Here is a 271,275-nt window from a genome sequence, read left to right as displayed (position 1 = left end):
TAATTAATAGACTTATTGTTAACTTTCAGTCCTAAAAATGAAAAGCTTCAGTTGGGAGTAGAAAATATACTATGCTGGTATATAGAGCAACAAATACCCTGATGAGATAAAATGAAGTAGAAACTTACTTACCATTTGACATTATTTGACTTTCGTACATGCTACTGAAAAGTCTAGGTTTAGCTAAGAAGCATAAATAATGGCAATACTTGTAGAGGAAAGAACATACCAGCTAAAACAAGAACTGTAATGAATATAATGGAAAGTGTTTGGAGCTTGAATACTTGGCTTCAAAAATCTGGCTTTGCCATTTACTGTGACCTTGGTTAAAAAAAATCTGAGAATTTATCTCGGGCTGTAAAATAGAGAAGTCATACCAATTTCAAGGATAAAATATGATACAAAGAATTGTTGAAGCCAAAATATCCAGAAATAAACAGAATGGAAGGTATCATTGCTATAATTATCTTTTCAGAATAGAAAATAGAGTATTCTTTATCCTTTCTGTTGTCTCACATGACAAGCATGGGATGGTGAGGAAATGGCATATTGCCTATGTTCGCCGCCCCACCCCCCCTTAGCTCCACCACCCCTTCACCGTCACCCCCAGTTCGCTAGTGTATCAGAATGCATCTTCAGAATTACACACTGAAGATACAAAAGGTCCAGTTGGTAAGCTCATCAGTAAATAACGAGGCTTTGAAATCTGACAAATTAGCTATTTTTGTAGGAAGAAAATAGAACAGCAAGATGGAAGACAAGTGATGAGTATCATCTGTTTTGAGGTTGACAGAGTGTGACGTAACCCCATTAATAGACACAAGTAAAAGAAAATCATACTAGGATTGGGTATTAGTGAGCGAGCATCAACCAGTAGAAACAACAACAGCATAAATCTATTATTTATAAAGTATCCCAATAATGAGGTTAAAAAAAAAAAACGGAACAAAGCATGAAAAGACCACAATTAGTGCTGGTTATGCTTAGAGAGGAGCAGTCTCTTGGTAAACTCAGGCAGTGATGATGAACAGAAAATGGCCGACTGATACTGTAATAGAGGCATAGAACTAAGGACACTCCATGAGCTGGCATAAATACAGGAGAGTCTTTAAGACTGAAAAAAGTTCATGGGTATGACACTTAATATTATTGACTCAACTTTACTGCAGAATTTTAAAGCAAACATGAAAGCTTGAGAAGAAACACTAGTCCCTCTTCTTCAAGAAAAAGCAGAACCTGTACTAGAACATGAAGAACTTAGAGATCAAAAGACAGCCAGAACTATGAAGAAATATTTTGAAAGCAGTGGGCACATTTTTAAAGATTTTTTTTGGAGAACTTTATGAGGCTATATGTATAATTCCTATATGTAATTTTATAGGAATTCTTAACTGAAAATAGTTATCAACTGCTAGTTATCAGGAGCAGTGTTATTAGGGATTTTAAGTTAGGCATGTAGAAAACTTTCTGACAAAAGGGCTATTGAACTCAAGTCAGTTCCCAGTGAATCCCCAGGAGGCACCTTATAAGTCTTTACAAGCTGAATACCATGTCTTTAGGGTGTCCAAATGCTTCTGTCTTGGGGGAGAAATGAGAGATGACTGGATGCCTTTCCACTCAGAACACAGTAGACCACTCACTATTTATGACCAACCCTCACTTCTTTTCTATTACAGCTACAGATTCTTTTTTAGTCTGGAAGTTAGGGTAAATAAAATTCATATGTTTGATTTTTCTCTTAGGAATGTTTTCTCATCTTAACTCTTATGTTATCTTTATGGCCAACAAATTTGCTCAGAATGTATCATCAAAATATAGGTATTGTATTTTGTAGAGGTGAAAGGATCGAAATACCACTTTGACAATTATAAACCAGAGTAGATTTGAGAACTGATTGCTCACATCACACTTAGGAATAGTCTCAGAAGCCTTTAAGAGAAACTTACTTCTCAATGGACACTTAGAAGAATTTGATGATCTTACTGTCATAAAATCAATAATGAAATTCTCAGCAAAACTATTTGGTAAACATTGCACCCTATATTTTTACCCAACATTTTGTTATGAAAATTATCAAATACATTAAAAAGTTAAAATAATTTTATAGTGTACTCACTACCTAGATGCTAATTAGCATTACCTATGCTTGCTTTGTCACATATCCATTCGTCATTTCATATTATTATTTGATGCATTTTAAATTGCATATCATTAACTAGAGTTCATTGTTGGCTTTTTTACATAAAATTAGCAAACAATAAAGTACATAGAACATATGTGTTCACTGAGGTTTGGCAAATGCATATAGTGCTATGGAAATAGGAAACTTTATCACCACCCTAGAAAGTTTCCACACTGCCCTTTCCAGTCAATTCCTGTCCCTACTTGACCCTTAAAGGCAACCACTGTTCCTTCTTCTACCATAAGATTTTTCTGTTCTAAAACTTTATATAAATAGAGTCACACAATATGTATGCTTTTCTACAAGGCTTCATTTTTTTATTGCTGTTTTTTATTGCTGAGTAGTATTCCACTGTATGACAATATTACAGTTTGCTTATTTAATTTCCTATTACTGATAGATACCTGGGCTGTTTCCAGGATTGGCCATTATAAATAAAGCTGCTATGACCATTCTTATGTAAGTCTTTGTGAACATAGGTTTTTATTTCTTTGCAGTAAATTCCTTGGATTAGAATTGCTGGGTCACAGGGTAGTTTTAAAAGAAACTGCCATACCTTTTTCCAGTTCAGTTTTATTGTGCCCTGTATTTTGTATTTTGATGTGCATAAAGGTGTAAACTATTTTTATGATCCATATTGAAATATTAGAATAAGTGAGTTTGGAATAACAATGGCATTGTTCATGGTCGAGGATGACAATTGGAACTATTTGAGGAAAGCAAAGGCCTGTCTGCCCCAAACAGCTCCTCAAGGGGTTCCTATGCCTGAAACTTTAGCAATATTTCACTCCTTGAAAGGTTAAAGTCCAACCATGGTGATATGTTAGCTAGAAGAAACAGCACTGGTTTGTTTATGTTACTAACTTTCACCACCCGTTTTCAGTAGGTAAAGTAAGACTGATCATTGAACAGAAAAGGTTATTTCTGTGATGAGGTTGAGGGGGTAGTGGAAAGCATGTATTGCTAGTTAAGCCCCAGGTACAGCAATGTGAGAGTCACCTGGGCAGGGAAGTCCCCCAAATGGTGGTCAGAAAAGCAGAAAACGGGGTGGGAAAAATTCTACCTCACAGTTTTGCATAGGGGATAGCTATGCTTTTACGGGACATTTTAGCCTTTAAAAATATTTTCAATATTGTCTCTTTATTCAATACCACCCAGCTGTAGTTTTTTCACACTCTGATGACTCTCTTATCCATTCTGTTTTACCTCTCCCAGCTGTTCTACTACATACAGCATTCACCTGTATTAGTCTATAGAATTATAATCATCTGTGTGTTTCTAATGCTCATTTTCAAAAATATGTATGGTTTATTCGATTTTTCCTATTAAAATTTTAAGGGCTGGGAAATTTGGCTTCTACTGTAAATCCTTATAATGTTCCACACATTGTAAATATGCAATAAAAATGTTAAAAGCTATAATGGTAGCAGGTTTTGGTGTGTATTTCTTTGATATATTGTCACTTTGGACAATAAGTTTGATTTCTATTAATAAAAGTTGTTCATAAAATCTAGGGAGAATTAAGTCACACTGGTCTCTATAAAATAATCTGATGAATTCTGCATCTTTGAATCAATTTGAATTATTTTTTGTAAAGGTTTAAATTGTTTCTAACAGTGTTACCTAAAACCTTTGATTAAATCAAAAATGTAACTTGTATATTCTGAAATAACCTGGAGTCTTAGAAGACAGAGGCTTCTGCTGCTTTCTCCTCTGACCCCAACAACCCCTTCCCACAGGCTTGGCACAGAAGTTCAGTGCTTTTTCTAGGTCTTGTGTTGTTGTCAGAAATAGGTTCTCACCATAATAGACAGTAGTTAAATTTCCTTTGTTCCTACTGAGAAGCCCATTTTTAAGGCATAAAAGGTGAATGTGTATTTGGGGATGGAGGAGGCATATTACAACAAAGCTGTATCACAATCATATTATGCTATAAACAATACCAGTTCCAGAATGGCTACTAAGGATTTTGGATTGCCAGACTTCGGAAATTGGCGAGCCTTATACCTTGTCCAATGAAGTTAAGTACATTTGAGTGACAGTTCAACATATAAGCAAAAAAATATAGAAGACAATGTACATTTGTTATTAATGGACATGTTTACTTTACACGTTAGAGTATCCATCCATCTCTAGATTTTCCATTAGATGCTTCGTTGTATCCACAAACCTGTTTCAAACCATGGAAGTGATCTTACCATTGTGTTTGTTCAAAATAAAATTGGGAGAAAATGTGAAAGAGTCAATAGCAACACTTGACATTCCTGTCTTTTTAATACATTTTATTCTTTTGTTTAGAACATTTTCAGAATCGGAAAATCAGCTCCACTAATTGTCTATATCTACACAAATACTAATAGTTGCATCCATCTGGGAGTCCTGTATTAATGGCAGTATCAGGCTTTCCTAGAATCTTCTGTTAGAACTGGGAACATATTTTCCCATAAAAAAATGATTAAAATGCAAATAGTCCTCTTCTTCAACTATATTTTGGGTTATGCAAGCTACTGTAAGATGACCTAGAAATCTAGCATTAATAATATTACTGTATAAGTTAACAACTGACCTACCAATATATTTTTAGGATATATCCCATTCATTAGTTGGAAGCCGCTCTTGTTCTAAGAAAATGTTTAGAGCTCATAGACCATAAATATAGTACTGGTACTTAGGACATAAACATAGATTAAGTTTTAAAGGACTATAGTTGCATTGTAGACATGTAGTTAGAACTAGAATATGTGTTCTAGACCAGTGGTTATCAAATATGAATGTACCTACAAATCAACTGGAAATGTTATTAAGATGCAGATTCTGATTCAGTAAATCTGGGGTAGGACCCAAAGTTTTGCATTTTCAACAAGTTTCTAGCTGCTGCTGCTGCTGCCAGTCTGCAGACCACACTTCTGACTGCAAGATTCTAGAATACCTTTTATAAAAACTTCAATATATAAACTTTTCAGAGACAATGTCTGATCATCCTGCATATTACCTAATTTCTCTAATTTGAATAGAAGAATACAGAGATGGCATTTTGGGAATTATATACTTATAGGGGCTAGAGAAACCAAACATATTTATGAAATTAACACGTTCTGAAAGATTAGCACATCCAATCTATGGTAAATTTTAGCAAATTCAAAACAGAGTGAAGCCTGAACTGTCATTTTCCAGTATCTCATCACTGAGGGAAGGTTGTTTTCAACTGGAAATAACTAATTCCTTTATGCTTTATTCCTTAAAATTCTGTTTAAGAATAATGTGTAGTTATTATTTTTAAAGTACTCTAGTAAATAGAGAAAAATATAAAAAGTAAAAACTGCCCATTTATCAATGCTGAGAACATAGTTAATATTTGATACATTTCCTTTGTATTTAACCTAACGAGTATGCTAGCATTCAACTTTATTTCCTGCTTTTTACAGCCATTATATCATAAAAAAATTATTAAACTTTTTTCCAGTTTAATAGCTGTGTAATAATAATATGTAAATACCATGATTTAACTATTAAACTATTCAGTGAAACATTTAGTTTCTTTCTCTTTCTTTCTTAATGGTACTATAAGTAATGCTGCAATGAACATCCTTGCTCTTAACTTTTTGACAGCATCTCTCCTTGGGATTGATTCCTGAAAGTAGAAATATTGGATGGGAATGTATTCATATTTTGAGGCTTTTAATAGATATGGCCAAATTGCTTTCCAGAAGGTTAGGTAGATGTATGTGTCTGTTAATTAGGGTACCTGTCTCGTGGCACTATTTCCAGCATGAAGTGGTGTTCTTTTTAAAGTCTTTACAAATCTTTGAGAAAACCAGTTCACTGTACATTTCTTTAACCACCAGTGAGGCTGAAACAAATTTAGTGATTTTTTATTATCCATTGTGTTTCCCTTCTGGTGACTTGTCTGTTACTATTTTTGCATACTTTTCCTTTGGAGTTAGCATTTTTTCTTATTTGTTTGAAGAGTTTTATTATTATTATTATTATTATACTTTAAGTTTTAGGGTACATGTGCACAATGTGCAGGTTAGTTACATACGTATACATGTGCCATGCTGGTGTGCTGCACCCATTAACTCGCCATTTAGCATTAGCTATATCTCCTAATGCTATCCCTCCCCCCTCCCCCCCACCCCACAACAGTCCCCGAAGTGTGATGTTCCCCTTCCTGTGTCCATGTGTTCTCATTGTTCAATTCCCATCTATGAGTGAGAACATGGGATGTTTGGTTTTTTGTCCTTGCGATAGTTTACTAAGAATGATGATTTCCAATTTCATCCATGTCCCTACAAAGGACATGAACTCATCATTTTTTATGGCTGCATAGTATTCCATGGTGTTTATGTGCCACATTTTCTTAATCCAGTCTATCATTGTTGGACATTTGGGTTGGTTCCAAGTCTTTGCTATTGTGAATAGTGCCGCAATAAACATACGTGTGCATGTGTCTTTATAGCAGCATGATTTATGAGTTTTTTTTTAATAAGGCTAGTAATCCATCATATTTGAACAAGTATTTTTCCTAGTTTGTTATTTATTCTGTCTTTACGAAGTTTGGTGATGTTATGCTCATATTTATAGTGAAATTTATTAACAGACCTTGATATTTTTATATTGCCTTATGACTAGAAAATCTTTCCTCAGCTTAAATTTTGTTTCTCCTGTGCAGTTTTTTTAATCTTAAACTCCTACATTCAGAAAAAATTTTGCTGCCTTGTGTGAGGTGGTGATATAATATGATACATTTTTCCACATATCAAATGTTCTCAACATAACTTATTGGATAATCTATCCCTCCCATTGATTTCTGAAACTCCTTTGAAAATATATAGAGTTGAGTTCTTAAGTTTTCTGGGGCTACTTCTAGGCTAGCTATTCTGTCCTGTTGATCAGTTTGTTTATAATTTTGCCTATACCACACTACTTTTAGCATTGCTTTAAAACTAAGACAAACAAAAAATAAAAAGTTATTTTTTGTAGCATTGCAGAGAAACAGCTTTTCCTAGTGAATTTTTTTGGTGGCATGGTGAGTATAGATGCCAGAGAATTTATGTGGGTAAAGAAAAAGGTTATAGGCTTAGCGGTATTTTAGTCAAAACAAGAAGGGAAGTGAAGAAGTAGTAGCTGTATAGCAGAGGGAGAGAACCTGTGCAGAATGCAGAGAGGAAAAAGTACAACAGAAAAGATCAAACAGCAAGAGAATAGCACAAAATGGAAGGGAAGGAAAAAAAAATGAAGAAACAACTGAAGATTTGTGAAAAGAATGGAATAGTAATGATTACAGTATTTCATTTACTGAGTATATTTACAAACATATAAAGTATATTTACAGTAGTATATTTGAATATAACATGCAAAACACACATACAATAAGGCCTAACCCATGAGATCAACAAAGACATACAAAACCAGAATGATGTATCAACACTAATAACAGAAGAAATAGACTGAGACAGAAACCCAGGTGCTCACACTAACAAAGTGCAACAGATTCCGTTGTAGTTGGATTGATGGTCGAAAGAATTCACAAGTACAAGGCTCACCTGACCTATCCTGAAATTAGTAATACACGTTTAATTTTTCAGTTTGGTAAAATCATTTATCATTGTTCCAATAGTTACTCAAAATCAGATTTACTTTAGACAGTGTGACACAGAAAACAGAACACTGGCTTTGGGGTTTCATGATTTAGAGCCAGTGGTTCAGAATTCTATTTTTGGTGTTAAGTTGGCATGAGTTAAGCCATATTAACCTAGTGATTTTGGATAAGTTATTTAATGTTTCTAGGTCAATGTCCTCAATAAAATGGCATTAATATAGAAAATACTTCAGTATTTCTCTAGTAATTATGTGACATTATGTAAAATAAATCTTCAGCAGGGTAGCTGGCACACAATCGGTGCCCTATATTGATATTATTTTCTCTGAGCTTCCTAGACAGCAAGCTCCTGAAGGCAGGGATCCCATTTGTCTTCTTCCCTGATGTTTTCCTGGTGCTTAAGTCAATGTCTGGTACATCAAAAGTGCTCAGTAAGTATTTGTTGAAAAAGAAAATGATAATTTGCATGGCATTTAAAACGTGAGGCAGGTGGAGTGGGTAAAGCAAGACGGTGGAATAGAAGTCTTCACCAATTGTTCCCCCTCAAGCCCCCTGCAAGGACATCAGTTTAAAAAATATCTACACACACAAAAAAAGCACCTTCATAAGAACAAAAAATCAGGTGAGCACTCACAGTAAGTACCTGGTTTTAACTTCATATCGCTAAAAGAGGCAATGAAGAGGTAGAATGAAGTCTTGGATTACTGACACCACCTCCTCCTCCATCCCCTGAAAGTGGCAACAAGATGAAGAGAACCTTGTGCCTTCTGTGCCCTGGGGAGAGGGAAAGCACAGCAATTGTGAGGTATTGAACTCAGTGCTGCTGTTATAGCAGAAAGCAAAACCAGACCCAACTCAGCTGATGCCCACCCTGCAGGGTGCATTTAAACCAGTTCTAGCCAGAGGGGAATCGCAGATCCCAGAGGTTGGAACTGGAGTTCCTGCAAACCTCATCGTTGTAGGCTAAAGGGCTTTGGGGTCCCAAATAAACTTGAAAGGCTGTCTAGGCCACAAGGACTGCAACACATAAATGAGTCCTAGGTCTGAACTGGGCCCAGAGCCTGTGGCCTGGGGGGACATGGGACATACTGAGACACCAGCTGGGGTGACTAAGGGAGTGCTAGCATCACCCCTCCCCTAAACCCAGGCAACTGCAAAAGAGAACCCTTTCTTGCACTTGAAGAGAGAAGACGGAAGAGTGGGGCAGGCTTTGTATTGCATCTTAAATACCAGCTCAGCCACAGCAGGATAGGGCACCAGTCCAAGTTGTAAGAACCCTATTCCAGGCCCTACCTCCTGGACATTTCTAGACACAACCCTAGGCCAGAAGGGAAACACTGCCTTGAAGGGAAGGACCCAGTACTGGCAGGGCTTATTACCTGGTAACTGAATAGCCCTTGAGTCCTGAATAACCAGCAGCAATACCCAGGTTCTATGTCAAGGGCCTTGGGTGAGACAGAGACTTACTAGCCACAAATGAGTCTCAGCATATTCCCAGGTGTGGTGTCTAAAGGGTGAGACTTCTGATTGAGAAAAGCAGAGGGAAAAGTAAAGGGGACTTTGTCTTGCACCTTAGATACCAGCTCAGTCACAGCAGGCTAGAGCACCAAACAGGCTCTTGGGGCCCCCAATTCTAGTACTTAGGTCTTGGATAGCACTTCTGGACCTGCCCTGGGCCAGAGGAGAGCCCATTGCTCTAAACGATGAGTCCCAGGCCAGGCAGCACTCACTACAAGCTGACTGAAGAGCGCTTGGGCCTTAAGAGAACATCAGTGGTAGTCTGGCAGTACTCCCCATGGGCCTTTTCCTCAACACACAGATCATTTTCAATGATAGGCCATATGTTAGGTCACATAACAAGCCTGAAAATATCCCCCTAAAATTAAAATAATATCAAGCACCTTCTCTGACCACAATGGAATAGGAGGCAATGACCACCGGGTGAGGTTCCTCTGCCTTCGGAAAGGGGAGGGAAAGATGAGAAGGACAGCCTCTTGTGGTTTGAGTGTCGGCTCAGCTGTAGTACAATAAAATACCAGGTGCACTTCTAAGGCTTTTGACTCTAGACCTTGGCTCCTGGATGGCATCTCTGGATCCACCCGGGAGCCTGGGGGAACTCACTACCCTAAATGAAAGAACAACATAGGTGTGACTGGCGTTGGCATCTGCTGATTATAGAGCCCCAGGGCTTTGAGCGAACATAGTTGTTAGCCAGGAAGTGGTAACAGCAGACTTTGCATAATGCCCAGTGTTGTGCTGGCTTCAGGTCTGAACTAGCAGAATCCTAGGGATGGTGGCCACCAGGGGGCTTGTGTCACTCCACCCCCAGCTTCAGGTGGCTCAGGGTAGAAAGAGACTATTTGTTTGGGAGAAAGTAAGGGAAGAGAACAAGAGTCTCTGCCTGGTAATCCAGAGAATTCTTTATCTTGGCCAAGACCATGAAGGTGGTACTTCTATGAGTCTGCAAGAACCACAGCACTACTGGGTTTGGGGTCTGCCCTAAAGCAGATACAGCTTAGATCAGAACACCCAGGCCTTTTAAAATATCTGGAAAGCCTTCCCAAAAACTACAGGTGCAAACAAGCCCAGACTGAGAAGACTACAAAATAAAATAAAATAAAAATAAAAATAAAAACTAACTTTTCAATGCCCAGACACAGATGTACATCTACAAGTATCAAGATGACCCAGGAAAACATGACCTCACTAAATAAACTAAATAATGCACCAGGGGCCAATCCTGGAGAGACAGAGATATGTGACCTTTTAGATATTGAAGTCAAAATAGCTGTTTTGAGGAAACTCACATAAATTAAAGACAACACAGAGAATTCAGAATTCCATCACATAAATGAACAAAGAGATGGAAATAATTAAAAAGAATCAAGGAGAAATTCTGGAGCTGGCAAATGCATTTGGCATAGTGAAGAATGCATCATAGTCTTTTAACAGCAGAAGTGATCAAGCAGAAGAAAGAATGAGTGAGCTTGAACACAGACAATTTGAAAATACACAGTCGGAGGAGACAAAAAATAATAGAAACCAACGAAACACACTACGGATTTTAGAAAATAGCTTCAAAAGGGGAAATCTAAGAGTTATTGGCCTTAAAGAAGAGGTAGAATGTTTATTCAATGGGATAACTACAGAGAACTTCACAAACCTAGAGAAAAACGTCAATATCCAAGTACAAGAAGGTTATAGAATGCTAAACAGATTTAACCCAAATCGCTCCAATACATCTGGCAGCAGACTTTTCAGTAGAAGGCTTACAAGCCAGGAGAGAGTGGCATGACATATATAAAGTGCTGAAGGAAAATGTTTTTTAACCTAGAATAGTATATCAGGTGAAATTATCTTTCAAACATGAAGGAGAAATAAAGACTTGCCCAGACAAAAAAAAAAAAAAAGAAAAGGAGAGAGATTTTTATCAACACTAGAGCTGTCCCACAAGAAATGCTAAAGGGAGTTTTATAGTCAGAAAGAAAAGGACAATAAGCAGCAAGAAGATATAATCTGAAGGTACAAAACTCAGTGGTAATAGGAAGTACAAAGAAAAGCAAAGAATATTATAACATGGTAACTGTGGTGTGTAAACTGTTATTAAGTAAAAAGACTAAACAATGAACCAATGAAAAATAGTAACAACAACAAATTTTTATGATGTAGACAGTACAGCAAGATATAAAGAGTAACAACAAAAAATTAAAAAGCAAGGGGATTATTAAAGTATACAATATTCGTTTTCTTTTTGATTGCTTGCATGTTTGTTTGTTTATGCAAACAGTGTTGTTATCAGCTAATCTCAAACCAAAAATCATACAACGTATACAGAAAAAATAAGAAGAAACTAAATCATATGACCAGAGAAAATTACCTTCACTAAAAGGAAGACAGGAAGGAAAGAAGGAAGACAAGACCACAAAGCAAACAGAAAACAAACAAAATAGTAGAATTACATCGTTATTTATCAACAATAACATTGAATGTAAATGTACTAAACTCTCCAATAAAAAGACAGAGTTTTGGATACAAAAAAACACAAAACATGACCTATTGATCTGTTTTCTACAATAAACATATTTCAACTATAAAGACACACATAAACTGAAGATAAAGGGATAGAAAAAGATATTCCATGCCAATGGAAACCAAAAAAGAACAGGAGTAGCTATCATTATATCAGACAAAATAGATTTCAAAACAAAAACTATAAGAAAAGACAAGGTCACTATATAAAGATAAAGGGGTCAGTTCAGCAAGAGGATATAACAATTTAAAATATACATGGACCCAACCCTGGAACACTCAGATATGTAATGCAAATATTGTTAGAGCTAAAGAGAGAGACTCCAATACAATAATAGCTGGAGACTTCAACACCCCAATTGCAGCATTGAACAGATATTCCAAATAGAACATCAACAAAAAAACATCAGACTTAAAATGCACTACAGACCAAATGGATCTAATAGATATTAATAGAACATTTCATCTAATGACTATAGAGTACATATCCTTTTCCTCAGCACATGGATCATTCTCAAAGATAGACCATATATTAGGTCACTTAACAAGCCTTAAAATATTCCCTCAAAATTAAAATAATATCAAGCATCTTCTCTGACCACAATGGAATAAAACTATAAATCAATCACAAGAGGGATTTTGGAAACTATAAAAATACATGGAAATTAAACAATATGCTCCTGAATGACCAATGGGTCAAAGAAGAAATTAAGAAAGAAATTGAAAAATTTTTTGAAACAAACAATAATGAAACACAATATGCCAAAACTTATGGGATACAGCGAAAGCACTTCTAAGAGGGAAGTTTATAGTTATAAGTGCCTACATCAAAAAAATAAGAAAAAGTTAAAATAAAAAACCTAACAATGGATTTTAAAGAATTAGAAAAGCAAGAGCAAACCAAACCCAAAATTAGTAGAAGTAAACAATAATAAAGGTCAGAGCAGGAATAAATGAATTTGAAATTAAGAAAATAACAAAAGATGAATGAAACATAAAGATGATTTTTTGAAAAGTTAAGCAAAATTGACAAACCTCTAGCCAGACTAAAAAAAAAAAAAAAAAAAGAGAGAGAAGATCCAAATAAAATCAGAGATGAAAAAGGAGATATTACAACTGATACTGCAGAAATTCAAAGGGTCATTAGTGGCTACTAGGAACAACTATATGCCAATAAATGGGAAAATCTATGAGAAATGGACAAATTCCTAGACACATACAAACTACCAAGGTTGAACCATAAGGAAATTCAAAACCTAAACAGACCTCTGACGAGTAATGAGATTGAAGCCGTAATAAAAATTCTCCCAGTAAAGAAAACCCTGGTCCTGATGACTTCACTACTGAATTTTACCAAATATTTAAAGAATAGCTAATATCAATTATACTCAAACTTTTCTGAAAAACAGAGTAGGAGGGAATACTTTGAAACTCATTCTACAAGGCCAGTATTACACTGACACCAAAGGCAGACAAAGACACATCAAAAAGGAGAAAACTACAGGCCAATATCTCTAATGAATATTGATACAAAAACTTCAACAAGATACTAACAAACCAAATTCAACAGTACATTTAAAAGTTTATTCATTGGCCGGGCACGGTGGCTCATGCTTGTAATCCCAGCACTTTGGGAGGCCGAGGTGGGCGGATCACGAGGTCAGGAGATCGAGACCATCCTGGCTAATACGGTGAAACCCCGTCTCTACTAAAAATACAAAAAATTAGCCGGGTGTGGTGGCGGGTGCCTGTAGTCCCAGCTACTGGGGAAGTTGAGGCAGGAGAATGGTGTGAACCCAGAAGGCAGAACTTGCCATGAGCTGAGATTGTGCCACTGCACTCCAGTCTGGGTGACAGAGTGAGACTCCATCTCAAAAAAAAAAAAGACCAAGACCAAGTGGTATTTATTCCTACTTTGCAAGAATGGTTCAACATATGCAGATCAACCAATGTGATACATTATATCAACAGAATGAAGGACTATAACCATATGATCATTTCAATTGATGTTGAAAAAGCATGTGATAAAATGTAGCATCATTTCATGACAAAAACTGCCAGAAAACGGGACATAGAAGGAACATACCTCAACATAATAAAAGCCATATATGGCAGACCCACAGATAGTATCATATTGAAGGGGAAAAAATTTGAAAGCCTTTCCTCTATTATCTGAAACATGACAAGGATGCCTTTTACCGCTGTTATTCAACACAGTACTGAAAGTCCTAGCTGGAGCTATCAGATAAGAGAAAGATATAAAGGCCATCCAAATTAGAAACAAAGAAGTCAAATTTGCAAATGATATATTTAGAAAAACCTAAAGAAGCCACAAAAAATCTATTAAAACTGATTTAAAAAATTTAGCAAAGTTACAGGATACAAAATCAACATACACAGAATTTCTGTATGTTAACAGAAACTGAAACTGAAGAAACTGAAAAAGAAAAAGTAGTCCCATTTACAATAACCACAGATAAAATTAAATATGTAGGAATTAACTAAAGAAGTTAAAGATCTCTATAATGAAACCTACAAAACACTGATTAAAGAAATTCAGGCAGGGACACCATAAAATACAAAGATATTCTATGTTCATGAATTGGAAGAATAAATATTTTTAAAATGTCCATACTACCCAGAGCAATCTACAGATTCAATGAAATGCCTATCAAAATACCAATGATATTCTTAACAGAAATAGAAAAAAAAACTATGCTAAAATGTATATGGAACCACAAAAGACCCAGAATAACCAAAGTTATCCTAAGCAAAAAGGACAAAACTGGAGGAATCACATTACCTGACTTCAAATTATACTACAGAGCTATTGTAACCAAAAACCAAAACAGCATAGTAATGGCATGAAAACAGGCACATAGACCAATGAAACAGAATAGAGAACCCAGAAATAAATCCACACACCTACAGTGAACTCATTTTTGACAAAGGTGCCAAGAACATACATTGGTGAAAAGATTCTTCAATAAATAGTGCTGGGAAAACTGGATTTCCATATGCAGAAGAAGGAAACTAGTCCCCTATCTCTTGTCATACACAAAAATCAAATCAAAGTGGATTAAAGACTTAAACCTAAGACCTCAAATTATGAAACTAACACAAGAAAACATTGGGGAAACTCTCCAGGCCATCAGTCTGGGCAAAGATTTTTTGAGTAATATCCAACAAACATAGGCAACCAAAGCAAAAATGGACAAATGGAATTGCATCAAGTCAGAAGCTTCTGCACAGCAAAAGAAACAATCAACGAAGTAAAGATACAACCCACAGAACGAGAGAAAATATTAGCAAACTACTCATCTGACAAGGGATTAATAACTAGAATATATAAGAAACTCAACTCTACAGGAAAAAATCTAAAAATCTGATTAAAAACGGAGAAAAGACTTGAATAGACATTTCTCAAAAGAAGACTTACAAATGGCAAACAGGCATATGAAAATGTGTTCATCATTGATCACCAGAGAAATGCAAATCAAAATTACAATGAGATATCATCTCATCTGAGATAAAATGGCTTATATCCAAAAAAAAAAAGGTAGTAACAAATGCTGGCAAAGATGTGGAGAAAAGGGAATCCTCATACACTGTTGGTGGGAATGTAAATTAGTACAACCACTATGGAAAACAGCTTGGAGGCTCCTCCAAAAAGTAAAAGTAGAGCTACTATGTGATTCAGCAATCATACTGTTAGTTACATACCCATAAGAAAGGAAATCAGTATATGAAAAAGATATATGTACTCATGTTTGTTGCAGCTTTTGTCACAATAGCCAAGATTTGGAAGCAACACAAGTGTCCATCAACAGATGAATGGATAAGAAAAATGTGGTACTTATACATAATGGAGTACTATTCAGCCATAAAAAGGAATGAGATTCAGTCATTTGCAACAACGTAGAACTGGAGGTCACTAAGTTAAGTGAAATAAGCAAGGCACAGACAGACAAACATTGCATGTTGTCACTTATTTGTGGGGTCTAAAAATCAAAACAATTGAAATCATGGAGATAGAGAGTAGAAGGATAGTGATATGGTTTGGCTGTGTCCCCATCCAAACTTCATTTTGAATTGTAGTTCCCATAATCTCCAAGTGTCATGGAAGAGATCTAGTGGGAGGGAGTTGAATCATGGGGGCAGTTATCCTCAGGCTGTTCTCATAATAGTGAGTGAGTTCTCATGAGATCTGATGGTTTTATAAGGGGCTATGCCCCCTTTTGCTCAGAATTTCTCCTTGCTGCCGCCATGTGAAGAGGGATGTTTGCTTCCCTTTCCACCACCATTGTGAGTTTCCTGAGGCCTCCCCAGCCATGCTGAACTATGAGTCAATTAAACGTCTTTCCTTTATACATTACCCAGTCTCAGGTATGTCTTTATTAGCAGCATGAGAAAGGACTAATACAGTAAATTGTTACCTGGCAGTGGGGTGCTGCTGTAAAGATATCTGAAAATGTGGAAGCAACTTTGAAACTGGGTAATAGGCAGAGGTTGGAAAGTTTGGAGGGCCTAGAAGAAGATAGGAAAATGTGGGAAGGTTTGGAATTTCCTAGAGACTTGTTGAATGGCTTTGACCAAAATGCTGATAGTGATATGAACAATAAAGTCCAGGCTGAGGTGGTCACAGATGGAGATTAGGAACCTGTTGGGAACTGGAGCAAAGGTCACTCTTGCTATGCAAAGAGACTGGTGGCATTTTGCCCCTGCCCTAGAGATCTGTGGAACTTTAAACTTGAGAGAGATGATTTAGGGTATTTAGTGGAATAAATTTCTAAGCAGCAAAGCATTCAATAGGTGACAGAGCATAAAGTTAGGAAAATTTGCAGCCTGACAATGCAGTAGAAAAGAAAAATCCATGTTCTGGGGAGAAATTCAAGCCTGCTGCAGATATTTACATATGTAACCAGGAGCCAAATGCTAATCACCAAGGCATGGGGAAAATGTTTCCAGGTCATGTCAGAGACCTTCTCAGCAGCCCCTCCCATCACAAGCCTGAAGGCTTAGGAGGGAAAAATGGTTTTGTGGGCAGGGCCCAGGGTCCCCCTACTGTGTCCAGCCTCAGGAAATGATGTTCTGTGTCCCAGCTGCTTCAGCTCCAGCCATGGCTAAAGGGGCCAAGGTACAGCTTGGGCCATGGCTTCAGAGGCTGCAAGCCCCAAGCCTTGGCAGCTTTCACATGATATTGGTCCTGCAGGTACACAGAAGACAAGAATTAAGGTTTGAGAACTTCCACGTAGATTTCAGAGAATGTATAGAAATGCCTGGATGTCCAGGCAAAGGGGTACTGCAGTGGCAGTGTCCTCATGGAGAACCTCTGCTAGTGCAGTGCCAAAGGGAAATGTGGGATTGGAGCCTCCACACAGAGTCCTCATTGGTGCACTGCCTAGTGGAGCTGTGAGAAGAGGGCGAGGGCCATCATCCTCCAGATCCCAGAATAGAAGATCCAACCACAGCTTGCACAGTGCACATGGAAAAGCTGCAGACACTCAATCCCAGCCATGAAAGCAGCTGGGAGGGAAGCTGTACCCTGACAAGCTGCAAGGGTGGTGCTGCCCAAGACCATGGGAACCCACCTCTTGCATCAGCATGACATGGATGTGAGACATGAAGTCAAAGAAAATCATTTTGGAGCTTTAAGATTTGACTGCCCTGCTGGATTTTGGACTTGCATGGGGCCTATAGCCCATTGGTTTTGGCCAATTTCTCCCATTTGGAATGGCTGTATTTACCAAATGCCTGTACCCCCATTGTAGCTAGGAAGTAACTAACTTGCTTTTGATTTTACAGGCTCATAGGTGGAACAGACTTGCCTTGTTTCAGATGAGACTTTGGACTTGAACTTTTAGGTTAATGCTGGATGAGTTAACACTTTGGAGAACTGTTGGGAAGGCATGATTGTGTTTTGAAATGTGAGGACATGAGATTTGGGAGGGGCCAGGGGCTGAATGGTATGGTTTGGCTGTGTCCCCACCCAAATCTTATCTTGAATTGTAGTTCCCATAGTCCCCACATGTCATGGGAGGGACACAGTGGGAGGTAATTGAATCATGGGGTTGGTTACCTCCATGCTGCTGTTCTTGTGATAGTGAGTGAGTTCCCACAAGATTTGTTGGTTTTAGAAGGGCCTTTTCCCCCTTTTGCTCAGCACTTCTCCTTGCTGCTGCCACGTGAAGAAGGATGTGTTTCCTTCCCCTTCCACCATGATTGTAAGTTTTCTGAGGCTTCCCCAGCCATGCTGAATTGTGAGTCAATTAAACCTCTTTCCTTTATACATTACCCAGTTTTGGGTATGTCCTTATTAGCATTGTGAGAACAGACTAATACAGATGGTTACCAGAGGCTAGGAATGGTAGTGGGGGGTGGGGGTTTAAGAGATGAGGATGCTTAATCATACAAAAAAATAGAGTAAATGAATAAGGCCTAGTATTTGATAGCACAATAGGGTAACTATAGTCGATAATAATTTAGTTTTACATGTAAAAATAACTAAAAGAATATAATTAATTTTTTATTATACTTTAAGTTCTGGGGTACATGCGCAGAATGTGCAGGTTTGTTACATAGGTATACACATGCCATGGTGAATTGCTGCACCCATCAACCCATCATCTACATTAGATATTTTTCCTAATGCTGTCCCTCTCCTAGCCCCCCACCCCCCGACAGGCCCCAGTGTGTGATGTTCCCCTCCCTGTGTCCATGTGTTCTCATTGTTCAACTCCCACTTATGAGTGAGAACATGTGGCGTTTGGTTTTCTGTTCCTGTGTTAATTTGCTGAGAATGATGGTTTCCATATTCATCCATGTCCGTGCAAAGGACATGAACTCATCCTTTTTTATGGCTGCATAGTATTCCATGGTGTATATGTGCCACATTTTCTTTATCCAGTCTATTATTGATGGACATTTGGGTTGGTTCCAAGTCTTTGCTATTGTGAACAGTGCTGCAATAAACATACGTGTGCATGTGTCTTTATAGTAGAATAATTTATAATCCTTTGGGTATATACCCAGTAATGGGATTGCTGGGTCAAATGGTATTTCTCATTCTAGATCCTTGAGGAATTGCCACACTGTCTTCCACAATAGTTGAACTAATTTACACTCCCACCAACAGACCAAAATTGTTCCTATTTCCCCACATCCTCTCCAGCATCTGTTGTTTCCTGGCTTTTTAATGATCATCATTCTAACTGGCATGAGATGGTATCTCATTGTGGTTTTGAATTGAATTTCTCTAATGACCAGTGATGATGAGTTTTTTTTTTATATGTTTGTTGGCCGCATAAGTGTCTTCTTTTGAGAAGTGCCTGTTGATATCCTTTGCCCAAAAAGGATATGGGGTTGATGGGGTTGTTTGTATTTTTCTTGTAAATTTGTTGAAGTTTCTTGTAGATTCTGGATATCAGTCCTTTGTCTGATGGATAGACTGCAAAATTTTTTCCCATTCTGTATGTTGCCTGTTCACTCTGATTATAGTTTCTTTTGCTGTGCAGAAGCTCTTTAGTTTAATTAGATCCCATTTCTCAATTTTGGCTTTTGTTGCCATTGCTTTTGTTTTAGTGATCAAGTCTTTGCCCATGCCTATGTCCTGAATGGTATTGCCTAGGTTTTCTTCTAGGGTTTTTATGGTTTTAGGTCTTCTGTTTAAGTCTTTACTCCACCTTGAGTATGTTGAACCACCTTGCATCCCAGGGGTGAAGCTGACTTGATCATGGTGGATAAGCTTTTGGAGGTGCTGCTGGATTTGGTTTGCCAGTATTTTACTGAGGACTTTTTCATCAATGTTCATTAGGGATATTGGCCTGAAATTTTCTTTTTCTGTCATGTCTCTGCCAGGTTTTGGTATCAGGGTGATGCTGGCCTCACAAAATGAGTTAGGGAGGAGTCCCTCTTTTTCTATTGTTTGGAATAGTTTCAGAAGGAATGGTACCAGCTCCTCTTTGTACCTGTGGTAGAATTTGGCTGTGAATCCATCTGGTCCTGGGCATTTTTTGGTTAGTAGGCTAGTAATGACTGCCTCAATTCCAGAACTTGTTATTGGTCTATTCAGGAATTCGACTTCTTCCTGGTTTAGTCTTGGGAGGTTGTATATGTCCAGGAATTTATCCATTTCTTCTAGATTTTTCTAGTTTATTTGCATAGAGGTGTTTATAGTATTCGCTGATGGTAGTTTGTGTTTCTGTAGGCTCAGTGGTGGTATCCCCTTTATCATTTTTTATTGTGTCTGTTTGATTCTTCTCTCTTTCCTTCTTAATTAATCTGGTTAGCAGTCTATCCATTTTGTTAATCTTTTCAAACAACCAGCTCCTGGATTTATTGATTTTTTGAAGGGCTTTTTGTGTCTCTATCTCCTTTAATTCATCTCTGATCTTAGTTATTTCTTGTCTTCTGCTAGATTTTGAATTTGTTTGCTCTTGCTTCTCTAGTTCTTTTTTTTTTTTTTTTTTTAAGACAGTCTCGCATTGTCGCCCAGGCTGGAGTACAGTGGCACAATCATGGCTCACTGCAAGTTCTGCCTCCCAGGTTCATGCCATTCTCCTGCCTCAGCCTCCTGAGTAGCTGGGACTACAGGTGCCCACCACTGCACTGGGCTAACTTTTTATATTTTTAGTAGAGATGCAGTTTCACCATGTTAGCCAGGATGGTCTCGATCTCTTGACCTAGTGATCCACCTGCCTTGGCCTCCCGAAGTGTTGGGATTACAGGCGTGAGCCACCACGCCCACCTCTAGTTCTTTTAATTGTGATGTTAGGGTATCAATTTTAGATCTTTCCCACTTTCTCCTGTGGGCATTTAGTGCTATAAATTTCCCTCTAAACACTGCTTCAGCTGTGTCCCAGACATTCTGGTATGTTGTGTCTTTGGTCTCATTGATTTCAAAGAACTTATTTATTTTTGCCTTAATGTTGTTATTTACCCAGTAGTCATTCAGGAGCAGGTTGTTGACTTTCCATGTAGTTGTGTGGTTTTGAGGGAATTTCTTAATCCTGAATTCTAATTTGATTGCCCTGTGGTCTGAGAGGCTGTTTGTTATGATTTCCATTCTTTTGCATTTGCTGAGGAATGTTTTACTTCCAATTATGTGGTCAATCTTAGAATAAGTGTGATGTGGTGCTGAGAAGAATGTATATTCTGTTGAATTGGGGTAGAGATTTCTGTAGATGTCTATTAGGCATGCTTGGTCCAGAGCTGAGTTGAAGTCCTGAATATCCTTGTTAATTTTCTGTCTCGTTGATCAGGCTAATATTGACAGTGGGGTGTTAAAGTGTCCCACTGTTATTGTGTGGGATTCTAAGTCTCTTTGTAGGTCTCTAAGGACTTGATTTATGAATCTGGCTGCTCCTGTTTTGGATGCATATATATTTAGGATAGTTAGCTCTTCTTGTTGCATCGACCCCTTTACCATTATGTAATGCCCTTCTTTGTCTCTTTTTATCTTTGTTGGTTTAAAGGTTGTTTTGTCAGAGACTAGAATTGCAATCCCTGCTTTTTTTTTGTTTTTCCTTTTGAGAAGGAGTCTTGCTCTGTTGCCCAGGCTGGAGTGCAGTGGCACAATCTTGGCTCACTGCAAGCTCTGCCTCCCAGGTTCATGCCATTCTCCTGCCTCAGCCTCCTGAGTAGCTGGGACTACAGGCGCCCAGCACCATGCCCGGCTAATTTTTTTGTATTTTTAGTGGAGACAGAGTTTCACTGTGTTAGCCAGGATGGTCTTGATCTCCTAACCTCATCATCTGCCCACCTCAGCCTCCAAAAGTGCTGGGATTACAGGTGTGAACCACAGTGCCTGGCCTAATCCCTGCTTTTTTGCTTTCCATTTGCTTGGTAAATGTTCCTCCATCCGTCTATTTTGAGCCTATTTGTATTTTTGCACATCAGATGGGTCTCCTGAATACAGGACTCTAATGGGTCTTGACTCTGTATCCAACTTGCCAGTCTGTGTCTTTTAATTGGGGCATTTAGCCCATTTACATTTAAGGTTAATATTGTTATGTGTGAATTTGATCCTGTCATTATGACGCTAGCTGGTTGTTTTGCCTGTTAGTTGATGCAGTTTCTTCACAGTGTCGGCGTTCTTTACAATTTGCAGTGGCTGGTTCCAGTTGTTCCTTTCCATGTTTAGTGCTTCCTTCAGGAGCTTTTGTAAGAGAGGCCTGGTGTTGACAAAATCTCTCAGCATTTGCTTGTCTGTAAAGGATTTTATTTCTCCTTCACTTATGAAGCTTAGTTTGGCTGGATATAAAATTCTGGATTGAAAAAATTCTTTTCTTTAAGAATGTTGAATATTGGCCACCACTCTCTTCTGCCTTGTAGAGTTTCTGCAGAGAGACCTGCTGTTGGTCTGATGGGCTTCTGTTTGTTGGTTACCTGACCTTTCTCTCTGGCTGCCCTTAACATTTTTTCCTTCATTTCAACCTTGGTGGATCTGATGATATGTGTCTTGGGATTGCTCTTCTCAAGGAGTACCTTTGTGCTGTTCTTTGAATTTCCTGAATTTGAATGATTGGTCTGTCTTGCTAGGTTGGGGAAGTTCTCCTGGATTATATCCTGAAGAGTGTTTTCCAACTTCGTTCCATTCTCCCTGTCACTTTCAGGTACACCAATCAAAGGTAGGTTTGGTCTTTTCACATAGTCTCATATTTCTGGGAGGCTTTGTTGAGTCCTTTTTCTCTAATCCTGTCTTCATGCTTTATTTCATTAAGTTGGTCTTCAATCTCTGATATATTTCCTTCCACTTGATCAATTTGGCTATTGATACCTGTGTATGCTTCATGAAGTTCTCATGCTGTGTTTTTGATCTCCATCAGGTCATTTATGTTCTTCTCTAAACTGGTTATTCCAGTTTGCAATTCGTCTAACCTTTTTTCAAGGTTCTTAGCTTCCTTGCATTGGGTTAGAACATGCCCCTTTAGCTCAGAGGAGTTTGTTATTACCCATCTTCTGAAGCCTACTTCTGTCAATTCATCAAACTCATTCTGTGTCCAGTTTTGTTCCATTGCTGGTGAGGAGTTGTGATCCTTTGGAGGAGAAGAGGAATTCTGGATTTTGGAATTTTCAGCCTTTTTGCACTGTTTTTTCCTCATCTTCATGGATTTATCTACCTTTGGTCTTTCATGTTGGTAACCTTCAGATGGGGTTTTTGTGTGGACGTCCTTTTTGTTGATGTTGATGCTATTCCTTTCTGTTTGTTAATTTTACTTGTAACAGTCAGGCCTCTCTGCTGCAGATCTGCTGGATTTGCTAGACATCCACTCCAGACCCTATTTGCCTGGGTATCACTAGCGGAGGCTGCAAAACAGCAAAGATTGCTGCCTCCTCCTTCCTCTGGAAGCTTCTTCCCAGAGGTGCATCCATCAGATGCCAGCCAGAGCTCTCCTGTATGAAATGTCTGTTGGCCCCTGCTGAGAGGTGTGTCCCAGTCAGGAGGCACGGGGGTCAGGGACCCACTTGAGGAGGCAGTCTGTTCCTTAGCAGAGCTTGAACACTGTGCTGGGAGATCTGCTGCTGTCTTCAGAGCCGGCAGGCAGGAACTTTTAAGTTTGCAGAAGCTGCACCCACAGCCATCCTTTCCCCCAGGTGCTCTGTCCCAGTGAGATGAGAGTTTTATCTATAAGCCCGTGACCAGGGCTGCTGCCTTTCTGTCAGAGACCCCCTGCCCAGAGAGGAGGAATCTAGAGAGGCAGTCTGGCTACAGCAGTTTTGCCAAGCTGTGGTGGGCTCCGCCCAGTTCAAACTTCCCAGTGGGTTTGTTTACACTGTAAGGGAAAAACTGCCTACTCAAACCTCAGTAATGTATGAGGCCTTTCCCCCCACCAAGCTCGAGCATCCTAGGTCAACTTCAGACTGCTGTGCTAGTAGTGAGAATTTCAAGCCAGTAGATCTTATCTTGCTGGGCTCCATGGGCATGGGGTCTGCTGAGCTATGCCACCTGGCTCCCTGGCTTCAGCCCCCTTTCCAGGGGAATGAACAGTTCTGTCTTGCTGGCATTCCAGGCACCACTGGGGTATAAAGAAAAAAAACTCCTGCAGCTAGCTCGGTGTCTACCCAAATGGCTGCCCAGTTTTGTGCTTGAAACCCAAGGCCCTGGTGGTGTAGGCACCTGAGGGAATCTCCTGGTCTGTGGGTTGCAAAGACCATGGGTAAAGCATAGTATCTGGGCTGAATGCACCATCCCACATGGCACAGTCCCTCACGGCTTCCCTTAGCTAGAGGATGGAGTTTCTGGACCCCTTGTGCTTCTTGGGTGAGATGATGCCCCACACTGCTTTGGCTCACCCTCTGTGGGCTGCACCCGCTGTCTAACCAGTCCCAGTGAGATGAGCTGGGTACCTCAGTTGGAAATGCAGAAATCACCCATATTCTGCATTGATCTTGCTGGGAGCTGCAGACCGGAGCTGCAGACCAGAACTGTTTCTATTCCACCATCTTGCCCACCACTCAATGTGATTGTTTATAACACAAAAGATAAATGCTTAAAAGGGTGGATACCCCATCTTCCATTATGTGATTGTTAGGCATTGCATGCCTGTATCAAAACATGTACCTTGCAAATAAATGTGCCTACTATGTACCCACAAAAATTTAAAATTAAAATAAACTCACATATCCCATAAATATATATACCTTCTATGTACCCATAAGTAAAAAATGAAACATGAATAAAATAAATGAATAAAATAATATGCCATGCAAATTTTTGCTGTTTTTTGTTTTTAGCCAGTTTGATCCCTTTAGGGGGCTTTTTAAAAAGAGATATAAGTATGATGATAGGAGAGGAGAGAGTGGACCAGGCTTACAAGTTTGCTTATTGAGGGTCTACTCTCCCCTTGTAAAAACTCTCTTTCTTCTTGCGACTAATCCCCTTTAAATGCAACATCATGTAGAAGAGGCCAGACTTTAAATCAGCATTAATTAACACATTAGGCCATGTGCCAGCACCTGAAGTGAGGTCTGGCCCATGACCAGGTAAGGGCAGGAGTGATGGGACAGAGGGCAGAGGCCATGGCAGGTGGTGAGTGCCCTGGAAGAGGAGACCAGGAGGGCACAAGAATTCACCTCCTCTACCGTGAAATTCTCCTTGAACTGCTTTTTTTTCTATTTATTTTATTCTGTAAAATTTGTACATCCAAAGGTAGTCATGAGATGGAATTCTGTGGAGAAGTTTATAAAATACAGATTATTCATTATCCTGGAGGGTACATTCTGAACTAAAGAGCTTTCTTTCAGTCCTGTGATCTCAAGGTTTTGCTTTTAAAGAATTGAGTTTGAATTCCTTATTGAGTTTGACTGAAATGTGCCTTGGTCTCAGCCATTGCACCTCCCCAGCCCTCTTAACAACCATGAAGGAAAAAATGTAGAAAACTGTATAAATAGTGCTATACCCCAGATGTCCTTAAGCCTAGCCAGTCTATGGATGCCAGTGGGGAGAGGGGTCCCCCGTTACAGCAATAACTCAAATTTCCTGTTTAGCTGTATTATTTTTTCACATGTTCCACCACCTGTTTCACCTGGCATGTTTGGTCTGCTCAGCCAAATCCACCTGTGACTTTTGAAGGACTGAGAACAGCCAAATCACCCACTACTGGTACCAAAATCTGTATTAGTCAGAGTTCTCCAGAGGGACAGAACTATAATAGGATATATGTATGTATATGAGAGGGAGTTTATTAAGGAGAACTGACACTCACAATCTCAAGATAGTCCCATGATAGGCTGTCTGTAAGCTGAGGAGCAAAGAAGCCAGCAGTGGTTCAGTATGAGTCTTAAAGCCTCAAAAGTAAGGATACTGACAGTGCAGACTTCAGTCTGTGGCTGAAGGCCCAAAAGCCCCTGGCAAATCATTGGCATAAGTCAAAGAGCCCAAAGGCCCAAGAACTTGGAGTCCAGTGATCAAGGACAGGAAGTATCTAGCACAACAGAAAGATAGAAGACTCAGCAAGCCCACTTTATCAATGTTCTCCCACACATCCAAGTTGCAGGGTTCCATTCTTTTCCAATCAATGCCCTCACTTTAACAGCAGACACTTAGCGAGTCTGTGTGTGCACCTTCCATTGCAGGTCCCAGCCATTCACATCATAAGAGCTTATGTTTGATTTTCTGCAATTTTAGCCCTTTGTCTACAGGGGGTAAGACTCTCACTCAGGGCAATCTTAGGAGATTTGAGCCTAAATATGTGCTTCTGGAAGCAGGAGTTGGAATCCCTGAGCTTATCCTTTTCTTTCATCACTTTGTTATGCAAGCTCAGGAGCAACCAACCAACTTCATTACATTCCTTATTTCTCCACATACAGTCAAAGGAATTATGTATAGGGTCACTGAACTCCTTTGCTTCTCAAGAGTGAATCAGTAGTATCAAATGCATTTATTTTGCATAACTGTTCACAGCAAGGATTATCAGTGTTCTCCATACTATTAGAAGTACAGTCCTTAGCACTCTTGTCTCTAATCAGATTAAGCAGGCAACTCCAGAAACCCCAAAACCAACTAAAGAGATCCATCCTTAAAATTCTGTTCCTCCAGTACCACTCCTGGTACCAATTTTCTGTATTAGTCTGTTTTCACACTGCTATAAAGAACTGCCTGAGACTGGGTAATTTATAAAGGAAAGAGGCTTAATTGACTCACAGTTCTGCATGGCTTGGTGGTCCACAGGAAACTTGCAATCATAGTGGAAGGGGAAGCAGTCACCTTCTTCACAAGGCTCACTCACTCACTATCATGAGAACAGCATGGGGGAAACCGCCCCCATAATCTAGTCACCTCCCACCAGGTCCCTCCCTCCACACATGGAGATTACAATTCAAGATGAGATTTGGGTAGGGACACAGAACCAAACCATATTGCCCTCACATCTTGTCCATGTCCTTATCAAGCCAGGTAGCAAAAGTGATTTTAAAGGTAAAAAGAAGAACTATGACACAAACCCAGAAAGTTTTTATGATAATGATTGATGTACATCCATGTATAAAACTTGTTCTTGTATTAACATTGCTCACATTGATTTGGGGAATTATTTAAGAGGCTTCTTCTCATTTCCAAGGCATTTGAGTTTGGTATATTTCCTAGATGTTGTAATCACATCTTCCTTTCAAAGTGCTTCATGTGTGTATTTTGTCTTCCCCATTGTGGGGGTAGGGTACAGGGGTCGCTGAAAACAGAGACAGTTTTGTACTTCTTTTGTTATCTTTTAAGGGATCTTGGTGCAGTGCTCTGAGTCAAATGACTCTGTTGCAGGTGTTCAACTGTGTAGATTAGCTGAATGATGAGTATGTGTGGACATCTGTGCAAATTTGGATATAGCATTAGGATGGTAGAACTTACTCCCTGTGAGACTGGAGCAAGAAACTAAGAGGGGAGTGGCTGGGGTCTCAACTTACTGGCTTCATGAACTTGGATAAGTCACTTTACTTCTCTTGCCTCAGCTTTTCAACACATATGGCAGAGCTAATAGTCTGGAATACAAGCCCAGAGTACAGCATTGTTGAGAGGCTCAACTAGATTAAATGGCTACATGTTTTACAAACCTAAAATGACTGGATGAACCTGGGCCTTGTATACAGTGGGTGCTCAGCAAACATTGGTAGCAAGGCCATTGGCTTTCCCTGCTAGCAGGAGCTCAAAGCAGGGATGTGCCAGAAGCAGAATCCAAACTTTCCATAATGCAGGCTGACTTTGCTTTTGAAGACCTTCCTCTGAGGGTGGAATTTGTGATAGGAAACCGGTTTGCTTGGAGTGGCGAGGGTTGTGTGGGGTGGGGTGCAGATGATCTGCTACTTTTGTTTCCATTTTGGATTTCCAGGTTTCTGTGAGTTTCTCTCATCTTGTTTCCTGTTTTTCCTAAAAGCCTGAGTATATAAATATCTTTTTTCCTGCAGGTGTTTCTAACTTCTTTTTCCTTCCGGACAGTCTCAGTAATTATTGCCTTTCATGTGGGTTCTATGACTGATGTGAGTGATGTAATAACAGAAAAGAAGATTCCCATAGCAAGGGATAGCTATGTGAATGCTGATGTGAGGTGTTTTTGCTTGGAATGAAGATGCAGATCTGAAAAACTATATAATACAAGTATATATGTTTTTGAGACAGAGTCTCATCCTGTTGCCCAGGTTGGAGTGCAGTGGCAAGATCTCGGCTCACTGAAGTCTCCAACTCCTAGATTCAAGTGATTTTTGTGCCTCAGCCTCCTGAGTAGCTGGGACTACAGGCACGTGCCACCATGCCTGACTAATTTTTGTACTTTTAGTAGAGACAAGGTTTCACCATGTTGGCCAGGCTGGTCTCGAATTCCTGACTTCAAGTGATCTACCTGCCACGGCCTTCCAAGGTGCTGGGATTATAGGCATGAGACTGCACTCAGCCAGATTTTTTAAAACTCAGTTAAATTGTATAAAAATGATTTACTAAAGCATATTAAAATGTGTTTTTCACTAAACTGATGCCAATAAACTATAAGTGACTCATCAAATATCACCACTGTACAATGGAGACAGCCCATTATAACATTACTTAAAACAGTCTCTATATAACTTATATATCTATACACACATATATACATTAATTTCTTCAAACAAGTTTTAGTGTTTCTTAATAAAATCTTATATTTTAAAAGCTTTCTCTTTTTAACTTTTTACATACTTCCTGCTTCGAATCCGTCCATGGATGATAACCATGCCATTTAGGCTATCTTATTTTGATGTCCATGGGTTTCATATTAGATCATTATTTCTTCCTTAGCAAGAATTATTGCTGCTTGAGGAAGTGGTGGCTTAGCCTCAGTGTCACTGCTATCTTCCCAAGCCACTGGAATGACTGCTGCTGTCTAGGTCTCCCTGGGGACTACTCTGAGATGGAAAATTCTCAGCCCCAACTGGAATTTGGCCACAGAAAGGAAAAACAAAAGAAATGCAGTTTTCCAAAATCAAGTTGACTAAGACTCCTTCTGTCATTACATATAATCTCCCTGCCTCCCGAAGACTAACTCTTGGGACACTTCTTTGTGTAAAGAGGAATTATAACAGAGACCCCTGCTATGTTGGAGCTTAAGTACACAGCTCAACACAAGTAGGAAGGCAGGTGACTTGAACTTTAAAAAAAATAAATTTTGCACATGAAAGCTTTTCAGCAATTAAAAAAAAATGTTTTCTGGCTTATTGTATACATGTTTTCCATTTAGAATGGAGTTTGCCCAAATCAATAATAGCCATATGTTTACCATTTATTTTAACTTTAGTCTACACATATATTTGACAGTTTTCTAGATCATGCATAACTCTTAACTACAGACTATTCAAGAAAAATGTCCATAGTAATTTAACAAGTATTGATATTATCTAGCATATCATTTTTGGCAAACCATTGGTTAAAACTAGAGTAAATACAGCCATCTTGGTCTTTTGACCAAGTTAAGTATTCTTTAAATTTGCCCAAGTTTTGTTTTGTTTTCTTTACCACTTATAGAAGGGAAACTTGCTAGATATAAAAGTTGCTTGTTTATAATTATTCTACCAGATCTTATAGAGAAGCTAAGGATTCATATGTCATTAAACATGTTCAATTATAAGGAAATCTATGAAAGTCAATACATAGAATACAACTGCCAATAGGAGTCATGATATTTTGGACATGTCATTCTTAAGGAAAACCTAAATGTCCATAAAGAAACATCCCAAAGTAGCACTGTGTTGGCATTTGTGGATTAGGTGCTATGGAATTCATCCTACTTCCTGCTCCAGTCTCTTCTTCACAAATAGTTTTTAACAATGTTTAGTCAAATGATGTCATTTCTTGGATGTAAAGCCTGCAGTAATTTTCTATCTCAGAATTAAATCCAAAGTCCTTACCTAGGCTTAACAGTAAGATTATCACATAATTCATCATACAAATGGGATTCCTCTGAAAATGAAAAGAGCCTTAGGAGCAATCACTCCAGGGAAACAGGTGTAAACCAGAGTTGTTCCCAAGCAAACCAGGACCTAGAAGTACCTACCTAGATGGCCCCAGATGAACTACTCATCCCTCCCTCTCATATCTCATGTTCTATCACTGTCTCCTTCTCTCTGTCCTCAATTAGCTCCAGCCACAACAACCTACTGAATGCTTTTCAAATATAACAAGCATGACTCAGTTGCCTGGAATGTTCTTCCCCAAGATACCTGTGCAGGTCTTGCTGTTTTCATTTAATCCAGGGTTTCTACTCAAATCTCATTGGTTAAAGAGACTTTTTCTGACGCCCTTCTAAAATAGCATCCCTCTTCCTCTGTTCACCCTCTCCACCTTACTTTGCCTGATTTTTCTTCATAATACTTATTACATCCTGACATAAAATATATGTACATTTTTATTGTTTATATTCTTCCTTTTTTTTTCTTTGTGAGACAAGGCTCATTCTGTCACCCAGACTACAGTGCAGTGCCATGATCCTGACTCACCACAGCCTTGACCTTCCGGACTCAAGCAATCCTCCTCCGCCAGACTATGGAGTAGCTGGGACTACAGGCATGCACCACCACGCTCCACTAATTTTTAATTTTTTTTTTTTTTGGTAGAAATGGGGATCTCATTATGTAGCCCAGGCTGGTCTGAAACTCCTGGCCTCAAGCATCTGTCCCGCCTTGGCCTCCCAAGGTGTTGTGATTACAGGTGTGAGCCACTGTACCTGGTCTTTCTTTTCTAACTGGGTATGTCTCCCTCACAGAAGGCAAGCTCCATCTGTGGAGGAACTTTGTTTTGTTTATTACTGTGTGCCTGGCATCTAGAATAGTGCCTGGCACTGAGTATTTATTTAATCATACTTGATAAGTGAGCAAATAATTACATGCATGAAAGAATAAGTTGCTGTTTAAAATTGGAAGCATCTTTAAAGGGAAAGAGCAACTTCCATTTACTTTTGGATGGCAGTTAAGTGAGAATGCTTGTATTCTAAGAAGTAAGTGAGAAGTACCAGGAGGAGCATTACATGATATAAAGAATGAGTTGGGGAAAATTCTGGCTAATGTGAATGATGAAGGTATTCTAGAAATGATGACTCACTGAAATGTTTTTACATCTGATTGCCGTGAAATAACTTACTCCCTGGTAATGCATATTTTATGTCTTTATAACATGTTGAATCCATTCAGATTGCCTACCTTGTGTTTTAATTCAACTTAATTTTAAAACCTCATTGCATATTTTGTGGCAGCCACTAGATTTAGGAAATCCCTTAACAGATGATGTTGTCATCTTTTGAATAATAATATATACCTATCAGACCATCACCTATGTGCCAGGCATTATCTTTAGTGTTTTTAAGTATTATTTCATTTAATCTTCCCAACATATTATATGGTGTAGGCATTCCCATTATCCCCAGTTTACAAGGAAATTGAAACATGGAGAGATTGAGGCAGTCTGATTTCAGAGTCCATCAACTTTGTCATATTGTGCAATTTGTTTGTTTTTTATTGTTGTTGCAATCACTATTCATTTATTATTCCCATTAATTTCTGTATTCCAATAGAAATATTTTAATATAATTCCTTGATTTCCCTGGCAAATTCTAAATGTAACCTTTTGTGATTCAGTCTACTTAAACCACTACCAGTTGTTTTTCTCTTAACTTTTATGACAGCGTGTTTTTATTTTGGTTATTTATTTCACTGTTTATGGTCTATCTTTTCTTACTGAAATGTCAGCTTCTTGAGGATAGGAATTTCTTTGTTTTGCTCACGGCTATATTACCAATGCAAAAATGCCTGGTATGTAGCAAATGCTCAGTAACTGTTGGCTGCATGAATGAATGAGTTATATTAATTAGTTGTATCCTTTTTCTATATGACTCATGTGATTCAGTCGACCAATGTTTATAAGCACCAATTCCATGCCTAGCACCATGTTCCATATATGGACTTAACAAATGCGAAGTCTTCTTCCAAGCACTTTATGTAAAGCAACTCTTAATCCCTACAGTAACTCTATGAGGTGATCTGCAAAGGTCCAAAAAATGTTAGGACATGGCTCCTTTCAAGAAGGAGCTTCAAATAGAGTTGAGAAATAATAATAATGAAATTAAAATAATTAGAAAATGATATAAGCTTATAATACAAGTGTATTAGGCCATTCTCACATTGCTATAAAGAAATACCTAAGACTGAGTAATTCATGAGAAAAGAGATTTAATTCACTCATGGTTCTGAAGGCTGTACAGGAAGCATAGCAGCATCTGCTTCCGGGAGGCCTCAGGAAGCTTCCAATCATGGCAGAAGGCAGGGGGTGCAGGCAGGTCACATGTGAAAAGCAGGAGGAGGAGAGCAAGGGAGGAGGGGCCACACACTTTTAAATGAGCAGATCTTATGAGAACTCACTATCATGAGGACCGTACCAAGATGGATGATGCTAAACCATTCATAAGAAAGCCACCCCTATGATCCAATCACCTCCCACAAGGTCCCACTTCCAACATTGGGCATTACCTTTCAGTATGAGATTTGGATGAGGACAAACATCCAAACTATATCAACAAGCATTTAATTATTAAATTTTGAGTTACAATTATGCTTTAAAGAAAGAAGTGTCAGGCCTCTGAGCCCAAGCTAAGCCATCATACCCCTGTGACCTGCAGGTATATATCCAGATGGCCTGAGCCAACTGAAGATCCACAAAAGAAGTGAAAATAGCCAGTTCCTGCCTTAACTGATGACATTCCACCATTGTGATTTGTTCCTGCCCCATCCTAACTGATCAATTGACTTTGTGACAATACACCCTCCCCACCCTTGGGATAATGTACTTTGTGATATTCCCCTGATCTCCTGTGAATGTACTTGGTATGGTACACCCTCCTCATCCTTGAGAAGGTACTTTGTAACATTCACCTCACCCTTGAGAATGTACTTTGTAAGATCCACCGCCTCCCTGCAAAAAATTGCTCCTAACTCCACTGCCTATCCCAAACCTATGAGAACTAATGATAATCCCACTCTCTGCTGACTCTCTTTTCAGACTCAGTCCACCTGCACCTAGGTGATTAAAAAGCTTTATTGCTCACACAAAGCCTGTTTGGTGGCCTCTTCACACGGATGTGCTTGACAGGAAGAATATAGGTAGATATTTCAAATTTTAAAAAAAGTTGATACTTCATCTTGGCCTCAAAAGATGGGAGGAATTTGGATACATGAAGAGAAGAGGGGAATGATATTCCTGGATAGAACAACTGAATTATGGTGGAGAACAAGAATGACCTTTGGGGTCTGGGAACAATGGTATACATGACTGGGCAGATAGGGAGAGGCCAGCCATAGATAGGTTTGAAACACAGACAGAAAAAGTTGAACCAGAGGTGACTGGAATTAGTGAATTGCTGTGTGTGAATATGTGTGTGCATGTATGTGTGTATCATTTATAAAATTAAAGAAATATTTTTTCCAGCCTTATTATGTAGATTAAATGGGATAAAGAGTGTAAAGCCAGGATGGAGCCAAGATGGCCGAATAGGAACAGCTCTGGTCTACAGCTCCCAGCGTGAGCGACACAGAAGATGGGTGATTTCTGCATTTCCATCTGAGGTACCGGGTTCATCTCACTAGGGAGTGACAGACAGTGGGTGCAGGACAGTGGGTATAGCGCATCACACATGAGCTGAAGCAGGGTGAGGCATTGCCTCACTCAGAAGTGCAAGGGGTCAGGGAGTTCCCTTTCCTAGTCAAAGAAAGGGGTGACAGGCAGCACCTGGAAAATTGGGTCACTCCCTCCCTAACACTGCGCTTTTCCAACGGGCTTAAAAAACGGCACACCAGGAGATTTTATCTCGCACCTGGCTTGGAGGGTCCTACACCCACGGAGTCTTGCTGATACTAGCACAGAAGTCTGAGATCAAACTGCAAGGTGGCAGCCAGGCTGGGGGAGGGGCGCCTGCCATTGCCCAGGCTTGCTTAGGTAAGCAAAGCAGCTGCGAACCTAAAACTGGGTGGAGCCCACCACAGCTCAAGGAGGCCTGCCTGCCTCTGTAGGCTCCACCTCTGGGGGCAGGGCACAGACAAACAAAAAGACAGCAGTAACCTCTGCAGACTTGAATGTCCCTGTCTGACAGCTTTGAAGAGAGCAGTGGTTCTCCCAGCACGCAGCTGGAGATCTGAGAACGGGCAGACTGCCTCCTCAAGTGGGTCCCTGACCTCTGACCCCTGAACAGCCTAACTGGGAGGCACCCCCAAGTAGGGGCAGACTGACACCTCACACGGCCAGGTATTCCTCTGAGACAAAACTTCCAGAGGAACGATCAGACAGCAGCATTCGCGGTTCACAAAAATCTGCTGTTCTGCAGTTACAGCTGCTGGTACACAGAAAAACAGGGTCTGGAGTGGACCTCTAGCAAACTCCAACAGACCTGCACCTGAGGGTCTTGTCTGTTAGAAGGAAAACTAACAAACAGAAAGGACATCCACACCAAAAACCCATCTGTACATCACCATCATCAAAGACAAAAAGTAGATAAAACCACAAAGATTGGGCAAAAACAGAGCAGAAAAACTGGAAACTAAGAAGCAGAGTGCCTATCCTCCTCCAAAGGAACGCAGCTCCTCACCAGCAATGGAACAAAGCTGGACAGAGAATGACTTTGACGAGTTGAGAGAAGAAGGCTTCAGACAATCAAACTACTCTGAGTTACAGGAGGAAATTCAAACCAAAGGCAAAAAAGTTAAAAACTTTGAAAAAAATTTAGACGAATGTATAACTAGAATAACCAATACAGAGAACTGCTTAAAGGAGCTGATGGAGCTGAAAACCAAGGCTCGAGAACTACATGAAGAATGCAGAAGCCTCAGGAGCTGATGCGATCAAATGGAAGAAAGGGTATCAGTGATGGAAGATGAAATGAATGAAATAAAGTGAGAAGGGAAGTTTAGAGAAAAAAGAAAAAAAGGAAATAAGCAAAGCCTCCAAGAAATATGGGACTATGTGAAAAGACCAAATCTATGTCTGCTTGGTGTACCTGAAAGTGACAGGGAGAATGGAACCAAGTTGGAAAACACTCTGCAGGATATTATCCAGGAGAACTTCCCCAATCTAGCAAGGCAGGCCAACGTTCAGATTCAGGAAATACAGAGAATGCCACAAACATACTCCTCGAGAAGAGCAACTCCAAGACACATAATTGTCAGATTCACCAAAGTTGAAATGAAGGAAAAAATGTTAAGGGCAGCCAGAGAGAAAGGTTGGGTTACCCACAAAGGGAAGGCATTCAGACTAACAGCGGATCTCTCGGCAGAAACTCTACAAGCCAGAAGAGAGTGGGGGCCAATATTCAACATCCTTAAAGAAAAGAATTTTCAACCCAGAATTTCATATCCAGCTAAACTAAGCTTCATAAGTGAAGGAGAAATAAAATACTTTACAAACAAGCAAATGCTGAGAGATTTTGTCACCACCAGGCCTGCCCTAAAAGAGCTCCTGAAGGAAGCACTAAACATGGAAAGGAACGACTCGTACCAGCCACTGCAAAATCATGCCAAATTGTAAAGACCATTGAGGCTAGGAAGAAACTGTATCAACTAACGAGCAAAATAACCAGCTAACATCATAATGACAGGATCAAATTCACACATAACAATATTAACTTTAAATGTAAATGGACTAAATGCTCCAATTAAAAGACACAGACTGGCAAATTGGATAAAGAGTCAAGACCCATCAGTGCACTGTATTCAGGAAACCCATCTCACGTGCAGAGACACACATAGGCTCAAAATAAAAGGGTGCAGGAAGATCTACCAAGCAAATGGAAAACAAAAAAGGCAGCGGTTGCAATCCTAGTCTCTGATAAAACAGACTTTAAACCAACAAAAATCAAAAGAGACAAAGAAGGCCATTACATAATGGTAAAGGGATCAATTCAACAAGAAGAGCTAACTATCCTAAATATATATGCACCCAACACAGGAGCACCCAGATTCATAAAGCAAGTCCTGAGTGACCCACAAAGAGACTTAGACTCCCACACATTAATAATGGGAGACTTTAACACCCCACTGTCAACGGTAGACAGGTCAACAAGACAGAAAGTTAACAATGACACCCAGGAATTGAAATCAGCTCTGCACCAAGTGGACCTAATAGACATCTACAGAACTCTCCACCCCAAATCAACAGAATATACATTTTTTTCAGCACCACACCACACCTATTCCAAAATTGACCACACAGTTGGAAGTAAAGCTCTCCTCAGTAAATGTAAAAGAACAGAAATTATAACAAACTGTCTCTCAGACCACAGTGCAATCAAACTAGAATTCAGGATTAAGAATCTCACTCAAAACCGCTCAACTACATGGAAACTGAACAACCTGCTCCTGAATGACTACTGGGTACATAACGAAATGAAGGCAGAAATAAAGATGTTCTTTGAAACCAATGAAAACAAAGACACAACATACCAGAATCTCTGGGATGCATTCAAAGCAGTGTGTAGAGGGAAATTTATAGCACTAAATGCCCACAAGAGAAAGCAGGAAAGATCCAAAATTGACACCCTAACATCACAATTAAAAGAACTAGAAAAGCAAGAGCAAACACATTCAAAAGCTAGCAGAAGGTAAGAAATAACTAAAATAAGAGCAGAACTGAAGGAAATAGAGACACAAAAAACCTTTCAAAAAATTAATGAATCCAGGAGCTGATTTTTTGAAAGGATTAACAAAATTGATAGACCGCTAGCAAGACTAATAAAGAAGAGAGAAGAATCAAACAGATGCAATAAAAAATGATAAAGGGGATATCACCACTGATCCTACAGAAATACAAACTACCATCAGAGAATACTACAAACACCCCTACGCAAATAAACTACAACATCTAGAAGAAATGGATAAATTCCTTGACACATACACCCTCCCAAGACTAAACCAGGAAGAAGCTGAATCTCTGAATAGAACAATAACAGGCTCTGAAATTGTGGCAATAATCAATAGCTTACCAACCAAAAAGAGTCCAGGACCAGATGGATTCACAGCCAAATTCCACCAGAGGTACAAGGAGGAACTGATACCATTCCTTCTGAAACTATTCCAATCAATAGAAAAAGAGGGAATCCTCCCTAACTCATTTTATGAGGCCAGCATCATCCTGATACCAAAGCCGGGCAGAGATACAACCAAAAAAGAGAATTTTAGACCAATATCCTTGATGAACATTGATGCAAAAATCCTCAATAAAATACTGGCAAACTGCATCCAGCAGCACATCAAAAAGCTTATCCACCATGATCAAGTGGGCTTCATCCCGGGGATGCAAGTCTGGTTCAATATATACACAAATCAATAAATGTAATCCAGCATATAAACAGAACCAAAGACAAAAACCACATGATTATCTCAATAGATGCAGAAAAGGCCCTTGACAAAATTCAACAACCTTCATGCTAAAAACTCTCAATAAATTAGGTATTGATGGGATGTATCTCAAAATAATAAGAGCTATCTATGACAAACCCACAGCCAATATCATACTGAATGGGCAAAAACTGGAAGCATTCCCTTTGAAAACTGGCACAAGACAGGGATGCCCTCTCTCACCACTCCTATTCAACATAGTGTTGGAAGTTCTGGCCAGGGCAATTAGTCAGAAGGAAATAAAGGGTATTCAGTTAGGAAAAGAGGAAATCAAATTGTCCCTGTTTGCAAATGACATGATTGTATATCTAGAAAACCCCATTGTCTCAGCCCAAAATCCCCTTAAGCTGATAAGCAATTTCAGCAAAGTCTCAGGATACAAAATCAATGTGCAAAAATCACAAGCATTCTTATACACCAACAACAGGCAAACAGACAGCCAAATCATGAGTGAACTCTCATTCACAATTGTTTCAAAGAGAATAAAATACCTAGGAATTCAACTTACAAGGGACGTGAAGGACCTCTTCAAGGAGAACTACAAACCACTGCTCAAGGAAATAAAAGAGGATACAAACAAATGGAAGAACGTTCCATGCTCATGGGTAGGAAGAATCAATATCGTGAAAATGGCCATACTGCCCAAGGTAATTTACAGATTCAATGCCATCCCCATCAAGCTACCAATGACTTTCCTCACAGAATTGGAAAAAACTACTTTAAAGTTCATATGGAACCAAAAAAGAGCCCACATCACTAAGTCAATCCTAAGCCAAAAGAACAAAGCTGGAGGCATCACACTACCTGACTTCAAACTATACTACAAGGCTACAGTAACCAAAACAGCATGGTACTGGTACCAAAACAGAGATATAGATCAATGGAACAGAACAGAGCCCTCAGAAATAATGCTGCATATCTACAACTATCTGATGTTTGACAAACCTGAGAAAAACAAGCAATAGGGAAAAGATTCCCTACTTAATAGATGGTGCTGAAAACTGGCTAGCCATATGTAGAAAGCTGAAACTGGATCCCTTCCTTACACCTTATACAAAAATTAATTCAAGATTGATTAAAGACTTACATGTTAGGCCTAAAACCATAAAAAAACTAGAAGAAAACCTAGGCATTACCATTCAGGACATAGGCATGGGCAAGGACTTCATGTCTAAAACACCAAAAGCAATGGCAACAAAAGCCAAAATTGACAAATGGGATCTCATTAAACTAAAGAGCTTCTGCACAGCAAAAGAAACTACCATCAGAGTGAACAGGTAACCTACAGAATGGGAGAAAATTTTTGCAACCCACTCATCTGACAAAGGGCTAATATCCAGAATCTACAATGAACTCAAATTTACAAGAAAAAAACAACCCCATCAAAAAGTGGGCAAAGGACATGAACAGACACTTCTCAAAAGAAGACATTTATGCAGCCAAAAAGCACATGAAAAAATGCTCACCATCACTGGCCATCAGAGAAATGCAAATCAAAACCACAATGAGTTACCATCTCACACCAGTTAGAATGGCAACCATTAAAAAGTCAGGAAACAACAGGTGCTGGAGAGGATGTGGAGAAATAGGAACACTTTTACACTGTTGGTGGGACTGTAAACTAGTTCCACCATTGTGGAAGTCAGTGTGGCGATTCCTCAGGGATCTAGAACTAGAAATACCATTTGACCCAGCCATCCCATTACTGGGTATATACCCAAAGGACTATAAATCATGCTGTTATAAAGACACATGCACACGTATGTTTATTGCGGCACTATTTACAATAGCAAAGACTTGGAACCAACCGAAATGTCCAACAACAATAGACTGGATTAAGAAAATGTGGCACATATACACCATGGAATACTATGCAGCCATAAAAAATGATGAGTTCATGTCCTTTGTAGGGACATGGATGAAATTGGAAAGCATCATTCTCAGAGTAAACTATTACAAGAACAAAAAACCAAACACCACATATTCTCACTCATGGGTGGGAATTGAACAATGAGAACACATGGACACAGGAAGGGGAATATCACACTCTGGGGACTGTTGTGGGGTGGGGGGAAGGGGGAGGGATAGCTTTAGGAGATATACCTAATGCTAAATGGCGAGTTAATGGGTGCAGCACACCAGCATGGCACATGTATACATATGTAACTAACCTGCACATTGTGTACATGTACCCTAAAACTTAAAGTATAATAATAATAATAATAAAATAAAATAAAAGAGTGTAAAGCATTTATCCCAGTTCCTGGCCTGTATTAAGCAGTCACTAATTAGTAGCCATTATTACTAAATTAGTGGTAACAGCAAAGATTTGCCTTGAATTAAAAAAAATTATTTTCTTTTTATGTGTATAAATTTATGGGGTACAAGTGTAATTTTGTTAAATGCATAGATTGTATAATGGTAAAGTCAGGGCTTTTAGGATATCCATCACCCAAATAAAATACATTGTACCCATTACGTAATCTCTCATCATCTACCCACTCCCACCCCCCTCACCTATACAAATTTTCATTGTCTATCATTCCACTCCCTATGTCCATGTGTACATATTATTTAGCTCCTGCTTATAAGTAGCTTTCTGTGTCTGACTTGCTTCACTTAAGATGATTTGCCTTGAATTTTTAATTTGGACAAATAGACTCATTCTGGGTTATCTATACAAGGTCTATCTAATTTGTCTTTATAAAGTTGAATATAGTTTAACCAATAATACTATTGCTGAAGACAAACACCTAGGATCTTACATAAAAATGATCAGACCCCACATATACCCCAGCAAAGAAAATGTGTTATTTTAATGGCGTCACCATTGATGGAGTTAAAAATAATCCCATGAAAAAGTTTTCAGACTACTGACTATTTCATTAAAAATGTGCTATTTGCGACTCTACAGAATCCAGTTATAGCTTTATGATTCCCCATGGAGGCTATTTCACTAAAACTCAGTTGGTATAAAAACAGGCATTTCCCAGAGGGATAAACAGAGAAGGCATAATAACCTCTGCAAGATCCTCTATAAATTTCAAAGGTATGAGAATGCCTGGAAGGTTTTTGTTTTGCTTTGTTTTGGGTTTTGGTTTGTTTTGGGTTTTGGTGATGATAGGGGAGGCAGAGTATAAATAAACTGTAACTCAAGAAGCTTTCAGTTCTTTAACATTAAAAAATCCCTCTAAGTATAGTGTACCAATATCATTAGTACAATATATTCCATGCTAACTATTCTTCAAGCTGTTTATATGAGTTAATGGTGCAACTTATCATTAAATATTATTCTAGATGAAGAAAACAAGGCCAAAGTTCTAAATAAGCTAGATGTGGATGGAGAGGTCTGAGCCACAGGGCTTCTGTAGAGGGAAGGACTAAAAAGTTTAGGAGGAAAGAAAAGAGGAACAGAAAGCAAGAACAGAGGAGAAAAACATGATTCAAGTCCTTTGAAGATTTTAAAGTCAAGAGTTTAAATTTAAAATAAAATAGAAGCCAGTTAAATTCACATACGCAGTTTGCATTATTGCTCATGTCCACCAACATAGAAAACATTTCTTTTGTGCAACAGCCTGGACCTGCTCCATCTAATTAACAGAAAGAAAGGTCACACTCACACACAGAGAAAGGCACTACTTTTGTTGCTGAATAGCTGGGTTAGGGTTAATCTTTTAACAAAGTCTTATATTTTTCTAATTCCCTTTGCCCTTAAGCCTTGGAATTAACCAGACTTCCAGCCATGTGTTCTCTCCTCTTCATCTCCCTTTTCCTTTTCCCTCTGCCTGGGCCTGCAATTCCAGACATTCCATGCTACCTTCCACGCCCCTTACACAATCATTCATCTTAACTAGGGCTTTGTGGACAGAGCCATTCTTAGCCTGTGATCTTTGCAGTCTGCTGCCAAAACCCTTTCCCACCTGATGGCCTTTATGCAACTTGGGACACACACTGAGTTTCCAGAAATAGAATTAATTTTAAGTGAAAGTGCATTGAGTTTTTTTGTTTTTGTTTTTTTTGAGACAGGCCTCACTGTGTCACACAGGCTGGAGTACAGTAACATTATCATAGCTCACTGCAGCCTCCAACTTCTGGGCTCAAGGTGAGGTAGGAGAATAGGATCTGGAGCCAGGGCACTTAAGGCCAATTCATGCTGACTTCCCAAACCTGAATCAAGGAAAAACATCAAGGTCTGGGGGCAGGGAATCTGAGGCCAATTTGTGCTGATTTCCTAAAGCTAAATCAAGGAAGAACACAAAGGTCTGGGGATAGGGAATCTAAGGCCAATTCATGCTGACTGTCCAAAGCTGGATCAAAACAAAAACACCTGGGTCTGGGGGCAGGGAGCCTAAGGCCAATTAACACCAACTTTCAAAAGCTAAACCAAAAGGAAAGACCCCATCTCCTCACACCAAGTAGCAAAGGATCAAAGACTACTCTCCCTGCAACCCTCCCCCTTCCCCAGGGCTCAGATGGAAAGGGAGAGTGCCTTGGATTTGGGCCAAGTGTGGGCCATCGCTTCATCTTCATAGGGCGCCAATTCACATCAGCCTTTAACTAGCCACAGACAAAATCCTTCATTCAGATAAGGGGCAGCCGCTAGGGAACTCAAAAAGGCATACTTAAAACCCAGAAAACGTTGTAACTGGGTCCTTATTCAGGGTGGGCCCACTCCCACACTGTGGAATGCTTTCTTGCTTTAATCTCTGCCTTCGCTGCTTCGTTCCTGTGTTTCATTCCTTTGTTACTTTGTGTGTTTTGTTCAATTCTTTGTTCAAAATGCCAAGGACCTGGACAACTGACATTTGGCCTTCCTTCTGGTAACAAAGGTATTATCCCGCCTCAGCCTCCCAAGTAGCTGGGACTAAAGGGACCCGTCACCACACCTGGTTGATTTTTTAAATTTTCTGGACTCCTGGCTCAAGGAATCCTCCTGCCTGGCCTCCCAAAGTGCTGAGATTACAGGTGTGAGCCACCATGCCTGGCCTGCACTGAGTATTTTGAGTTTAAGTCACTATTTGCAGTTCCAGTTGGCAAAGTACACAATGACAAGCTATGCTCCTTGGGCATTTTAGTTTACAGTATAGATATTCTAAGACATAAGTGTCAACTCTTGCCTTTCTTGAGGACAATTAGCTGAAAACTAGTTGTGATCAGTTCATTTTGGTTTGTTTGACCAATTATTTGCTCAAGTGGAAGGTGTCAGGCCTCTGAGACTAAGCTAAGCTATCACATCCCCTGTGACCTGCACGTAACATATCCAGATGGCCAGTTCTTGCCTTAACTGATGACATTCCACCACAAAAGAAAAATAGCCTGTTCCTGCCTTAACTGATGGCATTATCTTGTGAAATTCCTTCTCCTGGCTCATCCTGACTCAAAAGCTCCCCTACTGAGCACCTTGTGACCCCCAATCCTGCCTGCCAGAGAACAACCCCCCCTTTTTCCTTTACCTACCCAAATCCTATAAAACAGCCCCACCCCCTCTCCCTTCACTGACTGTTTTCGGACTCAGCCCACCTGCACCCAGATGAAATGAGCAGCTTTATTGCTCACACAATCTGTTTGGTGGTCTCTTCACATGGATGCAAGTGAAATTTGGTGCTGTGACTTGGATCGGGGGACCTCCTTTGGGAGAGCAATCCCCTGTCCTCCTGCTCTTTGCTCTGTGAGAAAGATCCATCTACAACCTCTGGTCCTCAGACCAACCAGCCCAAGGAACAAGCTCACCAATTTTAAATCCGGTAAGCGGCCTCTTTTCACTCTCTTCTCCAACCTCTCTCACTATCCCTTAACCTCTTTCTCCTTTCAATCTTCATGCCACACTTAATCTCTCCCTTCTCTTAATTTTAATTCCTTTCATTTTCTGGTAGAGACAAAGGAGACACGTTTTATCTGTGGACACAAAACTCCGGCGCCGGTCACGGACTAGGGAAGGCAGCCTTCTTTTGGTGTTTAATCATTGCACGGACACCTCTGATAATTCATTGCAGGGACACCTCTCTGATTATTCACCCAGGTTTCAGAGGTGCTCTGATTATTCACCCAGGTTTCAGAGGTGTCAGACCATGCAAGGATGCCTGCCTTAGTCCTTCAACCCTTAGCAGCAAGTCCCGCTTTTCTGGAGGAGGGACAGGAACCCTGACCTCTTATCTCTGCACCCCAATCCCTTATTTCTGCACCCCAGCCTCTTATCTCTGTGCCCCAACCCCTTATTTCTGCACCACGACCCCTTCTCTGCTTTTCTGGAAGGCAAGAACCCCCCACCCCTTCTCCGTGTCTCTACCCTCTTTTTCTCTGGGCTTGCCTCCTTCACTATGGGCAAGTTTCCACCTTCCATTCCTCCTTCTTCTCCCTTAGCCTGTGTTTTTAAGAACTTAAAACCTCTTCAACTCTCACCTGACCTAAAATCTAAGCATCTTATTTTCTTCTGCAATGCCACTTGACCCCAACACAAACTCGACAGTAGTTCCAAATAGCCGGAAAACAGCACTTTCAATTTTTCCATCCTACAAGATCTAAATAATTCTTGTCGTAAAATAGGCAAACGGTCTGAGGTGCCTGATGTCCAGGCATTCTTTTACATATTGGTCCCTCCCCCTAGTCTCTGTTCCTAATGCAACTCATCCCAAATCTTCCTTCTTCCCTCCCACCGGTCCCCTCAGTCCCAACCCCAAGCGTCGCTGAGTCTTTCTAATCTTCCTTTTCTATAGACCCATCTGACCTCTCCCCTCCTCACCAGGCCGAGCTAGGTCCTAATTCTTCCTCAGCCTCTGCTCCTCCACCCTATAAACCTTTTATCACCTCCCCTCCTCACACCCGGTCTGGCTTACAGTTTCATTCCGTGACTAGCCCTTTCCCACCTGCCCGTCATTTTCCTCTTAAAAAGGTGGCTGGAGCTAAAGGCATAGTCAAGGTTAATGCTTCTTTTTCTTTATCTCAAATCAGATAGCGTTTAGGCTCTTTTTCATCAAATATAAAAATCCAGCCCAGTTCATGGCTCATTTGGCAGCAATCCTGAGATGCTTTACAGCCCTAGACCCTAAAAGGTCAAAAGGCTGTCTTATTCTCAATATACGTTTTATTACCCAATCTGCTCCTGACATTAAATAAAACTCCAAAAATTAAATTCCAGCCCTCAAACCCCACAACAGGACTTAATTAACCTCACCTTCAAGGTGTACAATAATAGAGGCAGCCAAGTAGCAACATATTTCTGAGTTGCAATTCCTTGCCTCCACTGTGAGACAAACCCCAGCAACATATCCAGCACACAAGAACTTCCAAACACCTAAACCTCAGTGGCCAGGCATTCCTCCAGAACTGCCTCCCCCAGGAACTTGCTACAAGTGCCAGAAATCTGGCCACCAGGCCAAGGAATGCCCGCAGCCCAGGATTCCTCCTAAGCCGTGTCCCATCTCTGCGGGACCCCACTGGAAACCGGACTGTTCAACTCACCTGGCAGTCACTCCCAGAGCCCCTGGAACTCTGGCCCAAGGCTCTCTGACTCCTTCCCAGATCCTCTCAGCTTAGTGGCTGAAGACTGGGGCTGCTCGATTGCCTCGGAAGCCCCATAGACCATCAAGGATGCCAAGCTTTATGTAACTCTCACAGTGGAGGGTAAGTCCATCCCCTTCTTAATCAATACGGAGGCTACCCACTCCACATTACCTTCTTTTCAAGGACCTGTTTCCCTTGCCTCCACAACGGTGGTAGGTATTGACAGCCAGGCTTCTAAACCTCTTAAAACTCCCCAACTCTGGTGCCAACTTAGACAATACTCTTTTAAGCACTCCTTTTTAGTTATCTCCATCTGCCCAGTTCCCTTATTAGGCCAAGACACTTTAACTAAATTTTCTGCTTCTCCGACTATTCCTGGACTACAGCTACATCTCATTGCCGCCCTTCTTCCCAATCCAAAGCCTCCTTTGCATCCTCCTCTTGTATCCCCCCACCTTAACCCACAAGTATAAGATACCTCTACTCCCTCCTTGGTGACTGATCATGCACCCCTTACCATCTCATTAAAACCTAATCACCCTTACCCCTCTCAATGCCAATATCCCATCCCACAGCATGCTTTGAAAGGATTAAAACCTGTTATCACTCACCTGCTACAGCATGGCCTTTTAAAGCCTATAAACTCTCCTTACAATTCCCCTATTTTACCTGTCCTAAAACCAGACAAACCTTACAAGTTAGTTCAGGATCTATGCCTTATCAACCAAATTGTTTTGCCTATCCACCCCCTGGTGCCAAACCCATATACTCTCCTATCCTCAATACCTCCCTTCACAATCCATTATTCGTTCTGGATCTCAAATATGCTTTCTTTACTATTCCTTTGCACCCTTCATCCTAGCCTCTCTTTGCTTTCACCTGGACTGACCCTGACACCCATCACGCCCAGCAAATTACCTGGGCTGTACTGCCGCAAAGCTTCACAGCCCCCATTACTTCAGTCAAGCCCAAATTTCTTCCTCATCTGTTACCTATCTCAGCATAATTCTCATAAAAACACACGTGCTCTCCCTGCTGATCATGTCTGGCTAATCTCCCAAACCCCAATCCCTTCTACAAAACAACTCCTTTCCTTCCTAGGCATAGTTGGATACTTTCACCTTTGGATACTTGGTTTTGCCATCCTAACAAAACCATTGTATAAACTCACAAAAGGAAACCTAGCTGACCCCATAGGTCCTAAATCCTTTCCCCACTTCTCTTTCCATTCCTTGGAGACAGCTTTAGAGACTGCCCCAACTCTAGCTCTCCCTGACTCATCCCAACACTTTTCATTACACACAGCTGAAGTGCAGGGCTGTGCAGTCGGAATTCTTACACAAGGACCGGGATCGTGTCCTGTAGCCTTTTTGTCCAAACAACTTGACCTTACTATTTTAGGCTGGCCATCATGTCTCCGTGCAGTGGCTGCTGCCACCCTAATACTTTTAGAGGCCCTTAAAATCACAAACTATGCTCAACTCACTCTCTACAGCTCTCTTAATTTCCAAAATCTATTTTCTTCCTCACACCTGATGCATATACTTTCTGCTCCCCAGCTCCTTCAGCTGTACTCACTCTTTGTTTAGTCTCCCACAATTACCATTGTTCCTGGCCCGAACTTCAATCCACCCTCCCACATTATTCCTGATACCACACCTGACCCTCATGACTGCATCTCTCTGATCCACCTGACGTTCACCCCATTTCCCCACATTTCCTTCTTCCCTGTTTTTCACCCTGATCACACTTGGTTTATTGATGGCAGTTCCACCAGGCCTAATCGCCACACACCAGAAAAGGCAGGCCATGCTATAGTACAAGCCACTAGCCCACCTCTTAGAACTTCTCATTTCCTTTCCATCATGGAAATCTATCCTCAAGGAAATAACTTCTCAGTGTTCCATCTGCTATTCTACTACTTCTCAGGGATTATTCAGGCCACCTCCCTTCCCTACACATCAAGCTCAGGGATTTGCCCCCACCCAGGACTGGCAAATTAGCTTTACTCAACATGCCCCAAGTCAGAAAACTAAAATATCTCTTGGTCTAGGTAGACACTTTCACTGGATGGGTAGAGGCACTTCCAACAGGGTCTGAGAAGGCCACCACGGTCATTTCTTCCCTTCTGTTGGACACAATTACTTGGTTTGGCCTTCCCACCACTACGCAGTCCGATAGTAAACCAGCCTTTATTAGTCAAATCAGCCAAGCAGTTTTTCAGGCTGTTGGTATTCAGTGAAACCTTTATATCCCTTACAGTCCTCAGTCTTCAGGAAAAGTAGAACGGACTAGTGGTCTTTTAAAAACACACCTCACCAAGCTCAGCCACCAACTTAAAAAAGACTGGACAATACTTTTACCTCTTTCTTTCTCAGAATTCAGGCCTGTCCTTGGAATGCTACAAAGTACAGCCCATTTGAGCTCCTGTATGGATGCTTCTTTTTATTAAGCCCCAGTCTCATTCCAGACACCAGATCAACTTAGACTGTGCCCCCCAAAACTTGTCATCCCTACTATCTTCTGTCTAGTCATACCCCTATTCACCATTCTCAACTACTCATACATGCCCTGCTCTTGTTTACACTGCCGGTTTACACTGTTTCTCCAAGCCATCACAGCTGATATCTCCTGGTGCTATCCCCAAACTGCCACTCTTAACTCTTGAAGTAAATAAATAATCTTTGCTGGCAGGACTATGCTGAATCTCCTTAGGCACTCTCTAATCAGATGTCCTAGGTCTTCCCAATTCTTAGACCTTTAATACCTGTTTTTCTCCTTCTCTTATTCCATTTAGTTTCTCAGTTCATACAAAACGGTATCCAGGCCATCAACAATAACTCTAAATGACAAATGTTTCTTCTAACAGTCCCATAATATCACCCCTTACCATGAAGTCTTCCTTCAGCTTAATGTCTCCCACTCTAAGTTCCCACACCACCCCTAATCCTGCTCAAAGCAGCCCTGAGAAACCTTGCCCATTATCTCTCCATACCATCCCCCAAAATTTTCACCGTCCCAACACTTTACTGCTATTTCATTTTATTTTTCTTATTAACATAAGAATACAGGAATGTCAGGCCTCTGAGCCCAAGCTAAGCCATCATATCCCCTGTGACCTGTGTACACATCCAGATGGCCAGTTCCTGCCTTAACTGATGACATTCCACCACAAAAGAAATGAAAATAGCCTGTTCCTGCCTTAACTGATGGCATTATCTTGTGAAATTCCTTCTCCTGGCTCATCCTGGCTCAAAAGCTCCCCTACTGAGCACCTTATGACCCCCATTCCTGCCTGCCAGAGAACAACCCCGCTTTTTCCTTTACTTACCCAAATCCTATAAAACAGCCCCACCCCATCTCCCTTCGCTGACTCTTTTCAGACTCAGCCCACCTGCACCCAGGTGAAATAAACAGCTTTATTGCCCACACAAAGCCTGTTTGGTGGTCTCTTCACATGGACACAAGTGAAAGAAGGAGGCTGCCTTCAATCTTCCAGGTCAGTTACCTCTCTGCAAGCTCTCCAGCCCCGCCATAAAATGAAACCATTTGTAATAGTTGCTACATCATAGCTTGCTTGGCATCTGCTTTCCTGAGCTTGCTCCAATTGTTCCCTTCATGGGGTCAGGTGAAGTTTGCGTTGCATAAGGACTAGGATCTAGGTATGGTTTCCATCTCACTGGGGCAGCAGGCAGATGCTGAGCGCAGAGGACCTGGGTGGTGGCTACACAGTTGCAGAGCAGCCATGACATGCTCTTGGAAACAAAAATAACTGAACACTGAAGTATGTGTACAAGTACTTTTCCCCTTTGAATCAAGAATATGATCATGAACCTTAGCAAAACAAAGCAATGGTGCTGACTCAGTCTTCTAAACATTGGCCCTGAACCTGAACCTACTATTAAATTGGGCTAAAAGGTTTACAGAGCAAGTGGATTCATTAAAACTGTTTTTTGCTATATTCTCTGTTCTGGCTTTGTCCCAGAGATTTCCAATGCTTCCAGCAGCTTTGGAATTAGTAACTCTGATATGTTTGCATCTGACTTCTGACCTAAACTTTAGTGTTATTTTCAGCTGTTCTTTGACAGGGAATCCAACAGCTGCTGTTTAATACCACAGACAACTTGTGACACAGGCTGAGTTTCTAGCAATAGGATTAATCTACCAATGTGGGGCACTGATTTGAAGCTGGCTATAATTTTCCTGCACAGGAGGTGGGGGTAGGGAACAAAAAGCCTGAAGTACAGTGCTTTCCTTTTTTTTTTGTTTTTAATTGCAGCAAAATATATGTCTTAATAACCTTTAACCACACAGAAAACATTTTCTTGCTGCAATTAAAAGGTAACAGCAAAGTATTTTGCTTTCTCGTGGTATTGATAACTGAACTTGAAAACCCTGTCCAATGGAGCAAAATAGTCACAAAGAAAATCTGAAATGATAGGCACCTATTTATAAATGCTGGTTGAAATATTTTAAAAAAATTCCTAAGAAATCTGAGGCTCTGAGAAAATGTGGCTATTCCATCTAAACTTCATTTGGCAAAGAACAGTAAGTTTTAGAAAGCAGATTAATCTAAAAATGTGTTTTAAGCAATTTGTGACTTAACCCCAAGACAAATACCAAAACTTTTTAAAAGTACACTTTGGTAGTTCTCTTTGCATGAGAGAGATTTCAAAAATCTTGAAAAGATTGATAGCCAGGTCAATGACTTACTTGTTTCAAAGTCCGTGGTTACAATTGCATAGTTTCGGTGGCAAAACTAATTTGGGTTGTCAGGATGTAATTTTTTTTCCACTTGTTATCAAACATCAGCTGATAAGGAAAGAGCTTGAAGCTGTCCTCCACATTTAAGATAACAGCAAAAATAACAGGCACTTAGTGTCACCATACTAGGGGCGTGGCAATTCTCTCTCATTCGCTCCTTTCTCTCTCACGATAAATTCAATGGGGTTGTCTATTTTTAACCTCCTGTTCTTTCCTTTTGGCAGAGTAATCAGTGTGAGCTGAGCTCTTTCCCTGAATGAATCCAAGTAACCCTGGTGGTTGCCTTCTGAAATGACCAGCAGACACACAACTGTCCAGAGGCTGCCCAAAGTATAAACTCTGGTTCTAAAGTACCATGTCCAGCCAAGGAAGTCCTAGTGTGGTGCTTTCTACGACAACAGTCAGTTCAGTTGCTGTGCAGGCTGGGGACTCCAAAATTGTTATAGCTGTCATAAAGGTAAGCTAACAACTTCCTTTTTTCTGTGCGGCTGTGGGCTTCTAGCTGTGTGTTGAAAACCCTAAAGAACATTCCATGCAATTGGCAGGACACAGCATAGAGAAGACAACACAGCAAGCACTCTTACTGCTTTCTTAAATCGGCTACTAAGAGAAGCCTCTACAAATTTCAGCAGTTACCAGAGATTCCTTTCAGTCAGCCAGAAGGCATCTACAGCAGCTTGATTAAAAAAAAAAAAAAAGAAAAGAAAACCTCTAGCATATACTGTCAATTTGGTCTTTAAAAGCAAGGCATTGGTAATTGGAAGTTCATGATTGCCTGACTAAAGAGTCCAATGGACCTGCGAAATGCTTGTGATTTTTGAGGGTGGATGTGATGGAGGTGGGAGAAGGCAGGTCCTGACAGACAGGGGGAGGGCACTGCTTTAAGCATGATGGAACTCAGAAAACACCTAGTAAAGGGCTCCGACATGTGCCCTTTGCCACATTGGTTTTGACGTGGTAAAGACACTACTAAATCCTTGTCCAGTAATGGAGACCCTGCAAGGAAAGGTACAAAAGGTTTGTGTCAAATTTGCTCTTAACAGCAGGAAGTAGAAGCCACTTAGGGTTTATGATTACTGCATGTTTTATAACAACCCATTTGCCATTTGCAAAGATGACCACACATCTTTAGGCTGAAGAAGAACTCCATGATTTTATTCTCCATGGAAATGCCCTGCAAAAAAACCTTTCAAGCACTAGGCTTGGGCTTTAGATGATATTCCACCTAAATAATTCAGTGTTTAATGAAGGGAAAGCTGGCAAACAAGCTGATGGTCACAAACCAGTTACTTTCAGGTCCCCACCAGGCTTAATTGAATGACTTTTCTGGCCTTTTGTTAGAGCATGGACGGCAAGCCATGTTTACTTTAACTTAGTTGCTGTGAATTTTATGGTAATGTGAAAATTCATACCAGGAAAACAGCACTTGATATTGAGCAAAACAATTCACTATAGAAGGACAGAATGGAAAGTGTTCCTGCTGATGTGGGTTTTCTGGTGTTGTGAGACTTCTCTCCCACAGGAACCAGGCCTCTGCTGACTTCCTCACCCTCCCATCTTTTCAGAGTCCCAGAGTGGAGATGAAAAGAAGCCTGATGCAGAAGTAGGGCAAACAGATAATTTGCACGGGATTAATGACACTTTGAGTTAACTGCCGATTTCAGCAATGAGGGGAAAAGAGGCAAACTCACTATTTTTCAAAAAGTTAACTTTTCATTGCCTCAAATATGAACATTCTTGGAGCAGGATGAGGAATAATATTAGAGGATAAATTACAGAAGAATCAGAGGTAGATTGAACACAAAAAAATTACCCTGGAAATTACACTGGAAAATTACACTGGAAACTCTCATTTTAACTCAATTGTGTTTCTAAGAATGTTCCCCCACTACCCTCTCCCCAGCCCTCTTACCTTACTGCCATCTCCATGCAAAATACACCCCAAGCAATTCAGAGTAGAAAGTCCATCTTAACGGAATAGAAGTGCCTGTGTGTGATTTATAGTGACTGTCCAAACTGTCTCAGGGGACTGAATATATTCTAAAATAGAAACACATTTTTCTAATTTCTCTTTAGTAATTCATATATCTACATGCATATGCCTGTTAGTGGTTCCTTTTGCTTAATGAGTTGTTGCTTCTTAGAAAAGCAATTCCTCAGGAAATGCAATGACAAATTATGTCTTAGAGCAGTGTAAATCTTGTGTGGAAAGCAAGTTGACTGTGTTCAAATGGCGGTTATCACAGGCATCTAATTTTGTTAACATTTTCCTACATGCTTTAATGAATATTCAACAACTAAGGTTGGAAAACAGCATATTTTACCTTTGAAATAAGATAAAAATCAACTTCTTCATCTGATATTTATTATTTTCAGCTAAACCAGCAAGGCCAATGTAAAGACACTAATCAGCCTAAATTGCATTTACAAGAACTTTCCCCTATGGTGAAATTTGCATCCTACCTGCCCAAGTGGAATTTCACTATTTTTATTCAGTTCAGTTTTGTGAGTGAGAGAGGATACGGTTGTGTAAATTATTCTGTAACTTTATAATATTCAGTAATACGTAATCCATTGTATGTTTTCCTCATTTGGGAATTTTTAACTCAAATCCAATATGCCAAGAGAGAATAATTTATCCTAAGAATAAAAAATAAAAGGGCATGGATTTATATTAGATCTGCTATGTTTCAATTTAAGTAAACCCCATCTCTATGGAAAGAATGGAAAAAATAGAAAACAGAAAAAAAGTGTTTATAGTATAACTGGAAATTTAAAAGATATATTAAAAATGAGAAGGGTGAAGAGGAAGGAACAAGAGGAACTAAAAGTGCATTTTATTTAATTTTTATTTTTAGTGTGGCAAATGGGTACAACTTCAACTGGCTGAATCACAGCCCAATCTTCTAGAAATTGGCAGCAGTCAAGATGAAACCAAAAAACTTCTTCATGATCATGAACTTCTTTTGGCCAAGCTCAAGGTAAGATACTAAGATGTGAAGCAGAAACAAAATTAAAGAGAAATAAAAAACTATTTCTTATACTTCTTTATTCCTCTGCTGTTACTGGCCTAGGGCCACTTTAATATGGTACCAGGTAGATAATGGAAAAATCAGTAGTTATTTATGAACAAACAGCATCAGAGAGAAGTAACAAGATTTTTAAAAATTTTCCCTAATGTGATAGAAAATATGGAATGATAATATTTTCACTGTGGAGAAATGAGTAATTTTTTTTTTCCTGGCTGCCTCAGTGGAAAAAAAACTCCATCATTTTTTCATTTCATGCATTACACCATCAAGTCACAAAAACAGATCCACAATTTCTATTGTTAATGATACGTGCTGGTAAAAATAATTTAGAAGACTTTTCCTCCTGTTGGACTTTTGAAAATATCAGATTCTGTCCTTAGTATTAAGAGTTCTTGAAACCAAATAATACTTCTAGTAAAACCAGACATACTATTTTATATATGTTGAGAGTATTTAGTTAGAAATCTAAAAGTAACATTGGTTTGAGGTTGCCAGATAAAGGCCAGGTAAGATCAGAGCCAGCTACCTAATCTGTGGGACCCAGGGCAAATAAAAATTTGGGGCCGTTTGTTCAAAAAGCAGGGAAAAGCTTTTTCTTGACCCATCATGGTGTTTTTTATTCACTACTTAATGTCTGGCTCCTTCATGTGTAAGATGAGTGCAGACCTCACAGGTACATGGCCTCACCCATGACTCAGTGCAAAGCACATGGGTTTTACCCCACCCTTCTTAAGTTTCACCTTGGCCACAGCTCCAGCTATAAGAGGTGGCAACAGTCACTGAGTGGGGCTGAGGAGCAGACAGGACAGCTGACTCTATATCCAGGAGATAGGACCACATGTCTGATGAGGTGCCAAGCCCTCAGCACTTGCTCTGTTGTCCCATTGGACTTAATTTACAAAACACAAATGTAAAGAATTTCAACACAGGAACAGGTACAGCATTAGCCCTAAATGGTGTTCCATTCTGAGGAAGCTCTGAGGGAGCCAGCCCTGTAAGTAATAACCTCATAGACAAATGAAATATCTTCACTAAGATCAAAGAGGCTCAAAGAGATTTAATGAGGATTCAGAGAACTGCAAAGACTAGGATGCTCTGCATTTTTAGTATGTTAATATTACAGTTTTCTTTGTACATCTAGGCTGAAATTCATACTTGCCTTCTAGATTTAGAAGCAGATTTGATCTGCATCTGATATATAGACAGTGGTTTTCTGCTTGGACAGCGGTAAAAGTAACTGAGTAAATGAAACCAAGAAGTTGAAGAAAGAATTAGTACAAAGAAGGCCCTTAGAAGGCAGAATTTATTCCCCTGTTTGACAGCTCCTTATGCTGGGATTTAGGTTGTCTTGCAAGGCAGAAATCCCTAGTTATTGGTAAGTCTTTTCTATGTAGAAAAACCCCATTATGATGTGGAAGAGCAATGAACCAGGAATAAAAACACCTATTGTTTAGCTCTAATTATGTCACAAACTAGTGTGATTTGGCTAACAACTCAAGGTCTTCCTGCTACACAAAAAGCTGTGTAAACTTGTCATGAATCCCCAATTCCATGAACTGTAGAAACGCAATACTTGAAGTTTCTGACCATTCCCAGAAGTTTGCTTTCTCATGATCTCTTGTGACCCCAGCTCCTTTGTATGCACCTGCCAACTGTTTCTGCTGAAGCTAACCTGGGCTTGAAACCACAGCTTTTCCCCAGTTCCTGCTAATAATTCATGCCCAGCCAGCATTTCCCAGTCCACTGATAAATTGTGGGTAGTAGTGGCTGAGCTCACATCAGTTTGGAACTCTTGTGCTACCTCACTTCTCCCTTCATCCCTACTCCATCCAGGACTACAGAAGGGAAATGCCTTCTTAGGTGCAGCAATTCAGCTCCTGCCTCCTACCCTGTGCTCAAATTTGCATACCTAAATCCATCCAGTAGCTCAACTAGAAAAGGGTTTTCCTGTAGTATAGTTTGAAGTTGGGTAGAGTGATGCCTCCAGCATCATTCTTTTGCTTAGGATTGCCTTGGCTATTCAGGCTCTTCTTTGGTTTCATATTAATTTTAAAATAGTTTTTTCTAATACTGTGAAGAATGTCAATGGTAGTTTAATGGGAATAGTATTGAATCTATAAATTGCTTTGGGCAGTATGGCCATTTTCACGATATTGATTCTTCCTATCCATGAGCATGGAATGTTCTTCCATTTGTTTGTGTCATCTCTGATTTCTTCGAGCAGTGGTTCATAGTTCCCCTTTAAGAGGTCCTTCACTTTTCTTGTTAGTTGTATTCCTAGGTATTTTATTCTTTTTGTGGCAGTTGTGAATGGGAGTTCATTTGTGATTTGGCTCTCAGCTTGCCTGTTGTCCGTGTATAGGAATGCTTGCGGTTTTTGCATGTTGATTTTATATCCTGAGACTTTGCTGAAGTAGCTTATTAGCTTCAGAAGCTTTTGGGCTGAGACAGTGGGATTTTTCCTATGTCCTTAGATGTAGGATCATGTCATCTGCAAAGATAGTTTTACTTCCTCTCTTCCTATTCGTTTGTTTCTCTTGCCTGATTGCCCTGGCCACAACTTCCAATACTGTGTTGAATAGGCATCCTTGTCTTGTGCTGGTATACAAGGAGAATGCTTCCAGTTTCTGCCCATTCAGTAAAATATTGGCTGTGGGTTTGTCACATATGGCTCTTGTTATTTTGAGGTATGTTCCTTCAATACCTAGTTTATTCAGAGTTTTTAACATGAAGGGATGTTGAATTTTATCAAAGGCCTTTTGTGTGTCTATTAAGATAATCATGTGGTTTTTGTCTTTAGTTCTGTTTATGTAATGAATCACATTTATTGATTTGCATCTGGGGAATGAAGCCTACTTGATTGTGGTGGATAAGCTTTTTGATGTGCTGCTGGCTTTGGTTTGCTAGTATTTTGTTGAAGATTTTTGCATTAATGTTCACCAAGGCCTGGAGTTTCCTTTTTTTGTTGTATCTCTGCCAGATTTTGGTATCAGGATGAGTTAGGGAGGAGTCCCTCCTCCTCAATTTTTGGGATAGTTTCAGTAGGAATGGTACCAGCTCTTCTTTGTATCTCTGATAGAAGTCAACTGTGAATCCACCTGGTCCTGGGCTTTTTTTTGGTTGGCAGGCTATTTATTACTGCCTCAATTTCAGAACTCATTATTGGCCTATTCAAGGATTCAATTTCTTCCTGGTTCTGTCTTGGGAGGGTACATGTGTCCAGGAATTTATTCATTTTTTCTAGATTTTCTAGTTTATGTGCATAGATTTTCTTTTTTTTTTTTTTTTTTTTTTTTTTTTTTTTTATGAATTTATTTTTTTTTTTCTTTTATTGTAATTATTATTATTATTATTATTATTATACTTTAGGTTTTATGGTACATGTGCCCAATGTGCAGTAAGTTACATATGTATACATGTGCCATGCTGGTGCACTGCACCCACCAACTCGTCATCTAGCATTAGGTATATCTCCCAATGTTATCCCTCCCCCCTCCCCCCAACCCACAACAGTCCCTGAAGTGTGATGTTCCCCTTCCTGTGTCCATGTGTTCTCATTGTTCAATTCCCACCTATGAGTGAGAATATGCGGTGTTTGGTTTTTTGTTCTTGCGATAGTTTACTGAGAATGATGATTTCCAATTTCATCCATGTCCCTACAAAGGACATGAACTCATCATTTCTTATGGCTGCATAGTATTCCATGGTGTAGATGTGCCACATTTTCTTAATCCAGTCTATCATTGTTGGACATTTGGGTTGGTTCCAAGTCTTTGCTATTGTGAATAATGCCGCAATAAACATACGTGTGCATGTGTCTTTATAGCAGCATGATTTATAGTCCTTTGGGTATATACCCAGTAATGGGATGGCTGGGTCGAATGGAATTTCTAGTTCTAGATCCCTGAGGAATCGCCACACTGACTTCCACAAGGGTTGAACTAGTTTACAGTCCCACCAACAGTGTAAAAGTGTTCCTATTTCTCCACATCCTCTCCAGCACCTGTTGTTTCCTGACTTTTTAATGATTGCCATTCTAACTGGTGTGAGATGGTATCTCATTGTGGTTTTGATTTGCATTTCTCTGATGGCCAGTGATGGTGAGCATTTTTTCATGTGTCTTTTGGCTGCATAAATGTCTTCTTTTGAGAAGTGTCTGTTCATGTCCTTCGCCCACTTTTTGATGGGGTTGTTTGTTTTTTTCTTGTAAATTTGTTGGAGTTCATTGTAGATTCTGGATATTAGCCCTTTGTCAGATGAGTAGGTTGTGAAAATTTTCTCCCATTTTGTAGGTTGCCTGTTCACTCTGATGGTAGTTTCCTTTGCTGTGCAGAAGCTCTTTAGTTTAATTAGATCCCATTTGTCAATTTTGGCTTTTGTTGCCATTGCTTTTGGTGTTTTAGACATGAAGTCCTTGCCCATGCCTATGTCCTGAATGGTATTGCCTAGGTTTTCTTCTAGGGTTTTTATGGTTTTAGGTCTAACATTTAAGTCTTTAATCCATCTTGAATTGATTTTTGTATAAGGTGTAAGGAAGGGATCCAGTTTCAGCTTTCTACATATGGCTAGCCAGTTTTCCCAGCACCATTTATTAAATAGGGAATCCTTTCCCCATTTCTTGTTTTTCTCAGGTTTGTCAAAGATCAGATGGTTGTAGATATGTGGCATTATTTCTGACGGCTCTGTTCTGTTCCATTGATCTATATCTCTGTTTTGGTACCAGTACCATGCTGTTTTGGTTACTGTAGCCTTGTAGTATAGTTTGAAGTCAGGTAGCGTGATGCCTCCAGCTTTGTTCTTTTGGCTTAGGATTGACTTGGCGATGCGGGCTCTTTTTTGGTTCCATATGAACTTTAAAGTAGTTTTTTCCAATTCTGTGAAGAAAGTCATTGGTAGCTTGATGGGGATGGCATTGAATCTGTAAATTACCTTGGGAAGGATGGCCATTTTCATGATATTGATTCTTCCTACCCATGAGCATGGAATGTTCTTCCATTTGTTTGTATCCTCTTTTATTTCCTTGAGCAGTGGTTTGTAGTTCTCCTTGAAGAGGTCTTTGACATCCCTTGTAAGTTGGATTCCTAGGTATTTTATTCTCTTTGAAGCAATTGTGAATGGGAGTTCACTCATGATTTGGCTCTCTGTTTGTCTGTTATTGATGTATAAGAATGCTTGTGATTTTTGCACATTGATTTTGTATCCTGAGACTTTGCTGAAGTTGCTTATCACCTTAAGGAGATTTTGGGCTGAGACAATGGGGTTTTCTAGATATACTATCATGTCATCTGCAAACAGGGACAATTTGACTTCCTCTTTTCCTAATTGAATACCCTTGATTTCCTTCTCCTGCCTAATTGCCCTGGCCAGAACTTCCAACACTATGTTGAATAGAAGTGGCGAGAGAGGGCATCCCTGTCTTGTGCCAGTTTTCAAAGGGAATGCTTTCAGTTTTTGCCCATTCAGTATGATATTGGCTGTGGGTTTGTCATAAATAGCTCTTATTATTTTGAGATATGTCCCATCAATTCCTAATTTATTGAGAGTTTTTAGCATGAAGGGTTGTTGAATTTTGTCAAAGGCCTTTTCTGCATCTATTGAGATAATCATGTGGTTTTTGTCTTTGGTTCTGTTTATATGCTGGATTACATTTATTGATTTGCGTATATTGAACCAGCCTTGCATCCCAGGGATGAAGCCCACTTGATCATGGTGGATAAGCTTTTTGATGTGCTGCTGGATTCTGTTTGCCAGTATTTTATTGAGGATTTTTGCATCAATGTTCATCAAGGATATTGGTCTAAAATTCTCTTTTTTTGTTGTGTCTCTGCCAGGCTTTGGTATCAGGATGATGCTGGCCTCATAAAATGAGTTAGGGAGGATTCCCTCTTTTTCTATTGATTGGAATAGTTTCAGAAGGAATGGTACCAGCTCCTCCTTGTACCTCTGGTAGAATTCGGCTGTGAACCCATCTGGTCCTGGACTTTTTTTGGTTGGTAAGCTATTGATTATTGCCATAATTTCAGCTCCTGTTATTGGTCTATTCAGAGATTGAACTTCTTCTTGGTTTAGTCTTGGGAGGGTGTATGTGTTGAGGAATTTATCCATTTCTTCTAGATTTTCTAGTTTATTTGCATAGAGGTGTTTGTAATATTCTCTGATGGTAGTTTGTATTTCTGTGGGATCAGTGGTGATATCCCCTTTATCATTTTTTATTGCATCTATTTGATTCTTCTCTCTTTTTTTCTTTATTAATCTTGCTAGCGGTCTATCAATTTTGTTGATCCTTTCAAAAAACCAGCTCCTGGATTCATTGATTTTTTGAAGGGTTTTTTGTGTCTCTATTTCCTTCAGTTCTGCTCTGATTTTAGTTATTTCTTGCCTTCTGCTAGCTTTTGAATGTGTTTGCTCTTGCTTTTCTAGTTCTTTTAATTGTGATGTTAGGGTGTCAATTTTGGATCTTTCCTGCTTTCTCTTGTGGGCATTTAGTGCTATAAATTTCCCTCTACACACTGCTTTGAATGCATCCCAGAGATTCTGGTATGTTGTGTCTTGGTTCTCGTTGGTTTCAAAGAACATCTTTATTTCTGCCTTCATTTCGTTATGTACCCAGTAGTCATTCAGGAGCAGGTTCTTCAGTTTCCACGTAGTTGAGCGGTTTTGAGTGAGATTCTTAATCCTGAGTTCTAGCTTGATTGCACTGTGATCTGAGAGACAGTTTGTTACAATTTCTGTTCTTTTACATTTATTGAGGAGAGCTTTACTTCCAAGGATATGGTCAATTTTGGAATAGGTGTGGTGTGGTGCTGAAAAAAATGTATATTCTGTTGATTTGGGGTGGAGAGTTCTGTAGATGTCTATTAGGTCTGCTTGGTGCAGAGCTGAGTTCAATTCCTGGGTATCCTTGTTGACTTTCTGTCTCGTTGATCTGTCTAATGTTGACAGTGGGGTGTTAAAGTCTCCCATTATTAATGTGTGGGAGTCTAAGTCTCTTTCTAGGTCACTCAGGACTTGCTTTATGAATCTGGGTGCTCCTGTATTGGGTGCATATATATTTAGGATAGTTAGCTCTTCTTGTTGAATTAATCCCTTTACCATTATGTAATGGCCTTCTTTGTCTCTTTTGATCTTTGTTGGTTTAAAGTCTGTTTTATCAGAGACTAGGATTGCAACCCCTGCCTTTTTTTGTTTTCCATTTGCTTGGTAGATCTTCCTCCATCCTTTTATTTTGAGCCTATGTGTGTCTCTGCACGTGAGATGGGTTTCCTGAATACAGCACACTGATGGGTCTTGAGTCTTTATCCAATTTGCCAGTCTGTGTCTTTTAATTGGACCATTTAGTCCATTTACATTTAAAGTTAATATTGTTATGTGTGAATTTGATCCTGTCATTATGATGTTAGCTCGATGTTTTGCTCGTTAGTTGATGCAGTCTCTTCCTAGTCTCAATGGTCTTTACATTTCGGTATGATTTTGCAGTGGCTGGTACCGGTTGTGCCTTTCCATGTTTAGCGCTTCCTTCAAGAGCTCTTTTAGGGCAGGCCTGGTGGTGACAAAATCTCTCAGCATTTGCTTGTCTGTAAAGTATTTTATTTCTCCTTCACTTATGAAGCTTAGTTTGGCTGGATATGAAATTCTAGGTTGAAAATTCTTTTCTTTAAGAATGTTGAATATTGGCCCCCACTCTCTTCTGGCTTGTAGGGTTTCTGCCGAGAGATCCGCTGTTAGTCTGATGGGCTTCCCTTTGATGGTAACCCGTCCTTTCTCTCTGGCTGCCCTTAACATTTTTTCCTTCATTTCAACTTTGGTGAATCTGACAATTATGTGTCTTGGAGTTGCTCTTCTCGAAGAGTATCTTTGTGGCGTTCTCTGTATTTCCTGAATCTGAATGTTGGCCTGCCTTGCTAGATTGGGGAAGTTCTCCTGGATAATATCCTGCAGAGTGTTTTCCAACTTGTTTCCATTCTCCCCATCACTTTCAGGTACACCAATCAGACGTAGATTTGGTCTTTTCACATAGTCCCACATTTCTTGGAGGCTTTGCTCGTTTCTTTTTATTCTTTTTTCTCTAAACTTCCCTTCTCGCTTCATTTCATTCATTTCATCTTCCAGGGCTGATACCCTTTCTTCCATTTGATCGCATCGGCTCCTGAGGCTTCTGCATTCTTCACGTAGTTCTCGAGCCTTGGTTTTCAGCTCCATCAGCTCCTTTAAGCACTTCTCTGTATTGGTTATTCTAGTTATACATTCTTCTAAATTTTTTTCAAAGTTTTCAACTTCTTTGCCTTTGGATTGAATATCCTCCCGTAGCTCGGAGTAATTTGATCGTCTGAAGCCTTCTTCTCTCAGCTCGTCAAAGTCATTCTCCGTCCAGCTTTGTTCCATTGCTGGTGAGGAACTGCGTTCCTTTGGAGGAGGAGAGGTACTCTGGTTTTTAGAGTTTCCAGTTTTTCTGCTCTGTTTTTTCCCCATCTTTGTGGTTTTATCTACTTTTGGTCTTTGATGATGGTGATGTACAGATGGGTTTTTGGTGTGGATGTCCTTTCTGTTAGTTTTCCTTCTAACAGACAGAACCCTCAGCTGCAGGTCTGTTGGAGTACCTGGCCAGCCGTGTGAGGTGTCAGTCTGCCCCTGCTGGGGGGTGCCTCCCAGTTAGGCTGCTCGGGGGTCAGGGGTCAGGGACCCACTTGAGGAGGCAGTCAGCCCGTTCTCAGATCTCCAGCTGCGTGCTGGGAGAACCACTGCTCTCCTCACAGCTGTCAGACAGGGACATTTAAGTCTGCAGAGGTTACTGCTGTCTTTTTGTTTGTCTGTGCCCTGCCCCCAGAGGTGGAGCCTACAGAGGCAGGCAGGCAGGCCTCCTTGAGCGGTGGTGGGCTCCACCCAGTTCAAGCTTCCAGGCTGCTTTGTTTACCTAAGCGAGCCTGGGCAATGGCGGGCGCCCCTCCCCCAGCCTGGCTGCCGACTTGCTGTTTGATCTCAGACTGCTGTGCTAGCAATCAGCGAGACTCCGTGGGCGTAGGACCCTCTGAGCCAGGTGCGGGCTATACTCTCCTGGGGCACCGTTTCCTAAGCCCGTCGGAAAAGCACAGTATTCGGGTGGGAGTGGCCCGATTTTCCAGGTGCCGTCTGTCACCTCTGGAAGGGGAACTCCCTGACCCCTTGCGCTTCCCGAGTGAGGCAATGCCTCGCCCCTGCTTCGGCTGGCGCACGGTGCGCTCACCCACTGACCTGCGCCCACTGTCTGGCACTCCCTAGTGAGATGAACACGGTACCTCAGATGGAAATGCAGAAATCACCCGTCTTCTGCGTCGCTCGCGCTGGGAGCTGTAGACCGGAGCTGTTCCTATTCGGCCATCTTGGCTCCTCTCCCCCAGATTTTCTATTTTATAGTATTCTCTGATGGTTGTTTGTATTTCTGTTGGGTCAGTGGTACTATCCCCCTTATCATTTCAAATTGTGTTAATTTGATGCTTCTCTCTTTTCTTCTTTATTAATCTTGCTAGTGGCCTATCATATTTATTTTCCCCAAAAAACTAGCTTTTAGGATTCATTGATCTTTTTGAATTTTTTTTTGTGTCTCTACCTCTTTCAGTTCAGCTCTGATCTTGGTTATTTCTTGTCTTCTGCCAGCTTAAGTGGGTTGTTTGCTCTTGATTCTTTCTTTTAGTTGTGATGTTAGGTTGTTAACTTGAGATTTTTCTAGCTTTTTGATGTCAGCATTTTAGTGCTATAAATTTCTCACTTCATACTGCTTTAGCTGCATCCCAGAGATTCTGGTCCATTGTGTCTTGGTTCTCATTAGTTTCAAAGAACTTCTTAGGCTGGGCACGTGGCTCATGCCTGTAATCCCAGCACTTTGGTGGCCAATGTGGGTGGATCACCTGAGGTCAGTAGTTTGAGACCAGCCTGGCTAACATGGTGAAACCTTGTCTCTATTAAAAATACAAAAATTAGCCAGGTGTAGTGGTGCGTGCCTGTAATCACAGCTACTTGGGAGGCTGAGGCAGGAGAATTTATTGAACCCAGGAGACAGAGGTTGCAGTAAGCCAGGATCGCACCATTGCACTCCAGCCTGGGTGACAGACAGAGAAAGACTCTGTCAAAAAAAAGAGCTTCTTGATTGATTTCTGCCTTAATTTCATTATTTGCCCAAGAGTCATCCTGGGGCACATTGTTCAATTTTCATTTAGTTGTGTGATTTTGAGTGAATTTCTTAATCTTGACTTCTAATTTGATTGTGCTATTGTCTGAGACTGTTATGATTTCACTTTTGCATTGGCTGAGGAGTGTTTTACTTCTGATTATGTGATCAATTTTAAAGTAAGTGCCATGTGGCAATGAGAATAATGTATGTTCTGTTGTTTTGGGGTGGACAGTTCTGTATATGACTATCAGGTCCACTTATCGAGAGCTGTACTCAGCTCTGGATCTGAGCCGAATATCTTTTTAAATTTTCTGTCTATGATCTAATATTGTCAGTGTGGTGTTAAAGTCTCCCATGACTATTGTGTGGGGGTCTAAGTCTCTTTAAAGGTCTCTAAGAACTTGCTTTATGAATCTGGGTACTCCTGTATTGGGTACATATATATTTAGGATATTCAGCTCTTCTTGTTGAATTGAACTTTTTACCTTTATGCAATGCTCTTCTTTGTCTTTTTTAGTCTTTGTTGGTTTACAGTCTGTTTTGTCGGAAACTTGGAATGCAAATCTTGCTTTTTCTGTTTTCTATTTGCTTGGTAAATTTTCCTCCATCCCTGTATTTTGAGCCTATGTGAGTCTTTGCATGTGAGATAATCTCTTAAAGACAGCCTACCAATGGGTCTTGGTTCTTTATCCCGCTTGCCATTCTGTGTCTTTTAATTGGGGCATTTCCATTTACATTTAAGGTTAGTATTGTTATGTGTGGATTTAATCTTGTCATCATGATGCTAGCTGGTTATTTGGCAAAAAAAAAAAAAAACAAAACAAACAAACAAAAAAAACCCACAACCAACCCAATTAAATAATAGGCAAAGGACATGAACAGGCACTTCTCAAAAGAAGACATACATGTAGCCAACAAACATTAAAAAAAGCTCAAAATCACTGATCATTAGAGAAATGTAAATCAAAACCACAATGAGATACCATCTCACACCAGTCAGAATGACTATTATTATAAAGTCAAAAAACAGCAGATGTGGCCGGGCGTGGTGGTTCACGCCTGTAATCCCAGCACTTTGGGAGGCCGAGGTGGGCGGATCACGAGGTCAGGAGATCAGGACCATCCGGGCTAACATGGTGAAACCCCGTCTCTATTAAAAATACAAAAAATTAGCCAGGCGTGGTGGCGGGCGCCTGTAGTCCCAGCTACTCGGGAGGCTGAGGCAGGAGAATGGCATGGAGGCAGGAGAATGACGTGAACCCAGGAGGTGGAGCTTGCAGTGAGCCAAGATTGCACCACTGCACTCCAGCCTGGGTGACAGAGCGAGACTCTGTCTCAAAAAACAAACAAACAAACAACAAAAAAAAAAACAACAGCAGAAGCTGGTGAGGTTTTGGAGAAAAGGAATGCTTTTACCATGCTGGTAGGAGTGTAAATTAGTTGAATCATTGTGGAATTGTAGAAGACAGTGTGGCATTTCCTCAAAGACCTAGAGGCAGAAATAGCATTCCACCCATCAATCCCATTACTAGTATATACACAAAGGAATGTAAATCATTCTGTTATAAAGTTATATGCACGAGTATGTTCATTGCAGTACTATTCATGATAGCAAAGACATGGAATCAACCTAAATCCCCATCAATGATAGACTGGATAAAGAAAATGTGGTACATATATACCATGGAATATGATGTAGCCACAAACAGGAATGAGATCATATCCTTTGCAGGGACATAGATGGAACTGGAGGCCATTGTCCTTAGCAAACTAACTCAGAAACAGAAAATCAAATACCATGTGTTCTCACTTATAAGGGGGAGCTAAATGATGGGACCACATGGACACAGTTGGGGCAACAACACCCACTGGTGCCTGTCAGAGGGCGGGAGGTGGGAGGAGGGAGAGCACCAGGAAGAATACCTAATGGATACTGGGCTTAATACTTGGGTGATGGGATGATCTGTACAGCAGACCACCATAGCACACATTTACCTATGTAACAAACCTGCCCATCCTGCACATTTAGCCCTAAACTTAAAATTAAAGTTTGAAATTAAAAAAAGAAGAGGGGTTTCCTTTTCTATCCTCTTTAGAAGACACTGGTTCTAGAATTAAACATCTTGTTCTTTGATGCCCTTCAGGCTATGTGTGGACTAGCCATTTAAGTTCTCTGGACTTTAGGCTTTTTATCTTTAAAATGAGGGAACAGGACAGATCAAAGCTTCATATTTATTGTGGATCTTACAATAATGTGCCAGTCTCCCTCCCTGCACATGGGTCTAAGAAAATGAGGTCTCAAGCCAAAAGATCTTTTACTTTCATCTGGACCTCTAGCCATAACCTCTTAAGGTCCATCTCTCATATTCTCCTCCAACTACTCACCACTTTCAATCCAGCCACTCAGCCCTAACAAACTTTAACTAGTAGTTTTATCATCTAGATATACCTAATTCTAATATTATGAGTCTAAAAAAGAAAAAAATTATCAAGGAGTCTAAAGTCTATTTCAGATATGCTGACAAAAGACTTTTAAAAACAATGAAAATATAAATTCCATTTCACAAATGGATAGATCATAAATTCAACCAATTTACTAGCTAATATGCTGTCAAGATAGGTACAAATTTAACCTGTAGCAGAAAATTGTTGGATCCAAGTTGGTTTGAATATGAACTTTTGAAGGATGAGGACATTAGTAGTTCAATAAGCCAATAATACTTAATATTTAATGTTTATTCTAGTCATTTTTGTATGTACAGGGTCTTGCAATTTGTTCTAATCATAAAGAATGCTGTGAAAATGGCATTGGAAGGGTGTAGGATTCGGTGCTGAGTCAACTCTGATTTGGGCACAACACTTAGTCTCTCTGGTCTCAGGGTCTTTATTTGAGAAATTAGAATAATAATAACGGTTACCTTCACACACCTAAAAAGAAAATTTGGGGAAGAAATACAGTAATATATGGAAGTACATGCTGCTTTTCAAGGAAAAAGTGGCATAATTATTATGTTAATGAGTGTTTCAGAGTAATTTGGTATATTAAATGTCTAATAGAAAAGCTATTTTCTGCTTTCCACTGAAAATTATCTCAAACCCTAGTAATTTAGACTAAAGAAAAAAATTCTGAAAACTGAGAATTTTTATAAGGGCCTCTAATGTTGGTAATATCTGTACCCTAGAGATCTTATTTTCCCTTCTGCAATGTACTTAATCTCAGTGGAGTGTCCAGAGAAAAAATATTTTCCTGTTTTCAGTGACGAAAATACAATCAAGTGGAAAAAACTTTAACTCCCAAAAGGCATCTAGATTTCCAAACCATATTCAAATCATTTATAATGAAAAAGAAGGATTCCAGAAAAGGTAGATTTAAGCCAGGTAAAGAAGATCTGCCTGTGCTACTATTGACATTACATCCTCAGGTGAGGTGCAGAGTGTTAAAGGAAGAAAAAAAGTTGGAAATTCCTTAGGGAAGCTGCCAAGAATGTTCTTCTTAACATCGGACTTTCCATTACATTGCTATTGTCTACGGGAATTATGACTGTAAGAGTCAAGAAAACCTCCTGGGCACTGGCAACTGTATTTGCAGTTGGCATTCAGTGAAGAATGACCCTTTAGAGTGGTAAAACACTGGAAAATTTCACCTCTAATTTGACTGTCATGAATTTACTGGTTTCCTGTTCTGACTAAATCTCCAACTCAGGGAATGCTTATTTTTGCCCTATTTCTATTTTCTGTGCTAGAAATGAATGTACTATAAATAGAATATATTAGTAGTACAACTTAAAGTCTTATAAAAACTTACCTTAAATAAGAGATAGTGAGGTTTTCTGGTGTTCATCTGAAATATTTACTAAGAATGCATTTAGAAAATATTTTTATTGTAAAATATACATATAATTTGCCATTTTATTCATTTTATATGTACAATTCAGTGGCATTAATTACATTCACAATGTTGTGCAACCATCACCACTGTCTATTTCCAAAACTTTCTCATCACCCCAAACAGAAACTCAGTACCCAGTAAAAAAATAACTCTAATTATTACTTCCACTGGTAAGCTCTAATCCACTTTCTGTCTCCATGAATTTGTCTATTCTAGGTACCTCATATAAATGGAATCACACAATATTTGTCCTTTTGTGCCTGACTTATTTCACTTAGCATATGACGTTTTCAAGGTTCGCCCATTTTGCAGCATGTATCAGACCTTCATTCCTTTTTGAATAATGAATAATAATCCATTGTAATGACATGCTACATTTTGTTTATTCATCTGTCAATAGACACTTGAGTTGTTTCCACTTTTTGGCCCTTATGAATGCTGCTACAATGAACATTGGTGTACGAGTATCTGTTTGAGTATCTGTTTTCAATTCTTTTGAATATATATGTAGGATCGAAATTGCTGGGTCCCGTGCTGGGTATTTCTGTTTTTAGTGTTTTGAGGAAACACCAAAATATTTTCCACAGCAACTGCATCAACTTTTGTTCCCACCAACATTATATGTGTTCCGATTGGTCCACATCTTGTCTATAACTTGTTGTTTCTTGTTTGTTTCTTTTTTAAAAAGTCATAGCCATCCTATTAGGTGTGAAGTTATATGTCATTGTGGTTTTAATTTGTATTTCCCTAAAGTGGATGATGTTGAGCATCTTTTCATGTGCTTATTGGCCAATGTATATCTTTTTTGGTGAAATATCTATTCAAATCCTTTGTCCACTTTTAAAGCAAGTTGTTTGGATTTTTTGTTGTTGAGTTGTAGAAGTCTTTTTATATTTTAGATATTAATGCCTTATCAGATACATGATTTACAAATATCTTCTTCCATTCTATATGTTGCTTCTCATTTTCTTGATGATATTCTTTAAGAATGTATTCCAAAGCTGCATGACTTGAATTATTTATATTTACGTATTAGAGGAAATTTCATAGCACGTGTGTTGTGAATGTGGTGAAACACTTTCAGACAGTGTTAGAAGAGGACTAACCTGTTTTACATTATCTGTGTCATAGCAGTGATTTACTCTAAATGCTTAGTTTATATAGGAGCCACTTTATCTCTTTCCCTGTGCTCCTGTTGACCAACACCTTCAAGAATTTACTCTCTCAGAAGTGTTGGGGAAGATGTTTCCACTTATATCTCCTCACTTTCTCTTTCCTACACAAGTAGGGAGGCCTGTGTCACCTGATTGGTGAGACTGGGGAAGCCTCAAGAGCTCTTTCTACAGATCCACTTAACTATGGGCTGCAGGTTCTCTTCTCTCTCTGCTTCTGCTCACCCGGCCAGATGTCCCCACCTGGCAGACACAGGCCAGAGTCCCACCTAGGGCAGCCAGTTATGTATCTGTGCCTTAGATCCACCTGTCTCCACAGAGAGGTTCTATGGGATAGGTTACAGGGAGAAAATGCAGAAATGCAAATCAACCCCATCCTCCAGTCCAGCTTTACCAGTAATAACAGCATATATTCTTATCCTTCCCTCACCCTGATTTCTATTTCTCAGTTGATTCAGAATCTTGAAGGGAAAGGAGTGAGATCAATTGGCATCTTCCGAATTCAAACACATATTAATCTGTGTTTGAAGTAGATGGTGTTCTCATCTTCTATGTATGTAAAGTTCCGGCCTTATTTTTCATGGAGCATTTTGAAGGTGACTAGAACAACGTGGGAACAATGCCGGAATTGTGGCCTAGTGGGAATTAGTCAGTGCTTTAATTTCTTTTTTAGGGTTTGAAAATGGAGAACTTTTTCCACTAAAAAATGAAAATAGTGTTCTCACAACTATGAGGCAGCACAACTTCCTGGTGACTTTCCCTGCCTCGCTTGGCACCTTCCTTTTTTATACAGTGTCTCTTTCCCTGGTTCATTTCCAGGGACTAGAAGGGAGCAGTGCAGTGGTCCAAGGGGCTTAAGTTTAAATAGCATTCTTTACATTTGAAAAGTGTCTTGGCCGATTCTGTAAAACCTAGTTTTCACAAGTGGATGTGAGACATGTTGATTTAAGAGAGTCTACGGTGTCCATTAAAATAGGCTTCTTCAACATAGAGTTAGGGCACATAATATTCTGGATATCACAAATAATTTGTTACCAGTTCAAGTTGAGCAGGAGTTTAGAGTATGACCATAACCAATGAAGTGTTGATGGGAGTTGATTTACCAAAGGGGCAAGAATTCTAGAAGGAGAGAATTTTGTAGGCAGAGACCGAAGAGTAAGAAAATTTAGAAAAGACACTCCTGACCTCGGCCCTGTCCTGGCCCAGGAATCAAGGTTGGACTTCTTAGCAGAGGCTGATGGGCCTGTGAAAAAGATGAGGCACACACCATACTCCTTTGTTGCTGGGACACCAAATGACACAGAGTGGTCAAAAAAGAGAGGTGTCCTCCATATTTCTGCAAGGAACAGAACCTGGCTTGGGTATAGTGAATACTGTCAACCCTTTTGGCAACTTTGAAAAGACCCAGTACTCAGGAATATTATGGTAGATGAAAGATGGCTATTAATTCTTTGAAATGTCTCCTCCTGAGAAGTGGGATCTATGTCCCTTCCCTTAAAATTGGAGACTCTGTGACTGTTTAGAGTAATATGATGATGCTGTGCCATATTCTGGGCCCAGACCTCAAGAGACTGGCTGCTTTTACTTCCTGAAACTTGGAATTGTAACTCTGGGAACCCACCCACCTTGTGAGGAAGTCAAACAGCACTGTAGAGAAGCCCATGTTGAGGAGAACTGAGGCTCCCAGGTAACAGCTTTGGCTGAAATCCAACAGTCAATCAACTTCCAGTCATGTGAGTGAGCCACCTTGGAAGCAGATTCTCCAGCCCCAATTGAGCTTCCCAGATGGCTTGCATGGGGCAGAGACAGGCCTTTTCCACTGAGTCCCGCCCAAATTGAGAATCATGAACAAAGTAAGCGGTTGCTGTTTCAGAATTTGGGGTGGTAGTGGTTGCTACTAGAATTTGGGGTGGTGTGTTACACAGCCACAACTGAAACAGAGTGCAAATGCAGAAGGAGCACCCTATAGGGATTTTGAAGGCAGTGCTCATAAATGAAAAGGCACAGGCAGAAGAAAACAAGAGCTTTTATGGGAAGACAGTGGATAAGTGGAACTGAGTTTCTCTAATGTGAAAGATGGGGTGATAATCCTAATGATAAGTAAAAAGAAAATTCTGAATTTGTGAGAGATTTACTTTATGAAGAATGAATGAGGGCAGATTCAAAGACATGACTATCATAATGTTAGACTGTTTGACTTGCATTCTGATATAGTTTCTTGATAGACAGAAAAATGTTGTAGTTATAACTCAGCACACAGAGATCTACACAAACTATTATGGGTATATTGTGGAAAATAAGGTATTTAGTTCTTCCAGGAAAACCTTGACAGAAAAACTGATATTTGAGCTGTCCTGGAGATGAATATGAGTTTTCCAGAACCCATAGACTAATTTAATGGACAAGCAATAGATAGGGAGAAAAATATTTGTAATTTACATGGAAGTCAAATGGTTATAATCCTTCATATTGATAAGAAATACAAATAAAATCAATAAAAAATGGACAATTTACAAAAGAGAAATACATTTCCAGTAAACATTTTAAAAGATCAACATCAGAATTACCTGAGAAATGAAACAATAATTAAAAAGATACACCATTATTTGCCTAATATACCATTATGAATTCAAAATATCAATAACAGCCAACGATGGTAAGAATGCGAGGAAAGACTGGTTGAGACATTGGACTGACACAACCTTTTGGAAACCAGAAAGCATTCAAACGTAAAATGCATGCATTCTGTGATCTACTAACTTTACGTCCAGGAAACTATCCTTGGAAATGAAAGCACTAGTAGAGATATTGATACAAAGATGCTTTTGCTCTCATATTGACCATGTTTTCACATTTTTTAAAACTTAAATTCAGAGGTACACGTGCAGGTTTGCTCTTTAGGGAAGCTTGTGTCATGGGGGTTTGTTGTACAGGTTATTTCATCATCCATGTATTCAGCCTAGCACCCTACTATTTTTTCTGATCCTCTCATTCCTCCCACCCTCTACCCTCCATTAGGACCCAATGTCTGTTGTCCCCCTTCATGTGTCCATGTCCACCTGTCATCATGTAGCTCCCACTTACAAGTGAGAACATGCAAAATTTGGTTTTCTGTTCCTGCTTTAGTTTGCTAAGGATCATGGCCTCCAGCTCCATCTATGTCACTGCAAAGGACATTATCTCATTCTTTTTTATTGCTGCATAGTATTCCATGGTGTTTATATACCACATTTTCTTTATTCAGTGTACCACTGATGGGCATTTAGGTTGATTCCATGTCTTTGCTATTGTGAATAGTGCTGCAATGAACATATGTGTTTTTAGTAGAACAACCTAACTAGAAACAAAACAATATACAATAACAGGGGAAATAAAATTTTAAATTGGTAATTTATGCTTTTTTCATACTGTGAAATATGCTGAGCCCCAGGCTTCTTACTTGTGACATAGATAAATTCAGAAGTTTAATCCAGTGTTGGTTGGGCTTTATGTTATTTGTCACTAAAAACATTTCTATTTGAAAGGCCAGGATCATAGCTAGCATTTTTGAAATCATAGGCCTGTAGTCTCCAGCTAATAATTTTCTATTTAGAAGGTAGTCCTTTAAAATATAAACCTACAAACAAAATTTTTTCATGGAAAATAGAACCCATAGTTCTTATTAGTATGACAAAAAGGCTCTAGGTCTGAGATTTAGACAGACAGGACAAAACTCTGACAGTTCAATATAAATGAAAATGACAGAGATAAAGTGGACACAGAATCCATCCATCCCCTACTCCCAATCTTCAATATGTCTAAGATGAAATGTTAGGATAAAAATATACTTTTGTATTCCGTCCAGAAGGTAACAGATCTTTCTACTCTAGAAAAGACATAAAATTGTCTCTCAGTACCTGTATGGGATTGGTTCCAGGATCTCTGCAGATATCAAAATTCACTGATGCTCAAGTCCCTTATATAAAATGGCATAGTATTTGCATATAAGCTATGCACATCCTCCTTTATACTTTAAATCATCTGTAGATGACTTATAATATATAAAATAATGTAAACATTATGCAAATATTATAGCACATTGGTTTCATATTTGTATTAATTTTTGTTGTTATGTTATTTCTTTCTGAATATTTTTATACATGGTTTATCAAATCTGTGGATGTGGATGTGAAGAACCAACCGTCCATATGTATTGTACTTAGCCTAGAATGAGAGCATTTTCTTTTCTTTTGTTTTGGTTTGTCTGTGTGTTTTAAGTCCACTATGACTTCTGTCTGATTAGCCCTAGCCAGAATGTATCTTTTCTAAACTGTAGACTTTGTCTGAGATATATAATAATGCATAAATGTGTAAAACACTAGAGATTTCAAGTGGCATGTCTATATCATTCTCATGACAAGTTCATCTAGCTATTATTCTTCTGGAGAATAAAGCAAACTTCTGACTCTATGATCAGCCCTGTTCTCCAAATTTTCTGTGTCCTCCATCTCCTTGCTACCATATATTTGAAACTTAGGTCCTTGAGTGAAATTAGAATTTTTGTCTTTTTTAGTGGTTCTAGTACCAGGAAAGATGAAATGAACATCCTCCACCCTGTCTCCACTAACCGCAACTATAAACCCAGGTGGAATACACGTATGACAAGGATGATGAAGAGTTAATGCCGGCAGATAGATTGGGGAAAGGATTAGAAATCCAAATACCACCAAACCAGCAGTGTTTTCATATGTCCTTGCTCTGGTATTTCCCAGGTTGAATTCAAAGACAAATTGACACCCTGATATACATACCAGATGTGGACAGAAAAAGTTCCAGAAAAGCCCTCTCTTTCAGTTGTGAGCAGAGGAAAGAGGATCCAAGGGTCAGAGAAGGAGAGGGAAAATCCCTTGCTTTTGTTTTTTGCTTTTTGTGTTTCTATTGTCTCTGCCTCAGTCCAAGCCACCACCCCCCATCCCCAAATGGCAGTGGTGATAGTGAAAGTGGAAGCAACCAGGCAGATGCCTAAACCTCCAAGAGAGGGGAAAACTGGCCAGAAGATCAATGGTCCCAGAGCTTGGAATGAATTCACATTGCTTTTTTCTCTCCCCATCCTTTCTGCTGCTTGGTCCTACAGGTGCCATGAGAGGATGTGCACAGCACAGTGAGGAAGCTAAAGCCCCTGCTTTAATGCCAGAGAACAAGTAAGGGGGGTTTCCAGGATGCAAATTTCAGGCACTGAGTCAAGCCAGTAAAGTGGGAAGACAGAGAAGGTGAGAGAGCAGTCTCACCTTTCAGCTCTATAACTCTTATTGTATAGATGGTTCTCTGATTTTTTTTAAAAGTAAGCTTAATTACTGTGTCAGTAGACAGGAAACTCTGAAGAACCACAGGCTCTCAAATTCAGTTTCATAATACATGTTTTTCACTTTAACAGCCAACTCAAAACTCATCCTAAGTATTTCCGTAGTTGAAACTGGAGAAACCCAAACCACCCAAGGCTATTGCTGACTGCTTTGAGTGCCTGAGATTCTTAGGTTCAGGATACCATAGGCTATTAAACTTTTATTAGCATGTTGAAAAGAAAACACTTTGCTAGTGTGTCACACTTCTTGGAGCAGCAATAAATAGAAATGCATAAGACAAGCCACAAATGTAAGCTACACATGTAATTTAAATTTTTTGGTACTCCATATGTGAATTCTGGAGCATTAAATGTTGGCATTACAAAAGAATAAATGTCTCAAATTGATGATCTAAGCTTTTCCCTTAAGAAACTAGAAAAATAGGAGTAAATTAAAGCCAAAGCAAGCGGAATGATGGAAAAAATGAAGATAAAAGCAGAAATCAATGAAATTGAAAATAGTAAAACAATAGGGAAAATCAGTAAGACCAAAAGCTGGTTTTTTGAAATGCTTTCTCGGCCAGACTGAGAAAGGAAAGAAAGAGGGCAAAAATTACTAATACTAGGCATAAAAGATGAGTATCACTATAAAAGCATAATAAAGGAATACTGTGAACAACTCTATGTACGTTTTCAACACTTAGACAAAAGAAACCAAACCCTTAAAAATCATAAGCTACCAAAACTACTCATGAAGAAAAGTAAAAATAATAATAATAATAATAATTTAATATGTTTAATTTACCCCAAATATATATAAATATTATCTCTTAGCATCTAATCTTTATAAAAATTGAGATAGTTTAATCTTTTTTATATTAAAACTTCAAAGTCCAGTATACACTTTATACTGATAGCACATCAGAATTTGAGCAAGTCATTTTTTAGGTGGCTAGTGGCCCTCCATATTGGGTAGTGCAGATTTAGAGAATAAAGAAGACTAAATCTTTTGGGAATGAAAATAGTTCATTTTTTTAGCCCAGGAAAAGCCTGCTTACCAAACTAATGCATACAGAGCCTGAAAAGGAAAACTGTGAGATGAGATTTATTTCAAGGATAAGAAAAGAAAGAAAACCAGGCCAAATTATTTCTAATAGCAAATGTTTGAAGGCAATTAATAAAGCAGTATTATTAGACACTGTCATAGGATGAGTAGAAATATTTTTCCTAATGTCTTATTTTCAAAAATAGGCATGTGTGTAAATTTATTTGTATATGTATGTAATAACTATTCCAATTATTTTACTTAGAAAAGTAATTTCTTTAAAATGAATGAATTATATAAGCATTTTGCAACAATGAAGTGAAGATATACTAATCCAGTTTGAAAGGCTAGTGGTAAAAGATAGTAATTAAATGGTGAATTGTCTGTTTACAAATTCTGGGAGCATTAATGCACATTTCACTAATAATATTATATGTAATTAATTTGTTGTTCATTGTTCATCCGTTGCTCAAATATTGTTCAGTGGATTTTTTATGGTTATGTTTCTTAATGATAACAACATGGGAGGCCAAATGCAATTCAGATTCTAAAAATAGCTGAAAGGATTTTGTTAATATGCCTTAGTTTTGCTTAATGTTGGTTAACGGGTCATTAAAGATTGTATATTTTGTTACTTGAGTGACGAATGCAAAATACAAAGCAAGAATTTGCTTTCCATTAGCATATTTGGAAAATGAATTAAGTTAAAAATTGTTTTTGGTATTGCTTAATTTATTTATAAATGTTTCACATATGACTAATTTTCATTTATGGTTGTAGATGATGGCCTAAGTTCTGAATAATAAGCAAAGGGGGAGACATATATGTTATTTAAGAATATGATCTCTAATAACTTCAGTGTTCTATCAACGTTTATAGCCATTTAATGTATTGTGCTTAGAGAAGAGAGAATCATGCTCTGGATATTACATATACAAATGGGATAAAGATTTAAATCTCTGGTAAAGCCTGTTCTCCAGGACTAAGCAAGACACCTGGAAAAAGTATTGGATAATTAATCAAGATTAGAAAGACAAAAAATTATAAATTGTTGATTTTCTTTTTCTTCCAAGAACAGAAAACTTTCTATATCACCTGAGACTTAGAACTGGCCTGCAAAAAGCATTAGTTAAGCACAGGGATATCAAACAACATTTTCAATCCTGAAATTTCCATCATAACCAATCCATTAGTTATTATAAGTGATTCCTTTTAATAAATCATGTTTATACTTCTAACCAAAAATCCCAGCTAAGCTTGCAAATAGGATTTTGTTGTAATTCCTAGAATGTTCATGATTAACTTATGGACCCAATATGTAACTATGGGACACCCTCTGTGTACCCAGCTCAGAGTTGGTACACAAAGGATTGTGGATATGAAATATTGCAAAATAAAGTTTTTACCCCCTTGAAAAACTTATAGAAGCAATAAGGGTTACTATCTATGAATCATCTACTATATGCCAGTCATTGTATTAGATGCATTAGATATTTAATCTTCAAATTAACCTCGTGAGATAGGAAATATTTTCATTTCACAGATGATTAAACAAATTCAGAAGTGGCTATGCCCAAGTCCCACAATGGCCTACGATACTATTAGTCATTGCTACTCTAACTTATTTAAAGAGGTATTATTAATATTTAAAATACAGTCATGGCAAGATAATATATGGAAGACTATATACAAAATGCTGACAGATGGCTCATAAAGAGTCATCAGCCCAAGAGAGGGAAGTATTTATTTGGATCTCAAAAGAAGTGATGGGTAAAGATTAGGAATCAGACTGGCATTCCAGATTACAGTACAGGGTTAGCAAATATCCTGAGATATTTGGCTGAGACAAATATAAGCAAAATACACATGGGGCACATGAAGATCCCTGTCAGGAAATATGAGATGAGGCTATACTCTTATGGAGAATAGGGGCTGGGGCTGAATGGCAGTACACACTGGGCTACATAGTTAGATTTGATTGTGGCCAAGAGTGGGTTTTTAAAGCGGGGGTAGATTTAATAAAATAGAGTTTTATGAAGGTTGCCTTTATAACTATATGTGGGATGGACTTGAATGGGAAGTTTGAGGAGTTAAAATAAGTATTTGGAGACTATTAATAGATGTTGGAATTTAGACTGGTGTTTTGAGTGAGAGTGAATAGGATAAAATTTAAAAGGTTTTGTTATAGCAACATAGTATATTTCTATAATATATTTTGATGAAGTAATGAATTATAAAGAATATATTTTAGAATCAATAATTTTACATAGATAGTGAGGGAAAAGTAAAAGATAATCCCAAACCTTGACGCCTATAGGATAAGAAAAACAGATATCCCACTGGTATTATTACATAATTGCCAAAGGGTACCATTTTGAATCAGAATGTCCTTTATATTGGCAGATTGGAGGTCACTGACATCATTTGCTAAAATAGTTTCAGGGGAGCAGTGATGCTGGATACAAAGTTGCAATTGTTTAATGAACAAATATAAAGAGAAAAATTTGCAGTAGTAAGGGTAAACTATTGTTCCACTGAAGCAAAAGGATGATGCTGACTGAGAAGCTTTTGTTAGTATGGGAGAGATGAGGGTTCAGGAAATGAGCAGCCTGCACTTATAAAGTATAGAGTGAGTGTTAGTGAAGAGTTCATTTGCTATGAATCTGAATTTCCATGAGATACAGTTGTGAAGGGAAGCAGTGATAGGAAGATTATAAAGTGGACAGATGACCAGTTCTTAGGTGAACAAAAACAGGAGGAATGTAAGGCAAGGTGGAGTTACCAGCCTTGCAATGCCCAGTGCTCATAGTGGAATTGATCTCATGGTATCCTGGGTGGGAAGTCTGGGATGGTGACTTCTTGATCTAGTATTCTCAGTCTGATGACTGTTTCTAGGCAGTTCAGGAAACCATGAGAGGAAAGGAGGTGAAAATGAACCATCTTATCTTGCATGTTCTCACCTATAAGTGGGAGCTAAACATTGAGTACACATGGACACAAAGAAGGGAACAACAAACACCAGGGCTACTTTTGGGTGAACAATGGGATGAGGGTGTATTAGCTAGTTTTCATGCTGCTGCTAAAGACATACTGAGACTGGGCAATTTACAAAAGAAAGAGGTTTAATGGACTTACAGTTCCATGTGGTTGGGGAGGCCTCACAATCATGGTGGAAGGCAAGGAGGAACAAGTCACATCTTACATGGATGGCAGCAGACAGAGAGAGAGCTTGTGCAGGGACACTCTTTTTTTTTTTTTTTGAGAGTAAGAGTCTCACTCTGTCACCCAGGCTGGAGTGCAGTGGCACGATCTTGGCTCACTGCAACCTTCACCTCCTGGGTTCACGCCATTCTCCTGCTTCAGCCTTCCAAGTAGCTGGGACTACAGGCGCCCGCCACCATGCCCAGCTAATTTTTTTGTATTTTTAGTAGAGACGGGGTTTCACCGTGTTAGCCAGGATGGTCTTGATCTTCTGACCTCATGATTCACCCACCTCGGCCTCCCAAAGTGCTAGGATTACAGGCGTGAGGCACTGTGCCTGACTGGAAACTCTCATTTTTAAAAGCATCAACTCTCATGAGACTCATTCACTATCATGAGAACAGTGCAGGAAAGACCTGCCTTCATAATTCAATCACCTTCCACTGGGTTCCTCCCATGACATGTGGGAATTGTGGGTGTTATAATTCAAGATAAGATTTGGGTGGGGACACAACAAATCATATCATTTCACCCTGGCCCCTCGCAAATCTCATGTCCTCACATTTCAAAACCAATCATGCCTTCCCAACAGTCCCCCAAAGTCTTAACTCATTTCAGCATTAACTCAAAAGTCCACAGTCCAACATCTCATCTGAGGTGAGGCAAGTCCCTTCACACCTATGGCCTGTAAAATCAAAAGCAAGTTACTTACTTCCTAGATACAATGAAGGTACAGGCGTTGGGCAAATATGGCCATTCCAAATGGGAGAAATTGGCCAAAACAAAGGGGCTACAGGCCCCATACAAGTCCAAAATCCAGCAGGGCAGTCAAATCTTAAAGCTCCAAAATAATCTCCTTTGACTCTATGTCTCACCTCTAGGTCATGTTGATGCAAAAGGTGGGTTCCCATGGTCTTTGGCAGCTCCACCCCTGTGGCTTTGCAGGGTTTAGCCTCCCTCCTGGCTGCTTTCATGAGCTGACATTGCACGTCTGTGGCTTTTCCAGGTGCACAGTGCAAGCTGTCAGTGGATCTAGCATTCTGGGTCCTGGAGGAGGCTGGCCCTCTTCTCACAGCTCCACTAGGCACCGCTGCTGGGGTGACTCTGTGTGGGGGCTCTGACCCCACATTTCCCTTCTACACTGCCCTAGCAGAAGTTCTCTGAGAGCCCTACCCCTGCAGGAAACTTCTGCCTGGACATCCAGGTGTTTCCATACATTCTCTGAAATCTAGGCAGAGGTTCCCACACCTTAGTTCTTGACTTCTGTGCACTCGTAGGCTCAACACCACGTGGAAGATGCCAAGGCTTGAGGCTTACACCCTCTGAAGCCATGGCCTGAGCTCTATGTTGGCCCCTTTCAGCCATGGCTAGAGTGGTTGGGATGCAGGCCACCAAGTCCCTAGGCTATGCACAGCACAGGGACCCTGGGCCCAGCCCACAAAACCACTTTTTCCTCCTAAGCCTCTGGGCTTGTGATGGAAGGGGCTGCATTGAAGATCTCTGATATGCCTTGGAGACATTTACCCCATTGTGTGGGAATTAACATTTGGCCCCTCATTACTTATGCAAATTTCTGCAGCCAGCTTGAATTTTTCCTCAGAAAATGGGATTTCATTTTCTATCACATTGTCAGGCTGCAAATTTTCCAAACTTTTATGCTCTGCTTCCCTTATAAAACTGAAGGCCTTTAACAGCACCCAAGTTATCTCTTGAATGCTTTGTTGCTTAGAAATTTCTTCTGCCAGATACCCTAAATCATCTCTCTCAAGTTCAAAGTTCCACAAATCTCTAGGGCAGGGACAAAATACCACCAGTCTCTTTGCTAAAACACAACAAGTTCTCATTTCCATCTGAGACCACCTCAGCCTGGACTTTATTGTCCATATCACTATGGCATTTTGGACAAAGCCATTCCATAAGTCTCTAGGAAGTTCTAAACTGTCCTACATTTTCCTGTCTTCTTCTGAGCCCTCCAAACTGTTCCAACCCCTGCCTGTTACCTAGTTCCAAAGTTACTTCCACATTTTCAGGTATCTTTTCAGCAATGTCCCATTCTACTGGTACCAATTTACTGTATTAGTCCATTTTCACACTGCTGATAAAGACATACCCAAGACTAGGCAACTTACAAAAGAAAGAGGCTTAATGGACTTACAGTTCCATGTGGCTGGGGAGGCCTCACAATCATGGCAGAAGGCAAGGAGGAGCAAGTCATGTCTTACATGGATGGCAGCAGATGAAGAGAGAGAGAGCTTATGCAGGGAAACTCCCGTTTTAAAACCGTCAGATCTCGTGAGACTCATTCACTATATGAGAACAGCACAGGAAAGACCCACCCTCATAATTCAGTCACTTCCCACTGGGTTCCTCCCACAACACCTGGGAATTGTGGGAGCTACAATTCAAGATGAGATTTGGGTGGGGAGACAGCCAAATCATATCTGAGGGTGAGGATCAAAAAATTACCTATCGGGCGCTATGCTGATTACCTGGGTGACAAAATAATCTGTATCCCAAACCCCTGTGACACACAGTTTACCTATATAACAAACCTGCACATGTATCCCTGATCTTAAAGTAGAAGTTAAAAAGAAAAAGAAAATGAACAATCTCCGTAAGGAGCAGTAGAGAAGAGGAAGGAAGGCCTAAGTAGGTGATTCTCGACTGGGCTGGCATCAGAATCAACTGAAGAACTTAAAAAAATAAACCACAGGACTCATATATTCAGGCCCCAAACCCAAAGAGGCAAAGAAAGGCTGGAGTGCCTGTATGTTTTTTTTAAAAGTTTTTGCAGTAATTCTAAAACACAATGAGGAATAAGAAGCTCTGACTATAACCTAAAGAAACATTTTTCCATTAAACAACAACATTAAAGTGCCATCAATGGAATTGAAAAAGAGACTAATGGAAAGTTAGAGGCAAAAATATTCAGGGTCCCATCACAAACATTTGGAGAAAAGGAAATTCTAACACAGAAGTACTGAGTAGTGTCGAAAACAGCAGTGTGTTTGAGGAAGCTGACATGAGCTCTGACAATGAGGAAATTATCATAGCTCTCTGAAACCTTCTTGGAGAGTTTCCCACTTACCTTATTGGCCATGACCTCCTCTGTGTACCTTCTATAACTTGCAGCCTACCTGCTTCTACTATAGTATGTGTTTCATGACAGACCGTGAGTGTTTCATTTTCATCTTTGTGAGACTGTGGACATATTTCTATCCATAGAGCCTAGCACTGTGCTTGGATTACATGTTCAACAAATGTTTGTGGAATGAATGAAGGAAGAATGAATGAATGAATACATATATTCATGACATAATCACAGGAACAGTTCATCTCTGTGTAATAACAAAAGAAAGATGCAAAAAAGGAATGCGGGTAAAGAAACAAAATAGCAATGATTTAAAGGGTATTCACATACCTTGCTGTTCTTGCTTGCAACAGTTCTGAGGGTTTGAAGAAGACTCAATTATTAATGTATGGAACATTTGGGCTCCTAAGAGAACATGGTGGAACTGATGAATAATTAATGCTGTTAGTTTTTCTGATTTGTGTCATTATTCTTCTTTTAACTGAGCCAGAGGATGGATTTCCCTGTAAATTATAGATGTCCTCATTTTGGAATGCCAATGTGGCCTCCTGAGCTTTGCCCTCACCTAAGCCGGGCCTGTTTTTTTCTACTGTGCTTCCTCCGAGTTTCTCAACCAATGTCTCATTATGCACAGCACAGTGTCACATTAATGTGGTACTTACACAAGCATGGCCTGTATAATGTATTTCAAGCATGGTTTATGAAGTATTTACATTCATATAATCTTGGGTACCTGTTAAAGGGCAGCTCTCCAGACCTCTATGAGATAAGACTCTCTGTGGGTAGAGTAGGGCCGTTTGCACTTGGCACCTGCAGCTCTAAGTCTCTTCCTTATCATTTAACATTGCTTTTAATGTTAGTTTGCTTATATTTTTACATATGTATATATTTCTCATAAGAGTGTAAGTTTTCCTCAGGACGGAGATTGTGTTGGTGCACATTATTTTCTAGATAGTTTTTGTCTAAATTAGTTGTAAGAAATTTAGAGCCCAAGTTGTGATATATGTACAAACAACACAGTGGACTTTTATTGCATGATTGTTAGTGCCAACCACTTTTAAAAATTTAATATTTAATTTCAAACACTACATATATTTTAAATGTTTTAAATGTATTGATCTGTTTAATCTTTAAAATAATCATATGAGTTAAATTTCATAACAGGTAGTGTAACTTAGCAAGTTGAGTATGTATGCTCTGCCTGCCTGGATGTGCGTTCCAGTGTTGCTGCTTGGCTGTGTAACTCTGGGGAAGTTACTTATCCTCTTTCTGCCTCAGTTTCCTCATCTGTAAAACGGAGGTAGTAATACCTACCTCAGAAGGTGGATGTGAGGATTTAGTGAGTTGAAACCTTTAAACAATTTGAAACAAGGCTTCACACATAGTAAGTGCTGAATGATTACCTCTTATTATTTTTAATCTCCGTTTTACAATTGAAGAAACTAATATATACACAAGTCTGTATATACAAATGTATATACAGTCATTTGCCCTGGTCATATAGCTAGGAAGCCATGGAGCTGGGGCTCCTACTCCAGTGGTGTGCCTTTGTGCGATTCCCCATACCCAGCATGCTGTGTGCCCTTCAATCATTAACTGTAGTATGAGATCCCACTTTTGGGGGTGTCATAGGGATGGTATGCGTCACTTCTCAGCTGACTGAAAAGGACCACTCAGTAATTTCTTTAGCAATACTGAGGCCATGGATCTCATAGGATTTGCAGGAGCCACGTCACATAGCATCAAGATGGCTCTGTTCCACCTGGCTAGCTTCCCTGTCTACTACGTGCCTCTGTCCTTGGCATTGGAAGGGACACACACACAAAATGTAAAAGGCATTCTTGGCCTCCAGAAATATATGATGTACAATATATAGAGAACAAAATGACCCTGGTAGACTCACAAAGCAGTTAAATAACAGTGAAGTCACAACATCAAGGCACTATCTGATTAATTAAGTCCCCAGATGAAAGACACTGATCGTGAAAGTACCATAGACATATTCATGGAGAAAGAGAAATTAATTTAGCTGGAGTGGTTTCATGGGGAAGGTAGAATTTAAGGTCAACCTTGATATACAAGGTTGTGGGAGTAAGTGGCATGAGACAGAACAGTGTTTGGGGCAGGGAAGAGAGCTAGCTCTTCAAGGTAGAAAAGCTGTCTCTTTCCTCGGCTTTGGCTTCATCCTGTGAACAGACGTTAGCTTAGTGCTCATATTTATTTATCTTTCTGTTTGGTACAAAAACTTCCTATTGTTCTAGCTTTCATCGAGTCTTAGGGAATGTGTTATTCTCTTTGTTGTTATTTTTGTATTTTATTCAAGCATGGTAGAGTTCAGATTCCCCAGTAAAAGACACAATGGTATTCTTGATAAGCTTCCAGGACTGTTTTTTCAGTCACTTGAAAGACCACAGAACTCTGCAAAAAACGTAGTGAAATCCAAACAAATCCAAGCGTACAGACAACTCCCTCAAATAGCAGAAACTACCATTAATTATTTGGTCCATACACCTGTAGATTATTTCTAATTACATTATTTACTTCATTTAACAGAACAGATATGGAGAGTCATTTGTATGCAAATATCCAAAAAGAAAAAATTAAGGAAACGCATTTATAAGAATTAATGTTGTAGAGCCTTTTAGATGCATTTGAAATGTTTTAAAATACCATCTTTTATTAGGCCTATGCAAAAGAAATATTTTTGGAACAATTATTTTGCAGTAAACTGAGAAGAAAATATCTGATCTGGTTCCATTTACATTATACTTAGTCTCATAATTATAAAGGGACTAAGTTGTAGCTGGCATTTCCATTATAAACAGATTTTATGGTCCTTTAATAAACGGTTCTAGTTTGAAAAGTGACCAAGAAAACACAATCCTTATTTTTTAAATCCAAATGGACTGATTCAATACGATGTCAGAATTTTCCAAGTTGCTTTTCATAATTTTGTCTCTTTGTGTTGCTGTGTATGTCACTGACATTTCCTAGTGACAGCAGAACTATTTGATCTTTTACTAATTTGATTTTAGCACAGGAGCCCTTGAAAATTAAAGAGTTGACACAAGAATTCTCAATTCACTGAGGGCTGTGGTCTAGATTTCAGTTAGAGGTGATTTCCACTCGGGACAGCTGTGACCCTCAGGTTTTCAGCAGCCCATTAGCTGCAGCTTCTATTTCAAACTGAAGCCAATCAGAATACTAGTTCTGTCATTTGTGTGCCAGTTTGGATTAGGGGCAGCCTATACAAATAGGACAGAGTAATACCCCCTTCAGATAGGCATGGGAAATTACGTTTCCATAGCTAAAATTAAGTGGTGGTATGTTCATTTCTCTTTCACCAGAAAAAATAGTTGAAGCCAGAAATGCATTATGCCTGTCAGCAGTATGTGTAAACTCAAAATCAAATTCAGCGTGGTTTACAACGGAAGGTATAGCCTACTTCTTAGTGAAATAAAGGTATAAAATGCCTATAAAAGGAAGTATGTAATTTTCAAAGTATTTATTATCTTATAATTATCTTACATTTTGGTTACTATTAATGATGGTGATTATGCTAATTTACTAACTTTTATGGAAGACTGAACAGTAGCCAGGTGATGTGCTAACAATCACATGCTAATTAGCCAGCATGTGAGAAAGGATTTATTATCAACATCAAGGTTTTCCTTACATCCCTGAAATCATACCACGTATTTGCTCATTTATTCCATCAACATTTATGGCTAACCCTAAATGTTGAAGCCTGTAGAAATATAAGCATTGCACGTAACTGAGCTGTAACCACTAAAATATCTTCATAGAATCCAAGTAAAACTAGATTAGAATAATTAACATTACATAAATGCATATATATTTACTTTAGAGACTGCTTTCGTATCATTGTCTCATTTTAGTATATATAATAAGGACCAGTGTGGTATGGACTCATTTTCACAGGTAAGGGAGCTGAGTCTCAGAGAGATTAAGGGACTTGCTCAGGTTTATTAACTGGCTGAGCTTGGACTCACACTCTGATTAAAATCTCATTTTTATGATCTTTCCATGACGTTGGATCCTGTGGCTTCCTGGCACAAGCTGAGCATGGAAGCCTGCTGCCATCTAGAAATATACACCTGATCCCATGAGAAGTGCTATCATATCACAGCCAACGTGGTCTCATGGGATCAGGTGTGTATTTCTAGGTAAGCCTAAGACTGGCCCAGTTCCAGCTTGGAGGATTCTGACATGAAGATCCTTAGTTCCCCTGCGTGGGGCAGTGTTGATCAGCCCAGAGTAGCACTCTGGCACAGTGGATAGGAGTGTGGGGACTACATAACTGACAAAGAGTAGGAAAATATTTAGGTAAAATTGTGCTTTTGGATTTTAACTCTAAAGCTCCTTACATTGTTGAGTGAGAGAAAAAAAAAAAAACCACACACCTGTATTTTAAATACACATGCCCTTTCTATGGAACTTTTTGGATTCTACATGATGGTTATAATAGTCTTTATTGCTAGTAAATATGAAACTATTTTCTCTTATCTTATCTATCAAATGATCTTTCCAGCTGGGCATAGTGGTCCGTGCCTGTAATCCTAGCACTTTGGTAGGCCCAGGTAGTCGGATTGCTTGAGCTCAGGAGTTTGAGACCCACCTGGGCAACATGGTGAAACTCCATCTCGAAAAATTAGCTGGGCATGGTGGTGCATGCCTGTAGTCCCAGCTATTTGGGAGGCTAAGGTAGGAAGATTGCTTGAGCCCAGGAGGTTGAGGCTGCAGTGAGCCATAATCATGCCACTGCGCTCCAGTCTGGGAGACAGAGTGAGATACTGTCTCAATAAAATGAATAAAATAAATAAATAATAAATATTTATAAAAATGATCTTACCATCACTGCAAAATAGACTAAGAGCTATACTAATGTATTGGAACTATGTTGTTTCAACTTTAAAGTCAATATTAATTATTAAAGTGTAGTTTCCTACTATAGAATAATCATTTTACTTATGATGTGAGGCAAAGTGTGAAATAAAGAGGGTAGAAAGGGAAAGAAAATAAATAGCGGTTTATGAGTAGATTTTTCTTTCTAAACACTGCTAAAAGCTTTCCTGTATGAAATAAATATTACGTCGTTAAACTGGAATTACTGATACAAGAAGAAGTGATGTGCAGTAAGTATTGAGCAATCAAAGGGTACAATAGTGAGGCCCTGGTGTTGATATGTCTTCACATGAATGCTTCTCTCTCATCATTAGTGTTCTGCATAGATGAAGTAATGATTATGGGAGTCTTTTTTTTTTATAAATATGAAGGTGCTTCACTTATCAGCAATGTAGACCATGAATATATTTTGTTGATTCCTGGAGTCTCCAGGGAGATGCATCAAGATGATAGAAATATTGGGAAATATATTAAGTATTTGGATTTGGATAAGTGTTGGGAACCAAAAAGACTTTCGTCTCCTGATATAATATTGGCTTGCTGGACTTTGGAACATTGGCTCAGTGGACACAGTTTCATTTTTGAGCAACCAAATGGTAATTAACACTGACAAAAAGCAATGCTCTGAACTTGGAGCTGTGGGAGTCCAAAGAACAGGGCCATGGTCTGGCTTTTGGGAAATTATAATCAAATGGAAATTGGATTATTATTTTTGTTTTTAAATATTTGCTTTTAAAGAATTATCTGAAACATATTTCATTGACTTATCTTTTCCGAATATGAATTTTAGAACATTGATTTGTACTTTTTTTTTGCTATTTACCTTTTTCAGTAACTTCATATTGTATTTAAAAAGAAATATTATACTGTCCAATAAGAAGTACAAAAATGAGTGAGACTGTTCTTGCTTTCGCCTAGTTTATAATCTACAGAATTTAAAACTAGCTCACTCACAATTGTACCAAACAGTGAAACATAACAACCACATTAGGAAGGTGGAAAGAAAGTGACAAAGGAGCCCACAGGAAGGAGTTACTTTTTGCTGCTATGGAGAGAAGGGTTTCATGGAGAAAGCAGCATTGTAATTGGGACTTAAAGGCTAACAGGTTTTAGATAGGCAGATGCTAAAGTGTAGAACATTCTAGCTAAAATCCTTCAACAAAACAACAGCAAAACTAAAAGAAATTCTTGACATTATTTGAAAGAGACTGAAAAAATAATAGAGCTTAACCATTTACTGTTCCCCAAGTTTTTAAAAATTTGTGGTCTTTACTTTTAAGTATCTTAAATTAATTACCTCCAGTTTAGCGGTAAAACTAAGTGTGTTTCTATAAACTAGAGACTCTACCTGTATCCCACAGTTTATGTTACAGATAGACTCCAGTGTCAGGAAAACATATGCAGGATATGCCACGTTATGTTTGTTCTTTTAGAAAATTGCTATTCAGGGGACCATTTAACGCTCTACTGAAGAGAAAGTCCATAATCCTTTTTTGTGGTTCACATAGCAGTTGAGGTGGTGTAATGTCTATAAAATATGCTGTCCTTAAAAGCAGCAATTTCAAAGCCACACTTAAAAAGACAGAGTGCATTTTTCAAGTATTGCAGCACAGCCTTGGTTTCCTATCCTTTTGGAAGTAAAAGGGAAGTAGTGCCTTTTAGCATTTCTTTAAATAACCAGCTTTATGATGTTGGCCAGAACATCTTTTTCTCAGATCTAATTCCAAAATATTTTCCTTAGTTTAATGACTAAGCAAGTAGGAGAGGATAATTTAAATCAAGCTGGACTTGACTGAGTCTTGAGGCAAGACATTTTTCATTGGCTGCTCTTCTTATAAGTGCCATATTTCATTGTCAACACAAAGTCTGCTTACACTATAAACTGGGCATTCCATTTTGTTCCCTTAAACAACTAGTTTTAAAAAATGTTATTATTGCTGATGTCAATTTATCTAAGAGTTTTATTTGGTAACTGCCCTGATTTTTAAAAAATATCTGAGAATATGTGTTTTTTTTTTTCGAGGTAAGGACAAAATTGATTTTTTTATACTTGGCAAATAGATTGAAGTGTATTTTTTCACCTCAGACAGTGTCTAATTTTCTTTTAGGATAGTTTGTGTAACCTAGCTGCCACTTTCTTCAAGTTTAAAGATGATACCAACAAGAAGAGAGGGCTTTATTGCGCTTTAAAGCAGGGGAGTGAGGATTTAAGGAAGGGCACAGAAATGACTTGAAAGGTGGGAACCCAGTGTGCTTAACTCCCAAGGAACAGAAAAGAAGGGCTATCACCTACCCCAGACACACCCCTATAAAGCATCTTTCTTCAAAAATCAGATGTAAGTAAGAAGTGGAAGCTCATTTGTAAGATGGGCTTCTTTAGTTTACAACAGAATGATGTGGTTCCTTAACACAGGTGTCTCTATCAAAAGATAGAACTAGAAGTATTATTTTTTTTTCAAAAGTCAACTATTACTCAGAAACCAAGAAAGAAAGATGTGGAGAACACTGGATAAACAGGCCACCAGTATGAACTTTCTTTTGTTGTAAATAATTATTTAAAAGTTCAAAATATCTGGATAAAGTAGAAAATTTGATAATCATAACTTACAAATATTTGTGCTATATGAAAATAAAATCTGCCAAATGAATAGATTAATACATTTTTGTGTGTGTGAAATCTCCTCCCTCCCCTATTAAAAAAATAAGAAGAAAAAGAAAAAACACTTCTTGAAGCATGGTGACCCACATGGGGAATATATTTTGTATCAAATATTTGCCTGGGGACCAATTCACCCGAACTTCAGCATATGTAGCACCTTTTACCCTTCAGAGATATGAAGTCTCAGCAGTTCATAAAGCCCAGCCTACTCTGCTCTTTACCATCCACCCTGATGCCAACCCTCACCTTCCAACCTCAACCAGAATTCCGCTTGTTTTCCACTAGGTAAAATTAACCAGGGAAATAAGAAATAAGTACATTCTTAAAAAAAGAAAAAAGTTTATTCTTGCTTATGCATCAAAACGTATCAAGACATCAATGTGTCATTCCTACCACTTATCAATTCACTCAATAGTTAGTAAAAGCATACTCTGTGTCAGGTACTGGATTAGATTCGATCAATACAACTATGATTATGACATGACTCTTGTACTCTAGAAGCTTATGTGAAGATGGACCATTCTTAGCAACTTTTTATTTTGAAAAATTTCAGACCTGCAGAAATCCTTCACTTAGATTTACCAACTGTTAATGCTGTTGCATATTTTCTTTCTCTTTCTCATCTTGCCTCTAAATATGTGTTTACATGTATACATTTTTTATGGTGGGGGGAGAACTATTTACTTTTTATTTTTTTCCCATAAGTTATTAGGGTACAGGTGGTATTTGGTTACATGAGTAATTTCTTTAGTGGTGATTTGTGAGATTTTGGTGCACCAATCACCCGAGCAGTTCACACTGCATCATATTTGGAGTCTTTTATCTCTCACCCCCCTCCCACTCTTCCCCCCAAGTCCCCAAAGTCCATTGTATTCATTCTTATGCCTTTGTGTCCTCATAGCTTAGCTCCCACGTATCAGTGAGAACATACAACATTTGATTTTCCATTCCTGAGTTACTTCACTTAGAATAATAGTCTCCAATCTCATCCAGGTCATTGCAAATGCTGTGAATTCATTCCTTTTTATGGCTGAGTAGTATTCCATCTCATATATATATATATATATATATATATATATATATGAGAGAGATATATCATATACATATGAGATATATATGATATATATATATATATCTCACAGTTTATCCACTCATTGATTAATGGACATTTGTGTTGGTTCTATGATTTTGCAGCTGCGAATTGTGCTGCTATAAACATGAATGTGCAAGTAACTTTTTCGAATAATGATTTCTTTTCCTCTGGGTAGATACCCAGTAGTGGGATTGCTGGATCAAATGGTAGTTCTACTTTTAGTTCTTTAAGGAAACTCCACACTGTTTTCCATAATGGTTGTACTAGTTTACATTCCCACCAGCAGCGTAGAAGTGTTCCCTGATTGCTGCATCCATGCCAACATCTACTGTTTTTTGATTTTTTTGATTACAGCCATTCTTGCAGGAGTAAGGTGGTATTGCATTGTGGTTTTGATTTGCATTTTCCTGATCATTAGTGATGCTGAGCATTTTTTCATGTTTCTTGGCCATTTTGATATCTTCTTTTAAGAATTGTCTATGCATGTCCTTAGCCTACTTTTTGATGGGATTGTTTGTGTTTTTCTTGCTGATTTGTTTGAGTTCATTGTAGATTCTGGATATTAGTCCTTTGTCAGATGTATAGATTGTGAAGATTTTCTCCCCCTCTGTGGGTTGTCTGTTTACTCTGCTGACTGTTCCTTTTGCCGTGCAAAAGCTCTTAAGTTTCATTAGGTCCCAGCTATTTATGTTTGTTTTTATTGCATTTGCTTTTGAGTTCTTGGTCATGAAATCCTTACCTAAGCAAATGTCTAGAAGGGTTTTTCCAGTGTTATCTTCTACAATTTTTATAGTTTCAGACCTTAGGTTTAAGTCCTTAATCCATCTCGAGTTGGTTTTTGTATAAGGTGACAGATGAGGATACAGTTTCATTCTTCTACATTGGCTAGCCAATTATCCCAGCACCATTTGTTGAAAACGGTGTCATTTCCCTGCTTCATGTTTTTGTTTGCTTTGTCGAAGATCAGTTGGCTGTAAGTGTTTGGGTTTATTTCTGGATTCTCTGTTCCATGTGTCTATTGTCTATTTTTATATCAGTACCATGCTGTTTTGGTGACTATGGCCTTATAGTATAGTTTGAAATGAGGTAGTGTGATGCCTCTAGATTTGTCCTTTTTTTTTTTTTTTTTTTGAGATGGAGTCTCACTCTGTAGCCTAGGCTGGAGTGCAGTGGTGTGATCTCGGCTCACTGCAAGCTCCGCCTCCCGGGTTCACGCCATTCTCCTGCCTCAGCCTCCTGAGTAGCTTGGACTACAAGTGCCCGTCACCACACCCAGCTAATTTTTTGTATTTTTAGTAGAGACGGGGTTTCACCATGTTAGCCAGGATGGTCTTGATCTCCTGACCTCCTGATCCACCTGCCTCGGTCTCCCAAAGTGCTGGGATTATAGGCATGAGCCACTATGCCCTGTCTAGATTTATTCTTTTTGCTTAGTCTTGCTTTGGCTATGTGGGCAACTTTTTGGTTTCATGTGAATTTTAGAATTGTTTTTTTCTAATTCTGTAAAGAATGATGGTGGTATTTTGATGGGAACTGCGTTAAATTTGTAGATTGCTTTTGACAGTATGATCATTTTCACAATATTGATTCTACCCATCCATGAGTATGGGATGTGTGTCCATTTGTTCATGTCATCTATGATTTCTTTCAGCAGTGTTTTGTAGTTTTCCTTGTAGTGGTCTTTTGACTCCTTGGTTGGTATATTCCTAAGTATTTTATTTTTTTGCAGCCATTGTAAAAGGGGTTGAGTTCTTGATTTGATTCTCTGCTTGGTTGCTGTTGGTGTATAGAAGAGCTACTGATTTGTGTATATTAATCTTGTATCTGGAAACTTTGCTGCATTCTTTTATCAGTTCTAGGAGCTTTCTGGAGGAGTCCCTAGGATTTTCAAGGTAAACGATTATATCGTCAGCAAACAGGGGCAGTTTGACATCCTCTTTACTGATTTGGATGCCCTTTATTTCTTTCTCTTGTCTGATTGCTCTGGCTAGGACTTCCAGTACTATATTGAAGAGGAGTGGTGAGAATGGGTATTCTTGTCTTGTTCCAGTTCTCAGAGGGCATGCTTTCAACTTTTCTCCATTCAGTATTGTGTTGGCTGTGGGTTTGTCATAGATGGCTTTTATTACATTAAGGTATGTCCCTTGTATGCTGATTTTGCTGAGAGTTTTAATCATAAAGGGATGCTGGATTTTGTTGAGTGCTCTTTCTGCATCTATTGAGATGATCATGTGATTTTTGTTTTTAATTCTGTTTATGTGGTATATCACATTTATTGACTTGCATATGTTAAGCTATCCCTGCATCCCTGGTATGAAACCCACTTGATCATGGTGGATTATCTTTTTGATATGTTGTTGGATTCGGTTAACTAATATTTTGTTAAGGATTTTAGCATCTATGTTCATGAAGGATATCAGTCTGTAGTTTTCTTTTTTGGTTATGTCCTTTCCTGGTTTTGGTATTAGGGTAATGCTGGCTTCATAGAATGAATTAGGGAGGGTTCCTTCTTTATCTTGTGGAATAGTGTCAAAAGGATTGGTACCAATTCTTCTTTGAATGTCTAGTAGAATTCTGCTGTGAATCCATGTGGTCCTGGACTTTTTTGTTGGTAATTTTTAAATTACCATTTCAATCTCGCTGCTTGTTGTTAGTCTGTTCAGGGTATCTAATTCTTCTTGATTTAAGGTAGGAGGGTTTGTATTTTTCCAGGAATGTATCCATCTTTTCTAGGTTTTCTATGTGCATAAAGGTGTTCATAGTAGCCTTGAATGATCTTTTATATTTCAGTGGTGTCAGTTAGACTGTTTTGTTTCTTAGTGAGGTTATTTGGATTTTCTCTCTTCTTTTCTTTGTTAATCTTGCTAATGGTCAATCAATTTTATTTACCTTTTCAAACAACCAGCTTTTTGTTTCATTTATCTTTTGTATTTTTTTGTTTGTTTGTTTCAATTTCATTCAGTTCTGTTCTGATCTTGGTTATTTCCTTTCTTCTTCTGGGTTTGGGTTTGGTTTGTTCTTGTTTCTCTAGTTCCTTAAGGTGTGACCTTAGAATGTCAGTTTGTGCTCTTTCAGTCTTTTTGATGTAGATGTTTAGAGCTATTGGTTGAGGAGAGACAGAAGTCATGGGCCATTGTTTCAGCCTTGAAGCTGCCTGAGAGGAAGTAATGATTATCCTGGATAGTTGGTACCTGGACCGAGAGCTAGGCTGGCTTCTTTGTGGCTGTTGGAGGTGTATCCTCACTGGAATGACAGAGAAGAGGAAAATAAGGTTCTGTGTGATCTAGAAGGTAGAGAGGTACAGAGTATCCAGAGACGTATCTTGTATTAAGAAACACAAATACCACTGGGCATGATGGCTCATGCCTGTAATCCCAGCACTTTGGGAGGCCAAGGTGGGTGGATCACTTGAGGTCAGGAGTTCGAGACCAGCCTGGCCAACATGGTGAAACCCCATTCTACAAAAAAATACAAACATTAACCAGGCTTGGTGGCACATGCCTATAGTCCCAGCTATGGGGATGGGGGGAAGTAGAGGTTGCAGTGAACTGAGATGGCACCACTGCACTCCAGCCTGGGCGACAGAGTGAGACTCTATCTCAAAAAGAAAAGAAAAGAAAGAAAGAAACACAAACACAGTACTGAAGCAGGGATAGGATGGTGAAACATAGGTCCCACACAGTCTTGTAGTGTTATTTGTAACTTCGGGTAACAAGATTGTTTATAATGTAATATGCTTGTTCATTACAGTGTTACTTTTGTTGTTTTTTTTAATAGATGAATCACATATGTAAATAATCTCTAAATGCATCTCATCTTTGAATTAATTTGCTCTGTCTTTTCCTCCTGTAATATATACATTATAATGTATTTTAAAACTATTTAAATAATCCCAGTGTGTTACATTGTTTTATAATTTTCTAAACCTTTTTTTTAAAAAAAATTCTCAAAATAATGTTCACAAGTATAAGAAAACCTATGAATGAGTTCTTGTGGAATAGTTTAGATCCATTTACCTGAATATTTTTCATTACAGATAGTCTAATTGGAGGGAAATCACTGTCAATTAATCATGTGTAGTTGAAAATATTTAAAGAAATTTGTTCATATTAGGTTTGAATAGAGCATTCCGAAAGCCTTCCCTAAATTGTAAGCTCTTTGGTGATTTAAAAGCTCTCAAGAAGCCAAAAAAAATTTTGTGGCTTTTAAGAATTTAGTCTTTAGGCCGGGGGCGGTGGCTCATGCCTGTAATCCCAGCACTTTGGGAGGCCGAGGTGGGTGGATAACGTGAGGTCAGGAGTTTGAGACCAGCCTGGCCAACATGGCAAAACCCCATCTCTCCAAAAAATACAAAAATTAGTCAGGCACAGTGGTGCATGCCTATAATCCCAGCTACTAGGTGGGGCTGAGGCAGGAGGATGGCTTGAACCTGGGAGGCGGAGGTTGCAGTTAGCCAAGATCATGCCACTGCACTGTAGCCTGGGCAACAGAGTGAGACTCCGTCTCAAAAAAAAAAAATTTAGTCTTTAATATTCTTTGTTTAGGAAGCATTTTAGATACTTAATAGAGAGGACAAGGTGTAGTTTCAAGAAAATTTCAGGAAATCAATATCCAGATGTCATTCATAGAGTAGAAATTTCAGATGGCATCTTCATCTTGACTCTGAAATGATTAATTACAGAAATGCTTGGCAGTAGAATTAGAATCAAATTGACAATAAAGTATTTATTAATTCAAATACAATTCTATCAAATACCATGGATAACAGTTCCATGAACAATTTTCACATATAATTTACCTATCAGCAAACGACTATTATTCTTAAAAATTGATCATTTGTATGCATTGTATGATTTTTTGAAACAAATGTATTAGAAAAATTATTAGCATTAGAAGAAGTAGCAGAAGATGATTATAAGCATTGGCAATATGGTAGCAATAATGACAACATATGTTTGCGCTCACATATGTTCATTTTCTTTTAGGGAGGGATGCCCCAAGGATGCATAGAGAGGAATATATCAGTATCTCCCTAATCATTAATGCAGTCTTCAGCCCAAGGGAACTACAAATCCCAAAATGCAACATTTCATTCTTATTTTCACATGGATTTCAGAAACCAATAGACCAAATTTGATGAGGTAATTGGATTTACTATGAAGCCTCAAATGCTAAGACTTGAACTTTATACAATGTAGACTTTTGCCAAGTTTACTACATTTCTACATTCAATTTTAAGTAGTAGATGTTTGTACCCTCCACTTCATCAGCATATGTGATACAATTATTTGTTTTCATATACAAAAAATAAATCATTTCACCATAAAGAATGAGTATGAAGTTTAAGAACAAAATGAATGATTGCGTTTTTATTCTGGAAAAAAGCAATTATTTTAAAAACATATTCTAACATACATGTTTCTTGAGAGTAAATCATTGTTATTTGGATTCAGATTAAAATATCTTATGTTTTGAACTTTCATCATTTCTGAAATTGTCATTGCAAGCTATCATGATCGGCATTCCATGTAGACACTTCAAATCAGAAATAAGTTTTTGTTTCCTCTTGTGGGTATGGTGTCCACTTAGTTTATTCCTACTGTGACTTCAATATGTTCCCTACAAGTGGTTGATAAATACACAATAATAATAGTAGTTAGAAGGTACACGAAAAGATAAACGTAATTAAAATAATAGCTAATATTTCTTGCATACTTACTATATTCGAGGCACTTTACTAAGAGCTTCCATGGATTACTTCATTTAGTCTTCACAAAATCTTATAAGATAGTTATTATTAGTGTTCGTATTTTATAACAGGCTGAGGCCTAGTGAGAAAAAGTAATTTATAAAATGTGCAGAGCTACTACCTGGTGGAGCCAGAATGTGGACTCCAGGGTCTGGTTCTTAATCACTATGTTATGCTGCATGCCATGCTTTGAAAGGAGGTTTATTTCACAATGTGGCCACTCAAGGCAAATTCATCTCCACCACTGGAGAAACAGCTCAATGTGCATGATTTTTTTTGTTGTTGTTGGAAAACACAGTCTTTATACATGAAAGAAAATATTGTGTCAACATTTTCTTCATGACGAAAATTGTCTCCTTTTCCTGAGAAGAAAAAATTTCAATTTTATTTTAGAACGTTAATATAAGTGAAAATATAAGGTTAATTCTATCCAAAAACTATCACTGGGCAAAATAGATCTTTATGCCATTTTCCAGACTGACTCAATACATCAATCAAGTTATACGAGTAATTGCTTGACTGTTTACTTATGTTTCTGGCAGAATATCTTTTATAACTATTTTGAGTTCACAAAAAGAATATCAGTCCTACTCTGTTTGTGAGAGGTATTATTTTGATGTGTTTGTGATGTTTCCTGGGAGCTTTACCCCTTTCATTACAGTGTCCTTTATGGTCTCAACCTTCTTTCTGGGGAGAGTAGTCTGATTTTATTTACTTGTTACTCAAAAAATATTATTATTGACTGGACTCAGAAGTAGACGCTCTTGGAGAGGACGGGCTGCATTTCTTGGTAATCTGCTCCTGGCATATTTTTTTGACCTTCTTCATTCTTTTGGCCAAAAGTTTCGCATGTTCTATAGTATACTGTTTCTGCAGAGCAACATAGCAGCATTTGTGTTGTGAGACATTTGGAGTAACAAGATGCTGAATCTTGGGTGTGTTGGTCCTAGGCTTACCTTCTTTGTTAAAGGCCTTTCTTACCACATATTGTTGGACATCATCTTTTTTACAGATTGAAAATTTGTGGATTCTGCTAGCTCTTTTGGGCCCCAAGTGATGAGGCATCATGGTGTCAGTCAGTCCAGGAATATCCTTTTCTTCCTTTTTTTACAATAACTCAATTGAGAACATTTAGATTGGCATCCACAATGCAATCCTGAACAGCTTTACACTTTCTTCCTCCAGTTCTTCTGGGTGTATAACAGGAATGCCCTGTAGCAGGTGGACATGGTCATGGGCCAAGACATCCTCCTTCATGGGAAAACTTTGTCATTCCTACCACTGACTTGGACCACATAATCCTTCCATTCTTCACCCAGAGCATCAGCAGCTACTTCTGTGGCCATGTGCTTGTCGTAAAAAGTATGAACTTTGGCCTGGAGCAGTGGCTTATGCTTGTAATCCCAACACTTTGGGAAGCTGGGAGGGTGGATCAGTTGAGGTCAAGAGTTAGAGACCAGCCTGGCCAACATGCCGAAAGACCGTCTCTACTAAAAATACAAAAATTAGCCAGGTGTGGTGGTGCACACCTGTAATCCCAGCTACTCAAGAGGCTGAGGCAGGAGAATCACTTGAACCTGGGAGGCGGAGGTTGCAGTGAGCCGAGATCACACCACTGCACTCCAGCCTGGGTGACAGAGTGAGACTCTGTCTCAAAAAAAAAAAAAAAGAACTTTGCATTGATCAGCCACTTCAGTGAATTTCTGGCAGCCAGTGGCTGAGAAGGAGATATTCAACTGCTTCAAGAAGCAGCTGATTGCCTCCGAGGTGCCACAAAAAAGAGCTGGTCTCCACTTTCTTACATCAGACTCCGTAATGTCCTGTGTCTTCTTGGCTCTGTTAATCCTGCCGTTCCTGCCTGTGCTCCCCAAGGTTCTCTGATTTCCAGATGCTTTGCTATCTAGCACAGCCCTCCATCTCTTTTTACCTCCTCCTCTGATCTTTTTGGTTCAACTTTGTGATTTTTTTTCCACCTCAAGCTGCTATTCTCTTCGTACCTTCCACAAATGCTGCAACCATAAGCCTGGAAAGGCAGAAGTGGTTTCTGGCCAGTTGGAATATATTGACTCCACAGTTCATTGGCATAGATTATCTCTGGTGTTGGTTGCTGACACTGCAGCTGCACATCAGCACATTTAGGTGATGCTCCCAAGACTTCACTCATTTCTTCATTTCCTCTATTAAGCTGTCTCTCAAATTGTGCTTCTCATGTCCCTAAGAGTTCACAAATATACTCTCAGAGATGCATAAGTACCTAAAATAATCTCAAATTTTGATTGTTTAAAAATATTTAATATAGGCTACCAAATTTCAATGCTTATACTTGTGCTTGTATTTTCATTTCATTGGTGCCAAAGGAATGGCAGTGTTTGACTTTTTTCGTATTTTCTCAAACTGGGGATCCATAGCTTATTCTCTGAGTTCTTGTGTTCTCAAGATTGAGAAACACTGCTCTGCAGTGCTTGAAATGGACCTGGGCAAATGAGCATCACCCAGGCCTGGCTATTCTCTCCTCATGCATCTGTTGTGTACTTTCCATGTTACACACTGCATTACACACAGGGAATAAAAAACAGTTCCTTTCAAGGGTTAGTGGGGAAGTCAGATAAGTAAACAATTTTAATCTATTATGATATTGCTAGTCAACTGGTACAAACTTTCTGGAGAACAATGTAGCAATTGCATCAAGCCTTGTGGATAATCCTTAACCCAGTCATTTCACTTTTAAAAATTTATTTTATGAACACAAGAGAGGTCTACAAAGATTTGTATGAAAGGACACAGAAGTCAAATTAAATGAGGATTATTGGAATTGACTCAGCTCAACATTACTTACAATAGTTATAAATGCAAAGCAGATTTAAAATTTAACAACAGGGGAATAATTACATAAATTATGGCATCCCATGTGATGGGAGTTTAGATAGCCACTAAAAATATTATTTCTACGAAGTATTGAAAACAAAGGACTCATAATACTATTTTAAGCTGAACAGCAACACACAGCTCTCTAAACCAGAAATCAGCAAACTTTTTCTGTAAAAGGGTCAGATGGTGAATATTTTAGGATATTTTATCTAAATTTTAAATTATTTTAGGTAAATATTTTAGAATCATATAACTTTGTTAGTTGCAACTATTTAGACTAGGCTGTTGTATTGTGATAGCAGCTGTGGACAATATGTTAACCAGTAGACATAGTTGTGTTCCAAAAAAACTTTATTATGGACATTGAAATTTGAGTTTCATATAATATGTGTCATGGAATATTATTTTTTAAGTTTTGTTTTCAACCACTTAAAAATGCAAAAGCCATTCTTACCTTACAGGCCATACAAAAACAGATGGCAGGACAGATTTGGATCATAGGCCATAGTTTGTTGATCCGTGATCTATACTATGTGATTCTAATTGTGTATGTGTGTGTGTGTGTCTGTGTGTGTGTGTATGGTGGTGAATCTCTGAGCAGTGAAATTATGGGCAATTTTTATTCTTTATGATTTTCTTCTATTTCTCCATTTTAAAATATGAACTTACATTACTTTTATAATCAGAAAAGCAAAAAATAAATGCACTATAATAGTGGCTATAATGGTGGAAAGTGCTTTAAAGGGGCCAATACCCTTGACCCAAGTCGGAGGGGAAGATGAGGGTCAGGGAAGGTTTGCTGAGACAACTTCTGAATAGTGTTGCGAAGGATGATGAAGACTTGTTCAAGGATAGGTGAGTCACGGGAGAAAGACGGGAGAGTGAGAGGCCAAAAGGAAGAGTATTCCAGGCTGAGAAATAGATGATAGACCACAGGAGAGTCAGGGAACCACAAAAATTTCAGAAGGCTAGAGAACAGTGTTAGGGAGTCAGCCAAGAGGGATAAGACTGGAAAAAGAATCAAGCACTGAGGATCTTATTTGGTATGCTTGGAATTTTATTTTATTTTATTTATTTATTTTTATTATTATTATACTTTAAGTTTTAGGGTACATGTGCACAATGTGCAGGTTAGTTACATATGTATACATGTGCCATGCTGGTGTGCTGCACCCATTAACTCGCCATTTAGCATTAGGTATATCTCCTAATGCTATCCCTCCCCCCTCCCCCCACCCCACAACAGTCCCCAGAGTGTGATGTTCCCCTTCCTGTGTCCATGTGTTCTCATTGTTCAATTCCCATCTATGAGTGAGAACATGCGGTGTTTGGTTTTTGTTCTTGCGATAGTTTACTCTGAGAATGATGCTTTCCAATTTCATCCATGTCCCTACAAAGGACATGAACTCAATCAATTGGCAGCATGGAAAGATTCATGAGTTGCTGAGTGACATGCTCATACTTCTGATTTAGAAAGATCTATATGGCATATGGGTAGAGAATGGATTGGGTGAGGGTGAACCTAGAGGCAGGAGAACAAGTTGAAAGGCTGTTGTAGGAATTCGGGTGAGAAGTGTTGAAAGATGAAACTGAGGTATGGGGATGGAAATAGAGAAAGGAAAGGGTTCAAATGATATGTAGGAGTTGACTCAGTGGGCCTTGGTGACTGATTAAATCTTGGAGTTGGAGGAGATGCACAGGAGAGAATAAAGGTACCCTTCTGTGTTTTTGCTCCTGACAGCCAGGTGAGTTTCAGTGTAAATAAAGAAGACATGATCTGTTTGTAGATGGTTTGAATTTGAGGTAGTTGTGGAAAATTTGAGTGGAGCTTTTCAATACGGAAAATCAGGAGAAATAAGTTAGTAGACAGTGGTTGCAGATTTAAGAGCTGATGTGTTCACTTGGAAAGAGGGTGTTGAATAATGACCGCTACACTTTCTCCGCCATTCCTATTGGACTGTACACAGATGCAATCCAATCAATGTTCATGACTCGCTATGATAGTCTATTCAAATTTTAGAATCACTTGTCCTCAGCTCTCAGAGCCACATTAACATTTCTGGAGTAAGTTAACTGTAGTTTGAAAAAGTTCCCCAAATGATTTTGATATATGCTTCTCAGACCCACCATTGATACTTGCTTGAGAAGAAGACATCAAAGACTGTGATATCCTGAAACACCTAGATGTTTAAAAATAGGAAGAGAAAGTGAATCTGTAAAAGAGAGCAGAAATGCAGAAGAAAAATCAGAGTGCACTGGTAGTCAGTGGAACAAAAAAAATTTTAATGGACCATGCAACAGTATTAATCATGAAGAGATAATTAAATAAAGATTACTGGTGTTGACCAAAATGAGGTCATATAGACCTATACAAGAATATTTCACTAGAAAATCTAGAAGAAATGGATAAATTCCTCAACATATACACCCTCCCAAGACTAAACCAGGAAGAAGTTGAATCTCTGAATAGACCAATAACAGGAGCTGAAATTGTGGCAATAATCAATAGCTTACCAACCAAAAAAAGTCCAGGTCCAGATGGATTCACAGCCGAATTCTACCAGAGGTACAAGGAGGAGCTGGTACCATTCCTTCTGAAACTATTCCAATCAATAGAAAAAGAGGGAATCCTCCCTAACTCATTTTATGAGGCCAGCATCATCCTGATACCAAAGCCTGGCAGAGACACAACAAAAAAAGAGAATTTTAGACCAATATCCTTGATGAACATTGATGCAAAAATCCTCAATAAAATACTGGAAAACAGAATCCAGCAGCACATCAAAAAGCTTATCCACCATGATCAAGTGGGCTTCATCCCTGGGATGCAAGGCTGGTTCAATATACGCAAATCAATAAATGTAATCCAGCATATAAACAGAACCAAAGACAAAAACCACATGATTATCTCAATAGATGCAGAAAAGGCCTTTGACAAAATTCAACAACCCTTCATGCTAAAAACTCTCAATAAATTAGGAATTGATGGGACATATCTCAAAATAATAAGAGCTATTTATGACAAACCCACAGCCAATATCATACTGAATGGGCAAAAACTGGAAGCATTCCCTTTGAAAACTGGCACAAGACAGGGATGCCCTCTCTCACCACTTCTATTCAACATAATGTTGGAAGTTCTGGCCAGGGCAATTAGGCAGGAGAAGGAAATCAAGGGTATTCAATTAGGAAAAGAGGAAGTCAAATTGTCCCTGTTTGCAGATGACATGATAGTATATCTAGAAAACCCCATTGTCTCAGCCCAAAATCTCCTTAAGCTGATAAGCAACTTCAGCAAAGTCTCAGGATACAAAATCAATGTGCAAAAATCACAAGCATTCTTATACATCAATAACAGACAAACAGAGAGCCAAATCATGAGTGAACTCCCATTCACAATTGCTTCAAAGAGAATAAAATACCTAGGAATCCAACTTACAAGGGATGTGAAAGACCTCTTCAAGGAGAACTACAAACCACTGCTCAAGGAAATAAAAGAGGATACAAACAAATGGAAGAACATTCCATGCTCATGGGTAGGAAGAATCAATATCATGAAAATGGCCATCCTTCCCAAGGTAATTTACAGATTCAATGCCATCCCCATCAAGCTACCAATGACTTTCTTCACAGAATTGGAAAAAACTACTTTAAAGTTCATATGGAACCAAAAAAGAGCCCGCATCGCCAAGTCAATCCTAAGCCAAAAGAACAAAGCTGGAGGCATCACACTACCTGACTTCAAACTATACTACAAGGCTACAGTAACCAAAACAGCATGGTACTGGTACCAAAACAGAGATATAGATCAATGGAACAGAACAGAGCCCTCAGAAATAATGCCACATATCTACAAGTATCTGATCTTTGACAAACCTGACAAAAACAAGAAATGGGGAGAGGATTCCCTATTTAATAAATGGTGCTGGGAAAACTGGCTAGCCATATGTAGAAAGCTGAAACTGGATCCCTTCCTTACACCTTATACAAAAATGAATTCAAGATGGATTAAAGACTTAAATGTTAGACCTAAAACCATAAAAACCCTAGAAGAAAACCTAGGCATTACCATTCAGGACATAGGCATGGGCAAGGACTTCATGTCTAAAACACCAAAAGCAATGGCAACAAAAGCCAAAATTGACAAATGGGATCTAATTAAACTAAAGAGCTTCTGCACAGCAAAAGAAACTACCATCAGAGTGAACAGGCAACCTACAAAATGGGAGAAAATTTTCGCAACCTACTCATCTGACAAAGGGCTAATATCCAGAATCTACAATGAACTCCAACAAATTTACAAGAAAAAAACAAACAACCCCATCAAAAAGTGGGCGAAGGACATGAACAGACACTTCTCAAAAGAAGACATTTATGCAGCCAAAAAACACATGAAAAAATGCTCACCATCACTGGCCATCAGAGAAATGCAAATCAAAACCACAATGAGATACCATCTCACACCAGTTAGAATGGCAATCATTAAAAAGTCAGGAAACAACAGGTGCTGGAGAGGATGTGGAGAAATAGGAACACTTTTACACTGTTGGTGGGACTGTAAACTAGTTCAACCCTTGTGGAAGTCAGTGTGGCGATTCCTCAGGGATCTAGAACTAGAAATTCCATTCGACCCAGCCATCCCATTACTGGGTATATACCCAAAGGACTATAAATCATGCTGCTATAAAGACACATGCACACGTATGTTTATTGCGGCATTATTCACAATAGCAAAGACTTGGAACCAACCCAAATGTCCAACAATGATAGACTGGATTAAGAAAATGTGGCCCATATACACCATGGAATACTATGCAGCCATAAAAAATGATGAGTTCATGTCCTTTGTAGGGACATGGATGAAATTGGAAATCATCATTCTCAGTAAACTATCGCAAGAACAAAAAACCAAACACCGCATATTCTCACTCATAGGTGGGAATTGAACAATGAGAACACATGGACACAGGAAGGGGAACATCACACTTCAGGGACTGTTGTGGGGTGGGGGGAGGGGGGAGGGATAGCATTGGGAGATATACCTAATGCTAGATGACGAGTTGGTGGGTGCAGCGCACCAGCATGGCACATGTATACATATGTAACTTACCTGCACATTGCGCACATGTACCATAAAACCTAAAGTATAATAATAATAATAATAATAATAAAAGAAAAAAAAATAACTTACGTAAAAACTTTCAGATCAGAAAAAATAAAAATAAAAATAAAAATGGAAAAAAAAAATATATATATATATAAAAAAAAGAATATTTCAGTAAGATGATGGGGACAGAAACCATTCAGGAGTGAGTAGAGAAGTGGATGTGTATTAAGAAAAAAAAAACTGAAGCATGGAGGAAATGAAAACAATATTATAGCTAGATTCCTCCTCAATCTTTCATATTTGTTACCACAATATGTACTATTATACTTAAGAGATATTTGAAAAATGCTTGCTGAATAACTGAGACAATGAATGAGTGAATACATTCATGAATAACTTCAGCTTCCATTTGGTATTATCTTCCCTGAACTGTAAGTGTCATTAAGAGTATTATTTTATTTCAACAAGCGACAGTTTGGTTTTAGCTTTAATAGAGGATAAGGAGCACTCTTTCCATTCTAGTGAAGTACTTTCTACAGCTCCCTGTTGATTGAGAATGTTGTAAGTGCTGTAGAATACTATATAAATTTTTAAACTAGAAGTCAATATACAAATATTCTTATTTATATTGCAATATTATTGCTGAATTTATAAATAAGACATCCAAAAATGAGATTTCTCTTGCTTTTAAGTGCATTTTCAGATATGAAGTTGTCTTTCCATACCTTATGGTTTTTGATGGTCATCCATGGGGAAGAGCTGCTTCTCTTCATTTAGACAAGAAATCCATCTACGGCCGACAGCAATAGAGAGAGACCACTTGAGGGGACGGGTTAAAGGCTGTAGCACCAGGCTCATTTTAAGTGTTCAAAATCCTATCCTCAGGTTTGCCTGGTTTAAATTCCATAGTACACACATCTTATGAAATTGCTAAAAGAATTCTATAGCTGTAAACAGGAAGTGAAGAGAGAGAGAGAAGACTTCAAGGGTGTTATCAATGGTTTTCCCACTGTTGGAAAACTGGGAATCATGGCATTCTGGGGAATGAGGAGGCAAATTTTGGTCTGGTCTAATAGGGATGCTATTTGGTGGGACAATCCTTCCTCGAGCCCCTCCAATCACTACTACACACACGTAACAACAAAAAATGTCTGAGAACCAGTGACAGGTGCTGGAGCCATAAATGTGAGTGAGACAACTTAGGTCTCTGTGTCTCCTTCCCAGATCTGAAATCATTATCATTGCCATGCTGGGGTATCATCCCCTGTAGCCGTCTCCATTAGTACCTCACTTGTGTTTGTGTTTCAAGCTGACTAACTGATACATACTGCTCCTTAGAGGAAGAGAAAAGAAAGAAGTAGCCTCCATGGAGGCTCAGCAGTGGACAATAAAAAATAGTATTTCTTGAGTGCTGACAGCATATGAGCAATCACCAGATTCAGAAGGGAAGGCCTGGCCCCCAGGATGATGTGGCACATGGGCAACCAGAAAGCTGGACCACTAAAAGAACCACAAGGCCTTCCTAACACCTTTACCAAGGCTGAAGAAGTATCACGGAGACCCAATTACTCCACATCAAAAACCTGCCAGGGTAGATTCTGAAGAACCTTTGGGTTCAAGATCATGTTCTATTTCCAGAATCTCATAGAAGGCACACTTTAACTGGTCACACCTGAGATTTTGGATTTGCTAGAAATATCCCTGTTCTATTAATCCTGTCTAGTTCACTCTGTTTGAGTCCCTGTCTCCTCCAGTATTTCAGATGGTATTTGATAGGTCTTGGGAAGCATTGGGCCATACCTGGCCTCTGATCCCAGCAGCTTAAGAGCGATCTAAAATTCCAAGGAAACTTAAATCAGACAGTTTTCTACAGATTCCCAGAGCAGAATGTCTGCTGACTTTCTTGGAGAAAATACCAAGTGTAATTTGTATCAGATTAAATCCAGAGGGTTCTGCAAGAGTGTTCTGGCCTTGGATCTGCAATGAATAGAACATTTTGTGGTTCACACTGGAGGTCATGGGGGAGTCCCAACGAAATATTGGAAGCCATAATCATAGCTAAGTTGCTCTCCCTAAAGCCTTTATATCACTGATTTATAAAGTGTCATTTGAGTGGGAAAATAAAAATATTAAGAGGAGCTTATTTTACATGTTTACCAAGGCTAAGAGGTTCCAAAGGCAACCCTATTAGATATAGAAATAGTCCATTTTTGGATTTATTTTAGCACCTTTGTGTCAAATCTGAGAAATATTACTGGAAAGTTACATGTTTACCTCGTTTTCCCTAGAATGAATTCATAGTCTGTTATTTCTTATTCTTCCCTCAATCACTGTCATAGAATTTTCAAATTTTGGCCAGGTGTGGTGGCTCACGCCTTTAATCCCAGCACTTTGGGAGGCCAAGGCGGACGGATCACCTGAGGTCAGAAGTTTGAGACCAGCCTGGCCAACATGCCAAAACCCCATCTCTACTGAAAATACAAAAATTATCCAGGCATGGTGGTGCATGCTTGTAATCCCAGCTACTCCGAAAGCTGAGGCAGGAGAATCTGGGAGGCAGAGGTTGCAGTGAGCCAAGATTGAGCTACTGCACTCCAGCCTGGGCGACAGAGTGAGACTCCATCTCACACACACACACACACACAAAATAATTTTAAAATTTCATGGAATTTGTAGTTTCAGTTCTTACCACACTCATTGTCATAGGAAAAAAGTTAGAATTTAAAACTTTTAATATAATGTTTTCATCTTATATATTCTTGAACTAACACCATCATAAGTGGAGATTGAGGCCAGGTTAACCTATTTTAATGTTAAAAAAGTATAAAATGAAAAATATGCACAATACAAAATTAACCAGCCCTTACTATGGTCTAAAACTTGTCACATAAGAATCAAATATCCAGTTATTATGCTCTCAAATAGCTAGGTAAGAAAATATACACTTTTGGTCAAACTCTCCTGCCAATTTAGACACTCAGTTGTCTGTTTATTCTAAATAGCAAAGAGAACAGAGCTGGCACATACTCATCTATCTCTTAGTGGATATTTGTTGCCATTTCTACCCAATCTCCCTGAGACCTTTTTTGAGTTAGCTGTGAAATTATCAGTCTATGATCTAGATTTTTTGTTTTGTTGCATTATAAATTTTATTTTTTTCTTTTAAGTATAAGAGAACCTTGGTGACATAATGTGCCAATAAAGGATTTTACATTTGTAAATGTATATGTCAGTTTGATATGGTTTGGTGGTGCCCTCACCCAAATCTCATTTTGAATTCCTATGTGTTGTGGGAGGGACCTGGTGGGAGATAATTGAATCATGGGAGTGGGTCTTTCCCGTGCTGTTCTCGTGATAGTGAATAAGTCTTATGAGATCTGATGGTTTTAAAAATTGGAGTTTCCCTACAACAATCACTCTCTTTGCCTGCTGCTATCCATGTAAGATGTGACTTGGTCCTCCTTGCCTTCTGCCTTGATCGTGAGGCTTCTCCAAACAGGTGGAACTGTGAGTTCTCCATTAAACCTCTTTTAAATTTCCCTGTCTCAGGTATGTCTTAATCAGCAGCATGAAAATAGACTAATACAGTAAATTGGTACCAGTAGAGTGGGACGCTGCTGAAAAGATACCTGAAACGTGGAATTGACTTTGGAACTGGGTAATAGACAGGGGTTGGAATGGTTTGGAGGGCTCAGAAGACAGGAAAATGTGGGACAGTTTGGAACTTCCTAGAGACTAGTTGAATGGCTTTCCCCAAAATGCTGATAGAGTATGGACAATAAAGTCCAGGCTGAAGTGGTCTCAGATGGAAATGAGGAACTTGTTGGGAACTGGAGCAAAGGTGACTCTTGTTACGTTTGAGCAAAGAGACTGGTGACATTTTGCCCCTGCCCTATAGATTTGTGGAACTTTGAACTTGAGAGAGATGATTTAGGGCATATGGCAGAAAAAATTTTTAAGCAGCAAAGCATTCAAGAGGTGACTGGGTGCTGGTAAAGGCATTCAGTTTTATAAGGGAAGCAGAGCATAAAAGTTTGGAAAATTTGTAGGTTGACAATGTGACAGAAAAGAAAATCCCATTTTCTGAGAAGAAATTCAAGTTGGCTGCAGAAATTTGCATAAGTAATGAGGAGCTAATCCCCAAGAAAATGGTGAAAATGTCTCCAGGGCATGTCAGAGTTCTTCACAGCAGCCCCTCCCATCACAGGCCTGGAGGCCTAGGAGGAAAAAGTGGTTTCGGGGTCCAGGCCCAGGGTCCCTGTGCTGTGTGCAGCCTAGGGACTTGGTGCCCTGCAACCCAGCCACTCCAGCCATGGCTGAAAGGGGCCAACATAGAGCTTGGGCTGTAGCTTCAGAAGGTGCAAACCTCAAGCCTTGGCAGCTTCCACGTGGTGTCAAGCCTGTGGGTACACAGAAGTCAAAAACTGGGTTTTCAGACCCTCTTCCTAGATTTCAGCAGATGTGTGGAAATGCCTGGATGCCCATGCAGAAATTTGCTGCAGGGGTAGGGTCCTCATGGAGGTCACTGCTAGGGCAGTGCAGAAGGGAAATGTGGGGTTGGAGCCCCCAAACAGAATACCTACTGGGGCATTGCCTAGTGGAGCTGTGAGAAGAGGCCCACTGTCCTCCAGACCCCAGAATGGTAGATCCACTGACAGCTTGCAAATAGAAGCTGGAAAAGCCACAGACAACGCCAGCCAGTGAAAGCAGCCAGGAGGGAGGTTATACCCTGTGAAGCCACAGAGGAAGATCTGCCTAAGTCCATGGGTACCCACCTCTTGCATCAGCATGACCCAGATTTGAGACATGGAGTCAAAAAAATCATTTTGGAGCTTTAAGATTTGACCACTCTGCGAAATTTCGGACTTGCATGGGGCCTGTAGCCCCTTTGTTTTGGCCAATTTATCCTATTTGGAATGGCTGTATTTACCCAATGCCTGTACTCCCATTGAGTCTAGGAAGTAATTAACTTGCTTTTGATTTTACAGGCTCATAGGCAGAAGGGACTCACCTTGTCTTGGATGAGACTTTAGACTGTGAACTTTTGAGTTAATGCTGAAATGAGTTAAGACTTTGGGGGACTGTTTGGAAGGCATGATTGGTTTTCAATATAAGGACATGAGATTTGGGAGGGGCCGGAGGTGGAATAATATGGTTTGGCTGTGTCCCCACCCAAATCTCATCTTGAATTCCCACATGCTGTGGGAGATACCTGGTGGGAGGTAATTGAATCATGGGGTTAGGTCTTCCCTGTGCTGTTCTCGTGATGGTGAATAAGTCTCATGAGATCTGATGGTTTTAAAAGTGGGAGTTTCCCTGCACAAGCCCTCTTTGCCTGGCACCATCCACGTAAGATGTGACTTGCTCCTCCTTGCCTTCTGCTATGATGTGAGGCTTCCCAGTCACATGTAATTGTGAGTTCTCCATTAAACCTCTTTCCTTTGTAAATTCCCCAGTCTCAGGTATGTCTTTATCAGCAACATAAAAATGGACTAATACATAGCTTTTATTAGGTAATGCTAGGGTAACAAATAACCCCAAAATAGCAATGGCTTACAAATAACAGATTTTATCTTACCATGTTGGCTGCATGGTAACTGCAGTTCAGGTTTGTGTGTCTTCTTTATTTTAGACTCATGGATGAAGGAGTGTATTAGTCCGTTCTCATGCTCCTAATAAACACATACCCAAAACTGGGTAATTTATAAAGGAAAGAGGTTTAATTGACTCACAGTTCACCATGGCTGGGGAGGCCTCAGGAAACTTACAATCACAGTGTAAGGGGATGCAAACACGTCCTTCCTCACATGGTGGCAGCAAAGAGAAGTGCCGAGAAAAAGGGGGAAAAGCCCCTTATAAAACCATCAGCTCTTGTGAGAACTCTCTCACTATCACAGGAACAGCAGCTTGGGGGTAACTGCCCCCATGATTCAATCATCTCCCACCAGGTCCCTCCAATGACGTGGGAATTATGGGAACTACAATTCAAGATGAGATTTGGGTGAGGACACAGCCAAACCATATCAAGATGCAACCCCTATTTATGGAAAGAGCAATGATAGACTCACTCATTGGTTCTCAATACTTCTACTCAGAAATGGCACACAAAACTATTCACAGTTTATTAGCCTAACCTAGTTGCATGCAAGCCTGGCTTTAGGAGGCATAGAAGTACAATCCTCTTACAGAGAGAAAGAGCAAATAACTGGGAACAATAATTAAAGTATGTAATGTGTCTTAGAATATAATTTGGAAGGATAAGGAAGGAAAGGACTGTTCAAGAATAATAATTGGAGACAACTTAGGTCCATGATTCCAGTACAGCAATGACATGTGTTTTTTTTTCCTTTAAGAATAGGTCCATTTCTTTAAAAAAAAAAAAAAAAAGTCTATTTTACATAATTGCAAAAATAATATTTCCTCCAATAATAAAAATAACATATTTTATTATAAAAAATTGAAAATATACAGAAAGATATAAATAAGAAGGTGAAATTAACTGGAAAACCCTAGGTAAATACCTAGAGAAATGAAAATATATGTCTACCCAAAAACTTGTACATAAATATTTATATCAGGTTTATATATAGTAGTCAAAAATTGGAAACATCCAAATTTCTACAGGCAACTAAATAAACAAATCGGCATATTCATCTATTCTTTTGGGGACATACTTGAGAAATTATTCAATATTTTCCATGATGGTGGCAGTGATAATAGTGATGATGAGGCAGATGATGATAAGATTTTCTTGGGACAATTTTGGTAACATTTTAAAGAAAATTTTCCATTTTATCCCAGTTTTTGTTTTTATTTGCAGAAAATCCAAAACTTGCTATATGCATTTATAGCTCTCAATCTTAATATTATATAATTATGTTAAATAAAATATTTTAAATGATACATAATAATTGCACATATTTATGGGGTACATGTGATGTTTTGGTACATTTCTACACTGTATAATGATGAAGTTGGGGTAATTGGGATATCCATCACCTCAAACAGTTGTGATTTCTTCGTGTTGATGACATTAAAAGTCTTCACTTTTAGTTATTTTGAAATATATAATAATTAACTATAGTCACTCTACTATCGAACACTAAGGCTTATGCCTTCTATCTAACTGTATTTTTGTATCCATTAGCCAACCTCTGTTTACCTCCTTCTTCCTTCTTACCCTCCTAGCCTCAGGTAACCATCATTTTATTCTCTACCTCCATGAGATCTGCTTATGTTTTTTGTGTATCATTTTCTTCTTTTTAAAATGTCAAAAGTTAAAAAAAATTTTCAAGAGACAAAATTCATATAACATAAAATTAACCATTTGAAAGTGTAAAATTCAGTGGCATTTAGTACATTCACAGTGTTGTGTGTGAAAAGTTCAATATAGAAATGAACTTCTGAAATTAAAATGTTTTATTTGGGAGGAAAGTACTGCAATTCAGGGCATAAATGCAGACTGGCTGGTCTTCAGTATGTCTGAAAAACAAAGAGAAAGTTAGAGGTTTTATAAAAAGGAGAATATGTATTGCTCTTTGAGAAATTTCATGGCCACTATTAAGGTTTTGAGGACCTGGTAAGCTCTGATTGGCAAGTGACAGTACTGGGCAAAACTAGTCTCAGAGTTACAGCAGGTTGTTTCAGTAGCCAATAGCTAAAACTGGTTTCAGGTTATAGTAGGCTGTTTCAACTTGCAGACTTGCAGGGAATTACATTTTTGGGGCAATGTTTTGTGCCCTGAGTGGTTTTCTCCCTGACCTCTCAACTCCATTTTTGTTGAGTATGACAAGAATGACCCAGTTCATATGATCAACTTTCACATGTGCAACCATCACCTCTATCTAGATCCAAAACCTTTCCATCAGCCCCAAAGAAAACCCTGTGCCCATTACACGGTGACTCCTTATTCACCCTTCCCCCAGCCCCTGGCAAGCACCATTCTGCTCTTTATTACTAAGATTTTACCTATTCTAGATATTTCATGTAAGTGGAATCATCCATTATGTGACCTTTGGTGTTTCACTTTCACTTAGCATAATGTCTTAGAGGTTCACCAATGTTGTAGCATGTATTTGTCTCCCTTCCCTTCCCTTCCCTTCCCTCCCCTCTACTCCCCTCCCCTTCTCTTTTTTCCTTCCTTCCTTCCTTCCTTCATTCCTTCCTTCCTCTCTCTCTCTCTTTCTTTCTCTCTCTCTCTTTTGTACTATGTATCAATACTCCCTCATATGGATATAGTACATTTTGTTCATCCATTCACCAGTAAATGGACACTTGGGTTGTTTCTGTCTTTTGGCTGTTGTGAATACTGCTGCTGTTAATATGCGTGTTCATGCTTTTGTGTGGACATATGCTTTAATTCCTGTGGATATATGCCTAGGAGCATAATTTTTTGGTCATATGGTAATTCTATGTTTGACTTTTTGAGGAAATGCCAACATGTTTTCTTTTTTAAAGCAGCTGTACCATTTTATATTATCATCAGCTGTGTACATGGATTCCAATTTTCTCCATGTTCTTGCCAACACTTGTTATTTTTCTTTCTTTCTTTCTTTTTTTTTTTTTTAAGATGGAGTTTCACTCTTGTTGCCCAGGCTTGAGTGCAACAGCGCAATCTCAGCTCACTGTTACTTTTGCCTCCCAGGTTCAAGTGATTCTCCTGCCTTAGCCTCTCGAGTAGCTGGGATTACAGGCATGTGCTACCATGCCCAGCTGATTTTGTATTTTTAGTAGAGATGGGGTTTCTCCATGTTGATCAGGCTGGTTGTGAACTCCTGACCTCAGGTGATCCGCCTGCCTCAGCCTCCCAAAGTGCTGGGATTACAGGTGTGAGCCACTGTGCCCGGCCTCCTTTTTTTTTTTTTTTTTTTTTTTTTTTAAGGTTATAGCTATCCTAGTGGGTGTGAAGTGACATCTCGTTGTACTTTTGATTTGCATTTTTCTAAGACTAATCATTTGAGCATCTTTGTGTGCACTTGTTTGCCATGTATATATCTTTGTTGGAGAAATGTCTTTTCACGTCCGCTGCCCATTTTATGATTGTATTGTTGTCCTTTCTATTGTTTTATTTATTTATTTTTATTTTTTTATTTTTTTGAGACAGGGTCTTGCTCTCTCACCCAGGCTGGAGTACAGTGGTGTGATCTCAGCTCACTGCAACCTCCGCCTCCTGAGCTCAAGCAATTCTCCTGCCTCAGCCTCCTGAGTAACTAGGATTACAGGTGCCCACCACTACGCCTGGCTAATTTTTGAATTTTTTAGTAGAGATGGAGTTTCAACATGTTGGCCAGGCTGGTCTTGAACTCCTGACCTCAAGTGACCTGCCTGCTTTGGCCTCCCAAAGAGCTGGGATTACAGGCATGAGCCACTGCACCCAGCCCCTTTCTATTGTTAAGTTGAAAGAGCTCTTTATATATTCTGAATACTAGATGCTTATCAGATATATCATTTGCAAACATTTTCTCCCATTCTAAGGATTGTCTTTTTACTTCTTTGATAATGTCCTTTGTACACAAAAGTCTTAATTTTGATGAAGTTCAATTTATCTGTTGTTGTTGTTGCTTATGCTACTGGTGTCATATCTAAAAAACTATTGCCAAATTCAAGGTGATGAAAATTTACTTACAGAATTCTTCTAAAAATTTCATAGTTTTTGCTTTTACATTGAGATCACTGATATATTTTGAGTTAATTTTTATATGGTATGAAAGGTAAGAATTCAATTTTATTCTTTAACATGTGAATATCTAGTTGTTCTAGCTCCACTAGTTTGAGAGACTATTCTTTCCTAATTGAATGGTCCTGGCACCATTGTTGAAAATCAATTGGCCATAGACATATAGGTATATTTCTGAACTCTCAATTCTAGGCCATTGCCCTATATGTCTATTCTTATGTCAATACACCATTTTGATTACTGTTGCTTTGTAGTAAGTTTTGAAATTTAGAAGTGTGAGTCCTCCGAATTTGTTCTTTTTCAAGATTGTTTTGACTATTATGGTCCCCTTACAAGTCCATATAAATATGAGGATTATCTCTTCAATTTCTGTCCAAAAGCCTGTGAAATTTTTATATTGATTACATTGGATCTGTGGATTATTTAGATAGTATTGCTTTTTAGCAAGACTAAGTCTTCCAACTCATAAACATGGTTCTCTTTCCATTTATTTAGGTCTTCTTCAATTTCTTTCAGTAATGATTTTTAGCTTTCAATGTACAAGTCTTTCACCTCCTTGGTTAAATGTATTCCTAGGGATTTTATTCTTTCTGATGCTCTTGTAAGTAGAATTCTTGATTTCCTTTTTAGATTGTTCATTTCTTATTTATTTATTTATTTATTATTATTATACTTTAGGTTTTAGAGTACATGTGCGCAATGTGCAGGTTAGTTACATATGTATACATGTGCCATGCTGGTACGCTGCACCCACTAACTTGTCATCTAGCATTAGGTATATCTCCCAATGCTATACCTTCCCCCTTCCCCCACCCCACGACAGTCCCCAGAGTGTGATGTTCCACTTCCTGTGTCCATGTGTTCTCATTGTTCAATTCCCACCTATGAGTGAGAATATGCGGTGTTTGGTTTTTTGTTCTTGCAATAGTTTACTGAGAATGATGATTTCCAATTTCATCCATGTCCCTACAAAGGACATGAACTCATCATTTTTTATGGCTGCATAGTATTCCATGGTGTATATGGGCCACATTTTCTTAATCCAGTCTATCATTGTTGGACATTTGGGTTGGTTCCAAGTCTTTGCTATTGTGAATAATGCCACAATAAACATACGTGTGCATGTGTCTTTATAGCAGCATGATTTATAGTCCTTTGGGTATATACCCAGTAATGGGATGGCTGGGTCGAATGGAATTTCTAGTTCTAGATCCCTGAGGAATCGCCACACTGACTTCCACAAGGGTTGAACTAGTTTACAGTCCCACCAACAGTGTAAAAGTGTTCCTATTTCTCCACATCCTCTCCAGCACCTGTTGTTTCCTGACTTTTTAATGATTGCCATTCTAACTGGTGTGAGATGGTATCTCATTGTGGTTTTGATTTGCATTTCTCTGATGGCCAGTGATGGTGAGCATTTTTTCATGTGTTTTTTAGCTGCATAAATGTCTTCTTTTGAGAAGTGTCTGTTCATGTCCTTCGCCCACTTTTTGATGGGGTTGTTTGTTTTTTTCTTGTAAATTTGTTGGAGTTCATTGTAGATTCTGGACATCAGCCCTTTGTCAGATGAGTAGGTTGCGAAAATTTTCTCCCATTTTGTAGGTTGCCTGTTCACTCTGATGGTAGTTTCTTTTGCTATGCAGAAGCTCTTTAGTTTAATTAGATCCCATTTGTCAATTTTGGCTTTTGTTGCCATTGCTTTTCGTGTTTTAGACATGAAGTTCTTGCCTATGCCTATGTCCTGAATGGTAATGCCTAGGTTTTCTTCTAGGGTTTTTATGGTTTTAGGTCTAACGTTTAAGTCTTTAATCCATCTTGAATTGATTTTTGTATAAGGTGTAAGGAAGGGATCCAGTTTCAGCTTTCTACATATGGCTAGCCAGTTTTCCCAGCACCATTTATTAGATAGGGAATCCTTTCCCCATTGCTTGTTTTTCTCAGGTTTGTCAAAGATCAGATAGTTGTAGATATGCGGCATTATTTCTGAGGGCTCTGTTCTGTTCCATTGATCTATATCTCTGTTTTGGTACCAGTACCATGCTGTTTTGGTTACTGTAGCCTTGTAGTATAGTTTGAAGTCAGGTAGTGTGATGCCTCCAGCTTTGTTCTTTTGGCTTAGGATTGACTTGGTGATGTGGGCTCTTTTTTGGTTCCATATGAACTTTAAAGTAGTTTTTTCCAATTCTGTGAGGAAAGTCATTGGTAGCTTGATGGGGATGGCATTGAATCTGTAAATTACCTTGGGCAGTATGGCCATTTTCATGATATTGATTCTTCCTACCCATGAGCATGGAATGTTCTTCCATTTGTTTGTATCCTCTTTTATTTCCTTGAGCAGTGGTTTGTAGTTCTCCTTGAAGAGGTCCTTCACGTCCCTTGTAAGTTGGATTCCTAGGTATTTTATTCTCTTTGAAGCAATTGTGAATGGGAGTTCACTCATGATTTGGCTCTCTGTTTGTCTGTTGTTGGTGTATAAGAATGCTTGTGATTTTTGTACATTGATTTTGTATCCTGAGACTTTGCTGAAGTTGCTTATCAGCTTAAGGGGATTTTGGGCTGAGACAATGGGGTTTTCTAGATATACAATCATGTCATTTGCAAACAGGGACAATTTGACTTCCTCTTTTCCTAATTGAATACCCTTGATTTCCTTCTCCTGCCTAATTGCCCTGGCCAGAACTTCCAACGCTACGTTGAATAGAAGTGGTGAGAGAGGGCATCCCTGTCTTGTGCCAGTTTTCAAAGGGAATGCTTCCAGTTTTTGCCCATTCAGTATGATATTGGCTGTGGGTTTGTCATAGATAGCTCTTATTATTTTGAGATATGTCCCATCAATACCTAATTTATTGAGAGTTTTTAGCATGAAGTGCTGTTGAATTTTGTCAAAGGCCTTTTCTGCATCTATTGAGATAATCATGTGGTTTTTGTCTTTGGTTCTGTTTATATGCTGGATTACATTTATTGATTTGCGTATATTGAACCAGCCTTGCATCCCAGGGATGAAGCCCACTTGATCATGGTAGATAAGCTTTTTGATGTGCTGCTGGATTCAGTTTGCCAGTATTTTATTGAGGATTTTTGCATCAATGTTCATCAAAGATATTGGTCTAAAATTCTCTTTTTTTGTTGTGTCTCTGCCAGGCTTTGGTATCAGGATGATGCTGGCCTCATAAAATGAGTTAGGGAGGATTCCCTCTTTCTCTATTGATTGGAATAGTTTCAGAAGGAATGGTACCAGTTCCTCTTTGTACATCTGGTAGAATTCAGCTGTGAATCCATCTGGTCCTGGACTCTTTTTGGTTGGTAAGCTATTGATTATTGCCACAATTTCAGCTCCTGTTATTGGTCTATTCAGAGATTCACCTTCTTCCTGGTTTAGTCTTGGGAGAGTGTATGTGTCGAGGAATTTATCCATTTCTACTAGATTTTCTAGTTTATTTGTGTAGAGGTGTTTGTAATATTCTCTGATGGTAGTTTGTATTTCTGTGGGATCAGTGGTGATATCCCCTTTATCATTTTTTATTGCATCTATTTGATTCTTCTCTCTTTTTTTCTTTATTAATCTTGCTAGCGGTCTATCAATTTTGTTAATCCTTTCAAAAAACCAGCTCCTGGATTCATTAATTTTTTGAAGGGTTTTTTGTGTCTCTATTTCCTTCAGTTCTGCTCTGATTTTAGTTGTTTCTTGCCTTCTGCTAGCTTTTGAATGTGTTTGCTCTTGCTTGTCTAGTTCTTTTAATTGTGATGTTAGGGTGTCAATTTTGGATTTTTCCTGCTTTCTCTTGTGGGCATTTAGTGCTATAAATTTCCCTCTACACACTGCTTTGAATGTGTCCCAGAGATTCTGGTATGTTGTGTCTTTGTTCTCATTGGTTTCAAAGAACATCTTTATTTCTGCCTTCATTTCGGTTACGTACCCAGTAGTCATTCAGGAGCAGGTTGTTCAGTTTCCATGTAGTTGAGCGGTTTTGAGTGAGATTCTTAATCCTGAGTTCTAGCTTGATTGCACTGTGATGTGAGAGATAGTTTGTTATAATTTCTGTTCTTTTACATTTACTGAGGAGAGCTTTGCTTCCAACTATGTGGTCAATTTTGGAATAGGTGTGGTGTGGTGCTGAAAAAAATGTATATTCTGTTGATTTGGGGTGGAGAGTTCTGTAGATGTCTATTAGGTCCACTTGGTGCAGAGCTGAGTTCAATTCCTGGGTATCCTTGTTGACTTTCTGTCTCGTTAATCTGTCTAATGTTGACAGTGGGGTGTTAAAGTCTCCCATTATTAATGTGTGGAAGTCTAAGTCTCTTTGTAGGTCACTCAGGACTTGCTTTATGAATCTGGGTGCTCCTGTATTGGGTGCATATATATTTAGGATAGTTAGCTCTTCTTGTTGAATTGATCCCTTTACCATTATGTAATGGCCTTCTTTGTCTCTTTTGATCTTTGTTGGTTTAGAGTCTGTTTTATCAGAGACTAGGATTGCAACCCCTGCCTTTTTTTGTTTTCCATTTGCTTGGTAGATCTTCCTCCATCCTTTTATTTTGAGCCTATGTGTGTCTCTGCACGTGAGATGGGTTTCCTGAATATAGCACACTGATGGGTCTTGACTCTTTATCCAATTTGCCAGTCTGTGTCTTTTAATTGGAGCATTTAGTCCATTTACATTTAAAGTTAATATTGTTATGTGTGAATTTGATCCTGTCATTATGATGTTAGCTGGTTATTTTGCTCGTTAGTTGATGCAGTCTCTTCCTAGTCTCGATGGTCTTTACATCTTGGCATGATTTTGCAGTGGCTGGTACCGGTTGTTCCTTTCCATGTTTAGCGCTTCCTTCAGGAGCTCTTTTAGGGCAGGCCTGGTGGTGACAAAATCTCTCAGCATTTGCTTGTCTGTAAAGTATTTTATTTCTCCTTCACTTATGAAGCTTAGTTTGGCTGGATATGAAATTCTGGGTTGAAAATTCTTTTCTTTAAGGATGTTGAATATTGGCCCCCACTCTCTTCTGGCTTGTAGAGTTTCTGCTGAGAGATCCACTGTTAGTCTGATGGGCCTCCCTTTGAGGGTAATCTGACCTTTCTCTCTGGCTGCCCTTAACATTTTTTCCTTCATTTCAACTTTGGTGAATCTGACAATTATATGTCTTGGAGTTGCTCTTCTCAAGGGGTATCTTTGTGGTGTTCTCTGTATTTCCTGAATTTGAATGTTGGCCTGCCTTGCTAGATTGGGGAAGTTCTCCTGGATAATATCCTGCAGAGTGTTTTCCAACTTGGTTCCATTCTCCCCGTCACTTTCAGGTCCACCAGTCAGACGTAGATTTGGTCTTTTCATATAGTCCCATATTTCTTGGAGGATTTGCTCATTTCTTTTTATTCTTTTTTCTCTAAACTTCCCTTCTCACTTCATTTCATTCATTTCATCTTCCATCACTGATACCCTTTCTTCCATTTGATCGCATCAGCTCCTGAGGCTTCTGCATTCTTCACGTAGTTCTTGAGCCTTGGTTTTCAGCTCCATCAGCTCCTTTAAGCACTTCTCTGTATTGGTTATTCTAGTTATACATTCTTCTAAATTTTTTTCAAAGTTTTCAACTTCTTTGCCTTTGGTTTGAATATCCTCCCATAGCTGGGAGTAACTTGATCGTCTGAAGCCTTCTTCTCTCAGCTCGTCAAAGTCATTCTCCGTCCAGCTTTGTTCCGTTGCTGGTGAGGAACTGCGTTCCTTTGGAGGAGGAGAGGCACTCTGCTTTTTAGAGTTTCCAGTTTTTCTGCTCTGTTTTTTCCCCGTCTTTGTGGTTTTATCTACTTTTGGTCTTTGATGATGGTGATGTACAGATGGGTTTTTGGTGTGGATGTCCTTTCTGTTTGTTAGTTTTCCTTCTAACAGACAGGACCCTCAGCTGCAGGTCTGTTGGAGTACCCGGCCGTGTGAGGTGTCAGTCTGCCCCTGCTGGGGGGTGCCTCCCAGTTAGGCTGCTAGGGGGTCAGGGTCAGGGACCCACTTGAGGAGGCAGTCTGCCCCTTCTCAGATCTCCAGCTGCGTGCTGGGAGAACCACTGCTCTCTTCAAAGCTGTCAGACAGGGACATTTAAGTCTGCAGAGGTTACTGCTGTCTTTTTGTTTGTCTGTGCCCTGCCCCCAGAGGTGGAGCCTACAGAGGCAGGCAGGCCTCCTTGAGCTGTGGTGGGCTCCACCCAGTTCAAGCTTCTCGGCTGCTTTGTTTACCTAAGCAAGCCTGGGCAATGGCAGGCGCTCCTCCCGCAGCCTCACTGCTGCCTTACAGTTTGATCTCAGACTGCTGTGCTAGCAATCAGAGAGACTCCATGGGCATAGGACCCTCTGAGCCATGTGTGGGATATAATCTCCTGGTGCGCCGTTTTTTAAGCCCATTGGAAAAGTGCAGTATTCGGGTGGGAGTGACCCGATTTTCCAGGTGCCGTCTGTTACCCCTTTCTTTGACTAGGAAAGGGAACTCCCTGACCCCTTGTGCTTCCCAAGTGAGGCAATGCCTCGCCCTTCTTCGGCTCGCACATGGTGCGCGCACCCACTGGCCTGAGCCCACTGTCTGACACTCCCTAGTGAGATGAACCCGGTACCTCAGATGGAAATGCAGAAATCACCCGTCTTCTGTGTTGCTCACGCTGGGAGCTGTAGACCGGAGCTGTTCCTATTCGGCCATCTTGGCTCCTCCCAGATTGTTCATTTCTTTATAAAGAAACACAACTATTTTTTTTGTATGTTGATCTCATACTCTGTAACTTTGCTGAATTTATTAAGTAGCTTTAGCATCATTTCTTCTTTAAACATTTGGTAGAATTCACCAGTGTAGTCACCTGGCCCTACTGCTTTCTTATTTGGAAGGTTATTAATTATTGACTTAATTTTTTAATAGATATAGGCTTGTTCAGATTACCTATTTTTTCTTGTGTGAGTTTTGGTAGATTGTGTCTTTCAAGGAATTTGTCCATTTCATCTCAGTTATCAAATTTTTGGATATAGAGCCATTTATAGTATTCCTTTTTATCCTTTTAATGTCAATGGAATCAGTAGTTATGGCCCCTTTTTCATTTCCAATATCAGTAATTTGTTTCTTTTCTCTTTCTTTCTTGATTAGCCTGACTAGAAATTGATCTTTTCTTAGAACTCGTTTTTGCTTTCATTGATTTCCTCTATTGTTTTCATTTCATTGATTCCTCCTCTAATTGTTATTTTTTTTTCTGTTTACTTAAGATTTAATTTACTCTTTTTCTCTGGTTCCTATGGTAAAAACTCAGAATATTGATTTAGGTTTTTTTTCTTTTCATATATATATATATATATATATATATATATATATATATACACACACACACACATATATACATATATACACATATACACACATATATATACATATACATACACACATTCAATACTACAAATTTTTCTTTAAACACTGCTATTGTGGCATCTTAAAAATTTTGATACATCGTATTTTCATTTTCTCATTTAGTTCAAAATATTTGTATTTCCCTGAGATTTCTTCTTTGACCCATGTGTTATTTAAAAGTGTGTTGTTTAATATTAAAATACTGTGGTATTTTTGGCTATATTTCTGTTATTGACATTTAGTTTAATTCTTTTGTGGTCTGAGAGTATATTTATATGATTTCTGTTTTTAAGAACTTGTTAAGGTATGTTTTATGGCCCAGGATATGGCCTATCTTGATGAGTGTTCCATGTAAGCTTGAGAGGAAAGTGTGTTATGCATTGTTGGAAGAATTATTCTATAAATGCCAATTAGATCAAGTTGACTGATGGTGCTGTTCAGTTCATCTATATACTTAATAATTTTCAGACTGCTGGATATAATGATTACTGATAGAAGGATGTTGAAGTCTCTATTATAGTATATTTATCTATTTCTCCATGTAGTTCTATTAATTTTTGCCTCATATAGTTTGACTCTGTTGTTAGGCTTATACACATCTAGAATTGTCATGCCTTCTTGTAGATTGACTCCTTTATTATTATGTAACATCCATCTTAATCTCAAATAATATTCCTTGCTCTAAAATATTCTCTGTCTAGAATTAACATAGCTACTCCAGCTTTCTTTAGATTAGTGTTAGCATGGTACATCTTTCTCTGTCCATTTACTTTTTTTTTAATCCAGCTTTACTGAGGTATAATTGACAACTAAAAATTGTATTCACCTAAGTTTTACAATATGATGTTTTGAGGTATGTATACATTGCAAAATAATTAATACATGTTAAATTAATTGAGCTAATTGACATATCACCTCACATTGTTTCTCCAATTCATTTACTTTTAATGCACTTCTGCCTTTATATTTGGAGTAGGTTTCTTGTAGACAATGTATAGTTGAGTCTTATTATTCTTATCCATGCTAATAGTCTCTGCTGAACCCAGGAGGGGTTGAGCCAAGGGCGTGTAAAAATATCTCAAAGCTTTTCTACCATTTTTAAGTCACCTTTTTCTTGCTTCAGCCTTTGTTCGGTTGCTGTAAATCTTTGACTACTTTCCACAGTTCTAATAAAATTAAGACAGTTTTTGCTTGCGTTTTTTTTTTTTCTTTTTTTGAGACAGAGTCTCGCTCTGTTGTCCAGGCTGGAGTGCAGTGGTGCGATCTCAGCTCACTGCAAGCTCCGCCTCCCGGGTTCACGCCATTCTCCTGCCTCAGCCTCCCGAGTAGCTGGGACTACAGGCGCCCACCACCACGCCCAGCTAATTTTTTTGTATTTGTAGTAGAGACGGGGTTTCACTGTGTTAGCCAGGATGGTCTCGATCTCCTGACCTCGTGATTCGCCCGCCTCAGCCTCCCAGCGTTTTTTGATATTTCTCTACAGGAATGGTCACTCGGAGTTATCTACTCTCCCATTTTTATTGACATCTGTCAGCTGTTTTAATATTTCATTGGCTTTTTAATTAATCAAAACTTAAAAAATCAATTCTAATATTTTAATCTAACCTGCTAATTTCTGATTTTGTATTAAATCAGTTTATCCCCCTTAATTTTTTTTTATTTTTTAAATAATTTAGGCCTAGATGTTGAGATTATTTATTTTCTTTCTTTAAAAACAAGTGGTCTAATACTATGTATTTTATCTGAGTATAAGGTTGGCTGTATAAAGTTTTTAAATGTAGTAGCCTTATTATTACTTTTAAAAGCAGTCTATAATTGTAGTTCTTATTATCTATTTGTTTGATGTAAGACTGGTTATATCTACTTGAACTATTTCAGTGCCACAGATACAAAGGTTCATGAGTGTCTTTACTGTGGATTGCACTATTTATCATTATAAATGCCATTTTTAAGCATCAGTGATTTTTGTTTTGATTCTAATTTGTTCAGTATTATAGACCTGCTTTATCACGTTTTTAAGTTCCTTTTTATGTTGATATTTTAGAATTTATTCATACTATTTTAGTCTACTGTACTCTTTAAAAATTATGCCTTTATTTTGGTGTCAACTTCAAGAATTATATGAAACTTATTGAACCCTCCTATCCCTGAATGAGACAATTATGTAAGCACATGTTCCTTTTCATTTTTCATATTTTGTTGAAACAGTAGATAATGTTGGTTATAGATATCTTAATTTTTAAATTATGACTATTCTGGTTTAAAAACCTCTTAATATTTACATTAATCATCACAGTCATATTAACAACTAATGACAATTATTTGCAATAAGCAGTAAGCTTTACTGGGCTTGTTTCTTACAACCTTTATTCTTTTTCACTCTTCTAGGTGCATTCTTTTTACTTTTCTTATTTTTTTTTTGGAACTGTGAGATTAACATAATATTCTATACTCCTTGGGAATGTAGACATGTGTCTTTGACAGATGTCAGCAGTGTTTGGACAATGTTTAAATGTGAATGCCTTTAGCCTGGCCATGCTCCCTGGCTCACCTCAATCCTGATCGCTCCTTCCTTCCTGCTTGATATACCTTCTTGCATAACAATTTGTATTTATAAATTCTGTTTCCTAGACCACATACAATTTCTACTATCCAAGTGTTTAAAATGTGATCCTGTGTTCTTACATTGAGTTAACACCCTGCCTAATGCCTTTTTCTTTTGTACTTAGGCTTTGGAAGATCGGGTATGGGAACTCTTGCAGGAAGCAGACAAGACAGCTGAAGAGAACAAGGATCAGAGTCAGGTCTATGATGCCATGGCCGAGACTCTGGGTGAAGCATGGGCAGCTCTAGTGTCCATGCTTGAAAGACGAATGGAGCTCCTTAGGTTGACTTCTGATTTTTTTGAAAATGCCTTAGAGGTTTGTACTTTAAAAAACTTCTCCCTTCCCCACATCAGAGCAAATGAATAGCACTCCTGAAAATGTTTGTTTTTTCACAAATAGACATTGCAAGCAGTTAAAAAAATGGCAGAATAACCAAAACATACATACACAATATATTTAATTTTTGATTGTCAAAAAAGTAAAATTATCACTATTTTAAGAGTAGATCTTCAAACAAAAACAAAGTACAGTTAAATAACTAAAATTTGGTAAAATATTAAGTAATAATGGGAACGCTCATAAGTCATTATGATTATTTCCCTCTATAGAAGGTAGTAATACAGTTACTAAATCAAACAATTACCCTGATTGTAGGATTACTAAGAAATGCTGGTCTAGAGTGTTGTTCTTGGCTAAAAGTTGGAGAATAAAATTTCCTTTTGCTGCTTATGTTTTAAAAAGGCAATTATAGAATATTCCATAGGATATTTGATTCATAAATATAGCATTTTATGAGTACTTTCCTAAGGCGTATAGTTGATTTTCCATAGTTTGAACACCTTACAATACAAGAGAAGGAAAAAGTCCTCTGGAGCTAAGAAGGTCATGTCTCCATGTGATTTTTCTCAAATTCTACAATTTTTTGAGTTTTCTAATTTCAAAATGTGAGAGTTCAAAGAACATTATCAAAAGAGGTGTTATATTTGGTATAAGACAGTTATTGGAAATTTCACTTTTAACTTCTCTGTCAAGTGGCAGCCCATTCATTTTGATGTGAGAGCACTGCTTCATTATGATAAAGCACTAGCTTTGAAAAATATGACATTTTAAACTGGAAATTCAGGACTTAAATCCAAAATAATGAAGGAAAGAAGATTAGTAATAGAACCTAAAAATTGGAGTAGGCAATCTCATGCATCATGAACTTGTTTAAAAGCAAAAGGGAGGAATAAAAACCTTATTATAACTTTCAAGGCTTGTTTTTCACAATTTGAACACCGAAGTTTAACTCATTTCAGAGACCATCTTGGAAAAAGTTTCATACACCATCTTTCTTCCCTGAAAAGAAATAAAACAGCTGAAATACACCTACAGAGGCCAAATTATAGGTATATCCGATTCATTCTATCTTAGTAAGTAGGATATAGTTGTCAACTGTCCTTGAAACTCAGCTGTTTTGAGCCCAGGACATTTTCTTTTTTTCTAGTGTTAGAGCAATATTTGTTTCTCACTGTGTTTTAGTGTTAATGCTAGCTTATTTTCTCCATGATGAGTAAATTCCTTTCAGATATAACATGAAGTAAAAGGAAATAGTAGGCCAAATCATAATTAAGCCCAACAGTCTTATTCTTACACTTGCATGAGCTTTTATTGGATCTAGTGAAAAGACTAATTATTTTTTGTATTATCCTGTTTCCAATTTTGTGGATCACTTCATACTAAACTGAAGACAAACTCCTATATAATCCTTATGCCCCCTTTGTATGCCAAAGCCATTTTTATTAGTGATAAAAGAGAGTGGAGAGAGGAAAATACTGATAAAAGTAAACAGAACTTTAGGGAAACTTTTTCTGAGTAAAGCATTGTTTGCTTATTGGTTTATTTATTTTTAATTTGATAACAAGCTGAAATATAAATATAAATTAAATAGTGACCCTGGAAATTTTTGTAATGTTCTGCAGGTAACAAACAAACTACCTGCTAGGAATTTTTTTTCTTTTTAAAGATTCTCTTTAAATAATATTTTAAAAATCAGTTATTAGAAATTGAGTGAATTAGAGATGTAAATGATGTGGATATGACCCCCTTATTGAATTATGTGCATGCAGGAGTTTTTGAGAAATGAAAAATTACTAATAATTGCATGGCTGATCATTATTACAAGATTATTTCAGGCTCACAGACATAACTGTCAGTTGGGTTATTCTCACTTCGAACACTGTGCTATAATTTAGGAACACTGCCCCTGATTGGCAGCAGCAGATGTCCATCAGGTTGTTCTAATAGGATGACAGAGGCCTTCCTTGCATTTCCAAAATATGTCCCATGCTCTTCAGTCTCTTTCTCATCATTCTGTTTCGTTTATAATTGGATTTCATATGGCTGTTGTAATAAACTACAGTCGATTGTGTTAATCAAATAGTTACATTAAAATATTAAGAATCCCTAAATTCAAAGATGATAGTTTGGAGAAGACTTGAAAAAGAAGATAAGTACCGTGGTAAGCTTCCGTGTCTGATACTTTTCCTTAATTAGTTTATTCTAAACCCGGTCCAAAGGTGGATATATTAAAATGCTCATATAAATTGTGATAATTACTGTTGAATCTTAGTGCTAAAACAAGCCAACTATTTGTCTACCACTATAGACATACTGTGACAGGATAATCAAATATATTTTGCCATCTTCTAAAATTTGTTTCTAAGATTATTTTCCTGAGCATTTTAACATCACATTAATCATCTCTCTCAATCCCCCATTGCCTCTATGGAGAAAAAGAAAAAAGACAGACCAGTTATATTCCTCACCATTTAGAGTGTGAAATTACTATGCATTTCCCTTGAAACAGAGAATAAATTTCTCACTTGTCATTCTTGCTCCATCTAATCTCATTTTATTTATAGATGTAATGCATACAAATTATTGATAAAAATGCAAACAGAATTACAAATTATAGATTCAAATATTTAAATTTTACCTCCTGTCACTCATCCTTAATTTCATTTCTTCTCATTAAGTCACCATTTGGTGTGTATTTTTTGAGACCAATTTCTATACAAATATATATTTTTTTGCTTTGTATAAAATATAGGATTAGACTATGTATTATTCAGAAACTTGCATATTTCACTGCTAAGTTCAATTATAGAGGGAAAAAATAACTATACTTCAACCTTCTCTCTAAGTGAGTTCTTAAGCTACATTTACTTGTAAATGTGTAGATTACTTTTTAGTTAACCTTTTCTTGGTTTCCCTTAGCTAACTTTCTGCTTATTCTTAACTAAGTGCCTTAGAATGTTGAAAGTGACTGTATATATAGGACACTATAATTTTGGTTGAAAAATTTAATAGGCATTTGGACAGTAAACAGGCTGGTTTATTGCAGCATATATAATTAGGTATGAAAGGAGAAGAAAGTTCTTACCAATGACATTTTGTAAATTGACCACATGCAAACACACACCCTCACGCAAACACTGTAAGCCAAAACACACACAAACACATACAAACATATGCACTTGCACAATCACACATCCTCAGTTGGGCTACTAATTTATGAAAAACATCTCTGGGTAACTAACAACGGCACGTTAATTTTTATACAAATGTCTTTCCTCTGTATTTCTGTTGTAGTTTGCTATTAAAATAGACCAAGCTGAAGATTTCCTCCAGAATACTCATGAGTTTGAGAGTGCTGAGTCCTTAAAATCACTTCTTCAGCTTCATGAACATCATACTAAAGGCAAGAAATATGTTTATTTCTCACAGAAGTGTTTAGAGGTTTTAAAAGACGTTAATGTGAGAATGCTTATGTATGACAGTGTATTTTAAATTGATCTATTTATGTTTACCTCAGCTTGTTCTAAGAAAAGTTAAATAAAGCTTCATTCTTAATCATCTTCTGAAAGAAAGAACTAGTTGTGAATATTCTGAGAGGATGATAGAGGACATGCCTCCAGGAGATTCTGTTATTTGGTCTGCTAGAATTTAGCTCCTGAGGACAGAGACCATTTCTACCTTGTTCATCCCTTTACCCTTAGCATCTAGCAAGGTTCCTGGCCACATGGTAGATCCTCAAGAAATTTTCTTAGTTGAATAAATCATTGAATTCAGTGAATGTTCCTTCTAAGGGTCAATAAATGAAGGTCATTCTTTAAAAAGCAGCTCTGAATCAGCAAAATTCGTCTTTCACTATTGCAGTTAAAAAAATGGAATAGTGAATTTTTCCAGATGAAAATCTAATAAAACACTCTACAAAAAGATTTTCAGTTCCCTCTGAACAACTAGAAAGATAGTCTAGTTGTTAACCAACAATTTGTATGCCAAGCCTTTCTACAAGAATTTGGTGTGGGCCAGGAGTGGAGTAGGGAAACGCATTTGTGGAAAAGTAGTAGTTACCTGTCATCTTTTGCAATGGAAGGAGGTTAGATAAATAGAAACAACTGTTTCTTTTCTGCCTAATATGTCTTCTAATTTTACTGCCAAATAGAATAGGGTCTGGATAGAAAAGCTTCCTGAATTCATTTGTCACAGTTCTAACTTGACTTCTAGCTCCACCAGCCTGTCATTCTGGACAGGACCAAAAGGTGTTTTAAAGCCACAAATAGATTTAATGTTTATATTACCCTTCAAAAGACTCTAGACAATAGATCATTATGATAAATTACTTATTACAACTTTCTAAAACTCAAAGATTAAAGGACTCAATCTTTCCTATGTAAGATTAAAGGACTCAATCTTTCCTATGTAAATTCTTGTGAGATCCTACCAAATACATATATATAATTTCCACTGATTATTGTTCTATAGGACCTATCACTAATAGGGATTATAAAAAGCATCAAAAGTTTGTGCTTTAAAGCAACAGTTGCCCATTATTATACAGCAGTAGTAATCTAACTAGGTCCAAAGGAAATGAGTAGAATCACGTGAAATTCCTCCTAGGAGACTGGAAGGTAACAGATGGGTTCTGTGGTCTCAATTCAATCTTCTTTCAACCAACATGATCATCACACAGCAGCTTTACCTCCAGAAACCTGACAATGACGGATGCTGTTATTGAAGAGTTTCAATACTGAGGCAATCAAATGAAAGCATTCTCTAGAGGGACTGGGGGCTTGTAGAAGTAGGGGCTTTTCCATACACGTTTGGGAACAGAGCTGGCAGGGGGAATGTAGCTTTAATGCTGTTTTGTTGTTGTTACTGCTGTTGGCTCCTTCAAGTTCCTAGGATCTGCGGCACTGTGGGCCAGTTTATGTGGGGCACATGCTGCTTTGTTTCCACTTCTTTGGCATCCAGCTGACAGTGAAACTGATGTCTTGCTTTTCAGGGGTACAGCCTTCAGGAGTCCACTGGGTGTCCTTAGTCTGAAGAGATGGATAAAAATGCTAGTGGAAGACAGGAAACATAGTTTATTTTTATGATGAAAAAATATTCTTCCATTTTGATGACATATTTATTGTGAGAGTTTGTGCCCTTCTGTGTGATACTTGAAGCACAGAGATGACAGAGAACTCTCGTCAGGATACTTGTTCCCAGTTCATATGCCCAGTGGTGGCTTCAAGCGTTTTTGTTTTCATAAAACGAAAAAAATGAAGTTGATGCAATTTATTAACCAACTAATTCTGTGGGATATGATTAAGATTAGCTGATTTGAAATGCATATTAAAGGGTGAAATTCTGATTTTTTAGTTAAGTGCTTCATATCTATTATCTTTAAATTTAAGGAAATAAAATATGTCTATAAGTGCAGCTAGCTGTTCTAGTAAGTTTCTGAGATGTTGATCAGTTGAGTAGTACAAAACATGAGTGTTAGGATGACAAAAGCTGGAAAAACTATAATCAAACTTACCCCTAATAGTCACTTTATTTCAATTAGCTTCACCTATGCGTTCTCCTTATTCAGCAATGCTCAGGTTCCCTAATATGTAAGAAACTTATTCTTTAAGACTATGGAAGTTAGAACCAGGATTAATGGGTTGATATTTCTGCCCCCCGGAATGTTTCAGAAGAAGCTGGTTCCCTCCACCACATGACAATCCTTGAAAGAGAGAGAATAATATAACTTCTCCAGTCTTCTCTCCTTGGGGTTAAAATTACCTAGTTAGTTAAAGTCTTTTCCAGCAAATATGGTTTCCAGATTACTTACTGGCCTGGTTGCCCTCAATCCAAAACACACAATTAAACACTGTTTTCTGAACCCATAACCTCGTGAGAAATCCAGGGCCACGTGTCAGGGGAATACATGGCCGTTTTCCTCAGGAAGCCTGCAGTCTAGCAGGACATGTACACATTCGTTGGTGACTCCCTCTGTACTTCCTGTGGGTACTTCAGTACATCACCTCACACACTGTGTAGTAATAATTTATTTTCTTATTTATCTTCATCAACAGGTTGTGAGACCCAAGATCTCCAAAGCTGAGAATAGTGTCTAACCCGAAGTATATTTGTTGGGTGTTATTTGTATATAATTCCAATGTACGACATGGCAGAATGATGCAAAAGTGAGCAACAAACAAAGTGCTTTAGGGACATTAAGGAGAAGAAAATTTACTCTAAGCTCCAAAGAATGACAACTGCACCCTCCAGTTTTCTAAGGGTCTTCTTAAAATGAATGTAAGAACTGAGAAGCTGCATCACAAGAAGGATCATACTACTTCTTTTTCCTTCTTGGATGTTGTATATATCTTTTTTAAAATTTATTTTTATTTAGGTTTTTTTTAAAATTATACTTTAAGTTCTGGGGTACATGTTCAGAACGTGCAGTTTTGTTACATAGGTATACATGTGCCATGGTGGTTTGCTGCACCCATCAACTCGTCACTTACATTAGATATTTCTCCTAATGTTATCCTTCCCCTAACCCGTACCACCAGACAGGCCCCAGTGTGTGATGTTCCCCTCCCTGTGTCCATGTGTTCTCACTGTTCAACTCCCACTTATGAGTGAGAACATGTGGTGTTTGGTTTTCTGTTCTTGTGATAGTTTTGCTGAGAATGATGATTTCCAGCTTCATCCACGTCCCTGCAAAGGACATGAACTCATCCTTTTTTATGGTTGCATAGTATTCCATGGTGTGTGTATATGTGCCACATTTTCTTTATCCAGTCCATTATTGATGGACATTTGGGTTGGTTCCAAGTCTTTGCTATTGTGAATAGTACCACAATAAACATACGTGTGCATGTGTCTTCATAGTAGAATGATTTATAATCCTTTGGGTATATACCCAGTAATGGGATTGCTGGGTCAAATGATATTTCTAGTTCTAGATCCTTGAGGATTCACCACACTGTCATCCACAATGGTTGAACTAATTTACACTCCCACCAACAGTGTAAAAGCATCCCTATTTCTCCACATCCTCTCCAGTATCTGTTGTTTCCTGACTTTTTGATGATTGCCATTCTAACTGGTGTGAGATGTTATCTCATTGTGGTTTTGATTTGCATTTCTCTAATGACCAGTGATGATGAGCATTTTTTCATATGTTTGTTGGCTGCATAAATGTCTTCTTTTGATAAGTATCTGTTCATATCCTTTGCCCACTTTTTGATGGGGTTGTTTTTTTCTTATAATTTTTTTTTTTTTTTAATTGAGGTGGAGTCTCGCTTTGCTGCCCAGGCTGGAGTGCAGGGGCGCGATCTCAGCTCACTGCGACCTCCGCCTCCCTGGTTCAAGTGATTCTTCTGTCTCAGCCTCCTGAGTAGCTGGGACTTCAGGCCCACGCCACCAGGCCCGGCTAAGTTTTTTATTTTTCGTAGAGATGGGGTTTCACCATATTGGCCAGGCTGGTCTCAAACTCTTGACCTCGTGATCTGCCCGCCTCAGCCTCCCAAAGTGCTGGGATTACAGGCGTGAGCCACTGTGCCCGGCCTTTGTCTTGTAAATTTGTTTAAATTCTTTGTAGATTCTGGATATTAGCCCTTTGTCAGATGGATAGATTGCAAACATTTTCTCCCATTCTGTAGGTTGCCTGTTCACTCTGATGATAGTTTCTTTTGCTGTGCAGAAGTTCTTTAGTTTAATTAGATCCCATTTGTGTATTTTGGCTTTGGTTGCCATTGCTTTTGGTGTTTTAGACATGAAGTCTTTTCCCATGCCTGTGTCTTGAATGGTATTGCCCAGGTTTTCTTCTAGGATTTTTATGGTCCTAGGTCTTACGTTTAAGTCTTTGATTCATCTTGAGTTGATTTTCATATAAGGTGTAAGGAAGGGGTCCAGTTTCTGTTTTCTGCATATGGCTAGCAGGTTTCCCAACACCATTTATTAAATAGGGAATATTTTCCCCATTGCATGTTTGTATCAGGTTTGTCAAAGATCAGATTGTTGTAGATGTGTGGTGTTATTTCTGAGGCCTGTGTTCTGTTCCATTGGTCTATGTATCTGTTTTGGTACCAGTATCACGCTGTTTTGTTTGCTGTAGCATTGTAGGATAGTTTGAAGTCAGGTAGTGGGATGCCTCCAGCTTTGTTCTTCTTGCCCAGGATTGTCTTGGCTATATGGGCTCTTTTTTTGTTCCATATGAACTTTAAAGTAGTTTTTCCAATTCTGTGAAGAAAGTCAGTGGTAGCTTGATAAGGATAGCATTGAATCTATAAATTACTTTGGGCAGTATGGCCATTTTCACGATATTGATTCTTCCTATCCATGAGCATGGGATGTTTTTCCATTTGTTTGTGTCCTCTCTTATTTCCTTGAGTGGTGGTTGGTAGTTTTCCCTGAAGAGGTCCTTCACATCCCTTGTAAGTTGGATTCCTAGGTATTTTATTCTCTTTGTAGCAGTTGTGAATGGGAGTTCACTCATGATTTGGCTCTCTGTTTGTCTGTTATTGGTGTATAGGAATGCTTGTGATTTTTGCACATTGATTTTGTATCCTCAGACTTTGCTGAAGTTGCATATCAGCTTAAGGAGATTTTGGGCTGAGACGATGGGGTTTTCTAAATATACAATCATGTCATCTGCAAACAGAGACAATTTGACTTCTTCTCTTCCTATTTGAATACCATTTATTTCTTTCTCTTGCCTGACTGCCCTGGCCAGAACTTCCAATACTATGTTGAATAGGAGTGTTGAGAGAGGACATCTTTGTCTTGTGCCAGTTTTCAAAGGAAATGCTTCCAATTTTTTCCCATTCAGTATGATATTGGCTGCGGGTTTGTCATAAATAGAGCTTATTATTTTGAGATATATTCCATCGATACCTAGTTTATTGAGGGTTTTTAGCATGAAGAGGTTTTGAATTTTGTTGAAGGCCTTTTCTGCATCTATTGAGATAATCATGTGGTTTTTGTCATTGGTTCTGTTTATGTGATGGATTACGTTTATTGATTTGCATATGTTGAACCAGCCTTGCATCCCAGGGATGAAGCTGACTTGATTGTGATGGATAAGCTTTTTGATGTGCTGCTGGATTTGGTTTGCCGGTATTTTATTGAGGATTTTTGCATCGATGTTCATCAGGAATATTAGGTCCCATTTGTGGGATCTAAAAGAAAAAAATTTTCTTTTTTTGTTGTGTCTCTGCCAGGCTTTGGTATCAGAATGATGCTGGCCTCATAAAATGAGTTGGGGAGGATTCCTGCTTTTTCTATTGTTTGGAATAGTTTCAGAAGGAATGGTACCAGCTCCTCTTTCTATCTCTGGTAGAATTCAGCTGTGAATCCTGTGAATCCGTCTGGTCCTGAGCTTTTTTTTTTTTTTTTTTTTTGGTTGGTAAGCTATTAATTACTGCCTCAATTTCAGAACTTGTTATTGGTTTATTCAGGGATTTGACTTCTTCCTGGTTTAGTCTTGGGAGGGTGTATGTGTCCAGGAATTTATCCATTTCTTCTAGATTTTCTAGTTTATTTGCATAGAGGTGTTTATAGTATTCTCTGATTTTGTTTGTATTTCTGTGGGATCTGTGGTGATATGCCCTATATCATTTTTTATTGTGTCTATTTGATTCTTCTCTCTTTTCTTCTTAATTAGTCTGGCTAGCAGTCTGTTTTGTTGATCTTTTCAAACAACCAGCTCCTGGATTCATTGATTTATTGAAGACTTTTTCATGTTTCTGTCTCCTTCAGTTCTGCTCTGATCTTAGTTATTTCTTGTCTTCTGGTAGATTTTGATTTGTTTGCGGTTGCTTCTCTAGTTCTTTTAATTTTGATGTTAAGGTGTCAATTTTAGATCTTTCCTGCTTTCTTTTGTGGGCATTTAGTGCTATAAATTTCCCTCTACTCACTGCTTTAAATGTGTCCCAGAGATTCTGGTACATTGTGTTTTTATTCTCATTGGTTTCAAAGAACATCTTTATCTCTGCCTTCATTTCCTTATTTACCCAGTAGTCATTCAGGAGCATGTTGTTCCGTTTCCATGTAGTTGGGCAGTTTTGAGTGAGTTTCTTAATCCTGAATTCTAATTTGATTGCACTGTGGTCTGAGAGGCTGTTTGTCATGATTTCCGTTCTTTTGCATTTGCTGAGGAGTATTTTACTTCCAATTATGTGGTCAATTTTAGAATAATTGTGATGAGGTGCTGAGAAAAATGTATATTCTGTTGAATTGGGGTGGAGAGTTCTGTAGATGTCTATTAGGTCTGCTTGTTCCAGAGCTGAGTTCAAGTCCTGAGTATCCTTGTTAATTTTCTGTCTCATTGATCTGTCTAATATTGACAGTGGAGTGTTAAAGTGTCCCACTATTATTGTATGGGAGTCTAAGTCTCTTTGTAGGTCTCTAAGAACTTGCTTTATGAATCTGGGTGCTCCTGTATTGGGTGCATGTATATTTAGGATAGTTAGCTCTTCTTGCTGCATTGATCCCTTTACCATTATGTAATGCCCTTCTTTGTCTCTTTTGATCTTTGTTGGTTTAAGTCTGTTTTATGAGATTAGGATTGCAACTCTTGCTTTTTTTTACTTTCCATTTGCTTGGTAAATATTCCTCCATCCTTTTATTTTGAGCCTATGTGTGCCTTTGCACATAAGATGGGTTTCCTGAATACAGCACTCTAATGGGCCTTGACTGTATACAATTTGCCAGTCTGTGTCTTTTAATTGGTCCAGTTAGCCCATTTATATTTAAGGTTAATATTGTTATGTGTGAATTTGATCCTGTCATTATGATGCTAGCTGGTTGTTTTGCCTGTTAGTTGATGCAGTTTCTTCGTAGTGTCAATGTTCTTTACAATTTGTTATGTTTTTGCAGTGGCTGGTATGAGTTGTTCCTTTCCATGTTTAGTGCTTCCTTCAGGAGCTCTTGTAAGGCAGGCCTGGTGGTGACAAAATTCTCAGCATTTCCTTGTCTATAAAGGATTTTATTTCTCCTTCGCTTATGAAGCTTAGTTTGACTGCATATGAAATTCTGGGTTGAAAATTCTTTTCTTTAAGAATGTTGAATATTGGCCCCCACTCTCTTCTGGCTTTTAGGGTTTCTGCAGATAGATCCGCTGTTAGTCTTTGTGGGTAACCCTACCTTTCTCTCTGGCTGCCCTTAACATTTTTTCCTTCATTTCAACCTTGGTGAATCTGACGATTATGTGTCTTGGGGTTGCTCTTCTCGAGGAATATCTTTGCAGTGTTCTCTGTATTTCCTGAATTTGAATGTTGGCCTGCTTTGCTAGGTTGGGGAAGTTCTTCTGGATATATCCTGAAGAGTGTTTTCCAACTTGGTTCCATTCTCCTCATCACTTTCAGGTATACCAATCAAACGTAGATCTGGTCTTTTCACATAGTCCCATATTTCTTGGAGGCTTTGCTTGTTCCTTTTTTTTCTTTTTTCTCTAATCTTGTCTTCTCACTTTATTTCATTAAGTTCATCTTCAATCACTGATATCCTTTCTTCTGCTTGATCGATTCAGCTATTGAAACTTGTGTATACTTCACGAAGTTCTCCTGCCATGTTTTTCAGCTCCATGAGGTCATTTATATTCTTCTCTGCACTGGTTATTCTAGTTAGCAATTCATCTAACCTTTTTTTCAAGGTTCTTAGCTTCCTTGCATTGGGTTAGAACATGCTCCTTTAGCTCGGAGCAGCTTGTTATTGCCTACCTTCTGAAGCCTACTTCTGTCATTCGTCAAACTCATTCTCCGTCCAGTTTTGTTCCCTTGCTGGTGAGGAGTTTTGATCCTTTGGAGGAGAAGCAGCGTTCGGGTTTTTGGAATTTTCAGCCTTTTTGCACTGGTTTTTCCCCATCTTTGTGGATTTATGTACCTTTGGCCTTTGATGTTGGTGACCTTCAGATGAGGTCTTTGAGTGGATGTGCTATTCCTTTCTGTTTGTTAGTTTTCCTTCTGACAGTCAGGCCCCTCTGCTGCAGGTCTGCTGGAGTTTGCTGGAGGTCCACTCCTGACCCTGTGTGCCTGGGTATCACCAGTGGAGGCTGCAGAACAGCAAAGATTGACACCTGATCTTTCTTCTGGAAGCTTCGTCCCAGAGGGGCACCTGCTAGACGCCAGTCAGAGCTCTCCTGTACGAGGTGTCTGTCAGCCCCTACTGGGAGGTGTCTCCCAGTCAGGATACACAGGGGTCAGGGACCCACTTGAGGAGACAGTCTGACCCTTATCAGAGCTCGAATGCTGTGCTGGGAGGTCTGCTACTCCCTTCAGATCTGTCAGGCAGGGACGTTCAAGTCTGCTGAAGCTTCACCCTTAGGCACCCCTTTCCCCAGGTGCTCTATCCCAGGGAGATGGGAGTTTTATCTCTAAGTCCCTGACTGGGGCGGCTGCCTTTTTTTCAGAAATGCCCTGACCAGAGAAGAGAAATATGGCAGTCTGGCCACAGCAGCATTGCTGAGCTGCAGTGGGCTCCTACCAGTTGAAATTTCCCAGTGGCTTTGTTTACACTGTGAGTATAAAACTGCCTACTCAAGCCTCAGCAATGGCAGACGCCCCTAACACCACCAAGCTGGAACGTCCCAAGTCAATCTCAGACTGCTGCTGTGCTGACAGTGAGAATTTCAAGCCAGTGGATCTCAGTTTGCTGGGCTCTCTGGGGGTGGGACCTGCTGAGTCAGACCACTTGGCTCCCTGGCTTTAGCACCCCTTTCCAGGGGAGTGAAGAGTTTTGTCACGCTGGTGTTCCAGGTGCCCTGGGGTGTGGAAAAAAAGAACTCCTGCAGCTAGTTCGGTGTCTGCCCAAATGGCTGCCCAGTTTTGTGCTTGAAACCCAGGACCCTGGTGGGGTGGGCATTGGAGGGAATCTCCTGGTTTGTGGGTTGCGAAGACCATGGGACAAGCACAGTATCTGTGCTGGAGTTCCGCAGGTTGTCCCTCACGGCTTCCCCTGGGTAGGGGAGCAAATTCCCCTACCACTTGTGCTTCCTGGGTGAGGTGACGCCCCACCCTGCTTTGGCTCGCCTTCCATGGGCTGCACCCACTGTCCAACCAGTACCAATGAGATGAACCAGGTACCTCAGTTGGAAATGCAGAAATCACCTTCCTTCTGTGTCAATCTCTCTAGGAGCTGCAGACCCCAGCTGTTCCTATTCAGCCATCTTGCCAGCAATCGTGGATTTTTTTATATCTTAAACCTAGCTAGGGTATACATTCCTGGGGGCCCATTACGCTATTATCTCTACTTTTGTCTCTATTTGAAAATGCCCATTAATTATGTTCAAGAGAAACCATCCCACTGGGGAACATTTAGAATATTTTTTAAAGTATTAGGAAGAAATGTCTTACATGATCTCAGGACCAAGACGGTGACCTTGATGCATTTTAGAAAGTACTCATTTGGAAAGTTTATTTAACAAGCTATAAACCTATCCACATTGTGTATATCTATTATACCATCTTAAATTGGTTATTTATACTTAATAATTGTGGCAAACTATAGAGGTATTAATATAAAATATGATGTATTTTATGAACTTTAATGATAATTTTTTAGATTGAAAATTAATCAAAACAATTAATGAAAAGTTATCGACTGTCTTCTAAGTTCACATCACAAGGTGTTGTGTCAGTAAGTAGGATTTTGTATGTGCTGATACACAGTCTTTAAAATAAATTGACTGTAAAGATGTTCTTGAAGGTCGCAGTATATCTAGACAGTTTACTCTTGGGGAAAAACACATCACTTTGTAAGATCAACTGGCGGAATAAATAGCTAGGAAAATGTAAATTGTGAAAAAGCAAAATGGAAGAAACTGAAAGACCAAGGGAACTGGCAGAGGAAACTGAGGGAAGAATCCATCCACCTCAACAGCCATCGTGGTAGCAGGTAACAGACTGACTCAGCCTGGATACATTTTACAAGTTAACGCTGGCTCAGGAGGCTGTGTGCCTGGCAATACTGTGGTAGTTGTTATATTATTTTGGCAGAAGGTGAAACAGAAAACCAGAAAAAAAATGTGAATTTTAATTTTGGCTAATTGTTCATATTCTCATGGGAACCAGAACAGGTTGACCATTAGTCTGCAATACCCTGAGGGCCTAAAGTTGTGCCTCCCTCCCTCATTTGCAAAGTCTAATGTGTAAGAGTTAGTTACAGGAAGGAAGGAAACCCTGTGGAGACCCTGCTGCCTTCCCAAACTTCTCGTGTGTGGGCTGTATGTGTGTGTGTGTGTTTGTGTGTAGCTGTTCACAATATCATAACAAGCTCTTCAATGCAAAGGAAAAATACTGTTTCTCTCTCTATATAAAAGGAGACTCCATCATACTTTTTACTTCATTAAGGCTATACGGATTAAACTATTCAGTCTGATAGGCAAGGCCTGCTATAAGCTGCCTTTACCTCATTTCTCCAGGTGTGTCTTGGACCTCCCCATAAGAACTTGTTCTGAACAAATAGATCTTTTCCTGAACCCTACCCCCAGCCCCATCTTGTTCATGTTTGCTTCCATTTCTTTTTTCCAAAGAAACTGACTTGAATTATAATGTTCTCCCTGACTTTTCTTATGCTATTTACATTCTCCCATTCTCCTGACCTGGTTGAAGTCTGTGGTTGTTTTTGTCATTTGTTTCTTTGCATTGTTGACTGACAATCAAATTGCCCAGGGAACATAATCACACTCTCCTCATTCTGAGCAGATACTACTAGCTAATATTTTACAGGACCGATCTAGGTCATGTGGAATAAACTACTTCGAATTATTTCCTTTTCATCTCAAAATGCCTTTTTACAGTATATTAACTTATCTCATTCTCTCCTCCAGCTTTCCAAAAAAAAAAAAGTGTCAATTGAAAGAGAAAACTGGCCCAACTACCTCAGCCTACATCATTGCTGTGTAATAAACTGCCAAAAGTTAGAATGCTGAAGTTGAATGCATCCCTATAGTGGAAAGAACACTGAGCTGTACTAATCACAAGTCTTGAGTTTCAGCACCGGCTCAGTCCATTTTTATTAGTGTCTGGCTTGGTAAGATGCTTAGTCTCTGAGTGTTCTCCACAGTTCCCCCATCCTGAAAAAAAAAAAAAAAGTATATTTGACCCTGTTATTCTTTTGAGATACTGTCCTAGCATTTTCTTTTCTTCTAATAACAAATGTCTCAAAGATTGTCCTGCTTGTTGCCTTCCCACTTCTCAGCTCACTTTCTTCTCACTTCTCACTTCTCATTGCCTTCTTACTCCTCAACCTGGTAACTTGGCTTCTGTTTCCATCACAAAACCCAAAATCTTCTTCTCAACTTCTCTTTTTTACATCTCTGGAGAACTTCTGATCTCTAACATTTGTAGCTCCCCCAATTTCCACCCCCTCTTTCAAAACATTTCTTCTCACTCAAGCATTCTACAAAAATGATTGCAAATCTCCTGTGCCAGTCACTGTGCTAAGTGCTGGGTGCAGTCATGGTCTCTATCCTCATGTTGCAATGGAGCCTAGTGGTAAAGACAGACATTAAGTGTGAGAGTATTTGATCCCATCTGGTTTGTACTTTGAGGAAGTGACAGTTGACATGAAATATGAGTACAGTAAAGGTAACGAAGGAGAGTGTTGAGGAGAATGACGTCCCTGTGAGTGGACATAGTGAAAAGTTCAGGGTCAGGAGAGAGTATAGCATGTGTGAGGAATTTAAAGAAGATAAGAATGGAAAGTTGAGAGATTGAGACAATTTATAAAGGAAGGAAGAGACTAGACCATGGCAGACATAGTAATCTACATTAAGGGGTCTGTCTTTAATTTTAAGGCATTGGGGTGCCATTGTTGTAAGTGTGAGTGTGTGTGTGCATGCGTGTGTGTGTGAGAGAGAGAGGAAAGAAAGAAAGAAGGAAAGGAAAGAAAGAAAAAAAGAAAGAAGGAAAGAAGGGGAAGAAAGAAAGAAAAAGAAAGAAAAGAAAAAGAAAGAAGGGGAGGGAAAGAGATGCTATGTTTAGAAAAGCTCGCTGTGGCTAAAGTCTGGAGCATTGATAGATAGATTGGAGAGAGGATACAATTAAGAGAAGACTGCACATCCAGGCAACAAATGATGCTTTCCATGGTGAGGACAGAGAGAAGTAGACAGATGCCAGAGATAGCATATAAAATCAACAGGTCTTGATGATGGCGGGATGAAGGAGAGGGATGTCATGGACAACTCCTTCTTTCTGCCTGATGGAGAGTGGACAGTTCCCTAACTGCTCCTTCAATTGATCCCCAAGTGTAGATGCTCCTCAATGTGCTATTCTCAACTCTTTCTCCTTCTACACTTTCTCCCTTGGTAGTTCTTCAATTTTTAGGCTTAACATCTCAATTCTACAAGATGTTACCTAAACTTACAATGCTATTTACTCCAGAGATCACATACTGGTAGCCCATTTGGCAGATATCTATGCTTCATTATCTTGTGATTTTTTTAATTAAAAATATGAATTATGAAAGATTTAGAAGTCAGAACTTTCATATAAAATTTGCATTTGAAACTCTTTTAATAATTGGAAGCTCCATCAACACTGAACCCATATTCCTCATGTCAACAGTTCACCAGAACTGAGTGACAGCTGACCCTTTTAGCAAGCATTTTCCACTTTGTCATAGTCCCTGACATCTGGGCACTTGGCCACCACATTTATTGAGTTTTTGTTTGGTCATCCCAGGCACTAGCCTTTAAGTCTCAGCGTTAGTCCAATCACCTCAGAATGTAGAACACTTACCCAGCATCATACCACTGAAAACTGCAGCAATGTCAAAATCCCCCGCTCATTCTACTCCCTGTCCTGAATCACACAATTGCTGAACAAAGCATCCCATCAGTTGGCAGTTAGCACTATCACAATTGTTCGGCTAAGGTGTTTGACCAGTTTTGTCTTTGAAGTACTGTAGGCAGTTTCTGTTTACATATTTTAATTCCTTGCAGCACAACTTGTTTTTTATTAACATAAAAATTACATATATTTTAAATTATGAAGAGTCTGAATATTGCTGTATAGAAGCTTGCTAATATCATTATTCTTTTTTCTTTCTAATTTTCTTCTAGAACTCTTAGAACGGTCTTTAGCCCTTTTAAACAAAAGTCAACAACTCACTGACTTCATAGAAAAATTCAAGTGTGAAGGACCTAATGTGAATCCTGAGTTGATTCAGGGAGCTCATAGCAGCTGTCTGAAGATTGACAGCCTTCTTGAACTTCTACAAGACAGGAGAAGACAACTAGACAAGTACTTGAAGCAACAGTGGCAAGAATTGAGTCAGGTTCTGCAGATATGTCAGTGGGACCAACAAGAAAACCAGGTAACCCAAAGGGGCATTGGATGATGTTCCAGCCTCAGCTGATTAGTTGTTATATGGATTAACCATTCCCCGGGGCAGTTTGTCAGTCTTCATGGTCAAATCTTTTGGTCTTTGGTCCAAAAGGCTTTCATCCAAACTACCATGTTGTTTTTCCCTGTAAGTGATATAAAAATAAATATATGCATTTTTTCATTATACTGTTGATTGTATAAATGAGAGAACACCTGTGGGTAGTTTTGAGAATGAATGTATTCTATTGTTGGATTCTTCCTTCCTTCCAGGTCACTACTTTTAGACATGTTTCTTTGACATTTTGAAATGTTAATTGCAATTTTCTTAAAAGTTGAAGAGGCATGATACTGCCGAATTGTGCTAGATTGCTGCTTACATCAGTAAAAAAAGCCTGTCAGCCCAAAATAGAGATAATGTTCTTAGAAGAGTAGTCTGATGCCAATCAAGAAATATGACCTTGGCCCATAGCTGCAGGATCTGTGGTCAGAGGGCTTTGGGGGTTGATGAGTTTGCAGGCTCATTAGAGCTCATTACCCAGGCTGCGGGCACATTTCTGATGGGTTGTCAATGTGCTTGACATGCATTCCTTCTGCTACAATTATTTGATGTGAATAGTGGGCAGAACTCTCTTTGCAAACCCCCAACTCAAATAAGTGAGATGTTTATCACAACACTTCTGATTGTCTTAATTCCATGTTTAAACCTGTACAGATTAAGTGGAAGGAATTTTTAGGGAGGAATTATGTGGAGGGAGGTCTCCTGGCCTAGATACATAGGAAAGAGGTTTTTTCATATGTTTAATATTATTACTCCATCCAAATTGAAGAGACATTCATATAGCTGGAAGCGCATATGAGTCCAGAAGAAACTGGTTCTTATTTCAAGCTGGAAAAATAAGAGCTTAAAGGATGATCAACCTTTCAGTTAATACTTAGTGAGCACTTACTGTGTACCAGTTCCTATCATAAGTGCTGGGAATATACTAGACCACAAGACAGTGCCTTTTTCCTCTAGGAAATTTTCTTCTAATTCAGTGTTTCTTAACCTTGGCACTACTGACATTTGGTGCTAAGTAATTCCTGGTCGTGGGAGGCTGTCCTGTCCGGCACACTCTAGGATACTGAGCAGCATTGCTGGCCTCTATCAAGGAGATACCAGTATAACATCCCCAGTTGTGAAAAACCAAAACTGTCTCTCGACATTGCCAAATGTCCCCTGGGGGACAAAATTAATACCAGTTAAGAACCATTGTTCTAACGTGATGAGAAGGACTTATAATAAACAAATGATGAGTACGATGATAAACCTGATGATGAAATTGAATAAGGTAATGAATTTTGACATGTGTTGGTCAACTTTTCATCAAAGAAGGAATCAAAGAAGCCTCTCCGAGGAAGTGGCATAGAGCAGAGACCCAAATGCAGATGCCAGTCATTTATTCTCCTGCTTGCATTTTGTTGCCATTCCGCTCTAAGTCACCATACGCTTTCTCAGCTGCCTTGCTTTTATCATTTTACCCTGACTGCTGCCCACTTCTCCTGTCCTGCTTCTGTTGTGCTTTACCTGCTGACTCTGCGCTAGCCATTATACACTCTCACATGCACTTTCACATGCTCATTCCCCAAAGCATTATCGTCCAATGCAAAGGTCTTTTCCTGATGACTCTGGCATAACAAGAAGGAAATGAATCCTCAGGACACGAAACAACTTCAAATTGTAAGACAACTGTTTCCAAAGTTCTTCGTCCTTCTGAGCATGAGTGGGTGTATTTTAGCTCACTTGCTCCTCTCTGTCTGTCTCTCTCTGCCCTAATCCTGACCAGCCACCGTGTTCCCAGAGCTGCTATCCCCTTAAAGGAACCTTCCTTTTATCTCTTCATTCTTTTTTTTTTTTCTGTAGTGTTTTATTTTTTATTTTATTTTTATTGTTTTAATTATTATACTTTAAGTTCCAGGGTACATGTTCACAACGTGCAGGTTTGTTACATATGTATACATGTGCCATGTTGGTGTGCTGCACCCATTGACTCGTCATTTACATTAGGTATATATCCTAATGCTATCCCTCCCCGCTTCCCCCACCCCACAACAGGCCCCAGTGTGTGATGTTCTCCTTCCTGTGTCCAAGTGTTCTCATTGTTTAATTCCCACCTATGAGTGAGAACATGCAGTGTTTGGTTTTTTGTCCTTGCGATGTGTTTACAACCCCAAGCCCCTTCCTCTAGTGCTTCCAAAAATACATTAAAAACTCCTCTTGCTTTATCATACAGAGAAGTATTTGTCTTTTAAACCTCAACATCTCTTATCCAGATTAACACAGAGACCTTCTCTCTCCAAAAAAAAAAAAAAAAAAGCTCATCAAAAAGGCTTCCCAAACAGAACAGTTTTCCCAAGAATAAGAAAATAGCTACAGTAAATTTTATTTATTTATTTTTAAAACAGTAATTTTACCTTTCTGCCCCATGACTATAGCAGTAATCATCCAGTTGAATCCTCTGTAGTAAAAAAAAAAAAAAAAAAAAAAAAGGGAAAAAAAATCACCTGAAAATTTAGAAGATTCAAAGGGAACATTCTAACCCAGCCACATTCTTAAAGGAAATCTAAATACTTTGCTAAACCTGGAAAGCAGAAATATATTTGCTAATAAGTAAAATAAGGTATAGCAGAAGGTTTCTGACTTGGTAAGTTCTCTAACTTATGGGGTCTCATTTTTTTTTTAGAGGTGAGTGCCTTTGGGAGGCGTGCTTTTTAAAAAGTAAAGTTTATTTTTTTAGAGCACTTTTAAGTTCACAGCAAAATTGAGAGAAAGGTACAGGGATTTCCTATATGCTCCCTGCCCCCACACCTGCATTTTCCCTCTTTATCAGCATCCCCCCTCAGAATAGCTTGTTTACAATCAATGGACCTACAGTGACACATCATTATCACCCAGAGTCCACAGTTTACATGAAGGTTCACTCTTGATGATGTACATTCCAAATGTCCAATTCCATGTACCTATGGGTTTGAACAAATGTATAATGACAGGCATCCACCATTATAGCATCATAGAAACCATTTTCACTGCCCTAATAATCCTCCGTGCTCTGCTTGTTCATTGCTCCCTTCCCTCTAACCCCTGGTAAACACTAATCTTTACTGTTCCCATAGTTTTGCCTTGTCCAAAATGTCATAGTTAGGATCATACAGGACTTTTCAGATTGGCGTTTTTCATTTAGTAATATGCATTCAAGTTTCCTTCATGTCCTTTCATGGCTTGATAGCTCATTTATGCTTAAAGCTAAATAATATTCTAGACAACCCTGGGCAAAGTAGGGAGACCCTGTCTCTACAAAAAATGTTTTAAAGTAGCCAGGTGTGATGGTGTGTACCTGTGATCCCAGCTACTCAGGAGGCTGAGGTCAGAGGATCCCTTGAGTCTGGTGGGTTGAGACTGCAGTGAGCCATGATTATGCCACTACACTCCAGTCTGGGTGACACAGAGCAAGACTCTGTCTCAAAAAACATAAATAAATAAATATCCCATTGTCTGCATATACCACAGTTTGTTCATCCATTAATCTACTGACATCTTAGTTGCTTCCAAATTTTGGCAATTATGAATAAAGCTGTTATGGGCATCCATGTGCAGCTTTTTATGTGAACATAAGTTTTCAATTTATATAGATAAATACCAAGGAACACGATTGCTGGATCATATGGCGAGAGTGTGTTTAGTTTTGTAAGAAACTGCTGAACTATTTTTCAAAGCAGCTGTACCATTTTGGATTCCCACCAGCAATGAATGAGCATTCCTGTTGCTCTACATCCTTGTCAGCGTTTGGTGTTGTCAGTGTTCTAGATTTTGGCCACTTTAATAGGGGTGTTGTGGTGTCTCGTTGCTGTTTTAATGGGCCTTACCTTTAAATTGGGAATAATACTTAACTCACAGAGTTGCTATAAGGATTAAATGAAATAATGTGCAAAACATGTAGCACAATGCATAGCATTTTAAGAGGTACTTAATAAATATTAGTTTATTTGCCCTCCCTCTCTGTGATTAAACCTTACAACTTATAAAAGCGTTCTCGGCCAGGCCTGGTGGCTCACGCCTGTAATCCCAGCACTTTGGGAGGCCGAGGCGGGTGGATCACCTGAGATCAGGAGTTTGAGATCAGCCTCAACATGGAGAAACCCTGTCTCTACTAAAAATACAAAATTAGCCAGGCATGGTGGTGCATGCCTGTAATGCCAGCTACTTGGGAGGCTGAGGCAGGAGAACTGCTTGAACCTGGGAGGCGGAGGTTGTGGTGAGCCGAGATCGTGCCATTGCACTCCAGTCTGGGCAACAAGAACAAAACTCCATCTCAAAAAAAAAAAAAAAGTTTTCTCATTCAGCCCAGATTCTTTCCCCCGGGTGTAGCATTACTGTTGTTATACATGTCAGGGTCTCTTAATACTGTTTAGTTATTGGAGGCTGTTACAAGTATAGTTAGGCTTTAAGAATGCACATTCGTGGTCAAGGGAATGAGGCTGTCATTTAGACTCCATTCCTAACAGCACTTGAACAAAAATTAATTGTAATAAGAACAATAAACATTATAGTAAATATAATCAGTCAATAAACAAGATAGTCATTTCCTTAAATATAAAATTTAGGCTCTTAGGCTGGGCGTGGTGGTGAATGCTTATAATACCAGCACTATGGGAGGTGAGGCGGGCAAATTGCTTGAGCCCAAGAGTTCGAGACCAGCCTGGGTAACATGGCAAAACCCTGTATCTACAAAAAACACACATGCACAAATTATCCAGGCATGGTGCCATGCTCCTGTAAGCCCAGATGCTTGGGAGGCTGAGATGGATGGGTGGCTTGAGCCCAGGAGGCCAAAGCTGCAGTGAGCCAAGATCGCACCATTGCATTTCAGTCTGGGTGACAGAGTGAGACCCTCTGTTTCAAAAAATAAAATAAAAATAAAATTTAGACTCTGAATCTTAAAACACCTATGTTACATTTTCTCTTGTTAACAGCAGCGACAGTGGTTGGAGTAGTTAGTTAATAAAGCTGAGTATTGTCTCTTTATGCTTGTAAGAGTACAGATCCTGGGGCCGTACTGTTGGCTGGGTTCAAATCCTGGCTTCACCACTTACTGGCTGAGTAACAGCAGTTATTTAACTTCCCTGAGGCTCAGTTTTCTGTAAAAATATGAATAATAATACCAACTACTATCTTAGCAGTTGTTACCATCATGTCTGAAAAAGATAGTGAAGGCCCAGCATATTACATACTGTCCCACTCCTCGCCCCTGCAATGTCATGCTCAGATGACGATTGGTCTCAGATTGAAGACCGGTTTTATTGTTTGAGTTCAGAGGATGTGATAAAATAAAAGTCAGTTTAATAATATTAACAGCTACCCTTGTTCAACGGGCACTGAATTGATAGTTTAAAACAAAAAGTAGTACCTTTTTTTTCTGCTTGTGATTTAAAAATACTTCTTTGTTAAAATGTAGACATCACCCTCCATGCAGATTGCTACTAGAAATTTGGCATACTGCCACCTTCTAGACTTTTATCCAAGCATGAGCATAGTCATAGGCACACACACATTCATTAAAAAAAACTAAACAAACAAATCAAAATTAATTGAATTAGCCTATATATACTATATTATAACCTTTTTTTGTTAAATTGAAAAAAAATCATAAACATATTCTGTGTTTAAATCAATTAATTTTAATAAGTGTATAGTATTCTGCTATTTGAATATAACATAATTTAAACAGTATTTTATTAATGAGGAAATAGAATTGCTTTGATTTCTTAATATTATAAACAATAATTAATTCTTACTCTGTTAATAATTATATGAACAAGGAATCACTTTAAAGTCCAGGTATGTATAAGCACAAATTATCTCACCTGAGTTTTTCAGTTTTTCTGAACTTCTGTTTATTATTATTATTATTATTATTTTCTTTTTGAGACAGAGTCTGGCTCTGTCACCCAGGCTGGAGTGCAGTGGCACAATCTCAGCTCACTGCAACCTCCACCTCTGGGGTTCAAGCAATTCTCGTGCCTCAGTCTCCCAAGTGGCTGAGACTACAGATGCACGCCACCATGTCGGCTATATTTTTTGTGTTTTAGTAGAGACGGGGTTTCACCATGTTGCCCAGGATGGTCTTGAACTCCTGGGCTCAAGTGATATGCTGGTCTTGGCCTCCCAAAGTGCTGAGATTACAGGCATGAGCCACCGTGCCTGGCCTGAATGTTCTATTTTAAAGTGTTGTTGATGGTACAATGGTGAAGAATTGCAGCAGGGACACTAAGCTGAGTGTCACTCAGTTAGTAATTTGGGTTTTACAGTTATCATATTCTTGGATGATCTACCTGATAATTCTAGAACACATGGAACCACATTTCATTGAAAGGCAAAGTTGTTTTTTTTTTTTTGTCAGTTCTGTCTCATTTTAAGGGAACACAGGAGCTATCAATCTTTACATTAATGAAATATCAGCTTTGTCAATCATTTTAACCACTTAAGAAAAAGGGAAATTAAGTAGAAAATTAGAACAAAGATTACTGATGAATAATAATGTGGATGTCTGAATATGTGATGTGTCTTCTCTCATAAGGGCCATTTAAAAGATACATTTAGTGCTTCTCTGTTTCTAAGTGCTGTGGCCTAATGCTTTTGAACTAAAATAGTTCAGCTAATTCTCCTTTGGAAAAGAAATTAGGTGACCAGTATGTTGGGGACTTAGGATTCACATCAATTGCAGGAAAACAGTAAATGAAAACCACATACTTTCCTATCTTAATTGGGATATGATAGCCTCATAAAGATAATTATAGCATGTTCTTTCATCATTGTTTTTCAGACATAAAAATGTACTCTTGTTTTACATTTAATGATAAGCAGCTGACCTTTCTTTTCGGCTCCAGCAGCATCTTATTTTGCAGATAATCTGCCTCATTAATGAAAATCAGAAGCAGCTTGAAGTATTTCGTGCATAATTAATTATCTTGGCAAGAAGATTTATGAATGTAATTTTTCTCAATTGCTCCAATCAGGCATAAGTGAGAAAAACAAATATATTAAAACTAAGCTATTCATGGTCTCTGTGTACAAGACAGTGTCAAGGACGTCTAGGAGAATTAAGACATGAGGGCAGACAATCTCTTTTTACTACACAGATCACATATAAGATATACATCTTTAGGGGCAGGAAGGATAATAGAATTCATATCAGAAGGTTTTGTGGTTTTATAATTTGAGTAAAATTTGTATCGTAATCATGCAGTATATTCCTTGTCAATGGGCAATGTAAATGATATTAGAGATGACATATATGAGCATAGCCTCTGGGTACCAATCTTGTGTCTGGTGGGCATCTGTAAAACTGTGCACCCATACAGGCACATGTGAGTGTATTCTCTTATATATGATGGCACCTTCTAACTAGGATTTAGAACTTGAATGACTGAACGGCTTAAATGCATAATTTTAAAAGTCCTTCTCTGGAAGTTCCTTGACTTACCTGAGCTTCTTATCTATTGCTTTGGAAATTTTGAAATGGGGATACTAAACCTATCACCAAGAGATTTTGTGAGAATTAAATGAGAAGGTGTGAGTGAAAATACTTTGAAACATTTATATCAACAAAATGTCAGTCCTGGTCCCATGATTGTGATGACGCACGATGAGCCTCTTCGGTTGCATTCTTGAGTGTATCTTTCATATTCCAAGAGGTGGTATTCCTGGATAAACAGTGTTATTCCCAAAAGTGGAATTTGGGGGTTGATAGAATATGAACTTTTTTTTTTTTCTTTTGAGAGGGAGTCTCGCTCTGTCGCCCAGGCTGGAGTGCAGTGGCGCAATCTCGGCTCACTGCAAACTCCACCTCCCGGGTTCACGCTATTCTCCTGCCTCAGCCTCCCGAGTAGCTGGGACTACAGGTGCCTGCCACCACACCCAGCTAATTGTTTTGTATTTTAAGTACAGATGCAGTTTCACCGTGTTAGCCAGGATGGTCTCGATCTTCTGACATTGTGATCCGCCTGCCTCGGCCTCCCAAAGTGCTGGGATTATAGGCGTGAGCCACCACGCCCAGCCGAATGTGAACATGTTTTAAGGCCCATGATCCATTTTGTCAAATTACCCCCACAAAAGTTGTTCAAATTTGACTCCAACTACTTGGAGTTGAGTACTAGTTCCCACCACATTGGTCAATGTTGAGCATTACCTTTTATTTTCATATTTGCAAATCTGGTCTTCTTGTTTAAGTTAGTATTTCCTAAATCTCTAGTGATTGCATTAAAAATGCATCTATTTATAATGCATTTGTGTCTCAATAAATGTGAGCTGCTGCCTCAAAAAAAAAAAAAAAGAAAAAAGGTCCTTCTCTGAAGGCAGCTTTCATACATTGGCTGGCATAAGGCCAAATAAGGGTTGCATTATTTTGGTGACACTGGTATCAAACCATTGGGTCAGTAACAGGTATAAATGACTGTCCAACTGTCCATAGATGAAAATTTATCACAGAATTTCATTTTGGTATATAGGCTGTCTCTAGAATTCTCTCTAGGGCACGCCAACAGTAAATGCAAAGGATCTGATAGTATTTGTAGAATGAGCATGTAATTTTGACAGAAAAAGAAACCTTTTCTAACTGGAATGTATGCGAATGACTATTGCTTCCAATGGCACTGCAGTTCAAAGGCTGAAACAGAGGGACTCTGGTGCAGATGGCATGGATACCAATCCTAGCTTTTATATTTACTAGGTATGTGGTTTTGGGCCAGTTACTTGGCCTCTGGGCTTCAGTGTCCTTTTCTGTAAAATAGGAATACTAATAGTATCTACCTATAGATGTATTGTAAAAACAAAAAATATTATATATTTTAAAATGCTTTGAGCACAGCTTGGCATATTGTAAGTGCTGAATGATTTTCAAATGTTCACCATATCACTACATACTTTGAAGGTCACTTTCTGAGCTTTACTGGGTAATCACTAGCATACAAAATCAGACACATTAGCCACATCCCACACCAATTCCGTAAACCACTAGATAGTCTTAACTTTCTAAAATGTTCTGATATGAACAGGGCATAAATGCCGTTTCATGGCTTTATATCCAGTCTAGATTACTCAAAAGGTCAGTTTTAGCTGCAAGATACAGTTAAAAACCAATTTTCCCCTCCTTAACTTTCTCAGCCCTTTAGCTATTTCTTTAGATCACTTATTATAGTTGATTACATTTTCATTAAATTAGGCCATTCCTGTATACTGTTCAATTGAACTGATGGCTTAACAACATTTTGGTTATTGAAGCCCCCAAGTCGGTTGGTAAGGGGGATGGGGACACATACTGTGACCATATTCACTCTCAGAAGTGATGAGTGTGCCTCCTTTGGAAGGCTCTGCGGTTGCTTCTAACCCTCATGCACATTGTATGACAGAATTAGCTGTTGCTGCCTGAGCTATCTGCTAAGCCCTGGGGCTGCCTGTGGGTCTCCTTTTACCTCTCTAAGCTCTTTTCCTTCCATACCCCTGGTGTTGCCCCTGGTGATCATTGGCTTTTCTTTTCTCCTGCCACCATCCCAAACTAGCCAGGGAGTAGAAATCATTTTCTCCTCTTCCCTCATTCTCACAATCCAATCCCCAAAGACAACCCAAAAGGATGAATTAATTTTAATTAATGTTGTAGGGAGACTCTTGAGCAAACAATCAATGGCATGCTTTAAAAAAATTAAGACATCTTTTAAAATTTACCAGTTATTTATTTTGTCTATATGACAGTTTCTGATTCATTGTTTTTCGCAACAACCAGAGGTTCAGGCCAAAACTTTGGTAGGAAATCCATTAAGCTGCCTGGCCTAGGAACTGGGAAGGTAAAATGAAAATATCAAACTTTGGTCCCACTCCTAGGTAGTTCTGTACTGTCTGTCGGTCTGTCTGGCACTCTGTTTCTCTCACACACACAGTGAATATAACTGGCTGAAGATCACTTAGGATGGAACTTTATATTGGGAAAACCATGCCTTCGGTATCTTTGGCGGGGATACACATTGCCAAGACACTTGATGGGGCTCTGTTTCCTCTCCTGAAAAACAATATCTTTCCACCGCTGGGGAAGTTATTTTCAATGAGTCGGAGGTAATGCTAGAAATAAAATTTAGGTCCGGAGACGTCTACTGTACTGATGTTGTCCATTGGACTAAATAACTTTCCATCCATTAAGTAGTTGGAAGTAAAGAATCTACCTAAACACAAATAATTGTTGTGGGCAATGTTAAGAAGGGAAGTCCTTAGTGCCATTTTTTCATGAAATATAGATGTGAGAAGAGAAATTATATGCTAATACAAGTCAGAATAGTTAAATACATAAAATTATTATTCTAGACAGGAAAAAGGATTGTATGTAAAGCTGTTCATAAAGTAACAAGTTTGCCTTAAAATAACATATTTTAGCTTTCCTACTGCCCATCAACAGAGAATACCGGGATTTGATACTGGAATTTGTTGAGGAGATACTGATACCTTCCAGTTGATTTCAGTAATTCACAAACAGCTCCCAAATTCTACAGAAGAAAATTGTGAGCATTGTCCTCCTGGAATCTCTAAGTCCAAATAATAACAGGCCAATAACTAGATCAGTCCCAGAATACATCTAAAAATGGAAACCCGATCCACGTTTTTGGCAGTAATTGTTTTTTCCTGCCCTCCTCCCAAATCTGCAGGTACAAACATCAGCAACACAGCTTTCGCATCTCTTCTAATATGCATTAGAATCATCTAGTGGACCAAATGGATATTTCAAGTCTGGTCATTGCTAGTTAAGTCCAGAGCTCATTTGACTGTATTGTCTAATACAAAATAAAGACACCTGGTTCCCCTACTGTAAAAAAAGAAAAAAAAGACCCAAAGCCCTATGGAAACATGCCTTCAAAATCAAAGCAGGCATTAGAACTGTCACCTGTGACCATCAACGACAATTGAAAACATTTCTGTATATGTGTGTGTTTTTGGTAATTGCCAGAGAGACTGTCAAAAAGTCTTGGGTTAAAGAAGATAAATAACTGATGCTTTTTTTCCTTTATCAGTTTTTTGTACTTAACAGAACCTGGTTATTCAGCAAGTTCTGCACATGGAAAAGAAAATGAAAGTAATTTGATGAGATTTTCATCTCCCCTTAAGCATTTCTGTTAAGGTCGTTTGAATTGCTTATTGCTGGCTCACCTCCTCCAGCATATTTTAAATAAAGATAAAAGAGATCTGATTTCAGATTGTAGAACAAATTGCAGAAAAATAAACTGCAGTGGTTTATGGCATTCTGATGTGTTGCTTCGGGCTGCAGCAGAAGTTCACCTTCTTGCCGCCTGAGTTGTTTATCCTTGACCATCAGAGAGCATTTTCTACCACTTGCATGCCCCATCTTTCAGTCCTGTCTTTGGCACATGTCGTTTGGGAACTGAAATTCTCAGCCTGCTCTTGCTGTCACCACTGCCCACAGCTGGCTTCTTGCTCTCAGAGACTCCTTCTGAGAGGCCTGACCCACACATCCATTCTCCTCTCTAATGAACTATTTTCACAGAGCCCCTGACTGTATACGGGACTTATTTCTGTGTTAAAATTGGATTCTATAACCATAGCTTTGCATTTTGGTTTTTATTTTAAGAACGTTCATAAATATAGCCTAATGAGAACCATTTCTCTTCTCCAGAATCCTTTATTTCTGCAGATGTATATAATGAGCAGTAAAAATATTGCATAGTATGAATTCTGACACTGGCATTTCTGTCCCTACCTACAAGAATTTCCTCTGATTGGTTGTGTGAAATTAGGCAAGTTATTGAACTGTCTATTGAACTGTTACCTCGTCTATTGAAAGGCAAATATCTCTATCATAGGAGGGGTGCAAATTGGTTGAAATTATGTTGTAACCTGCCTAAATTCGTACCTAATACTTCTCTTGGGAGGATGGCTGGTTAACTTCTTTTACAGTCTTCATTCTTATCTACCAGCAGGGGTCCAAAGTGGGACTTCCAACAAGAAAAAAAAAAAAAAAAAAAAAAAAAGGAGTATTTCTTTGCCAAAGACTAAATATGTCCCACTCTTCCAACCTTCCCACTCTTTTTGGTACATCCCTGTATCAACTTTCCTCATGCATCTTCAGTGATGAACAAGACCTGCAAAGAAATGCATGTCTTACCTATTCAAAAAAAAAAAAAAAATGTGGGAAGGAGCCCCTTTGTCACTTCTGCTTTCCTGAAAGCTATCATCCTTTACTCAGCCAACGAATGTAGCCAATGTCTTAGTCCATTTTGCATTGCTACAAAGGAACACCTGAAACTGGGTAATTTATGAAGATGAAAGGGTTATTTGGCCCATGATTCTGCTTGCTGAAAGATTGGGCATCTGTTGAAAGCTTCAGGCTGCTTCAACCCATGGTGGAAGGTGAAGGGGAGCTTCCATATGCAGAGATCACGTGGCAAGAGAGGAGGCAAGAGAACACGTGGAGACTCTAGGCTCTTTTTAACAACCAGGTCTGCTGGGAACTAATAAAGGGAGAACTCGCCCACAGCCCCCACCAAGGGAGGGCATTAATCTATTCATGAGGGGTCCGCTCCTGTGATCCAAATACCTTCCATTAGATCCCATCTCCAACACTGGGGATCAGATTTCAGCATGGGGTTTAGAGGGGACATACATCAAAACTGTAGCAGCCAACATCCCCACTTAGATGTTCATAAATGCTACCAACTGATATCTCACACTGCTCTTCTCCTGACTCCACTTTTTAAAATACCCTTAATTAAAGCTCAGTCCTTAAGTCTACATTTAACAAATATAGTCCAAATATATTTTAATTGGAGAACCATCCAATAATAATATAATGCAACCTACTGATGTGATTTTAAATTTTCTAGTAGCCACATTTTAAAAGTAAAAAATTAAAAAGTAAAAAGCCATATAAAAGGATGAAAAGCAATATTTTTAAACTAACCCAACATATCTAAAATGTTATTTCAATAGGTAATCAATACTAACTTTTTTTTTTATTGAGATAGGGTCTTACTCCTATTGCCCAAGCTGGAGTGCAGTGGCGTGATCTTGGCTCATTGCAGCCTCAACTTTGCAGGTTCAGGTGATCTTCCTCCCTTAGCCTCTCTGAGTAGCTGGGACTACAGGTGTGTGCTACCACACCCCGCTAATTTTTTTTATTTTTTAGTAGAGACTGGGGTTTGCCATGTTGCCCAGGCTGGTCTCAAACTCTTGAGGTCAAGCGATGCACCTGCCTCAGCTTCCGAAACTGCTCAGTTTACAGGCATGAACCACCATACTCATACTCGTACTAACATTCTTAATGAGATATTTTCATTATACTTTATGCTAAGTCTGTGAAATCTGCTGTGTGCTTTACATGTGGAGCATGTCTCAATTAGGACTAGTCGCTTTCCAAGTACAAGACAGCTATGTATGATGAGAGGCTACCATATTGTACAGTGCAGATTTTCCTGCCACCCCACTTTAACTTTCAAGGCAGCTCTTTTTTTCATTGAACATTCCTGATTGTTTCCTCTCTGCATCTTTGCTGACTTTCCTTTTTCTCCATCTCTTTTCACTCTGTGTTAGATGTCATCCCATCACTACACACACACCACACACAAAGATCTGCCTCACTCCTCTGCTGAGTTCTATCTCCTCTGGGCATCAAGTACCTAGAATGCCCTATCAAATTAATGGGATGACCATGAACACATTGCTCAGATGAAACTGGAAGATAGAAACTGGAAAGAAAGGAAAAATATTCTAATTAACCCCTTTAATCCATCATTGCCCAGAACCAATTTCCAGTGCATACTTCGAATACTTTTTGTTTTCCTTCCTTTGTACATCTCCTCAGCTTATGGCTCATATTTTCATAGTTTTGCATGGACCATGTTCTACATAAATGTCCTGGTGCATCATTTACTGTACTTATCACTCAGACTTCTGGACAGCAGCTGACATAATTTAAAAGCTTATAAAAATGCACTTAGAATATCTTTGCAGCTGTCTGCAGTAGCTACTCACTGGGCACAATGACTGATTTACTGGGTGGCAGAATATTATGATTGACATGCTCCTGGTTATTTAGGGTGTCTTATTGTGTCATCAGAAGGACTCTGAGAGCCTATTTTGTGTGCATCCCACAGCATACATGGTAAATCTGATCGAAGAGTCTGCTCCTGTGTATGAATACCTCATAATGAGATGTAACACCCTTATGATGATCTACTTACTTCTGAGTTTTATGCCAACTTGTTTTTATGTTTCTTTCCAGGATGCATCTGGTAGTAAAAATTTGTAGATCTAGAGAGTCAGCATGATTTAACAGGCAGGAACGTGAACAGGATACACTGAACATTATCATATTTCTTTAACTACATTCTCCTAAAGGGAATAGTATTGTCTTACAGGAATAGTATCTTTTGGGAGTTGAAATAGTATGTGCCAAATCTGGAAGATGAGGTCAGTAGATACTGTTTAAAAATCAAAACAACTCACTCTTTCCCAGCTTTCATCACTGCTGGCATGTGTTAGATGACAAGTCTTTGACTCACAAAGTTTAATAAGATTATCTGAGGTTTCAGACTTCTCACCTGTTTTTAGAGATTAGAGAACACCTGTTTGTACCCATTTTTCATCCACTCTGATTCTATATTAACTGTCCCTATTAAAGCATTCTTGAGATGTCAAGTCCCTCCCACTTTAGCTAAGAATAAATAAAACTCACTTTTGTTTAATAAGATAAATTATCTCTGGAAGTTAGTTGTATTTGTGATCCACTTTACTTTGAGGAAACCCTTAAATCATTGCTCTAGTTGTGTTTTTATGGGGGCTCACAGAATTTTTGGGAGAAAATTATTTTGTTTTACAAAATAAAATAATAAATTTTATAGCTGTTGATAAAATATTCTCTATGTGTTTTCACAGTCACATTGTACATATCATCTAGCTCTAATTGGATACCAGAAAAACACTGTCTTCAAATAATTGTAAATACTTAAGCACAATACTTGTGTATCATGGGTACTAACTAGATAACGTGTATTTTGTGCATAGATTACCAGATATTCAGAAGAAAATGAGATATATGTCACATGAAAACTGATATAAGATCACCAGTATTATTTTCTTTGCACTAATGATGGGCTAAAATGCTGGTTAACAAAGACATTTCCAATTAGCAGAAAGCTGGAGAAATGCTTCCATCCTGTATTTTAACTGCCCATTCCATGCTGAGAAATACTAAGAGTTGGTGTAGACCTTTTGATCACATAGTCAGCTTTGTGATATCAGCCCTATAAGTGGTGTGTCCTATTCTAGGTGAGCCCTTAACTCTGATGTGTGTGTGTGTGTGTGCATGCACACACATGTCATGTGCATTTATTGTGTGGAACTTCTGATCTAATCTAGAGTTCTCCTTGGCTACCTGTTGTACACATTTCTCCATGTTACAGGATTTCAGAGAAATCCTGAGACTGCTGCAGGCAAGACAACCTAGGCTGGGGAAAGACATAGTATCAGGCTTGGGATTTATATTCCCATTGTTTTGAATGGGCTGCCAGTGTTCATTTTTCAGATTTGAAGTCATTCCCGCGGATGGCAGGGCTGTAAGACTTTAAATAACTCAAGCATGGCAGCAGGGCACAATGGAAAGAGCATGGACTTTGAAATCCTGCAGACTGGAGGACAAATTCTGTCTCTGCTACTTACTATGTGGCTGTGGATAAGCTGCTTAACCTCTTCAAAACTCAGTTACCACATCTCTAAAATGATGATATCATGACTGTTATAAAGTTGTTGAGAGAAATAGAGATGATGCCCAAAAAGCAACTAGCAAACTGTCTAGCTTGTTGTAGTCTCTTAAGAATCAGTCACTATGATATGATCATAAGGATAATGCTATACAGGATTCGAGAGTAAAAATCTAAGTCTGCTTTAATTGAGATAAGGAATCTGCATCCAGGGCCCCCATGTCAAGTGTTGGCATCATTTAAAAAGGTACAGATTATTTCAAGTCCTTTGCTATTTGTAGTTTCAGCACTGTATATGGCATGTATTTTAAATCAAGTCAATGAAAATGTGAGTCATGCCCTTAACACTTATAATGTCAGTGGGTTTTAGTAACATCTCTATTTTCTGGATATAGATTTCCAGCACTTGTAGCAAACTAAATATTTCTACATAGTCTATTTTATGGCAGAAAATATAATTCTACCTATGCTGTTTAATATCTTCATGTGGGTTTATATAACTATACTTGGATTCATATTCATTTCCAGGAAAGAAGATATATTTTAAATGAATTCATGATTTTTGGACTGCTTGGGAATCTATTTTGATTCTTTGTTAGGAGATTTTCATTTTATTCATGCCGTGTAATCTACTGAACTGATTAGTCATTTTCATACTTTTTTGGGATTTTTTCTCTTTTATGCATGTAGAGGTTAAATGAAGAAAAAATTCTAAACTTGTTCATACTATTTTAATACATGAGATAGTTTATATAAAGAGAAATTAAAGTAGCTTAAGTTTTGAAAGGTTGAGGGTTATTTTTACTCACTTATTCTGATCATTTGAATTTTGATCTTTCTTTGTTGCTTTTTACCTAGGTTACTTGTTGGTTTCAGAAAACTATAAGAGATTTACAGGAACAAAGTCTAGGTTCGTCACTTTCAGACAATGAGGATCTAATTCGTAAGCATGAGGAACTGATAATAAAAGCAAAGGTAAGATATATATTAGACACATTAAAAATAATTGAAAAATGCATGAACTTTTCTTGAATATACTTCTGTGGGTAATTTAGAGGAGAACTGAGAACTGTCTCTGATTAATCTACTATTCATGTAAAAAAAATCCCAATAACATTAGCAAATACCACTGTGCATTGACAGGGCTTCCAGAATAATGATAAACAAATTAACAGCTTCTACAACAATATATTTTTCTGAATAGTTACTATGTGCCAGGCACTATACTATGTATATGAGATCCATTATCTAAATTGTCATAAAATCTCTAAGGGGGAAGTATTATTTTCCCCATTTTATGCATCAAAACAAATAAAACACAAAAGCTTGGAAATGCCAAGTCACTTGACCAGTGTAATATATCTTGTCAGTGGCAGATTTGAAATTCAGTTCTAGGTTTTGTCTAATACAAAGGCCCAAGCTCTTAAACATTATACATTTTAGCTTTCTAAAAAATTTTTTTTTCTACACTGAGATATCACTATGAGTCATCACTTTTCTGACTTCCAGATATAATTTGATTGTTGTTCCAATTTACATGTCTTTTGCTCCTTAACTTGCTTCAGATTTCTTACTTTCACAAGAAGTAATGGCTACCAGCCAGGCAGCCACTTGTAGGTATACAGAATGCATTAAAATGCAAGCATGAAGTGCTGAAAGCAAGATGAATAAAGCACCGGTGTTGTGGTTGACCTTCTCTCCGTTGTGTCTTGTTATTTGAAAATCAGTGCATTTATACATCTAGGGGTCTGTAAATACTTTCCAAAATTCTTTACAGAGGCTCCATATTGATCTGCAAGAAAACAGAAGTCCATCATAGTAGATGGGATGGGAACAGTGAATAATCACTATCAAGATGTAGAGAACTTTGTATATTAATATTTTAGATGATTGATAGTTGTAGGTAGAGCTAAGTCATAAAGCTCTACAAAACAGTGGGCCAACACTACTAGACAATAGTTGAATACAGGCTAGACAAGTCAAATATTCACATGTCTGGGAGGTTAGGAGTAGGCAGGATGAGGACAGAGGCAGTAGATTGCATTTATTTAGACCTAAATCTTTTCATGGGGATCATGACACGTTTGTTTCAGTTTCTTGCTTCTGTTTGAACACTCCAGTGTCTTGTAGGCATTCAAAGTGTTTGGTTGGAATATTTGATTGATAAAAGGTGCACTTACAGAAGACTGTTGACTAATAATGACTGATTATTTTTTAATTTCTTAAAAATTTTCAGCATTTTGTTTATCTGTTTAGGAGGTTAACTTTTTTCATTGAATTATATGGCAATTTATTCTGTTTGTATCAAACTCAAGTTTTATCAGTGAAAATTCTATCAAAAGCCCCAAATGCCAAGCACAAGAGATCACCAGAATTGCATAGGATGCTACTTCCTTTAATACCAAAAAAAGCAGTATATAGTGTACACATAATTTAGACATCCCTTGGGGTTATATTCACGATAAATGTGGAGTTATGGTTTCCTCTAGCCCTGAAGACAGTCTAGAGTAGAATATTTGTTAATGTTTGACCTTAGTAAGGCACAGTTTTTCTCGTAGTTTATAGCTCATATTTCAACCTCTGATGTCCATAAACAAAAAAGCATATAGATATTCTTTCTATCAATATTATTAAGTTGCAGGTATAAGGGATGTAAAAAATAATTTGTAAAAGACTATTTTTAGAGCAGTTTTAAGTTCACAGCAAAATTAAGAGGAAGGTATAGAGATTTTCCATATACACCCTGCCCCAACACATTCGTAGCCTCCCCCATAATCAACATCCCCACCAGAGTGGTGCATTTGTAACAATTAGTGGACCTACATTGACACATCATTATTACCCAAAGTTCATAGCTCATATTAGAGTTCACCCTTGGTGTTGTACATTCTATGGGTTTGGACAAATGTATGATGATATGTATTGAATGATTGAACATCATTGAATTATACAGATTATTCTGCTGCCCTAAAACTCCTCTGTGCTCTGCCTGTTCATTCCTTTCCACACCCCCAACTCCTGACAACCACTGATCTTTTTACTGTCTTCATAGTTTTGCCTTTTCCAGAATATCATGTAGTTAGAATCATATAGTATGTAGGCTTTCAGATTGGTGTTTTTCACTTAATAATATGTATTTAAGTTTCCTCTATATCTTTTCATGTCTTGATAGCTCATTTGTGTTTAGAAATAAATAATAATCTAGACAAGACTGCATGACATAGGGAGATTCCATCTCTACAAAGCATTTAAACGATTAGCCAGGTGTGTTGCATGCTACTCAGCTAGTCAGGAGGCTGAGGTGGGAGGATCGTTTGAGCCTGGGAGGTTCCAGACAAGTACTTGCACTTCCTTTAGGGTCCTGAACTACTCTGCATCTTGTGCAGAAGCTGAGTACTGCCCCATGTACTCAAGTAGTTTTCAAGCCAAACTGTTTTTGAGAAGTGAGGCATAGAAACCTATTTCTCTACAGCATCCCTGAGAGTAAATTTCTTTTCTTTTCCCTTTTTTTCTTTTTTGGAGATGGGGTCTCTCTCTGTCACTCAGGCTGGAGCACAGTGGTGCATTCGTAGCTCACCGTAGCCTCGAAATCCTGGGCTCAAGCGATTCTCCCACCTCAGCCTCCCGAGCAACTGGGACTGCAGCTGCATACCCCCATACCTGGCTAATTTTGTTTTTATTTTTTTTTTTGGTAGAGACGGGGTCTTGCTATGTTTCTCAGGCTGGTCATGAACTCCTGGCCTCAAGTGATCCTCCCACCTCAGCCTTCTAAAGTGCTGGGATTACAGGCATGAACTATCATACCTGGCAAATTTATTTTCTAAAAAAAAAGGGGGGGGGTTTGTTTATTTATTGAGATTTATGTGAAGCATTCTTTCCAATGTAAGATTTTCCTTCCAAACTATGGGTTGGGCTATAGAGCCATCAATCTTAAATCCATCTTTAATTACAAATTACAAAAATGTTGACTAATTATTCAGACTGATTCAGTCAAATGAAGATGAATGCTCAAATATAACTTGTAGATACAAAAAGGTTCTAAAGATATTTGCCATGAATTTCAGACACTAGAGAATTTACTGGCAAGATAACTGGTTATTAAGTCTTCAGGAGTCTCCGAATCATATGGGTTTAGAGAGACCTCCATCAGTGTATATGCACAAGGGGGAGTGGTACTTTATTCTGGGGTGATCCAGGACAGCTTTCTGGAAGGATGGGGTTTGAACAGATGGATGGAATATGAGTTGTTGGTTAGGAGGGGGTGGTCAAATCAGAATATGGCAGAATAAGGCAAACAGCAATCAGACCAGGCTGTCTATGATGAGAGTTAAAGTCCTCATAATGTGTAAGCCAGAGAAGAGAGGCTAAGGAGAGTTGTCTTACAGGCAATAGACTTATCCACAGCCATTCTGTAGGAAACAAATAATAATTTGTGGTCATGACAGAAAAATAGACTTCCACAGGTTGGGAAATAGAAGAGATTCCTGAAGCAACGAGAGGTAGGCCTAGATGACCTCAAAACTTTCTTTAATTTTCAAATCCTGTAAAGGAGATAGGATGTACATTTCAGTATCAATTATGCTTGTTATATTGAAAGCAAGATGAGTGTAGAAAACACCTTTCCAGAGCTGGTTGAAAGGAATAAGTCTGGGCGGGGGAAGTAGTAGTGTTTGTTTAAAGTAGATAGTATCTTACCTTGGTATTCCCAGTACATAGGACAGTGCCTGATATGAAAAGGAGATTTGATTAATGTCTGTGTAGTAAGTCTTTTACGTTGTGAAGAAGAAACATCCTTTTAGTTTTTTTTGGTGATTCCCTGGTGACTTTAGATAATCACTTAACCTCCTTTTATCTATCTATCCACCCAATATCTTTAAAAACATTTTTTTAGCCCTCAGAGTAGAGTTACACTTCCCTTTTGGTTTACCTTATTGTCTTCCCCTTTATTCTCTCTATCCCTCACATTCTCATTCTCACAGGGACCTACTCTAATGGGCTCAACATATGTCTTTAGACATAGTCCTATTTCTAAAATACAGAGTTACGTGTTTCAATTTGCATAAATAGAATGAAGCCATAGATCTCATTGTTTTTTGCCATAACACTGTTTGCATCTAGTTCATACGGTTCTTTGTGTTCTTCAGTATGCTAATTTCTAGTTGCAATGTAAATTTGGAAAGTTGTATTATGTAGATGATGTTCTACTTCTATCCTTCCTAATTTATCACTGCCTCCCCCCATTTCTTTATTCCTTCCTAATCTCTGATCTTATAGAGCACTCATTCTTTCTTCTGCTGTACTCCTTCTGCCATTCAGCCCTCCTGCCAAGTTCTTCACTTCAGCTATTACATTTTTCATGCCCAATTGCTGACATTGATTCTTCTTCATAAATGGTTTTCTGTTTTACCTATCTAATGTATTTCCTCATATCTTAAGATATACTTTTTAACATATTAAATTTTTGGTCTGTCCAGTGCACTAATTCTGCTTCTTCTGTATTTCAGTGTTGCTTGTGGTCAACAGATGTTGTTTATCCCTGTGAGTTAATGTTCCATTGGGATATCAGTAACTTTGGTATAGTGGGGATATGAAAGCCAGTGCTCTAACTTACCCCTTGTGGGTGAGTTGGGGAGACTACCCCTAAGTGCAGTTGACTTCTTTTGCTACAATTAGGATTCAACCATTCCCATTTGTCCCCCAACACCCCCCCTCCACCACACACACAAAAGAGTATACCGCTTGGACGACCTCCCAGTGATTAGATTCTGGACCTTGCTTTTATCTATGACCTATTTCTCTGGGCTACCCACCTCACATGGTGGAGAGTTGGTATGGACACATGAAGAAACAAATCAGGTTGCCTACCTCTCTAATATCAACTGTCCATCTGATTAGATTTCCATGGGATCCTGTTTTTTCTCTCTTACTGGTACTGGACTGAGGGTACTATTTTCTATCCAAAAAAGGTAGAAAGTGAGCAATGACCAGGGAGGTAAGGAGAGAAAGCATCACACCTAAAAAGTTCTCCCCTGGCATATCTCCTGTCTATGGCATCCAACCTTATTGTATGTAGACAGCCATGTGCCCTGAGACTCAACCACCTTTTGTCTCCCACAGAAAAGTTCTGTGATCTATAAAACCTTACTTTTCACTTTACAGAAAGAGCCAGCTATATAATTTGTGAGGCCCAGTGCAAAATAAAATTATGGAAGGTTTTCTTAAAATATTATTGAGAATTTCAGTATGGGGACAGCATGGGCCCCTTTTAAACATAAGGCTCTGTGTGATTGCACAGGTCAGTTGACCATGAAGCCAGTCCTATATACAGGGTTAGGATTTCTGGAAAGACCTAGCAGCCTTTGCTGGATATACATTTTCCTTAGCCACTTTATTAGCCTCTTCTCACTTGAATTAGCAGGCTTTCTAAAACAAACCAAACCAAAAGAAAAAAAAAACATGCAGATTAGATTAGAGAAAAGGGAATTATAATGACCAAATGCTTATAGTTCTATATTCTTTCTCTTCCCTTGCTCCAGAACAGAATATGTTCTGGGAGCAATGCAATATCTAGAAGTTGACTATAATCCTATACTTGGTTGCATCTACATGGAGAAAAACAGGTTTAAACCCCTGCTATGCCATTCACTACATAATGAATGACATACCTTGGATATATTACATCCCTGTGAGCCCCACTTTCCTCACCCGTAAGATAGAGCCTTGAAAATTCAATTAGAAAATGTGACAATAATAGTGGGAGACTTCAAAACTCTACTAACAGTATTAGACAGATAATCAAGGCAGAAAATTAACAAAGATATTCAATATCTGAACTCAACATTGGACCAAATGGATATATTAGACATCTACAGAACCTTTTATCCCAAAACAACAGAATGTACATTATTCTCATCACCACATGGCACATACTCTAAAATTGACCACATAATTGGACATAAAACAATCCTCAGCAAATGGAAAAGAACTGAAATCATACCAAACACACCCTCAGACCACAGCACAATGAAAATAGAGTCAAGACAAGGAGAATCACTTAAGACCATGCAATTACATGAAAATTAAACAACATGCTCCTGAGTGACTTTTGGGTAAATAGTGAAATTAAAGCAAAAATCAAAAAGTTCTTTGGAACTAATGAGAATAAAGATACAACATACTAGAATCTCTGGGACACAGCTAAGGCAGTGTTAAGAGGGAAATTCATAGAACTAAATGCCCAACATTTAGTGTTCTCCCCTAAATGTCTTTCTAACATCAAAAAGTTAGAATGATCTCAAACTAACAACCTATCATTGCAACAGAAAGAATTAGAGAAGCAAGAACAAATCAACCCTAAAGCTAGAAAAAGACAAGAAGTAACCCAAATCAGAGCTAAACTGAAAGAAATGAAGACATGAAAAAACATTCAAAAGATCAATGAATCCAGAAGTTGGTTTCTTGAAAAACTTAGTAAGGTAGATTGGCTGCTAGCTAGAGTAATAAAGGAGAAAAGAGAGAAGATCCAAATAAACATCATTAGAAATAATGAAGGGAATGTTACCACTGACCCCATAGAAATAAAAATAACCATCAGAAACTACAACGAACACCTCTATACAGACCTAAAAGAGATGGATAAATTCTAGACACATATACCTCCCAAGACTGAATCATGAAGAAATTGATTCTCAGAACAGACCAATAATGAACTCCAAAATTGAACAAATAATAAATAGCCTATCAACAAAAAATATGCCTAAGACCAGGTGGATTCATAGCCAAATTCCACCAGAGGTACAAAGAAGAGCTGGAACCATTCCTACAAAAACTATTCCCAAAAATTGAGGAGGAGGGACTCCTCCCCAACTCATACTATGAGGCCAAAACCTGGCAGAGACATGACAAAAAATAAAAACCAGGGCAATATCCTTGGTGAATATTGATGCAGAAGTCCTCAACCAAACACTTACAAAACCAAACTGAACAGCACATCAAAAAGCTACTCTACCACGATCAAGTAGGCTCCATTCCTGGGATGCAAAGTTGGTTCAACATATGCAAATCAATAAATATGATTCATCACATAAACAGAACTAAAGACAAAAACTACATGATTTTCTCAATAGATGTGGAAGAGGCTTTCAATAAAATTAAGCACTCCTTCATTTTAAAAATCTTCAATAAACTAGATATTGAAGGAACATACCTCCAAATAATAAGAGCCATCTATGACAAACCCACAGCCAACATTATACTGAATGGGCAAATGCTGGAAGCCCTTCCCTTGAAAACTGGCATAAGACAAGGATGCCCTCTTTCACCACTCTTATTCAACATAGTATTGGAAATCCTAGCCAGTGCAGAGAGAACAGGAAAAAGACTAAACAAGAGGATTAAAATTATTTTTCAAGTAAGGCTATACCTCTGTATACATGCTTAATTACAAAAGGAAATTAGGAGCAAGTGCATGTGTATTACCGCATGTATAAACGTAGAGTTTAATCGGTTTGGAGTAAATTAATGACTGCTTGCAACATTTCTGGCAATTTGTTCTAAGCTTTGTGATTTTAAATTGGTTTCTTGAAAATGCTGGATAAAACATTTGAATTCACACATTGCTTTAGGAATTGATTTGGGGATAATAAAATATAATGAAATGTTTTACCTCAAAAAAAAAAAAAAAAAAAAAAAAAAAGAGAAAGAAATAAAATGCATCCAAATAGGAAGAGAGGAAGTCAAACTCTCTCTTTTTGCAGATGACATGATTCTATATCTAGAAAACCCCATAGTCTCAGTCAAAAGCTCCTTCAGCTGATAACTCCAGCAAAGTTTCAGGATACAAAATCAATGTACAGAAATAATTAGCATTCCTATACACCAACAACAGCCAAGCCAAGAGCCAAATCAGAAAGGCAATCCCATTCACAGTTGCTGCAAAAAAAATTAAATTCCTAGGAATACAGCTAACCAGGGAGGTGAAAGATCTCTACAATAACAATTAGAGAACACTGCCCAAAGAATTCACAGAAGACACAAACAAATGGAAACACATTCCATACTCATGGATAGAAGAATGAATATCATTAAAATGGCCATACTGCACAAAGCAATTTACAGATTCAATGCTATTCTTATCAAAATACCAATGACATTCTTCACAGACCTAGAAAAACCTATTTTAAAATTCATATAAGATCAAAAAGAGCCCAAATAGCCAAGGCAATCCTAAACAAAAAGAACAAAGCTGGAGGCATTATGTTACCAAACTTCAAACTATACTACAGGGTTACAGTAACCAAAACAGGATGGTACTAGTACAAAAACAAGCACATAGACCAATGAAACAGAATAGGTAATCCAGAAATAAGGCCGCAAACCTATGACCACCTGATCTTCAAAAAAGCTGACAAAAACAAGTGATAGGGTAAAGACTCCCTATTCAATAAATGCTGGAATAATTGACTAGCCATATGCAGAAGATTAAAGGTGAACCCTTCCTTACACTATATGCAAAAATCAACTCAAGATGGGTTGATTAAGGACTTAAATGTAAAACCCAAAATTATAAAACCCTGGAAGACAACTTAGGCAATATCATCCTAGACATAGGAATAGGCAAAGAGTTCATGACAAACACACCAAAAACAATTGCAACAAAGCAAAAATTGACAAGTGGGATCTCATTAAACTAAAGAGCTTCTGCACAGCAAAAGAAACTATCAACAGAGTAAACAGACAACCTACAGAATGGGAGAAAATATTTATAAACTATGCATCTGACAAAGGTCTAATAGCCAGCATATATAAGGAACTGAAACAAATGTACAAGAGAAAAACAACTCCATTAAAAAGCGGATAAAGGACATGAACAGACACTTCTCAAAAGAAGACATACATGTAGCCCACAAACATGAAAAAAAAGCTCAATATCACTGATTATTAGAGAAATACAAGTAAAAACCACAATGAGATACCATCTCACACCAGTCTGAATGGCAAAGTCAAAAAATAACAGATGTTGGTGAAGTTGCAGAGCAAAGGGAACACTTATACTCTGTTGATGGGAGTATGTAAATCACAGTATGGAGACTCCTTAAAGCTAAAAGCAGAACTACCATTCAACCCAGCAATCCCATTACTGGGCATATACCCAGAGGAATATAAATCATTCTACCATAAAGACACATGCATGTGAATGTTCATTGTAGCACTATTCACAACAGGGAAGACATAAAATGATCCTAAATGCCCATCAATGACAGATTGAATAAAGAAAATGTGGTACATATACACCCTGGAATACTATGCAGTCATAAAAAGAATGAGATCATGTCTTTTGCATGAACATGGATGGAGCTGGAGGCTATTATCCTTAGCAAACTAATGCAGGAACAGAAAACAAAATACTGCATGTTTTCACATATAAGTGAGAGTCAAATCATGAGCACTTATGAACACAAAGAAGAAAACAATCGACACTGGGGTCTTCTTGAGGGTGGAGGATGGGGGAAGGAAGAGGAGCAGAAAAGATAACTATTGGGGACTGGGCTTAATACCTGGGTGATGAAATAATCTGTACAACAAACCCCGTGACAGGAGTTTACCTATGTAACAAACCTTCACTGTATCCCTGAACATAAAATAAAAGTTACAAAAAAGAAAATGTTTGTGAAAGCATCCACATTTTAGTAGTGACTCCAAAAATATTGTTTTATTTCCTTTCCCATCCATAGTGTAAACTTCCAAATAGTTTTTATCTGTGGGTTTTCAAAAATCTAATTTCTTGTTCATGGAAAAGAAATTCAATTTTATATGTCCTTAAATAGTAAGCAGCATATTACATTTTGGACTTTTGTTTGGGTGTGGATATGAGGCACAGAATAGGAAATGTTCCTTTCAAAGAAGATTTAACACAGAAATAAGGCATCAAGCTGAGGATTCATTAGTGAAGCTCCTATAAATAATCTGGTAACACAGAGAAAGCAGGTGTTCTCTGCTACCCACAGCTAAATTCAACAGCAGGAAGCTGGTGTATATGGCTTGTTAGTCTACTCAGTAAGTTCTTTCTAAGTAAACTTTGAGAATGTCTTTATCATTTCTTACTGGAATACATTCAGAACAAGAAATACAGCAACTTTCATAGCTCTTAATAAATGTGATACTTTATTCAGGATGTGTTGAAATAAATGAACTAAAGGATTTTTAAATACGACCTTTGACTCTGGGTAATTGTTTTAAATTATACTTTCTTTACCAAATATGAAAATTCTTTTTTCTTTTGTGTATATAAGAGACAATGAAATAGCAGACATGGATGATTATAAACCATCCTTTGGTTTAAAACCTTAAATACTCTTAAATTGTATTATAAATCAACTTGATGCCCCAAAGCTTGAATTCAACCTTTGAAACTCAGAATTTGTTGTAGGAGGTATTAAAATACTATGCAAACAAATACTTGCTAATTATTTTTTTTTGAGGAGGCATAATCACTCCTTCTCTTACACATCAGAAATAATGTTCATATAGTAGAACTCCCTTCAGGAATCAATCTGTACTTCTATAGCTTCAACCCTTGGTTAAGTTCAGGCCCTTTGTAGTTCGTGCCATGGGGGAATGTGTGGATTAGTGCTTCTCAACTCTGGCTGCACACTGGAGTCACCTGGGGGGTGTTGAAAAAATACTGATGTCTGTATCTCATTCCTAGAGATTCTATGTAGGTTTTGGTGGGCATCCGGCTTAAAAAAAAAAGTCAATGTTAAAATGTTGGAGTTTCTGTTAAAAAAGAAATCTAGATTTCCTGTTTCTTTAAAAAAACTGGAAGATCTGGCATTATCAGACTCATCTTCCCACATAGACATAGTGACTCCTGGTTGGAGCCCAGTAATACCTGTTTCTTTTAGAAAAGGTATGTGCACATCAGTCTGCCACATTCCTTAGTTTGCCACTATTCCTCATGACCTACCCCCCTTCTTACCCTTGCTTCATTCATCCACATTATGTGCCTGGCTGCTGTAAACATTTGGATTTGAGACCAGATGGGCAATGAAATATCATCCAAGCAAAGTATAGCTTCAACTGATTTGCATTTTAGGAGATTACCTTGGAAACAATGTGAATGACAGTAATGGGAGGGAGATAGAAGACAGAAAATCACTTAAGAAACTATTGCGGTTTGAATGGGAGTGACTTTAGGAAAGGCATGATCTCTTTCGAGATGGAGGTTATTAATCTCTATCTTTAAGGCTTAAATGAAACTTATAGCCTTGTTATTCAAGGTGTGACTCCCATAGAACAACAGCAGCATCAGAGAGTTGTTAGAGATTTAGAATCTCAAATCCACCCATCACACTTATTGAATAAGACTGTGTTTTAACAAATTCCCCAAGAGGATTTGTATTCATGCTAAAATTTAAGAGGCACCAACTTAGATGTTTTGCCCATGTGTTCATCTATGTACATGTCCCTCTTAATTTTTATACATGACTTCTTATATTGTTGTCTTATATTATGACATATATTGTTTATGAAGTTCTTGATTAATAATAATTTTTAAAGTTCTGGGAGAGAAGCAAAACTGAAAATTGTATATAGAAACATCATCTTAAATGTTTTAATATAGCAGCATTCATGTATCTCAGCTTCAAGATTAAAACCATCTTCCATGATTCATCATCTAATCCGATTTTCCAAGTCATTGAAAATATTTTCTAGTTGTTACTGAGTGATTTCATAAATTGGATTTGTGATCTTGGCCCCAAGTTCCTTCAAATAATATTATTTGGAGATCTTCAGAAAATACCAATGCTTAGGTCCCACAGAAACCATAGTCAAAGGAAAGAGTTCAGTTTAAAGTTAAAAAATATTTATAAATATAGGATAAGGAAGTAAAGCAGAATCTCCCACAAGCTTATTTAAGTAATTTAAATGCATAATTATCATCAGTAGAGCCAATGCAAGAAAGTCTCTTTCAAAATATGTTTATTGTTTTATTTTTCTGATTACACAGTACCTTCTCATTTTAGAAAAAAATAGAAATGACATAAAACTAAACAAAATAAAATTAAAATCACACTGTATGTGGGTGTATATGGAAATAGGCAGGAAAGAAATATAAAACATTTACATATGAGTGTTCCAAAATTGTGTATTGTGTGCACGTATACACTATACATGTGTATGTATACACAAAAAATTGTATGTGTTGTTTTTCAATGTGATTTTTTTCCAATTAACATTATATCATAAGCATTTCCTCATTTTAACACATATTTTAAATGTGTTTTCTAAGGATTACATGTTACCAAACCGTGTAGATATACATTATTTGAAGTGGCAACATCTAGCGTCTTAGACTACTTAGCAGAGAGTGAATGGGACACTCCCAGGCAGTACACAGCATGGCAGCCCTCAGGCAAGGGAATTGGAGTTGGATTTGAGCATCTCTGCTTACTTCTGATATAATCTTGGGCAAATTTCTTATGTATTTGGGCCTAGGTTCCAGTCCCTTTTTGTGAAAGGGGTAACAATTGTACCTAATTTACAGAGTTTGTTGTGAAGATTAAACGCGGTTGTATATAACAGTTTTGTGTGTGTGTGTGTGTTTTTTTTTTTTGTTTTGTTTTTTTTTTTTTGAGACTGAGTCTCACTCTGTCACCTAGGCTGGAGTGCAGTGGCACGATCATGGCTTATTCAGGCTCTGCCTCCTAGGTTCAAGCAATTCTCTTGCCTCAGCCTCTTGAGTAGCTGGGATTACCAGCATGCTTAACCATGCCCCAGCTAATTTTTTAATTTTTAGTAGAGACGGGGTTTCACCATGTTGGCCAGGCTGGTCTCGAACTCCTCACCTCAAGTGACCTGCCCTCCTCAGCCTCCCAAAGTGCAGGGATTACAGGCGTGAGTCACCACTTCTGGCCATATATAACAGTTCTTAGCACAATGCCTCACACAACAGAAACACAACATAATATGGGCTTTAAGAAAATAATGGTAAATATTACATAAAATTTATCATTAGTGACATTTAGTAAATTCATAGTATTGTGTAATTATCATGGCTACCTAGTTCAGAATATTTTCATAACTCCAAAAAGAAACACCATACTCATTAAGCAGTCAATCTTCATTCCTCTCTCCCCTCGGCCCCTGACAACCACTGATCTGCTTTCTGTGTCCATGTATTTACCTATTCTGGAAATACCATTAAATAAAATAATATTTAATGGCTTTTTGTGTTGAATTCTTTCACTTTGCATGTTTTTCAGGTCTATCCATGTTGCAGCATGTATTAAAACTTCCTTTTTATGGCTGAATAATATTCTATTGTATGGATATACCACCTTTCATTTATCCATTCCTCAGTTGATAGGCATTTGGGTTGTTTTCATCTTTTTCTAGTGTTAATAGTGCTGCTAGGAACATTCATGTATATGGTTTTTTTTTTAATATCTCTTTTCAATTCTTTTGGGTAATACCTAGGAGTAGAATTGCTAGACCATGTGGTATTTCTGTGCTTAACTTACGAGAAATTACTATGCTATTTTTCCATAGCAGCTGCTCTGTTTTATATTTCTACCAGAAAGGTAGAAGATTCCAATTTCTCTACATCCTCTTCAGCACTTGTTATTTTTCATTTTGTTTGATTTTTATAGTCGTCATAGTCTGCATGAAGTGCTAGTTCATTGTGATTCTTACTTGCATTTCCCTAATAACTAATGATGTTGCAGATCTTTTCATTTACTGGCTGGGCATTTGTATATCTTCCTTGAAAAAATGTCTATTCAAGCCCTTTGACCAAAATGTTCTTTGATAAGTAAAAGTTTTAATTTTGATAAAGTTTAATTTATCTATCTTAAATTTTTTGCTATGTTTTTGGTGTCATATCTAAGAAACCATCATCAAATCCAAAATTATGAAAATTTATCCCTTATGTTTTCTTCTAAGAATTTGATGGCTTTAGTGTATATATTTAGATCTTTGTTCCATTTTGAGTTAATTTTTGTGTATGGTGTGAGGTAAGGGTCTAACTTCATTAGTTTGCATGTGGATATTCAATTGTCCCTGCACAATTTGTTGGAAAAAAAATTCTTTCTCTGTTGAAGGACTTTGGCACACTCACTGAAAATTAATTGACCACAGATGTGTGGGTTTATTTCTGGACTCTTCTATTCTGTAAATCTATATGTCTCTCTTCATGCCAGTTTGACACACTGCTTTGATTACTGTAGGATTGTAGTCAGTTTTAAAATCTGGAAGTATAAGTTCTCTAATTTTCTTCTTATTTATCAAGATTGTTTTGGCTATTCAGGGTCCTTTTCAATTCCACATTAATATTAGAATCAGCATTTCCATTTCTTCAAAAAAGGCCAGTGAGATTCTGATAGGGATTGCATTGTATCCCTACAATACTTTGGGGAGTATTGCCATCTTAACAACATTAAGTTCTCCAATTCATGATCATGTGATATCTTGCCATTTATTTAGGTTTTTCATTGTTTTTAACAATGTTTTGTAATTTTCCTTGTATAAGTTTTCCATCTCCTTGATTAAATTTATTCCTAGGTATTCTACTTTTTTTGATGCTACCATGAATGAAATCATTTTCTTAATTTCCTTTTCAGGTTGTTCAATGCTATTCTATAGAAACACAAGTGATTTTTTTTAGCATTGATTTTATACTCTCCAACTCTACTGATTTAATTTATTTGCTTTAATTTTTAAAAATTATTCCTTAGGGTTTTCTGCATGTAAGATCATATCATCTGCAAGTTTCCCCTTCTATATTCTTTGTTCATTTGTGTTTTGCTCATCTGTCTAGTTGTAAAAAGCTGCTAATTCAGTGTATTCTAGACCAGAGCTTCTCAAACTATAGTGTACTCATGAATTACCCATATATTTTAAAAGGCAGATTCTGATTCATCAGCTTTAGAGTGGGGCCTTAGTATCTACATTACTAACAAGCTCCCGGGTAATGATGCTGCTGGTCTCGGGGCTCCCTTTTGGACAACAAAGGTTATGAGGGAAATAATTGCACAATGAAAGAGAGTATAAGTGATAGAGTCAGAATACTAGGTCATTGTTAAAACTCAGAAGACATAAGTCGAAATAAATCTTTGAGTCTCTTAAGGTGTGGACATGTTTGCCCAAGCTTACAACTTAATTTTTTTGTTGTTGTTTGTATTTAGTCCTAGATACATTACTCAGGTAATTGAAGATCAAAAGACAAGTATTTAAATGTTCTGATTGTTTATTTTAAAAAATAGGAATATTTCCTCAGAAGTAGCACTTATATTTAGTAAAAAAGGAGCTACTTATATGTCTCGTGGGTAGTTAAAGAGGTATATAGCAATATCCAGAGTTTGTATAATCATAGTGTCCAGGATATCCACATATTTTCCAAGTGTTTCACAGGCATTGTTGAACAATTTTCTTCTCATTGCTGCACTTATTAACCTGTATAAAAAAGCAGACTCTTCTGCTATTTGAACTTTCATTACCTCCCCAAATTCCTTCACCAAAGGTATGTGAAAAAATTGTAAAATCACTATAAAATATATTGCTTCAGTAAATCAGCTCACATATCTGATGATTACAAAGAAAATCAATAAAATGAAAGAGAGTCTGTTTTATAATGTTTCATCTAATTTAAAAAATAAAGTGGGGTCTGAATCTGAAATGTCTCAAGGCAGAAATTAAATGAGTTCTCCAAAGAGTAAGACATCTGCATCAGAGCATTTCAATTCCTCTGTCTTCATTTTAGTGAATAATTTGTTTTACTTGTCTGATTCTTTAATGAACTTTCCAATTAAAAGCAGATGTCATTTTTCACAGATCATAAATTAGAAATCATTTTATTACTAACAGGCAAAATATATACAAATAGTATTGAATTTGCCAGCAAGCATTGGGAATGTCCACACAATGATAGGATTTTCTTATTGATAACCCTATTCTAGCCTTAATTTGCAGCTCAATTTAAAGCTTAGTGAACCCTATGTTTTAATTGCCAAGGGAAAGTTGAATTTAGAAAGTCCCTGCGAAATATTTATGCCCATCTAAGAAAGGGCTGAGTTAAGAAAGCAAATAAAGACATTGTGCTCTATGATCTATGATCATGAGGTTTAAAACTACCTGCTGTTATTTTGCTTACAGAATCTTTACCAGCTCGTTAAGTTTAAATGCTTAGAAAAGTATTTTTAGTTTTGACTTTTACAAAAATTCCTCATATATCTTTCTTTTTTTCCTGGCATTTGTCAGCCCTTAAATAAAATGTCCCGGAAAGCATGGCTTTTTGCAGTTAAAACTATTATATTGCATGGTATTTTGCTATCATGATAATAATAGTGAAATTGAATCCACTTTAAGTGAACACCTGAGAGGAATTCTTAAACCTTAACACAGTCAATCTCTGAACCGCCTACAACCTTCCTGTGCTAATTTAGCCATTTAGTGACTTATTTAATGCCCTAGCCTTCGCTTTCCTTGACCTTCTTTACTCCAAAGGCCTATTTTCAGCTAGCTTCAGCTTCCCACTCCTGTGGCCACCACACTTTGTTTTATGGCATCACCCAAAACTTCTCTCATCACAACCTCCCTGCCTTCTCTCTTTTTCTGGCCTCTGTCCTTGTGCTACTCAGCGTGGACCACCAGGACTGTTGTGAGTAAACTCAGTCACCCGGTTTCTCTGTTTCTTCCTAATTCTGAAACAATTAGCATAATTGTTCTGATTGGTTCTATTTAAAATGTAATTTATCTGTTACCAGTTAGCCTTACAAATCCCTTTATTTATCATCTGTTAATTCCCTGCTCCATTCCCCATAACAACTAGTCCAAAACCTTCGTGCTCTTTTAAAATTCTCAACCACTATGGAGCCAGGCTTTTACTAATCTCAAAGTCGCTTAGTCACACAGAGTGAAATTGCTCTTTTTGTCTCTTCCTTGCTTCTCTCTTTTACTTCTCTTTCCCCTCATTTCTGGGAGAAATGGATCCTATTCTAGATCTCACTGGTTCTATCTCCTATTCACTTTATATCTCTTTTCATTTTTAATATCTCATTTTTCTGTCACCCTTCACTCCCCACCCCACCTTCACTCCCCACCTCACCTCCACTCCTTTTTTGCCTAGATAACTCCCACAGCTTGTTTGAGGTCTCAGCTCAGATATCGCTTCCTATAGGAAACTCTTATTAATTCTCCAGACACCATTAGCTCCATTGCTCTATGATCCAGAATCGTCCTCCACATTCTCTTGATAACACTGACCCCCTTGCTTCAGTGCTCTGGCTCGAGCTGTCTCTCCTACTTGGGACATGGCAGGTCATCCTTGCCCTCTCCCCAGGCCCACCTCTACGCTCACCAGCTGAAATCCCTGCGCATATTTAAGACCCAATAAGGCGGCTTCTCAGATACCCCAAAGCAGAGACTGATTTCACTTTCTGCTACACACTTGTTTTGTTTCCCGTTTGAGCTTGTGTTCATAAAAGGTGCTGAATAATGCTTTTTAGATGTTCCACATTCAGTGTAGGAGAGTTATGGAATGCCTATCCCAGTATCATTTGCAGCTAGTTCACAGATTATTGAGTATAGAATGAGAGTCTTGTGCATATACTTAGTGGTGAGCTGAAAACCAGAGCCTGCAAAAAGATGAGTTGAAGAAATTCTAGCTTTCAGTGAATTTTGTTAGAAGACAAGTGATTTCTTCCATACCATTAGAGGTAAGGATTTTTCCTTTATATATAATATATATATAATAGAGTACTATTATAAATATAGTTACAAAAATTTTACAAGGAAGGTAAAAATAACCACATGGGCATATAGACAATTTTGGGCAAGAAAAACCTGATCATATTTTTTACCTTTTCTTAGCTTTTCTCTTTAAAGTGATACATAATAATTGTACATATTTATGGGGTACATAGTGATGTTTCAATGCATATAACATATGTATGTATATCAGATTGGGCTAACTACCAAATCCATCATCTCAAACATTTATCATTTCTCTGTGTTGGGAACATCCAATATCCTTTCTTCTAGCTATTTGAAAATATATATTATGGTCATCCTACAGTGTTATAGAATATTAGAACTGGTTCTTTATATCCAGCTGTACTTTTGGATCCTTTTCCCTTCTAAATTAGTGGCGCCTTTGTTGAGACAATGATGTGAATGAAGAAAGTAGGAAGAAATGCGTCAGTTTCATCTTTATGAATTAAGACTAATGATATCCAATATTGCACAGGGCTGTTTAAACTCCTGATGGATTGGTGTAACAATCATTCAAGGAGTCTAAGGGTGAGGATTTTGTTTATTTGTCATTGTATCTTCCACAGGCTAGCTCAATACTTATTGAGTGAATGAAGTAATTTGTAAAACTAAAGTTAAATTTTAGATTTAGAAGTCATTAATACAATAACGTAATTTTCAGAGTCAAGTTAGTTGAAAGTTTTAAGGTTTAAACTACTATTTTTATAGAATCTATCTTCCAATTTTTGGTATAATTATATATCAATTGTTCTAAATCAAATGTTACCTATTCATTAAATACCTTAGAATATTCTGGATCAGTGGTTCCAAAATTTGTCTGATTGTAAGTGTCATTTGCTTGTCCCTGATTGCAAATAAAATGCTTCAGATTTTTTTTAAATCCTTATTTTTTTCACCCTACCAATATAAATTATGATTCAGTGGATAGGGGGTGAGTCTGGAAATATGTGTTTTTAAAACTTTCCCAGGAGACACTAACAGCCAATCAGATTTAAGAGCCTTTTTTAAAAAGTCTATGTTTGAGGTTTATTGTGGATAAAACATAAATAGACCCTCCCTTCTATTAAGTTAGCCTGTTTCATTTAGGGAAATCACCACAAAAGGTAAACATCACAACCTAATAATTTCCCCTGTAGCTGAATTAGATGTGTTGAGATCCTGAAAATATCTCCAATGGATTGTGTAGACAATGAAAAAGTAAGTCCTCTGAGGACATTAAGATAAACTGGGACCACCTGGTCAGTCCATGGCACAATCTGATCGTAGGCAAGTTGTGTTAGATGCAAGTATTTTGGCCAGCTAGACTTTTATTAAATTTAATTTAAAATGGAAACACCAACCAGGCTCTGTTACTTAACTAGAAGAAAACATGATTAATAGGAAGAAGAAATCTAAGAAAAACAGGGACAAGACACTAAAGAAGAAAACAGTTCTTGGAATACACAAATCTTGGGAATATTTTCCCCAGAATTCCTGTGTAATTAAATTTTCATCTATGTTGAACGAAGGAAGAAAGAATAAATGCATTTGTGCTTCAATCACTATTTCGAAGATTTGTTTATGAGCACAGTGTGTTGTGATTTTATTTTATTTTCAAATTTTATTTTGCCACATAGCCATTTGCTTCAGTATTTATTAGCAACAAGCACCCTGCTTCATGCTGCTAAAGTGCTGCTTAGTGGGTCCACTCAGTGGCCAAACACTGAAGAGAACAAGGGAAACAAGAGATTTCCGAGTCATGGGCTATTTTCCTGCAACTTTAAAAATATCTGAATGAACTAAAATAAACTAACTAAATATCCAACTAAAATATCTAAATGAACTAAGATAAGAAGGCAGCAACTAATACTCAGAAATTAATTTGGTGATATCTGTCACTTCTATTATAGACTTGCAATTCCAATGCTGATAAGGTTAGTATCTGGATCAAACAGCCAGTATCCCACATTTTAGGAGGACATGAAATCCAGGAACTTGAAGCACAGCTAATTTGTCACTGAATTAACAGATGAGTCACTAGAGAAGCAGAAATGTACCAAATAGTGGTGACTGTCATTGCACTGAAGTAAAAGTAAGGCTCAAAAAGCAAAATCTTCTTCCTGAAGCTACTTAACAAGCTTGGAATAAAAGGTGTACCTCTAGCTGGAGTTCTTTGCTCTTACCCACAAGCTCTCCCCGGTTCAATCGCAATGATTTTCTACCATGTCTGGGAGGTGAAACAGCACACTTCTTTCACCTCTAGGTGAAATGCAAAATCACCGTTCTTCCTGTTTGCAATCTGTGCCTTTGCTGGACTGCTTCATAGTGAGGGCAAAGTTCATATGGTGTGTAGACACTGAACTCAGCAAGCATGGGAGACTGAGGCAAGACACTTCTCTCCAGAATGACCCTGACATTTGTATAGGTCAGCATAGAAATGCCCCTGAAGGGAGCATGAGGAGAAGAAACTACCACCCAATTTATAATCCAACTTGACATAATCAGAGTTTCAACTTCTAAAGGGCTCAATGCCACTCTTCAAAAGCATAAACATTTCTGTAAAAAAAAAAAAAAAAAATCTTAAGCCGACTTTCAAATATTCTATGATTAAAATTGCCAGGTTTGTTTTACCATCTGCTAATGCAATCATGTAAAATTCTATGATTTTGTGTCAATGAGTTAATTCTAGTTGTTCTGAATGGAACTGTAGACTTGAGGGTTAAACAAGAAATAGGCTATATCTAATGAGATGGTCTAGGAATCAGCCATGCTTTGGGAACTATACATGAACTCAATACATGCTTCTGCCAGATTTGATTTTGGCCAGTAATCTCCACGGTTAATATTTTTTAGTAGTTTTAAAATATATTCCCTATTGTTTTTTGGTCCACCTTTCCCCCACTTAAAACTTATATTCTGAAGTCAAGCTTATAATGAAAATTTACCACCTGATGTTGAATGGTTAAAATCCCCTCATACACAGGGAAGTTTTTGTGTGAGCAAAAGCTTACTAAACATACTGTGGTTATTATTATTTTTTCTTTTCAGTTGGAGCAGCTAATATTCTTACTTTTTGGATCTGCTTGCTGGATAATTGTTATGCCCATTCATAACTTCATTTAAAGAGCTAAGCGAGGACTAGCAGTGGGGGGAAGGAAAGAAGAAATCTTTTTCGCCTTCTTGTCTGTCAGCACTAATCCTCTTAAAAGTACCCTTTCAATCAAGGGATCCAAGAAAAGCTCAATTTCCTCAGGAAATGGAATACTGAAAGGTACAGTTAAAAAGGTTCCTACTGTGAGTGAAAAATGAAAATAACAGAGTGACCTATGGAGACACCACCAACCTGGGAACACACAGGGCCTGGCATCTGTATCAGGTCGGAGATATGCACGCATCTCTGTCAAATTGAAAAGCCAAGGAAATGGAAGGCTTTGGCTTTCTGCTGGTGGGGACAATTACTGGAAATATTTTATTGCAAAGTGACTGAGACCCTGTTAGAAGTTTAACACTTAGCAGGCAGGCAGCAACGGCTTAGAGAAAACAGAACGAGATTTTCTCCACTGGGCTCCTCTAGCCTTGACAAGGGTGACAACTATATTTTTTAAATAGTGTGATGGATTCAAATTGCTCTGGAAAGTTTCATCTTAAAAATAAACTGGTGGAAGTGTCCCCTATGAAAAATGGCTGGGGAAATAAATACATTACCAGAATGGTATAGAAATGCATCAGAAACTGCCTATAGACTGCCCAAAGAAAACAGAACCAATTTTCTGAGAAGATTGAATAGAAATATTGAATGGACCCAGCTTCATTTAATACCCACAGAGTTTATGTGAAAATGTAATTAAGAAGACTGGGGATGGAGAACAAAAAAACATAAGAGGCACAAAATGGCCCTTTACAGTTTCTTTGGAAGGTCACAGTCCACTTTTTATAGCATGATGTCAAGCACAAGGTTAAAGTGGGTTTTCAAAGACTTGGCTCTACTCCAAAGGTCTCTCTTTAATGTTGTTTGCAAAATTTATAGTGAAGGCAGATTTATGAACATCATTGGAGAACAGGTATTTCTCTTCTTATTCATAGAGAAGAGGTTTATTATTTTGGTCCAGTTGCTAAGCAAAACTAAGTCTGAGTATGGGCTGTAAATTTTCAACTATATCTATATTAGCTTTGTGTTTATTCTGAAATAGCAAGCCTTCTGATTTCAAATCTGAGAATCCCAGGGTTATACAAGATTTTTATCACCTCCGAGGTCTTGTCCAGGCCATATGGAAGTTTTACCTAGGCAATTCCAAAATAATATGGTTAATCATTCTTTGATGAGATAAACAGTATGTCAAGACTGAGAAGAGCTGGGGCTGGAAATCTGGTTGAGATAGTAGATTGTAGAGTCAAACTACCTGAGTTTGAAATTTGGCTCTTTCTCTTACTATTGTTGACATCTTGGGCAAGTTGGTAATCTCCCTTGGCCCCAGTTACTCCATCTGTAAAATGAAGATAATAACAGTTCCTACCTCATAGGGATATGATAAAAATTAAATGAGATAATGCATATAAAGCATTTAGCACACCACTAACATACAGAAAGAAAAATCAACCCTTACCATCTTGCAGAGAGTTAAGACAACATCCTAGAGCTTAGTGTTGTTACACTGAGCACGCAATGGCTATATTTCATTTCTTCACATCCTAACTTCTGCATTTTCCTTGCCCCTGTTTTTCTAGGCCCTCCCCAGCTTCTCCATATTCATTAAGTAGTCTCCCCCTAATCACACAGAAAGTTCTGATCAATGCCAAATCTTTTTAAAGAATTACCTGCTTTATTCTGCATCTTTACACATTAAGTATTTCTCCACCTCAGTTTGAGTATTAATGCCCCACAGATCTTAACAGACAGAAGAAGAAAGGATGGTACAAAGAGAGGAAATGAACTAACAGAGGAGCTGGAGAACTGGGACAAAACAAAGAAAGAAACAGAAAGACTTGTGAGAGCTGGTGAACCCAGTTGGTGATTCAGCTGCTCTTAGCTATAGAACGTTTTTCCCCAACACTGTTCCAACTGGAGCATTGGTCCCCTGAGATGACTAGCAAACAGTTTATTAATCAAGAGAGTTTGTCCAAAATATTCCACACCACGCTTTCCTCTAGGAGATTCTCAACGCACGTTAATACATTAAAGATGCCAAGAAGTACTGCAGTAAAAAAACAAGAACAAACAAACAAAAACCACAAAAAAACCCGTTTTACTTTGTTTCATCTCATACGACTGATCAATACTTAACACTAATCAATAACATTTTGGGAAACATTTCACTGCCATTATTTTACAACTGGGTAATGGGAATACCCATAAATAAAGAACACATTTTAGAGAGCTAATGAACCAAAACTGATGGGCAGAAAAGTGGGACTAACATTTAGTGAGTGCTTATTATGTGTGCCAGAAATTGTACTGTTTTAAAAATATTTGCTCATTCCCAGTAGGTTAAAGTAATGGTTTTTAAGTGGTAGCGGTAATAAAAGTGCTTTATGAAAGAACATCTTGGCACATATTAGTTTTCCTTAAGTGGGGACACAATAGCTCTTTAAAAATTGAAAGATCTTGAGAACTCACGTAGCCCATATCCATGCTTAAGAGTGTTGCTTTTGCATGCACTGAGAAATTGCAGATTTTGGAGTCTATCCTCAGTTCCCTGGAAGGTAGCATGAGACAAAGACCTGTGAACTAGTCCTGGTACTGCCTCTTACTGGATATGTAACCTTGAGTAGCATACTCTTCTGAACCTATGTCAATACTAGAAAAAATAATAATATCTAATTTAAGGGTTTTTGAAGATTATAGTTATAAGCCACAATTTTATATGACTGATACTTCAAATAATTCAAATTTCTTACTCTACATTTTATACTCCTGTATTCATTGATCAAAATGTTTTTCTCTTGCACCTAAAACTATAACAGGTTCCATGGACACCACAAAACAATATGTACAGTTTCTATCTTAACACCTGCTAATTGTTATTTAAAATACTATTGAGTGTGTGTGTGTGTGTCTGTCTGGAGTTCAGTGACATGATCACAATTCACTGCAGCCTCGACTTCCTGGTCTCAAGCAATCCTCCCACCTCAGCCCCACCGAGTAGCTGGAACTACAAGCATGCGCCACTATGCCCAGCTAATTTTTTGTATTTTTTGTACAGACAGGGTTTTGCCATGTTGCCCAGGCTGGTCTCAAACTCCTGGGCTCGAGCGATCTGCTTGCCTTGGCCTCCCAAAGTGCTGGGATTACAGACGTGAGCCACCGCACAAGCCATTTTATTCTTTCTTTATATTCCCCAAGGCATCTGTCTTAGCATAGTACTGGGTACACAGTAGTACCATAGTAGTTACTTTGTAAAATGAATGAATGGAAACAATAATGGCAAATTGTGCTAAAATTGTACTTATTTTACACAATGTAATCTAACAAATGTAACTTAATAATAGGATACTTTGTACTGGTAGAACAAGGCAGGATGGAGTCAGACTGAGACTTCTGAAATCTTGTGCTAAATTTTCGACGCTTCACAAGTAGCCTATGCCTATCATTCAACCTCAGCTTATATGGATACCAGAAGATTCACTAACAAGACAGCCATGTTAGAGATAATCATTCTTTTATGACCGTGGGTCTGACTTCAGGACTTTTGCAAGAAACTTGAATTTCCCTTCAAATAAATTGAATGTAAATATGTTTGATTTACTCCAACTCATATTTTAATTCTGTTTAATGTTTTTCCATTCTCATGCAACAAAAAGTAAAAAGCTACCTCTTTTCATTTTCTGAAAGGTCTATATACCATTAAGAGTGAAGCCTTGAGAGGTGAAACTGATATCATGAAGGAGGAAATACCGAACAATAACAGCTATTCATTTTATGAGGAGTAACAGAACTTCATTTTATTAGGTTGGTGCAAAGGTAATTACTTTTAATGGCAAAAACCGCAATTACCTTTGTACCAACCTAATAGCTGTACGTGTAGGCAGACACAAAAACAACAGTCATAAGACATGTGATTTCTCTTCATTTCTTGTACACATTTACCTGCATTGATAGTGAGACTGAATTGTGGGAAAGATATGTTTTTATACTTAAGTGAATAAACATTGGACAAAATGAGTTCAAGATTTAAAACTGTTGTTCATTGTATAGGGGGTATATTTTTAGGTGGAGTTCAGAGAAATGGAAGTGACCTGTATTCAGGTCAGCTGGGAGCTCTGCCAGTCACTCATCCCAACTTCCTGCCTCTTTCTACTCTCCCTTTTTAGCCTCTTTCTGTGTCTTTTCCCACCACATCTACATGGTACTCAAACCTGTAGTGAGGCATTTACCACTACAGTATTTACTACAATTTCATGATTTGAAAATCGAATGGCAGATTTCTGATATACTCAGCATATCTAAATATTCTCTGAATCTTATCAGAAATTACAAAAAGAGGTGTCTTTGTCAATCTGAGTTTCTATAACAAAGTAACATAGACTGAATGGCTTGTATACAACAGATATTTATGTCTCATTGTCCTGGGTGTGGGAAGTTTGAGATCAGGGTGCCAGAACGGTAGAGTTGTGGTGAAAACCCTCTTCTGGGTTGCAGACTGCCAACTTACTGTATCCTCACATGGTGAAAGGGGCAAGGCAGCCCTCTCAGGCCTCTTTCATAAGGTCACTAATCATCTCCCAAAGCCTTACTTCCTAATGTCGTCACCTTGGGGGTTAGATTTCAGCAGAGGAATTTGGGGGGGACACAAGCATTTGGTCCGTAACAGGGGAGATGTATAAAATAAACAATAAGAATGATCTCTTGCAGGAATGGAATTCTGCTGTTGAGAAGCTGAAGAGTGAGGCACTGAGAATTCTGCTGTCAAAGGACTACGTGGAGAAAGAACACCTCCAGCTCTCTCACCAGAAACTCAGTCAGCTTCAAGAAGAATTTGGTCAACTTATGGTGGAAAGGAATACCTGGTTAAAGAAGGCGAATGAATTTTTTAACAGTGCTAACAAGGTCAGTGTGAAGTCAAGTTGATAATTTTCGGTAATCAGGCAGACCAGTAAAAGACCCATTACTTCAACTGACTGGAGCACATCACAGAAGTCAAAACTCCATGTAAAATTTCAAAACTGATAGCAGCAAAGAGAGCTTTCAATATGTATTCCTATTATGGCCATTATTTGATTCTCAAAACTAAAAGACTGTTTTCACATGTAAAAGGTGACTTTAAAAACAACAAACAAACCTCATGAGGGTTTTTTGTTTTTTTGTTTTGTTTGGTTTGGTTTGGTTCGTTGGATGGTTTTTGTTGTTTTGAGAAAGGGCCCGGCTCTGTCACCCTGGCTGGAGTGTAGTGGCGTGATCATAGCTTACTGCAGCCTCGACCTCCCGGACTCAAGTGATTGTCCCACCTCAGCCTCCCACGTAGCTGGAATCATAGGCACAAGCCACCATGCTTGACTTTTTTTTTTTTTTTTTTTTTTGGTAGAGACAGGGTCTTGCTATGTTGTGCAGGCTGGCCTTAAACTCCTGGGCTCAAGTGATCCTCCTGCCTCGGCCTCCCAAAATGCTGAAATTGTAGCTGTGAGCCACCATGCCTAGCCTCATGAGGGTTTTATCTTACAGCTGCCACTGGTCTGTTTCGGGGGGACACTTGTGCCCACATTATAGTGTTTCCCATGGAAGAAGAGAATTATCATAAACGTATCAAGGTTTAAAAATACCTTAAAATTTTTACCGAAGGCCCTCCTTTTTTTCATCCTCTTTTATTTACCAGGTAAAATATATATGAATATTGCAAGCCTTTTTGCACACAAGCCATAAGGCTAGAAACAGTGCCTTAGCCCGATTGTTCCACCTTGGTCTTGCCTTTTTAAGTCAGCCAGAGTGAAATCTGGCTGTGGCCCATCTCCAGGTCTTCTTGAGTTGGAGAAGTGCTCTGCTTCTCCTCTCTGATTCATTGGACATTGATTGCAGCAGGTGGTTCCTGCTAAGTGGCAATGTTCACCTGTTCACATCACTTGAGTACGGCTCAGTATATGAGGCTGGTGATCTTATTTGAAAATTTTTTCTACCTTTCCCAATGTAATATACACCTTCAGACGGTGTTTTTGGAATTGTTTCATACCTTAAATTTCACTGATGTTTTCAAAACAGACAATGTGGCAGGAAATGAATGAGGAAACCCTGGAAGCTAGGTACATTGTGATCTAAAATCACAACATCAACACCCTGAATACAATGTCCTGGTGTATATCAAAATAGTGACTTAATTTTGAACTTCTTTACTAATAAGAAACTTTTTGAAAAAATAAATAGTAAAATTTCAAAACAGAAGTGCTAAATTGTGATAAAATGTTAAAGATTTATTGTCAGATATATTTGTCATTTGGGATTTCTTTGTTTTAAGGGAGGAAACAGATATACCATATTACTGGAGCTATTGAACTAATTAGATGTTAGGTGCTAGTTAAGTTTCTCCTCACTAATTCTGTTTTTGAATAAGAGACTTTTAAATTTAAACTGCATGTTCATTTTTCAAAATGAGTGGGTCATCTACAAGTCAGTTAATATTGTTTCTAAGGAAAACAGTTATCAAACATATTGCTATAAAACAATGCTTCCAGTACAAACCCTATAGTTTACAGCCTTGCAAAATGTAGTTTCTCTCTTTCATTCCCATTCTCTTACTCTTGTTTTCTCTGCTCTCATTATTTTGTACTTTGCTGGGATATTTTTCTGGGTTTTAACAGAGAAGGAATATCTCCTGCAAAAGCGTTTTTTTTTTTTAAAAAAAAAAAAGGGAGAAGAAGAGAGTGGTTACTTTCTCAAACTCATACAGTAATTCAGGTCAGATTGGAGTAGAGAATTTATGTTTCATAATCACAAAGACTTTTGATTTCTAGATTCCCCATTTTATCATTTGAAAGCCATAGCATGCTAACTATACAAATTATAATAAGCTCCACTGGGATTTATCCATACTATAGCAGGTTCTATAGCCAAGTGGCACTCAGAATAGTGTTAAAATCCTTTCTCCCTTTTCAAAGCATCAAGGAAATAATTTCTGACTCCAAATCTAAGAACTCAGTGTGAAAGATGATGGATATTTCTACCTCAGCAAAAATAGAAGCTGGAGTTTGGAATGTAGATGTTTAATCATGACTGTTGAAATGAATTTTTTACTATGTTATTAAGTAAAATAACTATATTATTAAGTAAAATAAATGACGAAATTATGTCGTGTAAATCTACTTAAAGAAGAAAAGTCTTCTTGTGGCTTATAAATGGTATTTTTCTTTTTTATTTATATTGTAAAACCTCCAAATTTTACAAAAATGTGACCACTTTACCCAATTTTTAGCATGACACTCATAGCCCTAGTTTAAAGAACTGAAGTTTTAAAATTAATATAATTTCAAAATCCCTTAAAATGTTTTTTCTAGAATAAAATTCTGTTTACACTAGTGAAAAGGTATGTTCAGTTTATATAATCAATTATCTCTGAAACACTGAATTTTCCTCTTGAAAATTCACTTTGTTGTGCCTTGAGTGCACTGGGTTTCCTAATTGTGAACATTCCTGTTCTTAGATGAAGTCATGCTCTCAAGAACTGTGAGGGGTTTGAGATTTTACCTTACATTCAAGCTAACATGTTAATTTATCACAGTTTCATGGATGATTACAGAAGACACCTGACCTCTGGCTCAGAGGTGATTGATTATAGCAAAGCAGCAGGCAGAGTGTCAGCATGCCCCATCAGTTCTCCCAGCCCCAATTCCCCCTGAGTGATGCAGTTGGGCCCAGGTGGATATATATATGCACCTGCAGCAGGTGGGGTTCAGGAGAGGAACCCTAAGCTTGGGGAATCTGTAGTTTTACAGCAAATAGGAAGCACGCCTGCTCTTTGTCTTGGAGGGCAACATCACCTCAATCCTGAAGGTTGCTAGTTGCAGACCCAACACTGAGAAGTGGCCCAGATATAAAGGGATCAGAGTCCTGTATTCTTGACCTACCAGTGAGATGTGTAGGAGCACAAGAGATCCATGCAGAATTTTCTCTCCCAGCACATGCAAATCGGATGTTAGCACTGCAGGAATAAAAGATGAAGTCAGCACTTTACAAAAAGGTACTTTCCTTGAAAATCAATTTCATTCTTGAAAAGTGGAATTATTTTTCAGCAAACAACTTCTTGTTCCAAATTCGTTGAAGCTAGGTCAATATACTTTTTCAATTTCTATGTCAAATACTAATATATCAAATTTGTTAGTATAATGGGCAATATATAAATGAATGAGTGGGATAGCTTGAATATCTGCTTGGTAAAAAGTGAAATATATGATTTTTTAAATATACTTTTTACTTTTTTGAATTTGGTTAAAATAAAAAGAATAAATATCCAATTTTATCTGCAGAATAGACTGTTAGTAATTTTCTCATATCGTATGTATTTCTTTTTTCATCCAGGTTTTATATTTCTGGTTAAAATCATTGAGGAGTCCCTCTTCCCCCCTTTCCTTTCATTTTCTTTCTTTTTTTTTTTTTTCAGGGGGTGGGGACAGGGTCTCACTGTCACCGAGGGTGAAGTGCAGTGGCATGATCACAGCTCACTGTAGCCTTGACCTCCAGGGCTCAGGTAATCCTCCTACCTCAGCCTCCCAGGCAACTGGGACGCCACCACACCAGGCTAATTTTTTGTATTTTTTTGTAGAGATGGGGTTTTGCCATGTTGCTCAGGCTTGTTGTGAGCTCCTGGGCTCAAGGGATCCACCCTCCTTGGCCTCCCAAAGTGCTGGGATTATAGGTGTGAGCCACCATGCCCCACCTCCTTTCATTTTCATTCATTCCCCTCTCTAACAATTCTAGATAGGGATATTATTATTTACTAGAAATATTTTACAATAATTTATTTTATTATTTAAAGGTGAATTCATGAGAATAATTACCCTTCTGTTTAGATATTCACGTATTTAGTATATATTTATTGAGCCACTGCTATGTGTCAGGCATTGTTCTAAATGCTGGAAAATAAATAGCAGAGAACAAAACTTACAAAATTTGTGAAATTCAGTAAAATATAATTATCACTTAATTGCCCACATTGACAACAGTTCCCCCACTGCCTTTGTCCAGTGGCTCCAGGAGTGCAATTGATTACCTTTAATTCTGCTAGGGTTTGATGATTACCCAAGGTTCAGGAATGTTTCTCACCCAGAGGAAGTGTCTGGCAGCCTGTGGCTTGAGATACGGATGTTTGGACCTGGAGTGAGCAGCAGGTGGCGATGTTGAGACAGCATTAGGAACTTGCTGCTTGCTGTAAACCAACCACTGGATTCAAGTGGAGTGAGCCATATAACTCAAGAATCTGATATACTTCCTGTTCTTTTTAGAGTTTCCTAAAGTGTTTGGTGAATGAACCTATTTGTTAAATCACTTAGCAGAATATACAAGTAAGTGTCAGTTGTCGACATTGACTGATAGCTGATTGGAGAAAAGTTCCTCTAATTATCAGATGTTACTAAGACTTATGAGAACATGGCATGAAATATGAATATAGCACCTATTAGAATAACTCATCTCGATCCTCCAAAATATTCATCCTTCGGGATTATAGATTATCTTATTTATTATACTTCTAGTGTGTTCACAGAAAACAAGCTCTGGTTGACATTTATTGATCACCCCAAACGTATTTATCATTGTTAAGGGATTGTAGTTTGAATCAGAGATAAATATATAATATGTTTCAAAAACAGAATGGGGTGAGCCTGTATTTACAGGACAGCTGCAATTGAACCCAAAACTGTAAAACATAACTGATTGGTCATAACGTATCGTGTCCTATGCCTTCCATTCCCAGGCACATGATTTCATTGAAGAAAGCAAGCAGAGGAAACTGAGGCCAAATCCATTTTATGAACATGGTCTGATTTTTGGGTGGTCAGCCTGAAAGCAAAGATGAAGCAAAAGTTGGGGTGGCCAAAGAAACACACAAAAAGTAGTTTGAAATGTAACAATTGTCATAGCTTCCATTGTTTCTGCCATAGCTATTGAAACATTAATGTCCTTTAAGAAGATGACGTTGCTTTTTCCAGATATTTACAGTGATCCACAGTAATGCTTATAGCAACATCATTGTTTCAGATGCAAACAAAATAATTAAGCATGGAATTTGGTATACTTTTTTCATTTATATATACATGATATATATGGGATCTTACCATTTTCAAAATAAACACATTTTAGGCCCAGCTGATGAAAAAAATTAATTAAAATGGTCCAGTTGTTCTATAGATTGAAATTTTAAAAAAACCTGCTCAACTAGAGTACCTAAAAAAATACTATGCAGAAGGAACTTATTGAGGTAATATAAATGAATTCAAGAAATAGGCTAAATGTTATTAGATATCAAGGAAAATATAATTACTTTCAGTTTCATAATTCCTCAGCAGCCTGTCTTAAATTCCTCTTTTTCAGAACAACTCCCCTTTCTCTTAGAAATAACTAAAGCCACTTATGTTCCCTCCCTTCTTCCATATTTGCATTCAGCTAATATGTTGTGTTCCTATTCTTGCCATGAATCAAATGGGTACTTGAGTGAAAGCAATGAAAGATATAATCCCTGCTTTCCAGGCCTTCTCAGTCAAGTTTAGACGAGAGGCAAGGGAACAGAAGTGCACTGGGTTGTGGGAAAGCTATGATGGAGTAAGCCCAAAGCATTAGGACACACAGAGCAGAGACCCTTAACCTGGCTCAGGGAAAAAGAGTCAAGGAAGGCTCCCCAGAGGAGGTGATCACTGAGTTAAGTTTGAAAAGATGGGGCAAGAAGGGTTGAGGAAGGGCTGGATGGTACAAAGTCGTGCCATGTTTGGGGAACCTAAGATAATTCAATTTGCCAGGAATGTAGGGTGTACACCTAAAGTGATGAGAGACAAAGGTGGTAGAAGCAGGTGGGGAAATCAGGAAGCATTTTGAATAGCATGCTAAGGAGTTTCTATTTTATGCTGAACATGTCTTTAGATATGCAGAGATATTTAAGAATTGAAAAAGTAATGATGATGCAAACCTCACCACAAGAAGCAGATGATGTCTTAATTTACCCTCTTCCTGTACTCCCTCTGACAGAATGATGACTGTAGCGTTTAGAAACCTTTGATTTTAGAGCTCAGAGGTCAGGCTATTTAAACCACAGCAAGTATTTAATAAATATGGCTACATTATTAGCATACAATTATTAAAATAGATATAGCATAGAAAAATTATAGAAAAAGAAACATCTTTAACATCTTAAGTGTCTCATGAGAGCTCACAACTCAGTTCAAATCTAATAGTCTGATAATCAAGACGTTCAATTTTATTGTCCTCACTCATGAATACCTTTCACATTTAAGCCGTCAATGGACTTCTAATTTAAGTGTGTATTAATTGGTTTCTCTTCTATGTGCAGTATCAGATTGTTGCATCTCTCTGTTGGCAGTAAACACATTCTGCCTAGTATTATAGTTATTTATTTCTGGGTAGATTTCTTTTGCTAAATTAAAATTCCTTGAGGGTAAGAAACATGTCCTTTTCACTTTGTGTTCACCAGAACACCTAGAACAGTGACTTCTAGTTAGTGGGTGTTCAATAATTATTTGAATGACTAAGAGCAGTGAAATATTATAAACTGTAGAGTTTCAAGGCCAACTACATGAAATTGTTCATAGGAGATTATATTGATCCAAGGTACTTGGGACTTGACCATTTTGAAAGAAGATAATTTAATTAATATACAAGGAACACAAATTTTAAGCTTCATCTCTGCATCATATTGGAGAAGGCAGGTCGTGCTGTGTAAAGGGCTTGTCATCTACACATAGTGCCTCCTCTGAGACATCTCCAGGCAGCACTAATTGCTTATTTTGTATCATTTCCATAATATTTCTCTGTACGCCTTAGAGAGAGATTATGTCCTAATCTTCTTTGTGTGTCACATGTGTTCAAAAAACTTTTGTCGGATGAATAAATAAATGACTGGCCATGTGACACATCAATTTACATTTTGAGCTTGAGTTTTCTCTTTTATAAAATCAGTCTAATAATCCTCATCTACTTCAGAGAGTCTCATTCAATAATAAAAGTTCTTATAATTGGTGATAAATCGTACACAATCTTTTTGGGATACAGTTGGAGTGTAAAATAAATGGAATTGTAGGGTATTAAGTGAAAATTAGAAATGTTTACTAGCATGACACTTTGCCAAAATAACAGCAGATTTTGGAGCCAGAAAGCCTGAGTATGAATCTGCTCTCGGACATTTATTAGCTCTATGACCTTGGGCAGTCACTTAACTTCCCTGTGCATTGGCTTTTTTAACCTGTAAAATAGAAGTACTATTGGTGCCTTACAAGGACATTGTGCTGTCTAAGTAAGTTAATATATGGCTACAGCACAGAACTGCTAAGCACTCACTAATTGCTAGCCATTATTTTGTCTTTATATCTCTAATGTGATGTAATGTTTTTGTTCATTTTCACATTCCCAGCACATAGCTGAGTACATAGTCCATAGATTTCAATGTTTTTTGAATAAGTGAAAAAATAAGTGCTTTACACATTATAAATGGACATTTTCTACATTAATATTCCCAAGATCATCTTAAAGTCATTTAGGTCAACTTAGAGAAAAGAAACCAGAAATTATAAATAGTAACTAGCTGCCTAAAGTGCTATTGAATGGGTCTGGTTGTATTCCTCAGAACAAGAGATGGTCAATGCATAAACTTCCTCCATTCCTTGTTGATAAAATGCTTCAGATACATACCATTTTCAATCCCAAACCTCTTTTATTCCAGTGTTTTCTCAGCTTTCCAGATTATGAGACAAAAGCTTCCATAGGTGCTAATGGTATTTAATACCTCTCATTAATACCATGAATTCACCCTGGAACAAGGAGGGAGCTCTGGGGTCCAGCAGCAACTGCCTTTGACAGGCAAGGAATAAGCTGGAGCTGCAGCAGGGGACAGCAAATACTGGGAGCTTAAAAATCACATCACCCCTATACTCTGGCCTTCATGGCATTTGAAAGCTTGGGCAGATGTGGGGAGGACCTGAATTAGGAATCAGTTCCCCAGAGTGGGAACCACCAGAAGTTCTCTCAGGTGATGTATAGGAAAGGAAACTGAAGCTTTTGGTCTTTGTAACAGAACCTAAGGGAAATCTGAATCTCTATAGGTAATGGAATCTGGTGCTCTAATTAGAAGCACTAATTAGACTCAACTCAGCACTTTAGCTGAGTTTTGTGTTTTTGGTAGTTATAAGCATTCCAACAAAACTCTCTCCAGCCACTAGACTCGTAGAAGGAAATTTTCTAGGTTCTGCTGTTTTCTTTCTGTTGTTGTTCCTGTTTAATGTTGACTCTCTTCAAGTTGATTAGTCAAGAAGCAAACAACGTTACTTATTAAACACCTTTGTGAAACAGCATGATAGAATTCTGCTAGATGACTCACGGCTCTTGTTTGAATTCGTCTTGTAGATATTTTTAAAAGAATGAAATGTGCCATGTCCTGATACTATCTCTATTTGATTTGGTGCAGGCTGCCTTGGGTCCTGTACCAAGCAAGTGAAAAAGGAAAGGTCTTTATTGGTTTTGTAAAGAACAAACACCAAGCAACTCCTTAGTCTTTACCAAAACAAGACTGAAAAGAGCTGATTCATCTTCTTGTCTGCCTAAAAACTGAATAGTACATATAAAATGTTCAAGAAGAGCTAGGAATCAGAGGGATAAAATATTATCCTTGTCCTATATCCTTTTTTCCCAATCCCGTCGTAGTAGCTTTATTTGACTTGCACATATAAGGTTTGAAGAAAGAGAGATATGTGAAGCAAAAAGGACTAAAGGGAAAACACTACTTCCAAAGGAATTTACATGGGGGTCACAGTGTTCTTATTGCCAGAAATAATATGTTCTGTACTGTGTGTGCAGCAAAGGGAGTCTTTCCATGCTGGATCCGGTATATCAGGTTCTTTATGGATATGGTAAATAGAAAAGCACTCAGTTCTTTTTTGAGGGTAGATTAAGTGAGAGCAATGATACTTAGATCATTTCTGGAACTGGCACATGGAACTGGCAAATTCTGCATGGGAATAAGAGAGATGAGCTTTGTGTATAATTCAGACAATCACAGACAGTATAGTCTTCTTGAAAGTAGCTTCCTGTTAAAGTCCAGAAATTTAACTCTTATTTCTATGTCTGCAGATTATTCCTGTTAGGGTTTGGTTAGGATTGAGGTCAGTATCCAGCCCATCGTACCAATAGGTATTCTACAAATGTATTTGTTGAGCTAATGAAGGAATAAAATCACTCACCTCCTTTCTACTGCTGTAGTTCTATTAAGTGTGATACATAGAACAATTTATAGTAAATATTTTCCTTACACATTTGAGAAAAAGCTCTGGAAGATAATTTGACTATTTTGATTCTAATTATGGTCTATCTTTGTCCTTGATATATCATTCCCTCCTTCTAGTGAATGCTTAGTCTTTCAATTTATTTCCATTTTACTAGGAAGTAATACTTTTATTATAACATTCAGGAGGGGGTGGAGTGGTATCACACATGCATTCAATGACGTTGTGGTTTTAGCATCTAATTCCAATAAAGATGAGACCAATGCCTGAGGATTTGAGAGTGGCAGATGTTCAGTGGGGCCACAGAGGAAAAGCCCATGAGGGATGAATGACAGGCACCAGGTGGCCATGCTCTTCTCAGTGACTTTTTAAAGATGGGCTCAATCAATCAAGATTTAGAATAACAGCCAATATTTTCCAAGTACCTACTATATGTTTGCCACGAAACCCACTTACTTTTATATATTTTTCTTCCTAATTCTCAAAACAACAAACATGACATGTATTAAGGTTATAGTAGCTTTATATTAGAAAATGGGGTTAAGTGTGTAGGCAAGAAAAAACACTTTGGAATTTTCTATTCTTTCTCCATTCACACTGAAAACTTGAGAATTATCTTAAGGGAAGAAAGGCGAGAAGGCTGTGACATTTACTTACAGACTTTCCTTTTATTTCTTCCTTTAGTGTAGCTCAGGGGTTCTCAATTCTAAATGTGAATATGTGTTACTATATGCACTAATTCACATACGTTAAACTTTAAGGGTGATTTAAGGGAGTTGAAGATGATTTTGACTATGCCAGATTTTTGCTTTAGGCATTCACTTTAAAACTAACCCTCGGCCAGGCGCAGTGGCTCACACCTGTAATCCCAGCACTTTGGGAGGCCGACGCAGGCAGATCACAAGGTCAGGAGTTCGAGACCAGCCTGGCCAACATGATGAAACCCATCTCTACTAAAAATAAAAAAATGAGCTGGGTGTGGTGGTGTGTGCCTATAATCCCAGCTACTCAGGAGGCTGAGGCACGAGAATCACTTGAACCCAGGAGGCGGAGGTTGTGGTGAGCTGAGATCACGCCACTGCACTCCAGCCTGGTGACAGAGTGAGACTCTGTCTCAGAAAACAAAACAAAACAAAAAACCTGACCCTCAATTAACAACAAACTCCACTTTATTCAAAATAAGTTATACAAATTTTAAAATGTATTTAAAATTTTCAGAAACAGTGGTTATTGGCAAATGATGTTTCAATGGGTTATGGAAGGATAGAGAAAGTCATTAAATCATCTTCTTTCTTTTTTTTTTTTTTTTTTTTTTGAGACGGAGTTTCACTCTTGTTGCCCAGGCTAGAGTGCGATGGTGTGATCTCAGCTCACTGCAACCTCCGCCTCCCGGGTTCTAGTGATTCTCCTGCCTCAGTCTCACAAGTTGCTGGGATTACAGGTGCGTGCCACCACACCTGGCTAATTTTTTTTTTAATTTTTAACAGACGAGGCTTCACCATGTTGGCCAGACTGGTCTCGAATTCGTGACCTCAGGTGATCCACCCGCCTTGGCCTCCCAAAGTGCTAGGATTACAGGTGTGAGCCACCGTGCCTAGCCAATCATCTTCTTTTCTAACATCAACATTTTGTTGCACTTGGCTCCATTGCCAACCGCAGGGAAGCAAAAGAATCAGATAAAGAAGAGTTCTTCAAGTTCAAAGTTTCTTTAATTAAGTTCTCTTTCTTTTACAGTCTTATAGTATAAGAGAAATCTCTCAACCTTTCTCTGTATCTTTTCTAACCTATAAGAAGGAAAGGCAGAGACATATTTACAAAAAGTAAGTTTTAAAATCCCTCCTTTTCCACCCAAGATTACAACTTTCTCTGGCATAGCCCTTCCTTCTTAAGTCTTCTGAGGTAATCCTTTGCCACATGGCACCACGGCCCAGGATTTAAGAGCAGTGGTCTCAGAGTCAGGAAATTGGGTATAAATCCGAAATCTGCTCCTTGGTAGAAGTGTCACTTTCTACAATTTACTTAACCTCTCTGAGACTCAGTTTTCCCAGTCATATAATGGGGATAATTTCTTACTTCCTCTTAGGACGGTTAAGAAGAATGTGCCTGGAACTAAGCAGGCATTCAATATTCATTGACTGAGTAAAAATTGTGCAACACACAGTATTGAAGCAAGCACGTAGTCCATTCTTATTAAACTATAGTTATCATTATAACTTCCTCTTCACTGCTAAATAAGTGAGAATGATTTTGTTTTAAATATTCTAAATAAACAGAATTGCAGACATGGGAGACATGAGGACATTGGTGGGAAAATAGAATATCAGTGTATAAGTAGTAAGACACTGTTTGAGTGATTTCATTCATAAGTTCGAATTTTGTCCAGTTCCAATTCTGCCACTAGATCTCACCCCCTGAGACGGCAGCAGGCACAGAGGCATGAGTACATTTGTGTACCTCCATGACCATAGCCTCTACATTTGGCTTCGCCTGTGTTGCCCCAGCACCAGCTCAACCTTGCTCGCCTGGTCTCCTTCAGGTCTTAGTGGTACTGGACTCATGAGCCCACCTGTTCTCATTTCTTTTGGTCTGGGATCCTTACCTAGGGTCTTCTGTGGGGCCTTCCTGCTCTACTGGTCAGCTCCTGGCAAGCTCACTGGCTTCCAACTTAGCAACCCAGGGAGACTACACTTCAAGGCCCTGCCTGACTACACAGCACTGCCCAGCTGACTGTGTTAGGACTATTTTCCAGATTGGTATGGAACATTCCATAAGGTGGCTTCTTCCAATAGTGCTAAAGGGCAATGTGGCAAGACCTCCCATGCCATTCAGATTTTCTTCAATGTACCATTTGTTCTCGAGGTCAAAATTATTCCTAGAGACGTTAGGTGAGATATCAGGAGACCTACAAAGATGACTGCACTCTGCTTTTTCTCTTTCTCCTCATATACCCACAGTATTCTTTCATTGCCTTTGTATCATACACTCCTCCATCTTAATACCAGCTAAGCCTTAATGGCCCAGTGGCTAACTCCTCTCTATTTTATGTTAATTCTATAAGCTTAATCCTGCATGCTGGGTTGTTGATCTGCTAATAAAGGAAGAAAATAAAGGAATTTTAAAATCTTCTCTCAAGACAATATCTTGGTTTGCAAGGCTATGTTTTTTATGCATAATCCTATTTCTCCATGTCAGAAACTAAATATTACTTTGGTCTTACTCTTTGCATGGCTTCAAAACAAAATTCTAATCTCTTCTGAAGACGGATGCCTTGGATGGAGTAGGCTGAAGGTCTTATATCTGCAAAAGCAAGAGAAAAAAAGGACATTCATAATTTCTTGAATATTTCCCTACAGTGTTTCAAGAGCAAAGTGGAAGTTACTGGGAAATTTCCTCTAAAGAATATTACAGAAACATTCTTGCCATAAAAGCCTGTATAATATTTTTAAATAACTCATCTATTATTTGTATACAGTGTAAAATGTACAAAATAAACCAGACTGACTCTCCGAATTCTCCAGTTATAACTCTTTGTGTTGTATAGATACATTCTCAATGTAAACTATTTTGGTGATTTTATGGTATTGACATTTAGTTATGCTGAACTAAGCTACGATCAGTTTCCCTAAATGGAACCCTAAAAAACTATACATCTGTTTTCCAACAACCTTCCAAGTTTAAGATGGTTGTTTTTTGTTACAATGAAACTAATAAATTGTTTGACCTGGTTTAATTGCCAGTGTTTTGTGTACACGTTGATGTAGATTTTAAACTAGAGAAGCAGAAAATGAAAGTATGTTTTCTTTGGCAGGCATTTGATGTACTTGGAAGAGTTGAAGCTTACCTTAAGCTCCTTAAATCAGAGGGTTTAAGTCTGGCTGTTTTGGCAGCGAGGCATGAGGAATTATACAGAAAAATTAAAGACTGCACAGCTGATGCTTTGCAAAAGGGACAAACCTTAATCAGCCAAGTAGACTCCTGCAGGTGAGTAAAGTTGATTTCTCAGTGTAACAAGCTTTTTCACAGTTTCCACAACGTGCTAAAAAATAAGATGCATGATTGTCTTTTTCTGGTTCTGATGTTTTGCTGCATTATGATATGGCTTAAAAGGATCTATTGAAGTTTGATCAACAGCTATTCTGAACACAGCCATTGCTCATCCAGAAGTGAGGCCATATTCTGAGCCTGGAGACTTACATATGCTAAAGCTTTCTGTTTACTCGTTTCTGAGGAGGGGAAAGGGAATGGACAAAATAAGAAACAGAGCTTTAGTTCCCAAGGCTTTTCAAACCCTAGCATCTTTATGGAATAGCTCCTTCCCTTTGGTTCATGAGTCTTGAGTCTATCCTGTCCTGTCTTTTTCTTACTGGAAGAAAACAAAATACCAGAATTTCCTTCCAGTTATGACCTTGGTGGCTCACCATGCAAAACCCTAAGTAAACAGTGACAATTATTAATCCAACAGCATGGGCACCAGACCCCATGCTTTTGAACAATGCTCTAGGTGGGCCTGTTTTATAAGCATATTTGGTGAATGCCTCAGTGTTGAGCTTAGTGGACATGAAGAGAGAGAAAGACCTTGAGAAACAGAGAGAGAATGCAGTAGGAAAGTATGGGAAAGAACAGGAAGACAAAGGGGAAATGACAGAGCAGATAGTGGAATGCATATTGACCAGGAAGAAATGAAAGCAGGGCTTACATTTTTCACAGAGAGAGACAAAAAGAATTATAAATGGGTTAAACCCAGTTTTTCACCTTCCATGTCTACAATCTCCTTGAAACTCAAAGACATTCAATTTGAAGAACCATGAAATAAGTGAAATGTGATAAAATCATTTTATTTCTGTTTAAACCCTTGTTCTGTTTGATTTTAGATGAGTTTAAAGGTGTTGATTTGGTAACTTTGGGTTTGGGGAACATTCTTTCCAGAAGACAGTCTGAATCCGGACAGAGGTATTTAACCCAGAGTTTGTGATGTTTGCTACAAACAAGTTGTGCTACATGCACAACTAAGATTAGAAATAATCCAAGGTCTTCCAATAAAAGCCAAAAAGTTGAGACTATGAAGACAAGGGGTTCTCCCCTTTGAAAAATGAATAACTATGTTTTTTACTAAGTTTCTTTACTTTAGCTCCAAGCTGTGCATTAGGTAATAGGGGTGTATTACCTGTGTAATAGCTGTGCATTAGGCTTCAGCAGTTTCAAGGTGTTTCCTCCCATCCAGGCACAAAATATGGATACAGGAACTCCTCCTCCTCCTCCTCTTTTCCAGCTTTTCCAGAATGTATAAATGTCTTGAACAATGCAGAAAACATCCTATGGGGTAGAAGAGACACTTATTGTGCCTGGACTTGGGGTACATGTTGGACATTGATTTGAGTCATATCATGACTGAATTAAGCGGTGAGGTTTCCAGTTATAATTTCAAAATGGTCCAGTCTCAGTTTAACAAAGCACAGACAGATGTTATTTCTCTGGTCAGGCTACTCTTTACTTGCGGCATGTTCCCTGGCTGTGGAAAGGTTCCTTTCACGCATGGGGAGATCACCATGTAGCTGAAAACCTCTACCCAAATCTCTGGAGTTCTGTTTGTGGGTTACTCTTTCCTATCTGGTACCCTGCCCACAAATTCGAGATGCCTTGACCCAAAGCCTGGTTCCTGTCTTCTCAACTCAGCAAGAACTCCAGGCTCTGCTTAGTTCCACCTCTCTGAGCTTTGATCTAAAAATTACCTTCCAGGCAATAAACTAGTGCAATCATAAGGCTCATCTCATGTATTTTCCTTCTCTAACAGATCACTGCCCTGTGCTACTAATTGTTTAGTGTCTGAAAACCATTGCTCATGTATTTGTTTTTCTAGTTGGTTAAGGCATGAGGGTAAATCCAGTCCCTGCCTCTTGACCAGAAACTGAAGTTCCCTATTTAGTTTTGATGCTTAACTCCTGGAGTTAGAAAAGTAGTCACAACTTTTTACTGCTGAATTTTATCCTGTTTGCTCTAATCAGTAATTCTTTGTTTTCAAAACTTAAATATAAGAGGAAAGCTGCTTTTGTTTTATATACATTCTATGTTTGAGGTTTTATTGACTATTTTTAGCCATCCATTTTGTAATGGCTGATATGTTTATTTGCTTCTTTATGTGCCAAGAGTGGTGCTGTCTCACTCAACTACAAAAAACAAACAAACAAACAAGCAAAAAACTCTATGAAATGGACATCTTCATTTCATAAACAGGAAACTGAGATTCAGAGAAGTTAAGTTTAAATTTCATGGCATTGTTTTTGACACTCTACATGTATGAAATTAAACTCCCTTGACACTAGTCTTAGTTTCCTTATCCATACCAGTTTTCTTTTTACCTCTTTTGTTCTTTTTGGTCTTAATTTTTACATAATTATTGTTTTTCAAAGAGACATCTACAATCCTGTTTTTCATGACGCAGACTGGGTTCAATAGAAGAAGAAATAATTAGGTACCATTTCAAAAGCTTGAATGAATGCTTAGGTAAGTGGGTTTAAGAAAATCATTAGCAATATGGTTTCTGTCAACATTGTAGTTCCAAGGTGTTTGGTTTCCTCGAGATTTTATAATATTTTATAAATCAATACTATTTTCATTTTGCAGGAGGAGCTGAAGATAAAATAAAATTGTTTCTTGGCAAAGGACATTTTTGGATTCAGAAGGTAGATCTAGAATAAGAACCCATTAAAAATTGAACTGAAATGCATTAGACTGTCGGTTGCAAACTAAAGCCATACATTGCTACTGACCTCAATCCCATGCATTCTGTTTGGGATTTGCTTCCTTTCCTCATCTAATAATTTATGTGATCAATGAACTGAGTCACCATCACAGGAAAGAAATAGAATGTAAGGATAATATTTCAAGTGCAGCCACTGCTAGAGTGAAGATGGAGTTTAGAATGCTGGCAATGGAAATCAATGGAAATTTCAACAGAGCAAAGCAGATATTGTTGAACATCACAATAGCTTCTGAGACTTCTGAGTGCCAGCCACACTCATGGGACACAATTTATTAAGGTTGCTATTACCAGACACCCAAAAACTGGTATGGATAAGAAACCCAAGACTTCGCGTTAAAGGAATTTTAGTTCATACATTCTGAGTGCCAAAACAATGCCATGACATTTAAACTTAATTTCTCTGAATCTCAGTTTTCTCTTTTTAAAATGAAGATATACATTTTATAGAGTTTTTTTTAAATTGAATGAGACAGCACCACCAGTTGAGCACAAACTCACTTGTTTATTGAGCCCTCTCTATGTGCACCACCATCAGCACATAGAGAGGGCTCAATAAACAAGTACAGTGATACATCGCTTAACAGTGAGGATACATTCTGAGAAATGAGTCTTAGGTGATTCTGCTGTCGTGTGAACATCATAGAGTGCACTTACACACATCTTATACACATACCTACACCTACTTAGACATGGTATAGCCTACTACATAGCTAGGCTAGCCTATTGTTCCTAGGCTGCAGACTTGTGCAGCATGTTACTGTATTGAATATTATAGGCAAATGAAACACAATGGTATTCATGTATCTAAACATAGAAAAAGTACAGTAAAAATACAGCATTATAATCTTTTGGGACCACCATTGTTGATTGAAATGTTATACAGTGTATAACTATACTTTTTTACTTTATATATAAAGAGCTTAAAAAAATACTGAGAGTAATATGGTTGTTTCAGATGATTACAACACAGTCAGTTGTATCAAATTCTATTCATTTTCACTAACTGGAAAGGTAATATTTGAAATAGGGAAGATAAACACTTATCTTAATGTAATAAAAGGCTTAATTTAGTATTGAGGCAGGTAGGAATTTCAGAGGCCCTTTGATCTGATTTTTTTTTCTGTTAGTCAAAAAATAGGACCTCAGAAGTTTACATTTATCTGAGATGAAGCTTCCTTAGTAAATCTGAGACCCTTTCATTATTGTTCAGTAATCACTACTTTATTAGGAACAGATCTACACTGTTTTACTATCATGGAATCAAATACATTTGAAGTTTGAGCAGCTTCAGAAAGCAAATTGTGGTTATTTACATGTTTTCTTGCCTTTTCTATTTCCTGCATTTAATCTGACGATAATTCCAAGTCATTATTAAATAGTTGTTATCTTTTTGGAGTACAATATCTGTCACATAACCACTTTAATTTTAAAGGCATTTTAGTGCATTCTTTATGATGCTTACAAGTGTATGTAATAACAGTTGTCTTAGTCCATTTTCTGTTGCTGTAGAAGAATACCTGAGACTGGTAGTATATAAAAGAAAGAAGTTTATCTAGCTCATGATTCTGGAGGCTGGAAGGCCAAGATTGGGTGGCCACATCTGGTCAGCCTCTGGTAAGAACCTCATGCTGCCTCATAACATGATGGAAAACTGAAAGGAAACCAGGTATGTGTGAAAAAAGGGAAAAACACAAGAGGCAGCCTCGCTTTATAACAACCTGCTGTAGTGGGAACTAATCTATTCCTGAGAGAACTAACCCAGTTTTATGAAACATACATTAATCCATCTTAATGACCATGTTATTTACTTCTTGAAGACACCACCTCCCAACATCACCTCATTGAGAACCAAGCCTCAATATGAGTTTTGGTGAGGACAAACCATACTTAAATCATAGAAATGGCCAAACTTATAGTGAGGTTGAAAGCCCCTGGCTTCCAGCCTTCCTCATCTCTCCCTAAGCATCATCCTTGAGAACCAAGTCTAAAGAAAAACCAAAGACGGCCTGCTACCAAGCATAATTTTGCATTTATTAAGACACAGGAATCTGTGGTGATTGGAAATGCTGGATCCAGGACCTTGTGTGAGGGGAAAGTTTTCTATAATGGGACAAAAATGAGGACCTCGTTTTTTTCTCTCAGTTCAGTTACCAATTCAGAGCTCAAAAACATACAAAAAGCCAGCAAGTGTTGATCCAACACTTACTGCCTTCTTAATGTAGATCTTCATATTTTCATATTTTACAGAGACATAAAACAGGAGTTAATTGGATTTTGCTTTGTTTTCCCACAATTTTCATTTGTGTTGGCTACTGCTACTTCCTTTGGTTGATATTGTGCATGGTTATGAACTTTTTGGAGCAGAACATGATCCCTTTCTTCATTTGTTTATGCAGAAATATTTATTGAGTGTCTTTTGTAAATCAGTTGTTCCCAAGCATCGAATGTGAAGTGTCCATCTTCGTGGTGCTTATACTATTCTGGTGGTAAGAAATAGCCAACAGATAAATCAAATACATAAGATGCTCTTACCCAGGAATGAGTACTATGAAACAATATAAAAGGGAAATGAGATAGAGTGACTGAGCAGGAGATCATTTTAGACATTGTAGTCAGAGAAGGACTCTCTAAGAACAAAGGGGGCTACCCTGCAAGCAGCTGGGAGATGAGTGGAACAGGCAGAGCAATAGTAACGGTGCCACAGAGAGAAGGGTGGTGTGGCTGGAGGAGGGGGTGGCAGGGGGAGAAAGGTGTCAGACAAGACTACAAAGTGAGGGGGGAGGTACACTATGCTCAAAGACTCATTGGCAATAATGGCAAACACTTCTCTGCTCTAGACATAAATTAATTTAATCCTCAAAACCACCCTGTGAAATGGCTACTATTATTATCATTGTCCCTGTTTTGCAGATGAGGAAACTGGGGCACAGAGAAGTTTAATAACTTGCCCTATTGCCTGTCACACTGCAGTAACAGGTGGTGTGAGTACTTGAAAGCTGATCTGAACTACTCTGTTAGGTTGCTAGTTTTTTGTCTTTCTACTCCTTTCATTCAGCTTTAATCAATAACAAGAAGCCTGGGGGCTAAATGAACATGGATCCTTTTTTTAAAATATATATTTTAGTGCACTTAAAATTTACTCTAGCTTCTAGCTTCAGCTCAAGTCCCAAGTTCTCTGCAAAGTTTTTCTTTCTTTCAGTTCATTTAGGAAGTTATCAAATGTACATATGAGCATCTTATATGACATACCAGCACCAGGCCTCAGGGACAATCAAAGCCATATAAAACTGACCCCAAATCCCCAGAACCTGAGAACCTGTCCCATGTCCAGTCAGGGAGCTGCACATCAAGGAAGTGTGCTGCAGGCATGAGGGGCCCATGAGTACAGTGGATGTTGTGGTCACTTCTTCAGAGAAGGGAGACACAATCCTAAAGTCTGAGATCAGGACAGGCCAAATGAAAGGGTGAAATCTGAGAGGGCTATGAACAATTGCTGTATTTGGTAGGCTGAGATGGGTGAAGGGTCTACATCTTCGAGCCAAGATGAACTGAATCAATAACTACCACATAATAGTTTCTTGAATTCCTTTTTATTTGTCACATCTATCTCATGACTTCACTTTTCATTCTGTGCTGGGCTGAATCATTCTTTAGTTATTTCATTTATGACAGTATCATGTCCTCATTCAGACCATGGTATCATCCCAGGGCTGAAACCACCCAAGAAAGCTCTTTTTTACCTTATGTTAAGGGGCTGGCATGACATCGAAGGAAAGCCCTTAACATAGTGAAAATATTTACAAAGATCTTAACAAAAACCATCTCCATTCTCCAACAAAACAAACACATTTCCTTTGCCTAGTAGATTTGTCTATGCCTGCATTTTATATGAACTGTACTAAGCATTTAAGAACTTAAAAATAACTGCTTTTAAAAGACTTTGATGATGCATTTAGATGGTAAATGTCAGATAGTGAAATTTAGGAAATTACAAAGTTGAGTTCTTATGACAGTCAACCCAGCCACTTTCCAAATATTTTCATGTCTATATTAAGCTGTTCTTTTTCAAGGCTGGGTAAATGTCATAACTGAAATCTTGGCTTGTTAACACTGTTAAGGATTTTATCATTCTAAAACTCTTAGTGTGGAAAGTACCAAAAGCTCACACTTCCCATTAAATCCAGGAGTAACTACACTAGGTTCTCATAAAGTATCTTTATCACGGTAATATGAATGTATTCATTTATAATGCTGATGATGTGAAGTGAAGTAGCAAAGATCCCAGAGTAAAAAGATCTGGACCCACAGAACCTCCAGAGGAAGGCTGACTAAAGAGGCAGAATTCCCTGCCCTGGGTGATTGAGGACTCCTCTCATATTACAGGGTTTAGGGAGAAGAGGACAAAGAAAAGAGACAGAAAGAGATGTGAGGGGACATATTTATGAACAAGATGCTCATCACAGTGCTATTTATAATAGTGCAAACCTGAAAACCAGCTAAATATTTCCAGAAACTAGGGAAATGTTTGAATAGTTTAAGGGACAGCACATAATGGAATATTCTAAGTCCATATCAAACAGTTTTTTGAAGAATATTTTAAGACAGAGCATCCTCACAATATAACGGTAAGTAGGTACAAGTGGGACCCAAATTCTCTATAAGGCATGATACTAATGTGGGGTGGAGTAGGTGAGGAGGGCCAGGGGACTACCAAAAAGAAAGTCTTTTTGAAACGAAATACATTAAAAGATATTTTTATGTTTTCCAGAGAATCTCAAATGTGTGCATTTATCTGTTTAGCTCTTGCTGTGCCCTTTTAATCTCAGTATTATGTCGCAAATTATGAGAAAATTTCAGCAATTATCTTTTTAAATATTACTTTTCTGCTATTACCTTTTTTTCTCTTCTATACCTTCTATTAGAAGAATGTTGGAGCCTCTTGGTCTCTTTCCAGTCTCTTACCTGTCTTTGGTATTTTTTCACTATTTTAACTCTTTGTGTTGCATTCTCCATGGGTCCTCAGGCTATTTTCTCTTTTGTCCATTTTCCCTTTGTTTTCATTCATTGATTTCTTCTTTTAGAAAATATATTGTTTTCATTTCTGTGATTTCTAATTTTTTTTGTATCTAATTTTGTTTTATTTCTGACTTTTTGTTTCAAAGTTTCTTGGTCTTTTATTGTGGGTATTGGGTTTTTTTAATCTCTGATGATCTCAGGCATTTACTTTAAAGTCATTGTCAGATTGCTGTGCTTATTTTCTTTACAGCTAGAGTACATTTATCTCTTGGTTGTTGAACGTATCTTGGATTTGCTTTTCTTCATGTGTTTTGAGATTTTGGATTACACTCTCATTTGGAGTGGGAGGGTTTTTTTCTTTGACTTTCTTTTGCTTGCTTGCTTCTCTCTTTGCTCTTTCCTCCTTAGCAGCTTTGCAGTGACCACCTGGACTCATAGGACCTTCAGTCCAGCATCAAAATGTACTTCTGTTATTTGATCAGGGTCACACAAGTGTCTGTGGAGATATTGTGGCTCTTGAAGATGCAGTCAGGAAACCAGAAGAGGGCTTGATGTGGTTCCTGATGGCTCTGCCATGTTTAATTCCGTGGCCCCCATAGCAGTTGGCTGCAGCATTTTCAGCCTCCCCTAATGAGGGTGGAGAATTTCAGCTCTGCTACTGATTTCAGGAAGAATCCTAGCAATGGTACCCTTCACATAGGACATATATGTTGGTCTCTATGGCCTCATAGAAATGGAACTTCTGGCCATCTCTACATGCATCTGAACAAGAACCCAGGTGCCCTGTAGCTTCAGCCACACTTACTGCTTTCTGTTTCTACTTTGTTATCTATACATAAAACATTGTGTGTTTGTGTGTGTGTGTGTGTGTGTGAGAGAGAGAGAAATGTTTGGTGAGAAAAATTTTCAAAGCATGTAGCTTAAATAAGAATCAAATTTATTATAGAAACATATACATTTCACTTCTACAGTATAAATGGCACTTTTTCAAAGTAGGGATGAAAACTAGAGAGCAGCAGTTGTTTCCTCAAAAATAAAGACAACCATAAACATAAAAAGACACTCTTCAGGTTCCCATTAAAATAAGCAGAAAGCTAAAGATAAGGAAGATTTTTTTCCATCTTCAAAGTATAATTTGTCCATAGACAAAAAGAAAAATATGGTCAGCTGATCCCTCCCAGTGAGACAGAGTAAGCTGTCAAGTGCTTACCATCTGGTTCAGCTCCTAATCCAGATGGGCTGACAATAGTAATTTATGAAAGGTTTGAAAGCAACTTGCCATTCTTCAGAAATAATCATTAGAACACATTAACATTGGAATTTGCTTCCCTCCTCCAGCCCCAATTTATAACAAATGCAAAGACAGGGCAACTGCTTCCATACAGTAAGTAGAACAGTCTATTCTTGAACCAGAAGTCAATACGTCTGTGATCTTTGAGGAAACAAAAAAAGCAATTATTTTTCTTCCCCCTCCATCCCCCTCTATTGGCTCAATGAATAAGGGAGAGAATGTTCTCATTTGCAGTTTCTAACAAATGCCTGAAGAAGCTTTCACAGTCTGTGATGCTTGGAAAAGTCAAAGTCAACCTCAGGAATAATCTGATGTACCACATGTTCACACTACAGACAGGCATCCTCTAATCCATTCTTACAGAGACAGCCCAAAGGTCAATCAATATTTCCCATGCAAATCACAGAGCCACAGACTGTTAGAGCTAGAAGTCTGCACATTGTTAGCCCCTCTCCCACCCAGTCAGGCTGCACATGGGCAGTGTTACTTCCAAATCAGAACAAAATGACAGGCCACCACGTTTTTGGTTCAACCAAGTGTCTGTTACCCACCGTCAGTTCTTGTCTCATCATTAATTTAATAGGGCTGTAAAGTAATAGGACTCATTTCTGGGAGACTGATGAGATTCTATCAATTTATTTTCAGTTCATGTAAGAATTGCTGGCAAAGAAGGGGGTCATACCTTTCCTTTGATCAGACCACCTGCCGTTCAGGTGCTGAGGAAATTGTCAATATGCATGCTATGCAGGTTTTAAAATGTTTCAGAACTTTCAAAAGGAAAGTCTGGTATCATCGTATAAAGTTTCTAATGGAAAAGGATGGACTCAGGGCTGAATGTAACCTGCAGATTAGGTTGTCACTCAGAAGGAATAGAAAAAGCCCTAGGACTGGGAATGTGATGGATATATTCCAATTGGGAATCAGAGAAAAGGAATTGGTTACTGCCCAATCAGACAGAGATGACCTAGTTATAGGGGCATAGAGAGAGGGAAATGGGAACTGGCTAGAGGAACAAAGATGAATGGAAACTTCTCTTCCCGAGAAAAGGATCTAAGCCACATGTGAGAGTGGAGTACACAAAGGACGGGCAATGATGCACAGAATGACAAGGCAGTTCAGTCTGTCCCTCTAAGGCTTTAAATAGAAGGAAGTATCAAGCCAAACTACACATGATAAATTTGGTTTAACGTAACTATAAATGCTAAAGCATACCAAAGAAGAAATTGGGCAGTCTTTGGATAGCCTAAAACTTCTACAAGTGGCCAAAAGTGCAAGTCATCATTGTTTAAAACTACTGGACACTGTTACTACGACATTTCAAATATGGTAACTGCGCATATATTCTTCTCAATCTTTATGTGTTTTCTTCCCTTAAATAATGACCAGAGACTATTTTATTTGATTTGAAAATGGGCATTGATATTCTACTACTTATAAGGCTATGGGTTCAGGGCTACAAGGGATATAAGAATAAATAGGACACCACTTATTTCCCTCAAAGAATTTACAACACAATAGATACACATAATAAGGCATAAATCACCACAAAATGAGACCGAATCTCCAAGGTTACTGAAAAACAAAGAGAGAGAAAGCGAGATCCTATATGATTGGTTGTAATTCACCTAAATTAAAATTGTAGGTTGCTAAAAAGCAACACTTTTATGGAAGGAATGCTTGGTTTGGTTTTGTTTACCTATTTTTTGTGCTGGAGGGACCTTCAAGAAACGTAGTAATTTGAACAAGCTACCATGACCCTCTAGTGGCCACTTTGAAAACTACAGCAGGCATTGCATTACCTAGAAAAGCCAGCCAGTTTCAAAAGAGCATGTCAGCCAGGCCATCCCTATTTCTATGACAGCCAAGAACACTCAACTCAAGGCAAAGTGAAATTTTAGAGGAGAAAATACTCCCTACCCCACGTCATGTGTCATGGACCCAGAAAAAGCACTATGAGGTGGCAGAGTGTGAACTCTGAGATGAGATGTCAGCCATTTCAGAACTGGGCCAATTACTGAGACTGTCTCTGTTCCTCAGTCTACTCATCTGCGAAATGGGGATAACAGTCCTACTCAGCTCATAGGGTTATTATGAGGATTAGAAAAGAGACTACTTTTTAAGAATGTTGCCTTATCACAGTAAGAGCTCAATAACTTTTTATTAGTTGTAGTTATGGAATGTTATGGTACAAACTAAACCAATGTAATCTGTTTTTCCTTAAATTTCCTGAAGGTAAGCTGTATAACTAATCATGAATTTAATAAAATTATTAAGTATATTAAGTCTATTCAGGTAGCAAAGAGACTTGAAATTAAATCAAGTCTTTGCTACTTATTAGCTGTGTGTCTCTAGGGCAAGTTATGTCACCTGTGAAGGCTCAGTTTCATTGGCTAAAAATTGAAGTTATTGCTACTTTTCTGATACTTCACAAAGTTATTTTAAGGATTCTATCAAATAATCCATCTAATGCACTTAACAAAGTGGCATGTCTGTTGCAAGAATGTATTAAATAGTAGCTATTATGACTATATGCAAATGTATAAGAAGTGTGCATCTATAATCTATATTTCCCATGACACTGTACAATTGAGTGATGCCACTTTAGAAAGAGAGTTCATTTTGTATTCAAATGGCCAAAGAGGAGGCTGGGCTCAGTGTGAGTGTTGAATTAGAGCATCATAATTAAGACCAAGTAGGGATTCAAGTGGGAAATTTGGGAGCAGGAGGGGATGCTAGAGCAAGTTCAGGTCAGAGTCAGAGAGTGGATCTGAGTTCTGGTACTTCTGGTACCTGAGACATCATGGCTAGGACTTATAGATAACTGCAAGAAGCTGGCTAACAGTCTTATTCTTTGGAGAAGGCCAGGGAATAAAAAGAGTAATGTGAACAGGAATCAAGAGGCTTGGCTGGAGCTAGTTACTGAGATCTAGTTTCCCCTAGGGAAACTTTCAAAATTTGGACTCCCCTCCAAGCTACAGCTTCTTGGGGTGAGGGAGGCCTGTATTCTAAGTTTAGTTGGTAAAATAGCCCCTAACTGGAATAGACACCGAGGGCATTTGGGGTGGGACCACACAGGGCAACTCAGAGGTGGGAGTGGGCACCTTTTATCTTGGCTTTTCTTTCTGAATTGTATTAATCATTTCCAAATTCCTTTTATTTAATAATGGCATTTTCGGCCATTTTCAGCTATATTTCTTCTCTACGTGTTTGCCCATTTCCTTTCACAACCTTTGTTCTCTGTACCTTCTTTCCACAATGCCCCTTATTCAATTTATTTTTCTCTTTCCAGGTTTCCATATTCTGCAGAAAACTTGGAGCCTACAGTATATAGGAAAGCTGGGCTTTTAAATGCCTTTTGAGCATATAATATTTCAAAGTCTAAAGCCTAGTCAAAATACAATTCATATTACCAGTACACTGCTTTTGTAGAATTATGGAATTTAGTGTTATTAAGAACTATTTCTTAATGATAAATGAGAAGAATCTCCTGATGTCTTGATTATATTCTTCACTGTCTCTACGTATTAAAATGCAAAACTAAATGTTTAAAATGTAACATCTGTGAAACATTATGTGCCAGGAATAAGATTACTCATAGTGGTTTCATATTTTCCTCCAATTAAACTTATCTGGGACTTCTGTGGTCCACAGGACACACCTCAGTGTTTTCCAGCTCTATAGTGGCATCGTCATCACTCCATTGAGGTTACTTTACCTCCAGGTCATGTAAGATCTTGCCCTCATTTCATTACTAATTAAATTCATTTTTACAGAGTCATAAATTAATTATTTTGAGGTAAAATGACTGAAACCTGTACCTTGTTCTGAGCTCTTTTTAAACTCTGGGTAATTAAATTTAAGGGTTATCATGTTAATCTTTATTAATACAGTATGTGAAGGAAATGACTGAGGGGAAATGAAAGACCCCAACTTCTTAAATAGTCTTGGGGGTAGGTTGGAAAATTTGAGTGTTCATTCCATCAACAATATTAGGAAACTTGTTAAGATATCTTTGTACTAGAGCTAGGGTCCAACTCAAAGTTCATGCATTGTTTTAGAGGCATTTTCATTGTAGGAGCTCTCACATCACTTTTCTTTGTCTCATGAGGCCAGCACAGGCGAAAAAATGGTAATGTGAGGCTTGGCTTCTTTTTTTTATCAGCAAGTATGTTTGATTTCTAATTGTTGGTGATAACTTGGTTTTCATCTAATGAATACAGCCTTGAGCATTCATAATCATTGAGAACAAGGACCTTAGTGTTACATAAATATTTTACCCTATTGGATTAGTAAATGCTTTGTTAACTGACTGATCCACATTTCTATTCAAAGAGCATCTTTAGATAAATGAAGTTTTTAAATAACATCCTAAGGAAAAGTCGTGGTAAACATACTGTGGCTTTGCCATAAGGTTTTCAAAATATCCTACAAAAATATTAAAAAATAAGCCTTTATAAAAGAAGATTAGACCTTGTTGCAAAAACCCACAACTTATCTTTTCCCTCAGGACTGACTGACAAAACAAAAGAATATAATTTGTTTTTGCTTTCTGCTATGCCGAGATGATAGCTACTTAACTTCTATTATCCTAAAGCTGATGCCTTTTACCAACGCCTACCTAACATGAGAGCAGATCTGTTTTCAAATATTCTGCGTTCTATATTGGGGTAGAGTGAATTAACAGCTGGCTTGCTCTGTTCAGCTCTCAGGTGTCCGGCATCCATGAGATGATGGGGTGCATTAAGAGACGAGTGGATCATCTGACCGAACAGTGTTCAGCGCACAAGGAATATGCTCTTAAGAAACAACAACTAACAGCCTCAGTGGAGGGTTACCTACGGAAGGTAGTTTCATAAACTAAAACTTAAACATCTAAGTTGGTGATAATAGATGATATGGTAGGGCGGTATGTGGGCATGGCGGGAGGACAGGGGCATGTCTCCTTAGGCTGCCCTTATGTGCCACATTGGGTCCTTTAATTGAACTAAACAGAGTTGTAATTCACTGTTGTTCATGAACCATCCCTGACCCAGGTGGCCTGTCTGTGCCTCTGGCCTGAAGGTGTATACACAAAGGCAGTTCCCACTTTGCACAGTACTGTGTTAACTGAACCAAGTACAGATGGGAATAGAGTGGATCTTTCATTTGCATGGTTCTGAGCATGGTTCAAATATGCACAAGTTTCTGTTACCATGGTACCATACAACACCAGGACTCTAGATAGGTAGATAGATTGATACATAGATCCCAAATATTATGAGTTTTAGGTTTTTCAAGGAATAAATTGCCATTATTATATTTTATTGAACTAGACCAGTGCAAGGCAACAGTCATTCTGCATATAAACATACATGTGAAAATCCTCTCTGCAGAGTGAACATGATGGCTTGGTATGGAAGAATTTTACTTCCTGTTTCCAAAGGGGAATAAGACTAAGGAGCTACAATTTGACTAAATAAGAAAATTATTTATCTTTAGCAAAAACTAGTAATATCTCAATGGCATTGATGCTAATGAATCTTGCTGCAGAGGCTTGGTCTCAAATTTTCAATGATGTTTTCGTTTGATACGATGGACTTATACACCTGAACTTACATGAATAGAATTAGTAGACTTCACTGAAAAGGGCATTAAATATCAATGTCTGTATTTAAATTGCCTCCTCACCTGTTATTAATCCAGAAACTTGGGGATTTTATCCTTGTTCTGGTGCCTGGGTTTAGGGAGTTTCCAAATATGGTGGCAGCTGTGGTGCTGCATTGCCTGGAGCTTGAGACCCAAGCTAATTTGGTGGTGGTGGAACAGTAGGACCTCAGCTGTTGCTGTTTGTCCTATTGCCAATTTGGAGCCAATTTGAGTCTGGTGAGTATGGACTAGAGTTAGAGCAAGGGGACAAAGCATGTTACTTGAATGGAACAGAACCCTTCAAGGGTCATTTTAGTCATTGACTCATGTCCACTGAGGATCAAATCATAGTCCTCCAAGCTCATCAATTAAATGTCCTAAGTATGTCCCTGTGTTTTACTACAACATGTCCAGGGTTTGGTGCTTCCCCGGAGTCCCTCTTCCCAAAATACTGCAATGCTCATGCTCTGGATCTTGCCTTTAAAACGTGCCTATAAATTGGGTCCTATTCAACTCACAGATAAATTCATCTGTGTTGATGTGTTAGCAAATGCATTATCCTTCATAGGTAATATAGATAAGTTATTAGAGGATGTGGATGATTGCTTATATCTCATAGCTGTTAATAAAAGAAATTTTTTCAACATATAACCTTTGTTGGTAGGCCACAAGTATTACCTCCTATGAAGAGCAGCATTATTAAAACATGAAATTCTGAATATTTAAAAGTATATTAGATTAATATTGGTAAAATATATTTCAAGTATAACGAGAATCTATAAAATAATATTTATCTTCCTGACACATGTGCGTACATATATGCAAAAATATATTACTAAGACTGCCATATATTATTCACTCCTAAAGGTGGAAATGTCAATTCAGAAAATCAGTCCAGTACTTTCTAATGCAATGGATGTCGGTTCTACCCGTTCTGAATCAGAGAAGATTTTGAATAAATATCTGGAACTAGATATCCAAGCTAAGGTAAATAAAATGAGAATGATTATTATGGCTATAATTTTGTAAATATAATTTTAAAAATATTTGATAGCTATAAACTTAATCCTAGCTCACTTGAGGTTTACAATTCTAAATTCATACGTAGCACATAATGACTTAAAAACCATATTCTTATGTGTCTAAATTATATTTATATGTGCCTTTATTAGGGCATTTGTGCTCACTGAAAGTCAGCATTATGGCTGGGTATTAAACATTCATTTCGTTCCCTTTTCTTGCCTGGGCAGTTTCTCAAAAAAAGCCTCATTTTGGGGGTGACAGAGGAGGCAGGGACAGTGCTTCTCTGACTATTGGCAATTTTTTCTGCAAGAGCAAGTTACCAAAAAAATTACCAGAAGCAACATGCGTTATTGCAAGATTCCAAGTATATAAATAAAAACAACCTTGTTTGCTTACCTAACATTCAGAGACGGAAAGTGCCCCACCCCCACCACAGCACCTTCTCCAGCTCCCTTCTACCCCTTTCACTTGGCACTTGGCTCCAAACCTGCCCTCAAGTTTAAGGAACGTGAGTCAAGTGCCCTCCCCTGGTTCTCCCAGGTCAGCAGGAAGAGGCCTGTGACTCCAGTTCTCAGCAGAAGAGCCTCCTTTATGGACTGTGTTCCCACCGGAAGCTGACAAACACACCAATTTTTTTGTTAAATGGGGTATTTTTTATTTATTATTTAGAATACTTAGAACTTATATCTGAACTCCATTTCATTTTTTAATTGTAAACATTTTAGAAATGGGAAGGAGATTACAAGGGAAGGAATTCCCCGCTTCCTTCCTTCCCAGAGTGCTATCATGAAGCAAGGCCTGTAAATTAAAATTACCTTCATTCAATGGAGTACTTGGGAAGCGTATTAATCACAAGTAGGGAAGCAATCTCTCATTGCTGCAGAGCTTTTTCTTTCATTTTGCTTGGTTTTTAGGTTGGTCTCACGTGAAATTTTACATGGCTCTTTCTATGACATGCATAATCGTCATGCCTACGATTTCTATTCATCCATTTAATCAATGGTTGGAGTTCACATAACAGAAATTACACTCAGAAGAAAACACAGGAGAACATCCCTGAGCAAGTCAAAGTCACTGATTTTTTAGGTTATTTAGGCCTGATATGTAGTATTTTCCCCACTAGCCCTTCTAGATAGAGATTTAAATAAGACTGCACTATTGATATGTCATCTTTTTGTAAATTAAAAACTAATAAATAAGTTGTATAAATTTGCCATCTCTTATATAATAAAATTAGTTTAGGAATTTGCTGGAGGTATTGTTAAATTTCAAATAGCTATCTGATGTATAATTAATCCATTTAAATTATTTAAAACATTTCTAAACCTTCATACCAAACAACCTTTCTTTTATTTGTGACACAGAAAATAGAGTGCTCAAAATAAGAATAGCTGATAGAACCAAGAATAATTTGAGATGATTTTCATCCTAAAGTGCCCTTCTTTTTTTTTTTTTTTTTTTTTTTAGAATTTTGGAAGTTGTGTCTTTCTTTATTGAGGAGATTCTTGGTATAAGTTCAATTAGTAATCATAATTGATGGATATGCAGAAGATAATGAAATGTGAATGTTCATGATTCCCCTGTCAGTTTCCGACCTCCAGTGCTTTGCTTTTACAGGAGACATCACATGAATTAGAAGCAGCTGCAAAAACCATGATGGAGAAAAATGAATTTGTATCTGATGAAATGGTATCACTTTCCTCTAAAGCTAGATGGCTAGCAGAAGAATTAAACCTATTTGGCCAAAGCATTGACTACAGATCGCAAGTCCTGCAAACTTACGTGGCATTTCTGAAGTCATCAGAGGAGGTATGGTACTATGTGTTAACCTTCTTCAGCAAGGTGGCCACTGCCCATGTCCTTGCTTTCTGTGGGGATATATGCTCTGCCTTGGTGGGTAGGTCCATATCCTCTACCCCTGTGCATGGGCTCACTTACAGGCCCTGTATTCTCGTAAACCAAAGAGTGATTGCAGCAGTTCTCAATCTATAAAGGTTTATTTAGCCAAGGTCGAGATGTGCCTGGGAAAAAATTAAAATCCCAGGAGCACCTGTGACCTGTGCATTTTCCAAAGGGGGGTTGGGGAACTTCAGTATTTAAAGGAGAAAGGGCAAGCACGAGGAAAACAAAAAGGAGGGAGGATAGGCAGTGAGGCAGCTGGTTACATTCTTGTGAGGCTCTGATTAGCCTCAGCAAATCTACATTTTACATGTGAAAACCTCCGTTTTTACATGGGGAAAAAGTAAATTATGCATTGTTGCACATCTAGTAAATCTACATTTTACATAAGATAAAGGAAACATGTGAAAAGAGGGAGTAGAGGCTATGACATAAAGCTGTAAAATTACAGTTATCTGTTTGGAAACAAAAGCAAAGCAGTTTTTGTGTGTGTGATCCAGTTCCCAAGCTTAACTTTCCCTTGGGCATAGTGAATTTGGGGTCCTGAGATTCTGTTTTTTTGTTTTTTTGTTTTTTTTCACATTCTTCAAGGCACCATACAAAGGCTCAAAAAATAAGTTGTTGTATTAAAAATCATACAAATTTGTACATGTGGATACTGTGGTATATGCACAAATAAACAAACTGGTTATATTGGAATAATTTTTACTATGTCCTACAAATATTTACAATATCCTAAACATACAACAAAATTACTTCAAAACAGTCATCTTCTAAACCATGGATCTTTTTGAATACCTTAGCAGTTAGTGTGGTTCATTTGAAGTACACAGAATTGGAAATTACAGGATTGTGGGTTCAGTCTCGAATCTGCCTTGTGTGATGTGTCTTCATATGTTACCCCTCAGAGCTTCTTCTGAGGCCTTATTTTGTCTGGTTATAATAGATGACCTCTAATATTCCCTCTGGTACACTGGATTCCATCTCAAAAGTCATTGCTTCTTGAAGCTGTCATCAGTAATAGAAAAGCCCTATTTTATTTTCCCACTTTATTTAACCCCGATCCTAGTAATCCCCATGCAAATGTAGATCACGCTCCTCTTCAGGCAGATGGGTGCTGGTTTAGTGGGAGGCAGAGCCAGTAGGGTTCACTCAGGGTTAGAGCCAACCCAAGATAAGTATGTGCTTGGTTTTTTCCATCTTCTCACCTTCACCTTCTCAACACCTTCCTTCTTACCTCTCACCACCACCGTCCTGCTGGCACACCTCTCCTCTGTCCAATTCCTTTATAATATTCTCAATTCACCACTGCATCCTTTTCTACATTTTTACTCAGCTGTTTGTCCTTTCTAACTTCTTTTTAGCTTTTTCTCTTTATTTTCTTTTTTCTTAATTTTTGATTTTTGTGGATACATAGGTATATATATTTATGAGATGATTTGATGCAGGCATGCAACGTATAATAATCACATCATGGAGAATGGTGTATCCATCCCCTCAAGCATTTATCCTTTGTGTTCTTTTTAGTTCTTGACCCTAAACTCTCATGGTTTGGCAAGTTCCAAACTATTCCCAACTGACAGAATTATCTTGTTGATGAATATTATAATTCAGGACATGAAATGGTAGAGAAGCTACGAAGAAGTGCTTGCTTTCTGCATATTCATTGCCAAAAATGAACCTCCTCAGCTTTCATTTAAGCATCCACTTTGATCCACTCTGTCCTTTGGACCAGGAGGCTTAGCTTTGCAAACAACAATTTAATCAGAACATTTTAGCTTCCTGCTTTCTATTTTCTGCTAAATCTGTTTTCCTACCTGGCAGAGCCTTCCATCCTTCCAATCCTGGCGATGCTCCCCGTACATTACTTTGCTCCCCCTCTGGCTTTCCTTTCTTCCTCACCAGCTAATGGTTACTCATTTCCTTTCCATCCTCCATCCCCTCAACTCCCTGCCCTCCACCCTGACTAACCCTGCCAACTCCCAATACGAGATCAATCCAATACTCTGTTTACTCAGCCTTTCCTTCCAAGCTTCCAGACACTCCAGTGGAAAATCATACAATTGTGCTGATTGGCCCCGTTACAAATGCATGGGGCTCTGCTTCAGCTGGGTCTCCCATATGCTCCCTAGTTGGCTCCCATTTGGTAGCAATTCTCAAGCATCTTACCTTAGTTTCTATCCCTAAATCTCATCCAATGTTCTTAACTCATACATCACTGAAAAAAAAAAAATGAAGCCATTGAGAATAATGGCCTTGACTTCCAAACTTGTTGACATATTCACTTGTCCTCCATGGTTCCAATAAACAGGAGGAAAGTCTTTCCTCCTGTTCAGCACAAATCTGTGATTAGTCCTTTCCTGAATATTCCTACATCCTTCAGCATCTAGCTCCAGCAATCATCTTCTAATTTTTATTTTAAAAAATTTTATTTATTATTATTATTATTGTTATTGTTATTATTATTATTATTATTATTATTATTATTTGAGACAGAGTTTCGCTCTTGTTGCCCAGGCTGGAGTGCAATGGCACGATTTTGGCTCACTGCAACCTCTACCTTCGGGGTTCAAGCGATTCTCCTGCCTCAGCCAGGAGTAGCTGGGATTACAGGCACGCACCACCACACCAAGCTAATTTTTGTATTTTTAGTAGAGAGGAGTTTCTCCATGTTGGTCAGACTGGTCTCGAACTCCCGACCTCAGGTGATCCGCCCGCCTTGGCCTTTCAAAGTGCTGGGATTACAGGTGTGAGTTCCCACGCCTAGCCATCCTCTAATTTTTAAAAGATTTCTTTTCCGTTGCTTCTTTCCCTTTGTTCTACAGTTATGTCCTTATAGTCTTGCCCTCACCAAGGCCACCACTCCATCATTTTATTTCCCTTAAAACGTAGACTATTTTGTGTGTGTGTGTGTGTGTGTGTGTGTGTGTGTGTGAGAGAGAGAGAGAGAGAGAGAGAGAGAGACAGGGTCTCACTCTGTCACTCAGGCTGGAGTGCAGTGGCATGATCACAGCTCACTGCAGCCTCGACTTCCCCAGGCTCAGGTGATCCTCCCACCTCAGCCTCCCAGGTAGCTGGGACTACAGGTATGTGGCACCAAGCCCAGCTAATTTTTTTGTATTTTTTTTTGTAGAAATGGGGTTTCTTCATGATGCCCAGGCTCAAATTTGGACTCTTGAAATGGGAAGAAGATATTCCCCACCTCTACTTGCTCATCCTGTCCTTGTCCCACTGCAATTCGCTTTATTCCTGTTTCAACCCTTCCACTTGCCACCTCTTCACTCCATTAAAAACATTCTTTTAAGCTACCTACTGGTTGACAAATGAAGTGGTATATTTTCAGGCTTCATCCTGCTTAATCTTTCTGCAGTATTTATTTGACCCAGTTACCCACTCTCACCTCCTTTGGGTTTCTTTTTTAAAGAACAGATTTACTGAGGTACAATTTACATAGCATAAAACTCATATTTCATAATGCAATGATTTTTCCTATATTTATAGAATCATGCAACCACCATAGCACTCCAGTTTTAGTATATGTCCATCATCCCCAGAAGAGCACTGGCATACATTTTTAGTCAGTCCTGGCTCCCACCCCCAGCCTCAGGCAAGCACTGATCTACTTTCTGTGTCTCTAGGTTTGCCTTTTCTGGATATTTCGCATAAGTGGAATAATCCTGTCTACTTCTTTGTCTGTTCCTTCTCCTTTCTCCTAATTCACTTTTCTTTTTTGTTCTTAAAGCATGGTGGGTCGTAGAATTCTTGCCTGTGCCCTCTCTTTTGCACATTGTACCCACTTTTTCTACAAAAACCACATTCCCACCTATGGTTTCTTCACCAATAACTCAAAAGTGGTTCCTCAGCCCCAACTCTCCTGAGCTCCAAACCAATGCTTTCAGTTAGCTATGTATCCTGTAGGTTCCTCCAACTCAGCAAAACACAGCTGGTGTCTTTTCCTTAAATATGCTTTTCCTTCTGTATTTTGGCATTGGGTTAATGACTCCACCATCCTTTCAGGAATCCTATGTAGGAGCTTCTATATCTCTTTCAATCACTTTCTCAGTGAGCATTTACTTTGTACTAGGTACTGTGCTTTTCATTCCTGATTTTATTTAATCCTTATAACACCCTATGTTTTAGTTACTGTGATCCCCATTTTGTAAATACGGGAAACTGAGGCTCTGAGGGGTAAGGTGTGCAAGATCAAGCACTAGCAAACATCAAAGCTGAAGTTTAATCCCCAATTCTTTCCCTTTTGTTTTTTCTATTTCAAAGGCCGTGCTCTCCCATATCTGTTTATTGAGCCAACCTAAAAGATTTCTGAACTCCCGTTTCTCAGCACTTGCACCATCACTTCCTCGGTTCAGGCTGTCATCATCTCTTATCCAGCTTAATGACATCATCTTCTCCCTGCTCAATTTGCCTCCTATATTTCCCCCTTCACACTCCCCTTCTTTTTGCAGCCAAAACAAAAGTCATTCTAAGGTAAATCTGATCACATTACCTCCTGAAATTCAGGTAACTTGACAAGTGTAATAAAGGAAGTTGCAAATAACTTTTATCACAAATGAATAAAGTCTTAAAGTTTATCATTAATTCACCTAAATCAACTAGTACAGAGTTAAGGGAATTTCTATAATAATATGGTTCTGATTTGCATTCAAGGAGGTTTTTTTGAGCAGTTGGAAAAGAAGGATGAATTAAAGATCATCCAGCCTATAATGGATAATCTTATTGAAGCCCTGATGATTGCCATGCTGATTCCGACTCATCTATTGGTGGTTTCAACCTAATGAGAATGTATCTCAGTTATATTGGTTACAGCAGGAAACAAGTTGAAACCTGCTGGCCAGTTTTATCCCAGCACGAATATCCCTCTCTCTCTTTATTACCATTCAGCTTGTGCAACCTGTACTTCGCTCACACTAAGATCATGTATTGTCCTCTGAATCAGCGAATGTCTTCACAGCTAGTGTTTCACACTTTTACACAAGTTATCCCTCCCATCTGGGATCCCCTTTGACGCCTTCTCACTGTGGACAATTTCTCAAGACACAGATGAAATGTCACTTCCTTTGGGAAGCTCTTCCCTATTTACTCCATATAGAGTTGGTGGTCTCTCCTAAATTTGCCCATAATATTGTCTGTATATGTGTCTTTGTGTTGTAATAATTTGATTATGGCTCTCTTTCTCCTAGAGCTATTTTTGAGTACCCCCCAAAATAGTTAATTATTATTAGGGCATCTTCGAAGGTTCCATGGAGGAAGCAGCATTTTAACTGCTCATGAAGGATAAATAAGAGAAGAAAATTGAGGAAAGATCATCCTGGGCTGAGGGAACAAGCATCAGCAAAACATAGAGGCATATATAAATGGAATATGGAAATGAGGAGAGAGCTTCTGTTTCTGAGAGCTATTTGCAGGCTCTCCTATCAAGTTCAGTTAAATTAAGAAAAATGTTAAAATCTTTAAAATATAGTGACTAACCATTGCCTGAAATTTCTTACCCTGTTTAGATTGCTCTTGGGAATTACAAGCTATTTAAGTCTGGTCCTGTCAGCCATTAGTATTATTGAAAATGCATACAAACTTGTGTCAAATAATTTCTACTATTTCTACATCATCCAATTACATATTAATCTGTAGGTCTACAGACACATTTGATTTTATATAAACTCTGCTCAAGGGGAATGATTTAAAATGATCTAATATTGCTTACATTGGTTAGTAAATGAGAAAATATAATTCCAGGGAGGCATAGTAATGTACCTTAATAAGAGATTAGCTCATGAAGGCAGTTTAATATTAATACTTTGGCAGAAAATTAGTAATTATTTATACTTTTTTATTCTGGTTTATTGCTGATTAGAAGTAAATCGTGATTTACTAATAATCTTTCACTGGCCTGTATTTCTTACTGAGTTGTATTGTCTGATTCTATGTATGCATCTTTCTTCTGAATTATGAAACTTGGCTTTAAATGAAACCACACAGGTCTTTGACATAAATTGTCCCAAATTGAAAAACATACAAACACAGAATTTATAAATATGATTTTGGCTTCAATAATTAGTTTTTATGCTTATTAAACCTGTCAGCTCAGTGTTCTACCCAAACAATCAACAATCCAAATAGATTTTTTGAATCTTTTCAAAAAGTTGAAAATATTCAATAATTATTTAAATAATTCTGAAAATGGGCTGGGGTTAGCAGCGCATGCCCGTAATCCCAGCACTTTGAGAGGCCAAGACAGGAGGATCTCTGGAGCCCAGGAGTCCGAGACCAACCTGGGCAACATAGCAAGACCTCGTCTCTACCAAAAAAGAAAAAAAAAAATAATTAGCCAGGCCTGGTGCCGAGTGCCTATAGTCTGTAGTTTTTAGCTATTAATACTTGGAGGATGAGGAGGGAGGATCGCTTGACCCCAAGAGTTCGAGGCTGCAGTGAGCTATGGTGGTGCCACTGCACTCCAGCCTGCGTGACAGAGCAAAGGACCTTATCTCTAAAAATAAATAAATAAATAAATAAATAAAAATGTTTAAAAATTAAAAATTCAAAAAATGTAGTTTTAGGGTTTATATAGGTTTTTATTGGAATCTACTGTTCTTTTTCTTTAAAAAAATGTGTTTAAGTGTTCTTAACTCTCTTTTTTCTTTTTCAGGTAGAGATGCAGTTTCAGAGCTTAAAAGAATTTTATGAAACCGAAATCCCTCAGAAGGAGCAGGATGATGCTAAAGCCAAGCATTGTTCTGACTCGACTGAGAAGCAGTGGCAGCTATTTTTAAAGAAGAGTTTTGTAACACAAGATCTAGGGCTTGAGTTCCTTAATTTAATAAATATGGTAAGAATGTCATTAAATGGATCACACCTTCTGCAAGGATTACTCATCAAAGTCAAAATAATAATTTCAAAGGTTCAGCTGTTTATTAATCAGCAGTTCTCTCCTAGGGAGTTCTCTTTTGCTTCATTCAACCTAGACCAGTCCTGAAGACCAACATTTAAATGCTTGCTTGGCCTAGAACTTTGGTTAGTTTATAACAGGAAGGCTGTTTTAACTATTAAGAAGAAGGTGACTGTAATCCAAATGCAACATTGTTATTATTATATAGAGTCCTCAGAAGTCCACCCAAAAGTTCTGTGTTATTTTGAAAGCATGCAACAAGGTCCTTTCAAAATTTCTAGGGGCTAAAGACAACTTCTAAGATGAATCTTCTTTTGAAGAGTTTCTTACCATAGCAGATCTCTTTGTAGTGAAGATCCATTGCATTTAGAAAAATACCCTAACCTTTAGCTGTCTTGAGTTATATCTGTAAAATATTTTAGAATCCTTATATCCACCCATAACCCATATAAAATTCCCTATAGAATACTTAAAAGATAGTTAGTCCACTTCTCTTTCAATACCTCAAGTATTTTCCTAATGAAACTGCTCATTTCATTGTTGGAGAATGCCAGCTGCTAGAAACCTTTTTTTTTAATGTTAAATATATCTGTTTCCATATCTACTCCTAATCTTCTGTAGCTACACAGGGACAAAAAGTATTCATATTTAATTTCTCTTACACATGAAAGTCATTCCAACATTAAAAACAGTTGCTATGTCTGAGTTTTTTCTGCAGCATTAAAAATCCTTTCCATCATTTATGAAGGAGCTTTATTTTTCTTTCTATGCTGATCCCCCCTTCTCAGGATTTTCTATGGTTTGTCAAGATCATTCATTAAATGTAACCAAAAAGTGAACTACAGGTGCAACACATAGTACAATAAACTGGACATTATTATTTACTAATGAGACCTACAATTATGCTAACATTTTTAGCAGTAGTTTCACTTTGCTGGTACTTATTAAGCTTGTGATAGAACAAAACTCTCATAATATTTTTATTGCAGCTTCTGTCAAACCATGTCTCTCCCATATTATACCTGTGTCAGCCATTTACCTTTTTTATACAAATGTGGGCCTTTATATTCTTTCTTATTTAATTTTACTTTGTTAGTCTTCACACATGATTCCATCTTGCTAAACTAATTTGAACATATCTAGTATATTAGCCATCTGTCTTGGGTTTAATTCTGTAGATATGACAAGTAAGTTTTCTATGGCAGCAATTTGTTCTTAAATATAAATGCCTACAGGGCAGATTGGCATTCCAGTTCATGAAGCAGTTTACTGATTAACTAGTTTTTAAAATAATCATGAATGCTCCCAATAGTATTTAATTCAGCCACTACTTCATAATCTTTGTATTAAGTCTATAATGGGAGACTTTCTCAAACTGCTCAAAAGAAGGTTTACCTACCTAGTATCCTATCAATGACATAGACAATTTGACATAAATCAGTTTGGCTCCTAGCGATCAAGGCATTCTTTCCAAAATGCTCACAAAGTGCTTGATAAGTAATGAACTTATTGCACTGATTTTCAGTGTGAAGCTTACCAATCTGTAAATTGTGTAATCCATCGTTTCCTCCTTTTGAAAATCAGGGCATTTTCTGTCCTCTAATTTTATGGCCCTTCTAGTTTCTGTAGATTTTCAAAGATAACTGACAGCTGCAATTTTCTCTGTACCTGGGATGTGATTAATCTGTCTGGAGCCTGAATTCATTTGGAAGAGTTAGGTTCTAACTACCCTCATCTACTTGGAGCTACAATTTTCTCTTTATCTTGTTTCAACTTCTGTTGTTTGAAAACCATTCTTGATAAACCTACTTGGAAATAAAATACGCATTAGCTGATTCTAATTTATCCAACACGATCCTTAAGCATTAAAGAAAACTTGCTAAGCAATTTGCCCATGTACCTATGTGATCTAGGTGCTTTACTGCAAAAAAAAATTATTTTTCGTTTAGAACATTTAGAACATGTATTATCTATCTATCTATCTCTCTGTCTCTCTCTCACACTTTTACATGGTTCAATCAGTCTTCTCCCATCTGTTGATTATGTATGTTTCTGATTTACCTAAGGGAATTCAAATACTTTCAAACTGCATAATTTTGTCTATCTTTTTATTACTAACTTCATTTCAGAAATTTTAGTTCTGGAATCTACAGTCAGTACTTTTTATTTATTAAATTACTGATGAAATTCTGTTTCTTGTCTGCTCTTTTCCCGTTTTTCCAATACTTTCTTGAACTATATTAACCCTAGGCACTTAAAGTGCTCATAAGCTAACTACAACATTTGGATCTGGAGCTCTTTCTTTCTTTCTTTCCTTTTTTTTTTTTTTTTTTTAGATGGAGTCTCACTCTGTCACCCAGGCTGGAGTGCAGTGATGCGATCTCAGCTCCCTTTAACCTCCAGCTCCTGGGTTCAAGAGATTCTCGTGCCTCAGTCCCCCGATTAGCTGGAATTACAGGTGCCCGCCACCACACCCGGCTAATACTCGTATTTTTAGTAGAGACGAGGTTTCACCGTGTTGACCAGGCTGGTCTTGAACTCCTGACTTCAAGTGATCTGCCCACCTCCACCTCCCAAAGTGCTGGGATTACAGGCATGAACCACAGCGCCCGGCCAATCTGGAGCTGTTTCTGTTGTCTAATTTTTCTCTTGGTTTCCAGTCCTGTAGTCCTGTTTCTTGGCAGAACTGGCGAATATTTATCAAATGCCAGACGTTATGTATAAAAAATTGGAGGATCAGCAGATGGTGTTTTCTTCTTCTAGAAAGGGTCACCCTTCTTTCTCCAGGCAGGCGTTGGTGGGCAATCACTCAAGCCAATCAGAAGCTGGCAGAGTTGTGTTTGCAGTGTAGTCCTGTCGCCTCAGGCTCCTAGAGTTTTGTATTGAGAGCCAGGTGCTTTCTCTGAGGTCTCTGCCCCTGGCAGGTCACAAACTCCAATCTTTGTTTGGGTAGTCTGCTGGAAAACTCCACTCTGCTTTACAGAGGGCTTTTGCTTAGGTTTTTTAATCCACTGCCCGATATACCCCCGGTATTTTGTCAACGTTTTTAGAAGAAGATCATTGTGCTTGAAGCCCTCCAAGTGTCTGCCAAAATCTCTGGTGTTTTCTCTGCTCCAGGGAAGTCTCGATTATCAGCTTCCTGTCTGCACAGAATTGGGAAATCCCCCTGGGATGATAGGTGAGCTCACCACTGTCAGGTTCTTCCCTCTCTGGAGTCAGCCTCTCTAGTTCTGGTTGTCTGAGCAGCTCTCTGCTTCCTTCAAATGGATTCCTTCTGCATTTTACCCAGCTTTTCTAGGTATTCTAAGCAAAAGTGCTGCTCTGCCACTGGCTACCCCATTCTACCCAGAAGTCCTTTGTTACTTATTTAGAATGTTTAAGATCGTACAGTCAGATTTTTGTTTTTAAAGATCTGCAACAGTAACTTATTCCAAATTATATTTTGTATCTATATCTAAATAAACTTAGGTTATCATAATATTCAATGCCCACTTAGATCTCCCAGAAATAGCATATATTTTACTACTGTGCTTTGGTGGACTTTTATCTTGATGTCATAAACATGGTCACTCTACCCTAAGGTCTTTACCACTATCATATGATAAATAAGTTCCTCCTTATTGATAAAATTAAAGCCCACGTAATCAGGAATGGTTAGCAACATTTGGAGAGATGAAATTGTTGGTAAAGTAAGTAAAACAATTTTTTTTATTCTTATATCTTTTGGACCACTAGGCTTTTAAACAAACATTATTGTTGAATCATCATGACTAGTTTGCTTGTTAAGAAGGCAGAGGCCAGCTGGTATATTCAGTTGAGTGTTCTGTTCTTTATTGGGTTGTCATGGCTCATATTTTCAAGCCAGAAATAGGAAAAATTTCAGTTCATCTAAAAATCATTAAGATCAGAGAAACTGATTCAGGCCCAAATTATGGCAGACATCTTGATGAAAGTGCTAATTTATTAATTTATAATGGCCAATACCAAGAATACTATCTGGGATACAGCCTTCCTATTATCAAGGTATCTGAAAAGCAAGACATCAGAAAACCATTCGTGGTGCATGAATATAAACGAAAAATGAATGCTTCAGTGGCCTATTTAGACTGGATTATGGCAAAAATTTTCCATGTCCTACACAGAAGTAAAATGAGTACTGTCTTTACTAATTAGACCTCAGGCAAATTATTCAATCTTCTTGAGTGGCCAAAATATTCGTCTGCCAAATGCATGATCACTTTTCACAGATCCTACTAGCTAGACCTCTACGAATCCTACTTTAGCTCTCCTTTCTCTAGACCTCACTCAGACCACCATATCCTTCTGATTAAAGTTGTCATTGGCATGCTGCAGTTTCAAAATTTATATTAAATTATATAATACATTACATTCTGCTTAATCATTTCTTTAAAATATGTGAAAGATAATTTTATTTATAATATAGATAAAAGTATAATTTGGGGTGGATTCTGCTGTAGTTGTCTAATATCTTTCATAATTTATTATGTATCATTAATAATGGGGGAATATATCATTTTATTACTAGATTCTTAAGTTCATGGTGGAAATCTCATTTAGGACCTACAAATATATATATTTTTTGGAATTGCCACTTTATAATGTGTAAAATAATATAAAAATATGTGTGCAATATCAGTATCATTTAAAATAATTTTAAAATAAAGTGGCCTATCTTTAAAATATCCTGTTAAATATTTATGATACTGTCAATTGCTATCATTGAGATGATAGAAATTTGAAGATTTATTGAGAAAGACTGGCTATTAAAGTAAAAAACATACTAATTGTTTTGCCAAATGAACGTTCCTGTGCATTTTTTAAATGTTTCTACAGAAATAAAGCACGCATAGTCTTACTCTCTGCTCTGATTATCATTTTACCTCTAATTGAATTTCCCCTTGTTTAAAACCATTGTTTAAAAGATTTCAAACCAGTCAAGCAGAACATATGAAAGCTGGGAAGTGAAATCTTTGGTTTTAGACACTGTGCTTCCAGTGTATGATGTAGTTCTGAATACAGAGATAACAGACTCATTTCAGTTCTCACAAAATGGAGAAACTTGAGAAACAGCAAAGGACATTTAAAATAATTGCAATGTATACAATGGAATAGTTTAAAGAAAAACAAAACAAAACAAAACAGTGGTCCAGAACAATCCGTCCCCTCCTATCCCTTGATAACTGATATTTTGACGTATTCCAATGAGCGTGTTAAAATAAAAGATGGAGTATACTTAAAATGCGTATAGGTATATGCATTTTTTAAATCTTCACTTCAAAAATTCTGGATCCCCTGCTCATTAAATAATCTCTCAAACCCCAGGGAATAACCAGACCCTAGGTAGGAATTCAAACACCCCTTGGGTCTTGAAGAACTCGAGACCGGATGTCTAAGCACAGTATATGGTTCCGAGAGCTGAACTGTGCCTCTGCGCGGGGAGTTCAGACTTGCTTGGATGTCAGAATCGTCTTCTGCTTTGGCTGTGATAAAGAATTTGCCTCATAAAATAGTTATATACAACAAAAAGCTGTATCTCTTGGGAAAGAAAAGCCATTATATGAATTATTAATTTAACAGGCAAAAGAGAACGAGATATTAAATGTGAAAAATGAAGTGTACCTCATGAAGAACACCATGGAAAACCAGAAAGCAGAACGGGAAGAACTTAGCCTCCTTCGGCTGGCATGGCAGCTTAAAGCCACGGAAAGCAAGCCTGGGAAACAGCAGTGGGCGGCATTCAAAGAGCAACTTAAAAAGGTGAGGCGAAAAACAATGGGATGTGAAAAGGAATGAAATTCTGACACAAGCTAACATGAGCGAACCTTGAAAACACTAGCTAAGTGAAATAAGCCAAACACAAAAGGATAAATATCGTGTGATTCCACTTATAAATGAGGTCCCTGTAGTCAAACTCATAGAGGCAGAAAGTAGAATGTAGGTTACCAGGGACTGGGAGAGAGAGGGAGGGAATGGGGAGTTGTTTAATGGGTACAGAGTTTCTGTTTGGGATGATAAACAAGTTCTGGAGATGGATGGTGGTGATGTTTATTGCACATTGATGTGAATGTATTAAATATCATGCCTCTGAACTGTACACCCCAAAATGGTAAACATGGTAACTTTTGTTATGTATATTTTACCACAATAAAACCAAAAAAGGCAGCAGAAACCAAGGGCCTTACTCCTTGGTGGTTTAGAACCCTGAGCTCATGCCACATCCTGAGTGTTTTCATGGGGTTTGAAAAATTTGATCACACTCTGCGTCATATCTAGAATGATCACATTTGCTGGAGATGTCAAAGAAAATGCATGTGTAACTGTCCAATATTTATTTCAGACTTCTCACAACTTAAAACTCCTTCAGGAAGCACTTATGCCTGTGTCTGCACTTGACCTTGGAGGGAGCCTCCAGTTCATTTTAGATCTACGACAAAAATGGAATGACATGAAGCCTCAGTTCCAGGTGAAGAAATATATTGCTGGATTTGGGTGAATGGAAAAAATACTTAAAACTGTTTGATTGCAGTTTACCTTATTAATTGTAATAGGCTGGTGAATTTCTATTTCTTTAAACAATAAGTATTGCTTGTCTAAAAATCCACTGTAGAGACATTTTTCTGACTTTTTTCCTGCATTCTTTTGAATTTGATGATATGCCAGCATTAGGGCTACAAAATATCCTAAATAGATTTTTATATCAGATTTTTAAAATTCACATGGCTAATTAAACTAGTAATATATTTATGCTATATTTTCACTCTAATTCTTTTCCTGGGGAGTGCAGAGGTGTTTTAAATTGAGACATCTCAGAACAAGGATGGGCAACCTCGGACCCAGAGGCTCTGCTGCCCTGGGTCCCTGAGGTGACCACTGTTATGTCACTGTCCTCACCCACCAGCACCCCAGGCACGTACCATCACCCCAGGAATTTTGCTGTACTCTCCAGTCCACCTTTCAGGATATGAGCAATAAAACCATGAGTCATGTTCCTGACCCTGACTGCTTAACGCAGTCCCTATTTCCCTACCTCCTGCCTCTCCAAAATGTGACACAACTGCCAAAAATTGCCAGCTGCTATTCACATTATACTTCTGCCTGGATTCTTATGCTTTGCTGCAAAATTTAGATACCTGTGTTTCTAGCTGTCACTACTTCATAAATGTGGGCTTCAAAGAATCCCAGAATCAGAATAATGAACATTCCTTTAGGGAGTATCTCATTCTAGGTTCCTTTAAGACAAAAACCAACGTAAAGTATAACCACCACACCTGCTACACACAAACACACCCACCATTGTAATCCACAGAAAACTCTTTTAAAACTCTCAGCAAATGTGACTGGCCTATATTAGGCTCTTTAATACACCCTGTGTTATCTGCTTATATGCATTTTGTTTGTGTGCAAGTTTGCATGTACGTGTAAGCTCCTCTAAATCAGGACCATTGCCACACTTCTTTAGCCCTGTCACTGTGGTGCACATATATTTGATGCCCAAATGCTTGAACTTGAAGACCCTTTTTAGGTCACTCTTCTGAAAATTATCTCCTTAGTCTAAATCATTTCCATTACTTTTACCTTGCATACAAAAGATCTACGCTTGAAATGATAGTAGCATTCTCTATCTTTCTCTCACTGTCTTTTTTTTTTTTTTTTTTTTTGAGACAGAGTCTTACTCTGTTGCCCAGGTTGGAGTTCAGTAGCACAATTTTATCTTGCTGCAGCCTCCGCCTCCCAGGTTCAAGTGATTCTCGTGTCTCAGCCTCTGGGGTAGCTGGGATTACAGGTGTGTGCCACCATGCCCAGCTAATTTTTGTATTTTTGGTAGAGACAGGGTTCTGCCATGTTGGCCAAGCTGGTCTTGAACTCCTGCCTTCAGGTGGTCCACCCTCCTTGGCCTCCCAAAGTTCTGGGATTACAGGCATGAGCCACCATGCCCAGCCTATAGTAGCATTGTCTTTAAAGTATTCCCCCTTTGCAAATTCTATTCCAGAATCTGGATTATCTGAGCAATGCTGGGTGAAAGGGAAGGCAGTTTATCCCTCCCTACATGTGATGGCTATTTGTGGATCATGGGATGACCGCTTTTGAAGCAGTCTATCTACTATGCTGTTCAGCTGGTGGTTCATTCTGATCATTCTTTTATCATAGAGCACAAGTTATTCCCCTGATATATTTTTACACCCGTCTTCTCATGGTGTTTTTACCATACCACCTGATTCTAGTCCGTATTAAATATCAGAGATAATCATGGGGCTGCATAAAATATCTAAAATACATTTACTTAACAGATGAATAGAATATTTGGTATGCCATAGAAATGTATGACTTTGCTTTTCCACCTAGCTTTGAAACCTTTGTTGCATTGCTCATGCTATTTTTTTTTTTTTGTAAACTTCTCAGGTGAATATAGAAAAATGTATCTCTATCACCCAGCACAACGCCCAAATATTTTGGAGGATGGGGGCATTCATAATAAGTATTTGTTAACAAATGAAAGAGTGATTCATTGTTTAGACCTTTATACTGTCAGTTGTAAAGTAAAAAAGTTCTTTAAAAGCAAGATTTTTTTATTGCTTTCAATGTTTCAGCAATTGAATGATGAGGTTCAGTACATTATGAAAGAATCAGAGGAGTTAACTGGCAAAGGAGCCCCTGTAAAAGAAAAGTCTCAACAACTGAAGGACCTTATTCACTTCCATCAAAAACAGAAAGAGAGAATCCAGGATTACGAGGATATCCTGTACAAGGTGGTCCAGTTCCATCAAGTCAAGGAAGAGGTAAGGCTTAGAAGGGATGTCTGAAAAACCCTGAGTTTTAAACTGTGCAATTAAAAATGAATTATTATATAATAAATAAAGGCCAAATTGTGTCTTCTAATATCAGAAGTTTACACAATCTGGCCCCTATCTTTTCTCTCACTATGTTCCTATTCTTCCTTTTGTTCCAGCCAAACTGAGCTCTTTGTCCCTCAGAGATGATGCACACATACCTAACTCCAACCCTTGACTCTCAGGCTGCCATTATTTGACAAGTCTGTCTTTCTCCTCCCTCTTATCTAAATCCTATACCTCCTTCCAACAATCCTACCTCACTTGGAATGATTTCTCTCTCTTCAAAAATCCTACAGCTCATTGTTTATTCCACATATCTTGCATTTTACTACCTTGATTCTTAATTACTTTTTGATAAGCATAGCTTCCCAACCCCCTCCCACCCCCCCTCCCCAATTCAATTCTAGGCTCTTTGAGGGCGAAAACTAAGTTCGATTTTTTTTTTTTTTTTTGCACTTCAAGTACCTGACATCATGGAGTGCTATTTGTTGGTGGCATTTTTACAAAAACTTCATAGTTACGGTCTCTATTAACATAAGATAGAGGAATATTAATTAATATCCCTTTAAAATAGCCTCTAAATTTACTCAGAGCACAGACCTAGATCTTGCTAAGGTTTTGGGTCATGACCAAAAAGGCTGTTTCCTTCTTTAATGGAACTGACAACGTTAGCAGTTCAATTTTACCACCACTGGATTTGCAGCATTCTAACATTTATTTGGCTAATGCCAACAGTTTAAAAATGGGCTTGGCAGCATTTCGACCAGCTAGCAAAATGTACTATAGAAATTAGGCTTAAAAAAAAAATCTGTCTTCATATAAAACCCAGGTTAGGCGGGGCGCGGTGGCTCACGCCTGTAATCCCAGCACTTTGGGAGGCCGAGGCGGGCGGATCACGAGGTCAGGAGATCGAGACCATCCTGGCTAACACGGTGAAACCCCGTCTCTACTAAAAAATACAAAAAATTAGCCGGGCGTCGTGGCGGGCGCCTGTAGTCCCAGCTGCTCGGGAGGCTGAGGCAGGAGAATGGCGTGAACCCGGGAGGCGGAGCTTGCAGTGAGCCGAGATCGCGCCACTGCACTCCAGCCTGGGCGACAGACAGAGACTCCGTCTCAAAAACAAACAAACAAACAAACAAACAAAAAAAACCCAGGTTAATTGTTAATGCCCTAAATTGTAGCTGGGACGTCTCATCAAATCAAGAGAGCTGGAGTTTGTAGAGCAGCCGAAGGAACTGGGTGATGCCCATGATGTGCAGATTCACCTCCGATGCTCTCAGGAAAAGCAAGCCCGTGTAGACCATCTCCACAGACTGGCCCTTTCCTTAGGAGTGGACATCATCTCATCAGTGCAGCGGCCTGTAAGCATCTAATAACACTATCATTTAGACTCAGTTCTAGCTGGGGCTTGGGCTAGCATATGAAAGAAACCAGGCAGATTGATTAGTATATGTTAAATTTAAAAATAAATTAAACCATTGGGGTAGTTATTTGTGATTCGTTTCTACCCTCTGACAAAAGAAAAAATTTTAAGTAGAAAATCTGAATGTACAAGTCTTGTTGAATACCTCTATTTTCATGAAAAAATTTTTTTAAAGTGTATTTATATAGTAGATCTGTGTAGTCCAGCGTGGCAGTCACTTTTTTGCCTTTGATGTGTGCCTAATGCAACTAAAAAACTGAAGTTTTAATTTTATTTAACTTGCATTAATTTAAATATAAATTTAAAAATTGATCCTCAGTATAGTTATGGGAAAACTTTTAAGTATGTTGGGAACAATTTGGGTATGGGAATCAACTTTTGAAACTGTAAATTTAAAAAATTAAAATACAGATCAAATATTTCTAATCAAAATTTAGCAACAAATGAGGATGCTCAAAGTATGAAATACACACCAGATTTCAAAGAGGTATTATGAAAAGCAATCACATTAGTATTTTTTATATTACTTACATGTTAAAATGGTGACATTTGGACATAGTTGGTTATTATATTATAAAAATTCATTTTGCTCTGTCTTTTCATTTGATTTTTTGATATGACTACCAGACAATTTTAAATTATTTGTGTGGTTCACATTTTGTTGGCCAGTGCTGTTTCAGCATTGCAGATCTGGAAGACCATCTAGATCTTAGAGTTCATCCAGGCCAGAGCTATCATTTTATGGATGAAGAATTTGAAGCAAACAGAAATTCCCGCCTTACCCATAAAAGCCCAGAATGGAGGAGTCCAAGCCTCCTGATTCTAGCTAGGGCTCGTTGGATTTGTTTGATGCCACTGTCAGACTTCAAAAGAGGGGCCTAAAAGAAGGAAATATTCCCAGATCAAATTTTCATCAGTAATACACTAGACATTGATTCTTTAAAAAAATTCCTTCTTTAGCCTGGGCACATTGGCTCACGCATGTAATCCCAGCACTTTAGGAGGCCGAGAAGTTCAAGTCCAGCCTGGCCAACATGGCGAAACTCCGTCTCTACTAAAAATACAAAAATTAGCCAGGCGTGGTATTACATGCCTGTAATCCCAATTATTTGGGAGGCTGAGGCAGGAGAATCGCTTGAACCCAGGAGGCGGAGGTTGCAGTGAGTCGAGATCCAGCCATTGCACTCCAGCCTGGGCGACAGAGTAAATAAGACTCCTTCTCAAAAAAACAAAAAAAAACCCACCACCACCACCACCAACAAAAAAAAAAAAAAAAAAAAAAAATCCTTCTCCAGATTTCTAACTTGAGGGGAGAAAAGATTATGTTTACTCTAACAATAGGTATAACATTAATAAAATCATAATGGCCCATTTTATTTTAAAATACATGTAAGATATCCACTAAACTATATGAAATGCAGTGAATCTAAAATATATATTTTTTAAACTGAAAGATATAGAAATACAAATTATCTGTTGTTGTTAATTGAATTGGTTTTTTGCCAGGAAAGAGCTTTCTTTTTAAAGAGTTTATTTTATTAGTACATTTATTTTTAAAAGAAAAAGAAAGCAAGAAGTCTCACTTTGTGCAAATAATGTAAATTGTTCCCCAATCCTCTTCTGGCCTTGGCCCTGGCAGCCCCACTGTGCTGAGCTGAGATTGGAGCACTTGCATAATGAACCTGAGGTTAGGCTCAAGTTGACAGGAAAATTATAGTGCAGAAATCAAATGTTTCTAATACATATTTTATGCCTTTTGAAGTAAAAATTATACCCTATAATGAATGGCATCTCTGAGGAGTTGGGTGTGATGAGCAAATCTTCAACACTAGAGATTCGAGCTGGGAAATGTCTTTTCCATAATGTTGGGTGTCTGGCTTCTTTCTGAAATAATTATGTTCAAATATGTTTAAGGTAAAATAAATCAGGAACCTATTCTTTTTTTAAAAAGTATCATTTACGAGTTTCATAATTCAGGTAAATATCCTACTCGTCTTACTGCTGTTTCGTCCATTCTCTCTGTTACCACCATTTGTCTCTTTTAGCACTGCTCTAATGTTTCTGCAAAGAACCTACAGCAGCAGCTGGAGCTCCTTGAGGAGGACAGCATGAAGTGGCGTGCCAAAGCTGAGGAGTATGAACGGACCCTGTCCCGTAGTGTGGAGTACTGTGCCATGAGAGACGAGATAAATGAGGTGGGGGTGGGAGGGGTGAGAACTGGCACATTGCCAAAAAGCTGTTTGAACCTAAAGCATGTGTCTAAATGTCCACATATGTGCACACTCCCACACACACACACAAACAATGAATCAGGAGACTTTCTTCTCACTTATTTCTTTTAATCCACTGAGCAGTGACCTCAGGGATCTGGAAGTTTGAGTGAACTTCAAGCTCTCAAATTTGTTGAAGTCAGTATGATGTCAATGCATAGAAAAACCTATAATTCAGTAGTACAGTTTTTTTGGTTGCTTTTGTTTGTTTGTTTTTTGCTTCCTCCTTCTCCCTCAAACCTGTATAGCAGTCATTTGCTTCAGTGGATACAGCTTTTTCAGGACCCAGAGGAAGGGGTGACATTGACCAGTTCATTGCAGCCAACTCCAGCCTGCTGAGGTTCTATTTAAGGGTCATTGACTCATGGTGAATCAATGGTGCCGGGGGCCAGGGAGCAGACACTTTGCTTTGGAGGCTACAAAGTGTTAGCACTGAGGTCAAGTGGCTGGTTTCATATTTACTCAAACTGACTGGCTTTTCTGGCAAAAAAACTCTTCAAGAAAAAAGAAATAACAATCAAAGTGATCTTCTACATCCATGCACCTCCACATGCTTAATTCTACCTTCTCCCCCTCAACTGTAACAAATCCACAACACCTAGATATTCACTAAGTCACAACCACCACCTGCTCCTAGCTAAGCTTCCCATTGAAAGGCTTACTTGTTCTGGGAGAAAACAACTCACAGATTGGGATAGCAATGGTTCTGATTCTTGACTGGGAAGAGATAGCAGAACACAAGGGTGCACATAATTCTAGATTTATCTCCATTTAGAGCAAAATGTTTCTGAGCCCATTAAGCCATAAGTCCATTGGGAAAGAAGGTGGTGGTAAAGGAGGCAGTAAGCTTTCTTCACTTTCTGTTTATGCCCAGTTTACATCAACTAGACCCAGCAAGTATCAAATATTATCCAACAACATTAAAGCACAGAAATATATATAAATAACTCAGCTTTAATGGTGGCCTGGCTCTGAAGTGGCCCTTCCTGTAGACCACACATTTACAGACCACAGGCAGGTGCAGGATGGACCATGGCTGGAAGGAAAACCAGAGCGAAAGAGAGCAGGAGTGGCCACTTGGATTCTGTTAAACACAAGGGAAGCAGGAACTGACATCTGATAATGTTGTTCATTTCAGCAGTGTGCTACAGGACTGCAGAGTTTCAGCTCATAATTTGTTTTCCAGGGAGTTACTTTTGGCTAGAGAGGCGTCGACTCTTCGGGGTTGAAGCGGTAGTGTAATTTGCTCTCTACGTGATAGAATGGCCACTTCCGGTTCCTGTGCTGCTGCTTACGGGTCAATCATGTCTTGTTAAGGAAAACCGTCAGAGCACATTGGTCTCCCCAAGTCTACAAAATGTGGATTCATGGTTATGGAAATTATTCCTTTACAGTCTTTCCTTAAAGTGATCTTCTTTATTCCTCTTTCTTTCTTCTTTCCTCCCCTCCCCCTTTCTTCCCGTTTTCCCTCCTTCTCTTCCTCCTCCTCTACTTCTATTTGTAAACCTTTGTTTTGCCAAAATCCTCCCTCTGCAGCGATGGTTGGGCTCTACATTTGCTAAAGCGCAAGTGGAGCAGGCTGAGGGGTTTTCCCAGCCCCCTCTGGCTCCTTTTCTATCTCCCTGTAGAGCTGTGACATTTATGAAGCTGGGTCTCCCTGTTCACGCCCTTCCAGCAGGAATTCTATTTATAGGGACTGCCTCATGATGAGACTGTGTTTGGAGCCAGCCGGCCGGGATGACAAATTTCCCTTCCTGTCAATAGTAGGGACGCCCCAGGATTGTCTGTACCGTGTCAGGAATGAGCAGCCAGATACATGCGGGTTTGATTTAGGAATCAGGTATCACTTTAGCATGCTCTTACATTTTAAGAGAGATATTCTTCCCATTTGCTTCCACTACTGATCCAGTTAATCTTTTATGTAACTTACAATTTCACATTTAAATGACCTTTGAGAACTTTGAGTCTTTGTCACTTTTCCTTTTTTGTGGAGATATAGTGAGTGTGCACACCCTGGACTTTCCCACCACAGGCCTAAGGGAAAATAATCAGAAGGAATATTTTCCGTGCCTCTTAGGAAAATAAAATACGTGTGTTCCAGTTTATATTGTGAACAGCAGAGGCCAAACAGATGGCCAGTTTCCACAGTGGTAATAATATTTGCTATCTAGACATTATTATTTTGTTATCATTATTAGTCTTTGGGTATAGCTGCTTAAAACATATTTAAAATTAAATACGATACGTTACACTAATTTTTTTCTGTATAAACAATTAAAATGAGATAACATGCCAGAGGACTAAACCAAGTATAGCATTTAATGTTTAAAGTTGATTTTTAAACACAGTTTCACTTTCAATGTGCTTGAAGTACTGTTAGAAAGTTCACAGACTCTGACTTGCAATGGATTTTGGAGAATGTCCAGTTCAGTATGTTCATTTTTCAGATGGGAAAACTGAGGAGCATATGACTTTCATGTTATGAATATGCTACAGGACAACAGAGTTTCAGCTCAGGGTGTTCCAGGGAATCAACTTCAGGCCACAGACTCATTTGTTGGGCACCAACATGCTTATCATTTGTTAAACTCAGAATTCACTATTTACATAATATTTCAGTGCCATTCAACCACTGCATGGTCTGATGTTAAATATCTTCTTTTTTTATGCTTTCCTCTTCTATCCCTATTTTCTGGTATATCTAAGATGTTTGTATGATCTGATATAATAGTACATTTCATTTGGTTATTTCAAAAAATTTCTTTCTTGACTGTGCTGTAGCTAACTTACATGGTCTTAACTACATTGAAAGCCCTTAGAAAAGAACTCAGTACCTCAAGCCAAAATAAAGTGTTCTAAATGTAATTTTTAAAAATGTAATGTGATGTGCCTTAAAGACAGCGAATGATAGTTTGTGCTTTATCTCTGAGAAAAAACCATTTTTTTCCAATTTCATATGAAGACATAGGAAATTGTAGAACCTTATTTTCTTCATGTCTACCTACTAGAAAAATAATCTTCAGACTGTCAGACTTTGTGTTTTTTCCTGCCCATTTCACACAAAGATACATTTGTGTGCTTGAATGTTGAATATAATTCATATTTTTTCTTGCCTGGCTATATAAATAAGTTGTTCATACACAAAGCACAGTAGACATATTCTCTGCCATATTACATGACACAGAAACATCATTCTTTACACATCTACATTTAGAAATGTAATAAGTAAATATCAAGCATGTTTTCTTCTTTCAACCTGACCAAAAAAATTACCTTTACATTTACATAATATTAATGGAAATTTGTAACTCGAGGCTCATATTACAGATCACAATTACTTTGCTGAAAAGAATAGTAATGACAGAATCGGGTTGGTATCCATTTTCTCAAGTTTTCCACATAGAACTTCCAGATAATTATTTTACCTTACCCTGAAATTTTCCACTGTAGCAACATCTTGCCCATCAGGAATTATGCAGAAAAGGACTTAGTATATATGTTCCATGTATCGGTCACATGTTCTAATGGCATAAATTCTTTTTTCAATTTGAATAAATCAGTCAAATGAGTTCCAGGGATACAAGTCAATTAGTAGCAGTAAATTAGAATAGAGGAATAGTGTTGCTATAGACACATACACAATAAAATTAAAACCGCCTGACATTGTATAGCGCTTTGCCACTGACAAAATGACCATGGACTGCTACCCACTGTCAGGAAAGGAAGCAGAGGAAGAGTTTGCATAGACAGCAAAACACCCAACAGGGCAGCACAATGGTATAGTACAGACAATAATTATTTTTCAAGATTTATAACCTGAATTCATCATTTTCTTTAAAAAGGACTCCATTATATTCACTCAACGAATGTGTTAATGGGGCTTCTGTGTACCAAGCCGTAAGAATACAAATAGCAGTGGCTCACACCTGTGTTTCCCGCACTTTGGGATGCCAAGGTAGGAGGATTGCTGGAGCCCAGGAGTTCCAGTCCAGCCTGGGCAAGATGGTGAGACCCTGCCTCTACAAAAAAAAAAAATTGTTTTTTTTTTTTTTTTTTTTTTGAGACTGAGTCTCGCTCTGTCGCCCAGGCTGGAGTGCAATGGTACGATCTTGGCTCACTGCAACCTCTGCCTCCTGGGTTCAAGCAATTCTCCTGCCTCAGCCTCTCGAGTAGCTGTGATTACAGGCATGCACCACCATGCCCAGCTAATTTTTGTATTTTTAGTAGAGATGGGGTTTCACCATGTTGGCCTGGCTGGTCTTGAACTCCTGACCTCAGGTGATCTACCCACCTCAGTCTCCCTAAGTGCTGGGATTACAGGCGTGAGCCACCATGCCCAGCCCTACAAAAAAATTTTAAAAATTAGCCAAGTGTGGTGATGTGTGCCTGTAGTCTCAATTACTTGAGATGGTGAGGCAGGGGGATCCCATGTGCCCATGAGTTTGAGGCTACAGTGAGCTGTGATCACGTCACTGTACTCTAGCCTGGACAAGAGAGTGAGACTCTGTCTATTGAAAAAAAAAAAAAAAAAAGAACACAAACATCCTCAGGAAACTTCGAGTCTAGATAGCATTAAAACCCATGGGACTTCACAGTCACAGCCATTCCGCTAGTGGGCCCCATCCTGGGTCCATCTGGATGGTATGTGTAAGAGGATAAGAAAGATTACAATTTGCTCTAAAAGCATCCATTCCATAAGGTTAAAATGTTAACATTTTGGTGTTTAACATCTGCAAAATGACTGTGGAAACTTCCTGAAGAATAAACAGAGCTGAAGTTTAAAATTATGGTTATCATGTTCAGAAAACAAAACTTAGCAAACATATTATGAAGACATAAAACATGCAAAATGGACAAAATATGTATTACTGATACCTGTTGCTACCTACAATTTAAGACAGAGTAATTGTCATGTCTTCCCAAGTTGTCCCACTTTCAGCCGCTAGCAGCTGACCTCAAGCACAAGAAGACAAGGGAGTGGTTGCCAAATGGAAGGAGGCCAAAAAGTCTTGTCCTGAAATCTCTCTAGCACTAAGTCTGAATATTCTACAATTGGGATGCCAAGGTAGGAGGATTGCTGGAGCCCAGGAGTTTAAGTCCAGGCTGGGCAAGATGGTGAGACTCTGCCTCTACAAAAAAAAAATGTTCTGTTTTTTTTTTTTTTGAGTCCTGTTCTGTTGCCCAGGCTGGAGTGCAATGGTGCGATCTTGGCTCACTGCAACATCTGCCTCCTGGGTTCAAGCAATTCTCCTCCCTCAGCCTCCCAAGTAGCATGCACCACCATGCCCAGCTAATTTTTGTATTTTTAGTAGAGATGGTGTTTCACCATTTTGGCCAGGCTGGTCTTGAACTCCTGACCTTAGGTGATCCACTGGCCTCAGCCTCCCTAAGTGATAATTGATAATTGTAGCAAATGATTTGGGTTAAATTTTGAGCTTTTGGGTCTCTTGATTTTGAATGAAGCATCCCTGGAGGATGATAACATCACAGCTTTCTGTTACTGAAGATGAGCATCAAAAAGCTTTTTTCTGGCATGAATAAAATGACAGGCAAGAAATGACATTCATGAAGTGGACATTGTGGAGATTGACCAGTCATTTTATATTTTTGCTTCTGGCCAAACATGTGCCATAGTTCTAAGGAAAGGCTTTCTTTTTAAATGCATTAAATGCATTTCTGTTTTAAATATCCCATGTCCCTCACACAAATTGGCCTTGACAGCAGCAAACTTATAAATAATACATTCTTGTGTCGAAGCTGGCTCAACCAGCTTCGTCAAGACTAACAATAGCAAGCCAGCCTCACTTGGCATCAGCCTCTTTCCCTTCTGCTTCTTTCCAAAGAAGCTTTGTTTATTCCTAACCCTGAGGGGGCTTACGGCGTACTGGAAAATTTGGCAAAGATGCTCATTCTGCTAATTTCAAAATAGCTATAGTTTTTAAATCTTAATAACTTATTTCTAATTATAGCTATGTTAACTCAGTCTGTTTATTCTATGGTAAATATAGAGGAGCTGAACACGTGAAAAGATGGGAAAATAAAATTATTCATTAAAAATATATTTTCCCTAATTTTCTGAAGACTTTGAGGAACTTTAATATGAATTATAACATCATTTCAAGATTTCTAACAGGGTAAACTTCTTCTCACCCCAAGCTTGGGGTGTTTTTCTCCACTTGTGTGCTCAACTTGAGCAGTTGTCTCAGCCCCATCCCGCCATTCCCCATTGTTGACAAGTTGACTAAAGTTAGAAACAGCTGCGTGAACAGTGATACCACAGCCCAGCAACTATGGCCCTTGGTTCCTTTAAAAATATGACCACAAGTTATGTGGGGATTAGATGGGAAGTTAAGTTTTCATATTGGAAAGTGCAGGTAAGAAAATTAAGAATGGCAAGATTTTTCAATCACTGAAGGTAGTTTCATGCATACTGCCTTCCACTTATATCTGCAGTAGTCCTGAATTTGAGTTGAAAAAGGCACAGAGATTTAGATTTAAAATGGATTTCCAGCGAAACCAAAAGAGAAAAGTGCCAGCAGCTTTGTCAAGGGAGCTCATGTGTCAGAAAGAAGCTGATCCCATTTCACATACTCATAGTGTCATGAACATTCTTTGACCTTATAAATCATCTTCAGTGGAAGTGCACACGTTCTGAAGCAAACAGAAATCAAATCACACTCATCATTTATCAGTCTTAAATTTCTTAATCCAAAGTAGATTTAAAATCTCATGGTTGAGAAAGTATTAAATCTCAGCCTTTCTCTATTTATCATATAGTTTTCAAATAGACATTGAACTTTCCCATTTAAAGCAGATGTAATCCAATGGTTATCAGGTTAATGACAGAGCCCCTCTTCCTTTCTCTAGACTAAGGTTTTCTGATACATGTCATGTTTCAGTAGAGAAAAATATATAAGACTATGTTTTATATAGTCTTATATATAAGTAGAAGAATATATACGTTTATTTTCCAATGGATAAATGTTAGTGACAGGGCATTTTTTTCTCTTTATTTTTAATTGTGGTAAAATGCACATAGCATGAAATTTACCAGCTTAACTGTTTTAAGTGTATAGTTTAGTGGTATTAAGTACATTCACATTGTTGTGAACCCATCACCACCATCTGTCTGCAGAACTTTTTTATCATCCTAAACAGAAACTCTGCACTCATTAAATAGTAACTCGTTATTGAGATGTTTTTTAAAACAATAATGTCTGGTTTCCTCAGATGTAGTACTTATTACATTTGTAGTTGCAAAAACTCCTGCCAAAATTTTATGTAAATTACTAAGGATATAATGCCTTTATATCTCAATCTTATAAAATTGACATTATTTATCCTTTCCTGTTAAAACCAAACATATGCACATTAAAACATTGAGTGCCATAGAATGTAAATATTTATTAGTTATTTCACAAATATATCAACTGAATATGATCTTTTAAATATTCTCCTGAGTTTCTAATAGAGAAATAATGTTCAAATTCTGAAGCTTTTCACTTTTTCTGAACATTACTGATTTATTTATCAGTTAAAGTGGTTCATGCGGTCTCTATGCTTGGTTTAGTTTGTAGCTTAATGTTCAACAACTTTACCATATAAACTAAACAACACTGATTAAGTACATGTGTATCAGATGCAAAAATTCTATCAGTTTAATAATTTCCGTGCGCAATTCCACTAGGGCTTTAAAGTTGATGTCTCCAAGAAGTGTTAAAGATAAGATAAAGGCTTTATTTTCACAGTCTGCAGAATTTGAAATAAGCATTTTGAGAAAGCATGCATTTTGTAGGGCAAGTATGTTTTTCTGCATTATGATTCTAAAATCTAGCACATGCACAGTCTTTATTCCCTCCCAAATAATTTGTTTGCTATCATTGAAAAGAATTTTAATGCTTTTCTGACTTCTCTTATCTTAGCTCAAATTTATCAACCATGACATTGTTCACTCTTGCTGTTAAATGCCTCCATATAATCTGAGAAGGTGTTTTTTTCTCTGTACTTCTCTTTGTTGATAATACAAAGAGAGAGTTGCCTGTCAATACGCTTATCCTTCTTAAATATAGAGAAGGGACAGAAAGTGGTGCATTTAATGCAACTGCACTGCTTAGAAATTTGGTGCACTGGTAGAGTTGAACTGTTGTTAAGACTGTCAAAATCTATCCCCTATGTATAGCTATATGCTTTATTTATACACAAGTTAGCCTAGCTGTCATTAGCAACAACTCTCACTTTACTTTTTTTGTTTTTGAAGGATCTCTGAAGTTAATGGTCTATATTTAAGAAGTAAAACTCTTTTCAGAACTGCTCATGAAAAATAATTTTTAACTGGGCAGATTTAGTTATTTTTCTACTAAATCTCATATTGGGTCTTCTCTTCCACCCCACCAATGTCCTGGGTGGTCTAAATGTCAACACTTCATTGACCTCTTCAACATGGATAGCTTTTAGGAGCCTTAATAAATGTATACATGGTGGCTGAGTATTGGAAGATAGAGAGATCTGGGGCAAATATTAGTATATTGAAAACAGAATGAATGGGAAAAAAGATATCTAATAAATTCAAATAAGAAAACTAGAGTTGTTAAAATTTATGTATGAAATGTGAGAAATTTTCTTACTTGAGGGACAAAGGAATATTCTATAGCTATAATCCTAATTAAAAATTTCAAATCGAAAAGTATTAACAAACATTTTATAATTACTTATATTTGGAAGACATATTTAAATTCACTTTGTATGTCCACTTGGCAGATTTGTTTTCTAATGAAAATCACTCTGAGGCCGGGCACGGTGGCTCAAGCCTGTAATCCCAGCACTTTGGGAGGCCAAGGTAGGTAGATCACTTGAGGCCAGGAGTTCGAGACCAGTCTGGCCAACACGGTGAAACCCTGTCTCCACTAAAAATACACAAATTAGCCAGGCATGGTGGCACACATCTGCAGTCCTAGCTACTTAGGAGAGACATGAGAATTACTTGAACCCAGGAGGCAGAGGTTGCAGTGAGTCAAGATCGCGCCAATGCACTCCAGCCTGAGTGACAAAGTGAGACCCTGTCTCAAAAAAAGAAAGAGAGAGAGAGAGAGAAGAAAGAAAGAAAGAGAGAGAGAGAAAGAGTGAAAGAAAGAAAGAAAGAAAGAGAGAGAGAGAGAGAGGGAGGGAGGGAGGGAGGGAAAATTACCCTAAATACATTTTTAAGATTATGAATATTTTGAAGTGTTCAGATGCTTTGATTTATTGCAAATGACTTTGTTTTCTCATTTTAAGGAAACCACCTATTTCTTTTTATTGAACTACAGCTCAAAGACACATTCAAAGATATCAAAAAGAAATTCAATAATTTGAAGTTTAATTACACTAAGAAAAATGAAAAATCTCGAAATCTGAAGGTGCTTAGATATCAAATTCAGCAAGTTGATATGTATGCTGAAAAAATGCAGGTAACAAGAAAGTATGGTTTGTATATGTGCGCATGTGTATGTATGTACTACACAATTATTGCAAAATTGTTTTGAATTTCAAATCTAAATACCTAACTCTGGCTTTTTGTAGCATTGGGACTCAAAGGGTATTTTTCCATTTTTATAACAATTTTATCCTTCATGTAAAAATACATAATAAATTGATTTACCTCTTGAGGCAGATCCAGAATGGTTTCTGCCAAACCCAACCTGTCTACTTCCATTCTTCTCCGCAACACATACACACACGCATGGATGCATGCACGTCATGCCTTCTACACTCCTCCTCCTTTTCTTGCATCCATCTATGTCATTAGTTTTGCTGCTCCTATAGCCTCTTATTCCTGCCTTGATTATTACATGTACTGGCTGGATTATTTGAATGCCTTTTCCAGGAGACAGTGAGCTTATTGAGGACAAGTATTTGATTTAATTATCAATCTCTTTAAAAAAGATCATATTACTAGTCTCAAAATCTGGAATACACCTGTGTACATTTTCTATTTATTTGCTGAATGCTAAATCAATAGAATTTGGGGGAAAACCCATTCTTTCCATAATATATTTGTAATAATAATTATTTTAATAGATTGGAGGAAGCTGCAAAAGCTTTTACCAGTTTTTCTCTCAGTATTTAGTCACTAGCATCATAAATACAAATTGAATGTTATTTTAAAAACTTTTTGTTTTTCACACAGGCTTTGAAAAGGAAAATGGAAAAAGTTAGTAATAAAACCTCTGATTCTTTCTTAAATTATCCAAGTGATAAAGTTAATGTCCTTTTGGAAGTCATGAATGATTTGCAAAAACATGTGGATGACTTTGACAAAGTTGTGACAGATTACAAGAAGAATTTGGACCTGACTGAGCATTTCCAGGAGGTGATAGAAGAGGTATTCTCTTTTTGCAGTGATATCCATGTTGTAATGTTGTTTTCAAAAATCATTTTGCAACTTTAAAGCAATGTTGCATTAGCTGTTATTGTCATTATATTCATGTATCATGCTCCTTTTCATGATTTTTTTTCCTTAGGATAATTCTCTGAAATAGAATTGCTGGACCTAAGGGGATGAATGTTATAAGATCTTTGATTTTATTGGTCAATTTCTCTTGAGAAAAGTCTTTACTAATTTACCGGCAATGTATGAGGGTTCCTGTTTCTCCATAACCTCATCAAATGAAGATGTTTAATTATCATGAAATTATGTTCACTGCTGGATATCTGTTTAAAATGCTCAGAATGGCTTATTTATTTCACAGAACTTGAAAATATTTATTTTAAAAAGTGATACTGTGATTTTTCGCTACAAAAAGTTGTTATTGGTGTTTTCTTTTATTACTGTCAAGAAGATAAATGGTAGAGTATACATAAAATGTATGAAATTTGGGAAGTTAAAGTTATTGTTTGAACACTTTGTATTGAAGAAATTCTGCACTTGAAGTTCTTGAATGTTCTTTGTTGCCCATTATTGTTTGAGATACAGAACGTCTTTACCACTAATGCAGCTGAGTTTTTAGATTTAACACCAGATTAAGGAGAATCAAAATGATCAGTCTTCTACATATGATGTATAAGTTTGTGGTCCCTTTGTGGCACTTATTTAAAACCAACTTCTAACAGAGTCATGTGTTTCTATTTCTCACTCTGCATAAGTGCTTCAGGCCTGGGTCAGACATTGCTTCCATCACAGTTATTTATTTATTTATTTATTTATTTTTGAGATGGAGTGTCGCTCTGTTGCCCAGGCTGGAGTACAGTGGCACAATCTCGACTCACTGCAAGCTCCTCCTCCCGGGTTCACACCATTCTCCTGCCTCAGCCTCCCAAGTAGCTGGGACTACAGGTGCCCACCACCATGCCCGGCTACTTTTTTGTACTTTTAGTAAAGACGGGGTTTCACCATGTTAGCCAGGATGGTCTCTATCTCCTGACCTCGTGATCTGCCCGCCTCGGCCTCCCAAAGTGCTGGGATTACAGGCGTGAGCCACCGCGCCCAGCCACAGTTATTTTTAATGAGAAACTGTCTCATTCTCCACTGTGTTTGGAAACTATAACTATTTTCTACTAAGAAAAGGTGAAATGCTATTTGTTGGATGATATTTCCCCATTCATAAACTAAATCTTATTCTTCAAAGATAATTTATTTATTAGAGTATTCATCAGGCAATACTTTAGCAGTGTATTACTAATGATATCAATTCTTTATGCTGGATTGTGAACATTTGGCTTTTTTCTTGCCATTTAGCATGTATTTGGATTCTTTTTAGTGCCAGATGCTTTTTATCCTGCCTGTTCTTATAAGTCTGCAACATTCCTCTTAGGAATTATATTTTAGGCAAACCTAACAAGGTAGGAGAATCAAATATATTTTCATATTTTTACTTTATTATAGTTTTATTTATATGTATTTTCATATTAGTATTTATTTCTGCCACTAACATTTAAGTGCAATAGAATACAATCATGTTTTAATATTTTCTTTATTATGACTTAGAAAGTTCAAGCCAATGTGAACATAAAGTTGAGGGAATTAAAATTTGATACTTCACTTGTCAAAATTAAGAACTTTAGAAGGACGGTATTTCTTTCATCTGTGCTTTATCTTATTTAAATTTAGTGTCACTTTTGGTACGAAGATGCAAGTGCCACAGTTGTAAGAGTTGGAAAATATTCCACAGAGTGCAAGACAAAGGAAGCTGTGAAAATTCTCCACCAGCAGTTCAATAAGTTTATTGCACCCTCAGTGCCACAGCAAGAAGAAAGGATTCAGGAGGCCACTGACCTTGCTCAGCGCTTATATGGTGAGATCTCTTTTAAGATATTCAGTGATTGGCCATTGAACAAATCTATACTGAGCCTAATCCAGTAGAAAGCAAGAGTGTGGCAAGTCCTCAGGGTCCTCAGCACACCAACCTATTCAGGGAAAATGTTCAAGGTAAAAGCCCACAGCCAGGGAAAGCAAATAGGGAACAGAGGGAGGAATTTCTGACAGCAGATAAAGCCTGCAGATTTTTACCTACTTTGTGTAAGCCTTCCTTCTCTATTCTCTTTTCTCCTCCATCCCTGTTGTTCATCTCTAGGGTAATAACACCAGAACAATACTCAGCTTATATAAACAAACAAACAAACAAAAAAATCTAATTTCCACTAGAGTGATTCCTCGAAAAACATACAAAATTTCAGTAATACTTTAAGAAGACATAAAGCTAAGACTGAAGTCTCCAGCCCTCTCCTTTCTATGAGGCTTTTGGTTCACATATTTGAGAAAGACCTTGAAAATTCTCCTTCACTTTCCTCTCACTTGTGGAATAAATGGGAGAACTCAAATTGCCATTTTACAAGTTCTGCTTTCCTCTCTTCAATGACTAGGAAAGATAATGTCATGTCAGCCTGAGAGATCCTTCCTCCTAAAAGAGGCCCCCCATTTAAGAAGTCCATGGAGGATGATAGTTCTTGAGGGCTCTGAGGAATAAGTTCCATGAATTCCCTGGTATCGGTCCTGTGAGACCCAGAGTAATTCCCAGTGACCAGGCAAACGCAGCCCAGAAAGAAGACACAACAGTTGGTACAAAATGCTTAATTTGCCTGCCCATGGCTGCTGCCAGATATTTTCTCTTATAACATGAAACACTATCCATGGAGAGCCATAAATTTTGTAGTATACTACTTAAATTGTTGATAATGAATTATTCACAATATTCTAGAAGAAAAGGATAGAAACATAAAAATAATAAAATATGGATTGAAAAATTAATGGAAACTAAGGTGACATCTTCTTGCTGGAGTTACCGTGTAAGTGCACTAAATATTTTGCAGACGCTCTGCTCCCATAGCCTGGTATATGTTTCTTCCACAATTGAACTTTTTACATTGTAGTATAAATACCTATTGGTCTTCTCTACTGCCCATAAACTTGAGGAAAGTATATTTTTTTTCACCGTATTTGTGCCTGGATCAGTGCCTATTCAATCTCAGAGCATGAGAAGTGCTGACAAAGACCCTAAAAAGTTAAATTCCCTTCCCATCATGCAAGATCTTGCATCTGGCTTTGTTTGTATTCCTGGCACTTACCACCAATTGACATTTTATATAGGTATTTGTCTGTTGCCTGACTTTCCTTACCAGAGTGTAAGCCGTATTCCAGGAGGGATTTTGCCTGTTAGTTCACTGTCTAATGGCACATACCAACTGCTTAACAAATATTTGATAAATAAATGAATCACTGAATGAATAAATGAATGACATGAGTCTCCATCTGTTTGGTAGGGAAGCTATGTATTTTTTAAAATTTGCATCAAGGGAGGCACTTTAAGATTATATCAACTCTTGCAAGCTACTCAAGCATTACTGAACTCAGAATTTTCATGCAAAAAATTATCTCAAACAAATTTGTGCATACCTGTTATCTACTAAGAGCTTTGGCTGTTATAAAAACAATTAAGACCTAGTTCCTGCATTCAAGAGACCACAGTCTAGTCCTTGAAGTCATGGTATGGTAAATGGAGTGAGAAGGACATAAAATGTTTGTGCTTGTTTGCTAGGGCTGCCGTAACAAAATACCACTGACTGGGTGGCTTAAACAGAAACTTCTTGTCTCACACTTCTGAAGTCTGGAAGTCCAAGATGAAGATGCCAGCAGGGTTGATTTCATCTCAGGCCATTCTGCTTGGCTTGCAGATGGCTGATCCCTTGCTGCCTCTTCACGTGGTCATCCCTCTGCACACACACGCCCCTGGTGTCTCTCCCTCTTCTTGTAAGGGCACCAGTCACATTGGATTAGCACCCCATCCCAATGGCCTCATTTTAATTTAACCACCTCTTTAAAGATCTCATTTCCAAATACAGTTACATTCTGAGGTACTGGGAATTGGGACTTCAACATATGAACTTGACAGGATGGGGGGACATAGTTCAGCCCATAACAATGTGTGATACAATCTTGGCCTAGGGTGTAGAGTCAGATAGTCCTGGGTTCAAATCCCTGTTCCCCCATTTATTGTCTGGGTCACCTAAAGAAGTTCTTTTTTTTTTTTTTTTTTTTTTGAGACAAAGTCTTGCTTTGTCACCCAGGCTGGAGTGCAGTGGCATGATCTCAGTTCACTGAAACCTCCGCCTCCTGGGTTCAAGTGATTCTCCTGCCTCAGCCTCCCGAGTAGCTAAGATTACAGGCATGCGCCACCATACCAGGTTAATTTTTGTATTTTTAGTAGAGATGGGGTTTCACCATGTTGGTCAGGCTGGTCTCGAACTCCTGACCTCAAGTGATCTGCCCACCTCAAGTGATCTGCCCACCTCAGTCTCCCAAAGTGCTTGGATTACAGGCGCGAGCCACTATGCCCAGGCAAGAAGTTCTTTTGAGCATCACATTCCTCATTTGTAAAATGTGGATAGTAGTAGAATCTATCCAAGGATTACATTGAGCAATGGTTATACAGTGCTTAGGCACAGGGAAATAATAAGCATGTGCTACATGGTAGCTATTTTTATTACAATATATAGAGAGAAACCCAGTTGGAAAAGATTAAGAATATCTTCACAGAAATGTTGGCATTTCAGGTGGACCTTAAAGAGTAGGTTATATTTTGACAGCAGAAATGGAGAGTGGAGGGACAGTAGTCCTGGTAGAGGAAGGAATACTCAGCTGCTGTGTGGATCTTCAGGGAGGAGTTGCTGGTTCCATTTGGCTGGAGATAAAATACAGGAGAGAACTAGAGTGACATACATTTGGGAGAGGCAGATTGAAACCATGTTATGGAAGGGCCTTGAATGCCATCCTGTGGAATTTATTCTTCTCTAAGCGGAGAGGAACCACTGGATGTTTTGAACAGGAAAAACTAAGGAGAATTGAGCTTTAAGACTATTCATGTAGCAACATTATTTAGGTTACATGAAAGTGGCGTGGTACACCAAATGTAATCATTTTCCTAGAATATCTAGCTTTTAGAAACTTGTCTTTATTCATTTATTTATCTGTTCAGCAAATATTTATTATTTATCAGCCCTTACACTGGACAGGGAGAGGAATTTATACCTGGACTTTTTTTCTTGCTAAAAATTTGACCTTTAAAACTAGTTTCATCCTTCTCCTCCCCAGGTTTGGAAGAAGGACAGAAATATATTGAGAAAATAGTGACAAAACACAAAGAGGTTCTTGAATCTGTGACTGAATTATGTGAGTCCCTCACAGAGCTCGAAGAAAAACTGAAGGTAATTTCTTCTTCCTAGAATATGTATTTTCAAGCAAAATAAATAAAATGTGTTAATCAAATGTCTTCTGGTGCAAAGACATTTTAATAGAATCTCTCAAGGGACATAATGTGCACATTTGTTTTACAGCTTTCTAACATAATTATCTGGGTGTTTGTCATAATTAATTCTATTTCTTTCCCATCACTGCAGAGAAAAATATTGCTGGGAATGAAGGCTAAACATAATTAAGGTGTCTGGTTTACATTTTCATGGATCATATTCTAAAAAATGTGTCCCATTAAGACTCTGCCAGTAAACTTTGTATTAAGTAGCCTATGGTTTTGTTCATAAATAATAGATGCCTGGGTTTTTTTTTTCTCTCCAAATTGCGGCACCAGAGAAAATACAAGTAATCTTCAGGTATTATATTCATTCAACACTTTTCCTCATGGAAATAGTAAACTAATCATGATCACTTTTAGTAGAATACAAATTTGATCATAACGAATATAGAGAATATGTTTATGTCTAAGCAAAACCAGTTAAAGTGAAATACATATGTTTCTTTGTCAATGTCATGTCAAAAACTGGTTTGATTAATGCTGTTTTTATAGCTGGCTGAAAGAACTGGTTGTTGAGGATGGGGAGAATAGCAAGGTCATTAAGATCAAAGGCTGTAGAGCAAAGCACAGTTGCCTTGAAATACCAACTCCCTAAATAATTGGATTTGTGACCTTGGGTAAATTATTTAATCTCCCTGAGTCTGTTTCCTGATCTACAAAGTGGATCCCAGGGTAGCCCGGAGGATTGACTGCGAAGATACTCAAGATTATTGTTGTGATAATTGTTATTGAGGCCTAGTGGTGGTCTTGCAGTTTAGAGCAGAATTATGTTTATTTCTAACAGCCACTTTTTTCTGTAGAAATTTCCATGTCATAAATTTATGTGCCTCTTCCATTCAAATAGTTTGTGAGGCTTTTAATTCAGTGGGTGCCCAACCAAATTATCTTTATCCTTTGGTTACGAATCTAGATTTTTTTTAACCATTTTACCATTTTAAATAACACTACAATGAACATCTTCATGCATAGCTTTTTCTTTCTTTTGTATTATTAACCACACATAAATTCTACAATCAGGTTTGAGAAAACTGAAATTTTTAATATATGAAATGATTACTATTTCTAATATATATGTTATTTGCTTCCCATCATTGTTTCACAATGATAATAAACCACATATCTCATGTAATCTTTTTCAACATTTATTCTTTCCTCCCCACCCCCACCCCACCCCCGAGGAGCTGCTGCTGCTTCTGACTTTCAATACGAAGGCTGAAAATCGCTACTTCCTCTGACTGTTTGCTCTTCATTGTCTACAATATTCCTCCCATTTACGTTGCACATCTTCAAGTGAGGGTCAGCTTCATAAAATCTACTTTCTTCAAGTTATATCCCTTTCCAGCTTTTACCTTGATGGCTATTCTTCCTGAAATAGCTGTTTCCACAGCCTCTCCCACTTCCTCATTCTCCATTCCTTACACACTCAGTGTAGTCAGGATTGCATTCTCTCTTTCTCACGCTCAACCTGTCACTTGGATTCTCTTTTGCAGTAGTCAGGAGTCCTCTAATTATACTCCCAGCTAGATTACCCTTCCTAAATAGTTCTGCTAGTGTCATCTTCACCTTCACAACACTGTACTACAAACTCTTCCTTACCAAGTCAAGTTCCAATTCAAGGCATTTCAGTGTTCTGAAGCTGGTCACCTTTCCAAACCATTGTGCTTCTGCATTCACTGTAGGTCTGTGTCCCACTGATCTACTATGCTCCGTGGGATGTCCCACTTCTAAACCTTTACTTCAAGAACACGAACTTCTGTCTCTGTTTTTCGAAATCTTACCATCTCTCAGAGCCAAACCCAAATGCTGCCTCCTCCATAAATCCTTCCTTAGCTATATCACTCCCTCCCTGATCTCCCATGCCACTTGTGTGCCTTCCTACCTGTCTTAGTCCATCCCGGCTGCTACGCCAAATGCCATAGACAAGATGCCTTATAAAAAACAGACATTTGTTTCTCATAGTTCTGGAGGCTGGAAGTTCAAGATCAAGATGCTGGCAGATTTGGTGTCTAGTGACGACTTCCTGGTAGCTGTCTACTCACTCTACCCTTACATGGTAAAAGAATGAGGGGTATCTCTCAGGCCTCTTTTCTAAGGGCACTAATCCTATTCATGAGAGCTTCACCCTCGTGACCTAATCACTTCCCAAAGGCATCATCTCCTAATACCATCGCCTTAAGGATGTGGATTTTAACATTTAAACTTTGGGGGAACATAAACATTCAGGCTAGTATAATCACACATATAACTACTACATATAATTACATCACATATAACTACTGTTGCCATCCCAACACTCCCTACTTGATTACACTTAACCCTCTGGCGCTGCTAAATTTAGTGTCCCACACAATATTTAACACTATGCTTTGCCTTGTATTTATTTATTGATTGATTGATTGATTTAGAGACAGTGTGTCGCTCTGTTGCCCAGGCTGGAGTGTAGTGGTGTTATCATGGCTCACTGCAGCCTCGACTTCCCAGGCTCAAGCAATCCTCCAACCTCAGCCTCCCAAGTAGCTGGGACCACAGGCATGCACCACCACACTCGGCTAATGTTTTGATTTTTTTGTAAAGTTGAGGTCTCACTATGTTGCCCAAGCTAGTCTCAAACTCCTGGGCTCAAGTGATCTTTCTGCCTTGGCCTCTCAAAATGCTGGGGTTACAGGTGTGAGCCACCACACCTGGCCTGCTTTGCTTTTTAAAGCAGGTACTCCAGAAAGAGTTTTGGCTTTTGTAGTAAATGCCCAATGGATTGGTACAGAGAAGAACTATCTTTCAGTGCTTGAAGATGTTTAATTTGGGTGGATGTAGAAATGAGAAAGGGTCTCTCTGGCAAGAGAACTAGGCAGCAGCATTATCTTTATGAGTTACAGCCTCAGCAAACACTTGCCAAAGAATGCTTAGCAGCACTTTACAGGTGTTTGTATGAAGAGAGCAAATGTCTATTTTTTATGTTATTAAATATAAAGGTTGATGCTATGGCTCTCTTTTCAAAGTTATAGAAAGTGGGCTCAGCAATTCCTGTCAAGGCTGAAATAGTGATAGAAATCCTTTCTAATGTATAGCAATTTGAGACTTACAAAGGACGTTCATATACATTATCTCCAGTGATTTCCAAATAGTTGAGATGAAAAGAAGGCAAATGTTTTCTGTGTAGAGGTGAAAGGAAAAGTCCAAAGAGGGTAAAAGTGCTTTACATGGGCCCCAATAGTCAATAGTGGTAGATCTGAAATTTGAATTTAGATCTAATTCACATTCTAGCATTCTTTCCACACCAGCTGATATTTTGGAATAAGATATCAGCTGCATACCAAAGCAGAGTGGCTCATTGAGCAGCACAAACCAGTTCAGTTTAGAGTTGGGACTGAAAGCAGAATCTCCCCAGTAGTGGGTCTCCCTGAATCCTCCAAGCCAGTGTCACATATGCATTTTGATGAGCATGCGTGTTTAAGACTCATCTAAGGATTTTATTCCAGGTGGAATAGAGACGCTTCCTTTGCAGTATAATCATCATTCTAAACTGGTGTATTCTATCACATGGGATACCAGTGGTTCTTTCCACCTTTACAAAGTCTTCTCAGCTCTCGCACTGACTCCACAGCACTTTGCAAACCCCCACTACCTCCATGACTAAAACTGAGCCCCATGAAATGCAGGGAACAAAATATCTTCAACCACATGAAGCATCCTGTGTTCTCAATTGCTGTTTTTCTTTACTATACTCAGTGATATTTTATTCCTCTTTTCAAGAGTCTCCCTAGTATTTTGCTTGTGTAGATTCTCTGGATTTCCTACTTTCTTCTCCCCTAGAGACCTTTAATCATTTCTACCTCACTGCTGCTCCCGAGACTCTCCTAATGGTTTACACTGCCATGCATAATGATTCCTTTCTCTAGAGAATGCTCCTGCAGAAGCATCCTATTATAATGATTACTTTTTTCCTGCTGGGCCTTTCAACAACCAATTTTTACTGGCAATGAACTCTATCAAAGGAATGAGGCAGGAGGGAAACTGTGAGCTGGGAGGGATAATTTTATAAATCACATCATGGGAGTACACCAGTCTCTTGTGGAATATATTTGCTGAAAGGTTGCAAGTGGTCTATGTTTTCTTCCGAGTAGTTAGTTTATGGCACTGTTCTCCAACTTTCCTGGCTCATGCTCTCACTAACTGTTGCTTTGTACAGCAGGGAGATGTTTTAAAGATGCATCCGAATTTGGAAGACTTCCATGATGATTATATTGACTTGCTAAAGGAACCAGCAAAAAATAAGCAGACAATATTCAATGAAGAAAGGAATAAGGTAAAGAAAACTACTTAACCTCAGCTATTCAGTACTTTTGCTTTGAGGTTAAAGTCATTGTCCATTGCAAAATAAAAGTGAATTGCAGCTTCCTTATCTATCCAAATAGAATTTCCCAGTGTAAATGCAATGTGAGTTTCCTCCTCCATTGCTTCCTTTTGCTCCTCTCTTGGTGCTTCTTCTCTCTGTTATGCTGTTTCCTCTGAGCTTCTCACTATCGAGTACCAAAACCATGACATTTCACAGTAGCATTGGGAGAGCCATTTAAATGCCATGTCACCCCAAACCACTTGTTTTTCCCATCTCTAGCTGCGTTTTCCATTGTCTTTTTATATCCAATCCAACTTCAAATTTTACTTCTCCCTTTTTATCATATTGCCAAGCCATGATTTTTATTGTTTTACACAACCCATTAGCAAACCTTAATACATGAAATTAGATAGTATCTTGTTCCCATAGTCTCTACCTCTAAGATGATATTTCCAGCACATTTACCAAACCATAGAATCCAGCTGAAATATAAATACTAAAGTGTTTAGAGAAATATTTAAATTATTGTAAAACTTATGCACTTACTGATAAAGCATGTAATGACTACAGATACTCACAAAAATGCAAATGTATCATGATTTTGAAAGTGTTATTTAAATCACAACATCATGATGGTTTTTCAGTCTAAGTTGTTCACTCTCTATTCACAGCTGCTGGACTATAATTAGCTTTTGACTTTTTGCTTTGCCAAGTTGCCTGCTCCCAATGTTTCTCTCCCGAGGAGCTGAAGGAACAATCAAAGTCAACATTATTCTCAACCATGCTCAAATTAATAAAATACACTTCTTGTGACATGAGAGTTAAAAACAAAAACCCTCTCCATTTGTAACAGTTATTTCATGGAGAAAGATTTATCATTCCTTGAAGTCAATATGGTTCTTTCAGCTTTCTTATAGGTCCTTTTCCACAGGTTAATCTATGTCAAGGCCTGGTGCAGTTATACAACCAGCAGGCAGCAAGTAGTGTTAAGCAAACTGTCTTTTTTTGTGGTAGGGTCTTGAGCCACTTAAACCCAGATTCCTCTCTGAGGCAAAGGAAAGCTGCCAAACTTTGGTCATTTTGCTGGATGTTACTCTTGTATCACATGGTCTTACGTTACTCCGATTGGTCTAAATCAGGGTTTCTCAACCACAGCACTGTTGACATTTTGGCCAGATAATTCTCTATTGTGGGGAGCTGTCCTATGCATTGTAGTTTTGCAGTATTCCTGGCCTTGCTCACTAGATGCCGGTAGCATCTATTATACTAAAATCACTTCAATTGAGAATGACTAGTCGACATAATAAAGAATAGCCTTAAATGCACCACATTTTCTTAAAAAGGTTTCTAAGAGTTACTAAATCCAACACTCTATCATTTATTTTATTTAGTTCTGCACAATTTCCTACATTGTGAACTAGACACACTTACTAAGAACTCAGAAACAAAAGTTATTGCTACCAAAGAAACAAAAATAATTTATACTTAGTAAAAGTAGTTTTTCTTGCTTTTATTTTCTTGTTAGAAGAGACAGATTCCTTTAAATTAAAAAAAAAAGCAAGATTTACGTTCATGGAAAAATAATTTTTATTCTAATATAAACTAAAAGGATAGGGCATCAGTCATTTCGGGTGTAAGTGAAGGTCTACAATTACAGCTGTCAAGAATTCTTATTAACATCATGTCATGTCCTGGTGCAATTGATGTAGACAGCAAAATAAAAGGGTGGCAGTAATCTTCACTTTTAAGTAGCTCAATCACATTTACCCTCTTATTGTCTCTATTATTTATATGTAGATCAGATGTAATGATTCTCCACAACCCCATGTGGGCAGATAAGAAGCACCAAGTGAAAAGCTTGTCCTGGTATTACTGCAGTCAATTCTGATACCCTTAAATGATGGTAGACTTCCTGAAGAAATTATTTGAGTTGGAAAGAATAGTTCCACTGAACTACTACAAGAATATATTCAATGCAGGGATTTTTTTTTTTCCTGGAGATAGCAAAGTACTTCTCATTTTTCAGACCCAAAAATGCAGCAGGTGGAATTAGGCAATTCACTAAATGCAATACACGTAGCACTGCTAACAGATTAGTGATGGTGTTTTATTCCCAACGTGAGCACCGAAGCTATGAAAACTCCTAAGGTTAAATGGAAGCACACAGTATTAACAGGCTCACCTAAAGTCATGGAACTATTCAGTGGAAGATGATGGCTTTTGATGCCAGCATTTAGAGTTATAGAATTTTAGTGCTAGAAGGGATTTAATCAAATATCATTTTACAGTTGAGGAAACTGAGGCCAAAAGGGATTGAATATATTGTCCTCCAAAAATTAAAGAAAGTAGTGTAAGAACTGGCAGTCACCCCAATTCTCCTGAATTTTAGCCATACACTTTTCCCACAAGACCAAAATGGGAGCTCCCAGGAACTGTTGCATATACATAAGCTGTTTTGTAATGACACTGTAGTTGTCCATGACAAACTTTTCCCCTCTTCCTATTTATCTGTTTATAAGCAATAGCATGGAAATATTTTTGCACCAAAGAATTCAGTGGAGTGCTCTTATCAGACTGGGTGAGGAGGGTCCCTGCACTCCCCCTCTACCCTCAACACACACACACACACACACACACACACACACACACTAATGCTGATCACCTGGCAGGTACAGGAAGATGTTCCTGAAACACTTGCCTTGAAAAAAATTGGGAAGAGAATTAGCATTCTTCTTCACCACCTCTCTGTTCCCTTATCTTTTACCTTGTCCACCTAAAGTGCACAAAAATACCGTATCACCCCTTTTTGTCTAAAGCTCCCGCTAAGGGCCTTCTCTACAAATGCCTTTTACAGACCAAGTCCTATGCTTAATATCTTCCTTTGTATTCTTCCTACTTCCTTTCATTAAATCTTTAACCTAAAGTAAGGCTATCTGTTATGGAGTTATTTTGGAAGATAAAATCTTGTGGTGTTCCTTCAGATTTACCACATAAGTAGTTCCCTGCTCTATAGACTTTGAGGATTGGTTCTGCCCACTTAGTTGAATGGATGTAGGAATATCACTGTATTCTCCCTTCCAGACACTTTTTCTGCCTACCGGGCAATGATTTAAATTCAAGGGATTATGCCCATCAGCAGAAATGAAAGTTCAGAAGTCCTGACAGAGACAAGACTTGAAGCTATAGATTTAGTATTAATTAAAAGCTAATTGTTTACTAGATATGTAAGTGGGTAAGATGTTTGAGGGGCAAGGAATATAGAGACAATTAGAGAACTTAAAGATAAGACTGCAGGCCATTCATATATTTAGAAGGTGGGAAAAGGAAAAGGAATCAACAAAAAGACAAAGATCAGCCTCTCAATTTGATATAAGAAAAGCAGATTGAGAGTTGAGCTATGTTTTGCTGAATTAGATCAGAGTTTCCCAGCTATTTTGCCAGAACTCATTAGACTGATGTAAATATGCCCTGTCTGTACTGAAAACCATAGATTTATTTAACCTTTTCTGGGTAAATAACACACACATTTTTTTTGTAATAACAAACATGGTTTTATGGTGAAAAAATATTAACAAATAATTAGTATATGTGAATGTTTGGATAGCATTTTCATAGTTGAAAAGTAGACAGTTCTAGAAAATATAGCTCAGTGAGTTTTAAAATAATGTTTCTGGCTGGGTGCTGTGGGTTATGCCTGTAATTCCAGCACTTTGGGAGGCCAAGGCAGGTGGATCCCCTGAAGCCAGGAGTTCAAGACCAGCCTGGCCAACATGGTGAAACCCCGTCTCTACTAAAAATACAAGAATTAGCTGGGCGTGGTGGTGGGTGCCTGTAATCCCAACTACTTGGGAGGCTGAGGCAGAAGAATCATTTGAACTTGGGAGATGCAGATTGCAGTGAGCCGAGATTGTGCCATTGCACTCCAGTCTTGGCAACAAGAGTGAAACTCCATCTCAAAAATAAAAATAAAAATAAAATAAAATAATGTTTACATAAAATTCCATAATGACTTAAAAACTGAAATCTTATTTGCATTTTTAATTTTTTAAATTTTTTATATGATACATAATAGATATACATAGTTTTGAGGTACCTGTGATAATTTAATGCATTCAATTTTGCATTTAAGAATAAAAGCAGAAGTGCCAAGAGCCAAGTGGATTTACTCAGAAAACCACTTGCATATATATTAAACTCACCTTATCTTGCTTCCTGAGATGATTATTTAATGAGTAATTCTAGGTTAGTGCCACAGGCATAATTTATTATAGTTTCAAGATGTCATTTGATAAACACACTTATGATGCTCTCTTAAGATAAGTGGAGAAATGTGTACTGAATGAGGGTTTGGCCAAGTTATAATTGTACTCAAGAGTGTTAAGTAGTTCATCAACGTCAACTTTGGAGACAATCTGTCTTGTGGAGATATCTAACTTTGTTCTAAATACTGCAGTGTTCAACATTTTCATCAATAGCATTAATGGACAGAGGAGGTAGGACATTTTAGTTGACTACAAATTCAGCATGAGTCAATGGTCCCATGTGATTTTTATTTAAAAAAAATGAACTAATACAATCACCTTAATAAAAACATATCATATAAGTCAAGAAGATGATGATTCCACTGATTACTTACCATCTGGAAAGTAAACAACTCTAGAAACAAACATGTTTAATGGGAAGTTAAATGGTTCCAGGAAAAGATTTGAGAAAACTCTTTCCCTCTTATTGATAGTAGAAATTATTGCGTAGTGTTATTTTTTGAGGAAAGTACTTTTTCTATTTTAGGAATTGTTAGAAGTGAAAAAATGATAGCCTTGGATTCCTTTCATGTGTTTGGCACCAGCTGAAAGTAAGATACAGGAGTCAGGAACCAGTTAAAGCTGGATGGCTTGGACTTTTCTAGTGGGTTTCCCTAAACTTCATGCCTGATTTAAATAGGTTAAATATGTACCCAGTCCACTTGGGTGCCCATCTAGACGACCACAGACTTCACCTCCAGGGTGCCTGAGAGCCAACCTGAACCCATGCATTTCATGAAAGGCAAATCCAAAAGTGGGGGCCTCATAGAGACAGATCTGAGCATGCTCAGTACCTTCTTCCAAACCCTCAATTAGGAAATAAATTCCTTCCCAGCAGGGATTGAGGAGTTGGGGGACGGGTCTGGACTTTTATTCAAGTTTCTCTCCTAAGCTTGTTGTAAATCTTCAGACAATTGTAAAACATTATTCTTCTGTGGAGAGCCATAGGTTACCTGAAGAAGTCATTAAGGAGTTGTCATTGTCTGCCCCTGGAAGGCCAACAAGTCAACAAATGTCCCTGCTCTTCTATGAAGGGCCTTGTGGCCCAGTAGGAGTGGGACCTCCCAGAAATGACCAAGATGATGAGAGTTGAGGCAAAAGAAGACCTGAAAGTGTCTGGTACAGAGAAAGAGGCTTAGACAGATTGTAGGACCAATTCTCCAAACAGTCAAAGAGCTATTAAAGTTGGAGAGCAGCTGGACTTTTTGTGTAGCTCCAGGAGGCCAATTCAGATCCATTGGTGGAAATTGCAGGAAGGCAGATCTTTGCTACATATAGGAAGATATTCTTAACACAAGTAAGGCACACATTCTCAAAGTACTCTTTCAGAAAAAGTGTTCAAATAGAGGCTGCCAAAATGTTGTAGTGGAGATTCTTAGACTGAATAGGTGGTTGATCAAAGTCCCTATAAGGAGGAAAATAAGCATTCTACTTTCATGAAGAGATGGAGAGAGAGAGAGAGAGACTAAGCTAAGCTGTGGCATGACAGCCAAAAGAGGGAGGGGCAATTAGTAATTTAGTATTCTTTTTAATGAGGGGAACTTCTAAGAACATCTGGGTTTTAGACTCAGAATTTAAACTTTTAGTAAATGGCTGAAGGAAACCACTTTCGCTAAGCTGGGTTAATGTTTCTCTGAGGAGAGATAATCTCTGTGGGATAGTACAAGCAACATTGCTTTGCTTCGACTCTTCAACCTGAAAACACATTTTTTTTTTTTTTGGAGACAAAGTTTCACTCTTGTTGCCCAGGTTGGGGTACAATGGCAGGATCTCGATCTCGGCTCACTGCAACCTCTACCTGAGTTCAAGAGATTCTCCTGCTTCAGCCTCCCAAAGTAGCTGGGATTACAGGCACCCATCACCACACCTAGCTAATTTTTTTTTTTTTTTTTTTGAGACAGAGTCTCACTCTGTTGCCCAGGATGGAGTGCAGTGGTGCAATCTCTGCTCACTGCAACTTCTGCCTCCTGGGTTCAAGAGATTCTCCTGCCTCAGCCTCCCGAGTAGCTGGGACTGCAGGTGCGCACCACCACGCCTGGCTGATTTTTTGCATTTTTAGTAGAGATGGGGTTTCACCATGTTAGCCAGGATGGTCTCTATCTCCTCACCTCATGATCCACCTACCCTGGCCTCCCAAAGTGCTGGGATTACAGGTGTGAGCCACCGCACACAGCCTTATTTTCTTAAAAATCACTTACAAAATGTATATCAAGAGCAGGACTACGGGCTAAAATGAAAAACTCAAAAGCAAGGCAAGATGTGACTTTCCTATATGCATCAGTTACTACAGGACAAAAACCAGTACATACTAAGTAAGAAGGCACCCAAAATGCTGAAGAATGGCACAGAAAGGAGATATAAAACAAGCAGGTGGGGATAGATAAGATCACTTTTCAGCTTCAATGTTCTTTTGAGTCTATGCAACAGGGATATTTGAGCCTCTTCTTAAACCAGAGATGGATGTGGATTAAACTAGGACAGTGGAAGCAGAGAAAGAAGTACTGCTACTCACCACTCCTAGTAGGACTGCACTCCGATTGGAGCAGAGACAAGTGGCAGGTGCTTTCCTATTGTATCTTGATGTGCTCTCTTGAGAAAGGCCATCACGTCTGATTGTCCCATTAATATCTACCTCCTCCACTAGGATATCATCTCCTCACCTGTAGAGACTGATCTACTTGTATTCACCAAATTATGCCTCTAATACTAGTATGGTTCCTAGTGTATAGCAGTAGGTGCTCAATAAATATTTTTTCCATGCAAGAATAAACTAAGGGACTTCAAGAAAACAAAACTAGTCATGAAGAATTGCTTTCTCTATATGAGGTACATAGAGGGGTCAAATGCATAGAGCAAGAGAATAGAATGGTGGTTGCCAGAGGCTGAGTCGGGGGAAGACAGATGATTAGGGGGTTAGTGTTTAGTGGATACAGAGTTTCAATTGGAAAGATGAAAAAGTTGTGGAGATGGATGGCAGTGATAGTTACACTTAATGTGAATGCACTTAATGCCACTGAACCATACACTTAAACATGGTTGAAGTGGTACATTTTATGTATATTTCACTACAATTTATTTTAAAAAGAAATGGCTTTCTTGAGAGAAAGGACAGGTTATTCTGGGAGAGTCCAAGGAATCATCTAACAAGGGAGTCTCTGATTGTCAGCATCTGTGTGTTTATAGATGTGTGTGTAGACAAGCCAGACCTAAGCTGACTTTGCTGTTTGAGAAGACTCCCCAGATCATGGTTTGAAAGATGTTGATCTAGTCCAACCCCTTCACTACAGATGGAAACTAGGGCTTTCTCTCTTCTGTTCACAAAGTCTATCACATTTTACTCAGAACTTGAGGTCTTTATAATGATTCCTTACTCATGAGAAGTGGGACTGTGCTCAGGATCGACAGACAAATGGTTTCCCACCTGTAATTCTTGCTCCAGCCCCCTAAATTTTAACCCCCTGTAGGTTGTCTCAAGTTGTCTCTCTGAAGTTGAGTTTTGCTGTAATTGAAACTGGAAAAAGAAAAATGAATGAATAAGGATGATTTGGCTTTTCTTTTTTCAACGGGCAGGCGCAGGTTGCAGATCTTTTGGGCATCAATGGAACAGGGGAAGAGCGGCTACCGCAAGACCTGAAGGTGTCCACTGACAAGGAGGGTGGCGTCCAGGGCCTGCTCCTGCTTGAAGACATGCTCTCAGGGGAAGAATATGAGTGTGTCTCACCTGATGACATCTCGCTGCCTCCTCTCCCAGGAAGCCCTGAGTCCCCCCTTGCACCATCTGACATGGAGGTGGAAGAGCCTGTCAGCTCCTCCCTCAGCCTTCACATAAGCAGCTATGGGGTGCAGGCTGGGACCAGCAGCCCAGGGGATGCCCAGGAAACTGTTCTTCCACCACCTGTTGCATTTGCGGATGCATGCAATGATAAGAGAGATACATTTTCAAGTCACTTTGAGAGGCCTTACCTCCAATTCAAAGCTGAGCCCCCACTAACCTCTGGAGGATTCGTGGAAAAGAGTACTGCCTTACATACAATCAGTGCCGAACATCCAGAGAGCATGATGAGTGAAGTGCATGAGAGAGCTTTACAGCAGCACCCTCAGGCTCAGGGCGGTTTGCTAGAAACACGGAAGAAAATGCATGCTGATAATAACTTCACTAAAACCCAAGATAGGCTGCATGCTTCCTCTGATGCATTCTCGGGCCTCAGGTTTCAATCAGGCGCCAGCGGGGGCTATCAGAGGCAAATGGTTCCTCGAGAAGAGATTAAAAACACATCACCAAAGAGCAGCGTGGTCAGCCTAGCTGACCAGGCACCTAATTTCTCCAGGCTCCTGTCTAATGTAACTGTCATGGAAGGTTCTCCAGTGACTTTGGAAGTTGAAGTAACAGGATTTCCAGAGCCTACACTGACATGGTGGGTAGCCTATAATGACAAGCCATAAATGGAAACAAATTCAGTCACAGAGAAAAATCATTCTGTGAGCACTGACTGAAAGATTTGGGGCTAGCTGATTAATATTCTATGACACTGCAATTCTGCATGATTCAATCTCACATCAGACCCCTCTCATTTTAGTAGCAGCATAGTTAAAACCCTTAAGAAAAATAAAAGGTAACCATATAAAGTACTAATAATTTAACAAATTTCCAAAGCACTGTAGGTTGGTTGTGCTTGTTTTTTTCTGTTTAACATTCCACATTTCTAAAGACTGTGGGTTGAAATTATTTTTTATTGTCTATTTCCATATAAGCATGGCATCTGCTTGCTTTAACTACCTTTATGCAATTGAAAATATAAGAATTTGTTTTTGTTTCCCTTTTCTCTCGTTTACCTCTTTCATCTTTTTCCTCTTTCCAACAGAGTCACACATGTCATCTTTGTAACATTTTGTTTTACTAGGATTTCTTTTTACAAATTTTTTCCATGTGAGAGGTGGAATAAAAATATTTCTGTCACAGTTGCTCCAGGTGACAGGCAATAAACTCATTTTTGAAAGGTAGTATAATAACTGAGCTGTAAACGATATGATTTCACTCTGGAGACATCGTTATTTTTTAGCCTATTTGTTTCAGTAAAAGCAAACTGTAGAATACTGGTTTTGGATCACCTACTATTGGTAACAAAAGCAGTTCTTTCTCAATATGTGGGTTACTTTTAAACATTTAGAAAATTCTCATCCTTAAGTAAATTTATTTGAGGACAAAGTTACAAATCTGCGAGAGCCAGTTTATACTTATAAGCTAAGATTAAGTAAAATAGCATTTATTGATCACAATGTTTCAGTAGATATTAAATGATCAGTTTCAATTATTGTGTGTGCCTATTGATGGTACTTGAAATATGAACCAGTTATCTAAGGAACTTATGAGAAAACTTCAGTTTCTCAAATTATTTTAAAAAACTGCACTTGTGCTATATTAGTGCAGTCACTTTTGCTTTTTGTTTTATTGTCTTTATTGTTGCATGTTTTTTACAAATCAAGAGTGTCATATTTATGAATTTTAAAGATATTTAATTCATTATTAAATCTCAGTTCACTCCAAAGAAAAATGTTGTCAGATGTGTTTCTTGTTTTTGTCCACACAGTAAATATTAATAATTTGGTTAGTATGTGTGCGGTTAAAGAACAACTGCTACATACGTGTTGTTGAAGAATATTGCAATGTTGTAAACAAATGTGTTGCTGTCAGATTTACAACTGTGCTCAATTAATAACTGACAAGCTTTCAGGATATCATACATTCTTAGGATACCCAAGAAAAGGCAAAGTTATCACTTAGGCAATGGGAACAGAAAACGATTCAGATTTGTCATCACCCCTGAGTGATAGATTGTGGGTATAAATAAATAAACAAGAATCTCAGATATACAAAGTAAACAAATTATTTGCTTCATAAAACCATGCAGTTAAGCACTCATGTTCATAGGAAACTTTTAGAAATATGTTATTAATAGTCATAATCCAGTTGCATAAATACCTTTTATAATTAGAAGTCATTTTCTTCTAATGAAATTGCTTCAAAAAAATTAAATGAAGTGATCTCATCAGGAGGTGATGTTAAGTACAGTCCTCTAAAACAGCACATCTGTATAGTCCTGTGGATACTGTGGCATGAATATGATGGGGTAGATGAGTCTCACTCCCATACAGTTTATAAGGAGTCACAGCTACTGTTCCAGAGTGGCAAAAAGAATAAAGCTGGACAACATGAGGGTGCCATTTCACACCCTAGGTAATTGTTACTATGAGCAAATGGTGGCCTAGTGTGACCAGATGGTATGTTTTGTTTTTGTTTTTGTTTTTAGGCGTAGCTGGATATCTGAATTTTCATATGCAATATTCCAATTTTTAAAGGATTTCAAAAAATTCAGTTTTCCAAAAACATTATCTGAGCCAGTCAAAGCAATTCTCTCACCACCAGTTGCCAACTTCTGCTTGAAAGATAAACAGCCCATAATACCAGCTACTCAGGAGGCTGAGGCAGGCAGATTGCTTGAAACCAGGAGTTCAAGACCAGCCTGGGTAACATAGCGAGATCCTGTCTCTTAAAAAAAATAAAAAATAAAAAATAAAAAACTTAGCCTGCACATGTTGGTAAGCGCCTGTAGTCCCAGCTACTTGAGAGCCTGAGGTGGGAGGATTGCTTGATCCCAGGAGTTTGAGGCTGCAATGATCTCTGATTCTGCTACTGCACTCTAGCCTACCAAAGAAAAAAAGATAAAGAGCCCCACTGGAATTTGTTGTGGCTACAAGGTTCCTACTAATCCTAATAGAATATTGCAGTGGTAATGGGCCTATTTGCAACCATTATTAGAACTTGGAAATAATGTGAAAAAAGAGCAATCCTGACTTTAAAAACTGCCTCTCTGCTTCAGGTACAAGAAGGGCCAGAAACTGTCTGCAGATGGGCACTTACAGGTTTTACACAAGGAGACAAGGCATTCGGTGTTCATTCCAAAGGTATGCAAGGCAGACGCAGGCCTCTATGTGGCTCGGGCCCAAAACTCTAGCGGCGCTCTCTCTTCCAATGTCATCCTCCACGTGACAGGTAACTGCAAGCCACCAATCACAAGAATAAACTGGATAACCCTGTGTATCGTCTATGTTAGTGTGTCCCTAATGTACTGGCTACTCACACAATAACTGTGGTGTTGGCACCAATGGACATCATTCTCATGTACCTAAAGAACAATGCTGCTGTTTATCTTCCTGCACCTCCTGCAAAGCATCTCCCACCAAATGTATCTCCAGTCTCATCACCATACTTGTCTGGCTAATACCACTGCTAGGTGAAATAATCAAATTTTCTTGAGTGTTTAATATATTTGAGAAGCTTGGTAAATTATCTGTAGTGGATAAGAAAGTATTTTTGTACTCTAGAAGGAGATGTTTTCAACATAATATGCAGCAAAATTATTCTATGCCTATTCCCTCCTAATTTAAGGGTGTGCAGATGAAGGCTGACATCGGCATAGAGATGTGCTAAATTTCAAATACAGTTGTTCTATAATTTATTTTTAATTGTATTTTGAAACATCCCTTTGTAGGGAATATCAGTAGAACTATTGAATTGATGTTGTATTTTTGCATTAGCTGTCCTTTAATTTTTCTTTCCATGTCTTGATCTTGTTACCAAAATGCATTCTGTGTAATTTCAACATAGACTACATTCCTGTGTCTGATGATGTCACTGTAAATAATCATTCGTCATGTTGCTCTCATGGGTTTGACATTGGAGGATAGACGTGCCATCAACTTTAAATAGAGTTTCCATCTTTTGTCAGCTCTGCATGTCGTACAGCAAGATGGAACACAGGTTGCAAGAAAGAACCAACATTATTCCTGACATTCTATTGATGTGTTTTGAGCAGCAATGTGTAACCAGGTGTTTCTGCTTCTAATCTTGATTCTGCTGATGACCATTTTTATACTCTATGGCAAAGCATCTCTTTGCCTCAGTTTCCTGTCATGAAAATGAGTTCATCATCTACCTCTTGGGCAATTGGGAGTTTTCATTATGTGTCTTTTAAACATCTGGAAAATGGAAAGCACTCTATGAGGGCTAAGGATAATGATATTGTTTAATGTAATTTGTCATCAGACTGGCCTCCTGCTCACTATTTCTTTTTTTTTTTTAGATGATTTTTTTTAGAATATTAAATTAAAGGAGTGCTGTTAATATGTAATTTTCAACTAGTTTCATGGGGGAAAGTGATGTTTTATGAATTAGAACTTAAATTCCTATCTAATTTCTTAAGACTGCATTCTTTTCAAAGACTTGAAATTAAACTCAGGAGGATACATTTTGTTAGTTCTAGGGGGAAACGTGTAATAGAATGGTATGAGATGAATTCTATCCTTTTATAATAATTATTACTATAATATTGAAGAATTCTATGCCTTTCTGAAACACTTTATTCAGAAAAGATCATTTTTTGTCTTCCTTTTAAAAATAAGCATGAAGTAGGGAAGCATTTGTTTTTTAGATTTTAAATGTAGTCTTATGCTGAGGAAAATCTTTAGTTGAAAGAATAATTCATTACAGATTTTTGATGAAGGGAAGAAATTAATTATGTTGCTGGAAGACTGTCTACAAATAATCAAAACATTTAAATGTAATGTATTCAAGTTGTTATTAAATGTATTCAAGTTGTTATTAAAAAGTTACTGAATGTTATCTGAAGATGTGAAATGTGTAGTCAAGTAAAAAGTTGGCATATACTTTCTTGTGCTGCATATCCAATTAAATTAAAAAATTAAATCTCGGTTTCCTTCTAAATTTTGATAGAACCATATTAAAAGCTTGTATACACAGCATCCTAGGGAATTTCTCTTAACTATCTTTTTTTTTTTTTTTTTTTTGAGAAAGAGTCTTGCTCTCTTGCCCAGTGCAGTGGTGCCATCTTGGCTCACTGCAACCTCCACCTCCAGGTTCAAGCAATTCTCCTGCTTCAGCCTCCCGAGTAGCTAGGATTACAGGCATGCCTACCTAATGTTTATGTTTTTAGTAGAAACCAGGTTTCACCATGTTGGCCAGGCTGGGCCTCAGCCTCCCAAAGTGCCAGGATTACGGGTATGAGCCACCATACCTGGCCTCTTGTATCCTTTTTGTCCAATTTCAAATAATGTGAGAATCTTGCCTAACTGCTATTGCCCATGTTGAAGCTAAAGAGTAAAAACCTATTCATGTCCAAAGAAGGCAGGTGAGACCCGGTAACAAACTGTCTCTCTTCCCATTTTCTCTTTCTTATTAATTTGGCAGATCTCCCTTCCCATTTTGTCAACATGGTTGAATTTGTGTGTTGGGGTTGTTAGGGCATGGGAATTCCTGGTTTGCTTTCTCTATTGCGTGCTTGTTCAAGTTAACTCTTTGGGGAGCAGAGTGAGATACATACGCATCCATGGTTATGATGTAAAAAAGCATGCAAAATCCATTTTTAGAGAGAGAGAGAGAGAAAGGTGGGGGTGGGGAGCACAAAGATCAGAAAAGAGTACTATGCTGATATTCAAGATATAGTACAGATAGCTTTCTGTGTACCTATCCATCTACCTATTCATCTGGGCTATTGATTGACTCCCACAGCAGTAAAGAATAATTATTCAGTTATTCTTCTGGTTATGTTTTAATTTCAAAAACTTAAGTGTGATTTTCCTTTTTGCTGGGATTTCTGTCTTGAGCAAATAATTCTTCTTATGAAAGTATCAATTGCAATTACTGGTTAAAAATGTAAGACATAGGAAATTTAAGTGTTGTTTCTATTTTAAGGTATATACATAATTTATAACCATTTACTTCTAGAGAAAATCCTGAATGGTTAGTAATATCAAAACATTTCCAACAAGAAAACTAAAATGAAAAGAAAGATTAAAAATTACATGTGTTACAGCTCTTTTAGAATTTGTCTAGCAGGTTTTCTGGTGAAAATTGAACTCAAGATTTTCACCAGAAAACTTTTTAAAACTTCTAAACTCTTAAACAAATTGTAAATACTTGATACTTCGAAGAACTGCAAAACAAAATGTTTTTAAGTTTTCATAAGGCAAAATCATTGAGTTTTCCAGCTTTGATTTTCCAATAAAAGGATGTATAAATATTTGGTGGTAGTTTTTCACACTCAATTCCAAGAGAAATTTACTGTGGGAATCTGTACATTTGAATCTCTGAATATTCTATGATATTTAAAATATTTGAACAAGATGCAGAAAATTTTTTAGCTATATTAATCAATAATGGTAACCTCTATCACTCATGATCAAGACACATACTTAAAATAGATGACTACAAGACCCTTCTAACTGCTTTGCTCAAATTTAAATTTCCTCAAGTAGTTCATAGGCCCTTTACAACCTGGCCTCCCCTCTCCACCCTCTGTTTGATCCCCTCCTATTACCCCCAACCCCTAGCAAAGTGACATTTAACTTCAGGGTTTTAACATATCATGCTCTTCTCTGCAGCCCTTTCTTCCTATAACTCTCTTACTATCTTCACCACCCTATCTTCATGTGACTTAACTCTTGCTTATGTTCCAGTTCTGCTGAGACACAACTTCCCCTGGAAAGCCGCCTGACCCATCAAGTCTAGAGAAGATGGTCCTGCCATGTGCACTGTAAGCACCTGCACTGCCCAGCCACACCCCTGAATATACACACGGGAATCACAGGTTTGAGCCTCTGTCTCCTCTGGCTAAGCTGTAAGAACCTTATCAGCAGGATCCATGACAGCTCTGTTGTCATTGTATTGCCAGTACCTAAGACACAGTCACACTCAGTAAACTCTTTCAAATTGAATTGTTGCCAAAGGTAAACAAAGATAAACCTAGCTTTTTTAGAGAAAGGAGAGGGGAAATGTAAACAGAAAAAGATGATTCTCCCTTCTTATAGACAGGAGTCAATCCAAATCATGCCCTAACAATGAAGCACGCATGAAAATCTCTCACCTCATCTGCAAAACTTGTGTGAGCACCCTCCAGACCCTCTGGGCTAGACCCTGATTGAAAATTTGAATTTAAAAATAGATACTGGCTCCACGGACTAAAATAACAGTAACGAGGAAAAAGGAAAGGTCCAGGATTGTTGTTCCTGGATCAATATTGTTCCAACATTTTAAAGTGTTCCAAAGTTTTAAAACATATGTACTTAGGCATAAATCATCATCCGGTATGAGGAACTGGATGCCTCCACTCTCTATGACTAAATCCAAACTGTCAAAACCAGAATTTATGTACTTCTTTAGAACACTACGTAAATGATCAATATTTAATTGTGGCTGGGGCTCAGTAATCTGGGCTGTGAACAGATCTTATTTGAAACCAGTATTTCATACAAACTTGTAAATATAAAGAAAGCCAAATCCAAGAACTTGAGTATTTGAATTCCAAATGAAGAAAGGAAAGAATATCTTATTTTGTTCTGCTTTATGTTTGTCTTTATTCATGACCATTTCTTCCTAAAAATTACCATCTGAAGCTTTTGACACTCCTGTTGTATGCACAGCATTTTAAGTGCAGCCATGAAATAAGTTAGTTTTGAAACAAAATAAAATATCTCCTTCCAGTATGCTCTGATATTGTGTCAATGTAAATGCCAAAGCATAACAGACTGTTTTCCATTTATAATAAGTGGAATCTTGAGTTGCATTGGAAAGCTAAAAGATTTGCATTGACTTAAATGAAAGTGTCCTTTTTAAAGCAAAAACAATTCATTTTCTCTGTGCTCATCACAGGAGATGAGATTTGAATGTTATTAGTTGTGCATGAATTCAACCTCAAAAACAGGAAGCACACAGCTGTGATTTTGGCCTTTTTCCATGAATCTCCACAGCACTGTTCCTTTTGATGGTGAGAGTTTGTATAACATCATGAACTGTCTGAGCATCAGTGCAGGTTGGAGGCATGACACTCCTCAGGGTGAACAAGTCTTTGTGTTGAGAGTTTGAGCGTTTGGCCTGCTCACTCTTCCTTCTGTTCAACAGCAGTTTCATTTGCGTAACCCCGGACATGGCAAATCGGATTCATTGGATCCTCCTTTTTGTACCATAAAATTAACTTCCTATCTTCCTTAAAGAGCAAGAGTGCAGAAATAATTGTATAGACAAGAATGTGTGTGTATTCCCAATTAGCACAATAAAAACTGGGTGAAATCAAAATATATTTTAACCATAGGAGTAGATGAAAAAAATAGATCAAATTCAATTTTTCTTTAAACCAGAACAATAATAGTTACACAACATGAAGTTTTCTATCTGTATTCTCATGGCTGCTTGCCATGGCTCTTTTTCCATTTAGAATGCACATAAACATCAATACTTGTAAAATAGCAGCTCCAGAACTAGGTAATAAAATGAAATCTTTTTCCTTTGTCCCATTCAACAACAGTTCTTTTTACAAGAACTTTATTGATTCAAGCTTCTACAAAATGGTATTTTTATCTTATATATGCGTTTTAAAAAACATGCAATAAAATCTTTTGAGTATAAAAAAATCAGTGAAATATAAAGGGACATACTTTATCCATGGCAAATTTTCTCCAACGCATATTATGCTAATGGTGGCAGACAGCCACCTCTCTTTGTAATAAGTATTATGCACACCCACACACAAACAAGCTGTTGGAAAACAGAGTCAGCTGGAAATGCAGACAAGGTAGGAAACCACTTACTTGGCAGGGTCAGAAAGGCGAATATGCCCATTTGCTTCAGAACCGCTCCTCTGGCAGCTGCTGCCATGCCAACCCTGCAGGGCCAGCCTTTGATTCGAGTGAATGCAGCTCCAGAAGGTGCCTTTTAAAATGCATTTTTATTCATTTCTATTACTCTTACAAGAGTAATAGTATTTCTTATCACATTCTGGTCTGGGTTAGTAGATTAAATAAGAATGCTTCCCCACCCAAAGAACATAATTTCTGGTGAGAGAATAAGGTCTATGGAAAGCTGAAAGATTTGTATGCTATGTTCCACTTAGGGGTGGTGACTGGGGATATGTAAAACTGGAAGGGATAAACTGGCTACACAACATGGTGAGGACGCTGAGTGTCAGCTTTGGCTTTCAGCTTCCCTGTCTGTGTGAATTTCCTGTGGATTCTGGAAACATTTTTAGGGAACTCCCCGAGAAGAAGTTAGAGACCACAATAAAATGTTTCTACATGACAATTTTTGTTACCCAGTAAGAGGACTCTACTGGGTTCAGTAGTGTCAAGGTGGACCTTAAATCCATTTCCTGGTGTCTTTAAAAGGAGGCCATGGCAGACACAGAGACACAGAGGAGACACACAGGGAGGAGGCAGTACATGACACATGACAACAGAGGCAGAGATTGGAGTAATGCAGCTGCTATAAGCCAAGGTGCACCAGAGATTGCAATCGCTGGAAGCTAAAAGAAGTGAGGAAAGATTCTTCCCTAAAGCCCTCGGACAGAGAATGGTTGTTTTGGCTTAGACTTTGGACTTTTGGATTTCTAGCCTTCTGAACTATGAAAGAATAAATTTCTGTTGTTTTAAGCCACCCTGTTTGTGGTACTTTGTTATGGCAGCCCTAGGAAGCTAATACAATGACCATGTTTTAGAAGAACCAATACAAGTCTCTGGTAATAAAATTCCCAGAGACCATTGTTAGACACCAGCCAGCCTTTCAAACCGGCACTCCTGGGGTGTGCTGGAATACCTCAGCTTCCTTACTGATTTGAAGGGATCACCCTAGTACATTTCAGTCGATCAGTAACTTTTCATCTTCTATGTGAACATCACCCCCTAAGTGCACTATGGTAAAAAGAGTTCTAGAGGAAGCTGAAATTATTCACAACAGGGGTCGAGGGAGGGGAAAGGA

The 271,275-nt window shown here is 38.3% G+C and overlaps 1 protein-coding gene, 1 non-coding gene and 1 pseudogene across 2 annotated transcripts; 2 read left to right on the top strand and 1 right to left on the bottom strand.

Moving 5' to 3' along the window:
* Window positions 1-42,711: 42,711 nt before the first annotated feature.
* Window positions 42,712-270,948, top strand: CCDC141 (coiled-coil domain containing 141). The gene is made up of 27 exons (XM_054549559.2): window positions 42,712-42,937; window positions 49,682-49,914; window positions 52,316-52,438; window positions 122,520-122,711; window positions 126,030-126,138; window positions 139,768-140,021; window positions 156,677-156,793; window positions 182,415-182,609; window positions 195,792-195,964; window positions 209,753-209,894; window positions 211,543-211,662; window positions 213,316-213,507; window positions 220,259-220,438; window positions 226,097-226,276; window positions 226,857-226,982; window positions 229,108-229,296; window positions 230,532-230,711; window positions 232,819-232,968; window positions 242,346-242,486; window positions 243,206-243,400; window positions 245,126-245,309; window positions 248,603-248,715; window positions 253,006-253,122; window positions 261,024-261,868; window positions 264,332-265,795; window positions 267,987-268,063; window positions 270,687-270,948. The coding sequence occupies exons 2-25, from the start codon at window positions 49,813-49,815 to the stop codon at window positions 264,597-264,599; spliced, it is 4,587 nt and encodes a 1,528-aa protein (XP_054405534.1). The 5' UTR covers window positions 42,712-42,937; window positions 49,682-49,812; the 3' UTR covers window positions 264,600-265,795; window positions 267,987-268,063; window positions 270,687-270,948.
* On the bottom strand, window positions 95,514-96,942 carry LOC100437714 (small ribosomal subunit protein eS6-like; annotated as a pseudogene).
* Window positions 267,333-267,391, top strand: LOC112132461 (U7 small nuclear RNA). Its single transcript, XR_002914228.1, has one exon. It is a non-coding gene; the product is annotated as a U7 small nuclear RNA (small nuclear RNA).
* Window positions 270,949-271,275: the final 327 nt, after the last annotated feature.

This window comes from Pongo abelii, chromosome 11 (assembly GCF_028885655.2).
Source record: "Pongo abelii isolate AG06213 chromosome 11, NHGRI_mPonAbe1-v2.0_pri, whole genome shotgun sequence".
NCBI classification, from domain to species: domain Eukaryota; kingdom Metazoa; phylum Chordata; class Mammalia; order Primates; family Hominidae; genus Pongo; species Pongo abelii.
The sequence above is the reverse complement of the archived record's forward strand: the minus strand, read 5'-3'. Positions and strand labels throughout refer to the sequence as shown.

What these genes read in the sequence shown, in the direction of transcription:
- CCDC141 (XM_054549559.2), top strand. Translation starts at nt 49,813, where the DNA reads ATGTCCAGCCAAGGAAGTCCTAGTGTGGTGCTTTCTACGACAACAGTC. An exon ending in AGCTCGAAGAAAAACTGAAG is followed by an intron (nt 248,716 to 253,005) that starts GTAATTTCTTCT and finishes TGCTTTGTACAG; the next exon opens with CAGGGAGATGTTTTAAAGAT. An exon ending in TCAATGAAGAAAGGAATAAG is followed by an intron (nt 253,123 to 261,023) that starts GTAAAGAAAACT and finishes TTCAACGGGCAG; the next exon opens with GCGCAGGTTGCAGATCTTTT.